The sequence below is a fragment of the Macaca nemestrina genome, chromosome 12, assembly GCF_043159975.1.
Source record: "Macaca nemestrina isolate mMacNem1 chromosome 12, mMacNem.hap1, whole genome shotgun sequence".
In the NCBI taxonomy this organism is placed as follows: domain Eukaryota; kingdom Metazoa; phylum Chordata; class Mammalia; order Primates; family Cercopithecidae; genus Macaca; species Macaca nemestrina.
This window is the reverse complement of record NC_092136.1, coordinates 98,652,871-98,922,979: the sequence shown is the minus strand read 5'-3', so window position 1 is coordinate 98,922,979 and position 270,109 is coordinate 98,652,871. Positions and strand designations below refer to the sequence as shown.

The 270,109-nt window shown below is 35.9% G+C and overlaps 1 long non-coding RNA gene across 1 annotated transcript; it reads right to left on the bottom strand.

The window, feature by feature from the left end:
- Positions 1–40,262: 40,262 nt before the first annotated feature.
- On the bottom strand, positions 40,263–233,421 carry LOC105484298 (uncharacterized). The gene is made up of 3 exons (XR_011610351.1): positions 233,234–233,421; positions 197,996–198,063; positions 40,263–40,316 (listed from the first exon to the last, which is right to left on the bottom strand). It is a non-coding gene; the product is annotated as an uncharacterized lncRNA (long non-coding RNA).
- Between the last annotated feature and the right edge of the window lie 36,688 nt (positions 233,422–270,109).

Below are 270,109 nucleotides of genomic sequence, written 5' to 3'. Positions count from 1 at the left end.
TGTATATTTCAAAGGAAAACATTTGGAAAACACAGAAGAATGAAGATTCAAATAAAATTGATAATTCTCATCATCAGGAGATGAGTTATTTTATAGCTAATATTTGGCATTTTAAATTTCAGAGTTTTTTAATATCATTTGAAAATATAAACATATAATTAAAAGTTTATGAATAAGTGGTATAATATATGCCAGCCACCAGGGACAAATAAATTGTCACAAAAAATGGACATGGCCCTTGGTCTCCTGGTGCTTAAAAATCTATGGCCAATTGAAGAAAACATTTGAAAACCATATGCGTGATAGAAGGCTCACAATAGGTAAAGAACTCTACAACTGAGCAACAAAAACATTTTACAATTAAACATAACCAAAAAGCCTTGAAAGGAGCAATTCATTTCATTAGGTTGTCATTTTACAATTCATTTTTCTATTTAGTTATAGATGAAAAACATGCCCAATTATTTAGTTAAAGAAGACAGAGTCCCTTAACGGTCATTTCAACACATACCATGCCTTGGCCCCAGGTTATCTAAAGTATTGGTTTGCTGTTTATTGAAACTGTATTTGGTTGCAATATCATAAAAGATGTTTTGTTACACTCAGACATTTTTTTCTGAGTAAAAATCAGGACAAGGGAATTAGAACTCTCCATTGTTTTATGGGGTCCTAAGAAGACTGCTAGGGTAATAGTACTAAAATGAATCATTGTTCTCTTCTCTGGGATCAGTAGTCTGTTTTTTCAGTGACATAATTTTGAAATGTGGATTTAAACCAAAATTTTAAGAAAGTTTAGAAATCTTTAAGCTTGAAGACAATTTGGGAATTCTTTTAGGAACTGATGATTCTGTTAATATCTTAAACTTACTCTCCTCATGGTTTTAAAGGAAGATAGGTTAATTTCTTGCATCTTAGATATCATCTATTAAAATGTCACAATTGCCACTGATGCATTTCATAGCTACACTATATGGACAGTCCAATAAATTGTTGATACTTCTTCCTCTCAGCCTTTTTATTTTATTAGTAATAAATTAGTATAATACATGAAATATTATATAAAACTAAAGTTTAAATGCAAAGACCTTTTATGTTATGGATAACACTGCTATTCGCAGAGCTAAAAAGTTATTTTCTATACAGAAGTTGAAGCTTCTATTTATAATTTCCTTAACTAAATCTACCTTTTAGCATATTTCTCCCTGACAGTGAATGCCAGTAGCATTTTACTTTCAGCAATGTTTGCATTTGTTTTTGACAGAGGTTGGCCTTATTGCAAAACTATCCATTTAGATCAATAAATCTCAAATAACAATTGCCAACTAAGCCAATATTCTCCCCTTTAAAATTTCGGAATACAATGCACGTACTGCATAATTTTACCATCTGACATTTTAATTTTCTCTACAGGGAGAAATTATAGACATTTAAACCTGATTTCTCCCATTTTGTGGAATATTTCAGTCACTACAGAGTTTTGTTCTTTTTGTTTCAGATATTGAAGACCAAAGTGTTATTTTAAAACGTAATTCACTTTCAATATACATCAAATAGTTCATTCAGAATATCTAAAATGTGTTTAGAATATAGAACAAATATAGAATTATTGAATCAGAAATCTGGGATGCATCCCCTAAATCCTTTCTTTTTCTTTATAAGCATGTTGGGGTCCTTTACCCCAACACATTTATTCACCATTCTCTAAATAATTCTATAATCTGTCATTACCTTCCTCCTCTTGGCACTTTTGCCATAGTTTACTATCATGCTGTATCACCTAAACTCAGCAACAGGTTCCAAACTAGTATTTCTGTTACAGTTCTTGCCTCAACCAATTTGTTTTTACAGTAATATGAAAAAGAACTTCCTAAAAATAAAATGTAGGTTGACTCTCCCACAGGTCCACATCCCTAATATAACATAAAATACTCCCTGTTCTGGAACATTCCCGTATTTCTCTTCACCTTTCACACATCTTGCTGCCTATTTAACACTAGCTACATAAAATAATAGTAATAATAAGAAGAAAGTGAGAAAGAAAAAACAGGGAAAAGGGAGGAGAAGGGGAGGAGACTTCTACCTTAGGGGAGAAGAAGAGGAGGAGAAGAAGATGGAAGACTATTCATAGTATTTATTTAGCACTTAGTATGTGCTGGATATCATGCTAAAATGGTCACATAAATTATCTATATTATGTAATCATCAAAATAATCTAAGAGATACATATCTTAAAACGTCATTTTATAGATTTTAAAATATATGTTTAAAAGGTCCAGTGACTTGTCCAAAGTCACAGAGCAGAGTTCAATTTAACCTAATGCTTATCTCAAAAGCCACGCTCTAAATGACTATGCGATATGATCTGTATTTTTCTACCTTTCTCTATCCTATATTGCCTTGCATAATTCACAATTCAGTTTGTAAGTAACCTCCTTTATGAATACTCTGTTAAAATATATGTATTCTAACTTTATGGAATAAATTAGCCACAGCTCTTTGTATTATCTCACTGTATATGGAACCTCATTTCGTTTCCCAAACTTCAACATATGAGCTGTGTGTTCTTATATATAAGTCTTCAAAGTTCTATGGTAGATCAAAATAAATTTAGACAATGATTAATTATATTTCAAGTTGCTAAGCTGATTGTCTTTATTCTAAGGTAATGACATTCCTCTCTTTGAGATATTAAAATGTTCTTTCTTGTATGAAAATATGATAAAGTTGTAAACATCATTAGAGAAAACCAAATTGAACACTGTGGGTCTCCTAATTTAAAACTATTATTAAATAATACAATTCAGTAATCTGGTAATTCTTAGCACACATTGAAGTTTTATATAATTTTATATTTATTTTGTGTAGCTTCTCTTCTAGAGTGAAAATTCTTCAATGATAGCAATCCTTTCCTATTACTTTTCATACTCCTGGGGGCAGTATGATTTCCACATTGTAGTGCATGCTTAATTAACGTTGCTTTTGAATTAAAACGCATATCTGTGATGTTTCTTTCTAAATCTGCATTTTTGGTAAAATGTCACTCCTTATGTTTATTTGTTATTTCTTGCTATTCACACCACCACTATTATTACAACGATTGCCAACATGGCTTTCTTATATTACCACTTAAGTGCTTCGTGCGTAATCTCTCTCCTTACCCCTCATAAACCACATGTTGCAGCAGATGGGGAAAGCTTAATTTTCTCAATTTAGCAGAATAAGAAAGTGAAGCTCATGGAAAAAAATATTTGATAAGAATTCGTCAGTTACGACTTTATGGAACTGGAATCAGAATCTAATTCTTTTGTCAGTTCAATGAAATTTCATCCCCATGGCACCATATATAAGTTTTTATTTCAGCAACTAGTTTCTAGACCCAATGTTGTTGAGAACTATAATATTTCTTCACAGCAGCAGTGTAAGTGTTGTACACAGGAAGAATTTTTTAAAATATTATTCATATTAAATAATTCGGCTATTCTTTTATCATTACCCAGAACTTAATGCATGGGTGTGTCGAGTGCTTTCAGGGTTTTAAATTGCCTTTCCTTTTAGACCTAATTTAAGATCAACTCAGAATAGACTAATAATCGGCAGCACTTCGTTCTGCTGAAGGAATCAGAAATACCGCTTAAAACCTACTGTCTCCTCTAAATACTGATGCAACTTACAATGCCAACAAAATTAGAGATATACTTTCATATAATTTACAGACTAAACATACATACTGTTGTCCAAATATATTTGGCCAACTTAAAAGATGTTTTCCAAAGTTGAAACCGCCCTATCTCCAATTGGGCCTGAGCTGATATAAAGATGTAAAATTATAACACCATGCAGAGATCACCCAACTTTATAGTTTCAGAGATAAAACTATTTTAAGTGAAAACAACTCTAAGCACAAAACTAAGAGCTGATTTGGGATAAGATTCCGATAACTTTCATATCTCTTTACAATCATGTATTCTTCAGTCTAAATTCTTCTTCTGAAATCGTTTCTTACCTCACCAACATTTCATATTAGGAGTTTCAGTTTATTTTGCATACGTAAGTTACTGTCACACAGGGTTACCTTAGTGAGAAACTGAACAAGAACTCAAATAGGCAGATGAATTTTCAAAAAAACAAAATACAGGCATAAGAAAATGTGGCACATATACACCATGGAATACTAGGCAGCCATAAAAAAGGATGAGTTTGTGTCCTTTGTAGGGACATGGATGCAGCTGGAAACCATCATTCTTAGCAAACTATCACAAGAACAGAAAACCAAACACCGTATGTTCTCACTCATAGGTGGGAACTGAACAATGAGATCACTTGGACTTGGGAAGGGGAACATCACACACCGGGGCCTATCATGGGGAGGGGGGGAAGGGGGAGGGGGGAGGGATTGCATTGGGAGTTATACCTGATGCAAACGACGAGTTGATGGGTGCTGACAAGTTGATGGGTGCAGCACAGCAACATGGCACAAGTATACATATGTAACAAACCTGCACGTTATGCACATGTACCCTAGAACTTAAAGTATAATAATAATAATAAATAAAAATAAAAACAAAAATAAATAAAATAAAATTTAAAAAAAAAGAGTTTTAGAGTAACATCAGGGCTGAAAGCTCTAAAAAGCTCTAAAATCTGAGATTAATTTGTGCATGTTCAGAACCACATTATGACTTTTGTGGACTTTAAGCATGTTGCCTTCATACTCTCCTAAATATATTTAAAATTATGTTAAAATTATAATGATAAAATCTATTTTATAAGAAGGAATATCATCTAAACTGTATTACATATATATATATGTATATATGTATACACGTATATATGTGTCTGTGTGTGTGTGTGTATAGAGAGAGAATCTTGCTTTTGTCACCCAGGCTGTAGTGCAGTGGCATGACCTCGGCTCACTGCAACAACCTCCACCTCCCAGGTTCAAGTGATTCTCCTGCCTCAGCCTCCTGAGTAGCTGGGATTACAGGTGCCTGCCACCATGCCCAGCTAATTTTTATATATTTTTTAATAGAGATGGTGCTTCACCATGTTGGCCAGGCTGGTCTCGAACTCCTGACCTCATGATCTGCCTGCCTTGGCCTCCCAAAACGCTGGGATTACAGGTGTGAGCCACCATGCCCAGCCCCTGGATGATATTTCTAGAACCATCCTGAGCTAGAAGGTAAGCTGCTTACCTGAAGAGAAAGACCCAGGCCTGGCAGGATTTACTTCCTGCAAACTAAAGAGCCCTTGAGTCTTAAATGAACATCACCAATAACCAGGCAATATTCAGCATGGGCCTGGGGTAGTGGCAGTCAGGCAAGAGACTCCTGCTTGAGGAAAGAGTAAAAAGGACTTTGTATTGCAACTTAGGTACCAGCTCAGCTACTGTAATATAAAAATAATAGATTCCTAAAGTTCTGTACTCCAGTCCCTAGCTTCTGGACAGCATTTCTAGAGCAACCCTGGGCCAGAAATGAGTCCATCACCCTGAAGGGTAAGACACAAACATGACTGGATGCACCATCTGCTGGTTAGAGCCCTTGGTCCTGGAATATACATCAGTGGTAGCAAGACAATACTCATCACAGGACTTGGGTGAGACCCAGTACTGCGCTGGTTTCAGGTTTGACCCAGCACAGTCTCAGTGGCAATGGTCACAAGGGTGCTTTTGTCACTCCTTCCTTAAGCCCAGGCAATGCAACACAGAGGCAAGGACTCCATCTGTTTGGGAGAGAGGATAAAAGACTCTGCCTGGTAACCTAGGGAGTTTCCCCAGATCTTACACAAGACCATAAAGATGGTACCTCTAAGAGTTTGCAAATGTCAAAGTGTTCCTGGACTTGGGGCACCCACTAATGCACATGTGGCTGCAGTGACCAAAGACTAAGATTACAATGCTCAATTCTCTTTGAATACTTGGAAAGCCTTCTCATGATGGATGGGTTAAAACAAGCCCAGATTATGAAGATTACAATGAATACCTAACTCTCCAATGCCCAGACATTGACAAACATCCACAAGGACCAAGACCTTCCAGGAAAACGTGACATCCAAAAAACTAAATAAGGCACCAGTGACCAATACCAGAGGGACAGAGAAATATGATCCTTTGTATAGCAAATTCAAAAGACTTTCTTTGAGAAAGCTTAACAAAAATCAAGATAACATGGAGAAGGAATTTAGAATCCTATCAGATAAATTTAACAAACAGATTAAAATTATCTTTAAATATCAGCAAGAGATTCTGGAAAGGAAAAATTCAATTGAAATATTGGTTAATGCATGTCTCAAAACAGAATTGATGAAGCAGAAGAAAGAATTCATGAACGTGAAAACAGGCTATTTGAGAATACATAGTCAGATGAGAAAAAAGAAAAAAGAATTAAGAAAATGAAACATGCCTAGAAGATCTAGAAAACTGCCTCAGTTAGGTAAATCTAAGAGTTATTGGCATTAAAAATGAAGTAGAGAGAAAGACAAAGTTTATTCAAAGGGTTAATAACAGAGAATGTTCCGTACCTAGAGAAAGATATCAATATTAAAGTACAAGAAGGTTATAGAACACCAAGCAAACTTAACTAAAGTAAGACAACCTCAAGACATTTAATAATCCAATTTCCAAAGGTCGAAGGATAAAGAGCTTATTCTAAAAGCAGCAAGAGAAAAGAAACAAATAAAATACGAAGCAGCTCTAATATGTCTGATAGCAGACTTCTTAGTGAAAACCTTACAGGCCAGGAGAGAGTGGCAAGACATATTTAAAGTGCTGAAAAAAAGGCTTTATCCTAGAATAGTATAACTAGTGAAAATATTCTTCACACATTAAATGAAGTAAAGACTTTCTCAGGCAAATAAAAGTTGTGGGATTTCATCAACACCAGTCTTGTCCTATAAAAAATGCTGAAGGGACTTATTTAACCTGAAATAAAAGGATGGTGACAATCAATAATAACTCCTTATACGAAAATTAATTCAAGATGGATTGGAGACTTAAATGTTAGACCCAATACCATAAAAACCCTAGAGGAAAACCTAGGTAGTACCATTCAGGACATAGGCATGGGCAAAGACTTCATGTCTAAAACACCAAAAGCAACGGCAGCAAAAGCCAAAATTGACAAATGGGATCTCATTAAACTAAAAAGCTTCTGCACAGCAAAAGAAACTACCATCAGAGTGAACAGGCAACCTACAGAATGGGAGAAAATGTTTGCAATCTACTCATCTGACAAAGGGCTAATATCCAGAACCTACAAAGAACTCAAACAAATTTACAAGAAAAAAACAAACAACCCCATCAAAAAGTGGGCAAAGGATAGGAACAGACAGTTCTCAAAAGAAGACATGCATACAGCCAACAGACACATGAAAAAATGCTCATCATCACTGGCCATCAGAGAAATGCAAATCAAAACCACAATGAGATACCATCTCACACCAGTTAGAATGGCGATCATTAAAAAGTCAGGAAACAACAGGTGCTGGAGAGGATGTGGAGAAATAGGAACACTTTTACACTGTTGGTGGGATTGTAAAGTAGTTCAGCCATTATGGAAAACAGTATGGCGATTCCTCAAGGATCTAGAACTAGATGTACCATACGACCCAGCCATCCCATTACTGGGTATATACCCAAAGGATTATAAATCATGCTGCTATAAAGACACATGCACACGTATGTTTATTGCGGCACTATTCACAATAGCAAAGACTTGGAATCAACCCAAATGTCCATCAGTGACAGATTGGATTAAGAAAATGTGGCACATATACACCATGGAATACTAGGCAGCCATCAAAAAGGATGAGTTTGTGTCCTTTGTAGGGACATGGATGCAGCTGGAAACCATCATTCTTAGCAAACTATCACAAGAACAGAAAACCAAACACCGTATGTTCTCACTCATAGGTGGGAACTGAACAATGAGATCACTTGGACTCGGGAAGGGGAACATCACACACCGGGGCCTATCATGGGGAGGGGGGAGAGGGGAGGGATTGTATTGGGAGTTATACCTGATGTAAACAACAAGTTGATGGGTGCTGACGAGTTGATGGGTGCAGCACAGCAACATGGCACAAGTATACATATGTAACAAACCTGCACGTTATGCACATGTACTCTAGAACTTAAAAGTATAATAATAATAAAAAATAAATAAATAAATAAAATAAATAAATAAAATTAAAAAATAACTCACCTGAAGGGATAAAACTAACTGTTAATGGTAACTACACAGAAAAATGCATAATATTGTAACAGTATAATTGTGTTTTGTAAACTAATCATATCCTGAGAAGCAAGACTCAAAGATGAAACTGTCAAAACTTAGCTAAAACTTTTCAGGATTTAGACAGTATAATAAGTTATAAATAGAAACAAAGTGAGTAGAATGAAGTTGAAGTATAGAGTTTTTATTCATTCTTATTTGTTTATTTGAGAATTTATATTTGCCATAGGTGTTAAGTTGTCATCAGTTTAAAACTATGGATTATAAGATGTTATTTGCAAGCCTCATAATCTCAAATCATAAAAATTACAACAGATACACATGCAAAAAAAGCAAAAATTTAAAACATACCACCAGAGAAAATCACCTTCACTAAAAGGAAGACAGGAAGAAAGCAAAGTAGGAGGAAAAGAACAAAAATAAACAGAAAACAAATAATAATATGGCGGTATTGAATCCTTACATATAAATAATAACATTAAATTTAAATGGACTAAATAAACCAATCAAAATACAAGGAAAGGATGGATGGATGAAGAAAACAAGCCCCAACTATTTGCTGCCTACAAGAAATACATTTCAACTGTAAAGACATAGACTAAAAATAAAGGGATATAAAAAGACATTTCATGCAAATGAAAACAGATAAAGAGCAGGAGTAGCTACACTTATACTAGAAAAAATAGATTTCAAGACAAAAACCATAAAAAAGACAAAGAGGGACATTATATAATGATAAACGGGTCAATTTAGCAAGAAGATATGTTTATAAATTTATATGCAAGCAACCCTGAAGCATTCAATTATATAATGCAAATATTATTAGACTTAAAGAAAGAGACCCCAATAGAGTAATCACTGGAGACTTCAATACCCTACTTTCAGCATTGTATAAATCATCCAGATAGAAACTTAAAAATAACAAAATTAAACCTAATCTGCACTATAGACCATATGACCTAGTAGATATTTATGGAATATTTCATCAAATGACTGCAGAACACACTTTTTTTCTCTTCAGCACATGGATCATTCTCAAAGATGGACTGAATGTGAGGCTATAAAACAAGTCTTAAAATATTTCTAAAATTTAAATAATATCAAGCATCTTTTTGGACCACAATAGAATAAAGCAGAAATCAATAATAATAGAAACTTTGGAAACCATACAAGCACATGGACATTAAACAATATGCTTCTACATGACCAGGATGTCAACAAAGTAATTAAGAAAACTAAAATATGTCCTGAAACAAATAAAAATGGAAATGCAACAATCCAAAACCTGTGGACACAGTAAAAGCAGTAAAGCTTATAGCTGCAAACATCTACATCAAAAAGTAGAGAACTTCAAATATACAGCCTGATGGTGCTAGAAAAGGAAGAACAAACTGAAACTGACATTAGTAGAACAAACAAATAATAAAGATCACAGAAGAAATAAATGAAATTGAAACAAAATATAAAAAGGCAACAAAACAAAAATTGATTTTTTGAAAGAAAATCAAAATTGACAGAAAATAGGTGAGACTAAGAGTAAAAGAGAGAAGATCCAAATAAATAATATCAGAGATGACAAAGGAGATATTACAATGAATCCTAGAGAAATTCAAAGGATAACTAGAGTTTAATATAAGCAACTATATGCCCCAAACTGGAAAACATTAAAGAAATTGATACATTTCTAGACATATGCAACCTACAAAAATTGAACTATGAAGAAATCCAAAAATTTAACTGACCAGTAACAAGTAGTAAAATCAAAGCTGTGATAAAAAGTCTCTCAGTTAAGAAAAGCTTGGGATGCAGTAGCTGCATTGCTGAATTTTATCAAGTACTTAAAGAGAAATAATACCAATCCTACTCAAACTATTCTGAAAATAGAGGAAACAGGAATAATTTTTAAATGACTCTGTGAGGCTAGTATTGCCCTGACACAAAAACTAGACAAAGACATATCAAATAAAACTACAGACTAATATGTCTGATAAACATAAATGCTTAAATCCTTAGCAGAAGGATTTCTGCTAACTGAATTCAACAGTATATTAAACATATATATTCCTCATGACCAAGTGGGATTTATCCCTGGAATGCAAGGATGGTTTAACATATGCAAATTAAATGATGTGATATATTTTATCAACAGAATGAAGGATAAAAACCATATAATCATTTCATTTGATGCTGAAAATGCATTTGATAAATACAACATCTTTTCATGACAAAAACCCAAAACTACTTGGTATAGAAGGAGCATAGATTAACACAGTAGAAGCCATACACAAAAGAGCCACAACTAGTATCATACTGAATGGGGAAAAATTGAAAGCCTTTCCTCTAAGATCTGGAACAAGACAAGGATGCCCGCTTTCTTCACTATTATTCAACATAGTACTTGAACTCCTAACTAGAGCCATTAGAGAAGAGAAAGAGATAAAATATATTTCATATTGGAAATGAAAAAGGAAGATTATCCTTGTTTGCAGATGATATGATGTTCTATTTGGAAAAGCCTAAAGACTCTACCAAAAAACTATTAGACATGATAAATTCAGTAAAATTTCAGGATACAAAATTAACATGCAAAAATCTGTAGCAATTTTATATGCCGATTGTGAACAATCTGAAAAAGAAATCAATAAAATAATCTCATTTATAATAGCTACAAATAAAATAAAATATCTAGGAATAAACTTAACCAAAGACTTAAAAGATTCTTACAAGGAAATCTATAAAATATTGATTCAAGAAATGGAAGAGGACACAAAAATGGAACAATATTACATGTTCAAGAATTACAAGAATAAATATTGTTAAAATGTTCATACTAAAAACAATCAACAGATTCAATGCAGCACCTATCAAATCATCAATGGCATTCTTCACAGAAACAGCAACAATAACCCTGAATTTTACAGAGAACCACAAAAGATCCAGAATAGCCAAAGCCATCCTAAGCAGAAAGAGCAAAACTGGAGAAATCATATTACTTGACTTAAAATTATACTACAGAAATATAGTAAGCAAAACATCATGGTATTGGCATAAAAACAGACACATAGGCCAATGGAACAGAGTAAATAACCCAGAAATAAATCTACTCAGCTACAATGAACTCATTTTTAACAAAGATGCTAAGAATATGCATTTCTGTCTCATCATTAAAATGTGCTGGGAAAACGATATCCACATGCAGAAGAAAGAATCTAAACCCCTGTATCTCATCATATACAAAAATCAAATGAAAATGGATTGAAGACTTCAGTCTACAACCTCCAACTATAAAATTCTAAAAGAAATCTTTGGGAAAACTCTTCAAAACATTGGTTTGGGCAAATATTTTTTTGAGTAATATCCCAAAAGCACAGGCAACCAAAATAAAAAATGGACAAATAAGAGTTAAAAAGCTTCTGCACAGTAAAGGATGCAATCAATGAAATAAAGAAACAACCCACAGAATAGAAGAAAATGTTTGCAAACTGTTTATCTGACAAGGGATTAATAACCAAAATATATAAGTAGCCCAAACAACTCTACAGGAAGAAAACTATTAATCTTATTTGTATTAGTCTGTTTTCACACCTTTATAAAGAACTACTTGAGACTAGATAACTTATGAAGAAGAGAAGTTTAATTCAATCACAGTTCCACAGGCTTAACAGGAAGTATCACTAGGAGGCCTCAGGAAACTTACAATCATGGTGGAAGATGAAGGGGAAGCAAGCATATTTTACCATGGTGAAGTAGGAGAAAGACAGGTGGCGGGGGACATGCCATACACTTTTAAATTATCAGATCTCATAAGAACTCAATCATTATAATGAGAACAGCATGGGGAAAAGCTCCCCAATGATCCAACTACTTCCCACCAGGTCCCTCCTTGACATGTGGGGATTACAATTTGTTATGAGATTTGGGTGAAGACACAGATCCAAACCATATTATTCCACCCCTGCACCCTCCCAAAGTTCATGCCCTTCTCACATTTCAAAACAAAATAATGCCTTCCCAACAGTCTCCCAAAGGCTTAACTCCTTCCAGCATTAACCCAAAAGTTCAAGTCTGAAGTCTCATCAGAGACAATGCAAGTTCCTTATGCCTATAAGCCTGTAAAATCAAAAGCAAGTTAATTACTTCAAGATACAATCAGGGTACAGGCATTGAATAAATTCTCCCATTCCCAGTGGAAGAAATTGGCCAAAACAAAGCAAGTACAGGCCCCATGCAAGTCTGAAATCAGCACAGTCATTACAGCTCAAAGCTTTAAAATAATCTCCTTTGACTCCACGTCTCACATCCTGGTCATGCTGATGCAAGAACTGGGTTCCTAAGGCCTTGGGCAGTTCCATCTCTCTGTGTCTACAGAATACAGCCTTGTGGCTGCTTTCATGGGCTGGTGATAAGTGCCTCTGGCTTTTCCAGGTGTATGGTGCAAGCTCTCAGTTAATCTACCATTCTGGGGTCTGAAGGACAGTGGCCTGCTTCTCACAGTTCCACTAGGCAGTCTTCCAGTGGGGACTCTCTGGGGCTCCACTCCCACATTTCCTCTCTGTATTGCTCTAGTAGAGGATCTGCATGAATGCTCTGCCCCTGCAGCACACTTCTGCCTGGACACAGGAATTTCCACACATCCTTTGAAACCTAGGTGGAAGTTTCCAAACCTCACCTTTTGTCTTCTGTGCAGCTGCAGGTCCAACACCACATGAAAGCCACCAAGGCTTAGAGACTGTACCCTCCCTCTGAAGCAACAGCCAGAACTTTACCTTTTCCCCTTTTAGACACAGCTGGAGCTGGAGTGGCTAGGGAACAGGGCACCATGTCCTGTTCCAGGGAGCAGGGCCCTGGGCCAGGCCCAAAAAACAATTTTTCCCTCCTAGGCTCACAGGCCTGTGATGGCAGGGGCTGCCACAAAGATCTCTGAAGAGCCCTGGAGATATTTTCTCCATTGTCTTGGCTATTAACATTCAGCTCCTCATTATTTGTGCAAATTTCTGTAGTTGACTTGAATTTCTCCACAGAAAAAAGGCTTTTCTTTTTGACCACATGGACAGGCTGCAATTTTTCCAAACTTACACTCTGCTTCAATTTTAAACATAAGTTCCAATTTCTGACATCTCTTTGTGAACACATATGACTGTACACTTTCAGAAACAGCCAGGTTACATATTGAAAGTTTTGCTTCTTAGATTTTGTTTGCCAGATAACCAAAATTATTTCTCTCAAGTTCAAAGTTCCACAGATGTCTACGGCAGGGATGAAATGCCACCAGTCCCCTTGCTAAAGCATAGTAAGTATGACTTTTACTCCAGTTCTCAATAAATTTCTCATTTCTCTCTGCTACCACTTCAACTTGGACTTCATTGTCCATATCACTATCAGCAATGTGGTCACAACCATTCAACAAGTCTCTAGGAAGTTCCAAAGTTTCTTACATCTTCTTATCTTCCTCTGAGCCCTCCAAACTGTTTCAACCTCTGTCATTTACCCAGATCCAAAGGTGATTCCACATTTTCAGGTATCTTTATAGCAATATCTCTCTCTCAGTACCAATTGTCTGTATTAGTTCATTCTTGAATTGATACAGAAAACTACCTAAACCTGTGAGACAGGGTAATTTATAAAGAAAAAATGCTTAATTGGTTCACAGTTCTGCAGGCTGTACAGAAAGCATGACTTGGCAGGGGTATTAGTCTGTTTTTGCACTGCCAATGAACACATACCTGAGACTGCGAAGAAAAGGAGGTTTAATGGATTTACAGTTCCACATGCCTGGGGAAGCCTCATAATCATGGTAGAAGGAAAGCAGGAGCAAGGCACGTCTTACATGGATGGCAGCAGGCAAAAAAGAGAGCTTGTGCAGGGAAACTCTGATTTTAAAACCAACACACCTCATGAGACTCATTCAGTATCATGAGAACAGCACAAGAAAGACCCACCCTGATAATTCAATCACCTTCCACTGGGTTTTTCCGATGACTTGTGGAAATTGTGGGAGTTACAAATCAAGATGAGATTTGGGTGGGGGCACAGCCAAACCATGTAATTCTGCCCTTAGTGCCTCCCAAATCAAATGTCTTCACATTTTGAAATCAATCGTGCCTTCCCAACAGTTCCTCAGTCTTTGGACAGTGGACTTTTGAGTTAATGCTGAACTGAATTAAGACTTTGAGACAAGGCAAGTCTCATCTGCCTATAAGCCTTTAATATCAAAATCAGGTAAGTTACTTCCTAAATACAATGGCAGTACAGGCATTGGATAAATACAACCATTCCAAATGGGAGAAATTAGACAAAACAAAGGGGCTATAGCCCCATGCAAGTCTGAAATCCAGTGGGACAGTCAAATTTTTAAGCTCCAAAATGATCTCCTTTGACTCCATGTCTCACATCCAGATCAGGTTGATGCAAGAGGTGGGTTCCCATGGTCTTGGGCAGCTCCACCCCTGTGACTTCGTAGGATACAGCCTCACTCCTGGCTGCTTTCACAGGCTGACATTGAGTGTGTGAAGCTTTTCCAGGCAAGCTGTCAGGAGATCTACCATTCTGGAGTCGGATGGATAGTGGCCCTCTTCTCACAGCTCCATGAGGCGGTGCCCCAGTGGGTACACTGTGTGGGGGCTCTGACCTGACATTTCCCTTCTACATGCCCTAGCAGAGGTTTTCCACAAGGGCCCCACACCTGCAGTAAACTTTTGTCTCAACAACCAGGCATTTCCATATATTCTCTGAAATCTAGGCAAAAGTTCCCAAACCCCAATTCTTGACTTTTGTGCACTTGCAGGCTCAAAACCATATGGAAGCTGCCAAGGCTTGGGGCTTTCACCTTCTGAAGCCCTGGCCCAAGCTCTAAGTAGGCCCCTTTCAGCTACGGCAAGAGAAGCTGGGATGCAGAGCACCAAATCCCTAGACTGCACACAGCACAGAGACCCTGGGCCTGGCCCATGAAACCATTTTTTCCTCCTAGGCTTCCAGGTCTGTGATGAGGTGGGCTGTCATAAAGGCCTCTGACATGCCCTGGAAACATTTACCCCATTATCTTGGGGACAATATTTGACTTCTCATTACTTATGCAAATTTCTGAGGCCAGCTTGAATTTCTCCAAAGAAAATGGGATTTTCTTTTCTATTACATTGTCAGGCTGCAAATTTTCCAATCTTTTATGCACTGTTCCCCTTATAAAACTGAATGCCTTTAACAGCACCCAAGTCACCTCTTGAATACTTTGCTGCTTAGAAATTTCTTCTGCTAGATACTTTAAATGATCTCTCTCAAGTTCAAAGTCCCACAAATCTCTAGGGCAGGGGCAAAATGCTGCTAGTCTCTTTGCTAAAACAAAAAGTGTTACCTTTGCTCCAATTCCCAACAAGTTCCTGATTTCTATCTAAGACCACCTCAGCCTGGACTGTTTTGTCCATATTGCTATCAGTATTTGGGCAAAACCATTCAACTTGTCTCTAGGAAGTTCAAAACTTTCCCACTTTTTTCCTGTCTTCTGACCTCTCCAAACAATTCCAACCACTGCCTGTTACCCAGTTCCAAAGTTGCTTCCACATTTCTGGGTATCTTTTCATCAGCGCCACACCCCGTACTAATTTACTGTATTAGTCTGTTTTCACACTGCTGATAAAGATAGACCCAAGATTGGGCAATTTACATAAGAAAGAGGTTTAATGAACTTACAGTTCCACATGGCTGGGGAGGCCTCACAACCATGGCAGAAGGCAAGAAGGAGCAAGTCATGTCTTACATGGATGGCAGAAGACAAAAAAAGAGTTTTTACAGGGAGATTCCCATTTTTTGAAACCATCAGATCTCTTGAGACTCGTTCATGATCACAACAGCACAGGAAAGATCCGCCCCCACAACTCAATCACCTCCCACTGGGTTCCTCCCACGACATGTGGGAATTGTGGGAGTTACAATTCAAGATGAGACTTGGGTGAGGACACAGCCAGACCATATCATGATGCCTCAGGAAACTTACAGTCATGGCAGAAGGCGAAGGGGAAGCAAGTATTTCTTACTCTGGTGGAACAGGAGTAGTAGGGGGAACTCCCACTCTCTTTCAAACAATCAGACCTTTGAGAATTCTCTCATTATGACGGGAACACCATGAGGGAAACTTCCCCCATGGTCTAATCACCTCCCACCAGGTCCCTACCTCAACATGTGGGAATTACAATTCAACATGAGATTTGGCACAGAGCCAAACCATACCACTATTAAAAAATGCACAAAACATCTGAATAGGCATTTCTCAAAAGAAGATATACAAATGGCAAACAGGTATATGAAATGGTGCACAACATCACTGATCATCAGAGATAAGTAAATCAAAACTCCAATTAAATAATTCCTTCTAGTTATAAAGACTTTTATCTAAAAGATGGGCATAAGAAATGCTAGTGAGGATATGGAGAAAAGGAAACCCTAGTACACTCTTAGTGGGAATATAAATTAGAACTGCCATTATGGATAACAATAGAGAAGTTCCTCAAATACTAAAATTAAGGTCCCATATGATCCAGCAACCTCTCTGCTAGGTTTATACACAAAAGAAAGGAAATTCATATAGAGAAGAAACATCAGCACTTCTGTGGGTTTTGCAGCACTAATCATAATAGTCAATTTTTGAGATCATCCTACGTGTTCATCAGCAGACAAATAGATAAAGAAAATGTGGTACATATACAAAATGGAGTACTATTCAGTCATAAAACAAGATCCTTTCTTTTGTACCAATATGGATGGAACTAGAGGATATTTTGTTAAGTTACATGAGCCACACCCTGAAAGACACACTTCACGGGTTCTCATTTATCTGTGGGACTTAAAAATTAAAATAATTGAACTCATGGAGATAGACAGTTGAATGATGGTATCCAGAAACTGGGAATGGTAGTGGGTGAGGGTGGGAGGGGATGGTCAATGGGTACAAAATTATAGACAGAATGAATAAGACCTAGCTTTTGGTGGCACAACAGGGTAACTACAGTCAACAATAATTTATTGTACATTTACAAATAATTGAAAGAGTGTAATTGGAATGTCTGTAACATAAAGAAACCATAAATGCTTGAGGTTATGGATACCCCATTGTCATATAATCAGTACATATCATATACCTATATTAAAATATCTCATGTGCTTCATAATTGTACACACCTACTATGTACCCATAAAAATTAAAAAGTTAAAAAAGGAAGATAAAGTTCTTTCTATGAGTATACAACTAATAAATAGAGAATCTAAGATTTATCCCAAGTAGTTCTGGCTCCAGAGAACTGACTCTTAACCACCTTTATGTGATGCCATCTTTTAGACAGGGTTAACATACTGCAAGTATCCACTCTGTGATGTAATGTCAGGTTAATTTACTTCAAATCATGTTCAATTATTGTTCAGCTTTCTTTTGAATGAAAAGCAAGGACTATAAAAAAATGGAACATAATTCCTTGAGCCCAATTTTACTATTTAAAGCCGGGCTAGGCAAATGATGTCCTATGGGTCAAATGTGCCCCAGAAGTTGTTTTTACAAATAAGGTTTTATTGGAACAAAGCCACTCTCATTTGTTCACTTATTTTCTATGACTATCTCTGTGGCACAATATCACTGTTCAGCAGTTGTGACAGAGACCTTAATATGTAATCTCTACAATATTTATTATCAAAGCCCACAATATTGCCCATCTGGTCCTTTAAGAAAATATTCACCAACTCTATTTAAATGATCAGGTGTTGTGGTAAAAGATAAAACAGTGTTATAATAAGATACATTGAATAACTAGACGAATATTTCTAAGTGAGCTAGTGTGGAAATGAATACTAGAATACAAAAGTAGCTTTCTTAAAGTGAACATTCATTTTTATTTTATACTATCTGCAATTCTTTGTCTAGAGATAGTAATATTGTATTGTAGAATAAGAGTCATATAACTGAATATATAAATGCTAGAGAAGTATTGATATAGTGCTTATATGATTTCAAACCATACATTTGAAATTAATACAAAAAAAGCGTAATTATCAACAATTTCTATTCAGCCTCAAATCCTTCATTTTCTCAAATGGGATTTTTATTCTTAATCAATTACTGTATTTAAAGTATATTTGATCTCAATAAATGTTCTCATTTTAGAATGTAGTTATAACCTTGTTCATGTTATAAGCATAATTGTTGGGTGCATTTACATCAGGTTGGTCCCAATAATGTAAAGTGATAATGAGAACTCAATTTTTAATTTTGAAGACACTATGACTTTAAATGATCAAAATATTAAGGGACAAAGAGTGCAGAATATTCAGGTTATACCCAGCTCCATCTTGGGATTTATAAATGGTAAGCTTGGGTTTTTGTTTTTGTTTTTGTTTTTTTTTTGTTTTGTTTTTTTTTTAGTAGCTGGGGTGTCAGTCAGCATAATAATTTGCCTTAAATAAAGCTGATCAAAAAAAAAAAAATGACCAAAACATGTGAAAAGATAACAGGATTTCAAATCCCCATAGCTAACAAAAATCATGGGACAGGCATTTATAATTTAATCTTATCTAATGAAAGTATACAGGGTTCAATAGATGGTAAGAAATTATGGAAAATAACACTTTCTGGACTGGCTCTTGTATTTTGGGGGGAGACACTACATCATTTCACATAAGAATAAATTTATTTTGAGAAACGTGCTTAAAAATCACATTTGGAATATAAGCTAACCTTGGATTAATGTATAAATCATAGTGGACAAGTTTTGTAACTAGAATAATTATACTTAAAAAGAACACTATATATCTAGTTAATTTTTTTTTAAATCAGTATTTTTGGATAAAATAGCTAATCATATTTTAATATGAAAATATACACTTTTATTACTTTTCCAATTGATATTCCTTTTCTAATCTTTATAAAACCTCTCTAGAGTTTTGATATTCTATAATTTATTCCTCCTAACCCTCTTTTCTAGCCACCCATTTATCTTCCTTCTGTATTCCACCTTAGCTGGCTTCCTTGGAATATATCTCATGCTTTGGAACCTTCTAAATTAAAACTTCCCTGACGTTTCCTCTGATAGCTCAAACACAATCTGCCTACTATATAATTTAGTAGTGAGAGAAAACGAGAGAAAAGAAAAATGGACTGAAATGTTAATGTGAGAAACATGTTATCCCTATGCCCACTCTATAAAATTATATTTTATAGTTTAATTTTAATTTCAAAGCTTATATATTGGAACTAAAATACAAGAAAATCCTAGTGACAATAATTCTAGTTTTACTACAAGAAATAAATTCAGGTGTTTTAGGAGAAGATAAGATCTCATGGCCAAAATAGGGGAGAGATTTTACTTTACATTGTAATTTACAGTGTTCCTTCACATCAAATAGTAATTCTTCTCAAAAATGATGTAGGGTTAGATATGGTTTATAGCACTGATTGTTCTCTTCAGTTTGTAAAAACCCTTGTGGTTCTTAAGGGAAAACTCTCATTAAGTGGTGGAGAGAGGCTGACCAGCCCACAAAATAATCTGAAAACCTCAAGAAAAGTAAAAGTAGAACCAGAAAGACATGTAATTACAAGAGCATAGGCAATACATTTTTCTGGGAAGACACAAGACCAACAGTGTTATATATTGGCAAACCAAAAATAAAAATGAGGACTAAATTTCTTACTTAGATTTTTTTGATGGGATGGACACCGATGAGCAAGTCTAACTGCAGAGGATGAAGGAGAGATAAGTAGATGAGGAATCATTTACAGTCTGTGCGAACATAGGTTTTAAGAAATATCGGTAGGAAATGGTGTAAGAGAGAAAGAACAGTAGCAAGAATAAGATGAAAGATAAAAAGACATTTTTTTCTTTTTAATTAATGGAAAAAAATGTTTAAATGATAACATGAAGGTGATAATAGAAGACATAGGAGATACATGAGAGAAATGGTTAAATAAAGATTATTTAAAAGAGAGCCTATTGGTTGTCCTTTGGATCTTTTCACAGAAATCTTCAGATTCAAGTCATTGTTTATTCTGAACTTTAGTTACATTAAAGGTGACACGTTTGTGGTACTGAGGCTACTTATAATAATAAATATTTAAAATGACATCTTGTAAATAAAAATAATCATAGCATTTTAAGAAAAAACTTGCTACACGTATCAAATTATAATAAGCATGGTCATAAAAATGCTTGGTGACTTGTCCAAACTTCTGAAACAGACAAAACCACACTTTTACATAGACTTTATCCATAGAGAATTACTTTCTTCTGTTTAATCCATTATAAATATAGGCGATGTATTATTAATTCATTGCATGTAATGTTCATATAGAATAGCATCTACTAGCTACTGTCTGCCATTTATTATTTGTAGTGCCTCATATTAAAGTGCTGAGATGCTTGGTTTTCTTTTTGAAGTGCCATAGGGAAGAACATTATCATGAAAACATTCTTCATTTTCCAAAATATATTTCTGATTTTACTTCTATTTTGCAATGGATTTGATTTATGAAAAGCAATTTGAATTGTCAATCACTGTCTTGGCATGGTTTAAGTGACAGATTTTGCTTAGACCGGTACAAACTAAACAGTTTTAGATTCAAGTAAGAGTTTTATCCTCCGAGTTTTACAAATATTAAAAGTCTACAAGGGGAATTTATGTCATCACCAAAAAGACAGCATTCTTTCAATTACAAAATATACAGGCCTTGGCAAGACACTCATTGTTTTCACTGGAGTGGAAATCACATTCCATCACTTTCTTGGAATAAAAGCAATTTGAACCAGTACTTTCCACTAAGAAAATGAACCAAATATGAGCCTTTAAAAAATGTGTCTTCATAATTAAGCATGTAAACAGGCATACACAATTATTTAACAAGTTTTTTCATGTGCCAGAAAGTAGACTATTTCAAACTAAATAATGAAAAACATGGAAAATATGAATATCTGCAGGGTTTGCATACACACGTGTGTATTGTTATAAAATAATAATACTTTTAGTTATCTTTCTTTTCCTAGAGCATTATAAAGATTCAGATTTTTGAATTTTTTCTCTACACTACTATGCTGTTATTTCTAAAATTAAAATTGTTATTAAGTATGTTTTCTCTCAATTTAGGTATCAAAGAGGACCTATGAAGGGGCAGGTCCCTTTCAGCCTATCAACTCTATGTAGGGTACACTTGATGCTTTAGTTTAGAACCATGGGACCAACACCAATCTTTTCTCCTGGAAACTATACTCTAACCTTCTCATACTCTGGCCACCCTCGAGGGCGTTAGTATATTCTTACAAACCTCCCCTACCCCTTACCTCCAGTTAAAGAAGTTGAGTCAAAGATGGCACTTGAAAAGTATGACAAATAAGTTCTTCCCTTGGATTTCTTGTCTGGGGCTTAAGAAAATTTGTCTTTCCATTGGATGCACCTGCAATATATATGACACAGAAATAATGTTTTCCATGTTGTAGCAAATTATCCTCTACTGGCAGATAATAAGGAATCCAGCACATAGAGTGAAATGGGAAACGCAAGTACATACTCAAAATATTCAATCATCAAGTTCTGCTCGTTTCTAAGGCTCACCTACAACCTTCTCTTTAGCAGACACTGTTCTCATCCAGTTCCTCGTGAATCTTTTTTTTTTTTTTTTTTTTTTCTCCACCAGTTCCGAGTACTCATCCCACAGCTTATTGCACTTTCCTGCTAATTGCCCATACAGGTACCTGCAACCTTCTTCAGAAGGTTGTCTTTGGCCTCTGGAGACTCCCAGATATTTGGACAGCTCTAAGAAAGCTTTATTAAAACAGATGACCTCAATGCTTAAATAATGTATAGATACAAATGCTGACTCTTTTGGATATTTCAAAAACAAATTCAGGTATAATTTACACCCCAGAGCTTCCTGAAGGACTAGCCTGACTGTGGAGCCTCACCTGAAATCAAACTTTTGATGAGCTTCGTCCTTTCTTCACTTTCTAATTGATTTCTCCTGGAAGTGTTTTCTTTCATACATTGTGTGCACCTGAACCCCTGGCTCAGCCTTTGCTTCTGGGAGAACAGAATCTACAACACAGCCTTTCTGCCTAATTAGTCTCAGTTTGTTCATGAAGTTTGAATAGATTCTGCTTTCTCTTAAATTAATTTGCCTTGGGTTTCTGTAACTTGCTTCTGAGGAAATATTAAATATAGAAAAATCCCCCCAAAATATTATAAGTGAAAGCTAAAACAGTCAAATGTGACAAATGTTGCAGCTTCATTATTAAGCAATAAATGAAATGATCCGCATCAACCTTCTATAGAAGACTGGAGCTAATGATCAAATACTAGCATCCAAATTAGAGTAATTTCAAAGAGTTCTATAATAGGTTTCTTTTTAATATTGATAATAAATACCTTTTCTTCCTATTATGTCACTATATTTGGAGAGGCATTATAAAAGATTTCATTTCCAGTGGTAAACTATGAGATAATCATAAAACATTTGCAATTCAGACTACAATGTAACATTTCTCATCAATTAACATTTTATGTATACAAAGTCACTATAGGCTTGGGTGTTCAAATGTGGTTATCCTCACTCATAATTAGAAGGCCGAGTAGGTAAATAGAGATAATGCATGATGTAAATATCTGGCATGCAACATGAAATTTAAAAATGTTTTTCATTCATATTTTATAAATTATCCTCTGATCATTAATCATAATTATAGTTTTTATTAATAAACATATATTAAAATTATCTCATATACTCTCTTTTATTTTTAAAAAGGCAAGAATTGTTTTTATACAAAAAATAACCTGAATTATGTAAGTTATATTATTTTCCAGTTTTATTTTCTCTCAGCCAATCATTACTAGAATACTTTCTTGTCAAAGCTGGGTCAGTCATCTAAATTCACCAACATATTTGTTTGGTTTCTCCTTTAAGTTGAATCAATGGTTCTCAAATTTTATCATACATCAGAATAATTTGGAGGCCTGATTAAAATACATATTGCCAGACCCTAACTTCAGAGTTTCCTCTGTTCCTCCTCCTTCTCCTTGTCCCCATTCCCCTCCTCTGCCTCCTCCTCTCCCAGCTTTTGTTCTACCATTTTTTCTCTAAGAAGCAGCAGTACCTCTCCATTATTTACTAAATAAATGAATATACTTGTAGAAATGCTTATAGGAAAGCCTTAATTTCTTGTCATTATAATTACTGTAGAAACTATTGTTCATACTCTAGGTTTTCAAAAAGTGTTTGCTGAATGAGTGAATAAATAAATTTCCTCACATCTTTGAAGTCACATATGTCCACATTTTTGCTTTTGACCACTTTGTTAGATCATAAAACATTGGTTGTATTTCTTCTTTTCTTCATTCTGTTGAAACCATTTCATCACTTTTGAAAAATTTTAAATGCAGTTAAGTTTTTCACAGACGCTTCTTGCTAAATTTTTCTCATATTGTCTTTTCTTTAAATTCCTCAATATGTTCATAAATTTGAAAAGATTATATCTAGTCAACTTTATTTTTATACTATATATTTAAATTACACTCATTAAATATTGTGAGGGGAGTCAGAGAAAATAATTTTAAAGTTTTTAAAATCCCAAATCCATTTTAACATTTTGGTATATTTCTTTCTACTTTTTTTTATTTTGTTTATAGCAAGTGGATCTTTCGGTTTAACAGAACAGATTTTTTCTTTTTTAGAAAATGCAGCAATTGAATTTGAGGGTTCAGAAAACTGATGCAAGTGGATGGTTTATGTATTTGTGACCATAGACTACTGCAATAACTAAATCTATATAGTCATTAGTTCTGCTGATTTTCTTTGCCCTGATTCAATTTGATAGCTATTGTTTGTACTCATTTTATTCCAGAGCTTCCAGCTGGTTATAGATAGTCAACACGCTTATGTCAAACACAATTTTAAAGGGCCTATCTCCAGGCTTTCACAGCTGTGGTTCCAGATAGTATGGTAGTTCTCATAGCTATCCTTCCTCTTCCTCCAAATTTTCATAGCCTATTCAATCAATAGGTATTTTTTAACACATTCAAATCATTTAACAGCTTCCTAGAAACAGAAGTAGCTTGGAAATCATACACATATAGACAAGAGTTTGAATTTTAACTTTTCAGTTCATTAATTATGTGACCTGGCTCAAATTAATCAATCTCTCTGAAATTCTATCTGTAAAGTCAAATCATACTTCATCTCTCACTTTATAGACTATATTGCTGTATTAAAGAAGATGTAGTCTCCAAAATATAGAGCATAATCTACCATATGCCAATAATCATATACCATCTTTGTTACCTGAACCTGCACAATCATAAGTGACTTCCCTTTTTCTCTTTCTTCTAATTTCTGATTGTCACGGTTGTCATTAATTGTCTGTATTTACAGTCTCATGAACATCACTGGTTGATATGACTCCTCCACCATGTTGATAGACCTCCCATAGAGTGCCTTGATGGCAAGTTTCCCTATCTTTCTGTAGTAGATTTTTACTTTTCTTTGTAAGCTAACCTACAGAGATGATGCATTTGTTGTCTTTGTTAAAAAACAAAAACAAAAACAAAATAAACACTTGGCAATAAAAAGAGTATTAGGAAAAAGCCCAATTTAGAAATTGCAATAAACTATATCCTATTTACAATATGAAATAGAAATATCAAAGTATGCAGTTTTTTCCTAATTACTGAAAACAGAAAATATTTTTTCTCACAGTCTTAATGAAAAAATAAAAGAGAATAATCATGATAATAGCCTGGTGACATGGTTTGTGTCTGTATCCCCACTTAAATCTCATCTTGAGTTCCCACATGTTGTGGCAGGAACCCAGTGAGAGGTGTTAAAATCATGGGGGTAGGTCTTTCCCATGCTGTTCTCCTGATGGTAAATAAGTCCCATGAGATCTGATGGTTTTAAAAAGGGGAGATTTCCTGCACAAGCTGTCTCTTTGCCTGCTGCCATCCATGTAAGACGTGACTTGCTCCTCCTTGCCTTCTGCCATGATTGTGAGGCTTCCCCAGCCACATGAAACTGTAAACATGATTAAACCTTTCTTTTGTAAATTCCCTATACCTTTATCAGCAGTGTGAAAAGAAACTAATACAGTAAATCAGTACCAATAGAGTGAAGCATTGCTGAAAAGATGAGGAAAGGTGACTCTTGTTACACTTTAGCAAAGGGATTGGCAGCATTTTTCCCCTGCCCTAGAGATTTGTGTAACTTTAAACTTGGGAGAGATGATTTAGGGTATCTGGCAGAAAAAAAATGTTAAGCAGCAAAGCATTCAAGAGGTGACTGGGGTGCTGCTGAAAGCATTCAGTTTTATAAGGGAAGCAGAGCGTAAAAATTTGGAAAATTTGCAGCCTGACAATGCGATTGAAAAGAAAATCACATTTTTCTGAGAAGAAATTCAAATCAGCTGCAGAAATTTGCATAAATAACGAGGAGCTGAATGTTAGTCCCCAAGACAATGGGGAAATATCTCCAGGGCATGTCAGAGGTCTTCACAGCAGCCCTTCCCATCACAGGCCTAGAGGCTTATGAGGAAAAAGTGCTTTTATGGGCCAGGCCCAGGGTCCCCATGCTGTGCGTGCAGCCTAGGGACTTTGTGCCCTGCATCCCTGCCACTCCAGTCATGGCTGAAAGGGGCTGACGTAGAGCTTGGGCTGTGGCTTCAGAGGGTGCAACACTCAAGCCTTTGCAGCTTTCACATAGTGTTGACCTTGCAAGTGCACAGAAGTCAAGAGCTGAGAATTGGGAACCTCCACCTAGACTTCAGAAGATGTATGGAAATGCCTGGATGGGCAGGCAGAAGTTTGCTGCAGGGGCAGGGTTTTCATGGAGAACCTCTGCCAGAGAAGTGCAGAAGGGAAATGTGGGGTCGGAGGTCCTACACAGAGTCCCTACTGGGGCACTGCCTAGCGGAGCTGTGAGAAGAGGTCAAACCTCCTCCAAACCCCAGAATGTTAGATCCACCAATGGCTTGCACCATACTCTTGGAAAAACCACACACACTCAACATCAGCCTGTGAAAGCAGCTGAGAGGGAGGCTGTCTCCTGAAAAGCCCCAGGGGCAGAGTTGCCCAAGACCATGGGAACCTACCTCTTGCATCACCATAACCTGGATAGGAGACATGGAGTCTAAGGAGATCACTTTGGAGCTTAAAGATTTGACTGCCCTGCTGGATTTCAGACTTGCATGGGGCCTGTAGCCCCTTTGTTTTGGTCAATTTCTCCCATTTGGAATAGCTGTATTTACCCAATACCTGTACTGCCATTGTATCTAGGAAGTAACTAACTTGCTTTTAATTTTTAGGCTCATAGGCAGAAAAGACTTGCCTTGTCTCAGATGAGACATTGGACTGTGGACTTCTGAGTTAATGCCAAAATTAGCTAAGACTTGCAGGACTGTTGGGAAGACATAATTTGTTTTGAAATGTGTGGACTTGAGATTTGGGAAGGGCTGGAGGTGGAATGATATGGTTTGACTCTGTGTCCCCATTCAAATCTCATCTTGAATTCCCATGTGTTGTGTGAGGAACCCATAGGGGGGGTGATTGAATTATGGGGGATGGGTCTTTCCCATGCTGTTCTCATGATTGTTAATAAGTCTCATGAGATTTGCTGATTTGAAAAAGGGGAGTTTCCTTGCACAAGCTCTCTCTTAGCCTACCGCCATCCACTTAAGATGTAACGTATTCCTCCTTGCCTTCCACTATGATTGTGAGTCTTCCCCAGCTGTGTAAAACTGTAAGTTCAATTAAACCTCTTTCTTTTGTAAATTGCCCAGTCTCAGTTGCCTTTATCAGCATCAGGAAAATGGACTAGTACACTTGGCGATTAGCAACGTAATACAAATAAAGACTTATGAGTATAAAATTGAACTTACATATCAGGTTTTCACATGTTAAAATGACTTTTGAATGTGATGTTAATGTAGTGTTATTTACCTGATATTACAGAAAATATTCACTAATTTATCTAACATTTTCAGTGTTCATAAACACACACACACACAGTGAGAAAATACATTTATTTGAAAGTAATTTGACAAGAATTAGGACAATCATGCAAAACTAGCATATTGCTTTACTCAGTTGAAAATAAACATTGTCTTTGGTTGGAGAACTACTTTTACTATCCTGCATCTCTATTGATGGAATTTTTCCCAATGTTTAACAAAACTTTTATTATTGATTTAAACTTGGATATTAAACAAAATTGTAAATAACATATTAAAAAAGAAATCTCAAAAGAAATTTGAAAAATATTTGAAGTACATGAAATTAAAATACAAATTATCAAAAATTATAGATGTGATAAAGGCAATGCTTAGAAGGAAATTAATAGCAATGAATCCATATATTAATAAAAACAAAGATCTACAATCTTTAATCTTACACCCTTAAATACTAGAAAAAGGGAGCCAGTTAGATAACCAAAAGGGTAAAAAAAATAAAATTAGAGCAGAAACATCACTGAATTTTACAACAGAAACTCAATAGAAAAAAATTAACAAATCTAAAAGCTGATTCTTGAAAAGCTCAATACAATTGATAATGTTCTAGCCAGGCTTAGAAAAATGAGGAAAGATAAAAATTACTACTATAAAATATGAAACAGAGGACTAGTTGTAGACTACCACTTTATTGCTGTGTCCTCACATTGCAAAGATAGAGAGAAAGCTCTGGTGCCTTATTTTCTTTTCATAGGGCTCTAATGCCATCATGGGATATCCACCCTCATGACCTCATTTCAATGCCCTACTAAAGGCCCCATCTTCACATATCATGCCATTGTAAAATAGGGCTTCAATATAGAAATTTGGGAGAAGATACAAACATTCAATTTATAATTCAGGGTTAATATAAAAAAATCACTTTCCTTTATACCAGCAATGAAAAAATGAAATTTGAAATAAAAGATATGTTGCCATTGAAATTAGTACTCCCCTGAAATGAAATGAACATGGTATGGCTCTGTGTCCCCACCTGAATCTCATGTTGAGATGTAATCCCCAGTGTTGGAGAGGGCCTTGGTGGGAGGTGACCGAATCATGGGGGCAGAACTTCCCTGTTGCTTTTCTCATGATAGTGAGTAAATTATCACAAGACCTGGTTGTTTGAAAGTATGTAGAACTTCCCCCTTCACCCTCCCTCTCTCCCGCTTTGCCATGTGAAGATGTGCCTGCTTTCTCTTCACCCTCTGCCATGATTGTAAGCTTCCTGAGGCCTCCCTAGCCATGTTTCCTGTATGGCCTGTGGAACTGAGAACCAATTAAAACTCTTTTGTTTATAAATTGCCCTGTATCAGGTAGTTCTTTATAGCAATGCAAACATAGACTAATACAGAAAATTTGTGCCAAGAGTTGGGTATTGCTATAAAGATACCCGAAAATGTGGAAGCACTTTTAGAACTGGGTAATGGGAAGAGTTTGGCACAGTTTGGAGAGCTCAGAATAAAACAAGAAGGTGAGAGAATGTTGGAAACCTCCTAGACACTTGATAAATTGTTGTGACCAAATTGCTGATAGTAATAGGGACAATGAAGTCCAGAATGATTTGGTCTCAGATGGAGATAAGAAACTTATTGGGACATGAAGTAAATGTCACTCTTACCATACTTTAGCAAAGAGACTGGCAGCATTGTGCCCCTACTCTAGGGATCTGTCAGAAATTGGAACTTGGAAGTGATGATTTAGAGTATGTGGAGAAAGAGATTTCTAAGCAGCAAAGCATTCAATATTTGACCTGGCTACTTCTAACAAGGTATCGTCATATGTGTGAGCAAATAGATTATCTGAAATGGGAACTTATATTTAAAGGGAAGCAGAGTGTAAAAAGCTTCAAAAATTTGTGGCCTGACCATGTGGTCAAAAGAAAAAAGAAAAAAAAATGTTCTGGGGAGGAATTGAAGCTGGTTACAGAAATTCATATAAGTAAAGAGGAGTTGAATGTTAATATCCAAAATATGTGGAAAATTCCTCAAAGAGAGACATTCACTGCAGAACCTCTCATCACAGGCCCAGATGCCTAGGAGGGAAGAACGGTTTTGTGGACTGGGCCTAGGGCCCTTCTCCCCTGCATAACGTCAGGACGCCAGTTACTGCATTCAAGGCACATCGGCCTTGGCTAAAAGGGTCCCAGATATGTATCAGGCCACTGCTTCAGAAGATGCAAGCCACAAGAAGCCTAAGTGGCTTCCAAATATAAGCCTGAGGGTGTTCAGAGGACAAGAGTTGAAGCTTGGGAGCCTCCACCTAGCTTTCAGAGGATATATAAAAATTCCTCGATGTCCATGCAGAAGTTTGCTGCAGGGATGGAGCCCTTATGAAGAACCTCTGCTAGGGTAGTGCAGAAGGAAAATGTGGGGTTGGAGACTTCACACAGTCTCCACTGGGGCACTGCCTAGTGGAGCTGTGAAAAAAGGCTCATTGTCCTCCAGACCCCAGAATGGGAGATCAACTGATAGCTTGCACGGTGCACATGGAAAAGTCCTAGGCACTCAATGCCAGCCCATAAAAGCAGCCAATGGGGGGACTGTACCCTGCAGGGTCAAAGAGGCAGAGCTGCCCAAGGCCTTGGGAAACATCCCTTTGCATCAATGTGCCCTGGATATGAGACATGGAGTCAAAGGAGATTATTTTGGAGCTTCAAGATTTAATTACTACCCTGCTGGGTTTCAGAGTTGCCATGGGGCCTATAGCCCCTTTGTTTTGGCTGATTTCTCCCTCTTGGAATGGGAGCATTTGCCAAATGTTTGTACCCCTATTGTACCCTGGAAGTAACTATTTGTTTATTTTGCAGGCTTATCAATGGAAGAGACTTGCTTTGTCTCAGATGACATTTTGGACTTGGACTTTTGAGTTAATGCTGGAATGAGTTAAGACTCTTGGATACTGTTGAGAAGGCATGATTTTGTTTTGAAATTTGAGACGGACATGAGATTTGGGAGGAGCCAGGAATGGAATGATATGGTTTGGCTCTGTATTCCCACCCAAATCCCATGTTGAATTGTGATTCTCAATGTGGGAAGAAGAGCCTGGTGAAAGATGACTGAATCACAGGAACGGACTTCCCCATTGCTGTTTTCATGATAGTGACTGAGTTCTCATGAAATCTAGTTGTTTAAAAGTTCATAGCACTCCCCTCTTCACTCTCTCTCTCTATTGCTCTGCTAAGTAAAGATACAACTGCTCCTCTAACTTCTGCCATGGTTTAAGTTTCCAGAGGCCTCCTCAGCCAGTTCTGCTTTCTATATAGCCAGCAGAACTGTAAGCCAATTAAAGCTCTTTTCTTTGTAAATTACTCAGTGTCAGGTAGTTATAGCAACGTAGGATTGGACTAATACAAATACCTAGGTATAAATCTGACAAAATGAGTAAAAACATTATATAAGGAAAACTACAAACCTCTGATAAAAAGATATAAAACAAATAAATGGAGAGATATTTCATCTTCATAAATGAATATATTAACTACTGTCAATACATCAGTCCCTCACAACCTGATCTATAGATTTAATATAATGTCAATCAAAATTCCAGCAAGTTATTGTGTATATATTTAAAAACTTATTCTAAAGATTATATAATAGGAAAAGACAGTAGACCCAGAATAGCTTGCTCAATACTGAAGGAAATGAACAGAGTTGGAGGACTGATACCACCAGATTTACAGATTTATTATAAATCTACAGTCCTCAAGACAGTATGGTAGTTCCAAAATGATAGACAAATAATAGAATAGAATAGAAAATCCTTGAATAGGCCTACATATAGTCAATTGATCTTCTATAATGAAGCAAAAGCAAGAAAATAGAGCAAAGATAAACTTCTCAGTGCATGACGCTAGAATAACTCAAACTCCAGTGCAAATTTATATATTTGTATTTAATATGTATTTATACATATATGTGAAAAGTAAATTAACATCTATACACACACCTTTACAGATCTTACATCCTTCATGAAAGTTAAAATGAATCAGACATAAATATAAAACACAAAGCTATAAATCTCCTAGAAGATAATTTGAGAGAAAACCTAGAGGACATTTTGTATTACAATGACTTTTTAGATATAGCACCAAAGACATGATTGATAAAATAAATAAATGATTAAGTATACTTCATTGAAATTAAAAACATCTGCTCTGCAAAAGGCACTGTCAAGAGAATAAGAAAAGCCACAGGCTGGGCAAAAGTAATTGTAAAAGACACACCTGATAAAGCAGTTACCCAAAATAGAACAAAATCGCTTAAAACTCAACAATAAGAAAATGAACAACCTAATTAAAAAACGAACAAAGGCACTAAGGGATACCTCACCAAGGAAGATGTCAGTGTCAGGTAAGCATGTGAAAAGATGTTCAATAATAGGTATCATTAGAGAAATACAAATTAAGATAATCACAAAATACCACTCTGTATGTATTAGGATAGTCAAAATCTAGAACTCTGACATCATCAAATGCTGGTGAGGATGTGGAATAAAGGGAATTATCATTGATTGTGGGAGTACAAACTGGTATAGCCACTTAAGGAGACTGGCCATTTCTTACAAACATGCACTCATTATATGATCCCACAATCATAATCGTTTGTATTTACTCAAATGACTTGAAAACTTATTTCCACACAAAAATCTCCATCTGGTAGTTCATAGCAACTTTTTTCATTAACGCCAAAACTTGGAAGCAACCAACATGTCCCTCAGTAGGTGAAGAGATAAATAACCTGGTACATCCAGACCATGAAATATTATTCAGCAGTAAAAGAAATTAGTTACCAAGTCATGAAAAGACATGAAGGAAACTTAAGTGCATATTACTAAGTGAAAAAGCCAATCTAAGAAAACTACACACTGTATTATTGTAACTATATGACATTTTGGAAAAGGCAAGACTATGGGACACTAAACGGATCAGTGGCTGCCAGGTATCAGTGGGAGGGAGAAATTAATAGGTAGAGCATAGAAAAGTTTTGGAGCAGTGAAATTACTCTGTAGGTACTAAAATGGTGGACATACAACATTTTATATTTGTCCATACCTATAGAATATACAGCACCAAGAGTGAACCCAAATGTAAAATATGGAAGGGTAATAGTGACATGACAATGTAGGTTCATTGATTTGTAACTAATGTAGTGGTGTATGTTAACAGTGGAGGAAGTTGACTATGTTGGAGATGGGGTATATAAGGGATCTCTAAGTACTTCCCACTCAAATTTGCTGTGAACCTAAAACTGTTTTTTAAAAATGGTTTATTGATGGCCAGGCACGGTGGCTCAAATGTGTAATCCTAGCACTTTGGGAGGCCGAGGCGGGAGGATCATGAGGTCAGGGGATCCAGACTGTCCTGGCTAACACGGTGAAACCTCATCTCTACTAAAAATACAAAAAATTAGCCAGGTGTGGTGGCGGGCACCTGTAGTCCCAGCTACTCAGGAGGCTAAGGCAGGAGAATGGCGTGAACTGGAGAGGCAGAGCTTGCAGTGAGCCGAGATTGTGCCACTGCACTCCAGCATGGGCAACAGAGTGAGACTTTGTCTCACAAAAAAAAAAAAAAAAAAAAGAAAAAAGAAAAAAAGAAAAAAAAGGTTTATTAAGAAATTAATCAAATTTAAGTGTATTGGTGTAATATACTGAACTAACAGAATGAATTAAAACCCACAACTATAAAATTGTCTCAATTGGTACAGAAAACATTTGGAAAAAAACCAATGCCATTTTTTTTTATAATTAAAAATGCTGAGAATAGAGATGACTTACTGAAAATAATAAATACAATTTATTTAAAAGCCCACAACAAACACACACTCAATGGTAAAATTATACAAGCTTTCATTGTAAGATGAGAAACAATACAAAGATTCCTGTTTCTGCCACATCTGTTTAACATTGTACTGGAAATTGTAATCATAGCAATTAGGCAAGATAAAAAAATAAAAGTCATCAAATTAGAAAGGATAATAAAAAAAATCTTTATTTGCAGATGACATGATCATGTATGTAGAGAATCCTAAAAGACATAGAAAAAAATATCGGAGCTAATAAATGAATTCAGCCACAGGATACGAGATAAACACTCAAAAATCGGTTGTTAGTTTTACACACAAGCAATGACCAATCTGAAAGAAAATTAAGAAAAAAATTCATTTAATTGCATTAAAAAGTAAAGCATAAAATGCAGAAAAACACATTTATCCAAAGAGAGTAATAATTATACACTAAAAATTTTATGACAATTCTTAAAGAAAGCTTAAATAAATAGAGTGGTATTTCATGTTCAGGAACAGGAAGATTTAATGTTAATATGTCAATAACTCTCAAAGTTCTCTACAGATTCAATGCAACCTCTACCAAGATTACAATAACCTTTTTTTTTGCTTTTGTTTTTTTGCAGAACGTAAAAGCAATGCCTAATATTCATATTAAATATTCAGGGACCCCAAATAGCAAAAATAATCTTGAAAAACAAAACAAATTTGGAGGACCCACTTTTCCAGATTTCAAAACCTGATACAAAGCTATAATAATCTAAGCAGTATACTGCTGCAGAAGGATATTCATACAGAAAAATGGAACACAGTTGAGAATCAGGAAATAGACATATACATTTATAGTAAACTGATTTTTAGCAATGGTGCCAAGGACATTAAATAGGAGGAAATAATAGCCCTTCAATAAATGCTACTTGGAAAACTTGATCCAAGTTGTCCATATGCAAAAGAATAAATTTGGATCTCTACCTTACCCCATATACAAAACTTAACTAAAAATGAATTTAATACCTAAGTTTCAGAGATAAACCTATAAAACTCTTAGAAGGAAATATAGGAACAAATTCATATGACCTTGGGTTTGGCAATGTATTATTAAATATGACACCAAACATTCAAGGCAACTAAAGAAAATTAGACAAATTGAAGATCAAAATTAATTAAAAAAAAAAAACTTTTGTAAACACTGTTGGAGGACAATATCAGGAAAGAGAAAATGAGATGGGAGACAATGTATGCATATTTTATGTCTGTTTAGGGTCTGGTATCCAGAATACATAAAAAAACTTACAAATCAACAACAGAGAGGGATAAACCAATCACAAAATAGGCAAATAATGTGAATAGACATTTATCAAAAGGAGATAAATTATACAAATGACCAAAAAGCATATGAAAATATGCTCAACGCCATTAATCAGCAGGAAAATGCAAATTAATAACACACTACTACACCACTTCACAGTCATTAGGATGGCTAAACTTTTTAAAATTGGGAAATAATCAAATATTGGTGAGGACATGTGGAAATTGGAACTTTCCTGGTAGGAAAGTAAAATAATGGTGCAGCCACTTTAAAAAACAGTTTGGTGGCTTCTTTTCTTTTCTTTTTTTTTTTTACAGAGTCTCACTCTTGTCATCCAGGCTGGAGTGGAGTGGCACTAAAATAGCTCATTGCAGCCTTGACTTCCTAGGCTCAAGTCATCCTCCCATCTCAGCCTCTGGAGCAGCTGGAACTACAGGCACATGCCACCACACGTGGTCAATTTTTATTTTATATTTTTAGTAGAGAGGATGTTTCATCATGTTTCCCAGGCTGGTCTTGACCCCTAGGCTCAGGCAATTTGCCCTCCTTGGTTTTCCAAAATACTGGGATTACAGGTGTGAGTCACCAGGCCTGAACCTGGTGGTTTCTTAATAAGTTAAACATAGAATTACCATATAACTTCAAAATTTATCTTCTAGGAATGTGCCCAATAGAACTGAAAGCAGGCATTAAAACAAACATTAGTACATGGAGATTTATACGAACATTATTAGCAATAGTGAAAAAGTAGAAACAACTCAAATGTTCATGAACTGATGAATAAACGTATTTAATATGTCTATAAAATGGAATTTTTTTCAACTTTTATTTAAGATTCAGAAGGTATGTGTCAGGTTTGTTATTTGGGTATACTGTGTGATACTGAGCTTTGAGGTGAGGTATGAATGATCCCATCACCAGGTACAGTATCCAATAGTTAGTTTTTCAACACTTGCCCTTTCCTTCCTTTCTCTAGTAGTCTCCAGTTTCTATTGTTGCCGTCTTTAGTCCATGAGTACTCAATGTTTAGCTTCTACTTATGGGTGAGAATATGTGGTATTTGTTTTTCTGCTCCTGCATTAATTCACATAGGATGATGGTCTCCACCTGCAACATGTTGCTGCAAATGACATGATTTCATTCTTTTTTTATGGTGATGTCGTATTCCATGGTGTATATATACAACATTTTATTTATCTAGTCCACCATTGATGGGCACCTAGGTTGATTCCATGTCTTTGCTATTGGTGGACAGTTCTGTGCTAAACATGTGAGTGCATGTATCTTTTTGGTCGGGTGGAACAATTTATTGAGTTTTGGATGTATACCCAGTAATGAGACTGCTGGGTTGAATGATGTTTCTAAGTTCTTTGATAAATCTCCAAACTGCTTTCCACCAACAACATTATAAGCCTTTCCTTTTCTCTACAGCCTCACCAACTTTTATTGTATTTTTTTTTTTTTTTGAGACAGAGTCTCACTCTGTTGCCCAGGCTGGAGTGCAGTGGCCAGATCTCAGCTCACTGCAAGCTCCGCTTCCCGGGTTTACGCCATTCTCCTGCCTCAGCCTCCCAAGTAGCCAGAACTACAGGTGCCCGCCACCGTGCCCAGCTAGTTTTTTGTATTTTTTAGTGATTGCCATTCTGACTAGTATGAGACAGTATTTCAATGTGGTTTTGATTTGTGTTTCTCTGATTAGTGATGTGAGGGATTTTGTTTTTCTTCTTTTTGGCTGCTTGTATGTCTTCTCTGAGAAACGTAAACGTCCTTTTCCCTATTTTGAATGGGGCTCCTTATTTCTTCTTGTTCAGCAGTTAAATTCCTAATAGATTCTGAATATTAGACCTTTTTTGGATTTGTAGTTTGTAAACATTTTACCCCATTCTGTATGTTGTCTGTATACTCTGTTGATAGTTACTTTTGTTGTGCAGACACTCTTTAATTAGGTCCCACTTGTCAATTTTTGTTTTTGTTACAATTACTTTGAGAACTTTTTCATAAATTATTTCCCAAGGTTGATAACCACAATGGTGTTTCCTAGGTTTTCTTCTAGGATTTTTACAGCTCAAGGTCTTACATTTCAATCTTTAATCCATCTTGAGTTAATTTTTGTATATAGTGAAATGCAGGTTTCCAGTTGTATTCTTCTACATATGACTAGACAGCTATCAGAGCATTTATTGAACAGGGAGTTCTTTCCATGCTATTTTTGTCAACATTGTTGAAGATCAGGTGGCCATAGGTGTGCAGCCTTACTTCTGGGTTCTCTACTCTATACCACCAGTCTATGTGTCTATTTTTGGACCACTGCCATGCTGTTTTTGTTACTGTATCCTTATAGTATAGTTTGAAGCTGGGTAATGTGATGTCTCTGGCTTTGTTCTTATTGCTTAGGTTTAGTTTGGCTATTTCAGCACTTTTTTATTCCAAATGAATTTTACAGTTTTTTTTTTTTTTAACTAGTTCTGTAAAAAAAATGATGCTGACACTTTGAAAGAAATAGCAATGACTCTGTACTTTGGGCAATATGGTGATTTTGGCTTTAGGCAGTATGGCCATTTTAAAGATATTGATTCTTCCAATCCATAGGCATGGAATATTTTTCTATCTTTCTGTGTCATCTCTGTTTTATTTCATCAGTGTTTTGTAGTGTTCCTTGTAGATATCTTTTGCCTCTTTGATTAGTTGTATTCCTAGGTATTTTTTGTGTGTGTCTACTGTACATGGGACTGCATTATTTATTTGGCTCTCAGCTTGAATGTTGTTGGCATATAGAAATGCTACTGATTTTTACTGATATTGATTTTGTATCCTGAAACTTTACTGAAGTTGTTACCCAGGAACCTTTTAGTGGAGTCTGCAAGGTTTTTGAAGTATATAATAATATCATCTGCAAAGAGAGATAGTTTGACTTCTTTTCCTATTTGGATGCCTTTTATTTCTTTTCTTGCCTTATTGCTCTGGCTAGCACTTCCAGTAATATGTTGCATAGAAGTGGTGAGAGCAGCATCCTTGTCTTGTTCCAGTTCTCAATGGTAATGATTCCAGTTTCACCCCTTTCAGTATAGTGTTGAGTTTGGATTTGTCATAGATGGCTTTTATTAATTTGAGGTATGCTCCTTCAATGTCTAGTTTCCTGAGCATTTTTATCATGAAGGGATGATGATTCTTATTGAAAAATTTTTCTGCATATATTAAGATGATCATAAAATTTTTGTCTTTAATAATCTTTATGTAATGAGTCACATTTATTGCTTTGCATGTGTTGAACCAACCTTGCATCCCAGGAACAAAGCCTACTTGATTGAGGTGAATTAAGGTTTTGGTCAATAATTTTCTTGCATTTGTGTTCATTAGAGGCATTGGCCTGTAGTTATTTTTCTTTTTGTGTTGTGTCTCTGCTGGGTTTTGGTATCAGGGTGATGCTAGCCAGCTTTGTCTACTTTCAGGAGAATTGGTACCAGCTCCTCCTCGTATTGCTGGTAGAATTTGGCTGTGAATCCATTTGGGTCCTCAGACTGGCTTCCTTAGCTCCTCAGCTTGCAGACAGCCTATTTTGGGACCTTGTGACTGTGTGAATTAATACTACTCAATAAAATCTCATGTATATACAAATATATATTTGGGAGTTTTATATATATATATATGCACACACACGCACACATATATGGGATATATATATGTGTATATGTGTGTGTATATATATGTGTATATATGTCTATATGTGTATACACACATATGTGTATATATACACATATTATATCCCGTGTGTATATATATATAAAACTCCCAAATATACATATGTGTGTATATATATTAGTTCTGTCCTATTAGTTCTGTCCCTCTAGATAACCCTAACACACTATATATATACTTTTCAATATTTTTTGAAAAGTAACACATATAATGAAGTTGGCAGGTTACCTCTAATATTGCTAGACAAAGAGTAGTAAAAGAGAGTATAAGCTCAAGGCTTCAAATTCCCAGCTAAATTATCACATAAGTGATCTGCAAGCTTCTAAGTATGCCCCGAAAGAGATCTTAACCTGCTATCACCACAGGGCTAAACTTGCTGAAAAATTACATACAGAATGTGATCCTGTGACTGGCTAAATGCAACACAAGTTAAAACTTTCAGCCTTAAAAGGTGACTATCTGTTAATGTAAAGGTAATGAATAGAGACATGTGAGAACACCATGATGAAGCTGGAGACACTGAGCCACTACATTTCATGTCTAATTTGAGTCTCCTTTGTCAGGAGATGAAAGAAGCCTCCCCATTCCCAATGAAAGCAGCCTTCTCACCCTCCCATGGGTTGTGGCCTCTCTAACCCTAAGGGGATTAACCCTGCATTGCCTAAAGTAAGACACTCCCTTGAGGCAGTTTTCAAGTAAGACAATGATGATTGTCCTCATCATCCATCTCCACTACCACTCTTTTCTTTCTAGACCTATAACTAGACTCTAGTCCCAGCAGGCTACTTAAGGTAAGGTAGAAAGTGTGATCTTTGAGGAAGTACAATGCAATGAAAAATAATAGCTTGAGTTTTCTAATTTATACAGAAGGAAATCTAGGGAATCTGCATGGGAATTAATTTTGAGAGTTTGAGATAATGGTAGAAGAAACATAAAGTGGGATTAGGCCAAATTTATTGATATGAAATCTATAAACAGGTATTCTGCATTTAATCTTGCACATTGGAGAATTATGGAGGACTGAGTTTGTTTGGTTGATTGTCTAAAACATTGATCAAAAGCTGGCCCACAGTAAGTGAATTAGATATGTCAGACCTTCTTTGAATTTATGTAAAGGAAGGATTCAAAGCTTAGGGAAATTGGGATGTTAGAGTGGATTTGTCACTTAAGCCCTACTAACCCACACTGCATGGATTGAGAAGACATATCTTTTACCATTACTCTAAGAAATAAATTTATGAGGGAAGCCACAGCATCCTTGAAGAGCGTTATGATTACTCTTCCCTTAGAATTCCAGTGATTGAATTGGGAAACTTAAATGCAAAGAGAGCAAATAATTCCCGGGTGGCAAGGACCAAGTGGCAGCACTTGACTAACAAAGCCAAGGTGGGCATAGGTACCACCAAAAGAGAGAGCAGTCAAATTGTCTGACTCATTAAGTCCCATGCCACTGTGTAGTTGACCACGGTATTCCTAGAAGTGGAATAGATAAGAAACCTACCAAATTTTTACAGAGTTATAAAAACAGAAAAGTTCCAGATCAAGTAAATAAAAGCCTAACCTGAGTTATAAAAAGACAGAGAGTCACTGCCACTTCATCAAGTACTATCATTGAGCCAGTTTACACACCAAGACCCTCTTGAGTGAAGGTGAGGCCAGGTCCCCTTATGGAAGGACCATGATACACTAACAAAAACATACTGTCAGTCTTGCTGTCTACATTTCTCAAAGGGGCGTACTCACTTTTACCAGGGTAACTGTGCATTGGGAAATAATAAACAGAATTTTTGGATACTACTAGACACCGGCTCTGAATTGACAATAATTCCAGTGGACCCAAAACATCATGTGGTCCACCAGTCAGAGTAAAGTCTTATGAAGGTTCAGGTGATCAAAAAAATCTCAGCTCAGTTCCATTTCACAGTGGGACCAGGGGACTCCAAATCCAACCTGTGATTATTTCCATAGTTCTGGAATGCATATTTAGAACAAATTTACTTAGAAGCTGGCAGAATCTGCACATTCGTTTCTTGACCTGTGAGGTGAGGGCTACTATGATGGCAAAGGCCAAGTGGAGGTCAATAGCACTACCTCTAACTACAAAAATAGAAAACTGAAAGCAATAGTACATTCCTGGAGACATTTAAAATTAGTACCACCATAAAGACATGAAGGCTGCTGGGGTGGTGATTCCCACCACATCTCCATTCACTCACCTATTTGGCCTGTGAAGAAGAGAGATGTGCCTTGGAGAAGGACAATGGATTATTGTCAGCTTAACCAGATGATGACTCCAATAGCAGCTGTACTGTGAGATAAAACATCATTGCTTGAGCAAATGAACACATCTCCTAGGCAAATGTTTTTTTTCTCTATTCCAGCCAACAAGACTCACCAGAAGTAGTATTATTTAAGATAGCAAGTTAGTGATACGCCTCCACTGTTCTACCTCAAGGCTTTCTTTGGTCTGAATGTACGTGATGCTTCCAACATTCATGTTGAAATTTAATCCCTGGTGTAACAGTATTAAGAGATGGGGCTTTAGGGGGCAATAAGGACATGAGAACTCCCTTCTTGAGGATGGGATTAGTGTCCTACCAAAGTGATTGAGAAAGTAAATTCAGTCTCTTTTGTTCTTTTATCCCTTTTGCCTTGTGAATACACAGCATTTAAAGTGTCATCTTGAAAGCAGAGACTGGGGCTCTCACCAGACACTGAGCCTGCCTGCACCCTGGTCTTGGAAGCTCCAGCCTCCTGTAGTGTGAGAAAATATATTTATGTTCTTCAAAACTTACCCTGTCCAAGGTATTTTGTTATAGCAACACAAGCAAAACAAACTGAGACAGAAATTGCTACCTAAAATGAGGTGTTGCTATTAAAGTTACTTAAAAATGTGGAAGTAACTTTGGAACTAGGTGATAAGTAAAGTGTGGAAGAGTTTAGAGGTACATACTAGAAAAAAAAAATGATGGCTATGAACAGAACATTAAGGGCAATTCTGGCGAGGGCTCAGAAGAGGAGATCTGTATAAAAGGCCTACATATTTTTAGAGATTATCTAAGTGGTTGTGATCAGAATACTGGTAGAAATATGGACAACAAAGTCTATTTTAATGAGTTCTTAGATTGAAAGAAGAAATATCTTACTGGAAACTTGAGGAAAGGTTATTCTTGTTACGAAGTGGCAAGGAATTTGTGTGAATTGTTTCTGTGTCCTGGTACTTTGTAGAAGACAGAATTTAAGGATGATGGACTAGGTTATATGGAAGAAGAAATATCTAAGCAAAGCATTCAGGGTGCTCTATGGTTTCCCTTGGCTGCTTATAGCACAATGCTAAAAAAATATATAATAATTGAATTAAAAATGTAATTTGTAACCAAAAGAAGCAGAACTTAAAGATTTAGACCTAGGGAGCAGAAAGTAGAAACTATACTAGACGTTAAGTAAGCAATTATACTGGACATGCAATTGGCTTACCAATTACATGTTAGATGGTGGAAAATAAATCCAACAAAAATTCAAGGTCTTCCACTTCAGTAAAATTTCTAAGTGTCCAGTGGTGTGGTACAAGCCAAGATATTCCTTCTAAGATTAAGTTGTTGCATCTGGCTTCTCCGACAAATAATCAAAAGCAGAAAACAAAAACAACAAAGGACAGCACAATACCTAATAGGCCTTTTTGAATTTGGAGAGAACATATTTCTTATTTAAATGTGTTACCCTAATCCATTTACTGAAGGACCTGAAAACCCGTTAGTGTTTTGTGGAACCTAGTATAAGGAAGGCTCTGCAACAGATTTTTAAACACAATAACAAGAAAACAAATAATACAATTAAGGGCAGAGGACCTTAAAAACATTTCTCAAAGACATATGAATTGCCAATAGGCATGGAAAAATATGCTCAACATCAATAATCATCAGAGAAAAGCAAATCAAAGCAGGAAAAACAGTATGGAGATTCCTCAAAACATTCAAAATGGAACTACCATATTATTTAGCAATTCCCCTTCAGAAAATATAAACAAAAAATAAAATCAGTATGTTAAAGGAACATCAGTACCCCCGTGCTCATTGCAGAACTATTAACAATCACCCAGATGTGGAATAAATCTAAATCTCCCTCAGTGAATGAACTGATAAAGAAAATGTGTGTGAGAGAGAAATGCACAAACACATACTATTCATCCATTACAAAATGAAAGCCTGTCATTTGAAGCAACAAGGATGAATCTGGATAACATTATGTAGGTTTATGTAGGTGAAATAAGACAGAAAGACAAATAACACATTATCTCACTTATGTGAGGAATCTAAAATAGTGGAATGCAGAGAGGTATAGTAGAATGATGATTATCAGGAACTAGGACTGGGAGCGACGTTGGGGAGATATTGGTCAAAGCATACAAAATTTTGATTAGACAGAAGGAATAAGTTCAAAAGATTTATGCTACAACAAGTTGACTAGTTAATAACAATACATTGTATACTTGAAAATTGCTAAGTCTATGACTTTTAAATGCTTTCAACACAAAAAAATAAGTATATGAAATAATGGATATGTTAATGAAGTTGATTTAATCATTCCACAGTGTATACGTACGTAAAAACATCATTTGTACACCATAAATATATACAATTTTAAGTTGTTAATAAAGGTATGATCTATGAGGAAAAAATAAAAACAAATTCAAACAAATGAGCAAACAAAAAGCAGTTCTGGGCTGTTTTGCAAACTGCTCTGCTGCTAGACATGTGATCCAGTATGTTCAATGACACTTGAATTGTCGGTGGCAGATGCTGTTTGGAGCTTTTGGCAGGCCCCTGCTGGTGATTCACAGTACAGGCCCTTAGAATTTTGAAACAAAACATTGCCATCATCTCCATAAAACACTTTTCCTGAGAAACAGCTCATGGCTTCTTTCTTGGTCTTAACAGAAATTAAAAGTCTAAATATGGGCCAACAAGTTGCATTGTCATGAGTATCCCTCCTTATTTGTTATAAATATGTTTGTGTGTGTATATCTATATCTAGGTAGAGAGAATAATCAAGCAAATATATTTTTTTCTTCTGTTTCTTATCCCCTTATTATGTAATATAGATATATTGACATTTTAATAGTATTTAAGTATTATTAATTTTACATCACAGTATTTAAGTTAGAGGATACAAAGAAGGGAAAACACCACTCAAGGACTTTACCTCCACTTCTGGGGAAGCGATTAGCATGCTTTCGGTTGTATGCAGAATACTTGTAGCATTTTTTGTGGAATAATGAACTTGTTATTACTTCTTTGGGGATTATATATCATTTAAGGATGTGGATATGAAATTGACAAGAGGTAAACTTGTAAAGGTTAATTTTATTTGTCAACTTAAATGGGCCATGTGGACCCTAGATATTTGGTTAAACATTATTCTCAGTAGCTTTGTGATCCTTTTTCTGGATGAAATTAACACTTTTATTGGTAGTCTGAGTAAAGCAGATTGCCTTCTTTAAGGTGGCTGGGCCACATCTAATCTGTTGGAGGCCTGAATAGAGAAAAATATATAAATAAAAGTGGAGTAAAAGTATATTTACTCTCTCTGTCTGACAGTCATCCAGCTGAGACATCAATCGTCTCTTATCTTTGCACTTGGATTCAGACTGGAGTTTACACTATAGGCTCTCCTAGTTGTTAGGTCATCGGGCTATGCTTGAAACCTATGTCATCAGTTTTCTTGCTTCTCAGGCCTTTGGATTAAGACTGGAAGTATACATTTGCTCTCCTAGGTCTTCAACTTGCTGATGGCAGGTCATAGGACTTCTCAGCCTCATTAACCATGCAAGACAATTACTTCCTGTATATATACATGCAAACAAACACACATATCTATACATGTCTGAACTCTAGAGAACTGAAACCAATACAAACACACACACACTCACAGTCATTCACAAACACATTTCAAAAGATGTTGAAAACCCACTTGTCAAAACTAAACACACCTCTTGATAATAAAAAAAACTTTGGGCAAACTTTGAGCAAAGGAACTTTCTTCAATGTAATTAAGTATGTCTATTAAAAACCTTCAGTTAAGATTATACTTTGTGTGAAATACTTAATATAACATCATCTGACCAGAAATAAGACAAGTATATCTTTTCTCACAACTTTATTCAAGGTGGTATATTGAATTCAGTGGAATAAAAAGAAATAAACATCAAATTATAGAGAGATGTGGAAAATGAAAATAAAACTCTTCATTCAAAAACAACATGACTGTTTATTCAGAAAATTCTAATTACTCTAAAAATGACTACTAAAACTAAACAGCAGATTTAGCAAGGTCACAGAATACAGTCTTTATACAAAAATTTAATGTATTTGTCCATTTTTAGATCAAATAACTAGAAAATGAAAAACAAAATGCATTTTAAATAGTAACAATAAAATAAAATATAATACCAAGGAGTACATGCACCAAGTTATTCAAGACCTATATGTCAAAGACTTAAATAGATGGAGAATTACGTCATAGATTAGTGGAGAAATATGCATAGATTGTTAAGAGCTAATTTTCTGCAAACTAATACACAAACATAATGCTATCCCAATCACAATCTGAATTGTTATTTTGATAAAAATTGACATCTGTTTGTAAAACTTAAGTATATTTGCAAATAGCTCAAAATAAAAACAATTTTTGGAAGACAACTCTACATGACTAAACAAGAGTGTTAGTAATAAAGAGAATGTAGTTCATACATTAGCAGAAATAATACAATTAGTGGAACAGAAAAGAGATAAGAAATGTAACAACACTAATGAAAGGCCACTTAATAGGTCAAGAAAAGGCTTTTCAGCAAAATACACTGAATATTAGTACAGAAATACGGGAGGCTGAGGCAGGAGAATGGCGGGAACCCGGGAGGTGGAGCTTGCAGTGAGCCGAGATCGCACCACTGCACTCCAGCCTGGGGGACAGAGCGAGACTCTGTCTCAAAAAAAAAAAAAAAAAAAAAAAAAACAGAAATATGTATTTCAGTCCCCAATGCATACCAGTTACAAAAACTTTTAAAGATATGCAGCCTTTAATGTAAAGACAATGTTTTCACATCTTTGAAGTAGGCAAATTTGTCTTAGACAACTCACATAAAACCCCAAAGATAAAAAATTGAAAAATTGATATATTTCCTCAAAATGATAAAAATGTTCATCAAAGTGTATCATTTAGAAATTTAGAAAATAAAATCCACAGATTGAGAGAAAAGATTTGTTATTTGTGTTTTTTGTTTGGTTTTTGTTTTGTTTTGAGATGGAGTCTCACTCTGTCAGCCAGGCTGGAGTACAGTAGCATGTTATCAGCTCACTGCAACCACTGCGTCCTGGGTTCAAGCAATACCCCTGCCTCAGCCTCCCGAGTAGTTGAGATTACAGGCATGTGCCACCGCACCTGGCTAATTTTTTGCATTTTTAGTAGAGATGGGGTTTCACCATGTTGGTCAGGCTGATCTCGAACCCCTGACCTCAAATGATCCTCCTGTCTCAGCCTTCCAAAGTTCTAGGATTTACAGGTGTAAGTCACAACACCTAGCCATTTGTGATATTGTTTCTAACTCGGGATTTTATTTAGAATATAAGAATAACTCTTCCACAAAAATTATTAAAGAAAGAATCCGTATAAATTGCCAAATCACTTTAACAGACATGTCACTAAAAAAGATGCACTATGCTTAATTAGTTATAAGATTTGCTCTTCACCATTAGTCATTTTGGAAATTCAAATTAAAACTACTACAATAACATACTGCTATACGCACTCTGGCTAACACTGAAAAGCCCAACTACACTAAACGTTGATGAGGATGTGGAAAGTTTGAAACTCTCATAACATTTCGTTGAAAATGAAAGATGATGCCATCACTTAACAAATCTCTTTGGTAATTATTTGTTTAAGTTAAGCATACACCTAACCTATGATCCAGCAATTTCACTTTATCCAACAGAGATGAAAATATCAAAAATGGATTTGCATAAGAATATTTATAGTAGTTTTATTCATAACAGCCTAAAATGGAAACAACCCACAAATTCATGAACATGATAATAGTAAGTTATATTATCCTATATTCATATAACGAGAAACTACTTATCAACAAAATGGAATCAGGTGCTGGGTCATCCATGAACCATATGAACTACCTGAATAGCATTATACAGAGAGAAAGAAAACACACACTAATAGAGACCTGCAAGATTATTTGTATAAAGTTTATATTTAGGTAAGAACAGGCAAAACTAATCTACATAGATGGAAATCAAAGCCCTAGTTTCCTATGATGAAAGAAAATTTATTCTAAGATTGCAAAACAGACCACTCAGGGATAATGGGAATGTTCTACTTACTGATTTAGGTAATTAATACATGGTGTATACACTCACAAAAACTAACATAAGATACAAGTATTTCATTGCATTTAATATTTACCTGAAAGAAACAAAAATAGTAAAACAAACAAATTAGATACAATAATTATGCAATTTTAGTAATGAGGAGAATGAAACATCGAGAATTTAAACCACTTGTTCAAGCTTATTCAGGTTTATATGGTAGAGCCAGTGTCAAATCCACTTAATACCTCATAGAAGTATTAAACTCACAGGATTTAATAGAATGTCTAAGGTAGAGATAATTAGATTTTTGAAAACTTCTTTTTCAGTCATTTTCATGTAAAGAAGTATTCAGCTCAATTTCTACAAAAATAGTTTGTCAATAAATTTGGATGGTTTATAAGTTAATATCTGAATCAATACATATTTGAAAATGAAAAGGGATCCTATTAATTATTTCCAGGTCAATAGTTATAAATGTGGATGGTCCTCTGCAAAACAGAATATACGGCCATCCTACAAATGAAGGGTGTTTTTATTTTAAACACATGTACATGAGTGTACATGCATATGCACACAGTATGCCATCCTCAGAGATACATGGGATTAAAGTCCTAGAAACACAAAAGTTCTATTCACCATCCTTGAGACAAAGTGAGGTGACTGATTTCTTATATAGCTTACAAATGTTAGACTCCCAAGAAAGCCTGGTGCTGCTCTTAAAGACAAAAAAAAATTGAATTTTGGGGGGTGACACCTTGTCCCAACTATTACAAAACTAAAAAAAACTTACTGACACACCACTGTATAAAAGAAATCGAGCTTATCTCTGATATTCCAAAAAATAAAATTAAAATTCCCTTCCTCTTTCATTTCGTGATCACTATTTCTAAAGTTATTAAATTATAACAAACACAAATGTGACAAATAAAGAGTTTAGCATTTAGCATACTGCTATGGCTGAATTGTGCCTCCAGCACCCTAAAGTTTGTATGTTGAAGTGCTAACCACAAGTACCTCAGAATGTGTCGGCAATTGGAGATAAAGCCTTTACATAAGTAACCAAATTAAAATGAGTTCATTAAGGTGGGTGCTATTCCAATATAGCTGATGTCCTTACAAAAAGAGAAAATTTGGTCACAAACATGCGTAGAGAGATGACAATGTGGGCCGGGCACGGTGGCTCACGCCTGTAATCCCAGCACTTTGTGAGGCTGAGGCCGGCAGATCACGAGGTCAGAAGATTGAGACCATCCTGGCCAACAGGATGAAACCCCGTCTCTGCTAAAAATACAAATTTTAGCCAGGCGTGGTGGCAGGCACCTGTAATCCCAGCTACTTGGGAGGCTGAGGCAGGAGAATAATAGCGTGAACCCAGGAGGCAGAGCTTGCAGTGAACCGAGATCACACCACTGAACTCCAGCCTGGGCGAAAGAGCGACACTCAGTCTCAAAAAAAAAAAAAGAGAGACAGTGTGAAGACAAAGACAAAGGATGAAGACGAACATCTGCAACTCGAGAGGATCCTGAAACATACCCTTTTCACAGAGTCCTCAGAAGGAACCAATCTTGTTGACACCTTGATCTGCTTCAGCCTTCAGAAATGTGACAACATAAATTTCTGTTGTGTAAGCGTTTTAGTGTGTGGTATTTTTTATAGCAGCCCTAAAAGACTAATATAAAATACAAAGTGCATTCCAAGAGTAATTTAATTTCTTTGTTTGTATTCTGTTTTCAAATGTTCACCATTTAATATTTTATTTCTTAACCCAGTAAACACACACATACAAGCATGCACACACACATACAGTTTTCCAAAGTACATGTAAAAAAATTAAAATGAAGATGAAAAATATTACATTTCGTTTTAGTAGAGTCCCATACAAAAACATATTTTCATGTAACTATTCTTCCAGAGAAAGGTTCTTCTAACATAAACACGTGTCAAAATGATAACGATAATAAAAATTATGGAGGGGGCGGAGCAAGATGGCCGAATAGGAACAGCTCCAGTCTCCAACTCCCAGCGCGAGCGACACAGAAGACCAGTGATTTCTGCATTTTCAACTGAGGTACTGGGTTCATCTCACTGGGGAGTGCCGGACGATCGGTGCTGGTCAGCTGCTACAGCCCGACCAGCGAGAGCTGAAGCAGGGCGAGGCATTGCCTCACCTGGGAAGCGCAAGGGGGAAGGGAATCCCTTTTCCTAGCCAGGGGAACTGAGACATACAACACCTGGAAAATCGGGTAACTCCCACCCCAATACTGCGCTTTAAGCAAACAGGCACACCAGGAGATCATATCCCACACCTGGCTGGGAGGGTCCCGCACCCACGGAGTCTCCCTCATTGCTAGCACAGCAGTCTGTGATCTACCAGCAAGGCAGCAGCGAGTCTGGGGGAGGTGCGCCCGCCATTGCTGAGGCTTAAGTAGGTAAACAAAGCTGCTGGGAAGCTTGAACTGGGTGGAGCTCACAGCAGCTCAAGGAAACCTGCCTGTCTCTGTAGACTCCACCTCTGGGGACAGGGCAATAACAAACACAGCCCAAACCTCTGCAGACGCAAACGACTCTGTCTGACAGCTTTGAAGAGAGCAGTGGATCTCCCAACATGGAGGTTGAGATCTGAGAAGGGACAGACTCCCTGCTCAAGTGGGTCCCTGACCCCTGAGTAGCCTAACTGGGAGACATCCCCCACTAGGGGCAGTCTGACACCCCACACCTCACAGGGAGGAGTACACCCCTGAGAGGAAGCTTCCAAAGCAAGAATCAGACAGGTACACTCGCTGTTCAGAAATATTCTATCTTCTGCAGGCTCTGCTGCTGATACCCAGGCAAACAGGGTCTGGAGTGGACCTCAAGCAATCTCCAACAGACCTACAGCTGAGGGTCCTGACTGTTAGAAGGAAAACTATCAAACAGGAAGGACACCTACACCAAAACCCCATCAGTACATCACCATCATCAAGACCAGAGGCAGATAAAACCACAAAGATGGGGAAAAAGCAGGGCAGAAAAGCTGGAAATTCAAAAAATAAGAGCGCATCTCCTCCGGCAAAGGAGCGCAGCTCATCGCCAGCAACGGATCAAAGCTGGACGGAGAATGACTTTGACGAGATGAGAGAAGAAGGCTTCAGTCCATCAAATTTCTCAGAGCTAAAGGAGGAATTACGTACCCAGCGCAAAGAAACTAAAAATCTTGAAAAAAAAGTGGAAGAATTGATGGCTAGAGTAATTAATGCAGAGAAGGTCATAAACAAAATGAAAGAGATGAAAACCATGACACGAGAAATACGTGACAAATGCACAAGCTTCAGTAACCGACTCGATCAACTGGAAGAAAGAGTATCAGCGATTGAGGATCAAATGAATGAAATGAAGCGAGAAGATAAACCAAAAGAACAAAGAAGAAAAAGAAATGAACAAAGCCTGCAAGAAGTATGGGATTATGTAAAAAGACCAAATCTACGTCTGATAGGGGTGCCTGAAAGTGAGGGGGAAAATGGAACCAAGTTGGAAAACACTCTTCAGGATATCATCCAGGAGAACTTCCCCAACCTAGTAGGGCAGGCCAACATTCAAATCCAGGAAATACAGAGAACGCCACAAAGATACTCCTCGAGAAGAGCAACTCCAAGACACATAATTGCCAGATTCACCAAAGTTGAAATGAAGGAAAAAATCTTAAGGGCAGCCAGAGAGAAAGGTCGGGTTACCCACAAAGGGAAGCCCATCAGACTAACAGCAGATCTCTCGGCAGAAACTCTCCAAGCCAGAAGAGAGTGGGGGCCAATATTCAACATTCTTAAAGAAAAGAATTTTCAACCCAGAATTTCATATCCAGCCAAACTAAGTTTCATAAGTGAAGGAGAAATAAAATCCTTTACAGATAAGCAAATGCTTAGAGATTTTGTCACCACTAGGCCTGTCTTACAAGAGACCCTGAAGTAAGCACTCAACATGGAAAGGAACAACCGGTACCAGCCATTGCAAAAACATGCCAAAATGTAAAGACCATCGAGGCAAGGAAGAAACTGCATCAACTAACGAGCAAAATAACCAGTTAATATCATAATGGCAGGATCAAGTTCACACATAACAATCTTAACCTTAAATGTAAATGGACTAAATGCTCCAATTCAAAGACACAGACTGGCAAACTGGATCAAGAGTCAAGACCCATCAGTCTGCTGTATTCAGGAGACCCATCTCACACGCAGAGACATACATAGGCTCAAAATAAAGGGATGGAGGAAGATTTACCAAGCCAATGGAGAACAAAAAAAAGCGGGGGTTGCAATACTAGTCTCTGATAAAACAGACTTGAAACCATCAAAGATCAAAAGAGACAAAGAAGGCCATTACATAATGGTAAAGGGATCAATTCAACAGGAAGAGCTAACTATCCTAAATATATATGCACCCAATACAGGAGCACCCAGATTCATCAAGCAAGTCCTTAGAGACTTACAAAGAGACTTAGACTCCCATACAATAATAATGGGAGACTTCAACACTCCATTGTCAATTTAGACAGATCAACGAGACAGAAAGTTAACAAGGATATCCAGGAATTGAACTCATCTCTGCAGCAAGCAGACCTAATAGACATCTATAGAACTCTCCACCCCAAATCAACAGAATATACATTCTTCTCAGCACCACATCGTACTTACTCCAAAATCGACCACGTAATTGGAAGTAAAGCACTCCTCAGCAAATGTACAAGAACAGAAATTATAACAAACTGTCTCTCAGACCACAGTGCAATCAAACTAGAACTCAGGACAAAGAAACTCAATCAAAACCGCTCAACTACATGGAAACTGAACAACCTGCTCCTGAATGACTACTGGGTACATAACGAAATGAAGGCAGAAATAAAGATGTTCTTTGAAACCAATGAGAACAAAGATACAACATACCAGAATCTCTGGGACACATTTAAAGCAGTGTGTAGAGGGAAATTTATAGCACTAAATGCCCACAAGAGAAAGCAGGAAAGATCTAAAATTGACACTCTAACATCGCAATTAAAAGAACTAGAGAAGCAAGAGCAAACACATTCGAAAGCTAGCAGAAGGCAAGAAATAACTAAGATCAGAGCAGAACTGAAGGAGATAGAGACACAAAAAACTCTCCAAAAAATCAATGAATCCAGGAGTTGGTTTTTTGAAAAGATCAACAAAATTGACAGACCACTAGCAAGACTAATAAAGAAGAAAAGAGAGAAGAATCAAATCGACGCAATTAAAAATGATAAAGGGGATATCACCACCGACCCCACAGAAATACAAACTACCATCAGAGAATACTATAAACATCTCTACGCAAATAAACTAGAAAATCTAGAAGAAATGGATAATTTCCTGGACACTTACACTCTTCCAAGACTAAACCAGGAAGAAGTTGAATCCCTGAATAGACCAAGAGTAGGCTCTGAAATTGAGGCAATAATTAATAGCCTACCAACCAAAAAAAGTCCAGGACCAGATGGATTCACAGCTGAATTCTACCAGAGGTAAAAGGAGGAGTTGGTACCATTCCTTCTGAAACTATTCCAATCAATAGAAAAAGAGGGAATCCTCCCTAACTCATTTTATGAGGCCAACATCATCCTGATACCAAAGTCTGGCAGAGACACAACAAAAAAAGAGAATTTTAGACCAATATCCCTGATGAACATCCATGCAAAAATCCTCAATAAAATACTGGCAAACCGGATTCAGCAACACGTCAAAAAGCTTATCCACCATGATCAAGTGGGCTTCATCCCTGGGATGCAAGGCTGGTTCAACATTCGCAAATCAATAAACATAATCCAGCATATAAACAGAACCAAAGACAACAACCACATGATTATCTCAATAGATGCAGAAAAGGCTTTTGACAAAATTCAACAGCCCTTCATGCTAAAAACGCTCAATAAATTCGGTATTGATGGAACGTACCTCAAAATAATAAGAGCTATTTATGACAAACCCACAGCCAATATCATACTGAATGGGCAAAAACTGGAAAAATTCCCTTTGAAAACTGGCACAAGACAGGGATGCCCTCTCTCACCACTCCTATTCAACATAGTGCTGGAAGTTCTGGCTAGGGCAATCAGGCAAGAGAAAGAAATCAAGGGTATTCAGTTAGGAAAAGAAGAAGTCAAACTGTCCCGGTTTGCAGATGACATGATTGTATATTTAGAAAACCCCATTGTCTCAGCCCAAAATCTCCTTAAGCTGATAAGCAACTTCAGCAAAGTCTCAGGATACAAAATTAATGTGCAAAAATCACAAGCATTCTTATACATCAGTAACAGACAAACAGAGAGCCAAATCAGGAATGAACTTCCATTCACAATTGCTTCAAAGAGAATAAAATACCTAGGAATCCAACTTACAAGGGATGTAAAGGACCTCTTCAAGGAGAACTACAAACCACTGCTCAGTGAAATCAAAGAGGACACAAACAAATGGAAGAACATACCATGCTCATGGATAGGAAGAATCAATATCGTGACAATGGCCATACTGCCCAAGGTAATTTATAGATTCAATGCCATCCCCATCAAGCTACCAATGAGTTTCTTCACAGAATTGGAAAAAACTGCTTTAAAGTTCATATGGAATCAAAAAAGAGCCCGCATCTCCAAGACAATCCTAAGTCAAAAGAACAAAGCTGGAGGCATCACGCTACCTGACTTCAAGCTATACTACAAGGCTACAGTAACCAAAACAGCATGGTACTGGTACCAAAACAGAGATATAGACCAATGGAACAGAACAGAGTCCTGAGAAATAATACCACACATCTACAGCCATCTGATCTTTGACAAACCTGAGAGAAACAAGAAATGGGGAAAGGATTCCCTATTTAATAAATGGTGCTGGGAAAATTGGCTAGCCATAAGTAGAAAGCTGAAACTGGATCCTTTCCTTACTCCTTATACGAAAATTAATTCAAGGTGGATTAGAGACTTAAATGTTAGACCTAATACCATAAAAACCCTAAAGGAAAACCTAGGTAGTACCATTCAGGACATAGGCATGGGCAAAGACTTCATGTCTAAAACACCAAAAGCAATGGCAGCAAAAGCCAAAATTGACAAATGGGATCTCATTAAATTAAAGAGCTTCTGCACAGCAAAAGAAACTACCATCAGAGTGAACAGGCAACCTACAGAATGGGAGAAAATTTTTGCAATCTACTCGTCTGACAAAGGGCTAATATCCAGAACCTACAAAGAACTCAAACAAATTTACAAGAAAAAAACAAACAACCCCATCAAAAAGTGGGCAAAGGATATGAACAGACATTTCTCAAAAGAAGACATTCATACAGCCAACAGACACATGAAAAAATGCTCATCATCACTGGCCATCAGAGAAACGCAAATCAAAACCACAATGAGATACCATCTCACACCAGTTAGAATGGCGATCATTAAAAAGTCAGGAAACAACAGGTGCTGGAGAGGATGTGGAGAAATAGGAACACTTTTACACTGTTGGTGGGATTGTAAACTAGTTCAACCAGTATGGAAAACAGTATGGCGATTCCTCAAGGATCTAGAACTAGATGTACCATACGACCCAGCCATCCCATTACTGGGTATATACCCAAAGGATTATAAATTATGCTGCTATAAAGACACATGCACACGTATGTTTATTGCAGCACTATTCACAATAGCAAAGACTTGGAATCAACCCAAATGTCCATCAGTGACAGACTGGATTAAGAAAATGTGGCACATATACACCATGGAATACTATGCAGCCATCAAAAAGGATGAGTTTGTGTCCTTTGTAGGGACATGGATGCAGCTGGAAACCATCATTCTTAGCAAACTATCACAAGAACAGAAAACCAAACACCGCATGTTCTCACTCATAGGTGGGAACTGAACAATGAGATCACTTGGACTCAGGAAGGGGAACATCACACACCGGGGCCTATCATGGGGAGGGGGAGGGGGGAGGGATTGCATTGGGAGTTATACCTGATGTAAATGACGAGTTGATGGGTGCAGCACACCAACATGGCAAAAGTATACATATGTAACAAACCTGCACGTTAGGCACATGTACCCTACAACTTAAAGTATAATAATAACAAATAAATTTAAAAAAATAAAAAATAAAAATAAAAATTATGATGGTGATATTAATGATAGCTGATTCTTATTAACTGTTTATAGTAATATAGGCAGTATTCTAAATGTACACATGCACTATCTTATTTAATCTTCAAAAAGTATTATTTTAATTTTACTACACATTAAATTTTACATTTAATATTACAAATGAGGATTGAAGACACAGAAAGATTAAGAGACTTTCCCAATGTCACAAAGAGTATTTGAGTCAAGAAGTCAACATTCACAGACCACATAGTATCTCTTCTGGCTCTTTGTATGTGATATGCATATATATTTTACGTGTGTATACATATATATATACAATTTAAAGTACATATGTGCATGCCTTGTAAAATGTATACATATGTGATTATCTTATATAGAAGTATTTTAAATCATGCTTTGTTTTTACCACATAAAAATACATCCATATCAGCACATTTAGTTTTATCTTACTTAAAAATATAACTGCATATAATTTCATAGGTTACATGTATCATATTTCATTTAAACTTTCTACAAATGACGGTCATTTAGCTTTATTTAAGCTTGTGTTCCCCACTGTCACAGTCAATGCTGTAATAAACAGCAAACAACTTGTCACTTTTTCCACTCCTTATTGACTTTGTGGAATATATGAATACTGTGAAATGTCTGCGTTAAGGGTATATGCATAGAAGATTTGGATAGGTGCTGCCAAATCTCTCTTCAAAATCTGAAGGCAGTTTAAAATCCCTCCCCAGCACATGATAGTGTCTTTTCCCATGGTGAAGACTTACAGACTGAGTTTGGATCATATTATTTCTTCCACACAAATGGATTTAAATGGTTTATTGGGATTTCATAAGAGCCAGTTTTTTCGAAGTGCTGTTCATTAAATTACACAGAACACCAGGAGTCTTGTTGATTACTTATAGTAACCCTATTATCAGAAGATTGTGGTGTAATTATTGTAATGTTAATTGCATTTCTTCCTTTCTTGATTAACTTAAGAGAAATCTAGCCCACATCCCCTTTCATCATAAGGCAAATCAGCTCCAATATAACCTACAATTAAATCAAATTCATAATCATGTATCTTTTCAAGTAATATTATATTCCTTTGTGTTGATTATTTTAATATGGATACAGTCTTCATTTTCTCCAGGAATTATATTTCGGCAGCATATTCTAATATCTTGACCCACCACACATTTACACTTTGATTTAATCTTATCTGTATTCATAACCTTGATCCCAATTACTTCTTTCAGGATTCTTTCTTATTTCCAAGGCACACTTTGAATTCTGTTGGCCTCATTAGCATAATATCCCTTTGGAATTTGAAGCATTATTTTATTTGGATGTGCATAGTTGAATACAAGTATGTGATGTTGTTTTCTCAAGAACTATAGAATTTTCATGAAAATGAAGCAAACATAAGTACAAATGCAAGGCTATTCCAGAATACTTAATTTATATTATTTTTAGTTGAAAAATCATAATTGTATCACATTACAGAGTTCAATGTGATTTGATATATGTATGCAATGTGAATTGATTAAATCAAGCTAGCTAATATAACCAGCACCTCACTTATTAACATTTTTTGTGCTGATAGATTTGAAATTTATTTATTAGTTATCGTGAAATATACAATACATTATTATTGACTATAGACACTCGGCTGTGCATTTAGTCCCAAAACTAATTCTTCCTGTATGGCTGAAACATTGTACCCTTTGACCAGTAACTCTCCATTCTCTCATTACTTCCACCTTCAATTTTGGTAAACATCATTTCACTCTCTTCTTCTGTGGATTCAACTTTTTTAAGATTCTATAAAGGGGAGATCATGCAGTATTCGCTGTTCTGTGCTTAACTAATTTTACTTAGCATAATGTTCTCTAGATTTATCTATGTTACCCCAAATGACAGAATTTTCTTCTTTTTTAAGACTGAATAGTATTCCACTGTGTATATATATTATATTTTCCTTATCTATTTATCTGCTGATGGACATTTACATTGACCAAGATTGACAAACTGCATTTAGACTGTATTCAAGTTAATGTACAAAAATATAGATAACAACACTTTGGAACGAGTCTCCACATTGAAACACTCCACCAGTAGTTTTTCATATTCTATGCAATAAAGCTAGGTATATCCATCACTCCATGTAATCATTTTGCATGATTTCCAGCAGATTTAAGATCAAGGTTGGTAGAGCTGTGATTAATGGGATAGCATAGTCCTTATTTATTTAAGTGAAGATTTAATTAATATCTATCACATGGAAATCCCTATGCAAAGTTTGTGAGTAGATCTACAATCTATAGCTTTCTTATATTTCTTTAAGATTCTTACCACCAGATTATATGTACATGAATAACTCCACTTGTGAATGATAAATGTAAAATGCATCAATGAAATTAAAGAAGAAATTTTCTTGCAACAAAGAGAAATATCAAAAAACCAAAAGTAATGTTTTTAATATTATGGACTATTCCTCAAAATATTATTCTCTCTCAGAAAGGACCTGATTTTGATACAATTCATTTCCTATTTAGAAGAACAACCCAATAATTCATTTCATACTCATTTATTGGGATCTTCTTCTATAAATGCAAACAATAGATACTGTTCTTCATGTTAAGAATTCAATGATAAAAATTTTATGCACTCATGATGATGTGGGAGAGATAAACAACAAAATTAAAAATAAAATGCCAAGTGTTGACATATTTTATGGAGAAAAGAATTTAAGGGATAGGGATGAAGAAATATGAGGCTTGCAACTTTTCAAAGGGTAATTAAAGATGTTCTCCAGCATATAAACAGAACCAAAGACAACAACCACATGATTATCTCAATAGATGCAGAAAAGGCTTTTGACAAAATTCAACAGCCCTTCATGCTAAAAACGCTCAATAAATTCGGTATTGATGGAACGTACCTCAAAATAATAAGAGCTATTTATGACAAACCCACAGCCAATATCATACTGAATGGGCAAAAACTGGAAAAATTCCCTTTGAAAACTGGCACAAGACAGGGATGCCCTCTCTCACCACTCCTATTCAACATAGTGCTGGAAGTTCTGGCTAGAGCAATCAGGCAAGAGAAAGAAATCAAGGGTATTCAGTTAGGGAAAGAAGAAGTCAAATTGTCCCTCTTTGCAGATGACATGATTGTATATTTAGAAAACCCCATTGTCTCAGCCCAAAATCTCCTTAAGCTGATAAGCAACTTCAGCAAAGTCTCAGGATACAAAATTAATGTGCAAAAATCACAAGCATTCTTATACATCAGTAACAGACAAACAGAGAGCCAAATCAGGAATGAACTTCCATTCACAATTGCTTCAAAGAGAATAAAATACCTAGGAATCCAACTTACAAGGGATGTAAAGGACCTCTTCAAGGAGAACTACAAACCACTGCTCAGTGAAATCAAAGAGGACACAAACAAATGGAAGAACATACCATGCTCATGGATAGGAAGAATCAATATCGTGACAATGGCCATACTGCCCAAGGTAATTTATAGATTCAATGCCATCCCCATCAAGCTACCAATGAGTTTCTTCACAGAATTGGAAAAAACTGCTTTAAAGTTCATATGGAATCAAAAAAGAGCCCGCATCTCCAAGACAATCCTAAGTCAAAAGAACAAAGCTGGAGGCATCACGCTACCTGACTTCAAACTATACTACAAGGCTACAGTAACCAAAACAGCATGGTACTGGTACCAAAACAGAGATATAGACCAATGGAACAGAACAGAGTCCTGAGAAATAATACCACACATCTACAGCCATCTGATCTTTGACAAACCTGAGAGAAACAAGAAATGGGGAAAGGATTCCCTATTTAATAAATGGTGCTGGGAAAATTGGCTAGCCATAAGTAGAAAGCTGAAACTGGATCCTTTCCTTACTCCTTATACGAAAATTAATTCAAGGTGGATTAGAGACTTAAATGTTAGACCTAATACCATAAAAACCCTAAAGGAAAACCTAGGTAGTACCATTCAGGACATAGGCATGGGCAAAGACTTCATGTCTAAAACACCAAAAGCAACGGCAGCAAAAGCCAAAATTGACAAATGGGATCTCATTAAACTAAAAAGCTTCTGCACAGGAAAAGAAACTACCATCAGAGTGAACAGGCAACCTACAGAATGGGAGAAAATTTTTGCAATCTACTCATCTGACAAAGGGCTAATATCCAGAACCTACAAAGAACTCAAACAAATTTACAAGAAAAAAACAAACAGCCCCATCAAAAAGTGGGCAAAGGATATGAACAGACATTTCTCAAAAGAAGACATTCATACAGCCAACAGACACATGAAAAAAATGCTCATCATCACTGGCCATCAGAGAAATGCAAATCAAAACCACAATGAGATACCATCTCCCACCAGTTAGAATGGCGATCATTAAAAAGTCAGGAAACAACAGGTGCTGGAGAGGATGTGGAGAAATAGGAACACTTTTACACTGTTGGTGGGATTGTAAACTAGTTCAATCAGTATGGAAAACAGTATGGCGATTCCTCAAGGATCTAGAACTAGATGTACCATATGACCCAGCCATCCCATTACTGGGTATATACCCAAAGGATTATAAATCATGCTGCTATAAAAGACACATGCACATGTATGTTTATTGTGGCACTATTCACAATAGCAAAGACTTGGAATCAACCCAAATGTCCATCAGTGACAGACTGGATTAAGAAAATGTGGCACATATACACCATGGAATACTATGCAGCCATCAAAAAGGATGAGTTTGTGTCCTTTGTAGGGACATGGATGCAGCTGGAAACCATCATTCTTAGCAAACTATCACAAGAACAGAAAACCAAACACCGCATGTTCTCACTCATAGGTGGGAACTGAACAATGAGATCACTTGGACTCGGGAAGGGGAACATCACACACCGGGGCCTATCATGGGGAGTGGGGAGGGGGGAGGGATTGCATTGGGAGTTATACCTGATGTAAATGACGAGTTGTTGGGTGCTGACGAGTTGATGGGTGCAGTACAGCAACATGGCACAAGTATACATATGTAAGAAACCTCCACGTTATGCACATGTACCCTAGAATTTAAAGTATAATAATAATAAAAAATTAATTAATTAATTTTTAAAAAAAAGATGTTCTCCTGAGAAGCTTACATTTGAAGACAGACTTAAAGGTTGCTTAGGTGCCCATCTTGTGGATTACTTTCCCAAGAAAAAGGGTTACCACCTGTGAGAAGGGTGAATGTGAAGAATCAGATAGTCCCTTTGTGAATCAAGGAACAAGGAGGCCAATCTATCCAGGGCAAATTGGGCCAGAGGGAATGTGGCAGGAGATAAATTCAGAGAAGCGGTGAGTAGGAAGATCATAGAGAAGCTTGCTGCTAGATAGATTCTGTTGACTTCCATATTCATGCTGTGTGTAATTCCCTCGAGTTTGAGCAGAACCTATAATTTGATTTTCACTATTAGAACATGGCAAAATAGAGATGTCACTCGGATATTTACAGTTTCATTATGCCTGTGTGTGTGTGTGTGTTTATGTGTGTGTGTGTGTGTGTTTATGTATATGTGTGTGTGTGCATGTGTATAATTTTGCTAGCAGACACTAAAGATTCACCATCTTCATTGCTTGCTTTAAAAAGATAAACAAACATGTTCTTAGAGGGCATTTGGAGAGTTATGTGTCAAGGAACTACAAGTGACCTCCCGGAGCACAGTGATATGTTTGTGACAGACAGAAAGAAAACAGAGACTTCATTTCCACAACCAACAACAAAGAAGAGATGCATTCTGTCAAGAGCTTGTGGGATCTTGTAAGCAGATTCTTCCCCAGACAAGCCTCTGATAAGACTACCACCCTGGTCAGCACTAGGGTTTCAGCCTGACAAAATCCTGAAGCGAAGAACCCAGATAACTTGTGTCTAAATGGATTAAACACATGGTGCATAGGAATTTTGAGATAATAAATACCTTTAAACCTACTAAATTTATGCAGCAATAGATAACTAATGGAAGGCTTGTAGGAGTTATAAGGAATTTGTCAATGCTTTACTCAGAGTATAATGGGAAGCATTAGAGGCTTTGCATCACAGAAGTGTTAAGGTGTGACTTATGTTTTAAAAGGATTACCTGGCTGGTGTGTTGCAAACAGACAGTGGAAGGAAGGGAAAGGGTGGGGATAGGAGCAGGTGGTTAAAAGATATAATAATAATCTAAGCAAGAGATTTGATGGCATATGCTTGTGTGGTGGCAAAGGAGGAGATTGTGTGAAGTGATCGGATTATCAACTGTATTTTGAAAACAACAGTCTTAGATTAGTATTTTTTTTTTTAAGACACAGTCTCACTCTGTCATCCAGACTGGAGTGCAGCAGCACAATCTCAGCTCACTGCAGCCTCAATCTCCTGGATTCAAGTGATCGTCCCACCTCAGCCTCCCATGTAGCTGGGACTACAGGCACACACCACTATGCCCAACAAAATTTTGTATTTTTTGTAGATTTGGGGTTTCTCTGTGTTACCCAGGCTGGTCTCAAAATCCTGGACTCAAGTGATCCACTTCCCAAAGTGCTGGGATTATTGGCGTGAGCCACCATGCCCAGCCAGATGACTAATTTTGAAAGAAGAGTCAGAAATGCCTCCATGGTATTTAACCTGAGCAAATGAATAATTATGTTTCCATTGGATAAGATGATCGTGATTTATTCATTGTTTACTCCCTGAAAGTGGGTAGCATGAAGTTCATTAATAAACAACTTTATACATGTCACAATCATTTTGTAATTGATAATGTTGCATGCATTAGGGTTCAGATAATCCATAGTATGATAGAAGTGTTCAGGTACACAGTTAGCCCCTTTTATTACTGCTTTCCTAACACCCGACCTCTGTAACCTAAATACCCAGGGTTCTTTACCTAGTGCTATCTAGTCATGTACCTATTGCTAAATAAATCTACTTCCAAGCTCCCTCAAGCTGTTTACAGAAGGCATATCTAGTGTAACACACATTGAAAAAGTGTGCTAAAAAGCAAGTAACATTGTAACTTTTACTCAACATCTACCAAGATATTATTTTATTGAGTAAAATAATTTCACAGATCTCTTAACACCTGTTGGCTTCAAACTGTCAAAAAACAAAACAAAACCCAATGTATGTTAAAGAGTTAATATGCATTTTTATATTTTATTGAAACAATAAACTGATAATTTACTAGAGGTTTTAATATCAAACAAAAGAATGAAATTTCTTTTATGTATGAGTTTCTTATGATTGCTTTCATCTTTCTGAAGACTTTTTTAAATTATACGTTTATATTAAAACATTTCTTATTTATCTTTAAAATGTTATCATTTTTGGAGATATTTTATTTGCTTTTTATTTTTTATTTTCAAATTTTGGTACTATATTATATGCATATATACTTAAGAGTTACATGAGACATTTTGATAAAGGCATGCAATGCATAATAATCACAACAGGGTAAATGGGGTATCTATCAGCTAAAGCACTTATCCTTTTTGTTACAAACAATCCAATTATAGTCTTTTAGATATTTTTAAATGTACAATCAAATTGGCTTTGACTATAGCCACCCTGTTGTGCTAGTAAATACTAGGCCTTATTCATTCTTTCTAACTATTGTTTTTGTATCCATTAACCATCCTCACCTCCCGTCACCCCTCACCAACCATCTCAGCCTCTGGTAATCATTCTACTCTCTACTTCCATGACTTAAGTAATTTTAATTTTTAGCTTCCACAAGTAAGTGAGAACATGTGAAGGTTTTCTTTCTGTGCCTGCCTTATTTCACTTAATGTAATGACCACCAGTTCCATCCACATTGTTGTAAATGACAGGATCTAATTCCTTTTATGGCTGAATAGTACTCCATTGTGTATAGGTAGCACAGTTTCTTTATCCATTTATCTGTCGATGGACACTTTTGTTGCTTCCAGATCTTGGCTATGGTGAATAGTGCTGCCATATACATGGGAGTGCAGGTATCTCTTTGATAGACCAATTTCCTTTCTTTGGGATATATCCATAGAAGTGGAATTGCTGAATGTTACAGAGCTCTATTTTTCCTTTTTTGAGAAACCTCCAAACTGTTCTCCATGGTGTTTGTACTAATTTACATTCCTAACAACAGTGTACAAGGATTCCCCTGTCTCCCACCTTTGCAAGGATTTGTTATTGTCTGATTTTAGATAAAACTGATTTTAACTGGTATGAGATGATATACCACTGTGGTTAGGATTCACATATTTCTCTAATGATCAATAATGTTAAGCAACTTTTCATATAACTCTTGCAATTTGTATGTCTTCTTCTGAGAAATTTCTATTAAGATATTTTACTTACTTTTAACTGAATTATTAGATCGTTTCCTCTGGACTTGTTTGAGCTTCTTGCATATTTTGGTTATTAATCCCTTGTCAGATAGGGAATTTGCAAATATTTTCTTCCATTTTGTGGGTTGTCTCTTCACTTTGTTGATTTTTTTTCCTTTGCTATGCAGAACTTTATAATATAGGATCTCATGGTTGCCTGGGTTTGTCGGGCATTACTCAATAAATCTTTGCCCAGTCCGGTGCCCTGGAGAGTTTCCCCAAAGTTTTATTTTAGTAGTTTCATAATTTGAAGTCTTAGACTTATGTCTTTAATATACTTTGATTTAATTTTTGTATATAAGTTCTAACTTCATTCTTCTACATATGAATATCCAGTTTTCCCAGCACCATTTATTGAAGATACTGTCCTTTCCCCAATTTATGTTCTTCATAACTTTGTCAAAAATGAGTTCAGTGTTGATGTATGGATTCATCTCTGAATTTTCTATTCTACTCCACTGATCTGTGTCTGTCTTTATGCCAGTACCATGCCTTTTTGGTTACTATTACTATGTATTATAATTTAAAGTTAGGCAATATGATTCAGTTTCGTTCTTTTTGCTTAGGATAGCTTTGGCTATTCTAGATCATTCGTGATTTCATATAAATTTTGGGATTGTTTTTCTCTTTCTGTGAATAATGCCTTTAGTATTGTAATCAGGATTGCATTAAATCTGTAGACCATTTTAGGTAGCAAGGACATTTTAACAATATTGATTCTTCCAATCAATGAACGTGGAATATCTTTCCTTTTTGTGTGCCTTGTCTTTGGTTTTGTTATCAGGGCAATATTGGACTAGTAGAATGCATTTCAAAGTATTCCTTCCTCCTCTATTTTTTAGAATAGTTTGAGTAAGATTGGTATTAGGTGTTCTTTAAATGTTTGGTAAGCCACTGGGTCCTGGGCATTTCTTTGCTTGGAGGATTTGTATTAGAACTTCAATCATGTTACTTTCTATTTGTTGTTCAAGTGTGTGATTTCATCATGGTTCTATCTTGGCAGGCTATTTGTGTCTAGAAATTTATAGATTTTTTTTTTCTAAGCTTTTCAATGTATTGGCATATAGTTGCTTATAGTAGCCACTAGTAATTCTGGAGGTTTCTATAATGTCAATTGTAATACCTCCTTTTTAATCTCTCATTTTATTTTGTTCTTCTTTTTTCCCTAGTTTGGCTAAAGTTTTATCAATTTTGTTTACAACTTTTTAAAACACAGCTTTTTGTTTCATTTATCTTTTGCATTGTTTTATTTCAAATCTACTTTTGCTTTGATCTTTATTATTTCTTTTTACTTAGTAATGTTGGTTTAGTTTTCTCTTGCTTTTCTTGTTAAGATGTATTGTTAGGTTGTTTATTTGAAGGTTGTCTGCTTTGAGGTTGGCACTTATAGTTATAAGCTTTCTTCTTAGTAGCTTTCTGTATAGCATCCTGTATGTTTTGTTATGTTGTTTCCATTATTATTAGTTTCAAGAAGTTGTTTCAATATTTTCTTAATTATTCTCCCACTGGTCATTCAGGAGCATATTGTTTACTTTCCATGTGTTTTTATAGTTTCCAAAATGTATCTTGTTACTTATTTTATAGTTTTATTCCACTGTGGTCAGGGATGTTTAATGTTGTTTCAATTTTTTGAATGTTTTAAGACTTGTCTTGTGATTTAACATAAGGTGTATACTTGAGAATGATCCATGTGCTGATGAAAATAATGTGTATTCTGCAACTGTTGAATAAAATATTCTGTAATTATCTATGAGATCCATTTGGTCTACAGTGCAAATTAAGTTTGATGTTTTTGTTGTGTTTTTTCTATGTGCAAGGTCTAATGCTGAAAACGGGGTGTTGAAGTCTCCAGCTAATATTGTATTTGAGTCTATCTCTCGTTCTAATAATATTTGCTTTATGTATCTGGGTGGTCTAGTTTTGGGTGCATATGTACTTACAATTGTCATGTCCTCTTGCTTAATTGACCGCTTTATCATTATATAGTGACCTTCTTTGTCTCTTTTGATAGGTTTTGTCTTGAAATCTATGTTTTCTAATATAAGTGTACCTGTTCCTGATCTTTTTTGGTTTTCATTGGCATGGGATATCTTTTCTCAACTCTTTATTTTCAGTCTGCATGTGTCTTTATAGGTGATGCATGTTTCTTGTAGGCAATAGGACATTGTGTCTTGTTTTTCAAATTCATTCAGCCACTTTGTGTCTTTTGATTGGAGGGTTCAATTCATTTACATTCAATGTTATTATTGATAAGTAAGGACTTACTTCTGTCATTCTATTATTTGGTTTTTGGTTGCTTTGTGTTCTTCTCTTCCTTTTTCCTTTCCTTTCTGTCTTCCTTTTAGTAAAGATAATTTTCTCTAGTGTATTCTTTAAATTCTCGCTTTTTATTTTTTTGTATATTCAATACATGCTTTTGATTCGAGGTTACCATGAGGCTTGCCTATACTCATAACCGATTATTTTATGCTGACAACACTGTTTGCATAAACAAATGAAAAGAAAACTAATATACTCTGCAACTTACTTTTGTCTCTCTGCCTTTAAACCTTTGTTGATTCTATTTATTTGTCTGTCCGTGTTTTAAAAAGTTGTTGTAATTACGGTTTTTGATTGGTTTATTTTTAGGCTTTCTACTTTAGACAAGAATAATTCACATACAACAGTTACGGTGTTATAATATTCTGTGTTTTTCTGTGTACTTAGCATTATTAGTGAGTCTTGTATCCTTAGATAATTTATTTTTGATCATTATCATCCCTTTTTTAAATAAAGAACTCTCTTCACCATTTCATGTAGAATATATTTAGTGGTGATTAAATTCCTTAGATTCTGTTTCAGAAAACCTTTCTATCACCTCACTGTTTGAAGAATATTTTCATTGTATATACAAGTCATTTTCCTTCAGCACTTTAAATATGTTACACCACCCTCTAGTGTCATGAGGTAGTCTTTGGGTTAAATTGGCTTGGTGTTTATAACCTTCTTGTACTTGGATTACACTAGGTTTGGGATGTCATCTTATTATTCCTTTCAATAAACTTTCTATTTGTATCACTTTCTATGTCTCCTGTTTAAGACCAAAACTCTTAGATTTACCCTTTTGAGATATTGAAGATATGCTTCATTGTTTTCTATTATTTTTTTCTTCTGATTGTATTTTCAAATAGCTTGTCTTCAAGGCATACTAATTATTTCTTCCACTTGATCAATTCTATTAAGACCTTCTGATGCATCTATCAGTATGTCAACTGCATTTCTCAACTTCAGAATTTCTGTTGGATTCTTGTTAATTATTTAAATCCCTTTAATTTATCTGATAAAAATCTGAATTTCCCCAAAACAGCTCTTTGAAATCTCTGTCTGAATGGTCACATATCTTTTTCTCCAGAATTGGTATCTGGTTCCTTATTTAGCTCTTTTGGTGATTTGTTTTCCTGGATAGTCTTGATGCTTAGGAATTTTCATCTGTGCCTGGACAATGAAGGGTTAGGTATTTATTATAGTCTTCACAGTCTGGCCTTATTTGTACCTATCCGCATAGGAAAGGCTTGCTTTCCAAGTATTAGAAATGACTTAGGTGTGGTGATTTAAGCCACATCTGCTTTAGGGGTCATCCTAAGCCCAGCAACACTGTGGTTCTTGCAAACTGCTAGGGGTACCATCTTGATGGTCTTGGATAAGATCTGGAAAATTTCTCTGGGTTACAAGGCAGAAACTCTTGTCCTTGTCCTCTACTTTTGCCCAAACAAACATTTCCTTTTTCTCTGTTCTGAGCCACCTGGAGCTGGGAGTGGGGTAACACAAGTAACCTTGTGGTCACCACCACTGTGACTGCACTGTGTCAGACCTAAAGCCAGCAGAGCTCTGGGTCTTGCTCAATGCCCACTGTAACCACTAGTTAGCAAATTCTCATGTTTTCTAAGACCTGGGGTCCTAATAGCAAAGCAAGCCAAGCTTGTATCCTTCCTCAAATGGTGGCAAGTTTTCCTAGGCCCCAGCTGTGTCCAGAGGTGCAGTCTGGGAGAGGTTCTGGAATCAGAAACCTTATAATTCATCCTGGTGTTCTCTTGTACTGTGGATGAATTAGTATTCATAACATGAGATGCAGTCCTTCCCACTCTCTCTCCTCTCTCTGTCTGTGTCACAGACAGAAGAAACTTACCCCATGGTCACCACCACCATAGGTCAGCAGGAAACACTGCCAGGCTACCGCCGATGTTCCTTTAAGTCAAGGGGCTCTTTAGTCAGCGTGCGGTAAATATCTGCCTGACCTGAGACTCCTCATTCAGGGAAGTTGGCTCCCCTCTGGCCCAGGGCAGACCCAGAAGTGCCATCCTAGAGCCAAGGTCTGGAATCAAGGATCCCAAGAGCCCAGATGGTGCTCAACCCCTCTGTGGCCAAGCTGGTAGGTATATAAGGTGCGAGACATATTCCCCTTTACTTTTCCCTTCAATTTTCTCAAGAAGAAAGATCCTTTTTCCACAGCCTTCCCAGGGAGAAATATGCTGATTCTTACTGAAGCCAGCTAGTCTCAAAATCTCACTAAAGACCTAGGGCATACTACATGGGTATTGCTTCTGGCTATTCAGGGCTCAAGGCTCTTTAGTCAGGAGATGATGGGTCCTGTCAGGACTGGATCCTTCTCTTTAAGACAGTAGGTTTTCCTCAGTCCCAGGGCATGTCTAGAAATGTTCAGGAACTAGTGCCTGGTTAGTGGGCCTCATGACTGACTGGTGTCCTATCTTTTGGCTGAGCTTGTATCTAATATTCAAGACAAAGTCCCCTTTACTCTTTCCTCTCCTTTCCTCAAGTGGAAAGAAGGGGGTTATTTTGAAGCTAGTTGTGCAACTCAAAATTTTGTGCAGGGCTGTGCAAGCACTCCCTTAGCCACCACAGCTGCTGTCTCAGTATTTTTCATGCCCCTCAGGTCCACTGACTCTGAGCCCACTTCAGCACTAGGACTCACCTGGAAATTGTAGTTCTTGTGTCCTAGAGTGCCTTTCAAGTTTATTTAGAGGTCTAGAGCACTTAAGCCTGCAGTACCAAGGATTGTCTAAACTCAAGTTCCACCTACTGGAATGGCTGACTTCCCCTTACTAGGGCTAGTTAAAATACTCTCTCCATAGGCATCAGTTGAGTCAAGCCTGAGTTTCCTTTCTGCTGTGACAGGGCAGCATTGAGTTTCAATAAAATGTCTCACAATTACTGCTCTTTTTTTCTCCTACGCACACATATTCTCAGTGCAACATGACTGTTGGCAGAGAATAGTTGAAGAGTGTTGTTATTGATCCAAGACTCTCTTTTCTACCCTCTTTAATGCCTCTTTCACTGATATGAAGTTATGAAGTTAAAACCTCGTACTATGGGTGCTTGCCTGATTTTTATTTTTTATGAAAGTGCTTTTGTTGTGTATATAGATAAATTGGTATCCTTGTAGGGGATACAAACAGTGGAGCCTTGTATTTGGCCATCTTACTTCTCTCCTCCCTCTGAAGATATTTTTTCTATAAAGTTTTGTAACTAAATAGAGCAGTAAACAGCTACATGGATACTTGTTACTCTTTATTTCTAACATGAAAAATAATCATTTTAACCATTGAGAATATTAAAAAATTCTGTATGCAATTAGACATTATTACTAAAGTACCTAATTGATATAAAAATTAGTGTGGTTTTTACACATGTCTAGCATAAACATTACCACTTGATGATGTCTAAGAAAATAATAGATTTTATAGATACCAGATTTTAATAGAAAATTTACTCCTTAAAGGAGTAAAAGTTTTCATAATTATGTTAATGTTGGTGTTACCTCAGTATACTATAAAGATTTTAAGTTCCCCACCAAAATTAGTATTTTTAAAAATTCAAAAAAATCTGACTTTTGTTTTTGCAGTGAAGATAACTTGCTTTTAAGCGTAATATAATATTTTGTAGAAGCTCTTACTACCAAAAATAAATACACCTGATATGGTTCGGCTGTGTCTCCACCCAAATCTCATCTTGAATTGTGTTTCCCATAATCTCCACGTGTCATGGGAGACACCAGGTGGAAATAATTGAATCTTGGGGGCAGTTTTGCCTGTACTGTTCTAGTGATAGGGAGTTCCCAAAGATCTGAGGGTTTTAGGAGGGGTTTTCCCCTTTGCTTTTTTTCCTCATTCTTTCTCCTGCCACCCTGTGAAGAGATGCCTTCCACCGAGATTTTAGGTTTGCTGGGGCCTCCCCAGTCATGTGAGTACACTAAACATCTTTTCTTTATAAATTACCAGGTCTTGGATATTTCTTCATAGCAGCATGAGAATGGACTAATACAGTAAACTGGTACCACATAGTGGGATGTTGCTGTAAAGATACCCAAAAATGTGGAAGCAACTTTGGAACTGTGTAATAGGCAGAGGTTGGAACATTTTGAAGAATTTATAGGATGATAAGATGTGAGAAAGTTTGGAACTTTCTAGAGACTTGTTGAATGGCTTTGAGCAAAATGCTGATAGTGTGATTTGGATAATGAAGTCAAGAATGAGGTAGTCTCAGATGAAAATGAGTAACTTGTTGGAAGTGGAATAAAGGTGACCCTTGTTATGTTTTAGCAAAGAGACTGGTAGCATTTGACCCCTAGAGATCTATGGAAATTTGAACTTGAAAGAGATTATTTAGGGTATCTGGTGGTGGAAATTTCTAAGGAGCAAAACATTCAAGAGTTGACTTGGGTACTCTTAAAAGCATTTGGCTGTATGTATTCACAAATATATAGTTTGGAATTGGAACTTACACTTAAAAGGGGAGGAGAGCATAAAAGTTTGGAAAATTTGCAGCCTGAAGATGCAACAGAAAAACCATTTTCTGAGGAGAAATTCAAACCTGCTTCAGAAATTTGTGTAAGTAACGAGAAGCCAAATGTTAATTGCCAAGACAATGGGGAAAGTGTCTCCAGAGCATGTCAGAGATCTTCACAGCAGCCCCTCCCATCATGGGCCCAAAGTCCCAGGAGGAAAAAATGGTATCAGGGGCCAGGCCCAGGGCCTTGCTGCTTTGTGCAGTCTTGGGTCTTAGTGTCCTGCATTCCAGCTGTGGCAAAAATGGGCCAACCTACAGCTCAGGCCACTCCTTCAGAAAGTTCAAGCCTGAAGCCTTTGTGGCTTACATGTGGTGATGGGCCTGTAGGTGCACAGAAGTCAATAATTGGGGTTTGGTAACCTTCAACTAGATTTCAGAGGATGTATGGAAATACCTGGATGTCCCAGCAGAAGTATGCTGTAAGGGTGGAGCCCTCATGAAGCCCCTCTGCTAGGGAAGTGTGGAAAGGAAATGTGGGGTTGGAGCCCCACACAGAGTCTCCACTAGGGCACTGCTTATTGGAGCTGTGAGAAGAGGGCCACCATCCTCCAGACCCCAGAATGGCAGATCCACTGACAACTGGTACCATATGTCTGGAAAAGCCACTGATACTCAACACCAGCCTGTGAAAGCAGCTGGGAAGGGTCTGTACTCTGTAAAGCCACAAGGGCAGAACTGCCCAAGGCCATGAGAGCCCACCTCTTGCGTTGACATGACCTGGATGTGAGACATAAAATGAAAGCACATCATTTTGGAACTTGAAGGTTTAATGACTGCCCTGTTGGATTTCAGACTTACATGTGGACTGTAGCACATTTGTTTTGGCCAATTTCTCCCAGTTGGAAGAGATGTATTTTCCCAGTATGTGTTCACCCATTGTATCTAGAAAGTAACTAATCTGCCTTTAGTTACTTTCATAGGCTTATAGGTAGAAGGGACTTGCTTTGTCTCAGATGACACTTTGGACTTGGACATTTTGGTTAATGCTGGAATGAGCTAAGACTTTGGGGGACTGTTGGAAAAGCAAGGTTTTGTTTTGACTGTGAGGACATGAGATTTTGGAGGAGTCAAAGGTGGGATGATACAATATGGAATGATATGGTTTGGCTGTGTCCCCACCCAAATCTCATCTTGTAGTTCCCATAATCCCCTTGTGTCATAGGAGAGACCAGGTGGAGATAATTGGATCGTGGTGACGGTTTCCCCCATATGGTTCTCGTAATAGTAAGTGAGTTCTCACAAGATCTGAAGGTTTTATAAGAAGCTTCCCCCTTTCAGTTCTTCCCCCTTCAGTTCTCTTTCTCTCTCCTGCCACCTGTGAACAGGTGCCTTCTGTTATGATCATAAGTTTCATGAGGTCTCCACAGCCATGTGGAACTGTGAGTCAATTAAACCTCTTTTCTTTACAAATTAACCAATCTCAAGTATTTCTTCATGGAAGTGTGAGAACGGACTAATACAATACCTATTTTCCACTGGCAAATTTATTGTGGATATGGCCAAAATTTAAATTCTGTGCTCACAGTAAAATCAAAAAGGTACTTTTTTACTGGTTTACATTAATGAAAATCCATTATTACTTTATAAAATTCTAAGCTTATGTTTGATATAATCATGCCTTAGAATTTCACCTATGAATGTAACATGTGAGTACTAGATCTCAGTGAAATAATTCTTCAATTTGAAACATAATCAAAGGTTTCTGAAAGAAATGTAATATTCGAAGAAATGTTTTCAATATTAGAGATTTTTCATGTTCCTCATAATTTTTAAAAAGAAAATTTGCATTTTAGTGTATAACTGTTTCTGCTGCAGCTGCTTCCACTCTTGGAAATATTTTGATAACAAAGTCTAAGCTCTTAAGCATTGTTGAATACTACCTATTTTTTACCCTCGAGAGCAATTTGTGTTGTTTGATGCCTTATATTTTTGTTTGTACTTTCTTCTCATCTGGCTTTTTAAAATCCCTAGTCTGATCTGAACTACTTTCCAGTTCTTGTGTTGACTAATTGAAAATGAGAATGCTGTTAAAGTGCCGTTTGTGCCCCTAGTAGTGACTGGCCGTCTTGAGTGGTAGCTCATCTTTTGGACAGAATAATTTTCCCCCCATAAGCACAGAATGATGGCTCACAGAGAAGATGAAAGGTTAAAAATAAAGACAACATTGGCCAGGCGCAGTGCCTCACGCCTGTAATCCCAGCACTTTGGGAGGCCGAAGCGGGCAGATCACGAGGTCGGGAGATCGAGACCATCCTGGCTAACACGGTGAAACCCCATCTCTACTAAAAATACAAAAAATTATCCGGGCGCAGTGGCGGGCGCCTGTAGTCCCAGCTACTCAGGAAGCTGAGGCAGGAGAATGGTGTGAACCCGGGAGGCCAATTTGGCAGTGAGCTGAGATCACACCACTGCACTCCAGCCTGGGCGATAGAGTGAGACTCCGTCTCAAAAAAACAAACAAAAAAAGACAATATTTATGTGAGCAAGAATCTTAATTTTTTTTTCTGTGAACCCTGCTCCACAAACAATTACATTTTGTAATTTGTAATTACAAATTACATTTTACTTAATCTGAAAGAGTAGACAATAGACTCTTTTCTTTTCATAAACCTTTTAAATTGGCAAACAGCCATTCTGAACACCAGGCACATTCTAGCCCTTCTACATTGACATGAGGCTGGGACATGTTCAGCAAAGAAGCAATAATGCACATTTTCTTCCAAGCACAGAAATCACACTCTTTTCCAAGAAAATCATTTAGGCAGTTAGTCAACCCTGAAACCTCTGGCTTTACTCGAAACTCTCAGATTTATAAACATAAAATACTAATAACGTTCGGCATATGTTTAAGCCATGTCTTTTTGAGATTAGAAAGTAGACACACACACACACACATCGTTGAGTTTTATGAAGAACATTTCAAAGGTCTCCTATACACCTATTATATATCTTAAGCTTTTGGCCTTGAGTTCCCTTTGCACAAATTTAACAACAGTGTCAGGTAAGCATATACATCGATTTGTTGTGATTAATCAAGAATATAGGCAGACTAAGCTCTAATTTCCTTAAGCTCAACTATTTCAATTTATATATTTTTATAGATATTTATTCATTTTTCTATAGATTGGATTAAGCCAATATAATTTCTGCATCAAATTTGTGATATATATAGACAGATTTAGATATGTATATATAATTATTTGTCATCAAATGGATTCGAAACGCATACTTTTTCTATTTTATTTTTCAAAGACTTTTTTAAAAGTGCAATTTCAGGATGACTAAAATTGAGATAAAGTTACAAAAATTATACATATACCCCTGTCTGTAATATTACTAATATCCATTGTTTACACATTGTGATATTAATGAAATATCACTGTGATATTTCTAATATCCAGTGTTTACACACCATATTAGTGAAATATCATTGTGATATTTCTAATATCCAATGTTTACACACAGTGCTTACTGTGATACTCACAAAATGTCACTGTGATATTTCTAATATTCAGTGTTTACACACTGTGATATCAGTATCACTGAGATATTTCTAATATCCAGTGTGTACGCACTGTGATAACAATGAAATACTGCTGCAATATTTCTTATATCTAGTGTGTACACGTTGTGATATTCCTGAAATATCACTTTGATATTTCTAATATCCAGTGTTTACACACTATGATATTAATAAAATATCACATATTTCTAATATCCAGTGTTTACACCCTGTGATATCAATGGAATACTGCTGTGATATTTATAATGTCCAGTGTTTAACCCTGTGATATTAACAAAATACCTCCGTGATATTTACAATATCCAGTGTTTATACCCTGTGATATCAATGAAATATCACCATTTATAGTTTCCAGTGTTTACACCCTGTGATATCAATGAAATATCACTGATATTTATAATATACAGTATTTACAGACTATTACATCAATGAAATATCACTCCAATATTTATAATATCCAGTGTTTACACCCTGTGATATCAATGAAATATCGCTGTGTTGCATAGCCACTCCCACTATCAATATTCTCAACTGGAGTGCTACATTTGTTACAATCGATAAATCTACTTTGTTACTTCATAATCACCCAAAGTCCATAGTTTACATAAGGGTTTCTCTTGGTATTTTACGCGTTACATGGATTTGGACAAATGTTTAATGAAATATATCCACCATCATAGTATCCTACAGAAGAGTTCACTACCTTAAAACTCTTGTGTGCTCTGTATATTCATTCCTTCCTCCCTCTGATCCTCTGACAACCACTTATCTATTTACTGTCTCTAAAGTTTTGCCTTTTCCAGAATGTCATGTATCTGGTATATTATAGGACATAGCTTTTCAAATTGGCTTCTTTCACTTAGTAATATCCATTTAAGTTTCTTCTATGCTTTTTATGGCTTGTTAGATCAAGTCCTTTTAAAATTCAGTAATATTTCATTATCTAGATGTGCCACTGTTTATTAAGCCACTCGCCTACTGAAGGATATCCTGGTTGCTTCAAGTTTTAGCAGGTTTTTTGTTTGTTTGTTTGTTTTAAAGCTGCTATAAACATCTGTGTTGCAGGATTTTGTGTGGATAAAAAATTTCAGAGTATTTATATACATACAAAAAGTGCTATTGATGCATCATATAGTAAGGGTATGTGTAGTCTTTGGCCAGATGCCATGGCTCCATGCCTGTAATCCTAGCACTTTGGGAGACTGAGGCAAGAGGATCGCTTGAGCCCAGGAATTTGCAACTGGCCTGGGCAATGTGGTGAAACCTTGTCTCTACAAAAAAATACAAAACTTGTCAGGTGTGATGGTGCATGCCTATAGGCCCAGTTACTCAGGAGGCTAAGGTGGGAGGATCACCTGAGCCTGGGGAGGTCAAAGCTGCAATGAGCTGTGATCATGCCACTGCATTACAGCCTAGATAACAGAGTGAGATGCTTGCTGTTCCTCCCTGCAAAAAAATGAGTATGTGTAGTTTTGTAAGACACTGCCAAACCTTCTTCCAAAGTGGCTTTACTATTTTGCATTCCCATAATAAATCAGAATTACTGCTGCTTCATATCTTCACCAGAACTTGGCATTGTCAGTGCTCTGTATTTTTGTCATTGTAATAGGTATGGAGTGGCATCTCATTGTTTTGATTTGCTATTTTCTCTCTCTCTCTCTCTCTCTATATATATATATATATATTTAAATATATATATATATTTTTATATATATATATATATTTGGACATATTTGGATATGATGACTGACTTACATCTTCCTTGGTAAAATATCTGGATGTCTGTTTAGTGGTTTTGTTCATTTTATACTTGGGTTGCTCATTTTCTTTTCTTGGAGTTTCAAAAGTAATTTGTACATTTTGGATTGCAAGATTTTATCAGCTGTGTCTTTTACAAATATTTTTGTCCAGTCTGTGGCTGTTCTCATTCTCTTGACATTGTAGAGCAGGAGTTTTCCATTTTAATAAAATCCAACTTATCAATTATTTATTTCATTGATTGTGCCTTTGGTGTTCATGTAAAAAGGCATTGCTATCCCAAAGATTATGTAGGCTTTCTCCAAAGTTATCTTCTAGAGTTTTACCGATCTGTGTTTTACACTTAGGTCCACGATTCATTTTAATTTTTGTTGTTCCTGTTAAGAATTTAAGATCTGTGTTTAGATTCATTATTTTTTTGTGGGAATGTCAAGTTTTCTAGCACCTTTAGTTGGAAAGACATTTTGCTCTATGTATCACCTTTGATCCCTTATAAAAGATAAGCTGACTACATTTATGTAGGTCTATTTCTGACATCTCCATTCTGTCTCACTGATCTATTTGACTATTCATTAACCAACACCACATTGTCTTGATCATTTTACCTTCATAGTAAGCCTTGAAGTCAGGGTGTGTCAATCATACAACTCTGTTCATTTCCTTCAATATTGAGTTGACTATTATTGTTCTTTTTCCTTCCTATACAAAGTTAAAAATAAGTTGATATCCATGAAATAATTTGCTGTGATTTTGATTGTTATTATATAGATCAAAATCGTAATGATAGTTTGACAATATTTTCTTAATATTCAATAATATTCTTATCTATGTCTTTATTTAGCTTTGATTTCTTTCATCCAAGTTTTACTTTCCTCATATGGACCTTGTACATATTTTATTTATATCTATTCCATTTTGAGGGTGCTTATGTCAATGTTATTGTGTTTTCAGTTTCAAATTCCCATTGTTCATTGTGAGTTTATAGAAAAGGGAATGACTTTTGTTTATTCATCATGATTCTACAACTTTACTATAATGGCTTATTCCTTCTGACAGTTGCTTTTGTTCATTTGGTTTTCTTTCAGATTTTCTACACAAATGGTCATGTCATTGGAAAAGACAATTTTGTTTCTTCCTTCCCAATTTGTATATAGTTTTTATTTTATTTTCTTGTCCTAGTGCATTAGCTAAGACATCCAAGATGATGAAAAGAAATGGTGGGTAGAGAAAAATTTGTTCTTAATTTTGTAAGAAAGTTTCTAGTTTCTCAGCACAAGGTATGACGTCAGCTGTAGAGGCTTTTTAGAAAACATTCTTTATGAAATTAAGTAAGTTCCCCTCTATCCCCTGTTTCCTTAGAGTTTTTATTAATGATTATTGGATTTTGTCAAATGCTTTTTCTGCATGTTTAATTTATTTTTAACCTGTTGCTGTAATAGTCTAATTGATTTTTAAAATGCTGAATCAGCTTTGTAAGCCTAGGATATTCCATTTGGTCATGGTATATAATTATTTTTATATATTGTTGGATCCTATAATGTTTTGAGAATTTTTGTATCTATGTTCATGAGAGACATCAATCTATAGTTTTCTTTTCTTCTAGTATTTTTAGTCTTTTGTATTGTAATAATGCTGGCCTCATATGATGACTTAGGTAGGATTCTCTCTGCATGTATTTTCTGGAAGAGATTGTAGAGATTTGGCATTATTTCTCCCATAAATATTTGGTATATTATATATATTGTTTACTCTTCATATATTTTGAAATTTGCGTGCTTGCTTTCTGTTATTGATTTCTAGTTTAATTCTAATCTGGTCTGAAAGCAGATTCAGATGATTTTCGTTCTTTTAAATTTGTGTTTTTATGGCCCAGATGTGATCCATCTTGGTGAACATTCCATGTGAACTTTAGAAGAATTTACTGTGCTGTTGTTGGATAAAGCTGTTGACACATGTGCATTATACACACGTGATTGATATTTCTTAGTTCAACTCTTTCCTTAATGATTTTCTCCCTGCCGGATCTCTCCACTTCTGATAGAGTATTGCTGAACTGCTGTATGATAATAGTAAATTTAGCTATTTATCTTTGCATTTCTACCACTTTCTGTTGCACATATATTGACACTCTGATTTTCGGATTGCATGTGTTCTTGAAGAATTAACCCACTTATGGTTATGTAATGCCCTTCTTCATTACTAATACATTTCCTTTCTTTGAAGTGTACTTTGTCTCAAATTGCTGTAGTTTCTGCTACTTTATAATTATAAAGCTACATTACAATAATTTTTATTATTAGTAGTATATTTTTCTTCATGCATTTATATTTAATTTATATGTCCCTTTATATTTAAAGTGGGATTTTTTATACTTTGATATATACAACATATATTTTGATCAGCTCTGAAACCCTGTCTTTTAACTGGTGCATTTAGGCTGAGTACAGTGGCTCATGCCTTTTAATCCCAGCATTTTGGGAGGTGGAGACTGTAGGATCATTGAGGCCAGGAGTTAACGAGCACCCTGGGCAATAGTGAGACCCCATCTCTACAAAACTAAAAAAAAAAGAAAAAGAAAAAACCTAGCCATGGTGGCTCATGCCTGTTGTCCCAGCTGCTAGAAAGGCTGAAGCAGGAGTATCCCTTGAGTCCAGGAGTTTGAGACTGCAGTGAACACCACTGCACTCCAACCTGGGCAATGAAGTGAGATCCTGTCTCTAAAAAATAAATTTAATAAAACTCCCCAAAGTGAGTAAACTTAGACCACTGACATTCAAAGAGATTAATGATACAGGTGGATTATCTTCTACCGTATTCTATGCCGCTTTTATCTTCTTGCCCTTGTTCTTTGCCTCTATTTTTGTCTTCTACACTTTTTCTGCTTTTTGTGATTTTAATTGAGAACTTCATGTCTTGTTTTTCTTCTTTCTTAGCATATCAGATGTACTTCTTTAGTACTTTTTAAGTTTTTCTTCGAGTTTGCAATATACGTTTACAAGTAATCCGTGTACACTTTTGAATAACACCATATTTATTCACAGGTAGGCTGAGTAGCTTATAATAGGAAAATAATCCTAATTCCTCCCTCCTTTTCCTTGTAACATGGCTGTCATTCTTTTCACTTATATATATGCACATGTAAGTACATATAATGGAATATAAGTTGCTATTATTTTTAATAAACTGTTATATGTTAGATTAATGAAGAATAAAGAAAATAAGACTTTTTATTTTACATTCACTTGTTTCTTCTTTGGTGCTCCTTCTTTCTTTATATAGACCTGAATATCTAAATCCATATAATTTGTCTTCTCTCTAAAGATCTTCTTTTATCACATCTTCCAAAGCAGGTCTAGTGGCAACAAATTCCATCATTTTTTGTTTAGAAAATTTTTATTTCTTCTTCACAATTGATAGGCAATTTTACAGAGTAAAGAATCTTAGGTTGATTTTTTTTCTCTTAACATTAAAATGTCAGTGTACTCTCTTCTTGCTTGCATAATTTCTAAGGAGAATTAGGATATAATTCTTATTTTTTTTTTGTCATAGGTAAAATAATTCTTATTTGTTTTTCCTCTCTGACTTCTTTCAGAATTTTTTCTTGATTTTTGATTTCTATGTAATTGACAATAATATGCTTAGGTGTAAGGTTTTGGGGGTTTTGTTGTTGTTGTTTATTGATCTCAGTTGATGTTTTCTGAGCTTCCTGAATCTGAGATTCGGTATCTGACATTAATTTGGAAAAATTCTCAGTTATTATTCTTTCAAAACTTCTATCCTTCTTTCTTCTCCTTCTGGTATAGTCATTAAATATATGTTATCCTTTTTGTGGTTGCCTCACAGTCCTTTGATATTCTGTTCTTTCTTTTTGCCAGTCTTTCAGAAGAGACAATTTAACTTCTTGCTTTCCAATCTGAATGACTTTATTTCTTTTGCTTACCTATTTTTTTCTCACTAGAACTTTCTGTACTACGTTGAATAGAAAGGCTAAAGCAGGTATCCTTGCCTTTTTTTTCTGATGTTAGAGACAGGGCTTTCAGTTTTCCACTAATTATGATATTTGCTGTGGTATATATATATTATATATACAGCTATATTTATATACTTTATCGTGTCTAGGTGTTTTTGTTTTGCTGAGTGTTTTGATCATGAAAGTGTGCTACATTTTGTCAAGTGCTTTTCCTACAGAATTTCAGATAATTATGAGTTTCCTTTTTTTTCTTTCGTTCTGTTAATGTGGGAACTACATTGATTAATTATTGTATGTTGAATCATTATTGGATTCAATAAATAAATGCTACTTGATTGTTCTATGTAATCCTTTTGGTAAGCTGCTAAATTTTGTTTCCTAATTTTTTGAGACCTTTTACATGAATGTTCATAAGAGTTATTGATCTTCAGTATTTTCTTCTTACAGTGTCTGTTTTGACATTGGTTGTCATAGTATCGCTGGCCTCATAGAATCAATTAAGAAGCATTCTCTCCTCTTCCACTTTTTGGAAACGTTGGAGAAGGATGGGTGCTAGCTATTCTTCCAGTGTTTGGTAGAATTTATCTGTTATGCCATCAGATCCAAGACATTTCTGTCAGGAGACTTTTTATTACTGAAACAATCTTATTACTAATGATGTCCATTCAAATTTGCTACTTCTTCGTGAATTATTTTTGGTAAGTTTTGTGTTTCTAGGAAATTGTTCATTTCATCTAGATTATCTAATTTGCCGTACAATTATTTAGAGTACACGTTTATAACTATTTTATTTCTGTAGAATCAATAGTAATGTCCTCACTTTTATTTCTGATTTTAGCAATTTGAGTCTTATCTCATATTCTCATTTAGTTTAGTTAAGGATTTGTCAATTTTTTGATGTCAAAGAATCATCTTTCAGTTTTATTTTATCCTGTTTCTCTGTTGTTTATCTCTGTTCTCTTTATAATCTCCTTCTTTATTCTACCATTGGGTTTAGTTTTGTTTTGTTTTTTTTTTAACTTCCATAAGTTGTAAAGTTAAGTTGTGATTTGAGAATTTTCTTATTTTTAAAGGTAAGCATTTAGAGCCATAAATTTCTCCTCTGGTATTACTTGCACTTCTTCCTATAAGTTCTGTTGTACTGTGTTTTCCATTTTTCTCTAAGTATTTTCTGATTTCCATTGTTATTTCTTCTTTGATCCATTTTTTTTAAAGTGTTGTTTAATTTCAACAATTCTGTGAATTTTACGGTTTTACTTTTCTTATTAATTTCTAATTTCATTTTTTTTGTGTGGCCAGAGAAGACACTTTATCTAATATCTACCTTTGTAAATGTATTGAGACTTGATTTTTTTGCCTAATAAATGGTCTAGCCTGGCATCTCAAGATCATGTACTTGACAGAAATGTATGTTCTGTTATTGTTGGATTTTTTTTTTTTTGAAATGTTTGAGAAGGATTGGTGATAGTTATTCTTTAAATGTTTGGCAAAATTTAGCAGTTAAGCCATCAGACCCACGGCTTTTGTCAGGAGACTTTTGATGATGGACTCAATATCATGCCTAACTATGGATCTGAAGTGCTCGTTTATTGTATCACTTAAGTCCTCTATTTCCTTATCTTGTTTGGTTTGTTTTATTCATTATTGAGTATGGGATATCAAAGTCTCCAACTATTATCATAGACCTATTTCTCCCTTTAGTTTGTAAGCTTTTGTTTTATATATGTTGATAACCTGGCCTTAGATGCTTATATTTTTGTAATTACATATTCTTGATATATTGGAACTTTTATTAATGTAGGATATCCTTTATTTTTTGTAACCTTTTTTGTTTTAAAGTCTGTTTGCCTGAAGTCTGGTAGCACAAAAAAGCTGTGCTTTTTTGGTTACTATTGCATGGAATCTATTTTTCTATTATCTCACTTTCAACCCATTTGTGTCTTCGGATCTAAATTGACTCTTTTTTAGCCAGAATATAGTTGGAACATGCTTGTTTTTTAATATATTCTTTCAATCTGTTCTGGAGAACAAGGTAAAATTTCTCCTTCTCCCTCTGAAGGTTCATTGAAAAACAAAAAAACACACAAAAAAACAGATTATCTGGAGAAAAGGCATACAAATTATCTTAATGTGTATAGAAGAGGCTTCAGAATGAAGACCTTGTAAACATCCAAGGAAAAATGTCCATTTCTATGCTTAGTTCAACGAAGTATTGATAGACATGTATACAGATGATTGGACCAAAAGAATATCATCGAATGTTAATGAACTTAGAATGGAAACAAAGCAAGGCCTCTCTGTCTAGATTTTTGGCCTCTCTAGGCATGCATTTCTTCCCTGTGGGTATGGGGCAAGACCTTATCTGGAATGATTTTTATGACTGCAGTCAAATAAGGTAGGTCAGATAATTCCTTTATACCATTTTTGGCACAGAAATGAAAAGGGAAATTTAGAGTAATCTGTTTAGGTTTTATAGCGGGCTTTGGGGGAAAAGATTGGTTTCTATGACCTGCCTTGGGGAAAGGGATTCTAGTTTCTTGGGATACAATCTAGCCTTGGGATACAATGGGACTGAGAGAAATGAGGGCAGAAGAACATCAGAGAAAAATTTTTGGTTTTGAAGCTGCTTCTGAGGCCCTCATATTAGAGTATTTTTTGTTTGCTGAGTCCTAAAACTATTTTTTGATTGGTAAATCTAATCCATTTACATTTAAATATTTACTGACAGGAAGGGACTTACTTGCATCATTTTATTCTTTATTTTCTATATACCTTAAAGGTTTTTTGCCCCTCATTTTCTGCATTACTGTCTTCTTTTGAGTTTAGTTGATTTTTTGTAGTGAAATATTTAAATTTCTCATTTACCTTTGGTATATTTTCTATAGTTATTTTCCTTGTGGTTACTATGAGGATTACATTAGCATTCTAAAGTTATAACACCCTAATTTGAATTTATATCAGCTTAACTTCAATAACATATAAAATCTCTCTTCCTTTAATAGTTCTCTCCTCACCCCTTGTGGTTATTGACGTTAAAATTACATCTTTATACATTGTATGCTCCAAAATTAAAATTTGTTTGAAATCATTAGTCTCTTAAACTATGTATAAATAAAATGTGAAGTCCAAAATCAAAGTTAAAATAATATTAGCTTTTAGACTAATAATGGTTGTTTTTTAATGTATTAATTTCTTAAATTATGTAGCAAATAAGGAGTACATTTCAAAATTATTGTTTGAATAAAACTAGTTTTTATAATTGCCCATATACATACCCTATTGAGATGTTTGCTTTGTCATGTGGCTTTAGGTTGTTGTCTAGTGTCCTTTCATTTCATCCTGCAGGAATCCATTGACCATTTCTTGCCGGGCAATTGTAGTGGTAACAAATTCCCTCAGAATTTTGTTCATCTAAAAATACCTTAATTTCTTCCTCACTTTTCATGGACAGTTTTGCCATATATAAAATTCTTGTTTGTCAGTTTTCTTTGGGATTTGAAATGTATCTGCACCCTACCTTCTTATCTGCCAAGTTTCTGGTGGGCAATTTACAGATAATCTTATTAGGAACACTTGTATATAATAAATTGCTTTCTTCTTACTGCTTTCAAAATTATATCTGGCTTTTAAAAATTTGATTATAATGTATCTTTGTGTGCACCTCTTTTTACCTTCATCTTATTTGTAGTTTCTTCAGCTTCTTGGAAGTATATATGCATGTTTTTCATCAAATTTGGAAAGGTTTTCACCATCATTTCTTCACATTTTCACTTTTCTACTTTTTCTATTCTAGGACTCCCACAATGAGTATGTTTGTCCACTTGATGGTGTCCCACAGGTTTTTTTTTACTCTTTTTCTTCGATCATTTTTCCTTCTGCTCTTCATACACTAATTTTTATTATACTATTTTCAATTTTGTTGATTCTTGTTTATGATGGTTCATATCTGCCTTTAAATCCTTGCAAGGTTTTTTTTTTTTTTTTTTTTTTTTTTCTGAGACAGAGTTTCACTCTTGTCACCCAGGCTGGAGTGCAGTGGCACAATCTTGGCTCACTGCAACCTCCGCTTCCCAGGTTCAAGCAATTCCCCTTCCTCAACCTCCTAAGTAGCTGGGGTTACAGGTGTCCAACACGACACCTGGCTAATTTTTTGTATTTTTAGTACAGATGGGGTTATGCCATGTTGGCCATGCTGGTCTCAATTCCTGACCTCAGGTGATCACCCGCATCAGCCTCCCAAACTGCTGGGATTACAGGCATGAGGCACCGCACCCAGATGCAATGCATTTTTTATTTCGGTTGCTGTACTTTTCACCTCCAGGATGTTTTATTTGTTTTCTTGTTAATTGTTGTAGGCTCTCTCTGTGCCTGAGTTGTAAACTTCACATTTTCTAAGTTTTCTTTTTTTTTTTTCTTTCTTTTGTGTGTGTGTGTGTGTGTCTTTGTTTGTTTTTTGAGCCTGTATCTTTCCCTGGGTATACACAGACATACTCTAATTTTCCCCATATATACCATTCCTTTTGAATGCCCTGTTCCTTACATTCTTGCTGCCCAAAAAGAAAAAAAAAAAAACTAATGAAGGAGAATAAAGAGAACTAGACCTTTAAATTTCCTCAAAGTCACTTGCTAAAAAATAGAGGAAGGTGCCCACCTTTTTGTCTGGACCTCTGTGATAAGAAACAACAATCAGTGATCACAGCACAGACACTAATATTTGAAGGGCAAGGTTCTTTTTGCCCAGTCTGTCTTCCACAAGCTGTGTTCAGGTTGCTGTAGGAACAAATTCATAGGTTCCTGCTACAGGGCTGGACATGGAACATCAGTGGCTTCTACTGTGCTAAGATTATAATTGATGGAAATTAACCACAATTGGCCTTCCAAGCCTCCTCTGAAAGTTTTAAGTTCTCAGTAGATTCCACAGTTCCAAAATAGATACATCAGACAAAATCTATCTTTGCAATTGTTGTCTAGATGAAGAGACAGATTTCTATTGTTCCTATTCTTTCTTATTCTCTAAATTCTTCTTCACTAGGCTTTGAATGTAAGCTCTACTTTGACCTTATCATGCAATGCTCTACTCTTCTTTGCCATATGGGAAGGGCAGGGCAGAGACTTTTATTATTTCTATTAGCCTCTAGAATAAGAATAAGGAATTATTTACATGTACTTGTGGCATATATCTTACTCCATAATACTGATGCAGGATTTTTTGTTCCTTAGTTCACCTAAAAGTCAGGTTGTCTCATGACCAGGAAAACTTAGGCATGTGGACACATTGAAGGGTGAGGAGGGAAGATTTATTAGGCAAAAAGAAAGCTCTCTGCAAAAATAGAAGGGGGGTCCTGCCAACAGGCTCCCACCTCACTGACTGAATACTAGGCCACCAGACATGAGCTGAAGAGGTCAGGCTCCTCCCTTTGCATAAGGTGTGAATTCCCAGTGGCCCCACCCCATTCTGCCAGTGCATGTGGGCCTCCAGTCTGTTGCATGCCCATGCAAGACCTTGTGCAGGTTCCCTTATCTGCAAAAAAAACATGTGGTATAAACCCTTATTGGGCAGGTCAGAGATTCTCCAGAGACCCTTCTTTATCTGCCTAGGCATTTGTCTGCTTCCTGCATCTATCAACACTGTCAAAATAAAAGTTAATTTATAAAAATATCAGTCTTAGAACATAATGATTCTCCAAAAACTTTTTATTTGTTGTTAAGATAGTGTCTTGCTCTGTTGTCCATGCCAGAGTGCAGGGGTGCAATTTTGGCTCATTGCAACCTCCACCTCCCAGGTTCAAGTGATTCTCTTGTCTCAGCCTCCCAACTAGCTGGGATTACAGGAATGTGCCACCACACCCAGATAATTTTTGTATTTTTAGTAGAGATGGGATTTTACTATTTTTGCCAGGCGACTTTTAAACTCTTGGCCTCAAGTCATCCATATACCTGAGCACCCCAAAGTGCTGGGATTACAGCCATGAGTCACCATACCCGGCCAGAAACTTTAGTGTAGCTATATTATGAACTAGAGTACAGTCAGAAATAACAAAAAACAGACTATTTATTAAAATTAAGACACAGGCAAACAAATTGTTGCTAAAATGAAATTTGATTTGGATCATTTTTCTCTACATATTTAACACTTGCTTCACACAGTAAAAGATTTTACTCTATTGAAATAAACAGATTCATAAGATTATAGAAATGTAATTACATTAGAAATCACCCAGGTTAGGCTTCTCAATTAACCAATGGAAAAACAAATGAGAACAGAAGTTAAAATACTTCTATAGTGTGTGCACACACACAGAGAGGCACATACACACTGTAAAAGTATATGGTTCATTATTTCCTAGAAATTCTGTCTTCTGGTTTCTAGTCCAGAACTCCTTTTTATCACACACCATTGATTGTAGTTTTAAATAACAACTAGAAAATTATGTGTGCCAAATACAGGGTCTTGATTAAATATAAAATAGGGGAAATAGCATCAAATAGAGAAGAAAATAAAAATCTGTCACTAACGTACATCAAAACATCTGATTATTTGGAGTAGGTGGCCTACCATATGGCAGACACTTAATAAATGTTTAATCATAGTAACAATTGCAATAATAGGAGAAACAAATAACAATAATTAAAGCAATCTACCACTGACTGATTCATCTTCTCTAAAATTAGAACAAATATGAGCCCATCACAAGATAGGGATGTTGAAGGGTATGATAAATTATTAAAATTTCTGAAAGCCAGCTTCTGGTAAATAGTTATTAAAATGTTTTTGGTAATATGTCATTACTGTTTTATATATACATATATGTGTGTGTGTGTGTGTGTGTGTGTGTGTACTCTGATTTTATTTGTAAATAAACTCCTTACAGAATGACAAATATTTATACCACTTTGTTTTTTGTTTTATCTTGTTTTGTTTGTTTTTCTTTCTCTCATATGTTCTTTGTAGGGTGCATGGATTTAATATTGCTGACAGTTACCATAGGTGTTCATGTTGGAGCCAGTTTGGAGGTAGGTATAGAGCTTAGTACAGCACAGCTGGCAGCAGAAAATCAATATCGCCAGGCAAATTAAGCTACCATAACTCTGAAAAGAGATAGAACCTAGAAAACTAAAGCCATAGAAAAAGCAGGGATGTGGGGTTGGTGGGGTGGGTGAGGTGGGTGGGCTGGGTGAAGTGTGGTGGCAGGGGATATAGATTCTTGGATGCTGCCAAATGTTGAATGAAGTAAGCACTGAAAGTACTATAGAGGGTCTACCCAAACATTTTATTATCATTGGTTTTCTCATATGCACTCATCTATTTAATACCCTATCCTCCTATCAATCTGTCTCATTTTTTGTAAGTCCAAAGCAACTTGCATACATCAGTATACTTCCACTTAAACACTAAGTTGCATCCCTGTTTTGAAAGATCAGGTTTACTTTTCAGTGGTGAAATATTTTCCCAATTACATTTTTAAAAGTTATTTGACTATTTTTGGTTCTGTTATTACATGGGTTAAAGTATTTGGCTGTAGGATATATTTTTCTTGAAGAATTTAATAAGCACTCTTCAAGATTAAATTTTAGTTACAGTTAACTTCTTGGCAACATAATAATTAAAGATACTTATGGCCAGGCATGGTGGCTCATGTCTGTAATTCCAGCACTTTAGGAGGTGAGGTGGGTAGATCATTTGAGCCTAGGAGCTTGAGAACAGCCTGGGAAACATGGGAAAACTCATCTCTACCAAAAAATACAAAAAGGCCAGTGTGGTGATGAGCGCCTGTAGTCTCAGCTCCCTAGAAGGCTGAGGTGGGAAGATCACCTGAGTGATGTGGGAGGTCAAGGCTTCACTGAGCCATGGTCAAGTCACTGCACTCTGGCCTGGGTAACAGAGTGAGACCCCTGTCACACACACAAAAAGAAAAAAAAACAGGTATTTATGGTACTATAGTGTAAATAAGAATTATTTTATTAACACCAACTATAATGTATGAATAGTTCCATCGACCTATTAAGTTTTCTATATGTTTTATATTAATTTACTTATTTCCCCAAAATCTCTGTGAATAAAATCTGGCAAAAATCATCAAATTGTCCTTATGTGACAAGGCAGAGAAAGAAAACATAGAGTTTATAGTTCAGTGGTTGGAGAATTTCAGACTTTGAACTAGAACCTAAATTCTGTATCATGGAAACGTGGAAATAATTTATTTCATGTAAGGTAATGTACATGGAAAAAACAAAGTATAGTATATAAAAATACATAGCCTAACTAACAACCATCTAAACAGAATAAAGGAGTGCTCTATAGTTGTATAAACTAGATAATTTTTTAGGACAAGCTTAATTTCAAAACATTGAATAAAACTTTTCTTACAGCATTATGCACTTTGTCTTTTGTACATAAATTACTTGATTACACATTATATTTTCCTTATTGGACTATATATTCCCTGAAAGTGAGGGAAGTAAAAGGAGCTAATTGTTATTGGTCATCTGGTTTTAATAGGTGTTTAGTATATGTTACACTAATTTCAACTTACTTGAAACAGTTATTATTATGTTCTTTTTCAAATAAGAAACGTGTTGGTCAGAGGTTAAATAATATGGTCAAAATTACGTGTGTAGTAGGTGGAGCCAGATAGCCAAATAGAAGACCCAGCACTGATCATCCCCACTGCAAGAACACCAACGTAACAACGATCTACACATAAAGAGCACCTTCATAAGAACCAAAAATCAGGTAAGCACTCACACTACCTTGTTTTAACTTCATATTGCTGAAAGATGCACTGAGGAGGGTAGAAGATAGTCTTGAATCATCAATGCCACCACTACTCCCCTATCCCCTGAAGCAGCCACATGGTACAGAGAAGATCTCTGTGATTGGCAGATGGAGAGGACAAGGATTTCAAGATGCTGCATTGAATTGAGGGCTGCCCTGTCACAGCAGAAAGCAAAACCAGGCTGACCTCAGTTGATGCCCTCCCCAAAAGGCAGTATTTAAACTAGTCCTAAGCAGAGGGGAATCGCTCATCCCAGGGGTCTGAACTTGATTTCTGGCAACACTTGCCACCATGAGTGAAAGTACTCTGGGGCCACAAATAAACTTGAAAGATAGTCAAGGCTACAGGACTACAACTCCTAGGTGAGTCCAAGTGCAGAAATGTAGTCAGAGCCAGTAGACTCAGACATCAGCCAGGGTGGCTAAGGAATTGCTTGTGCACCACCGTTCTCACAACCTTATGCTTCACAATTTGTGGCTCTAAAAGAGACCCTTTCATTTCTGCTGAGGAGTGGAGAGAAAATTAGATGTTGTCACTCATCTTGGATACCAGTGAGTCACAAAAGGATAGAGCACCAGTTAGAGTCATGAGGCTCATTTTCTAGGCTCTAGCTCCAGTATAATATTTCTAGATACACCCTGGCCAGAGGAGAAGCAGCTACCTTGAAGGGAAGGACAAAACACCTGTGACTAAAGAGCCACTTGTCCCTCAACAACAAGCAGCAATACCCAAGTAGTATGTTGTGGGCATTGGGTGAGACTCTGAGACTAGCTGGCTTCAAGAAGTAAGACTCAGCACATTCTCAGCTGTTGTAGCTATAGGAAAAAATCCTTCTGCTTAAGAAATGTGGAGGGAAGAGTAAAGGGTATTTTGTCTTACACTTTAGGAACCAGCTCATCTACAGAGGTATGGAGCGCTAAGTCAGCTCTTGGGGTTTCTGATTCCAGGTCTTGGCTCTTGGTTCTTTGATGGTATTTCTGGACTTCTCCTGTGCCTGAGGGGAGCCCACACCCCTGAAGCATGAGTTTCACGCCAGGCTGCAATCACCACAGCTGACTGAAGAGTGCTTGGGACTTAAATTAATATCAACAGTAGCCCGGCAGTACTCCCCATGGGCCAGGGGTGGCAGTCGCCATGGATAAAGCTCCTCTGCCTGTGGAAAGGTAAGGGAAGAGTGGGAACAACTGTGTCATGTGCTTTGAGTGTCAGCTTAGCCAGAGTAAAATAGAATAGCTGGTAAGCATCTAAGGTTTTTGATTCCAGCCCCTGTCTCCTGGACAGAATCTCCGGACCTGCACAAGGCCTGAGGAAATTTGCTATCCCTAAGGGAAAGACATAAGCCTCACTAGCATCACTAACTGCTGATTGTAGATCACTAGGGTCTTGAGCAAACATACACAGTAGCCAGATACTGATTACAGTGGGCCTTGGGTGAAATCCAGTGCTGTTCTGGCTTCAAGTCTAACTCCTCACAGTGACCCAGTGACAGTGGCCACCAGGCTGCTTGTGTCACTTCACTCCCAGCTCTGAACAGAGAGAGAGAATCCATTGTTTGGGAGAAAGTAATGGAAGAAAGCAAGAGTCTCTGCCAGGTAATCCAGAGAATTCTTCTGAAACTTATTTAAGGCTATTAAGATGTTACCTCTAGAAGTCTGTTAGAACCACAGCATTACTGGGCTTGATGTGACCCCTAATGCATATACAGCTTAGAATACAAAACACAAGTCATTTACAATACTTGGAAAGCCTCCCCAAGAATGATGATTACAAGCAAAGCCAGACTCTGAAGACTACAATAAGTATCTAACTCTTCAATGGCTAGAGGCTAGACACAGATGAAAATCCATAAGCATCAAGACCATAGAGGAAAACAAGACCTCAACAAATGAACTAAATAAGGGACCTGGGAACAAATCCTGGAGAAACAGACATATGTGATCTTTTAGAGAATTCAAAATAGCTGTTTTGAGGAAACTGAATTTCAGGATAACACAAAGAAAGAATTCAAAATTTTATCAGATAAATTTAACAAAGAGATTGAAATAATCAAAAAGAATCCAGCAGAAATTCTGGAGTTGAGAAATGCAACTGACATACAGATGAATGCATCAGTCTTTTACTAGCAGAATTCATCAGGCAGAAAAAAGAATTCGTGAATTTGGATACATGCTATTTGAAAATATACAGTCAGAGTATAACAAATAATAAAAAAACAAGCATGTCTATGGGATCTAGAAAATAGTCTCAAAATAGCAAATTTAAGAGTTAGTGAGAATAAAGAGAAGGTAGAGAAAGAGAGAGGAGTAGGAAGTTTATTCAAAGGCCTACAAGAGAACTTCTCAAACCTAGAGAAATATATCAATATCCAAGTATGGACTGATTGTAGGACACCAGGCAGATTTAACCCAAAGAATACTACCTGGAGGCATTAAATAAACTCTCAAAGACCAAAGATTTAAAAAAAATCCTAAAAGCATCAAGATAAAAGAAACAAATAACATACAATGGAGTTCCAATATGTATGGCAGCAGATGTTTCAGTGAAAACCTTATGGGACAAGAGAGAGTGGCATGACATATTTAAAGTGATGAAAACAAAAACTTTACCCTAGACTGGTTTATCTGGTGATATTATCCTTCAGTCTTTATTAATAATGTCTTTATTAATAAAGGCTTTTCCAGACAAACAAAAGCTGAGGATTTCATCAACACCAGACCTGTCTGACAGGAAATATCAAAGAGAATGCTTCATTCAGTAAATAAAGTATGTTAATAGGCCATGAAAAATCATCTGAAGGTACAAATCAAACTGGCAATAGGAAGTACAGGGTAAAACACAGAGTATTATAACATTGTAAATGTTGTTTGTAAATGACTCTTAAGTAGAAAAAATAAATAATAAACCAATAAATATAAGTACAGCCACATTTCAAGACAGAGAGAGTAGAATAAGATAGAAACAGAAACAACAAAACTTTTAGAAGTGAGGGGATGAAGAGTTTTGATTAGCTTTCTACTGGCTTGCTTGTTTGTTCATGCAAACAATGTTAAGTTGTTGTTAGCTTAAAATAATGGATTATAAGATAGTATTTCCAAACCACGTAATAACCTCAAATCAAAAACACACGATGGCTATACAAAAAAAAAAAAAAAAAAAGAAAGAAATTAAAGAATACCACTAGAGAAAATTACCTTCATAAAAGACAGGAAGGAAGGAAACAAGGAAGAGAAGACCAAAAAATAACCAGAAAACAAATAAAAAATGGTCAGAGGGAGGCGGAGCAAGATGGCCGAATAGGAGCAGCTCCAGTCTCCAACTCCCAGCGCGAGCGACACAGAAGACCGGTGATTTCTGCATTTTCAACTGAGACTCCACCTCTGGGGACCGGGCACAGTAAACTAAACAAACGCAGCAGACACCTCTGCAGACGCAAACGACTCTGTCTGACAGCTTTGAAGAGAGCAGTGGATCTCCCAACACGGAGGTTGAGATCTGAGAAGGGACAGACTCCCTGCTCAAGTGGGTCCCTGACCCCTGAGTAGCCTAACTGGGAGACATCCCCCACTAGGGGCAGTCTGACACCCCACACCTCACAGGGAGGAGTAGACCCCTGAGAGGAAGCTTCCAAAGCAAGAATCAGACAGGTACACTCGCTGTTCAGAAATATTCTATCTTCTGCTGCCTCTGCTGCTGATACCCAGGCAAACAGGGTCTGGAGTGGACCTCAAGCAATCTCCAACAGACCTCCAGCTGAGGGTCCTGACTGTTACAAGGAAAACTATCAAACAGGAAGGACACCTACACCAAAACCCCATCAGTACATCACCATCATCAAAGACCAGAGGCAGATAAAACCACAAAGATGGGGAAAAAGCACGGCAGAAAAGCTGGAAATTCAAAAAATAAGAGCGCATCTCCCCCGGCAAAGGAGCGCAGCTCATCGCCAGCAACGGATCAAAGCTGGACGGAGAATGACTTTGACGAGATGAGAGAAGAAGGCTTCAGTCCATCAAATTTCTCAGAGCTAAAGGAGGAATTACGTACCCAGCGCAAAGAAACTAAAAATCTTGAAAAAAAAGTGGAAGAATTGATGGCTAGAGTAATTAATGCAGAGAAGGTCATAAACGAAATGAAAGAGATGAAAACCATGACACGAGAAATACGTGACAAATGCACAAGCTTCAGTAACCGGCTCGATCAACTGGAAGAAAGAGTATCAGCGATTGAGGATCAAATGAATGAAATGAAGCGAGAAGAGAAACCAAAAGAACAAAGAAGAAAAAGAAATGAACAAAGCCTGCAAGAAGTATGGGATTATGTAAAAAGACCAAATCTACGTCTGATTGGGGTGCCTGAAAGTGAGGGGGAAAATGGAACCAAGTTGGAAAACACTCTTCAGGATATCATCCAGGAGAACTTCCCCAACCTAGTAGGGCAGGCCAACATTCAAATCCAGGAAATACAGAGAACGCCACAAAGATACTCCTCGAGAAGAGCAACTCCAAGACACATAATTGCCAGATTCACCAAAGTTGAAATGAAGGAAAAAATCTTAAGGGCAGCCAGAGAGAAAGTTCGGGTTACCCACAAAGGGAAGCCCATCAGACTAACAGCAGATCTCTCGGCAGAAACTCTCCAAGCCAGAAGAGAGTGGGGGCCAATATTCAACATTCTTAAAGAAAAGAATTTTCAACCCAGAATTTCATATCCAGCCAAACTAAGTTTCATAAGTGAAGGAGAAATAAAATCCTTTACAGATAAGCAAATGCTTAGAGATTTTGTCACCACCAGGGCTGCCTTACAAGAGACCCTGAAGGAAGCACTCAACATGGAAAGGAACAACCGGTACCAGCCATTGCAAAAACATGCCAAAATGTAAAGACCATCGAGGCTAGGAAGAAACTGCATCAACTAATGAGCAAAATAACCAGTTAATATCATAATGGCAGGATCAAGTTCACACATAACAATCTTAACCTTAAATGTAAATGGACTAAATGCTCCAATTAAAAGACACAGACTGGCAAACTGGATAAAGAGTCAAGACCCATCAGTCTGCTGTATTCAGGAGACCCATCTCACACGCAGAGATATACATAGGCTCAAAATAAAGGGATGGAGGAAGATTTACCAAGCAAATGGAGAACAAAAAAAAGCAGGGGTTGCAATACTAGTCTCTGATAAAACAGACTTGAAACCATCAAAGATCAAAAGAGACAAAGAAGGCCATTACATAATGGTAAAGGGATCAATTCAACAGGAAGAGCTAACTATCCTAAATATATATGCACCCAATACAGGAGCACCCAGATTCATAAAGCAAGTCCTTAGAGACTTACAAAGAGACTTAGACTCCCATACAATAATAATGGGAGACTTCAACACTCCACTGTCAACATTAGACAGATCAACGAGACAGAAAGTTAACAAGGATATCCAGGAATTGAACTCATCTCTGCAGCAAGCAGACCTAATAGACATCTATAGAACTCTCCACCCCAAATCAACAGAATATACATTCTTCTCAGCACCACATCATACTTACTCCAAAATTGACCACGTAATTGGAAGTAAAGCACTCCTCAGCAAATGTACAAGAACAGAAATTATAACAAACTGTCTCTCAGACCACAGTGCAATCAAACTAGAACTCAGGACTAAGAAACTCAATCAAAACCGCTCAACTACATGGAAACTGAACAACCTGCTCCTGAATGACTACTGGGTACATAACGAAATGAAGGCAGAAATAAAGATGTTCTTTGAAACCAATGAGAACAAAGATACAACATACCAGAATCTCTGGGACACATTTAAAGCAGTGTGTAGAGGGAAATTTATAGCACTACATGCCCACAAGAGAAAGCAGGAAAGATCTAAAATTGACACTCTAACATCGCAATTAAAAGAACTAGAGAAGCAAGAGCAAACACATTCGAAAGCTAGCAGAAGGCAAGAAATAACTAAGATCAGAGCAGAACTGAAGGAGATAGAGACACAAAATACCCTCCAAAAAATCAATGAATCCAGGAGTTGGTTTTTTGAAAAGATCAACAAAATTGACAGACCACTAGCCAGACTAATAAAGAAGAAAAGAGAGAAGAATCAAATCAACGCAATTAAAAATGATAAAGGGGATATCACCACCGACCCCACAGAAATACAAACTACCATCAGAGAATACTATAAACACCTCTATGCAAATAAACTGGAAAATCTAGAAGAAATGGATAATTTCCTGGACACTTACACTCTTCCAAGACTAAACCAGGAAGAAGTTGAATCCCTGAATAGACCAATAGCAGGCTCTGAAATTGAGGCAACAATTAATAGCCTACCAACCAAAAAAAGTCCAGGACCAGATGGATTCACAGCTGAATTCTTCCAGAGGTACAAGGAGGAGTTGGTACCATTCCTTCTGAAACTATTCCAATCAATAGAAAAAGAGAGAATCCTCCCTAACTCATTTTATGAGGCCAACATCATCCTGATACCAAAGCCTGGCAGAGACACAACAAAAAAAGAGAATTTTAGACCAATATCCCTGATGAACATCGATGCAAAAATCCTCACTAAAATACTGGCAAACCGGATTCAGCAACACATCAAAAAGCTTATCCACCATGATCAAGTAGGCTTCATCCCTGGGATGCAAGGCTGGTTCAACATTCGCAAATCAATAAACATAATCCAGCATATAAACAGAACCAAAGACAAGAACCACATGATTATCTCAATTGATGCAGAAAAGGCTTTTGACAAAATTCAACAGCCCTTCATGCTAAAAACGCTCAATAAATTCGGTATTGATGGAACGTACCTCAAAATAATAAGAGCTATTTATGACAAACCCACAGCCAATATCATACTGAATGGGCAAAAACTGGAAAAATTCCCTTTGAAAACTGGCACAAGACAGGGATGCCCTCTCTCACCACTCCTATTCAACATAGTGTTGGAAGTTCTGGCTAGGGCAATCAGGCAAGAGAAAGAAATCAAGGGTATTCAGTTAGGGAAAGAAGAAGTCAAATTGTCCCTGTTTGTAGATGACATGATTGTATATTTAGAAAACCCCATTGTCTCAGCCCAAAATCTCCTTAAGCTGATAAGCAACTTCAGCAAAGTCTCAGGATACAAAATTAATGTGCAAAAATCACAAGCATTCTTATACACCAGTAACAGACAAACAGAGAGCCAAATCAGGAATGAACTTCCATTCACAATTGCTTCAAAGAGAATCAAATACCTAGGAATCCAACTTACAAGGGATGTAAAGGACCTCTTCAAGGAGAACTACAAACCACTGCTCAGTGAAATAAAAGAGGACACAAACAAATGGAAGAACATACCATGCTCATGGATAGGAAGAATCAATATTGTGACAATGGCCATACTGCCCAAGGTAATTTATAGATTCAATGCCATCCCCATCAAGCTACCAATGAGTTTCTTCACAGAATTGGAAAAAACTGCTTTAAAGTTCATATGGAACCAAAAAAGAGCCCGCATCTCCAAGACAATCCTAAGTCAAAAGAACAAAGCTGGAGGCATCACGCTACCTGACTTCAAACTATACTACAAGGCTACAGTAACCAAAACAGCATGGTACTGGTACCAAAACAGAGATATAGACCAATGGAACAGAACAGAGTCCTCAGAAATAATACCACACATCTACAGCCATCTGATCTTTGACAAACCTGAGAGAAACAAGAAATGGGGAAAGGATTCCCTATTTAATAAATGGTGCTGGGAAAATTGGCTAGCCATAAGTAGAAAGCTGAAACTGGATCCTTTCCTTACTCCTTATATGAAAATTAATTCAAGATGGATTAGAGACTTAAATGTTAGACCTAATACCATAAAAATCCTAGAGGAAAACCTAGGTAGTACCATTCAGGACATAGGCATGGGCAAAGACTTCATGTCTAAAACACCAAAAGCAATGGCAGCAAAAGCCAAAATTGACAAATGGGATCTCATTAAACTAAAGAGTTTCTGCACAGCAAAAGAAACTACCATCAGAGTGAACAGGCAACCTACAGAATGGGAGAAAATTTTTGCAATCTACTCATCTGACAAAGGGCTAATATCCAGAACCTACAAAGAACTCAAACAAATTTACAAGAAAAAAACAAACAACCCCATCAAAAAGTGGGCAAAGGATAGGAACAGACATTTCTCAAAAGAAGACATTCATACAGCCAACAGACACATGAAAAAATGCTCATCATCACTGGCCATCAGAGAAATGCAAATCAAAACCACAATGAGATACCATCTCACACCAGTTAGAATGGCAATCATTAAAAAGTCAGGAAACAACAGGTGCTGGAGAGGATGTGGAGAAATAGGAACACTTTTACACTGTTGGTGGGATTGTAAACTAGTTCAACCATTATGGAAAACAGTATGGCGATTCCTCAAGGATCTAGAACTAGATGTACCATATGACCCAGCCATCCCATTACTGGGTATATACCCAAAGGATTATAAATTATGCTGCTATAAAGACACATGCACACGTATGTTTATTGTGGCACTATTCACAATAGCAAAGACTTGGAATCAACCCAAATGTCCATCAGTGACAGATTGGATTAAGAAAATGTGGCACATATACACCATGGAATACTACGCAGCCATAAAAAAGGATGAGTTTGAGTCCTTTGTAGGGACTTGGATGCAGCTGGAATCCATCATTCTTAGCAAACTATCACAAGAACAGAAAACCAAACACCGCATGTTCTCACTCATAGGTGGGAACTGAACAATGAGATCACTCGGACTCAGGAAGGGGAACATCACACACCGGGGCCTATCATGGGGAGTGGGGAGGGGGGAGTGATTGCATTGGGAGTTATACCTGATGTAAATGACGAGTTGATGGGTGCAGCACAGAAACATGGCACAAATATACATATGTAACAAACCTGCATGTTATGCACATGTACCCTACAACTTAAAGTATAATAATAATAAATAAATTAAAAATAAATAAATAAATAAATAAAAAATGGTCAGAGAAAGTTCTTATATATTCATAATAACGTTAAATGTAAATGGACTAAACTCTCTAGTCAAAAGACGTAGACTGGCTGAATGGAAAAAAGTGAGAAACAATGATCTGTCCCCTTTCGGAAACACACTTCACCTAAAAAGACACATATAGATTGAAAATAAAGTCATGGAAAAATACATTCCTTGCCAATGGAAGCCAAAAAAGAGCAGGAATAGTTATATCAGACAAAATAGATGTGAAGACAAAAACTATGAAAGGAGTAAAAGAAGGACATTACATAGCAATAAAAGGGTCAATTTATCAACAGAATACAACAACTTTAAATGTATGTGCACCCAACAGTGGAGCACACAGATATATAAAGCACATAGTATTAGAGCTAAAAAGAAAGACACCAAAACAATAGTATCTGGGGACAACACCCCACTTGCAGCACTGGACTGATCTTCTGACAGAAAATCAACAAAGAAACATCAGATTTAATCTACACTATAGACCAAATGGACCTAAAAGATATTTACAGAAAATTTTATCTAATGGTTGCAAAATACACCTTATTTTCCTCAGCACATGGATATGTCTCAAGGATTGATTGTATGTTAGGTTACAAAACAAGTCTTAAAACGTTCAAAAAATTGAAATAATATCAAGCATCTTCTCTGATCACAAAAGAATATAACTAGAAATTAAGAACAAGGGGAATATTGAAAATTATACAAACACATGGAAAATAAATAATATGCTCCTGGACAACCTGTGGGTCAATTAAGATATTAAGAAGAAAATCAACAAATTCATTGAAACAAATGATAATGGAAACATAACATAGAAAACCTATGAGAAACAACGAAAGAAGTACTAAAAAGGAAGTTTTTAAGTGCTTACATCAAAAAGGAGGAAAAACTTCAAATAAACAACCTAACAAATATGTTTTAAATAACTAGAAAGGCAAGAGCAAACCAATATCCAAAATTACTAGAAAAAAAGCAATAATCAAGATCAAAGCAGAAAAAAATTAATTTGAAGAAAAAAAATACAAAAATCAATGACACAAAAAGCTATGTTTTTAAAAAAATAATAATAAACAAAATTGACAAGCCTTTAGGAAGACTAAGAAAAAGAGAGGCCATGCATGGCAGCTCATGCCTGTAATCTCAACAATTTGGGAGGTTGAGGCAGGTGGATCACTTGAGGCCAAGAGTTCAAGACCAGCCTGGGCAACATGGTGAGACCTTGTGTCTATGAAAATTACAAAAAAATTAGCTGGGCATGGTCGTGTACACCTGTAATCCCAGCTACTTAGGAGACTGAACCGCAAGAATCACTTGAACAGAGAAGGCGGAGGTTGCAGTGAGCTGAGATCAAGACACTGCACTCCAGCATGGGTGACAGAGCAAGACTCTCTCAAAAAAGAAAAAGAAAAAGAAAAAGGAAAAGAAAAAGAAAAAAAAAGAAGAGAGAGAGAGAGAGAAAGAGACCAAAATAAATAAAATCAGAGATGATAAAGGAGACATTACAAGTGATACTGCAGAAATTCAAAACATTAGTGGCTACTATTAGCAACTATATGCCAATAAATTGGAAAATATAGAAGAAGCAGATAAATTTCTAGATTTATACAACTTACCAAGATTAAACCATTAAAAAAATTGAAAACCTAAACAGACCAATAAAAAGTAATGACATCAAAGCTGTAATTCAATGACTCCCAGTAAAGAAACCCTGGGACCCTATGGCTTCACTGTTAAATTATTCTGAACATTTATAAAGAACTAATACCAACCCTACTCAAACTATTTCAAGAAATAGAAGATGAGGGAATACTTCCACAGTCATTCTACTAGACCAATATGACCCTGATACCAAAACCAGACAAAGACACATTAAAAAATGAAAAAGTATAGATCAATATCTCTGATGAATATTGATGCAAAAATCCTCAAAAAATACTAGCAAATAAAGTTCAACAACACATCAAAAATATTCATCAGGACCATGTGGGATTTATCCTAGAGATGCAAGGATGGTTCAACATACACAAATCAATGTGATACATCATATCAACAGAAGTAAGTACAAAAACCATATGATCATTTCAATGTTGCTTTAAAAATATGATAAAATTCAACATCCCTTCTTGATTAAAAGGATCAAAAACTGGGTATAGCAGGAACATACCTCAAAATAATAAAAGCCATATACAACAGATCCACAGCTAGTATACTTAAGAGGAAGAACTGAAAGCCTCTAAGATTGGTAACAGGGCAAGGATGCCCACTTTTACCACTATTATTCAACATAGTACTGGAAATCCTAGCTAAAGCAATCACACAATTTTAAAAAAATAAAGGGCGTGTAAATTGGAAAGACAGAAGTCAAATTATCCTTGTTTACAGATGACATAATCTTATATTTGGAAAAACCTAAAGACTCACCAAAAGCTATTAGAACTAATGAACAAAAGCAGTAAAGTTCAGAATACAATATAAACATACAAATATTAGTAGTGTTTCTATATGCTAACAGGGAAAAATCTGAAAAATAAATCAAGAAAGTAATCCCATTTATAATAGCAAATAAAATTACATAAATACAAATGTAATAAAATAAATGCAAATAAAATAAAATATATACAAACGAAATGCAACACATAAGTATTAAACAAAGAAAAGATCTCTATAATGAAAACTATAAAACACAGATACAAGAAATTGAAGAGAACACTATTAGACATTTACATTTCACATTCATGTATTGCAATAATCAATATTGTTAAACTGTACATACTTCCCAATCTACAGATTTAATTCTTCTCTATTAAAGACCATTGATATTCTTTATATAAATAGAAAATAAAAACTTTAATATATACGTAAATATAAAAGACTCAGAATAGTCAAAACAATCCTAAGAAAAAAAAAAAAAAAGAAAACTGGAGGAGTTTAACCTGCCTTTAAGTTATAGCACAGAGGTATAGTAATAAAAATGGCGTGGTATTGGCATAAAAATAAACACATAAAACAGTAGAACAGAATAGAGAGCCCAGAGATAAATCCATAAATCTACAGTGAACTCAATTTTACCAAGGTCTCCAAGAACATACACTGGGGAAAGGGCAGTCTCCTCAATAATTGTAAAAATTGGGTATCAATATGGAAAACAATGAATCTAGACCCATACATCTTGTTATATACAAAAATCTAATCAAAATGGATTAAAGACTTAAATCTAAAACCAAAAACTATGTAAGAATTAAAAAGAAAATACAGGATTAACTCTCCAGGACACTTGGCAAAGATTTCTTGTATAGTACCCCACAAGCACAGGCAACTGAAGCAAAAAATGAATAAATGGGATCTGGGCAAGTTAAATATTTTCTGCACAGCAAAGGAAACAATCAACGAAGTGAAGACAACCCACAGAATGGGAGAAAATATTCGCAGACTACCCGTCTGATGAGGGATTAACCAGAATATACAAGGAGCTCAAGCAACTCAAGAGAAAACAATCTAATAATCAGATTTTAAAATGGGCAAAAGAGGCCTGGTGTGGTGGCTCACACCTGTAATCCCAGCACTTTATCCCAGCACTTTGGGAGGCCAATGTAGGCAGATCATGAGATCAGGAGTTCGTGACCATCCTAGGCAACATGGTGAAACCCCATCTCTACTAAAAATACAAAAAATAGCCAGGTGTGGTAGTGGTTGCCTGTAATCTCATCTACGCAGGAGGCTGAGGCAGGAAAATTGTTTGAACCTGGGAGTAGAGGTTGCAGAGAGCCGAGATCACGCCATTGCACTCCAGCCTGGGTGACGGCCAAGACGCCGTCTCCAAAAAAAAAAAAAAAAAGGCAAAAGATCTAATAGAAAGTTCTTAAGAGATGACATAGAAATGACAAACATGTATATGGAAAGGTGCTCAACATCATTGATCGTCAGATAAATACATGTCTAAACTACAATGAAATACTATCTGACCCCAATTAGAATGCCTTTTATCCAAAAGGCAGTAAATGCTGGGGAGGATGTGGAGAAAAGGGAACTCTTGTACACTGTGGGTGGGAATGTAAATTAGAAGAGCCACCATGGAGAACAGTTTTGAGGTTCCTCAAAAAAGTGAAAATAGAGCTTCTATAAGATCCAGCACTTCCACTCCTAGGTGTATACCCAAAAGAAAGGAAATTGGTATATCTAAGAGATACCTATGCTTCCATATTTGTGCAGCACTATTCATTATAGCCAAGATCTGGAAGCAACCTAAGTGTTCATCAAAAGATAACTAGATAATAAAAATGTGCTACATACACCCAATGAAGTACTATTCAACCATAAAAAATAATGAGATCCTGTCATTTGCAACAACATGGATGTAACTGGAAGTCATTATGTTAAATGAAATAAGCCAGGCACACAAAGACATGCTTCATATATTCTCACTTATTTGTGGGAGCTAAAATTTAATATAATTGAGTATCATGGAGACAGAGGGTTGAAGGGTGGTTATCAGGCTGAGAAGAGTACTAGGGGATAGTGGTAAATGGGGATAATTAATGGGTACCAAAGAATAGTCTGAAAGAATAAATAAGACCTAGTATTTGCTAGCACAATGGGTGACTGTAGCCAAATATAATCTAATTATACATTTTAAAATATGTAAACATATATAATTAGATTATAACGCAAATGGTAATTGCTTTTGCTGATAGATAACCCATTTATCCTGTTGTGATTATTATGCATTGCGTGCCTGTGTCTAAATACCTCATGTAACCCATAGATCTGTATACCTACTGTGTGCCCACACAAATTAAAAAAGTTTTTAATAATAAAATAAAATTAAAAATATGTAGGTAGGAGGATATGGGGTCAGAATGTGAAAAGATTCCTATTTAATTCCACAGCCCTAAAATTTGTACCATTACTTGATATTTATCTATAATCTCATTATCTAAGGACTATACTTTTTAAAAAAATCTTTCTATATGCCATAGAACCTGTAAGACTTCTCATTGTAAAATGAGAATGTAAACATGCACATCTGTGTTCCCTGCAGCAGTATTCACAATGGCAAACACATGGAATCAACCTAAATGCCCATCATCTGTAGACTGGATAAAGAATATGTGGTACATATACACTATGGAATACTACACAGCCATAATAAATGAGATCATGTCCTTTTCAGGAACATGAATGGAGCTGGATACCATTATCCTGAGGAAACTAAGGAACAGAAAACCAAATACTGCATGTTCTCACTTAAAGGTGGAAGCCAAATGATGAGAAAACATGCACACACAGAGGATAACCAAAGACACTGGGGCCTATCTGAGGGTGTGGAGGGTGGAGGGAGTGAGAGGATCAGGAAAAATAACTAATGGGTACTAGGCTTAACACTTGGGTGACCAAATAATCTATATAATAAATCCCTGTGACACGAGTTTACCAATATTACAAACCTGCACATGTACCCCTGAACTTTAAATTAAAAAAAAAAAAACAGGAACTTCCTATAAATATATCAGTTTTATCATCTGTTTTGCATCTTATCAATGCTTTAGAGTAGGTAATAATACTTGCATTCCCACATACTTGATGCGTTGCTTCATTTTGCCATTCGCCACATTTTATAAAGAAAATATTTGTGGGTGTATGTGTATACTTAAATAATTAAATGAAAACCTAATTACAGGGTTGATGGACTATTTTTGAAGTTCAGTGTCCAGTATTTTGTCTTAGACATAATATGTCCTTAGCTTATAATTATTGAAATGAAGATAACTTAGAGGATGGAAAACAAAATAGGTTGATCTCTTGTATTGAGGACAGAGACCAGGTCAACCTTAGATAGGGCAGTGGTATCAAGATAGGCAATCCCATGTAAGTGTTAAGGAGTATGGAGTAAGGTATGGTATTTCTTATTGTTGGTTTGTTTTTTTGTCTTTACACATATATTGCAGCAGAATTTATGAATTCAAAAAGAGATGATTCATCCTGTCATCTCCTTGAAAACCGTTGTACCTTTAGTGAACAAAGCTGTCAACAGTTTTAACAGCCCTGTAAACTCAGGCAAAAGTCATTCAATATCATTTCAGCCTGATTCTAACCATTTGTAAAAAGCTTACTGTTCATAATGAACACCTATAAAATGAAAGCTGCTGTTTTCAGAGGAGACTTTAGTCTTCAATATGTTTGTTTATCTCCATTTCCCCATGATGTAAACACAACCTGCTTTTAAGATGTCAAAAACCTATAATGATCAACAGCTTTACGTGCATTAAAACACTTAGTTTCCACAGACCTTAAATAATATATTGCTACAAGGCAAAGAGTGTTCGTGCTGTTGAATTTCATTAGATGGATTACATTTTCCCAATATATGGCTTTACAAATACATCTTAACATTGATTTAACCATGTAATAAATTCTCCTTTGCTTTAAATGCAAGAATATTTTTATAGGAAGCAATTTTAAGTAAATATGTTATTTTTTTGAGTGTATTTGTGTATGTAAATGTAATTCCAGTGTCGCATTTTTACTTTTCTGTCTTAGAGTACTGCATACTTGTAAATATTTTTGTAGATTTTATTAAATTCATAAGACCATAAAATTGGGTTGAATCTAGGAAGAGAGATTATTTTAAGGAAAAATACTTTAGGCAGAGAGTCTTATATCCCTTTGCAAACTGTTTTTGGCACTTATTTTTTGTCTTAAATTTACTTTTGATAAACAAATGGCTTGGGAACAATTTGTTTTGCATCATAGGAACATTAAAGAGGAGACTTTAAAACTCTTAACTGCCTACAACCCTCTTTCACTAGTAGTAGCTACATTAGGAAACAAAATAGTTAAGAAATAAATGCATCAAGCAGCAACACTGACGCAGTCTCCCCTGTGAAGGCTGAACTTGCATTAATGCAGTGTCTTTGTCCAGTAATAAAAGAGACAACATACTAGCAATATACATGCAGGAGGAGGTAAAATATGTTATGCCATATGTACATACATCACATGTATATGTATAATTCATTAATTGTATGTTCATGCTCAAATACACCCTGAAATGAGATTTTAAAAACCTACTTCAAAGACCCAAGCTTCAATTTTTAATAATCATATAAAGAATTGAGCTGTTCATCTGAAAACCATTAACAATATGTATTAAAAATTACTAAATTAAGAAAAAGTAACTTATTAAATGTATAAATGTGTTTTTATTTGAAAGCAACAGATAATATCTAACTTACATGTGAAAGAGAGTTTACTGAAACTGTGTAAGAGTAAAAGTAATTAAACAATAATGTCCTCAAACTTGTTCCCCACCACTACAGTTCAGTCACCACACAGCAATAACATCAAGACTGATGCTTTTGCAGTATGTCTCAATTGCTTTTCCTTTTGCTTAAAACCTTATTTAATGTAATTTCCTATTAAAAGCAGAGGAAAATCCACTTATTCTACACAGCTAATACCACCCTACTTGACCTGTTCTCTTTCTGCCTCCCTGACTACATTCCACAACCATAGTACACCATCAACACTGACACTCTTTCTCTTGCTGGCAAATCTCTGTCTTATTCTCATACTAGGCCTTTGAACGTTTTGTTTCAGTTTTCTGGAATACTCTGCTCATAGATATCCATAAAGCTGACTCTTTCTCATTATCTAGATATCAGCCAAACCACAGTATCCTGGAGAGACCGTTTCTGCCCACTCAAGTAGATGATATCCTATCCTTTGTCACTCAAGACCTTATTATTTATTTTAATCTCTGGATAACACTTATTGCTTTTCTCATTTGTATTTTGTTTTTAGGTTTATTATTGCCTCTGTCTAACAGACTATAAGTTACGTGGATGCAGGCTCTTTCTTTGGCTGTTTCATGGTTTAATTACCGAGACTTACACTAAGTTATCTACTGAATATTTAATAAATATTTGTTCATTCATTTAATATTTTTCCTAAATGCCTACTATGTGGCAGGTCCTGTTTAAAGTGCTGTAGATATAGTAGCTTAAAAACAGGAGTAAACTCATAAACTTCCGTTATGTGGTGGTGAGAGATAATAAATTTGTTGAATCGGTGACGCTGCAAAGCATCAATGAGGACAGGATCCAACGGTTTTGAGTCTCTGTATAACTCTAGTTAATTTTTAACTCCTGTAAGAGACCATCTGATTGGCTTAGCTTTAGGTAGGTATCTCTAAATTAGGATCAAATAGCCACAACCCAGCCACAGACTTGGAGGACAACCTAATTTGTATTTATTTTATAGATATACAAACACCTTTCTCCTACACAGGCAAAAATAATCCTGCCTAAAAAAATTTAGCTATTGTAATGCAACGGAAAACACAATTGTCAGGTCTCTGATCAGAGGCCCACCAAATTGTCTCAAGTTGTCACATCCAGATATGAGGTAGTTGTTCTCCTAATCAGACCCAGGAATTGTCTCCAGTAACCCCTGAATGACTCCCATCTTGGCCTACTTATTCTGTAGCATTGCATTTCTTCAAACTACAATGAGTCGTGCGTTTAACACTATTATTTCATAGCATATATAATCTTCAAAAGGGAGGTCATAGTTAACGGTAAACAAGAGGGCCAGGTTTTGTGGCTCATGCCTGTAATCCCAGCACTTTGGGAGGCTGAGACCAGAGGATCACTTGAACCTGGGGTTGAGCCCAACCTGGGCAACATAAGGAGACCTCATGTCTACTAAAAATAAAAAAGTAGGAACGCATGGTGGGATGTATCTCTTGTTCCAGCTACTTAGGAGGCCCAGGAGGGAGAGGCACTTCAGTCTGGGCGATCAAGGCTGCAGTGAATGACCATCTTGTCACTGCACTCCAGCCTGGGTGACAGAGCAAGGGCCTGTCTCAACAAATAAATAAATAAATAAATAAATAAATAAATAAATAAATAAATAATAAACAGGAGGGAAACCTGTTGTACGATCAAACGTCTTGAAGTTCAAACATGTATGACGTCCATTATAAAACGACAGGGTAATTATCTAAAAGATGCAAAGTGAGGAGAAAATCAGTATCTTCTACTAGGCAGTTTCACAGCACCAAGAGCTATATTGTGTCTCTGCTGGCAAAATGGCTGGATCTCTCTTCTAATAATTATTTTACACAATAGATCATCTCAAACTTACAGGAAAAATGTAGAAAATAATATAAAAGACAACTGTGAATCCTCCATAGAGTTCAAATACACGTACGTTTTATACCATTCTTATTTCAGAGGACTTTTTAAAGAAATATATCTTAAATATATCACTGAATAGTTAACAATAAAAAATGCCATTTTGCAAATTTTAAATTTACAGAAATTGTATCACCTGATATATGGGATTTGGCTATCTCCTTTTCACCTCCAACATTAGGCTGAAATTTATCTATGTTGATGCACATAGATTTACTTTATTCAATTTAATTGCTGATATTCTGAGGAACTCTTATTTTTCTGTCATTGCTCTTAGAAACAATGCTGCTGCAATAAAACATCTCTGAGTTTGTTTTTAATTGCAAGTACCTCTCTAGAGTAGATGTCTGGAGGTAGAATTTCTGAGTTGAAAATAATGAGTTTCCTCTAGCTTAGCATCCTTGATTCTCCAGACACTTCTCAAATATATACTCTCACCAGTAATCTATAAAAACAGTAATCAATCAACCTTGTCTTTAAAAATTGGTACTATCAGATTTATAAAGTTTTGTACTGTGATGAGGGTCTTACAAGTTTAAACTGCATTCGCCTAATGAGTATCAATAAAAATATCAGGTGTATTGGTTTGTTAGAATGCCATTAAAAATTCCACAGACTGGATGGCTTAAACAACTGAAATTTATTTATTCACAGTTCTGGAGGCTGGAAGACCAAGTTCAAGGTTTTGCAAGACAAGGAAGGAGAGAGGCCTCAGAAGAGATCCTTTCTCCTTCCTTGTCTTGCAAAAGTTTGATTTCTCACTATATCCTCACATAGTTGCCTCTTAGTCTCTGTGTTCACACGCCTGATGTATCTGTGTGTCCTAATCTCTTCTTCATAGAAGGATACACATGTTATTAGGTTAAGGCTCAACCTAACAACCCAGAGTAACTGAATTACCTCTTTAAAGTCCCTATGTCCACATATGGTCATTCTGGGGGATCTGGAGGCTTTGGCTTCAACATGTGAATTTTTCTTTCTCTGTGGGAAGAAGGATAGAATTCAGCTCCTGAAACCAGGGGACAAACAGGAGTCAGGAAAAAATATCATGAGAACATGTAATACTAGTGAGAGTTGGAGTGGGGTCAAACCTACAATTTCTGACTAAACAGACAAAATACATACACACACACACACACACACACACACAAACTAAAACTCACAATTATATAAATGCACACACACAAAAATGCCTTCAAACTTCCCAGGTATATTTAGCCCTAGCTTTGAGTACTACTGAGGTACATCCTAAGTACAAACATAAGTGAAATCCTATAGATCTGAAGAGTCAAATAACAGTACATTTGTGTTTGGATTTGAGGCATCCTCTCACATGACATGTTCAGAATATAAAGCTTACCTTTTTGACACAAAAGATGCTATATTTTTAGGAAGGAGGAGTGGAAAAGAAATTCTAAAAATTTAACATTTAAACTAAAGAAGACATGTAACTATTATTGTTTAAAAAATAAAAAGAAACTAAAGCAGACTATTTCAAGTAAGGTAATATAAATTATTGAGGTACCCTAAATTTACATAATACGGTTATATTAAACACTATTTTTAGACATTAAAATAGTGGTTGGAAAATTCAATTGGTTAAATATTTCTGTTAAACATGTTTTACTGAAGATGTCTAAATATCTTAAATGTGTCAATAAATAAACAGGCAACTTTTGTTTCTAATTAAATCAGTGGATCCAAAATGGATTAATTTCTTCATTGTTTATGGGTTTAAAGTTTCTGGAGAATGTTCTTAATTTACTACTCTGTTTTTAATGTGTACTGTTCACTGGATGAAAGAGTTCCCACTGTTATCACCAGAAGAGAAAAAACAGAATAACGCAAGTAGGATGTATATCCATTTGATTCTCATTTCATAATGCAGTCTCCTCTTCTTCATCTATGTGATAAAACTTTCTTTGAACACAATGAGTGTTCTTCATGATGCAGTGATGTAAGAGAGTACAGAAGCAATGAGAGTTCAGCACATGGAGTGAACACTAGAAGTCTTTTGCCTTCCAAAGAACTCAGTCTTCAAAGTCTTTCCCTTCAACGTAGACTTAAATTCAAAGGATAGCATATCAAAGAAAAGACCAACAAAGTAATTGAGCTAAATTCTCATATTAGAAATAGAGGGGGGAAAGTGTTTGCATTTAGGCAACAGAAATCTCAGAATTATTTTCTGTCAAAACAATACAGTTAGATTCAGTCTCAGGACTCATGAAAATAGCTTTCCAGACCAGGCACGATGGCTCACACCTGTAATCCCAGCACTTTGGGAGGCCCAGACGGGCGGATCACGAGGTCAGGAGATCGAGACCATCCTGGCTAACACGGTGAAACTCCGCCTCTACTGAAAATACAAAAAAATAGCCGGGTGTAGTAGCAGGCACCTGTAGTCCCAGATGCTCGGGAGGCTGAGGCAGGAGAGTGGCGTGAATCCGGGAGGCAGAGTTTGCAGTGAGCAGAGATCACACCACTGCACTCCAGCCTGGGTGACAGAGCGAGACTTTGCCTCAAAAGAAAATAACTTTCTGATTCTCAGAGGGTTAACAAACTCAGACATTTTCACCTTGAGATTCAAAATATAGACCTTAATATCAAAATGCATTATGCAAATAGGTTTGTAGGTAGTGAGGTTCAATTATTCTGGGATCTCTTGAATATATAAAGAAGGCCTCTTAGAATTGTTTGACTAAATAATGAGAGGTAGGAACATTTATCCATTACTAATCATCTCCCCTTGGTTGAATCTTGACACTTGGGATGTTAATACCTCTGCAAGTTTTATGTGTAAGTTCTACCATTCTCTGAAGTGTCTGGAGAGCCCTAATGCAAGAAGCACAGATGCAGTTCACAAACTAGAGATAAAATGCTGGCAAGCCAAAGTGAGTTCAAGCTTCCAAGGAATGGTCTATTCCAAAATACCTGAAATCAGAGGTAGGATTGAGAGGACGTGATTCTAGGTAGCAAACAGCAAATGTATCTGAAGCAGTCTACCATGTAAAATATTTATATGCTTGTGTTTTACATATAAAGGTTCCTATGCCAATGAGATTAAGGGGGTGAAATCTCTGCAAAAGAATACAGGTCCTAAGGACTTGGTTCTTGGCTGAAAGGAGAGCTATCTTCTAAAGGTTAGGCTTTCTTTCTGGGAAAGCCTACATTCCAGATGGATCAATGCAGGGGTATAAAATTCCAGCCACCTCACCCCAAATTATGACAACTCTGAAGAAAATTCAAGCTTTGCAGTCCTCCATGGTAACATGCTAAGGCACTGTTCTTACAGTATTGTAGCCCAGTTTCTCTCTCTGCCACGTTTTCATTCTGAATAAAACTCTGTTTTCATTCCTTTCTCTTGAGATACTGATCTCAAGAACACACTTTAATAAACATGCTCCACACTAACCTTCAACTCAGAGTATGTTTCCTTGGGAACCAATCTGTGGTAATAGATACAAGGTGGTACAAAAACACAGTGGTAGAATGGGATTTGGGAGCTGAATCATATGTTGTGCAGCTGGCATTAGGGGCCATATTACTGGTTGTGGAAGGAGCTCATATAGTACCTGGGACAAGTTATCAGTAGAATTCCCAAACCTTTATTGTAGTAAACTGGAATGTATTCTGTTGAAAGGAACCACCCTGTTGCATAGGAGAAATAGTAATTAAAAGGACAACAGAATCAGTAGAATTGAATGGCTGTTGCTAGGGTAAACTGATGTTTTGAGAAGAGCTAATGAAATGCTGATGATGGTTAGCCTTCAAAGGTCAAAGTCATAGAAACTTGATGGCAGTATATGAGATGTTCTCTAACGCAGCTGTATCACAGAGAATGCTAAGATTTAGCCCCAGGACTAAATAATTAATATAGCAGAGCTCCAGACAAACTTGTAGGACTCACATGTCTGATATGCCAAGGTCAAGGCCCTGATTGAGAAAGAGTGAAACCCTAAAATATAGGGAAAGAAACTGTTTGATGCAATAAAACATCTCAATCCCTAGATTTTTTTTTAATTGAAGTTATACTTTTGGTGCAGTCTTTCAGATCAGAGGCTAACATTTTACCATAGCTTCAATGTGATATATTTAGAAGCTTCTACTCTACAAAAATGATCCCACAAACAAAACAAAAAATGTATGCATCTATCCAGTGTAAACTGGCCCCCTGACATTCTCTCAGGCCAGTTTTCTTATAACTATGGTTGAGTCACAACATAACCCCACTGAAGAAGTGCTGGAATTGCTAGGGAAGCATGGATTTATATTCTGAAGGAGCAGCAGGACCTAACACATCTATTGGTAGGAGCCCTGGAGAATATATAAGACCATAATGAGAGAGTGCACAATCAAAGGGTATAGAATGTAAACTTGTGGCCAGGCACACAGGCTCACACCTGTAATCCCAATACTTTGGGAGGTCGAGGCAGGCAGATCACAAGATAAGGAAATCAAGACCATCCTGTCCAACATGGTGAAACTCCATCTCTACTAAAAATACAAAAATTATCTGGATGTGGTGGTGCGCACCTGTAATCCCAGCTACTCGGGAGGCTGAGGTGGGAGAATGGCTTGGACCTGAGAGGTGGAGACTGCAATGAGCTGAGATCATGCCACTGTACTCCAGCCTGGTGACACAGCAAGACTTCATTTAAAAAAAAAAAAAAAAAAAGAATGTAAATTATATAAGAAACACTTTCTAATATGCGAGTTCTCTCCTGGGATATGGGATTTCAAATTCTGGCATGATTTCCAGGAGACAGTGATAAAAGAGGATTCAGATATCTCTTAGAGACACGGAAAAAGTAATGACAGTCAAAGTAAAGCCAAAAAGCCAAAATTACAAGAAGAGATCAAGCATAGATAATTAAACATGCTGGAGTGTATTTGAGATGTAAAACCAATTATCCCCTCCTCCTATCCAGTACTGTATTTCACAGAACAATTTAGAGAACATCACAGTTATGAAAGCTTCAAGAGGGACACAAGCATCACCGTGAAGCTAAGGTAGGTAATGGCTCTACTCAAGAGATAAAGATTCATGAAAAATATTCTATTATAGAACTTGGCTCACTGATAATAATGGAGATAACAAAATCTGAAAATAGAAGTCAGGTAGCAGTACTGGGCTGTCAGTGGTTAGTTGGGTGCTATTATAATAATAAGTAGCAAGGTTCGATTGTCAGCCAGGGTACATGGCCCACTGAAAGCTATGGATATGGTTTATGGAACACAGCACCCCAAGGAGTGACCTAGATGGACAGTCTGTTTATGATATTTATTGGTGTATATATAATAACATGTATTGCTCAGTCTATCTAACCAAACAGAATAAATAATGCAGAATTAGGAGACTGAGCATGGTAATCCCAATAACAGGTCACCCCTTTTCATATTCTAGCCCTGAGCCAGTTTTCAGAGTAAGAACCATTGAGAGTAGAGATGATGTCTCCAAGAAAGATTCTGAAATATCCTAACAAGTATACACGGTAATTATCCTGATTTTTCCCCAAAGGGACCTATGGCCATATACTCATGTAACTATATATCAAATCAATGAGAATCCCCAAACATTTCAAGGACTACTGAACACTGGTTACAAACTGACTAAGGACTAACTGCCTCCTTTGTTTTGGGAGAGGTATAATATAATGTTTGCTATTAACTATATTAACTAGCTAGTTTATCTCCTTGAGGGTTGGAATCATACAAAGCAATTGACTCCTAACAGGCTGAGCATTGACCAACATGTGTTTCCATAACTGAGAAAGAAAATCTTATGCTTTTGTGATGATGTATATTCATCACTGCCACCATGGACACTCCATTCATGGGCTCATTGAGCCAACACTGGAGAGGCTGAGAACAAATGATGTTCTCTATCTACAGATTGGGTTATCATGCCTACTTGCTTGTCAGATATCTCCTTTATGGAAGATGTTTTCGGATGCTAAACAATGTGAGCTACAATTGTCTCCACATTTCATATCATTTTGCCATAGGTTCATTAACTTGCCTCTTCTCCATACTTTCTCATCTCTGATCTTTCAATCTTCCTTCATCCAGACTATTGATACACCAGCGGATTTTCCCTGAAAAGAATTACACACACACACACACACACACACACACACACACACACACACACACTTCAAACTATTCTCTCTCCGTGTAATAAATGGCTAACCGAAGTACTTAAAGCTCTACTTACATGGGGAATTTTTCCTCAACTCTGTCCTTTTTGGCCACACCTGAATGGAAGGACCATACATTGAGTGAAACTGTAGTCTACCATACCAATATATGAAGACAACCCATTATCACCCAGACTTAAATGTGTCTTATCCCCCAGAAACTGATCATGGAGGAGTTCTAATAAGGTAATTGATGTACTCTGAAGGAGGACTGTTTCTACAACAGAGATTGGTGATATTAATCTGGGCCAACTGCTTATGAAAATTTTTGATGTTCCCTAAAATAACTGAGAAATTATCTAAAATGTACTATTTCCATCATAAAATGTATTGCTGTTTCACAGATTTGATCTTAGAGCTCAGAAAATTGAAGATACTATATTTATCATGTGCAGCCCTGGGCACATCATCAGTTAATGACCAGTAGTCAGGTGCTAAGCCTCTACAAAGGCCTATTATTATTTCAAGGGCTCTTGTTCAAATGGCTGTTATTTTATAAATTCCCAAAGCATGATTTTCCTGCAGAGTATTTGGGCATGTTTGATATTTCTTCCCTATATATTCACTCTCTTGCACACATATTTTAAAGGTCACCCAGAGTATTTGCCAATTTATATACACCATGTTCACCTATCATTTCATAACTACAGTGCATCACTGTACTACACATGCACACAATTTTAAAATGATCATGTACTTTATTGTCCCTGAGGCAAAATACATAATGTTCATCACTTTACTTCCCATGTAATAGGGAACTTATTTGACCAGCTTTAACGATGGAAAATAAGGCATTTTCCAAGTCAATAGGCACATATTAAAGAACAGAGGCTATGGATTTTTTTCTGTACATATACCACATTAAGTATAGTATACATACTCCATGATCCATTTGGATTTTAAAGGAACTAAATAGAGAATTGAATGGAGGTATGATGGGACCACCCACTTTACCTCCTTTCCTCTTGTGGAGCAGTAATAATCTCGAAAATTCCCCCTGGGATGCAGTATTGCTACTGATGTACAAACAATCTTGGCTGGGCTTTAAAGAGAGGCATTTCAGGGTCTTCTATCGGCACTTTCAACAGTGTCTTCGTAGACCAGGGAATGAGTACTAAGTTTCTGAAAAGTATCTAAATATTTTCAAATGAAATATTCACATGATGACTGAAGAAACAATCAGGAAAGTGGCATCACTTTAGAATGGAGTGTGGCCAGGACCAGGTATCACCTGGCTTTCACAACTTCCAATTCTAAAATAGAAGGAAAGAATAGTATTTTAGTTTACCTGGTATCAGTCTTATCTTCAACAGACAGTCTTTGAATAGTTTGGATATTCTCTTTTTCCTGATAAAAGTTACTCTGTATATTTTGTCAAATTGCAGGATGTGTATACATGATCTCATGTAATCAACAATCAACGTGCTCTCAACTTTACTATGTGCATCTTTCGTTTTGTCTTTGCAGCAATCAATGAGCAGATACTATCATCGCCTTTCAAGGTTTATTTACCTGCCATATTTTTTTAATGTTCATTATTTCTACTTCACTAGAACATATTACATTTAATTTTTTAATCTTTGTCTCCATCTTTATTTTTATTTTAGTATTACAAGTAGTTATATTAAATATTCACTGTCAATACTTTTTTTTTTTTCCCAGAAAGAAACATTAAATAAAGGCTTACAAACAGAAGCCATGTCTGGGTCTTGGGGAGTGACAAGACAAGATGGTAAATGCCTGTGTCATTATCCTCCAGACCCAGGATTTATAGGCCATAGGGAAAGGGTTATGTAGGGCATTTAATTAAGAGCAGGATTTATGGTAAATATGATAACATAAAGGTTGTTTTGACCTAAAGGCAAGATTTACAGTAAATACATGCTCTTACACAAGGAACAGTAGATAAAAATAGAAATCTTAGAGGTCTTCCTGGAACTGGAATTAATCAGAAGTCAACATGGTAGATGAGCATCCAAGATAGAGTTGCTCTGGCCTCCACACTCCACCCCGCTCAATCCAGCTTTTACAACCTCATGCACCCTCCTCTTCCACAATGGTCACTAAGCATTTAAGGAAGATGCCTCAAATCGTATAGCTTTAGTAACACTGTGTTGGCAATGAAAAACAGATTGGGTCCAGTGGGTTTTCAAATGTGAGAGACTGACAGGCTGTGTTGAATAATCTCTAATCTTTGAAACACCACCCATGACTTTGGTTTTCTCAGAAGTAAAACAGTGAAATATCTATAATATTAATCATTTGAATAGTAGAAATGTAATGCACAGAATGATTACAATCAAACGCTTTTTATCCCAGAACAACAATAAAAAAGAACCTCTTCCATTAGGGAGCCAACTGAAAGCATCATGAAGAAAATTAAAACCCCGTTTTTCTGTAGAGACTTCTTACAGCCAGAAAATAATTCAGGATTTAGCCCAAATTGTAGACAAATAATATAAACTCAAAAAATTGCTCAGGGCTATAATCCAAATTTTACTCTCTCCAGTTTCCCCATTACTACCAAAGATAAATCACTGTAGGACCAATTCATTTGCAAAATGCACTTTTCCTTGAACTGTATGCTGCTCCATTATTATTATAATTAACATGTTACCCTGGAATCTGACACCAGTCTACTACCACCGTAATTCACACACATACAATACGAATGTGAGTGTTCATACACATACATATAAATAACAGGAAAAGAAATAAAATCAGAATTTCACATTATCTTCTTAATATTGGTTACTAGTCTTATATTAATAGTTATTGGTATATTCCCTTTAGCCAATTTTATATCTTATTAGATCTACTAGTATGTGGAACCCCTTTTTTTGCATTACACAAAAACATTTATGATAATCTGACAACAAATGTGCATGTTACACAAATTAAACTAGAATGTAACACAAAGAAATTGCTTTAAGTCACTAAGTTTTATGGTTGGTTATTATAAAGCAACAGCCACCTGATATAACATTGGGATCTAGAAAAAAATGTTATTATAGCAAAACATAAAATATATGACATTGGCTTTAGGCAGTACATAGGGCCTAGATAAAAGTACTAAAACAATGGCCACCCATATTATATAGTGCTGAAACAATTTGTAATGCAGTCACTTACTGTAATTTAAAATATAGGAAATATATTCAGTGATCTTTTGAAATTGAGCAATAAAATTTTGAAGCAGAATGTTCAAAGTAGCATCTAGTTGTTTGAACAGGTTGAGTACCCCATATGCAAAATGGCTGGAACCAGAAATATTCTGGCTTTTTATGTTTTTTCAGATTTTGGAATATTTGCAGTCTGTGATCTACCGGCAAGGCAGCAGCGAGGCTGGGGGAGGGGCGCCCACCATTGCTGAGGCTTAAGTAGGTAAACAAAGCTTCTGGGAAGCTCAAACTGGGTGGAGCTCACAGCAGCTCAAGGAAACCTGCCTGTCTCTGTAGACTCCACCTCTGGGGACAGGGCACAGTAAACAATAACAAACAAAGCAGAAGCCTCTGCAGATGCAAACGACTCTGTCTGACAGCTTTGAAGAGAGCAGTGGATCTCCCAACACGGAGGTTGAGATCTGAGAAGGGACAGACTCCCTGCTCAAGTGGGTCCCTGACCCCTGAGTAGCCTAACTGGGAGACATCCCCCACTAGGGGCAGTCTGACACCCCACACCTCACAGGGTGGAGTACACCCCTGAGAGGAAGCTTCCAAAGCAAGAATCAGACAGGTACACTCGCTGTTCAGAAATATTCTATCTTCTGCAGCCTCTGCTGCTGATACCCAGGCAAACAGGGTCTGGAGTGGACCTCAAGCAATCTCCAACAGACCTACAGCTGAGGGTCCTGACTGTTAGAAGGAAAACTATCAAACAGGAAGGATACCTACACCAAAACCCCATCAGTACATCACCATCATCAAAGACCAGAGGCAGATAAAACCACAAAGATGGGGAAAAAGCAGGGCAGAAAAGCTGGAAATTCAAAAAATAAGAGCGCATCTCCCCGGGTAAAGGAGCGCAGCTCATCGCCAGCAACAGATCAAAGCTGGACGGAGAATGACTTTGACGAGATGAGAGAAGAAGGCTTCAGTCCATCAAATTTCTCAGAGCTAAAGGAGGAATTACGTACCCAGCGCAAAGAAACTAAAAATCTTGAAAAAAAAGTGGAAGAATTGATGGCTAGAGTAATTAATGCAGAGAAGGTCATAAACGAAATGAAAGAGATGAAAACCATGACACGAGAAATACGTGACAAATGCACAAGCTTCAGTAACCGACTCGATCAACTGGAAGAAAGAGTATCAGCGATTGAGGATCAAATGAATGAAATGAAGCGAGAAGAGAAACCAAAAGAACAAAGAAGAAAAAGAAATGAACAAAGCCTGCAAGAAGTATGGGATTATGTAAAAAGACCAAATCTACGTCTGATTGGGGTGCCTGAAAGTGAGGGGGAAAATGGAACCAAGTTGGAAAACACTCTTCAGGATATCATCCAGGAGAACTTCCCCAACCTGGTAGGGCAGGCCAACATTCAAATCCAGGAAATACAGAGAATGCCAGAAAGATACTCCTCAAGAAGAGCAACTCCAAGACACATAATTGCCAGATTCACCAAAGTTGAAATGAAGGAAAAAATCTTAAGGGCAGCCAGAGAGAAAGGTCGGGTTACCCACAAAGGGAAGCCCATCAGACTAACAGCAGATCTCTCGGCAGAAACTCTCCAAGCCAGAAGAGAGTGGGGGCCAATATTCAACATTCTTAAAGAAAAGAAATTTAAACCCAGAATTTCAAACCCAGAATTTCATATCCAGCCAAACTAAGTTTCATAAGTGAAGGAGAAATAAAATCCTTTACAGATAAGCAAATGCTTAGAGATTTTGTCACCACTAGGCCTGCCTTACAAGAGACCCTGAAGGAAGCACTAAACATGGAAAGGAACAACCGGTACCAGCCATTGCAAAAACATGCCAAAATGTAAAGACCATGGAGGCAAGGAAGAAACTGCATCAACTAACGAGCAAAATAACCAGTTAATATCATAATGGCAGGATCAAGTTCACACATAACAATCTTAACCTTAAATGTAAATGGACTAAATGCTCCAATTAAAAGACACAGACTGGCAAACTGGATCAAGAGTCAAGACTCATTAGTCTGCTGTATTCAGGAGACCCATCTCACATGCAGAGACATACATAGGCTCAAAATAACGGGATGGAGGAAGATTTACCAAGCAAATGGAGAACAAAAAAAAAGCGGGGCTTGCAATACTAGTCTCTGATAAAACAGACTTTAAACCATCAAAGTTCAAAAGAGACAAAGAAGGCCATTATATAATGGTAAAGGGATCAATTCAACAGGAAGAGCTAACTATCCTAAATATATATGCACCCAATACAGGAGCACCCAGATTCATCAAGCAAGTCCTTAGAGACTTACAAAGAGACTTAGACTCCCATACAATAATAATGGGAGACTTCAACACTCCATTGTCAACATTAGACAGATCAACGAGACAGAAAGTTAACAAGGATATCCAGGAATTGAACTCATCTCTGCAGCAAGCAGACCTAATAGACATCTATAGAACTCTCCACCCCAAATCAACAGAATATACATTCTTCTCAGCACCACATCGTACTTACTCCAAAATCGACCACGTAATTGGAAGTAAAGCACTCCTCAGCAAATGTACAAGAACAGAAATTATAACAAACTGTCTCTCAGACCACAGTGCAATCAAACTAGAACTCAGGACTAAGAAACTCAATCAAAACCGCTCAACTACATGGAAACTGAACAACCTGCTCCTGAATGACTACTGGGTACATAACGAAATGAAGGCAGAAATAAAGATGTTCTTTGAAACCAATGAGAACAAAGATACAACATACCAGAATCTCTGGGACACATTTAAAGCAGTGTGTAGAGGGAAATTTATAGCACTAAATGCCCACAAGAGAAAGCAGGAAAGATCTAAAATTGACACTCTAACATCGCAATTAAAAGAACTAGAGAAGCAAGAGCAAACACATTCGAAAGCTAGCAGAAGGCAAGAAATAACTAAGATCAGAGCAGAACTGAAGGAGATAGAGACACAAAAAACCCTCCAAAAAATCAATGAATCCAGGAGTTGGTTTTTTGAAAAGATCAACAAAATTGACAGACACTAGCCAGACTAATAAAGAAGAAAAGAGAGAAGAATCAAATCGACGCAATTAAAAATGATAAAGGGGATATCACCACAGACCCCACAGAAATACAAACTACCATCAGAGAATACTATAAACACCTCTACGCAAATAAACTGGAAAATCTAGAAGAAATGGATAATTTCCTGGACACTTACACTCTTCCAAGACTAAACCAGGAAGAAGTTGAATCCCTGAATAGACCAATAGCAGGCTCTGAAATTGAGGCAATAATTAATAGCCTACCAACCAAAAAAAGTCCAGGACCAGATGGATTCACAGCTGAATTCTACCAGAGGTACAAGGAGGAGTTGGTACCATTCCTTCTGAAACTATTCCAATCAATAGAAAAAGAGGGAATCCTCCCTAACTCATTTTATGAGGCCAACATCATCCTGATACCAAAGCCTGGCAGAGACACAACAAAAAAAGAGAATTTTAGACCAATATCCCTGATGAACATCGATGCAAAAATCCTCAATAAAATACTGGCAAACCGGATTCAGCAACACATCAAAAAGCTTATCCACCATGATCAAGTGGGCTTCATCCCTGGGATGCAAGGCTGGTTCAACATTCGCAAATCAATAAACATATTCCAGCATATAAACAGAACCAAAGACAAGAACCACATGATTATCTCAATAGATGCAGAAAAGGCTTTTGACAAAATTCAACAGCCCTTCATGCTAAAAACGCTCAATAAATTCAGTATTGATGGAACATACCTCAAAATAATAAGAGCTATTTATGACAAACCCACAGCCAATATCATACTGAATGGGCAAAAACTGGAAAAATTCCCTTTGAAAACTGGCACAAGACAGGGATGCCCTCTCTCACCACTCCTATTCAACATAGTGTTGGAAGTTCTGGCTAGGGCAATTAGGCAAGAGAAAGAAATCAAGGGTATTCAGTTAGGAAAAGAAGAAGTCAAATTGTCCCTGTTTGCAGATGACATGATTGTATATTTAGAAAACCCCATTGTCTCAGCCCAAAATCTCCTTAAGCTGATAAGCAACTTCAGCAAAGTCTCAGGATACAAAATTAATGTGCAAAAATCACAAGCATTCTTATACACCAGTAACAGACAAACAGAGAGCCAAATCATGAATGAACTTCCATTCACAATTGCTTCAAAGAGAATAAAATACCTAGGAATCCAACTTACAAGGGATGTAAAGGACCTCTTCAAGGAGAACTACAAACCACTGCTCAGTGAAATCAAAGAGGACACAAACAAATGGAAGAACATACCATGCTCATGGATAGGAAGAATCAATATCATGAAAATGGCCATACTGCCCAAGGTAATTTATAGATTCAATGCCATCCCCATCAAGCTACCAATGAGTTTCTTCACAGAATTGGAAAAAACTGCTTTAAAGTTCATATGGAACCAAAAAAGAGCCCGCATCTCCAAGACAATCCTAAGTCAAAAGAACAAAGCTGGAGGCATCACGCTACCTGACTTCAAACTATACTACAAGGCTACAGTAACCAAAACAGCATGGTACTGGTACCAAAACAGAGATATAGACCAATGGAACAGAACAGAGTCCTGAGAAATAATACCACACATCTACAGCCATCTGATCTTTGACAAACCTGAGAGAAACAAGAAATGGGGAAAGGATTCCCTATTTAATAAATGGTGCTGGGAAAATTGGCTAGCCCTAAGTAGAAAGCTGAAACTGGATCCTTTCCTTACTCCTTATACGAAAATTAATTCAAGATGGATTAGAGACTTAAATGTTAGACCTAATACCATAAAAATCCTACAGGAAAACCTAGGTAGTACCATTCAGGACATAGGCATGGGCAAAGACTTCATGTCTAAAACACCAAAAGCAACAGCAGCAAAAGCCAAAAGTGACAAATGGGATCTAATTAAACTAAAGAGCTTCTGCACAGCAAAAGAAACTACCATCAGAGTGAACAGGCAACCTACAGAATGGGAGAAAATGTTTGCAATCTACTCATCTGACAAAGGGCTAATATCCAGAACCTACAAAGAACTCAAACAAATTTACAAGAAAAAAACAAACAAGCCCATCAAAAAGTGGGCAAAGGATAGGAACAGACATTTCTCAAAGAAGACATTCATACAGCCAACAGACATATGAAAAAATGCTCATCATCACTGGCCATCAGAGAAATGCAAATCAAAACCACAATGAGATACCATCTCACACCAGTTAGAATGGCGATCATTAAAAAGTCAGGAAACAACAGGTGCTGGAGAGGATGTGGAGAAATAGGAACACTTTTACACTGTTGGTGGGATTGTAAACTAGTTCAACCATTATGGAAAACAGTATGGCGATTCCTCAAGGATCTAGAACTAGATGTACCATATGACCCAGCCATCCCATTACTGGGTATATACCCAAAGGATTATAAATTATGCTGCTATAAAGACACATGCACACGTATGTTTATTGCAGCACTATTCACAATAGCAAAGACTTGAAATCAACCCAAATGTCCATCAGTGACGGATTGGATTAAGAAAATGTGGCACATATACACCATGGAATACTATGCAGCCATCAAAAAGGATGAGTTTGTGTCCTTTGTAGGGACATGGATGCAGCTGGAAACCATCATTCTTAGCAAACTATCACAAGAACAGAAAACCAAACACCGCATGTTCTCACTCATAGGTGGGAACTGAACAATGAGATCACTTGGACTCAGGAAGGGGAACATCACACACCGGGGCCTATCATGGGGAGGGGGGAGGGGGGAGGGATTGCATTGGGAGTTATACCTGATGTAAATGACGAGTTGATGGGTGCAGCACAGCAACATGGCACAAGTATACATACGTAACAAACCTGCACGTTATGCACATGTACCCTACAACTTAAAGTATAATAATAATAAATAAATTAAAAAAAAAAAAAAGAAAATGAGCAGAAAAAAAAACAACAGATGAGCAATAGGTAACTAATAATCTGTCACTCTAAGGGAAGGTGGTGGATGCCGATAATGATCAATCACAGATTCTTCCCTCTTTAATGGGGGCATGGGTAGTCAGAGACCTGGGCTACATATAAGGCATGGGAGGCAGGGACTAGCATCTCCAGTGAGGAAGGCCCAGAGAGAGAAGACTTGTGGCAGGAATTTATTTTATTTTGATAAATGCATTAAATAGAAGCTTTCAACTTTAAGACAGAATTTCAGGGTAGAATGTCCTACAAAGGAGGTTCCTGCTGCTGAGGAATTTTGGAAGCATTTGCAGAGGCAATATCTCCTCTATTGGCCATAACAACTGCCCTGATGACCTGGTTTTCAAGGATCCACTCCAGAGATTCTCTCTCTAGGCTCAATTGCCCTTCCAGGTAGCCCCCTCGGCCAAAGTCCCTGCATATTAATTACAGACCAGCTCTTTCTATGGAACAGCCCCCATCGGGTCCAGACAGAACACTCACACATCACTGGCACCAGAAAATCTATTCACTGCCATGAAACCACCTTTTTGCTTGGCTGTGAGGGTAGCCTGCTAGCATGACAAGGGCCAAATACCAGTCCCTCGTCCTCTTTCAACTTCAAAGGTACCAATAATAAGATCTCTGTACTCCTCTTAAAACCCTCTCACTTGGAGTAAAGTGAGGAGAAATTCCCACCCACAATGACAAAGTAAAATGCCACTGTTCTCCAGCAGCCACTTTCAGGAAATTCTCTCTCTCCTCATTTTAACCTTCGTATTTTCACGAAGAGGGATGTTGAGTGAGAGTTTATAAAACTGGATGTTTTGATAGTTTCTTTGCAAACCAACCATTGGGGATCTGGCATCCACCACCCTGCCTTAGAGTGACAGATTATCAGGAATCTATTGCTTTTGTTCCTGGGTCTTCAGACAATACTGAGACGCAAATAATTCCATATTAACATCCCATTACATCCGACTGGCTTAGCCCAGTAAGGATGTATTCCCAGGCACTGATAATCTTACCAACTAAATAAAAATGGAGTTATTACTTTAAAGGAGAAAACCTATGTGATAGGCAACCAAATGTATACCACATAGCAGAATTCATCTATTTTTTTCATCTAGAATGGGACTTCTAGATTAAATGGGATTTAATCTAGAATGGGACTTCTAGATTGCCTTCAAATGGTTGGAGATTAAGTGGAAGGTTTAGGAGGAGAGATTGTCTTGGGAATAGAAATATTCAAAATGTGACTGTGTTTGTTTAAAAAAAACCAGGCCACTAGATTCTAAGTTTTAAATTTCTCTCCATGTTTTCTGACCACCGTATTTTCAGTGACTGGAATGAAGCCTAAGGACTACAGATACTTCTTGATTGTCTGACTACAGACCAGTCACTTCATTATAAAAGAGTTTGTTTGCAAAGGACTCATTAATGCCAGTATCCTTGCATATGTGATTGCATAGGATAAATATGGGCAAAGCATTCTATATATTGTAACTCTTGTTCTTGGAATGTTTCTGCCACACTGTGCATTTGTCAAGAGTTAAAATTTAAGAGTTTCTGCGTAAATGCCATTTAAATCCACAATCCAATTAATGCATTAAAAGCTGACAGAGTTTTGCTAAAAAAAAAAAAAAAAAAAAAAAAAAAAGAATAAGGCCACTGACCTACACCCAAAGGTAATTCACTTACACCCAAAGTAGCTTTAAGTCTGAAAAATGGTAGTCTAAAATAAACTGTGAGGTTGAATCACACTTAAAGGAAGATAATTTTCTTTGAATAATTGCTAGAAGTGTTATCCACCTGTAGTAAAAGGCACTAAAATTGTTCAAAAATCTACAAGTTAAACAATAAAAAACAACGACAAAACCTCCAAACCATGACCTCCAGTTTTCTATAGAAGAAAGTTGAAAAACTTTCTCAAAAGGCTTATTTCCCAATTCCATTTCAAAAGTGGTCAAGGTAGAAAAGGAAAGATATCCCAGACAGTGGAGCCAAAGAATCCTGGAGAACAATAACTGAGGTACACTTCAAAGGAGCAGGGGCCTAACCAAGGCCTATTACCTCTCCCCCCATCTCCCACACCCTGGAAAACAGACCAGGTGATACTGGCTAGTAAATTTCAGGATTCCTCAGGATCAGTGACAGGTGCTTCCCTCTGCTTGGTTTTTCCAGTGGGAGTGTTTACTCCTGCTACTCTGTTCACACCTCACTATTGTATATAGAGTATTAGAATACGGGGGAAAGAACTTGTCTTTTCAGTTTACAGGTGTCTGAGTCAGAAGGAGCCATATCTGAAGAACTATATTCGGATCTGATGTAGACCATGATATGCAGGTTGAGACTTTTGTCATAACTGGACATGACTTCAGGAAATTCTGAGATGGGGCCAAGCACATTTAGCTGTTGGAGATTCATGAGTTGTTGTGGTTAGAGATTGGATTTGATAGCATGGTTTTAAACTGTTTCAGTTTTCTCCACCTTCTATATCTACATTTGCATTGTGTCATCGAAGCTCTTCCCATTACAATGTGTAACCTATAATGTAAATCTCAGAGGGTCAGTTGATTGCAACAGAAGTGATGATACTCCCATAAGCTTGTGAGAACAAAGTCCTCAGACAAACTGTCACAGCTGTTATCAGGAAAGAAACCATCAGCACATACTAAAAAGGCTAGTAAGGAAAGAAGGAAAGATAAGTGCAGGGTATTGAAAGTGGTTGTAATATTTTCAATATATTTTACTCCATCTTTGGTTGACCTGTTTTGTTTTTTTTTTTTTAAATCGGGACATTCTTAAGTCAATTTTCAGACTAATTTCCTCATTTCATAAAACATATTTAAACATTGAACTCAAATGCAAGAAATTGTCTTCTTTAATTCTATTGACATGTTGATTGCTTTAAGTTGTGACATAGTCTTCAAAAATCTGCTTGTCACTATCACTCTTTCTTTCAACATTATGGAATAATATGTCTGCTTATACATTCTTTAAGACCAACACATTGCTGACATATTCATTGTGATAATCAATAAGAAATAAATATGTACACCCAAAAGATCTTCAACAGATTCCCAGATGTTTCTAGCATATGCAATATTTAAAAAGACATGCTAGCCATGAAAAGATACACATTAAATTATTTTTGTAATATCACCTAATGAAACTCTTTTCTAACAACTGGTTTTAATTTAGGAAACTCACTCCTTGCATCATCTCTGAAGTTAAACGCCAGAGCAAAGAAATTTAGAGAAATAGGCAGAGGCAATGCAATCTTTCCATTACTATGTTCAGCTAAAGTCATTGACTGTGTAAGAGATGAACAAGAATGATTTTCTCTTAAAAGAACTAATTTTCCTTGTGTAAATTTGTTTAAATAAAACCAATAAAATTTTGACAAGGGCTGGAATTTTCTTCTTTTCTTTGTCATAAGCAGGAATATTGACTTTCATCACATTTCCTCCCTCAGAAGATTGATAAACTCTTTACCTTTTCTGTACTGATTGAAAGATACAAAACATGGCTTAATAATGATGGCTCAATGTAAAATTATCAGACATTTAGTGAGTTACTTTTATTAAGCTGAATTGTGTGCTTGATTTGTTGCTTTTCATGAAGAAATAATTGTATATTTAAAGGATAGAGAAGTTTTAATTTTGTCTTAGCTTATCAAATGCTTTGTCAGTATTTTATTAAAATAGAAAATAAAATAATGTAAGAACTTGGAAATTGTTTAATTGGTTTCTTAAATTTTAACAAATTTATTATTAATAATTTTATTTCATGAAATATATATTTTTTATATATATATATATATATATTCCTAATGAGAGCTACTGCCTAAAGGAAATTTAAAAGGCCACAAAATAATATGTTATGGAAGGGATTATTTGTGAAGAAAAAATGAACAATAAAGGGTTCATGCATCTACTTCTTAAAGAACAAGTACTATTTTGCTAGATTTCAATCGATATATCATAAACTAATACAGACAATAAAAATATCTTACCATTGTATATTAAAATTGATAAATGAAGAAATGGGATGAAAAAAGAGAAAGAAAATAAATTTATTTGGAGGGAACATAGGAAATAAAATAAAGGTTTACTGGGATAAATAAAAGTGCTAAAAAGAGAAACAAAAAAATACAGATTAGTACATTATTTAAATTTACAAAAACATTTTTGAAAGTGATATTAAAAAACAAATTTTGAATGATGTTGTGCACTTTCAATTTAAGCTTTAGATGCAGTCACGAGGTTTTTATGTTCACTCAATGAAAAGACAGTATAAATATATAATGAGCATTTCTAATATTTTTCTAATAAACTTCACAGAAACAATAAAATCTATCATTTAAGTGTCTGAGTCAATGACACTGACAAATATATACACCCATGCAACCATTATCTCAATAGAGATATATAATATTTCCATCTCCCCAAAAGTTTGTTAACTGTTTAATATAATCTCATAAACCCACCAGCTACCACCTCCTGCAACCATTGATTTTGATCTGATTTCTATTGCTATAGGTTAGATTTGCCTGATCTAGATTTTACCTGTTCTCAAGTTTTACATAAATGAAACTATATATCACATGTTCATTTCTTCTAGCTTCTCTCAAAAAAATCTTTTGGATTTTCATCAATGTTGTTGTGTGATGCAGAAGTTCATTACTTTTGATTGCTAAGTAGATTTTCTTGCTGGATGATTATACCACAGGTTTTTGTCTTATTCATTCACCTACTGATGGACATGACTTATTTCTAGGTTTCAGCTATGAAAATTCAGGTATTAGAATTTTCTAAACATATTGTGTATATGTGTATATAATGATTTATCTACACATACATATAATAGTAAATTTGTAGTTGTGTCATTCCTAGGTCATATGATAAGTGTATAATTAACATTTTAGGATACTTGCAAAATTACTTTCCAATGTGGTTACACTATCTTATATACTAATCAAATTTAGGAGAGTTCCAATTTTATATCCTTACACCAACATGTGGTACTACCATGTTTTTATTTTTTGCCATTCTAGTGAAATTTAAGTGGTATTAACTTGAATTTATGAACATACTGAGCATTTTTTCATATTTAATAATCTTAAATATGGAATATGGTTTTGTAAAGTATGTCTGCCATTAATTTTGCCCCCTTTTTTGGTTGTTAGTCTTTTATTCTTGACTTCTCAGAGTTATTGATGTACTCTAAAGACAAGAATTTTCTGAGATATATGTGTGCTGAATATTTTTTGTCAGTTATGGTTTTGTGGTTTACATTTTCATTTCTTTTCTTTCTTTCTTTTTTTTTTTTTTTTTTTTTTGAGTACAGGCATGATCTCAGCTCACTGCAACCTCCGCCTCCCAGGTTCAAGTGATTCTCCTGCCTCAGCCTCCCGAGTAACTGGGACTAGAGGTGTGCACCACCATGCCTGGGTAATTTTTTGTAGTTTTAGTAGAGATGGGGTTTCACAATGTTAGCCAAGCTAATCTTGAACTGTGGTTGACCTCAAGTGATACGCCCGTCTCAGCCTCCCAAAACTCTGGGATTACAGGCGTCGGCCACGTGCACAGCCAGGTTTTCCTTTTCTTAATGATGCCTTTTAAAGAATAGAATTATTTCATTTTGATTAACTCAAAGTATTCAATATTTCCCTTTTTGTTGTTCCTAGAAAACTTTACTTTCTCCAGGGTTACAAAAGCATTCTACTATATTATTTCTAGAAACTTTATTATTTTAGCTTTTATATTTATGTCTATAATTCATTTCAAAATCAAGTATTTTGAACAGCATATGTTCTATAAAGTTATCCAATTACTTCAGCACCAAATGTTGAAAAGATTAGCCTTTTGAAAATATGCTGTTTCCATTACCATTTAGTTTACAACATATTCGAATTCCCTTTGTGATTTTTAAACTGACTCTAGTTTAAATTTGTTTTGGTAAAATAACATACTGTACATAATTTTAATACTTAAAACTTATCGATACTTGTTTTACGGCTCAGTATTTTATCTACATCAGTTAATGTTCAATGAGCACTTTAAAATAATGTACATCTGCTATTGCTTGTCTCACATTCTATAAAGATAAATTAAAGTTGACACTATTGTTCTGGTGTATTCCTGCTGACATTCTCTTTAATGTTATCAATTGTTAAGAGCAGAGTGATAAAATCTTCAATTATATTTGTCGATTTGTTACTTCCTTTAATTCTGTAAGAGCTTGTCTTGTATGTTCTGAAGCCTTAAAATTAGATGTAGACACATTTTAAACGACAATGTCTTCCTTTATGAAAAGACATTTTGGTTATAAAATATGTCTTTAGTAAATTACTTGTTCCAAATTCCACATTATCTATTATTAACATAGCGTTCTAAAAATTAGTGTTTTAGTAGTTAGTGGATAATTTTTTTTCAAGTTTCACACCTTTCTAGTAAAGTGTCCTTCTTGTAGAAAGCATTTTGTTGGATCTCCTGTTTATACTCTGCTTGATGATACCTGACATTTTATTGAATGTTAAAACTAGTTTCATAAATATATTTATATAAGATACTATCATTTGCTATTGATTATACTATCTTATTTTTACAATTTTTATATGTGTGCATTCTCAAGGATTGAGAACTGTTTAATAGCAAATTTTTAATCTTCTTTATTAGCTATACCTTGTTTTAATTTTTTATTGCTAAACAATTTTTATGAGTTTTATAATATATATCAAATTATTAGTCTAACTTCAATAATAATATGCCAATTCATATATAATGTAACTAGCTTTAAGCAACATGCTTCCATTTCCCCATCCCATCATTTGTGTTTCTTAAATGTAAACCTCACAAAACATTGTTTTTTTAGAAAACATTTTGAATAAATTTAGGAATATGGAGTACCTTTTCTTCTCTCTCTTCACTGTTTGCTATGTGGTCCAAGTATGAGTAGCATTAGAATTACTTGGGAGTCTGTTATAATGACAGCTTCTCAGTCCCATCCATATATACTGAATAAAAAACTATATTTTAATAAAATTCTTTTGTTATTTGTATACCTCTTAAAATTCAGAATCAGTCTAATCTATTTTGAATGGCAATTTTCTAGGAAACCTAATGATCATTAAGGACTAACCAAATGAGTCCTTTGGTACTATCAAAGCTACGGCATTTAAGAGAAGGATTTTCTTTTTTTTTTTTTTTGGACATTTTTAATTTAAATTTATTTTATAAAACATTGACATAAATTTTATTAATTATAATTTTTTTTTAAATTTATTTATTATTATTATACTTTAAGTTGTAGGGTACATGTGCATAACGTGCAGGTTTGTTACATATGTATACTTGTGCCATGTTGGTGTGCTGCACCCATCAACTCGTCATTTACATCAGGTATAACTCCCAATGCAATCCCTCCCCCCTCCCCCCTCCCCATGATAGGCCCCGGTGTGTGATGTTCCCCTTCCTGAGAGAAGGATTTTCTAGTTCCTTTGAGAGATTTTTAATTTCTTCACTTTAAAAGTAAGCCTCTTTTCCAGATTTATTCAGAGCATTTTCAATTTAACTGTACCTTATATATCATCATCCCTCCTACAATAAATATAGCTAAATTCAATTTCATTACCAATTTTTCAGAGATAATTATTTACTTTATTACAAGTGAGTCATTAGGTTCTCACATAAATTTGACTAAAAGAAAAAGACTATCTTATTTCTTAAGTCTGAATCAAAGTGCTTGTAAATATCTGGGAGATGGAAGTTAACCATCAAAGATTTATATTCTGCACGCTGGTCTTTCAGAAAGGAGGTAAGCCATCCATAATGCTATATAACTGCAATGAGAAGACTGGTACATTAGTCTCCTGATGAACCAGGGCAGCGACTTATACTGCCTGAATTATAAATGCTGAAGTGGTAAAATGGACAAGAAGTCATGTTTCTGTAACATTGTGTTGTTGCAACCAGACCCCCTGATCGTATCAGGGAAGTCTTTGATATTCGCTCATGTAGTAAAATTTGCAGGAGCAAAACAGGGTTGTTCGCCAATATTCTGCCAGTTCTTTATACCATTGAAAGTACTGGTATTTACCTAAAAAATAGCTAATGCTAATGTGTGCTAGGCTTAATACCTAGGTGATGGGCAGCAAACCACCATGGCACATGTTTATCTATGTAACAAACCTGCACATCATGAACATGTACCCCGGAACTTAAAATAAAAACTGCAAAGCCGGGGTTTAGAACACTTTACTGGAGTTTGACATCTATCTTTCCTTGATTCCTATGTGTTTTCTCAAAGTGTTCTAAGAATAACGGACATTTACTAATGCTCTTCTCTCTATGCCAGTGCTAAAAACACACGGTTCAAAGTGTTTTCTTTGACTACGTCAACTTTTTCAGTTATAAAATATTTTTCCTGTGTGCTATTTGCTCCACTATATAAATTAATCTCTTCATTCAGAGAATAATCATTAAGGTTCTATAGATATGTCAGAAACTTTACTGGATATTGAGTAAATTATAGGGTTTTTTTGGATACAAAATTGAAAAGACGGTATCTCTGAACTCAAAGTAGTCATAATCAATTGGGGAGATAATAAGAAAATAATTGAAAATATGATGAATGAAAAATGAAAATTAAATTTAAGAAACAAATGATGGGATATTCAAAGTTTATGCAAGTTGAAGGAAATTAAAGTCCAGCCAGATCTGAAGAGTCTATGTCATTTTTTAACATTGAGGAGGTGGTAAGTAAATGTATTGCCATCCCTCCCCAGTTATGATACAGACTTTTTCCTCCCCACAATACAACAGCGACCAAGTAGGCTACACATTTCCTAACAATTTCTGAAATATTAAAAAAATAGAAAAACAAAACAAAAAAGTAATTTGGAAGAGTTATTATGTGACTCTCATACCATATTTTTCCCGTCTTGGTATAAGGATCCTATTCCTTCATGATTCTTGTCATGCAGCAATGGCAAAGCCAATTCATAACAAGGTCATAGGAGTTTTCCATAAAGGTCCAAAACCCAAGAAAACTCCTGGATGGCGCACAGCAAGAAAAACTGAATTCCTTATTTTTCGCCTTGGAATCATACTTCTTGCACTTTCTCTCTGTTCATAGATTTGTTGTCTTGCCTTGGGCCCTAAAAAGCACTTCAGAGAACAATGTTTCAATAAAAACACATTTATTGAGTTCTGATTTATCCTATTTTAAATAACATCATAATAGGTAAAGTAACAATCTAGCTATGCGTAAACCAAGTTAGGCCTATTTCGCTTCATTTTTAACTATTTATTCAGCTCAAGGACAAAAGGGAATATTGGCTTGCTGTCTTATTTTTTCTGTATTTTCTATGAAAAATCATCCTAACAAGAAATCACAGGCAGTCAACCATCCACAACTTTACAGACTTAAACAGACACAAACATACATGTGTTCAAGAATAAGGGTTATACCGGCCGGGTGCTGTGGCTCACGCATGTAATCCCAGCACTTTGGGAGGCCAAGATGGGCGGATCATGAGGTCAGGAGATCAAGACCATCCTGGCTAACATGGTGAAATCCCGTCTCTACTAAAATACAAAAAAAAAAAAAAAAAAAAAAAAAAAAAAATTAGCTGGGTGCACGGGTGCCTGTAGTCCCAGCTGCTTGGGAGGCTGAGCCAGGAGAATGGCGTGAACCCGGGAGGCGGAGCTTGCAGTGAGCCGAGATGGCGCAGAGCGAGACTCCACCCCCCGACAAAAAAAAAAGGGTAATACCAAGACAAAAAAAGAGTCTAAATTCTGTATTTAAGAAAAAGAACTTCAATTTATAATTTTATAGGTAACTATAGTTCATCCAGAACTATAGAATATTTTTACAATTTCCCTTTGCATCTTTTAACTTTGCTATCCCCAAAGTAAGAAATTCTGTAAATTTAGTTCTATGTCATAGTAATTTTATCTTTTAAATTTTGTAATTTAAAAAATACTTTTAAAATATTTTTATTACAGATTAGCAATCATGTAGAATTAACATTAATTTGAACAGCTTCTTTGCTCAATATTTCCTATATTTGTCTCACTTTCATTAATGTAAATCCTCCAACTTCATCCTTCTTTTTCAAAATTGTTTTGATCATTTGAAATCCCTTGAGATCCCACATGAATTTTAGGACAGATTTTTCAATTCATACAAACAATTTCACTGAGATTTTAGTAAGAATTACAGTGAATCTGTAGATTGTTCTGTTTAGTATTGATATCTTTTTTTTTTTTTTTTGAGATGGAGTCTCGCTCTGTTGTCCAGGCTGCAGTGCAATGGCGTGATCTCAGCTCACTGCAAGCTCCACCTCCCAGGTTCATGCCATTCTCCTGCCTCAGCCTCCCGAGTAGCTGGGACTACAGGTGCCTGCCACCACGCCCGGCTAATTTTTTTTTTTTTTTTGTATTTTCAGTAGAGACGGGGTTTCACCGTGTTAGCCAGGATGGTCTTGATCGCCTGACCTCATGATCCACCTGCCTCAGCCTTCCAAAGTATTGATATATTAATAGTATTAAGAACACAGAAGACCTTTCCATTTTTGTCTTTAATTTCAGCAATGTTTCATAATTCTCAGTGTACAAGTCTTTCATCCCCTGGATTAAGTTTAATCCTCAATATTTTGTTCTTTTCAATGCTGTTATAAATGAAGTTATTTTCTTTTCCTTTTGGTATTGTTCATTGTCAGCATATAGAAATGCAAGTGATTTTTGCATGCTAATTTTGTATCCTGCAATTTTGTCAAATTTGTTTATAGTTCTAGTGTGTGTGTGTGTGTGTGTGTGTGTGTGTGTGGGTGGGTGGGTGGGTGGGTGGGTGAGTGTTATTGATGGTTTTCTAAATATAAGCTCCTGTCATCATCTGGAAACAGATCATTTTACTTCTTCCATTTCAATTTGAATGCCTTTTATGTCTCCTTATGGCTGAATTTCTTTGGCTACAACTTCCAATACAATATCAAATAGAAGTGGAGAATGTGAGCATACTCTGTCTTGTTCCTGATCTTAGAGGAGAAAGCTTTCAGTCATTAATCATTGAGTATGATGTTCACTTTGGGTTGCCCTTTATTATTTTGAGGTAGTTGTTTCTATTTCTGTATCATTCAGTGATTTTATTATAAAGGAGTATTAAATTCTGTCAAATACTTCCCATGCATCAATTGAGATGATCATGTCATTTATTTCCCCCTTCATTCTGTTCACATAATGTACTAAATTGATTTAATTTCATATGTTGAAGCATTCTTGTGTCCCAGGAATAAATTCCAATAGGTGAGTAGGTATAATTATTTTAAGATGTTGCAGGATTTTGCTAGTATTTTGTTGAGGAGTTTTGCATCAATATTAATCAGAAGCATTGGTCTCTAGTTTTCTTGTAGTGTCTTCATCTGGTTTTGTTAAGAGGGTAATGCTCACCTCGTAAGATGAGTTGGGTAATATTCCTCCACTTTAAATTGTTGGAAGAGTCTGAGAAGTAATGGTGTTAGTTCTTTAAATGCTTTCTAAAATTTACTAGTGAAGCCATGTAGTCCTTCTCTTGGTTGGGATATTTTTAATTACTGATTTCATTTCTTTATTAGTTGTAGGTATATTCAAGTTGCTTTTATTTACTCATGACTCAGTTTTAATAGGTTTCGTGGTTTTAGGAATATGTCTATTTCATCTAGGTTATTGCTATTATTTGAATATTGTCCCTCCAAAATTAATGTTGAATCTTAATCTCCAACACAACCGTATTAAGAAGTAAGGCTTTTAAGAGTGATTAGGCCAGGAGGGCTGTGCTCTCATGGATGGGATTAGTCCCTTGAGGAAAGGGCTGTAGAGAAATAGCAGCTTCCTTTTTTCCCCTTTGTTTTGCCACGTGAGGATACAGGGTTCAAGGTGCCTTCTTGGAAACAGACGGGGCCCTCACCAGACACTGAACCTGCCAGTACTTTGATCTTGGACTTCCCAGTCTCCACAACTATGAGAAATAAATTTCCATGATTTATAAATAACCCAATATTTAGTATTTTGCTGTAGAAGCACAAAGAAAGTAAGAAAATTATCCAATCTGTTGGCATAAAACTGTTCATAGTACACTCTCATGATCCTTCTTAGTTTTATGAAATGGTACTAATGTCTCCATTATTTTTTCTGATTTTAACAATCTGGGTCTTTTCTCTTTTTTGTCTGACAATATGGCTGTTTGTCAATGTTGGTGATATTTTGAAGAACTTTAAATTTTGTCTATTATTTGTTAATGGCTATTTTGTTTATCTGTGTGCTAATTTTTATTACTTCCTTCCTTCTGCCAGTTTTGGGTTTAGTTTGTTTTTGGTGTTCAGAATACCAGTATCAATTCTACTGTCAATATGATGCTCATTCTTCTCTCTCTCTCCTCTCTCTCTCTTAGAAATTTTAAGAATTTTCTTTATTTTTTATAGGCATTTAGAAATTCGTTTGAAGCTATTTTTGCATTTTCATTTTTTCTTGCTTTTGGCACTATGCTCTATATTATTTTCTTCAATCCTCTCATTTTATTCTTTCTTTTTGTTTAGGGCATAAATTCTGAAAATTGTAGTTATATATTTATTGGTTTACCTCACATGCACTGTAGTTCTTGATCTTCTATTATTTTATGTATGTGAATTATAGCTTTTTAATGGTAGTCTAATAATTTAAGAGATTAGATTTTCGGATTTTTTTCTGGAGGAGAAAGGCTGCCTTTGTTTCTTGAAATTCAGTAACTAGCTACCTCAGAGAAGCAACTACCCACGCAGGAGTAGACTAAGTAATTTATTGGGGAAAATACCTGTGAAGGATACTGCAGAAGCAATTAGAGAAAGTGAAGCCTAAAAAGTGCAAAGTAGGTATGACAATAATGGAGGAGAGAGATGGAAGGCAAATGGAAGAGACAGGTGGATCACAGACTGCAGCGCAGTTCTAAGAAAGATTTAACAAGGTTGCTGGAAAGTCCTTAAGACAGTATCATCTGGTGGAGGAGTCCTGCCCTGGGCAAGAATGGGCCTAATACCCCTGCTATGCTCAGACATGAGCTGAAAGCAGCTTGCAGAAAGTATGCGCTCAGCCCAGACACATTTGTGAACCCGGGAGGACAACAGCAGACATATCATTCAACAATATTTCTTGCAGCGATGGATATGAGCAGCATATTTCCCCATTTGCCATACCTGGGATAATACACAAACTCATCAATCATAGTGTGACTCTTCTTTCTTTCAAAGAAATTGTAGCTTGAAATTCATGATCAATTCAGCGGCCATTTATCCCACCATATGCTTAGAATTGTAGATTCTCCTGGGTTTGTTTCTGTCTATATATTGATCATTTAGTTACTTCTTAAAATTTCTTGTCAATTAATGCCTAAATTCTTTTTTTGCATGCATTTATAAATGCGTTACTTTATGTTTGTAGGGTATTTTTTTCTTTTACAGGATTGTATGTGGATACACTAGTATGCTTATACCAATTTTTTGAGCCTATATTTTGAGCCAATATTACATAACAAGTATATCTATCTATCTAAGTATAGATACTTGCTTTTGCATAATAAGGAATGTTCATCTAAACCAATGGGACCTTTTTCAAAATACTCATGGCTGAGACCCATTGTAGAGATGCCTGAAATTGGTATTACTTACACAATTTGTGAGTACCAATGCAAAGCAAAAATGTTGATCTCCTTTAAAAAATAAAAGTATTATAACACAGCAACCACAGAACATTAAACCAAGTGTGGGGGTGCTTTAAGCATAGGTAAGGATTAGCATTTACTTCTCCAAGTGGAATGTGACTATCATCAATTACTCAAGAAATTCAGTTACCCAAAATGTTTAAAAGTGCTTGCTATGAAAAGGAATCAGTCAATGAAAAAAAAAGCACAGAAAATAGCTGCATAAAACTAGAGAAGCAAATATCTGCAGGTTAGCCTATCCTTTCTGATATTAACAAGAAAAGTAAGAGTCCATATTCTTAATCATATAAAATAGGAAAGTAATTCCCTTCAAAGGAAAATAAAATAGGATAAACTCCGTATTTAAAAATGGTACATCAGTTAGTTTTTCATCAAAGACCAAGGCCTACATAATTAAACTCCAAAAGCCCCAAACTATGTGCAAATTTCATGTGATAAAAACACATATGAAACCAATGGATTCTATGTTCCTGAAATTAAAAAAATAGTAATTATTATTTCCATAGCCTCACTGCTAATAAATCAAGGATTGAGTGTTTTGACAGGTGTAGTTATGGAATGAATTATATTTATGTATAGTTTTGAAATAAGTTTTGGGCCACTAACTTTAGAAAAGATGGTACAATTAAATGGCACAATCACAGCACTATGGTTGAGGCTGTTTCTCCTCTTTTTTCTGGTGTAGTCACTCATGATTATTTTCATACTCATCCAAGCCCTAATAATGAACACATTCACAGACCCAGATATATGACTGGGGTTTTTGTTATATGATTTATATTATAGTCTTGATTTTTATTCCCCTGAAATCACTTGCTGGCAGGATGGGCTTCCAAATACACACTGGAATTATTAGGAAGTGTGGATTATGTATAGTATTACCTAAAGCCTATTCCCAGACGTAATATTAAAACGATGGATATTGATGCAAGTAAGAACCACCTCACCTTACCACTTCATGTTTTATTCCAGATGTATGATGCTGCTATGAGTCTGATATACAAACTGGTAAGTTGTTCAAATTCCAAGGGCAAAAGTAGTTTTAATATAAATTTCACTCTAGGCAACTATAACATTAAAATGTACTAAGAATGGGAATGTTAAACTATAAAATTTAAAAGTATTATAAAGGTAATAAAACCAAATGTTTGGAGGCACAGTATTTCTCTATTTTTATGTATATAATATGCAATAAGAAATATAATACTACAAGAAGGCAGATAACAGAAAAGAGAGTGAAATAAAATAGAGCTTGCCAGAAAAAGAGGCAATGCATCAGTTTATCAGACACAAAGAAAAATAAAGTAGAAGAGTTTGTGTGTGGCAAGGAGAGGTTTAAACATCAGGAGATAGTGGCTCTATCCTCTAACACATGCAAACCAATCAGTGCCCTGGAACTCAATCAATTGCCATCTATTCTCTGTTCCTGTAAGTATTAAAGTTAAAAGAGACCTCAATCTACAAAGTCTATTCAGTCACATAGTAGGCTGTAGATTCCAGGATTGTTTTTAGAATATTAAATTGAAACATTTTGCAAAGTATGTTTACGAAATAAGTTACCATATAACAAATTAAAACTTCTGTTAAGAAATACCATAAAGAAAACTTATAAATGTATTTAACCTGTAATAACCTATAAATCTTCAAATATGCAATTGATGTAGGCATTTAATAATACAAACTCCCCTATTAGCACTGATTTTGTTGTATTCCAGCGGTTTTAGTATTGTTTCCATTTTCATTCATTTAAAATATTTTTAAAATTTCCATCTCGATTTCATTAACCCAAAGATTCTTCAAAAGCAGGTTGTCGAAACAAATAAAAAGTATTCAAATTAGAAAACAAGAATTAAAATTATCTCTGTTTACTGACAATATGACCTTTTATCTAGGAAACCCTAAAAACGCCACCAAAAAACTCAGATTTGGTAAATGAATTCACTAAAGTTTCAGGATACCAAATCAATGTGAAAAATCAGTAATATTTTTATATACCAATAACAATTAAATGGAGAACCAAAAACAAGAAGGCACTCACGTATTCATAACCAAAAACAAATTAACTAGGAATATATTTAACCAAGGAGGTGAAAGACCTCCCCAAGGAAAACTACAAAATGCTGATGAAATAAATTATAGATGACACAAAAACAAATGGAAAAACATCCCATGCTCACGGATCAAAAGAATTAATATCATTTAAATGACCATATTGCCCAAAGCAACCTACAGATTCAATGCTATTGCTATCAAATTACCAATGTTATTTTCCACAGAATTAGGAAAAACAATTCTAAAATTCTCATAGTACCAAATAAAAGCCCAAATAGCAAAAGCAATCCTAAGCAAAAGAAACAAAGCTGAAGACATCCCATTACCTAACCTCAAGTTATAATGCAAGGCAACACTAACTAAACAGAAAGGTACTACAATAAAAATAGACACATAGATCAATGACACAGAACTGAGCACCTAGAAATAAAGCCACATTTTACAGTCAATTAATCTTTGACAATGTCAACAAAAACATACACTGGGAAAAGAACAATCTTTTCCATAAAATGTACTTGGAAAATCGGACTGCCATATGCAGATGAATAAATGGACTGGACTCTCGTTTCTCACCACAAAGAAACATCAACTCAAGATGGATTAGAGACTTAAATGTAAGACCTGAAAATATAAAAATCTTAGAAGAAAATCTAGGAAAAAATACTTCTGGACATTGGTCTGGGCAAAGAATTGATGACTAAGAACTCAGAAGCACAACAACAAAAAAAAGAAAAATGTATAATAGGGCTTAAACTACGAAACTAGATAGCTAATAATAATAATAATGATAATAATAATAGTCAAGAGAGTGAAAGGACAACCTGCAAAATGGGAGAAAATATTTGCAAAGTATGCATCCAACATGGGACCAATTTATAAGGAATTCAAACAATTCAACCAAAAATGTATAATAACCTTATTAAAAAGTGGGCAAAGGACATAACTAGAGACATACAAATGGTCAACAGCCATATGGAAAAGGACTCAACATCACTAATTATCAGATAAATGCAAACTAATATCACAATGAAATATTATATTAAATCAGTCGGAATGTCTATTATCAAGAAGTCAAAAAAAAAAATAACAGATGCTGGCAAAGATGTGAAGAAAACTGAACACTTCTACACTGTTGGTAGAAATGCCAATTAGTAGCCTTTATGAAATACAGCAAGGAGATTCCTCAAATAACTAAAAATAGAACTACCATTTGATCCAGCAATCCTACTACTTAAGTATCTATCTAAAAGAAAAGGAATTATGTCATAAAGATACCTGTAACTGTATTTTTCTAACATCACTATTAGCAGTAGCAAATATATGGAATCAACATAGCTGTCAATCAATGGATGACTGAATAAAGAAAATGTGGTATTGGATAGGGAAATGTGGTATGTATTGGATTAAAAACTTTGATATAAATACCAATGGATGATGGGATAAAGAAAATGGAATACTATTCAGCCATAAAAAGGAATGAAATTATGTCTTTTGCAACAACATACAGTCAAGTGAAACTATTCTGAAAGTGTAATACTGCATTTTATCACTTATAAGTGGAGGCTAAATAATGTGTGTACATATGGACATAGAATATGGAATAGTTATAGGAGACTCAGAATGGTGAGAAGAGAAGCAGGGTGACTGATGAGAAATTACTTAATGAATAAAATGTACATTATTCAGGTGATACATACACCAAAAGCAAAGACTTTACCACTACACAATATAATCATATAATAAAATTGCACTTATAGCCTTTAAATTTATACAAATAATAAATACTGTTTCTGTGTCTAGTTTTATTGGAATTCTAGATGATAGATTTTTAAATATTGAGGTGTAACTGTTTTTAAAGCTATCATTTGTTGAACTCTTACTTCATATTAAGTTTGTACTAAAGTTACACTTACATTAGAATAATACATATGTAATTTAATTCTAATAGTAATCCTGAGCATTAAGTATTAACAGGCCTATTGTACAGATGAGAAAATGAAGGCACAATATAATTAAACAAGTCTTTAGGCCATTCTTTGGAAAATACTTTAGCAAATGGGAGTGTTAGAGAAGTTGATCATAACTCAACATTTTTTACTCAAAGACATGTTGGATATTACCAGGGAAAAAAGCAATTGCATAGAAATAAATAGAAAGTTATGAATAAATAAATTATTTAAAAATTATTTATAAATTTTCAATATGAAAGTCTGCTCTGTTGGTTATCTTTTGTTGAATTTAATGTAAAATTCCATATATCTGAAATAGATATCTCTAATTATGACTATATAATGTATTAAAGCTAGAAATCAGATTAATCTTTCTTTAAATTATGACAGAAATGTTGATGGGGAATATTAAGAACCCATGAGACTCTGGGCTTGCTTATATTTCATAAGATAATAATTTTTCCCAAAAAAGATGTATAGTTGAGGTTAATGATTCCATACATTATTCATCAATGCAAGTGCTCTGATGACTGTATGTTAGTAAATGAATATACAATTGGCCCTCAAAATCTGTGGTTTCCAAATCTGTGGATTCAACCAACTATAGATCAAAATTTTTCCAAAAATAAAAAAGGATGTTTGCATCTATACTGAACATGTACAGACTTTTAATTGTCATTATTACGTAAACAACTTGATACAACAATTATGGACTGGACTCTTGTCTCTTACCACACACAAACATCAACTCAAGATGGATCAGAGGTTTAAATGTAAGACCTGAAAATATAAAAATCCTAGAAGAAAATCTAGGGAAAAAATACTTCTGGACATTTGTCTAGGCAAAGAATTGATAACTAAGACCTCAAAAGCCCAAGAACAATAAAATAAAATGAAAAATAGATCATGGGGCTTAAACTTCAAATCTGCACAGCATTTAAATTATACTAGGTATTATAAATAATCTGAAGATGATTTAAAGTATACTGGAGGATGTGGTTAGGTTATATGCAAATATACCATTTTATGTAAGAGATGAGTATTGTAGATTTTGGTGCCCATTGGGGTCCCAGAACCAATCCTCCATGGATAACAATGATAAAGTGTATTTATATTTTCACATGATTTGTAACACAACATATGACTTTCAACTAAATATATGTACAAACATAAAATGCAAAAAGAAAAAGTTGGTTAAAATACATCAAGTTGTTAAATTAACCCACATGCAGTTAGTATGTATTCTGGGTTAAATTATTACATGTCAGTTTGTAAGCACTATGAAACTCATTGTAGATATAAGCAATTTAAAATGTTTAATAAAGCCTAGATTGTGCTATTATAATTAATTTGAGTACTATTTTCTTTCTGAAGATAATGTACAAGGGTTCCTTTAAAAAGTTCACAAAAAATGTGCATTATTAAAAAAAATATATGTATGGGCTTCAAAATGTTTTCCATCAAAATAAACTCGTACATACTTGTTATAACACAACTGAACGAGATCTAGCTTGAGGCACTAAACAGAATAAGACACCACTCTGAAAAGGCTTCTGTTGGAGCAGCACAAATTCTGCTAAAATTGAAGCAAGAATAAACATGAAAATTGGGTGGAAGAATGGGGAAATAATGCTTTATTAGAAGTTTATAGCGGCAATGCCCCATAGAAATCAGCAGTTTACAGATAGATAACTCATTTTAAGAAGGGGTAAGGCAATGTTGAAGATGAATTCTGCAGTAGTACATCATCAACACTAATTTCCAAAGGAATAAGTAATCTTTATAATTCCCTGATTGAGAAGAACGGATGATTAACACCACAAACAGTAACCCACAGCATAGACATTTCAATTGGCTCAGCGTACACAATTGTGTCAAAAAAATTAAAGTTCAGCAAACTTTCCACATGATGTGTGCCAAAGTTATTACATCAAGATTAGCCATAGGCAATAGTGGAGACTTTCATTGAAATTTTAAATAAATAGGATCAAGATCCTTGAGAATTTTTTCAAATAACTGTAACAAGAGATAAAACATGTTTACCAATATGGTCCTGAAAACAAAAACATAATCAAAGCAATGGCTACCAAGCATGGAAGTTGTTAAGTCAATGCAAAAGTGGATTGTTCAAGAACAAAGGACATGACAATAGTTTACTTAGTATGTTGAAAGCATTTACCTTGATGGCCCTTTAGAGAGCCCAAGAATGATAACATCTGCTCATTATGAGAGTTTTTTGAGAAAGATAGTTAAAGCTTTAGCAGAAAAATGCCCAGATAAACTTCCCTGGAGAGTCCTTCTCTACCACAACAATGCTCCTGCTCATTCCTTGCATTAAGGAAGAACAGATTTGTGAAAATTTCTATTATAAAACTTTAGCTATCCACCTTACTGTTATGATTAGGTTCCTTCTGATTTATTTTTAATTCCTAATATTAAAACAGCTGGAAAGGACACCCATTGTTTTTTGGTTAATAAGGTAAAGACGACTGCATTCACATGATTAAATTCTTCATCTCTTCAGGATGAACTAAACAGCTGGTATCATCACTTACAAAAACATCTTGTCCTTGATAGAGTTTATGTTAAGAAATAAAATTTAGATAGAGTTAAAAACAAAAACCATATGATCATCTCTATAGATGCAGAGAAAGCATTCAATTAAAGTTCAATATCCAATAATGTTCAAGTGGAGAAGGAAATCAACAAGGTAATCCCATTTACAATAGCCACACACACACAAAATAAAACATCTAGGAATATGTTTAATCAAGAAGGTGAAAGATCTGTATGAGGTGAATTACTAAACACTGCTGAAAGAAACTACAGACAATACACATGAATGAAAAATAATTTCATGCTATGTGTTGGAAGAATCAATCTTGAGAAACGCCCTTAATGCCCAAAGCAATCTACAGATTCAACACTATCTCTATGAGTTTAACAATATTATGTTTCAATGAATTAGAAAAAAAAAATCAATTTATATGCAACCAAAACAGAGCCTGAATAGCCAAAGCAATTTAAAGCAACAGAATAAAGTCAGAGGCATCACATTTCCTGACTTCAAACTATACTACAAGGCTACAGTAACCAAAACAGCATGGCACTGGTATAAAAATTGACACGAACACCAATAAAACAGGAGAGACTCCTGAAATAGTCTAGAAATAAGAGCCACACACTTACAACTAACTGATATTCAACAAAGCAGACAAAAACAACAAGGAAAGGACACCCTATTCAATAAATCATTCTGGGAAAACTGGTTAGCAATATGCAGAAGAAAGAAACTGGACACCTACTTCTCACCATACACAAAAATTAACTTAAGATGGATTAAAGCCTTAACTGTAAGACCGCAGACTATAAAAATCCAAGTAGAAAACCTAGGAAATACTCTTCTAGACATTGGCCTAGGCAGATAATTTACGATGAAGACCTCAAAAGCAAATGCAACAAAATGAAAAATGGACAAATGGGGCTTCTGATTAAAGAGCATCTGCACAGTGAAATAAACTATCAACAGAGTAAACAGACAATTACAGAATGGGAGACAATATTTTCAAACTATGAATCTATGAGTAAAGTAAAGTAACCTAGTGCAGAGAAATAGAAGGCATGGGCCATTGACTCCACACCTCACCTAATAATGACTGATTTCCGTATGAAAATATTCTGTCATCCAAAACAAAATATCTATTATAACATTGATGATTTTTATTATCTACATTGAAATGCTTTCCAAGTTATTTCCAAGGATAAAGAAAAATACTAGCATACTATTTTTTTTTTTCCAAATGATCCTCTCTCTCTCACTTCCATACAGTCCTCCTAAAAGAGACATTGTTGGCAAATTTTTCCTTGAAAATATATTTCACCACATGACCAGAAACACTAGAAGGATAAGAAGTAGAAAGAGGAAATGTAATGTACTCTACTGTTTTTTTTTTAAGATAGAGTTTCGCTGTTGTCACCCAGGCTGGAGTACAATGGTGCCACCTTGGCTCACTGCAATCTTTGCCTCCTGGGTTCAAGTGATTCTCCTGCCTCAGCCTCCCAAGTAGCTGGGATTACAGGCATGCACCACCATGCCTGTAAAAATACTCTTATATTTTTAGTAGAGACTGGGTTTCAATATGTTGGCCAGACTGGTCTCAAACTCTTGACCTCAGGTGATCTGCCTGCCTCAGCCTCCCAAAATGCTGGCATTAGAGGCCTGAACGACCACGTCTGGCCTTCTATCTATTTTCAACTTGTAAAATGTGCCATCCACAGCAAGGTGTCAATGTAATTACAGTGGAGGGTGGGTTCACAACACAAAAAATTTATTATAAAGAACAAGATGAGAATGTTGGAAATGCAAGATTACTGTAGTAAGTACGTATTTTGATTCCTGTGACTGTTTTTGAGACTGTATAAGTAATGTATATTTCATGTGCACAATCTGAACAAAAATATAACAAAATTTTTAAAGCCAAAAATATTCCCAAATGTTTAATAGATGTTGACTTTTGTAGGTGGGGTGGTGGGGTCAAGGCAGAGAGAATGAATGAGAAAGAGGTCAGATGAATTATTTTTCTCTGAGGAGGCTTAAATTTTGGATTTAGGCTTTGTTTTACTCCTAGCTCTGTGATGTGATCCTTATGTATAGGGCCTGGCCATTTTTTCTAGGGGTTCCTCCTTCTGGAGACTCAAATGAAAGCCAACCGCTCTTAACAAGTCTTTGCCACATTGTCAGGTTTTCAATACTTTTTCTCCCCCAGGATGTGCTGAAATGTCTTTACTCTTCAGCTTCCCAGCTGGAATTTTTTGCTATGCTTTATGAATACTTGCTTTGTACATGGCTGAGCTTACAGCTCAGGTGACTGTAAGCAGGTGGTCTGTAAGCAGCATTCATGGAGCTTTTCTGCATTTCTGTCTTCTCTAGGATTTTGCCCTTTAATTCCAGCCACTTTACCAATTTCCAAACTCTGTTCAGTCCAGTAAAACTGCTACTTTCTAAATGGATTACCTTTCCTTTTTATGCTGAGAGTTAGAAAATATGACATTAGGTTTAAAAAAGTAGATGTGAACCTGGAGCTTATTTCAGATGTTGTCTTTTTTTTATTTATTTTTTTTTTTGAGGAGTCTCACTCTGTTTCCCAGGCTGGAGTACAGTGGTGCCATCTTGGCTCACTGCAACCTCTGCCTCCCGGGTTCAAGTGATTCTCCTGTCCCAGCCTCCTCAGTAGCTGGGATTACAGCTGCACACCACCACACCAGGCTGATTTTTGCATTTTTAGTAGAGACAAGGTTTTACTATGTTGGCCAGGCTGGTCTCGAACTCCTGACCTCAGGTGATCCACCCACTTTGGCCTCCCAAAGTGTCAAGATTACAGGTGTGAGCCACCGCGCTTGGCCATTGTCCTTTTTTCATTCATCATAACCTTCAATCCTGCATGCCTTGCTTTTTCTCCAATGTCCTAATTGTTTTATACATTTTTATTATACGTATTTTGACCAATTGCTAACATTCTTCTGTGGCTATGTCAGCCTAATATAAGCTTCTTCATTTTTCCCAGGGCCTAAAAATATTTTTTAAAGATATTAATCTATTTTCTTTCAATTTAAACATTCCATATGTCTGGAATTGATTTTCATGAATGGCTAGACGTAAAGGATTCAAATTCCTCTTTCCTGATTTTGATAATTAATTCCATCAGCACTATTTCTCATATAATTTATCCATAAATTCCCAACTAAGCTGTAATGCCACTTTTGCCATATCTCAATTTTTCTAATATGCATGTTTGAGCTTGAATCAGGACTTCCTTCTATCTTTGTCTTACCTATCTTAATTTTAAAATATTTATTTCTAAGGTTAAATATATTGTTAGGACATATTTTCTTACCTAGCAATTCTTCAAGAAGAATTCACAAATTTAAATTGAATTACTTCATGTATATTTTAGTTAGTAAGCTAGAGGGTGGTTACATGGGTATTTATTAATTTACATATATTTATCTATAATATTCAGAATTAAAAGCTGTGATATATTTTATGTATGTATATGTATATGTATGTTTGTATTTATAAAATATGTCATTTGATTAACTCAATATACACCCATATATATGTGCATACATTCCATTCTCTTCCTCATTTCAGTATAGCAATTGTCCATGCGATCTATAATTTTTCATACTATTGATGACATTCTAATATTCAATGGTATGCTTGCATTATATATTTACCTATATTCTGTATACATTTTTTCCACTCATAATAAAAGTGTCAGGTGAGTATGATTTTCACATATATATTTTCTTTGAGGAAATTAAAAGCTATTGTACTATCATATTTGCCATTCCTATTTGTAATGTTAAAATGCCCCCCCAAAAAAAATTCAACTAGCAGTATTCAAAAATTGCCTATTTTCTGAGTATTATCTTTGTTGACTTTTCACCAGTATGATTAGCAACAAAAAAATATAGCTTGAATTTACATTATAACTACCTGTGTGGGAAAATTGATTTTCAAATGTTTAGAGATATCATTCTTTTAAATTCTTTTTTCCTGTATAATTATTGATTGTATAGGAAATTATTGTCAAATAAGAGAGAAATAAATGCATATAAATACACCATCTCTGTGTACTTGACTCAGTCTATTTTCAGAGACATATCATAGTTGAAAGCACTTCATTTACATGATAGGTCTACACAGTATATTGGACTCTCTTACTCTCAGGGCAGCTTCTGCTGCCAATGTTCATTCCTCAATTTCTGTCATCTTTGGATTCAGGCCGTCAGGATCCATAGAACCACTCTGACTCAAGTGATTTCCTCATCAGCTCCTGCTGTGTTTTGTGCATGAAATCTTAATCAGTGTGCTCCATCTTTCTTTATAACCCAAACCTCAAATTTAACATAATTATTCTGTACCATCTCTTGTCTACTGATTAGATAGAAGCATTGACATACAATTTCTTTATAATTATAAAACATGCCACTGAATAAAGAGCATATATTTCTGACATTATGTATGTAGCATCTGCCCTAACCCATTTTAAAAGTTTAACCTGCCACATCACTAAAATTGTATCTCCTTATAGTATAGTTTGTGTGGGTCCACAATCATCTATTTGCATTTTAAAAAATACAAGAGAAGCACCTGAAAACAGACAAAAAGCCATTTCCCTACGCTTGTCTCCAAAACTCATTTGATGACAAAGCATATTATGAAAGGATATAAATTTATTCGTTTTTCTCACTGAGAAAGAATATTTATATTTTGCTACAGAAATAATGTGTTTAATTATAAAGTACCATATTCCACCATATACAAATATCTAATATTACATATTTACATGATAAACATATAATAAAATATGATACAAAAATAAATTTCACATATACAAATATATAATAAATGCACAATACTATCCTTAGGAAAAACTAAAAAATTCAAAATTCTGAAATAAATTTGGCCACAAGGATTTCTAAAACAATAATGGTAACCTATATTAATTTTTCTTCCTTTAAAGTGCCAATTCTACCATTTTCTATCTATGCAAATTTGAGTAACTTACTTTTTACTATAAAAGCAGAACATCAAAATAAAATTAGAATAACAATGGTTCTTCATCACAAGGTTGTTGTGAGAAAGATGCAATGTACACAGAGACATGTAAAACAACTTACCGCAGATAAAAATGTTTAAATCACATTGATTATTAAAATTACTGTTTTTTTCTCTTTTCTTCCCCTCTTCTCTTTTATTATTCTGTGTCACAACTTGTAAAGAAAACCTGTTCCATCAATGATTTATCATTTTTCTCTACTAATTCTAAACTATATCATTACTATCTCATGTCTCGATATACGTTTGTGCTCAATGAATGCCAATATAAACTTCCTTCCATTAACAAATTCTACAGTTTCTAATTGAGTTCTTAATCGATCAAGAAATTAATATAATGTGGAGATGGGAACAATTATATATGATGATTAGGTAGCTTAATGCATTTCTATCCAATGTAGATTTTAATAGATTTATTGAGTTTTAGAACAGTCAGTACATTATTTTGTTATGTTCACTGAGTCTCACTTAATTTGTTATTTTATAAACAAAGGAGTGATGACAACAGTTAATAATTTGACTTCTTCCACCAATTTTGCGGAAAAGAAAGCTTTAAAAGAAAAATATATATTATGTATTTATACGTATTTTTATTTTATATAAGACATAATTAAGTGTGTGTGTATATATATATTTGAATTATTTTTTCATCAGAGACTTCCTGTGATAGCTTTACACATTGGAAATTTTGATTACTGGAGATGTCATAAAGTAAATGCCCACAAGGTAAAAAATTTATATTAACTCATGAATCGATAACCTTGACAGAAATGTCAAAATGTGAAAGTAAAAATTATTTTCCATTGCCCCAGGGAGCATTTAACCCCTACTGACAGACTGCTACAAAAGCCAAAACGTAACAAAAGTTGGAAAATTTTGTAATGCTCTCAATAATCTTAAGGATTAAGAGGATAAATTTATCAGATAGCATCATGCCTTTGGAAGAGATTATTTCAGATAAAGATTTAGAATGTTATTGAAGTAAATAGCTATAGGAAGAGAAAGTCAATTCAGCAAGACAAAAAGATAGAATATTTCTAACTCTGCTCATTACTGATTTAAAAGAAGTTACTTAAAGAATAGAAGATGAGAGGAGAGAAAGAGAATGGTATTCTCATTGAACTAAAATTGAGCATTTTCTTTTCCTAAATGCAGAATTCCTTCTCTAATTATTCTTTCTTTGCATGCTAAGCCCTTAAAACTACTATGTACTACCTTTACAGGGTAATCTCTTTGGAATTTATGCTTCTCAGATCCGTTTGTCAGAAACCTGAACTGAATCCTCTTGAAGCGGTTGTCACATAAAAATTACATGTTCTTTTTATAAAGTACACTGTTAGATTTAGTTGCTGGTTCAAGTACAGGGTCAGTAGATACTTGCTGGGGACAGAACTGGATATACAATTTGTGGAACCCAGTGTAAAATAAAAATTTAAGGCATCTGATTTAAAATGATTATGAATTTCAGAATAGATACAGCAGAACATTAAACTAAGCTGGAGCACCTTTCTAAAGGGAGAGGTTTGTGGGACTGCACACTCATGAAACAGGTTCTGCAAACATCTATAACTGTCACTAGCCATGTGTTCCCTAAACAACCAAGCACCCAAAATGTTCCTAGTGCAACTAATAATTTGAACACATAAATTTAAAATTTAAATTTATAAAGTGCAGCAGTATAAAATATTTTTCTTATAAACCAATGTTTTGGAAAGATTATATTTTATTTTAGTCAGTGAAAATTCTGTGTATAAATTGATATGTGATATAAGTGTAAGACTATGCTGGCTCAGAGGCTAATGAAAAATATAGCACAAAAAAGAAGGAAATACTTCAATACATGTTTTATATTAATCTCACGGAATGACAATATTTTGTATATATTAGATGAAGTAAAACATGTTTAAAGCTAATTTTGCCTCTTGAAATTTACTTTTTATATGTGAGTCTTAGAAAATTTTAAATTATACATGTGGTATACATTATATTTCTGTTGGATAGTGCTGACCTCTGGAAAATTTTCTTTGGAGTCTGCAATTCTTTAACAGCATATGTCCTTGAAACTTAACATTTCTAAGCATATCCTATAATTGAGAGGGCAGTTATCAAAATTTAATGTACACTAAATCTCACTGGACATAAAATCCAGAGGCCTTTACTTTCCAAAATAGCCTGTCTGTAAGAATGCCGCTATATAACCCAGCACTTGATCTAAGAATACATTAGTCAAAATAAAATTCGACAGTTTTATGTTAACTCAGACTGTACATGTTAGAAACATTAGCAATGTACCAAAAGAGTTGTTATTTCTAATTTCTTCATATTTTGATCAAAGGACAAAGTCTGCAAGGAGAAAAAGAAGGAAGAGACAGAAAATTTCAAGAAGTTATTATTGTAAAGAGAAATTAAAATAATAAAGAAAAATAAAAATATTTTTGAAACAATTTTAAAAATCTAGTAAGTATCTAGAAAAACACTTTGAATTAGTGACATAATTTTCACACAGGCTTTAGATTTCCTTTGTTTGTGTTCTCAGGCAAGTCCACCATTATAACCTACACTTTTGAGAAAGCAGATGCTTAATTTGATAAGAATAATAATGGTATTATTCAGTCAGATGTGATGTAATTACTGAGAAGCCAGACTGTACTTGGTATAGTTAATACATAAAAAGCAGTTTTGGAACTGAACTCTGGCATGACTTGAATGAGAGGGTTTGACAAGACTACTTATTATAACTTCAGGATTCTCCATGGGAAAATAGTGGAGAATGATGAGGACCATAATTCTTCCTACAGTCACCCTTGTATTTGACAGAGAACACTGTCCCATTGAGAATACAAACTAAAGTTTTCAAAAAACCTTGCTTTTCTTGTTTTTTTTTGGAATTATTATTTTCTAATTATACTTTATGTTCTAGGGTACATGTGAACAATGTACAGGTTTGTTACATATGTATAGATGTGCCATGTTGGTGTGCTGCACCCATTAACTCATAGTTTACATTAGGTATATCTCCTAATGCTATCCCTCCCCCACAGCAGGCCCCGGTGTGTGATGTTCCCCTTACTGTGTCCAAGTGATCTCCATTGCTCAGTTCCCACCTATATTCACAATAGCAAAGACTTGGAACCAACCCAAATGTCCATCACTGACAGACTGGATTAAGAAAACGTGGCTCATATACACCATGGAATACTATGCAGCCATAAGAAAAGGATGAGTTTGTGTCCTTTGTAGGGACATGGATGCAGCTGGAAACCATCATTCTCAGCAAACTATCTCAAGAACAGAACACCAAACACCACATGTTCTCAAAAAACCTTTTGACTCTTGCCATTTTGAATCCTTGGGGACTGTTTCATTTTAAAAAATTAATTATCAGTACAAGTACTGGCCAATCAATACTAGCTGTATGAGTTTTGGCTTGTAAGATGAGAACACATATTTTAAAATGTTTGTAAATAGTTTTATAAAGTTTATATCAATTTTATTGTTATTCTACATATTATATCATTATCACTATTTTCATTTTCTGAGGGGTTTTTCCCTTTTATTTTTGGTTGGCACATAATTGCACCGATTTATGGGCTACAGTGATATTTTAATACATGTATACAATGTGTAATGATCAAATCAGGGTAATTCAGACATCCATCATTTCAAACATTTATCATTTGTGTTGAGAACATGCAAAATCCTCCCTTCTAGCATTATGAACATATACAGTATATTACTTTTAACTATATTTATCCTGCAGGACTACAAAACACTAGAACGTATCCTCTTACATAGCTGTACTTTTGTATCTATTAACCAACTTCTCCATATTCTCCCCTCCCTTTTACCCTTCTCAGCATCTAATAACCTTAATTCTACTACTTCTTTGAGCTTATTTTTAGCTCCCACATGTGAATGAGAATATGTAGTGTCTATTTTTCAGTGCCTGAATTTTTTCACTTAACATGATATCCTACAGGTTCATCCAAGTTGCTATGACTTACAGAATTTCATTCTTTTTATAGCTGAATAGCATTCTACTGTGTATTTATAACATTTTCTTTAAGCATTCACATGTTAATAAACAGGCTGATTTCGTATCTTTGCTATTGTGAATAGAGCCGTAATAGACCCGAGGGTTCAGGCATTTCTTCAATGTACTGCGTTCTCTCTTTTGAATCCATTCCTTTCCCTAGAGCAAGAATCCCCAATATATGCTTTATATATCTGGATGCTCTGGTGTTGGGTGTGTATGTATTTATGATCATTATATCATCTTACTGAATTATTCCCTTTATCATTATGTAATGACCTTCCTTGACTCTTTGTACAGCTTTTGATTTGAAGTTTGTATTTTATCTGATGTAAGTATATCCTCTCTTGTTCTCTTTTGGTTTCCATTTGGAAGGAGTATTTTTTTTTTTTAACATAACTTTGTGTTTTTACTGTAGAAATGAGTTTCTTGTAGTGAGCACAGACTTAAGTCTTTTTTTTTTTTTCAATCAGTTAAGTCGGTCTTTATCTTTCAGTTGGGAATTTTAACCATTTTGATTCAAGATTGCCATTCATAGGTGCGAACTTACTCCTGTCATTTTGTTGTTTTATCATTGTTTTCATATCCTTTGTTCCTTTCTTCCTCTCTTATTCTTTTTGTGGTTTGGTGGTTTTATATAATGATAACATTTTTTTCTTTATCTTTTACATATCTGCTCTACCTTTAAGTTTTTACCTTCATGTGTTTTCACAATTGTAGATATTGTCCTCTTTCAGATATAGGATCCCTTAAGCATTTCTTATAGGACCAATCTAGCAGTAATTAACTTCCTCAAGTTTTTGCTGATGTCTGAGAAAGACTGTATTTCACCTTCATTTATGAAGGACAGCTTTTCTGGATACAATATTCTTGGCTGGCATTTTTTTCTTTCAATATTGAATATACCCATCCTATTCCTTGTGGCTGTGCACCTTGCACAGGTTGGTATCTGAGTTTCCGTATGGTGTGTGGGTCCTCAGTAGCCCACTGCTGGAGAAGGTAAAGTAATCACTGGCAGTGATGGGCCCATGAATGAGACACTCATGCTTTGGGGAGCACATTCTTCAACTCCTTTTGTCCCAGGGCCAGCCTTCCTGATTTGCTAAACTGCCTGTTCCTAGGAATGTAGGGTGCCACATGGGTTAAGGTACTAGGAATATGGCTGCACTGCTGGGTCTAACTGCTGTAAGACACTCCAGCTCTCTGGGTTGATGTGAGGTCACATGAGCATTGCCTCAGAAAGGTGCAATTACAAGGGATATTGAGGTCCAAGGAAAGATGTAGTCTGGTGTTGGCTTTGCTCTCAATGTGGCACTATGCTACAGCAACTTGGGTCCTGGGGGATTGGGAGACACTCAGCATGAATTCTCTCTCTAGAATAATGCACTCCCATTGACTCCAGACAACTCCCCATAGTAAGCTTAGGGCTGTGAGGGCTGCGGGGCTACCCTGTACCGAGAATTATAGGCACCTACGGAAGAATGGTAGTCTACTGGGGATCTTCTGCTTACCTTTTCTCCACCAAAGGAAATCTCTCATGGTTCCAAGGTCCATTTTTTTGAGTTTTTAATAGTCAAATAATGACACGGGTATTTAGAGTTGATAACTACAAAATTACAAATAATGATATTGATTAAAGGGTAATACTGTTTTTTTCTTCCGTTGGCAGAATAGTACCCTAACTAATTTAATTTTACCAGGCATAGCACTGCAATAGAAGGCTTAATGATTAAAATAGTAAGTGTTTTTAGGACTTATAGTATTACTTTTGCCTTTTTTCCCAGGTATTTAAGATCGCTTTAGCATAGATTTAGTTTGAAAAATATCTCATTTGAAATACTTTTGCATTTCTTCCTTTTATTAAATTTTCACTTTTTCCATGTTTCTTTGAAGACTGTGCAGAGAAATACTGGGAAATAAACCAGTTTTTCTTCTTGTATCTGCAACTTTTGATAAGAAAATAAATAGAAATATGGAAAAAAAGGTTAAATCTTAAATAAGATTATTAAACTTCTGATTATTTCTAACATCAATTTTTAGTAATTATACTGACTCTAAGAATATTGCATTTTATTAATCCTCAATAAATCTACATAAAACTAAAACAAATAGCCCTACAATGTTGCCACAACCAACCTCTTCTCTACACCCAGGAGTCCACTCAAACGTTCTCAAATACACATGAGTATTATATGTATACCCAAAGTCTGTCTAGCTAATGTTCTGTTCTATACTTTATTATAGTAGGAATAGTATATATAATATTTTTAATGCAAAAAAAATACATTTAGAGGACTTAAATATAAAAACAGATGGCAATAATTTTTAGGAGTCAGTATAATTCAGATTCAGTGACATAGATGTCAGGATATACATAGCACTGATATAAGAAATTAGAAGATTTAAAGATTAAATTTTAATATTATAAGCTAGGGAAAAGTTAAATATTAAACTATATATAAATATAATATATCTATTCTATAATAAATCTATATATAAATACATAAATCAGAACAGATTACCTCACCATGGGATATGAAGCAAGTTTAGAGAGAGGACCCAAGATTCATTTCGTAGGAAAAATAAAATTCTAGGTACACTCAAATGACAAGAAAATCTAATGTAGCTAGTACTATCTTCTTTACATGAGTAGTCTGTGATAAATTTTTGGTTTCAGTGCAGCTTCAAATGTCTGCTACTCAGTTTGGCTAGCATTCAGGTAGAAATGTTCTAGTTGGCATATTGAAGAAAATGGTAGCTACAAGAAGACTGAAGAAGAAAATTTCACTGCCAATAAAGGCTGGCTTCATCATTTCAAAAATTTCAGCTTGCATCGTGCTTTTAATGGTTCCAGACTACTTTGCAATGTAAGGACTGTCTGTATATAGAAAAACTGAATTGCATAATCAACTAATTTTAATTGACATTTATAGATTAATGCATATCTACCCACCAGACAGCAGAATACACATTAATTTCAACTGCATGCAAAACATTTATTAATATAGACTATATTCTGGGACATAAAACAATTATTGATATAGTTAAAAAGGATTCAAATCTTATAAAGTGTATTATTTGACAACAGTGGTATTAACTTACAAGTTCACAACAGAAATACCTCTACCAAATTTTAATATTAGCAAGCTAAATATAATGCTTTTAGCCTCTGGGTTGAAAAAGCAACTAAAGAAAAAATCATCAGTATTTTGAGGATGTGAAGGGACAAACATATTCATAGATTTCTGGTGGGAATAGAAACTGGAAAATAGAAACTGTTTCTTTTTCATTTGTGTTTTTCGACACGGAGTCTGGCACTGTCACCCAGGCTGGAATGCAGTGATGCCATCTTGGCTCACTGCAACCTCTGCCTCCCGGATTTAAGCAATTCTCCTGCCTCAGACTCCAGAGTAGCTAGAATTACAGGCACTTGCTACCACGCCCAGCTTTTTTTTTTTTTGTATTTTTGGTAAAGACAGTGTTTCACTATGTGGCCATGCTGGTCTCAAACTCCTGACCTCGTGATTCATCTGCCTCGGCCTCCCAAATCTCGTGATTCATCTGCCTCGGCCTCCCAAAGTGCTGGCATTACAGGCGTAAGCCACCGCATTCAGTCAGAAAAAACTACTTTGGAAAACAGTTTGTTACTGTCTTTAAAAGTTACAAATATGTCCACTCTAAGATCCAGGGATTTCTTTTACCCTTAAATAGTTCTCAAGATTAAAAAAAAAAAAAGCACATGCCCTTGCAAAGAGTTGAAAGACTGGCACATGAATATAACAGCTTTATTTGTAGTGGTCCCAAATTGTAAACAATCCAAATAACCATCCGCAAGTGAACAAATAAACAGATTGTGGCCATTCATCTAATGGAATACCGCTCAGCAACACAAAGAAGCGAGCTATTTATTGCACCATGGTGGATCTCAAAATCATTGTCCTCAGTGATAGAAACAAAACAAAGCAACAACAACAACAAAAGACATACTCTATGATTCTATTGATATACAATTATAGAAATTATAAGCTAATGTGTAGTAATCAAGTTTTGCCTCAGGATAGTAGAGAGTGGGCAGTGTGGAGGCAGGAAATGGTTACTAAAGATCACAGGGGAACATCTGAAGATAGTGTCTATGTTCATCATCTTGACTGAGGAGATGGATTTATACGTGTGTGTGGGTGTGTATAAAACAATATATATAGGCCGTGCGCGGTTGCTCATGCCTGTAATCCCAGCACTTTGGGAGGCCGAGACAGGCACATCACGAGGTCAGGAGATCCAGACCATCCTGGCTACCATGGTGAAACCCTGTCTCTACTAAAAATGCAAAACAAAATTAGGCGGGCATGGTGTGTAGTTCCAGCTACTTGGGAGGCTGAGGCAGGAGAATGGCGCGAACCCAGGAGGCGGAGCTTGCAGTGAGCCAAGATGGCGCCACTGCACTCCAGCCTGGGCGACAGAGCGAGACTCCATTACAACAACAACAAAAAAAAAAAAGAAAAAAAAAACATATATATATATATATATAATATATATAACATATATGTAGTTTAGTTTTTTGCTTAAAAATAAAACTGTCTTAAAAAAGAATTTGGCTTTATCATCTACATTAGAGGCATATGCAGGGTATAGTTAACACACAGAAGCAGCCATACTTAACTCCATGGATCTCACAGAGATGTGAAAAAATGTATGTACTGATTTTTGAAGGACTAAGCAACATGTATGGTATAGAGAAGATATTCTATTTGTAGCCTGCGAAAAGTGAGAAATGTCGTGTTTACTTCATAAATGTTCAAACATTATAGATAGACAAGAAAAACATTTAAAATGCTTTTTAAAGGCTATAGGTAAGGGAGAAGTCACACTGCATAGAATGAAAGCAATCAAAATAGCAGCCAATTGGTAGAGGTAGACTGCGAACAATTTCCAGGTAAAAATCACACAACGAGCATCAAGTTAGGGAAAAGTTTAAACACACACACACACACACACACACACATATACAGAAATAAACACTGAAAAACTATTTTCCCTAAACTTTATGTCTATGGACAGTTGTTTTTTCTTTAATTTTTTTCTGAAGAAGGGATCTCACTGTGTTGCCCAAGATGGAGTTTTGCAGTGCAGGGGCTATTCACATGCACTAGAGTTCCTCCAGTCAGCCTCCTCATTAGCTAGGACTACAGGCAGGCATCATCAGACACAGCTGGAATACTTAAAAATGATCACTGTAGCCTTGCAGTGTATTTTGAAGTCATGTAATGTGATGCCTCTGGCTTTATTCTTTTTGCTTAGGATTGCTTTGGATATTCAGGCTGTGTTTTGGTTCCATATGAACTTTAGAATTTTTTTTTTTTTTTTTTTTTTTTGCTAATTCTATGAAAAATAAAATTCATTGTTTGATCAAAATAGCACTGAATCTTCATATTGCTTTGGCCAGTATGGCCATTTTAACAATATTGCTTCCTCCAATCCAAGAGCATGGGATGTTTTCCCACTGGTTTATATTGATATGATTCCTTTAAGCAGTATTTTGTAGTTCTTCTTGTAGAGAACTTTCACATCCTTGGTTAGATATATTCCTGGGTATTTTATGTGTGTGTGGCTCTTGTAAATAAAACTACATTCTTGATTTGGTTTTCAGTTTGAATGTTATTGGTGTATAGAAATGCTACTAATTTTTGTACATTGATTTTGTATCCTGAAACTACTGAAGTTGTTTATCAACGCTGTAAGTGTTTTACAGAGTCTTTGGGGTTTTCTAAGGATAGAATCATGTTGTCAGTAAAGAGAGATAATTTGCCTCTTTTTCCAGTTTAGATGCCTTTTATTTCTTTCTCTTGCCTGATTGCTCTGGCTAGCACTTCTAGTACTATGTTGAATAGGAGTGGTGAAATGGGAATCCTTATCTTGTTCCAAATCTTAAATGAAATGCTTTGAGCTTTTGCTCATTCAGTATGATATTGGCTGTGGATCTGTCCCAAACAGTTCCTATTATTTTGAAGTATGTTCTTTTGATGCCTAGTTTGTTGAGGGTTTTATCGTGCATGCTGAATTTTATCAAAAGCTTTTTCTGCATCTATTCATATATCAAAACAGCATGGTACTGGTAGAAACAAACAAACAAATGCATAGACCAATGGAATTGGATAGAGAACCCAGAAATAAAGCTGCATAACTACAGACTCTTGAGTAACAAGCATGAGGAAAGGACTCCCTGTTCAATAAACAGTCCTGGGATAACTTGTTAGCCATATGCAGAAAAATGACACTAGATTCCTACCTTTCACCATATACAACAATTAATGCAAGATGAATTAAATACTTAAATGTAAGACCCAAAACTAGAAAAACCCTAGGGAAAACAACAACTTGGGAAATATACTCTGGACACCAGCCTTCACAAAGAATTTATGACTAAGCCTCCAAAAGCAATTGCAACAAAACAAAAATTGAAGCATGGGACCTTATTAAAGCTTCTTCACTGCAAAATGAACTATTAACACAGTAAATAGACAACCTACAAAATGGGAGAAAATACTCATAAGCTATGCATCCAACAAAGTCTAAATATCCAGAATCTATAAAGAACATAAACAACTGAACAAGCAAAAAAACAAGTAACCCCATTAAAAAGTGCACAAAGGACATGAACAGACACTTCTGAAATGAAGAAATACATACAGCCAACAAATATATTCAAAAATGCTCAAATCACCAATTTAGAGAAATGCAAATCAAAACCACAACGATACACCATGTCAACCCAGTCAGAATGGGTATTACTAAAAAGTCAACAAATAACAGATATTGGCAAGGTTGTGGAGAAAAGGGAATGCTTATACACTGTTGGTGGGAATATAAATTACTTCAGCCCCTGTGGAGGGCAATTTGGAAATAGACATATCTCAAAGAACTTAAAATAGAACTGTCATTTACACTAGCAATACCATTACTGGGTATATAGCCAAAGGAAAATAAATTGTTTTACTAAAAAGGCACATACACTTGTATTTTTATCACAGCACTGTTCACAACAGCAAAAACATAGAATCAAACTAGATGCCCATAAAGGATGGATTAGATAAAGAAAATATTGTACATATATACCATGGAAAACTATGCAGACATAAAAAAGAAAAAAAACCATGTCCTTTGCAGCAACATGGATGCAGCTGGAAGACATTATCCTAAACAAATAAATGCAGGAAGCAAATAAAACAGAAAAACCAAATACATATGTTCTCACTTATAAGTAGGAGCTAAACTTTGAGTACACATGGACATTAAGAACAGAACAATATCCACTGAGAATTACCGTGGGGGGAGGTGAGGGCTGGAAAACTACTTATCAGGTACTATGTTCACTATCTGGATAACGGGATCATTCATAGCCCAAACCTTAACGACACACAATTTACCCATGTAACAAACCTGCCCATGTACCCACAAACCTAAAATAAAATTTTAAAAGAAATAAAAAATTAAAAATAGTCAAAGGGCACAACTTTATTGTTGATGATTGACTTAAAATATAAAGAGGTACCATCCCAGAGTAATTGCAAATGATGGCCAATACTAAGGTCTTTGTTGATATTGCCAAGAAGATATGCCTGCCTCTAGCTGTGGAAATACATCTATAGACAGATTTTGACCTTACAAAAATTTTGAGTCACATATTAGTGTTGGAACCTTGAGCCATAGCTAAATGCTCATTGCTGCCAATTCTTGCATCTTTCTGGTAACATTGCTTCTCCAGTATTTTCATGAATATTGAAATAAAACTGTTTCTATTATTATGAGTACTAGATGAAATCAGTTGGATATTAACATTTTGTATAAACATGTATATAATACATTAAAATATGTTATATATAAATACAATATATCACCGATGCTATATCCATTTCAATACATGCATGTGTATTCTTATATATTTGCACGTGCATATGTAAAATATACTTTAATATATGAGCTCAGACATATGTGTGCACACAGGTACAACTTAATGTGAATATTCATCTAGACACAAGAAGAATAAAACTTAAGAGATTCATGAAATTTTAGACAGATAACTATGGCAACAGAATAAGCACATTATAATCATTATATCTAAGGACAATACTAGGGATCATTAACAGATAATTCTACTCATTGAAAAATGATTTTTTAGTATCTGTTTCAAAATTTCATTTGCATTTAAGATATTATATTGTTTATAATCTTCAGAGCCACAACGAATATTCATATAATAATCAACTCTAAGAAAAGCCAAAAAAATGTAAAACAAACAAAATTAATTAAGAACACTTTACTTCAATCTTCTACACACTATCATATTTTGTCTTGGCAGGCCAGTTTTTCATTACAGTAGAAAAAAAAATTATCTAGAGCTACTATTTCTACAGAGACAAGAAGTTCAAGGTGAATTTGATCTGTCAGACTAGGAAAAGGAGTAGAGGTGACACTTTAAGCTAATGACTTTAACAGGAAATTTTGACCAGCTCAATTTTGTAGAATCACAGACATATAAGATACTTTCTATTTTCCTGTAAGCAAAGCTTCATGTAAACAGTTCCATTTAAATAAACATAAATTTTATTTATAGTACATGTCACAAAAAAAGACAATTCTATGGACTCTCCCTGAAACTAGGTTGCTTTCTTTTAATTTCACATTTCCTCCTTCAAGAATTTCTAGAAATATAATTTCCATTGAGGAAGACCAGCATAAAGATATTTTGAATTTGACTGGGCTGAGGTGAATCCCAAGTGAAAAATCTCCAGCAGAAGGTTTTTATTTTTATCTGCTGTTTGACTCAGTGCTTTTATTAAATTCTAATTATGAAATCTAGTTATCTAATATTTAAGTTCTTACTAATTGCTATTTCACTGTAAAGAATGTGATGCTTTCTTTTCCATATCTGCATTGGCATAAGCTTATTAAGGTTGCAGATCATTTATTCAAATACAGTAAATGATGAATCAAACTGAAATCCTACCAGATGTCCTAAAATTCAATTATTAAAAATAGTGACTATTGTTTCTCAAATGCCAATATGTGTTTATATTCATCCTTGGATTGATATTGGTGGATATTAATCCCTTTATTGTAGCACATGAACAAGTATAAGGTAAAAACTCAAAGCTTTTGAATTATAATTTGTTATGACAGTGATTCATTGAATTAACTCTTGGATGTTCTATTACATGTTTTTGTGAATATATACCATATCAATGTATGCAAATGCTAACAACTTATTTACATGGTTTTTCTTTATTGTCACTCTATACCATCAATTGGTTTTAAGTTTATTAGCTTTATTATGCCTTTTTTAAATGTGGCATGCCTATTCATATGTTTTGATAATTTTGCTCATGCTTCTCCCTCTGTATGAAATTTTTTAATCACCTTCTTTGGTAATTAAAGTCTATATTTCAAAGTCTCTCACAAATATGATCTACATGAAACCTTTAAAATTCCACTAGTATGGACTTGATCTGGCCTGTATGTTTACCTCATATTGGATTTGTTTATATACCTATTATAATTCTCTTTATACTTGAGATTATCTACAAAAAATGAGAGTTACGAGTTAGCTTTAGAGGTAAAATTACATAAAAGTTCCTGTAAATGAAATACACATATGTAATAAAGCTTCTTGTCTTTCTCCTTTTGCCATTTTTTGTTACATTTTTACACCAAATGAACACTCTTTTTTTGTTGTAATTTGTTTTCATAAATGCAGACTAAACTAGGTTCTAATGTGACAAAAAAGGTCAAATAAAAATGTATGGCCTGATATATGTTTATTCTACCAAACTTGATACTTTATTGAGTACATATTTCAGCTACTTTCACGTACATTTCTTTAGTACTTATAAATGAATTAAACACTGTGACATATAGTTTCCTGATGATGATAAAGGGGTACATAGTGTTAAAAATCTTACCAGAGTCACTTAAATGATAAATGGCAGAGTCAAGATTCAAGTAACTCTCATTACATCACAACTGGTGAAAAAAAATGTAGTAACAATGGAGTTAAAAGAGTTTTTGTCATTGCTAGACTATTGTGTATATTGTATCATGTTCTTCTGGATTAAAGTTGAAGGTTGCTTTTATGTTTTTTGTTTGTTTGTCTTTACCTTATCTCAAAGTAAGGATTTGCTTAGGAAAACAATAAAAAGTGTTGGACTTATTATAGTAACATACTTTTTCCCCACATATATATTTAAACAAACTCTAATAGTTAAAAATAGGTCCCCAAAACATGTATCTATGACTTGTTGTTTAAATTTCTTGGAATGAACGTCGTTTGATATAGGTCCATTATGACAGTACTTGAGTAGTCAATGCACATACTGCTATTACAATTTGTTTGTTCTGTTATAAAATCTTTTGGAAAAAAGACTTACATACCATGGTTATTTACTGTCCAATTGGAAATCAATTAATTATTTTAAAGTGAGATTGGTTTTAAATATCACTATAAGAAATAATTATTATAGATATCTAATTAAAGGAATTATAAATGTAATTCAAAATTTATATAGATAACTGTGAAGATATTTTCTTAATAAATTATTTTTCTTGTTACTCTCAATGATATCATGCCACAAAGTAGAAGTATACTTGTGTTTACTAGTGCCTCTGATTATTTAGATAAGGTAGAGCTAAAGATAACAGTATAGAGGCTAGAATTAGTTATAACTTGCATAATCAGTTGCCTGTTACCTTGGGAAAAATTCACAACAAAATGTAAATGCCTATTCGTCTTGTGAGTTCAATGATAGATGCATTTTCACTTGAGCATCAATCTCTGAGTGCACAAATCATGGAAGGCAATTCATATGATGGCATGACTGTTCCTCTCATCACCAACAGGGAAACTACAAAACAAATCTCTATTTTTCAGCATTGTTAAACATACCTTTAAAAATTGAGTATAGTTTTAAAACCAATTTTTAGGTCATAATCACTTTTCTCTGAAAATGAGATTTAAAATCAGTTTGGTCTAAACTTTTAGCCTCATGAAACAGTTAAGCCATCACAAATCTTTCCATTAAGTGGAAAATTGGTTTATCCATTCATGGGGCAAGCTGGTGAAAAGTAGGACTTTTATAACGGCAAATTGCACTCTGAGCACAAAATAGCTTGAAAGTAGATAAAACTCTCTGGGGAACTCAAAATCCTTCATTAAATTCAGGTTTTGGTGCAGGAGGTGACTCAATGATCAAAGAGATATAACAAGATTTAAAATTTTCATTTTAAAAGTTGAAAGAAATTACAGGACTAGTAGAGTTTCCTAATAGCCTGAAACTTCCTAACACTGAATATTTGAGTAAAACACTCTTCAAGAGTTTTATCTTTGAGTCCATACAAATATAGCAACCAAAGTAATAATGTTTCTAAATAGGCCTGGAACCAACTCACTCACACAATGAGAATTATAGGTATACGGACTTCAAGTGTAGAATCCAAGCAATGCATATTTCTGTAATGAATTAAATGATTTTTGATTGGTCATTCTGTGATGGATGTCTATGGGAAATCTGTTTTTTCTCCATAGTCATAAATATACATGCATGAAGCAAAAATTAAAGTTGTTTTTCAGCATTCCAATATATGCAAAATCACTTTATTTAATACAGCCATTGGGATCCAACTAGTTTACACCCCCAAATAGTAGATTTCATTTTGTTATATTACTCCCTGAAACTCTCATCTTTTTGGTTCACTTTTTATAAAGTTTACATTATATATAGTAAAATAAAAATATTACAGATATTATCCTCTTTGCACGTAAACTTTAAAGAGGGATTTGGCAAAATCTGATGGTTTTGCCAGGCTCCTTTTTTTTCCCCCTAACTGAAGCAGAACAGGGCTTCAAAAATGTAACTACTATTGCTAAATGTCACCCAATTTCAGAGGATCTCTGAACATTTGGCAGCTGACACGAAATTCATATTGGTCCTGGGAGATTTAAAATAAAAGAAGCAAATTAGATGCAAAAGCTAAACGGAAAGTATTTATATTTCCATATTTTGGTAAGGAAAGAGCAGATGGCTTGTGGAACACTCTGGAAATGTGAAAAAGTTGCGCTGTTTAATAGTTTCACAAGAATAGAAAGTAAAGGAGGTAACAATGTGAGAACCGGTCTCTAATAGAGAAGTTCATTAGACCAGTGGTATTGCCTAACTCTTCATAATCCTGTACTGAGTAAATAAGGGACAAAATAAATGTGTGCATCATGTTTTCCTCCTTCAATGAGTACCTGGGAAACTGCTGACCCTACAGCTACCCTGAATTTACTGACCCATATACTTTTTTTGCTTTCTGTATATTCCTTAAAATAGCCTATATATACAACATCACTTAGCTGGTGCTTTTTAGTTTTATAGGGGCTTGTTGACAGCAGAAAAATTTGACCAGCAAAAAGGAGATGGAGAAAAGCAAGGAGAAATTATCTCAATATATGTATTCCTTAGAGACAATCATAAAAATTTGTATCCAGCAGCTAATAACCATCTTGCACTGAACCAATATGAGAATTGCATACTTAACAAAAAGCATTGTTTATCTTGCCACAATAGGTTTAATTTTTTTCATTTGAGATTTCAAAATTTAAAACTAAGTGGAAGATTTATAGAAATCAAGTAAATGTGCGCTGTATCTAATTTTGTGGCATAGTCTTTTTGTTGTTTAGTCTCAGTAATGTATCTGACAACACTGATGTGAAAACGATTCTATTTTCTTATAGGAGTACTAATAATTTATTGTAATGATGCATATTGAATAGTGGGAAAATAGCATGACTCATTTGGTATATATATATATAGGGGTTTCAATCAAGTGACAGATTACAAAACTAAATCTATTGGATAATGGACTTTCTTATCTCCTGTAACAGTTTTTATAAAGTAACTTTGCCTCTTAGTTAAGCTTCATCATAACTTCATAGTCTTATCTTCACCTTAAATAGACACGAACTGCACTAAAAAAATAAAATATTGACTCAATAATGGCTGATAGCCAATATTGATAGAATTATGGCATGTACTCAGCCCCCATCATGACTTTAATAAAACTCGGGTAGACCACAATAGAACATATGCAAATAAATTATACTGTAAATCTGAAAAAAAGTCATTATTTCCACTGGAAAAGCATTATCTGTGAGAGCTTTGCTAGCCGAGTTGTAACAGTGACCACTCTGTGAGTCTGGAATAAGATTTACTGGATCTGAATCCTGGCTCTGCCACTCTCTTGCCATTGGAACTTGAGCAAATTACTTGACCCATTTATGCCTCATTTCTCCCTCTATGAAATGTGGAAAATAACAGTATCCATCTCATAGGATTGTTATAAGGATTAAATGAGTTAGTATTGGTGAAATGATTACAACAAAGCCTGAAATATGTTAAATACCATGTAAACATCAAATAAACACTTACTAAATATGGATTGTTTTCCCCAAATAACAGCAACAAATGTGTGCATACTTTGAATGGAGGGTAAGTGAATTAAGTCAATTTTACATTGCTATTTGACTTGATACAATATTTAAGCTAGAATATTTGAGCTAAGAAGGCAAGCTCATTTTCTAAATCATCTTTTAGATAGAAGTATAAGGCAATGCAATTCTTGTTATTCAATTATAACACACTATGTAATGCAATATAACATGCTATAATACAGTAAATTCCATGTAGGCAGTGGACAAGTTATTATAATTATCTTATATTTGAAATACATTTTCTGACAATAATCCTATTTTTAATTGTATATATTTATCGAGTACAATATGTTGTTCTGAAATATGTTTACATTGAATGGCTAAATCAAGCTAATATATGCATTGCCTCACATATGTATCACTTTTTATTGTGACAACACATGAAATGTACTCTTTTAGTAATTTGCAAGAATATGATATATTGTTATTAACTATAGTCACCATGTTATATAATAGGTCTTTTAAATTTATTCCTCTTATCTAAATGAATTTTTGTATGTTTTGGGCAACATATTCCCATGCTCCCGCTTCCCAGTCCCTGGTAACCACCATTCTATTCTTCAATTAGTTCAACTTTTTATGATTCCACATATAAGATCATGCAGTATTTATCTTTCTATGCCTGGCTTATTTCACTTAGGATAATGTCCTGCAGGATCATGTATGATGTCACAAATGAAAAGATTTTCTTCTTTTTAAAGGCTGAATAGTATTCCCTTGTATATATACCACATTTTCTTCATCCACTCATCCATTAATTGACACTTAGGTTGATCACATATCTTGGCTATTGTGAATAATACCACAATGAGCATGGGAATGTAGATATCCCTTTGACATATTGATTTCAGTTCCTTTGGATATATATCCAGAAGTGGGATCAGTGGATTATATTGTAGTTCTATTCGTAGTTTTTAGGAGCCACCACATCATTTTCCATAATGCTGGTACTGTTACATTCTCACCAAAAATATATCCTATAGTTCCCTTTTTCTATATATCCTATCCAACACTTATCTTTCATCTTTTTAATAATAGCAAATATAACAGGTGTGAGGGGATATTTTATCATGGTTTTAATTTGCATTTATCTGATAGTGATTTTTGAGTATTTATGTATCTGTTGGCCATTCATGTCTCCTTTTGAGGAATGTTTACTCGTGTTTTTGCCCTTATAATCAAATAACTCAATTTCATGCTGTTGAACTCTTTATTTCATTAATATTACCTGCTTATTAGATATATGGTTTCAGATATTTTATCACAGTCTGTTAGGTCATCTCTTCACTCTTGATTGCTTTCTTGGCTGTGCAGCAGCTTTTCAGTTTAATTTAGTACATTTGTCCATTTTTATTTTTGTTGCCTGTGCTTTTAGGTTCATATCCAAAAAATTATTGCCCAGACCAATGTCATAGACTTTTTCTTCTATGCGCTCTTCTAGTCATTTTATAATTTCAGGTCTTCCATTTAAGTATTAAATCTATTTTGATATTTTTTGCATAAGGCATGAGATAAGAGTCTTCTTTCATTCTCTTGCCTGTGAATATCCAGTTGTCCCAGCACCATTTACTGAAGAGACTGTCGTTTTCTCATGGTGTGTTCTCAATACTTCTGTCAAAAATCAATTGACCATAAATGTGTAGGTTTTTTGTTAAATTTATTCTTAAGTATTTTTTTCTGATGCCTTTGGAAATACAATTTTTTAAGTTTTAGATTGTTTTTAGTGTATAGAAATACTAATTTTTGTATGTTCATTTTGTATCCTGCACTTTTAGTGAGTTTGTTACTTTCAATAGTTTTTTAGAGCTTTTAGAGATTTCTATGTATAAGATAGTATCTCCTGCACACAGGCAATTTAACATTTTCCTTTCCAATTTGGATGCTTTTTTTTTTTTCCTCTTGCCTAATTGCTCTGGCTTGGATTTCCAGTACTATTTTGAAAAGTGGTGAGAGTGGGCATACTTTTCTTCTTTTAGATCTTAGAGAAAAAGATTTCAACTTTTCCCTAAGTATGGTGTTAACTGTGGGTTTGTTGTATATGGGCTTTTTTGTATGGAGATACATTCCTTCTATACCTAATTTTTGAATGTTTTTATCATGAGATACAATCTTGTTTTATATGATTAATCTGAGGTTCACAAATGTGAATGATTTGTATAAAGCCATATGGCTGGTTGTAATTGTAATACATGGACTCAGATGTCCTATTTGTAAGTCCTAATTCAGTCAGAGATAACGCTATTTAATAGCTGTGTGATCTAGAAGAAAGTAGTTGTTTTTAGTGTCGCATTTTTTCTTAATCTTTAATATGGGCATACACATATCTATGTTGCAGTGTTATTGAAATCGCCAAACTTAGTGTATAAAACACTTGACACATCCAAGGTACAAAATAAATGGCAGCAAGATTTTACTTAATATATATTAGTTTGCAACTATGGTGCAGAGAATAGAATATGTTTATGAAGTGGGTGTTTATAAAGTGGGATGGTGACGGGTGGTGCAGAGTCATTTTAGAAAACCACAGTAATAGCTAACATTTATTATATTATGATAGATCAGTTACTATTCTAAGTATTACAGATTTACTGCTTCATTTATTTTGACTGCAAACCAAAAAGATAGGTACTGTGATTATAAAAATATTACATGTGAGAAAACTATGTGTGCTATGAAATGGTTAAATGATTTACTTATTATTTCATAGTTTGTAATAAGTTGGGAGAGAAATAAATCCGCAGAGTGCTTCCGGAAAGGAAACTTCTAAGCACTATATACTCTATGCCTTCTCAGCAGACACTAGGAAAGCATTAATGCACAAATACCTACCGTTTATAATCAATTCAATGTTTCTAGATTAAGATTTTCACTGCCTTATCCACTATAAACTCTTTGTTAGGGAGGCGAAACACTGTCTTTGTATTCTCAGTCTGTTTCAACTGGTTTAATGTCAATTTTGCCAGCGAATCAATCAAATTTTCAGAAAAGACTTGATTCAGAACTTTGACATTACGAAAATTAACTGATTCTTTTCAGTTTGCTCTTGTATAAGCATCTCTTTAGATGTAGCATCATCTGAGGGAGTTCATGCTGTGTTTTTGAATTAAACATTACTAAAATAGAGTCTAAACCTTCCTAACTCATGAGACAAGAATACGTTAAATTTTGTATGTCTAGTACTTCTGCCTATTTTCTCCTCACTGATGTATCTTCTGATCCAGTTAGGCCCAGTTAGATACCCTTCATTTTGGAATTCTCAGTCTATGTGTAAAGACCTCGCTTCCTCTGTGCTGTGTAATAATGATAGTCTCTTTAACATTTTATGCTTTCTCTTTACTTATTTATACCACTACATGGTGCTACTGGTCATTTTTCAAGTAAACTTTCTCCAATACTATTGTAGAATTGGTAATGAATTTGAATAATTAACCTGAAACCTACAGTGTAAAAATGTATGTTCTGATGAGAATTGGGAACCACACTGGTTAGATGCCATCAATAATTTCAGCTAATTTTAGTAGCCTGTCTTAGGTGGCTACTTCAATTCCACTTTAAATGTCTTTGCATGATGGACTAAACAACTATTAAATGCACATAGCAAACTAAAATTGGGACACTACCCGTGATATTTTATAGCATAGTTACCAAAGGAATAACCATTTTCAGGAGGCATAAGAAAGATTTTTAAAGTTTTCAACAGCATAACATTTCTTGGCATGTGAGTATCCAAGTTCCTTTGTCCTTTGGTGCTTTTTTTTTTTTTTTTTTTTTTGAAATGTTATAGTGTTTTCTCACAGATGTAAAACAAAGCATGATTCAGCTCCTTCTGACTGAGATATTCATCTTCAGGGAAGCATGTTTTAAAGGTTGAGAAGACTTTTCATTGTGGATACAATAATAAAAATAGAGCAACATGAAGCAAAACTTTGCTGTTAGAAAAATGGTTGTGTAGTGTGTGAGACAGAAAATACCTTGTCTATGAAGCAGACACAGTTTGTCATAGTGTTCTAGAAACCAAATGAACACAGACACGTAGAGGTGATTCCACGACGTTACCTGTTCATATTGCTTCACTCAAATCAACAAAGACCTAAAATTATAAAGTAATTAATTTGCTGTAAAAATTATTTTAGCAAAAAGATTTGAGACTGTCAGCAGAAACTCCCTCCAATGATTTACATGAAAACATACACATACATACACACACAAGCATGCATACACAAATATTAAGGAACACACCTGCAAATTAGTTTTAAAAACAAATTCATGTTTGGTAAAAGAGCTAAAATACAGTCAAAGCAAACACTTTTTCAGGATGATAGAAGTTCATGAGTTCACTGATTTTGACTTGACTGTATTTACAGTCTTAGTTTCTGTTACTTTTTAAAGCACCTACATGTTCTCCATTTTCCAGGGTATTTATCTTCAAAGAGTGAATAAAGGTGCAGTTGTGGGTATTTTAAAGAACAGGAATTTTTGGTAGTTAAATTCAGTTTTTGACTTAACCTCCCACGCAACTTTACATACTGTGGTCAAAGCAAAATCTTAGCAGGGAAAGAAAGGACTCAACTTCTCTTTTCACTAATAACATTATTTCAGGGAGTTGATTTTAAAAAATCATCTCTCACTTGTAATTTATCACTTACACATTTCTTCTAATTATGAGATTTATTTGTCTTAGTAAGCCATAATAATTAGAATTTTTAATGAAATACAGTAATTTCTGTGACTTGGATTTAGAACTGCCACAAAATTAGTTTTTATTACTACCTAGATTTTATCTCTTCACTAAAGCTTTTATTCACTAAGTTCATTGTATGCACCTTAAATCAGTAGACCCTAAGAAATCTCCCAGGCTCCTTTGTCTTCACAAAGCTGTAATGGGCTGGGACAGGGATTTTAGTACTGGATCAGACAGAAGAGATATTTTAACACTTTGAGATGTTTAGCATAGAAATGGGCCAAACTATAGCAGAAGGTTTGTGCGGCTTACCAGTCCATACCAGGGTATGAGCCTAGAGAAGAGCCTAAAACTAGTAAAGAATTCCATACCTGTGGTAACAAGCTGTTAAACCACAAAATGGCACAGTAAGAAAAATTCAAATCAAGAAGGTGAACGTGTCCCCTAGAAACAATCATAGAACAGAGCCTCCACATGCTCAGAGTAAAATGGGATGTACTAACCTAGTCCTCTCAAAGAAAGAAAAACTATTATAACAACCTCAATGCATTTTGTTTCCTTTCTAAATGTAATAGGCATTTTAAAATGTTGTTTTCCTCCTGTTTAATTTTTCTTTAAATGCATTTTTAGAAAATAACCTCTAGCTACAACAAAACTATAGTGGCAAAGATTTTATTTCATTAAAATTTTAACAGGACTAAATGACGGTAACAGCCTTCTTAGGCACGTTTCTGGTTTCTACAGAAGGGAATTAACAAGCAGTTGTTTATATCTTTGGTGAAAAAAAAAACCTCAGAAACTGCTTTTTCTCAAGCAGGTGTTTCAGCATATAAAAAGTAGAATTACATCTAATAGCCATATCCCAATACAACTTTCTTTGTCGTTAGACAGTTCTCTCTAAGGATAATAATGCCAGGCAAAGACAGCTGCTAAGGTTTATTTATTTTATTTTATTATTATTTTTATATGTTAACCTACTTTTGGTTAAATCACTGTAATTGAATTTGTTGCCTATAACATTCAAAGATAAACACAAGTTGATTCAAGTGCTTTTCCCAGAAGTGCTGCCCTGCTGCTGTCTGCTGGAGTCCTCCAGGCCTGTGTATAAAAATAACATAGGGCCAGGCGCAGGGGCTCAAACCTGTAATCCCAGCACTTTGGGAGGCTGAGGCAGGTGGATCACCTGAGGTCAGGAGCTCGACACCAGCCTGGTCAACATGGCAAAACCCCATCTCTACCAAAAATACAAAAATCAGCCAGCTGTGGTGGCGGATGGCTGTAATTCCAGCTACTCCGGAGGCTGAAACAGGAGAATCACTTGAACTCAGGAGGTGGAGGTTGCAGTGAGCCGAGGTTGTGCCAATGCACTCCAGTCTGGGCAACAGAGTAAGACTCCATCTTGGGGCGGAAAAAAGAAAGCACAGATTCTTCTGGTCTGTGTATCTGTATCTAACCAACCTCTTATCTCTCTGTGCTGTGTTTCTCTGTGTCAATATATAAAACTCTTGTTTTGTATATTGATCAATCTTGATCAATTTAACATTTCTTAAATTCTAAAACAATATTTTAAAAAGTAATTTGATTTTTTAAATGTGGGTGTAAATTCTACTTTACTATTTCTTTATTCTGTGTTTATCATTTTTATTATCACTCTTTTTAGTTTTAAATTTAAGATTCATCATATGAAAGTTTAGATAATGTATTTTCCACTTTTTCTTTTTACTATATAAAGTCATAGATATATATTTCTCTCTAAGCACTGTTTTGGCCTCATTGATAAAGTGTTAACATGTCAACTTTTATTTTATTCTTGTTCAAACATTTTCAAAATGCCAGGTTGATTTCTTATTTCATCAATGGGTTATTCAAAAATAAACTGTATAATTTCCAATAGGTTGGACAATTTTTTAGTTACTCGTTTGCTAGAGATGTATTTTTAATATAAATAGTCTTTACTTATAGTACTTATAAATTTGCAGAAAAATTGAGCAGAAACCATAGAGCAGCCATATAATTCCTCACTGACTCCAATGTACGTTCCCTATTAAGATCTTATATTAGTTTGCACATTTTTAGAATTTATAAGCTGATAGCAATATATTATTATTGACTAAAGTTTATAGTTTACACTGGGATTTACTTTTTGTATTGTAAATTCAATGGGGTTTGCAAAGATTTTTCTTATTCTGTGGTTTATCTTTTCATTATTAACTGTCTTTCCCAGAAAAGTTTTTAATATTGTTTAATTTATAAATTCAACTTACCAATTTTGTATGCTTTGTTTGTTGGTGTTATTTTAAAAAATCATCAACAAACACAAGACCATCCAGTTTTTCTTCTGTGTATTTTTGAATAAAACATATAGTTTTATATTTTTCATTTAGGTCTATTATCCATTTTGAAGTAATTTTCATAAAAGGTGTAAGGTCCTGGTCTATATTTTTTTTCATGTGAATGTCCAGTTGTTCCAACATTTATTGAAAAGACTATCTTTACTGAAATGTCTTTGCTCTGTTGTGAAAGATTAGTTGACAATATTTGTGTTCATCTATTGGGCTGTCTATCCTGTTCTAGCAATCTATTTGTCTATTCTTTCACCAATACCACACTGTTTTGATTACTATAGCTTTATAATAAGCTTTAAAGTCAGTGTCAATCCTCTAACTTTGTCCTTCTCTTTAATATTGCATTGACTATCGTGCATCTTGAATTTTAAAACATCTGTTATTTAGATGAACTATTTCATACTCAAAAACATTAATGCATCTATTATTCCATGTTTTATTTGTTCTTTCATTTCTTCATACTGTACTAGCTATGAAGTTTTTTTAATACTTCTTAGGCCTCGAGACTTCCCAGAATCTTCTATGTAAACAATCAATGAGAGGATAACAAAAGAAAAGCCTCCCTCAATCCAAGAACACCTTTTAGTTATTATTATTTTATATTTTGTTATTTATTCATAAAGGTCCTCAACAAAGTAGTTTATACAGCTTTTTTTTTCCACCAACTTATTTTCTCATCTTTAGACTGCTCAGACATCATTTATTTTGTTAGCATGTCTATGTCATTTCTCCATCTAGAGATCAATTTTGTATCTTTGTTCCCTTGAATCTCGGCTGGCCTTAGAAACCAATAAATGCACGTGCAATTGCCATTTTCAAGGTTAGTTTACAGAAACCTTGCAGACTCTACACAGGCGACATGGAATATTGCTGTCATATTTAAAGTTAGACACCTGAGATCTCCATGCTTTGTAAAGCCAAGCCACCTGGAAATGCCCTTAAGAATGGGATGCTATGCCAAGAGAAAAAGAAAGGCTAGAGGGCCAAGTAAGCCATTAGAAGAAAATTACCCAGCTCTAGCTGTCTCTACATGAATAAGACAAAATAATAGCCAGTGGAACCTTCCTCACAGCTTGACCCTCAAACTATTGAACAATTTTCTTAAGTATTCCAGGTGATTTATTTAATGACCTTTGCTTAAGGTGATTTATATCAAATCTGATTGATATATAAATCTGGACTTAACTCTCTTCAATACTACCCTTAGGTGGAAAAATAAATAGACAAACCTAAGAAAGCCTGGTATGCTAACCTAGCATAGTAACAGCTGGTTAAGGTCACCTAGAAATTCTCTGAAGTCAGGAAGCACCCCACACTTTCAAAAAATAAAATAAAGTAACAGTTATAAATATGATATGGTTAGGACAGTATGAGAAATTCAGGATGAAATATAAACAAATATTAATTCAAAAAAGTGAATGTATTAGTTCATTCTTACACTGCTATAAAGACATACCTGAAACTGGGTAATTCATAAAGAAAATAGGTTTAATCAGCTCATAGTTCTGCAGGCTTTACAGGCTTCTGGTTAAGGGGAGGCCTCAGGAAACTTAAAATCATGGCAGAAGGGGAAGCAAACACATATTTACATGGCCAGCAAGAGAGAGAGCGCAAAGTGGTAGATGCTACACACCTTCCAACAACCAGATCTCCTGAGAACTCTATCCCAAGAACAGCAAGGGAGAAGTTCATCCCCGTGATTTAATCACCTCCCAGCAGGTCCCTGCTCCAACACTGAAGATTACAATTCAAAGTGAAATTTGGGTGGGGACACAGAGCCAAACGGTATCAGTGGGTCAAAAGCCAGAAATACACAAAGCAGGAGGGACCTAAGATAGTGGTAAAAATGTGTGTAAACACTCGGGGACCAAGGCATCTTCAAGAATTGTGGGAATATATTTTAGGCCTCAATGACAATGGAATACGTATAACTAAGGCCACAGAGTTTCATATATCAGTTTCTTCTTGGAAAGACAATTGGCCAATATCCAAGAATGACTTGATTGAAGTGTACAGCTTAATTAAAAACACCTGGTTGAAATAAAATAGGACAGAGAGGGAAGATAGTTCCTGACATCTGCATTTGAGTTACATGGACACAGCTTTTATTTTGGAATGTTATAAACCGTTTTTAAGGATGCAAAGTACTTAGTGAATACCTATCCACATTTTAGCAGAACGTCCCACATATATGTTAAAATTTTTAGAGTAAATTCACACATTTGTTACACAATATTTTTAAAATTTTAAAACCATGTTTTAAAACTCTGAATACATTGACAATTTGCTAAAATGTTTTCTCTATGGCTTAAAAATATTTTGAGATTCTTGCTTATAGAAAAACACCTGGAATTGTAAATTGTTAGCATATTATAAAATCTGCTTGTTTTATCACAGTTCCCTTCTTGCTAATTGTCCACCAAAGCCTGGTAGAGGCTTTGGGTAACTTTTCTGCAATTCAGCAGTTAAGGCAACATTTCCCATAGGTTAGTAGAATAAGGAGTCCCTTGCTTTCTACACCAAAATCCATATTGACAACTTGCCATAGGCCTAAGGGCTAAACCTAATTAGCAGAACTTCATTTTCCAAAATAAATTAATTCAATCTAAACTTGTCTTAAAATGACTAAACTCTTACAGAACGTGCTAAAAAAAAAAAAAAAAAAAAAAAAAACTTATTAAAGCTCAGTAACTTTGATGACATAGTCTTGTCAGGTTTTCTTGTACTTAAGCAGTATCTGAGAAGCAATGGAAACTGTTGAGACACTTTCAATCTGATTTCCCTTTATATGACACTCAATGCCCTTTATAGTCTGACCCTACCTCACTAGCCCAGTTTATCCTCCACTTTGTCACACATGACAAAACTACATATATGCTTTGCGGTTGTCTATATGTATGTATTTGTATACCCAGTTACATACTGCCTCTTCCAATTGAAATGCTTTCTCCTCATTAGAATTCCTGGAAATCTGAAAATATTATGATTGTCATTTGAATCTCTGTTCTGAATGGATCTTTTCCTAAAATATTGCTTACTTCCCTTGTTTAAAGTGTTTGTGCTTGTATGTCATCTTCTGTCATAGCAATTATCTTTTATCACTGCTAATGTTTTACAGTTGTCTGTCCAGTAGAATTCAAGCTCCTAGAAGTTAAGAATATTATTTTTCTCTTTGAAACTGACCCAGTAGTCCAATAGATTTTTTTTTTTTTGTATAAACATAAAAATGTACCCTTCTGGTCTTAAGGCTTAAAATTTATATTTATTTTATCTGAGTTTCTTCCTCAGGAAAGGATCCCCAAGTCTCTCAAAAAGTATCAAAGAACTGAAACTTACCAGATCATCTCATCCAGATAATGAGACACCAGGCCCATCATTCATCATGATTGCTTCCCTAGGCCTCCAGAGTTCCTGTTTTCCTACACATTGTTACATTTCTTCCCTACTATATTAACACCTAATATTAGTAGGTGGGGAGAAGGATCTAAGACGGGAGCTCCCATTTGCTCAGCTGCAGCACCTGATTAAAGCCTTCTTCCTTGGCAATACTTGTCTTCTCACTCGTTGACTTTCTGTGCAGTGAGCAGCAGGACCTAAACCAAACCCCTGGTTGTTCGGTAACACTTTCATTTCCAAACAGACTATTAAACTTTCAGTACATATTTGCATAATACATAGTATGAAGCCAAAATATTTTCAGAATGTTATAGAACAGGACAGGCACTGGGTGATGAGAACTTCTCTAGGACAGGCACTGCATCTCAATGTATATAGTGTCACCTTGAGGTGGGATAGAGATAAATCTAGTAGACAACATTGTACTGAGTCCTAATTACAACTTGAATGTTAACTACGGTAATGTAAAATTTTCAGATTAATTTAGTTTCAACATTCCTTATTTACATTATCTTTCAAAAGTAGAGTGACAATAGTTGCCGGATTTATACAAAAGTGATTCTAGACCATAAAAATATTTTTTCCACATATAATGTAGGTGTGGAAAGTTTAGTCCCCTATATAAGTGATCTCTCCAATGTGTGGCACACATTCTCCAATTTTATTCCACTGAAGAGTAGGAATAAATTATATTTCTGCCATTCTAAATAAAATAGAAAGAATGAGTCTTTACAAGTATTTATATTACGGATTTACTCTAATACCCTCATGTAGCCTCTATACAAGAAAACCTGATGTGTCTTAAACATAGTGCTTAGTACAGATTTGGTGTTCTGTAAATTTTGCTTAGTTTAATTAATATGCAAAACAGTGTAGCTTTTATTATTTTTGTAAAAGTATAAAATTATTTTTATAATAGTAAATAATGTTCTTAAAAGAGAATAGGCATGAAGCAATAATCTTATTCCCTATTGTTTTTACTATCCATTTCATTCAAACCTTCACTCACAAATCATTTACTGAGAACTCATGAGTCAGATGCTCCTCTCACAGTGTATGGAGACACAAAATCCCTAAGATTTATTTCTTAAAGAAGTTACATTCTAGCAAGAATAGTTTCATCAATAAACATGTGTTAGTAAATTATATGATGCATAAGAATAGTAATAAAACTACCGAATACATGAAAATGAAGAGCAGAGTAGGAACAATCATTGGAAGTGAAGCTGGTGGGGTGAAACAGGTTGCAATAGAAAATCTGTGGTGTTTTCTTGCTGCTTTGGTTGACACCATTTACTATATTCAAAATCATGATCATTACCTTGCTAAGTTTTCTTAAATACTAAAAACTATCTTAATAAGAACTCAGTTCTGTATTTCCATACATCTGTAGAGAAGAAAACAACTGCTTTTACTACTGAATTTTTTGAGTTCCTTAAATGAGATATATATTGGTTGAATTGACCAAATCAACTAGCCCTTTTAAGTAGTATTGAAAACCTCATATTCCACAATCAACTTTGTGAGGCAATAAACAGGGACAGGCTGGGTTATACATTATAAAAGGATAAACTATCTCTCCTTTCTGGTAGTAGTGTAAACTTCTTAGCATTTAGTCAAAGTGACTATTTCTTCAATATGCTTTTTTCCCCCAAAGATAACTTAATATGGTTCCACTAGACATGTGGTTTTCAAAGTATGTTCTCCAGACTTATATGGATTTCAGTTACTATTTATTGAACACTCATTTCTTGTAGGGACATTATGTACTTTAAGTAATTTATCTCATTAATTCTTCAGAATTGTCATGTGGTAATTATCTTATAATCCTTTTACAATCGAAGAAATCAGGTTTCAAGGAAGTTAAGGAACTGTCTACAGTTATACTTAGATTAACGGGGCTGAAACGTAAATCCAGCCTATCTGACTCCAAAGTTAATGGCCTTTTCATTACAGCTTCAAATATTCTTTGTCTTCTACATTCTTCTTTTAATTCTAATAGCAACTGAAATAGTTCTAAACAGAATGGAAGCCTGATCTTGATATATCTGTACTATTCTCATTTTCACACTTTAGGTTCTTATGTAGGACAAAGATAAAAATTCAATTTTTCTTGAATTTTTGCAACAGTTGAGTCATTTTTATATGTGAAGAATACTTTCCTAAAATAAGAAACAAGTGCCCATTTCTTTCATTACTCTTTTGTGGTGTCACAGACTTGCTAATTAGCTCTCTCTCCCAACTCCTGTGACATTTTACTCTGACTTAGGTCACAGTGACTCACACATGAAAGTCAGTGAGTGAAATGGTGATGCCCAAAAAGGATAGTCAATGATGAAATACGGTAATTTTTTTTTCAAACAGTTGAATAATATAATCTTATCTGCATTAATTTTCCAGTGCTATTATCTTTAGAATGAATCACCTGTCAAGGCTCATATGTTAAATTTGACTCTTTTACTGCAAGCTACTACATTCATTTATAATTAATCTTACTAAATGTGGGGTAAAAGGATCAAAAGTTGTATTATACTAGTAATCATATGCCTTGTTTGCAACAAAAAATAGTATAAATTATTTATTCCAGGCATTGTATATATGCATGCATTTGTGTGTACTCTTTTATTCTTACACTTACACCAAAAGATTTTAGTGATGAAGAAAAATAAAAACAGGGTTACTGACCTATATACCTAGAGATACTAAGTTACATGGCTGGAAATCAGACCTACGTTTTCACATTATAAATGTATCATCTACTACACTATCTCTCCTTTCTGGTAGTAGTGTAGACTTCTTAGCATTTAGTCAAAGTGACTATTTCTTCAATATGCTTTTTTTTTCCCCAAAAAATAACTTAATATGTTTCCACTAAACATGTGGTTTTCTAAGTACGTTCTCCAGACTTATGCGGATTTCAGAGAAACTTTCGTGTCCAGAATTAGTGGGTTCATGGTCTCACTGACTTCAAGAATGAAGCTGCGGACCCTCACGGTGACTGTTACAGTTCTTAAAGATGGTGTGCCTGGAGTTTGTTCCTTCTGATGTACGGACGTGTTCAGAGTTTCTTCTTTCTGGTGGGTTCATGGTCTCGCTGCCTTCAGGAGTGAAGTTGCAGAGCTTCCTGGTGAGTGTTACAACTCTTAAGGTGGCCTGTCTGGAGTTGTTCCTTCCTCCCAGTGGGTTCGTGGTCTCGCTGGCCTCAGGAGTGAGGCTTCAGACCTTCGCAGTGAGTTTTACAGCTCATAAAGGCAGCATGGACCCAAAGAGTGGGCAGCAGCAAGATTTATTTCAAAGAGCGAAAGAACAAAGCTTCCACAGTGTGGAAGAGGACCCCAGGGGGTTGCCAGCTGCTAGCTTGGGCAGTCTGCTTTTATTCACTTATCTGACTCCACCCACATCCTGCTGATTGGCCCATTTTATAGAGAGCTGATTGGTCCGTTTTACAATGCTTTAGCTAGACACAGAGTCCTAGACAGAAAAGTTCTCCAAGGCCCCACTAGATTAGCTAAATACAGAGTACTGATTGGTGTATTTACAAACCTTGAGCTAGACACAAAGTACAGATTTGTGAATTTACAATCCCTTAGTTAGACACTAAAGTTCTCCAAGTCCCCACTAGACTCAGGAGCCCAGCTGGCTTCACCTAGTGGATCCTGCACCTGGGCCACAGCTGGAGCTGCCTGCCAGTCCCACGCCCTGCACCTGCACTCCTCAGTCCTTGGGCAGTTGATGGGACCGGGCTCTGGGGAGCAGGGGGTGACACTCCTCAGGGAGGCTCTGGCTACACAGGAGCCCACTGCCAGGGGGGAGGTTCGGGCATGGCAGGTTGCAGGTCCCGAGCCCTGGCCTGCGGGGAGGCAGCTGAGGCCCAGCGAGAACTGGGGGACCCAGAGCACCCTCCACAGCTGCTGGCCCAGATGCTAATCCCTCCACCGCCCCCTACAAGTGCCAGTGTGGGGCCTGCTGGCCCAGGAGCGCGGTGGAGCCCAGGTTCCCGCCGGCACCTCTCCCTCCACGCCTTCCCACAATCAGAGGGAGCCGGTTTTGGCCTCGGCCAGCCCAGAGAGGGGATCCCACAGTGCAGTGGCAGGCTCAAGGGCTCCTTAAGTGTGGACAGAGTGAACACTGAGGCCGAAGAGGCACTGAGAGCAAGTGAGGGCTGCCAGAATGTTGTCACTTCTCACTTTCAGGGAACTGCTTTGTCACAATTTTCATAATAACACTAACACATTATTTGTCTTTCTCACTGTGCTAGCATTTACACTAATTATACAAAAGCAACGGTGGAAAAATGGTGCCTTAGGCATCAAACTGTATGATCACTGCATTCTTTACCTCTACACGCTAACAGTAAAAATAATATCAATAAGCAATAAATCAATAAACTGCTAGGTAACTAAACAAGCAAAAGCTACTTATAAGTTGCATACATTGATAAAGAAAGAAAAATGTATTAATCATACCAACTCTTGACTCTTGAGCACTTACTTTTAACATTCTGCTTGAAAAATGGGAAGTGCACAGGAAGCACATCTGCTGCAAACAAGAGTATAGTATTATTCCCCAATAAAGAACTTGTATGATTGTTTCGAGTTGTGAAATGAACTAGCTGCTTTTCTTAAACAGTATCATTTTTATTTGAAATAATGACTGAGAGTCAAACGTTTATTCAGATGTGGGTAATCAGCTGAAATGTTCTTGAGAACAAATGAAGTAAACTTGTCATTTCACACACAAAAAAACCGATAATGACTAAGGATAAAATTCCAGCTTCTGAGAAAAAGCTCTAATTTGGAAAAATTATCTTTGTCTTAATGAATTTGACAGCTTCCTAAGACATAGTACAAAAATTTCAGATATCAGATTCTACATCTTATCTAATTTTTAAAAAACCACTACTGAGAAAGTTGTTGAATTTTGGTGTAGTATAAAAGTACAACATCCATCATGTTCTAAAAAAGGCTACCAAAATATGTATTTTTTAACTACATATCTGTGTGTCTGGATTTTTTGTTTTTTTTCATGTTGCAGGACTTTCCCTTAGTTCAGCTGAAGACAGCGTCCTTGTCTGTCCCAAAGCCATGAAAATTTAGGCTCACAGATGATTGGAGAAGGTGAGTAAAGCAGGGTTTTGTTGGGTGATAAAGAAGAAAACAGGGAAACAGGGACTCTCGCAAGGCTGGAGTACCTCCACTAGAGCACTTCCCGCCTGCAGTTTGAATCCCAGATTCCACACAGAGAGAGAAAGGACCAGGCTCCTCCCCACTGTAAATGTTGTGAACTTCATGAGACTTCACCTCAGTGGACAGGCTAGTTAGGGTTTCTCCAGGGACCCCCTCCCACCTGGCTGTCTCAATGCCCACTCTGAAGAAGTACATCTAACTGCCTTTAGACTAAAGGTAAAGATGAAGACCATTATTAACTGTTTCCTGCTGACAAGGGGCACTGTTTTGGGGAAATGGCAGTCAGAGCTCCCTCAGAGGCCCAGCAGAAGGGGCCATCGTCACAGGCTCTGGTTGCATGACCGTTTGGAGTTTGATGGCTTGAAGGCAAAAACAGTCAAACCAGGTCATTAGAACACATGTATCAAAATGCAACAAAGGGAGGGGTAAGGACAGGTCAAAAATTCTGAGGCCTTTTACCATTTTGCACAGGGAGAAGGGAGGGAAAAAGCCCAACTGGTTGAAAAAACTTTTACCCTTTTGCCAGCATGTTGGGTTTCTGGGGTCTCTTCCCCTGAGCTCAATCCTAAGCCAACCAGTTTAAGGTTTGGGAAATTAACTCCTAGTTTGGAGGATGCGTGAGGGGAGTGTCCAGTAGTACAGAGACATGATTGCCTATCAGTGAAGAGAGGACAGAAGAGAAGAAAGGAAAGAGAAAAGGTGGTTTTTCAAAGGAGTCCCAGGAGTTCTGGTTGCATTCTAAAGGAGTACAGACTGAAGATCAATGTCTACTCATATAGAAAAAGGGAGGAGACATCACTGGTTCCCTTCTCTTCCTAGCAGATTTCCAGGGTACATGAGACAGAGGGCAAAGAGCGTTGTCCTCTTTCCCTTCTTTTGTCCTTGCATTCCTGAGTCCCAGCGACCTTGGCAGGTCACTTTCTAACAGGTCTAGGAATGCAAAAGGAGCTTGTACCCATGAAACATGGGAGCCTAGCGACTAGGAATTATGTGCTTTCACCTAAATCTCCTTCCCACCTACTGTCAGTAGCCTTGGAGTTCCCTAGACCTCATTTATACCATGGATACTAACGTGGCTTTTATCTATGAAACAGGAAGCTTGGACTTGGCTTAATAGGCAGGAATCAGCCACGCTCACCTGTGCTGTGCCTTTTAACCTCTGTTGTCATTTGCCTCTGGGTTCCTCAGATCTAGGACTCCCCGCCCCCAGGGCTTTGACCCGAAGTTTGTAACTGAGTTTTGGACAGAAATATGTCTCGGGGGTTTGCATAGATGCCTTATCATAAGCCAAATACTAAGATGAAACTGTGGAACTGAGTCCTCCTCTAACAAGGGAGAGAAAAGGATGTCTTGTGACACACCCAGCTAACTGGTGGCTATAGTTATGCTTGCTAGGACTTGGGTACATGGTGCTTGTCTTTGGTTAGTTCCCTTTGTTTTACTTTCCCAAAAAGGAAACCTCTGGGTGATGGGCACCCTATTTATTTCCATCACTTGGCAGGATTTGCAGGATAATTGCTCAGAATTATAATATTAATCCAGATTTTTACATTACCCATCCCTCTTGTTCTTTCTGAGCTGCTGTCAGAGATTGCTGGTTGGTTCAAAAGAACAAACAGGGTTCATCTAAGATGTCGGCAAAAACTTAACTAGTGAGTTTAAAATTTAATGATGGCTGGGCGTGGTGGCTCACAACTGTAATCCCAACACTTTGGGAGGCTGAGGTGGGCGGATCACTTGAGGTTGGGAGTTTGAAACCAGCCTGACCAACATAGAGAAACCCCATCTCTACTAAAAATCAGCCGGTCATGGTGGTACATGCCTGTAATCCCAGCTACTTGGAAGTTGGAGGCAGGAGAATCGCTTGAACCTGGGAGGCAGAGGTTGCAGTGAGCTGAGATTACACCATTGCATTCCAGCCTGGGCAACAAGAACAAAACTGCATCTCAAAAAATAAAATAAAATTTAAAAATAATGACAAATGTATAAGTTTTGAAACAGTTTCTCTCTCCAGTCCTGATTTTTGTTTTTTTTTTTTTTTAAAAATCATAATAGAATTGAGTTGTTTGCAAAACAGACTTTAGTCTTATACTTGGCCTGGTAATTGGTATAAAATGCAGCAAGAGTAACTATTTCTACATAGGCCTTTTGAATTGGCTTTGATGGAAATTTGTTTCATAAAGAATCTCAGATAAGACCTTTTAAATCTGAGACTAACCATGGGTTTGTATTCTCAAACACCTGTGAGTTAGGTGATTCTCTCCTTTTAAGGTCCCAAGATAAACTTAGAGCTCCTAGACCTGTTAGAAAGTGACATTATTTACTGACCACAGGACAGGAACCCTGTACAGGGACTGTGTACATGAGAGTATGAGGCCAGTTTCCCCACTGGCTTGTTATTGGCTCTGCAAGTTGAGATTGACTCCCTTAAGGGAAGCATACTCATCCAGTCAAAGCCTTGGTAAAGTATCCATTTTCCAGAATTGCATCCTGTTGCTAAAGAAAAATGGATTCTTATTGCACTGATGCAAAGATTTATATTACCTTAAAGTTAAGAATACTCACAGATAGGTTCTAAATTCTGGAGGAACCAGGCAGAGAGAAACAAACATGCTCCGAATTTTGATTATACGAGTATAACTTGCTTAATTATTAAAGGTCATAAATGTTGAAACTAAGTTTGTTTGATGCTAAAAAACAAGGATAAGCAATATTACAAGCAAAGGTTAAAAAGATTGCTTCAGCTTTCTGAGTTCAGTCCACTTAAACTTCTTTTGCTTGACGTTTGTGAACATGTCAGCTTTTTATTATTTCTGTATATTTTCCTTTATTAAAATGTTACAATCTCCTAAGTTATCCAAAGTCTGTATTTGAGAGTACCTGTTAAAGTTCTACAGCTTGTTACAAACTATGTTTTGAAAGATATTAAAATAAGACAACAATTGTCCATGAAGAGCAAAATGTCCAGGGTAATTACAGTTAGAAACACAACTGACAAGCTTGGTTATCTCCGTGGTTTACAACAACATAACAAAAATCTTAATTATATTTGATAGCCTATACTGAGAGATTAGAACTTTAGAAATCCCATATAATTTTGGAACATATTTCAGCATTATTCATCAAGATATAACCTAAAGAAGACTGAAACATCATTTTGGCAATCCCATTTTCCTAAACATGTCAAATAATCTTGTTTACCTCTCTTTTCTAAACACTTCAGAGGCCCTCTGAAGTATTAGAAAAGCCAGAAGCCAGGGAAGACCATTTTGAAACTGAAGTTTGATTTTGAGAATCACTTGATATTATGATATATAATTCCAGATTACAATACATTATTTTGCCAAAATGATGACTCAGACATTTTAAAGAAGTAAAAACCTTATATAACCCTTTATAAATTATGCCAAAGAGCAGATTAGTATTTTAAGAATACCCTATCATGCTTTTATTTCAATGCTCAATTTACGGGAAAACCATAAAATACCCTTTTTTTGAATTTAGTCAATATGCTCACACAGAAAACTTCTTTTGCAAGATTAATTTCCACAATTTTTCCACCACTTCTTTGAACTGTCAGCTTTTTCCTCATTTAACTCAAAACCATCATTTAACCCTAGGTAGAAGTTTTTATTTCCATGCCTTCTTACAACATTTTACTAAAAAGACACATTTTACTGTTTTTATACACTTTGCATGCACATCTATTTCTCATAGGTTCAGTTAACTGCTAGCAATTTTTAATTTTAAGGTAAAACTTGGTAAGTTGCTTTAATTGTGTGCTGACTGCAGCCAAGGTTTGTCTTCTTAAGAGTATGGTTAGTTTCCTGTGTTTTCAGGCCTTACCATTTGTGAAGTCAGCAAGTAAAAGAGTTCTCAAAATCTAAAAAGGAGTTTATAACCTTAAAACATTTAACAACCCTGGGCTCTGACCTGCATAATTTAGCCCACCTATTTACACTTTAGTGACACCTGCATTTTACCAATACTCTTTAAGGCTGTTTTATTTCTCAAAGATTAATATCAGGTGAACTGAAAGGTACCACAGCTTTTATCTTTCCTTTAAAAAAGAATACTTGATCCAAGCACTTTTCTTTAGGCCAAGTTAGAACTCATTTTACAGACATCACACACAGTACACACACAGAGAGGCAGAAGGAAGCCCAGTTGCTGGGTGGGGCCCTTTAAGAAACAGGGCTAAGAGAACATGCAGATATCAAACAGAAAGAAACTTATTCTATAAAGCAGGATTGCTAAACAAAGTCTTGCCACCTCACCAGCAGTTACAAGCCATGCCCCTAGGATTCAAAACGAGATGGAGGCTTAGAAGTTTGTTAGAAACCATACAGACATGCAAAGCACACCAGACTGGTCACAACCCAAGACCAGCCCCGCAAATCCTTTTTAACAATTAAAGCTTTACAGAACATATAAACAGTGATAGTTGGGGGGCCTGGCCTAGAAAAGGGGGAAAACTTTAAAGGTTAAATGTTGACAGGGTGGAGAAGAAAGGAAAAAAAAAGTTTAAAAATGCCTGGGGAAAAACCTCTTGTTCCTATGGAAGTGGTTTCTCCACCAGGGAGAAAAGTTACCGTCTGGTGGAGCTGAATCTCTTGGCCAGGGAAGGAGAAGGTTCTAGCGGTTCATAGGGGAAAGCACCAGACAGCAGCCCTGGGTGCCTTGGGTCCTTGGGTCCTGAGTCTAAGCCTGACAAGGAGTGCAGGGTGAAGGGAAGCTGCTGCTCACCAGTTGTTCTTGAAAAGGGAAAGAAATGGCCATGAAAAGGCCCGGGAGCTATGGGGGCTGGGGGAATGGCTTCCCCCATCCTCAGAAGTCTCAGGATGAAAAGGCTTAGAAGCAACAGTGAGAGGTTTTGAGCTCACGTTTCACTAACAGCTTCTCCAGCCCCATGTTGGGCACCAAAAATGTTGCAGGACTTTCCCTTATTTCAGCTAAAGATGAAGTCCTTGTCCATTCCACGGCTACAAAAAATTTAGGCTCGTAGATGGTTGGACAGGGTAAGTAAAGCAGGGTTTTACCGGGTGAAAAAGAAGAAAAGGGGGAAACAGGTATTCTTGCAAGGCCAGAGTCCCTCCGCTAGAGCACTTCCTACTGACAACTTAAATCCCAGATTCCACACAGGAAGAGAAAGGGCCAGGCTCCTCCCTGCTGCAAAAGTCGTTAACTTCCCAAGGCTCCACCTCAGTAGACAGGCTGGTTGGAGTTTCTCTAGGGACCTCCTTCCACCTGGCTGTCTCATTCATATACTGCAACTAATACAGCATGATTCAATGGATTGAAACTGGAAGTACCTGTAAGAATTCATCTGTCTTTAATGAACCAGATATTAAAGTGTTTTCCATAAAAGTAAAAATTGTAGTCAATCTTTTTGTTAATGTTTTGGAAAATATATTAGCAAATATATTGTGTATGCTAACATGCAATATGTTTTTATTTAAAAATAGACATTGTTACACTATCAAAGTTTTAATTTTCTATATGATAAACATTGATAGATGCAACCTACATAAAGTCTGCAGTCCCTCGATATTTTTTAAGGTAAATTTAAACTTTTATTTCTGAGAAGCAATTTCTGAGCAATTTTTATTTCTGAGAGCTATTTCTTAGCTCAAGGTAGTAAGCTAAGAATTTACTAACAAAATTTAAGCTCCCTACTAGTATCTTAAAAATCCACACAATAAAAATAGCAATATCCATCTACCTTAACAAAGTGACCTATAAAAGAAGTAGAGAAAAAATTATTACTGGAGAATGGAATCTATTAGGAATGTATTCTGTTGGTGCAAAGTAATTGCAGTTCTTGCTACTGCCACAGTTACTTTTGCACCAACCTAATAAGTTTTTACTGAATAAATAAGAACACGTGAATAAAATAAACACAAAATGGGATTGGAAAATCTCATTTTTAGAAAAAGCAAGATTCAATGAAAGATGGAATATTTTATTAATACAATAAAAGATATATATGTAAAAACAATCAAACTATATGTATGTAGAAAAAAATAATGGCTATATCATTAAGGAATTCTAAAAGAAAGCTGACAGTTTGATTTATTTCTGAACGTGATAACCAATGGAGTAAGACAAAATATATATTTCAGATTTCGAAAGGAAAAACTAAATATATTTGTCTGTTTTCACAGTGCTATAAAGAACTGCCTAAGACTGGACAATTTCGAAGGGAAAGAGGTTTAATTGACTCACAGTTCTGCATGGCTGTGTAGACCTCAGAAAACGTACAATCATGGCAGAAGTCAAAGGGAAAGCTAGAAACCTTTTTCACAAGGCGGCAAGAGAGAGCATGAATGCAGGTGGAACTACCAAGCACTTTTAAAACCATCACATCTCGTGAGAACTCACTCACTATCCCAAGTACAGCATAGGGAAAACTGCCCCCATGATTCAATTACCTCCACCTGGTCTCTCCCTTGACCCCTTGATACATGGAGATTATGGGGATTAAGCAGATTACAATTCAAGATGAGATTTTGGGTGGGGACACAGCCAAACTATATCACCAAATTATCATTTAGTGAGAAAATCCAAGAAATTGACAAAAATTATTTTCAAATAAATTTAAATTAATACTAGCCAATAAAGTGAGACCAGAAAAAATAAATAGCTAAAATTTTTACAAATAATTTTATAAGCACTAGTGAATGAAGAAATTTTTTTTTCAAATTTATAAAAGAAAAATTATCATCTACCTAGGAAATGATTATTTTTAGAGAATTTCATGAGGTTATCGGTTATAAAGTATTATACACAAAATCAAAACACTTTCTATATACTTGTAATAATTAGGTATTAAACATTATGACAGAAATTCCTGAGTAAATCACACAACTTGAACATGCTTACTTCCACGCCCTGTCACAATGGAAGTAATTTAATAATTTACGGTATTAATTTACAAGGACAGAGGAAATGGGATTGGTGAGAGATGAGAGCAAATAAAAGGATAGTTTTAGAACCTGGAGAGCAGGTGGATCACATAAGATAAAGATACGTGCTTCTGGTAGAAGCCAAGAGACAAGCCCTCAGGCTGTATGAGTTCAGGCAGGAATGAGGCCTCAAGTGCCACTGAAGGTGAAATGTCGGGTGGAGATGATAACAGGTCTCACTGAATTTCTAGTCTTTAAAAAAAAAAAAAAAAGAAAAGTAAAGCCTGGAATTCCTGGCCGCTCCTCCTATGTGTGAGAAAAGACCCTAATATGGAAAAGGGAACGCAGAGAAAGCAAAGTAGAGGCAGGAAAGAAAAATGTTCAAAGGCAATATGATTAATATTCTCAGAGACTTTTTTTTAAAAAAAGAGATATTGTATTCTTAAAAGAAAAGGATACCATTCAAAAACACTATGGCTCCAGCCTCGAATCCTGCACTTTGGGACTCTGAGAGACCACGGCAGTTGGATCACTTCAGGCCAGGAGTTCAAGACCAGCCTGGGCAAGATAGTATGACCCCACTCCATCTCTACACAAAATTAGCTTGACATGGTGGCACACAACCCGTAGTCGCAGCTACTCTGGCTGAGACAGGAGGAGTGTTTGAGCCCAGGAATTGAAGGTTTCAGTGAGCTATGATGGCACCAATGCATTCCAGCTCAGGCAATAGCACAAACAATACCCTGTCTCCAAAACAAAACAAAAAAACTCGTTGAGGACAGCTGCTATAAAGGTAAAGAAATAAAAGACAGAAAGAAAAAAATATTACATGGATTAATTAAATAGAACTTTTTAAAAAGAACAATACAATTCAAGAAAGAAAAAAGAGCAGATAGCAATGGAAGTGGAGGAGAGCAAACTATGAGAAATGAAGACCCACTATAAGGAAAAAGGAAAATTCACACCAAGATACCGCATCATAAAATTTCAGAATACTTGGAGAGGGAAGTTTTCATTTTCTGAAATTTTAGAAAGAAAATGTCATTTGCATAGAAGTTATCATTAAAATACCATCATTTAATATTGTATAACTGTACAGGTGTTTTCATTGAGGAAATATGAGGGAAGAATACAGGGGACACTTTAAAATTTTTGCAATTTCCTATGGGTCTATAATTATTTCAAAATAAAAAGTTTACAAGATTTATTCAGACACTGCAACAGCAACACTGGAAGCTAGAGGACAATTAAATAACTTAGCAAGGCCTGCACATATCTGATGGGAAATGATTTCCAACACAGAATTCTATACTCAGTCAATCAATTACTCAAGTGTGAAAAAAACATATTATCAGATGTACAAAGTCTCAAACAATTTTACTCCAAAGGCAAATTTCTTATATTTCTGTAAGAAGTTCCCTCACCAAATCAAGGGAATAAAATCCAAATGAATCTAAATGAATCCAAATGAATCAAGGGAATAAAATCCAAATGAATAAGACATGAAATCCAAGAAATATGATATCCAGATGAAAGAGATACTTAGCAAATCCTCACAATGATGATAAAAGGGCAGCTCTGGAACACAGTCCTATGGGAAAGCCAAAAAGCAAAAGACCAAGTTGGAAGTGAAGGGTCCGAAAAGCAATGTCGCCAAAATAAATTTAAAAAATCAACATACTATGTGATACTATGTGATACATTTTAACTCATTGAAAAGAGATTTCTATTTCTGGTAAGACTCTGAGAATAAATTAATAATGATAGTTATACAGAAGAAAACAAGGCAAAAGAAGAATGAATCACTTAGCAACTCACAAAAAATAAAAGGATGATCAAGGAAAGCAATATACAATGGAGTCATCAGTTATAAATAATAATAATGTAATAATATAAGCAGTGAATATTAATTTAACTAAAATGTTTGGGATAGGTGGCATATATAAGAGAGTATGATAGGAATCTCTAGATAAGATAGGAAATTCAAAATTCAAAAATAGCAATGTGATTATGTTTTTTAGAAATATAGAAGGAAAAAGAAAAATAAAAAGCTAAAAGGTTGGAAATGGTTTCCTCCAGATTGGGGCCAAGTGGAGCAAAGTGTTCTCATTTCTCATTTTAAGAGTGATTTGACTCTCTAAATCATGTTCATGAAATGTTTTGAATAATATTAGATTAAATTGAAAATAAAATATAAAAAAAATTTAGGTTCTCTTGACAGAAAGTGAGAAACACCTAATTCATCCACCCTTGACTTCTCATTTTAATAGCAGTGAAAGCATTTTTTTTTAACTATACTTCAAGTTCTGGGGCACATATGGAGAATTTGCAGGTTTGTTACATAGTTATACATGTGCCATGGTGGTCTCCTGCACCCATCAACCTGTTATCTACATTAGGTATTTTTCCTAACGCTATCCCTCCCCCAGCCTCCTAACCCTTGAAAGGCCCCAGTGTGTGTTGTTCTCCTCCTGTGTCCATGTGTTCTCATTGTTCAACTCCCACGTATAAGTAAGAACATGTAGTATTTGGTTTTCTGTTCTTGTGTTAGTTTGCTGACAACAATGGTTTCCAGCTTCATCCATATCCCTGCAAAGGACATGATCTCGTTCTTTATGGCTGTATAGTATTCCATGGTGTATGTGTACCACATTTTCTTTATCCAGTCTATCATTGATGGGCATTTGAGTTGGTTACATGCCTTTGTTACTGTAAATAGTGCTGCAGTAAACATACGTGTGGATGTGTGTTTATAATAGAATAATTTATATTCCTTCGGATATATACCCAGTAACAGAATTGCTGGGTCAAATGGTATTTCTGGTTCTAGATCTGGGAGGAATTGCCATACTGTCTTCCACATAGTTGAACTAATTTACATTCCCACCAATATTATAAAAGCATTCGTATTTCTCCACAGCCTCACCAGCGTCTGTTGTTTCTTGACTTTTGAATAATTGCCATTCTGACTGGCATTAGATGGTATCTCATTGTGGTTTTGATTTGAATTTTTCTAATGATCAGTGATGTTGAGCTTTTTTTCATAAGTTTGTTGGCCACATAAATGTCTACTTCTGAGAATTGTCTGTTCATATACTTTCCCCACTTTATGATGGGGTTTTTCTTTCTCTTTCCTGATTGCCCTAGTCAGAACTTCCAATACTACGTTGAATAGGAGTGGTAAGAGAGGGCATCCTTGTCTTGTACCAGTTTTGAAAGCGAATGCTTCCAGTTTTTGCCCATTCAGTATCATATTGGCTGTGGTTTGTCAAAGATAGCTCTTATTATTTTGAAATACATTCCATCAACACCTAGTTAGTTGAGAGTTTTTAGCATGAAGAGGTGTTGAAATTTCTCGAAGGCCTTTTCTGCATCTATTGAGATAATCATGTGGTTTTTGTCATTGGTTCTCTTTATGTGATGGATTATGTTTATTGATTTGAGTATATTGAACCAGCCTCGCATCCCAGCTATGAAGCTGACTTAATCGTGGTGGATAAGCTATTTGATGTGTTGCTGGATTCGGTTTGCTAGTATTTTATTGAAGATTTTTGCATCAATGTTCACCAGGGATATTGGCCTGAATTTTTCTTTTTTTGTTGTGTCTCTACCAGGTTTTGGTATCAGGATGATTCTGCTCTCATAAAATGAGTTAGGGAGGATTCTCTTTTTTCTATTGTTTGGAATAGTTTCAGAAGGAATAGTAAAAGTTCCTCTTTGTACCTCTGGTAGAATCTGGCTGTGAATCCGTCTGGTCCTGGACTTTTTTTGGTTGGTAGGCTATTAATTACTGCCCCAATTTGAGAACTTATTATTGGTCTATTCAGGAATTTGACTAATTCCTGGTTTAGTCTTGGGAGGTGGTATGTGTTCAGAAATTTATCTATTGTTTCTAGATTTTCTAGTTTATTTGCATAAAGGTGTTTATAATATTCTGTGATGATAGTTTGTGTTTCTGTAGGATCAGAGGTGCCATCCCCTTTATCATTTTTTATTCCATCTATTTGATTCTTCTCTCTTTTCTTATTAGTCTTGCCAGCGGTCCATCTATTTTGTTGATTTTTAAAAACTAGCTCCTGGATTCATTGATTTTTTTGAAGGGTTTTTCATGTCTCTATCTCCTTCAGTTCTGTTCTGATATTACTTATTTCTTCTACTAGCTTTTGAATTTGTTTCCTTTTGCTTGTCTAGTTCTTTTAATTGTGATGTTAGGGTGTCAATTTAGATCTTTCCTGCTTTCTCTTGTGGGCATTTAGTGCTATCAATTTCTCTCTACACACTGCTTTAAATGTGTACCAGACAATCTGGTACATTGTGTCTTTGTTCTCATTGGTTTCAAAGAACATCTTTATTTCTGCCTTCATTTTGTTATTTACCTAGTAGTCATTCAGGAGCAGGTTGTTCAGTTTCCATGTAGTTGTGCAGTTTTGAGTGAGTTTCTTAATCCTGAGTTCTAATTTCATTGCACTGTGGTGTGAGAGACAGTCTGTTGTGATTTCTGTTGTTTTACATTGGTTGACGAGTGCTTTACTTCCAACTATGTGGTCAATTTTGGAATAAGTGTGATGTGGTGCTGAGAAGAATGTGTATTCTGTTGATTTGGGGTGGAGACCTGTAGATGTCTATCAGGTCTGCTTGTTTCAGAGCTGAGTTCAAGTCCTGGATATCCTTGCTAATTTTCTGTCTCTTTCATCTGTCTAATATTGACAGTGGGGTGTTAATATCTGTCACTATTATTGTGTGGGAATCTAAGTCTCTTTGTAGGTCTTTACAAACTTGCTTTATGCACCTGGGTGCTCCTGTATTGGGTGCATATATATTTAGGATAGTTAGCTCTTCTTGTTGAATTGATCCCTTTACCATTATGTAATGGCCTTTTTGTCTCTTTTGACCTTCATTGGTTTAAAGCCTGTTTTATCTGAGACTAGGATTGCAACCCCTGCTTTTTTTAGCTTTCCATTTGCTTGGTAGATCTTCCTCCATCCCTTTATTTTGAGCCTTTGTGTGTCTTTGCACATGAGGTGGGTCTCCTGAATATAGCACACTGATGGGTCTTGATTCTTTATCCAATTTGCTAGTCTGTGTCTTTTAATTAGGGCATTTAGCCCACTTACATTTAAGGTTAATATTGTTATGTGTGAATTTGATCCTGTCATTATGATGCTAGTTGGTTGTTTTGCCTGTTAGTTGATGCAGTTTCTTCATAGCATCAATGGCCTTTACAATTTGGCATGTTTTTGCAGTGGCTGGTACTTGTTGTTCCTTTCCATGTTTAGTGCTTCCTTCAGGAGCTCTTGTAAGACAGGCCTGGTGGTGACAAAATCTCTCAGCATTTGCTTGTCTGTAAAGGATTTTATTTCTCCTCGGCTTATGAAGCTTAATTTGACTGGATATGAAATTCTGCGTTGAAAATTCTTTTCTTTAAGAATGTTGAATATTGGCCCCCACTCTCTTCTGGCTTGTAGGGTTTCTGCTGAGAGATCCACTGTTAGTCTGATGGGCTTCCCTTTGTGGGTAACCCGACCTTTCTCTCTGACTGCCCTTAACATTTTTTTTCTTCATTTCGACCTTGGAGAATCTGATAATTATGTGTCTTGGGGTTGCTCTTCTTGTAGAGTATCTTTGTGGCATTCTCTGTATTTCCTGAATTTGAATGTTTGCCTGCCTTGCTAGATGGGGAATTTCTCCTGGGTAATATCATGAAGAGTGTTTTCCAACTTGGATCCATTCTCTCCGTCACTTTTCAGGTACACCAATCAAACATAGATTTGGTCTTTTCACACAGTCCTGTATTTCTTGGAGGCTTTGTTCATTTCTTTTCATTCTTTTTTTTTTTTTTTTCTAGTCTTGTCTTCTGTCTTTATTTCACTGAGTTTATCTTCAATCTTTGATATCTTTTCTTCCACTTGATTGATTCAGCTATTGATACTTGAGTATGCTTCACGAAGTTCTCGTGCTGTGTTTTTAGCTCCATCAAGTCATTGATGTTCTTCTCTAAGCTGGTTATTCTGGTTAGCAATTTGTCTAACCTTTTTTCTAGGTTCTTAGCTTCCTTGCATTGGGTTAGAACTTGCTCCTGTAGCTCGGAGAAGTTTCTTGTTACTCACCTTCTGAAGCCTACTTCTGTTAATTGGTCAAGTTCATTTTCCATCCAGTTTTATTCCCTTGCTAGCGAGGAGTTGTGATCCGTTGGAGGAGAAAAAAGTTCTGGTTTTCGGAATTTTCAGCCTTTTTGTGCTGGTTTTTCACCGTCTTCATGGATTTCTCTACCTTTGGTCTTTGATGTTGCTGATGTTGATACTATTCCTTTCTGTTTGTTAGTTTTCCTTCTAATAGCCAGGACCCTCTGCTGCAGGTCTGCTGGATTTTGCTGGAGGACGACTCCAGACCCTGTTTGCCTGGGTATAACCAGCAGAGGCTGCAGAATAACAAAGATTGCTGCCTGTTCCTACCTGGAGAAGCTTCATCCCAGAGGGGCACCTGCCAGATGTCAGCAAGAGCTCTCCCGTATGAGGTATCTGTTGGCCCCTACTGGGAGGTGTCTCCCAGTCTGGATACACTGGGAGTCAGGGACCCACTTGAGGAGGCAGTCTGTCCCTCATCAGAGTTTGAACACTGACTGGGAGAATGGCTGCTCTCTTGAGAGCTGTCAGGCAGGTACATTTAAGTTTGCTGAAGCTGCGCCCACGGCTGCCCCTTCCCCCAGGTGATCTGTCCCAGGTAGCTGTGGTGGGCTCCACCGGGTTCAAACTTCCCAGCAGCTTTGTTTACACTGTGAGGGTAAAACCGCCTACTCAAGTCTCACCAGTGGTGGATGCCCCTCCCACCACCAAGCTGGAGTGTACCAGGTCAACTTCAAACTGCTGTGGAGCAGCGAGACTGTCAAGCCAGTGGATCTTAGCTTGCTGGGCTTCATGGAGGAGGGACCTGACTAGCCAGGCACCAAAAGGAATCTCCTGGTCTGCTGGTTACAAAGACCATGGGAAAGGCACACTATCTGGGCCGGAATGCACCATTCCTCCTGATACAGTCTCTCACGGCCTCCCTTGGTTAAGAAAGGGAAATCCTCTGATCCCTTCTGCTTCACAGGTGAGGCGATGCCCCACCCTGCTTCGGCTCACCCTGCGTGCGTGAGTTGCACCCACTGTCCAACCAGTCCCAGTGAGATGAACCAGGTACCTCAGTTGAAAATGCAGGAATCACCTGCCTTCTGTGTCGATCTTGCTGGGAGCTGCAAAGTGGAGATGTTCCTATTCAGCCATTTTGCCAGCTACCCTCTGGCCCTCAGTATTTTTTAAGAGCAAAAAGCAGTCCTGAGACCAAAGGTTTGAATGCTTGGTACTGGACATGAGATCCTTTAGAGATGGTCTTTTTCTTCCCCTTTTCAATTTGATATGTGTATTATAATTTTTGAAAATTGCAAAAGTTAATAAATATTGAGTAGAAAAATAAATACAGTTTTCCCTCAGTATTGGTGTGGGATTGGTTCCAGGACTTCCTGCTAATGCTAAAATGAGAAGCTGCTCAAGTCAATGATATAAATTAACATAGTATTTGCACATAACCTGCATACAACCTCCTGAATACAGTTCTTTAAATCATGTCCAGATTACCATAATACCTAACACTATGCCTACACATCATTTCATTTGTGTGGATTCAATGCAGTACCTGGTGAGGAAGAATTCAAGTTTTGCTTTTTGGAACTTTGTAGAATTTTTTATATGCAGTTGGTTGAATCCATTGATGTGGAACACACACATATAGAGGACCAACTGTATTGTAACTTTAAAAAATGTGTTTCCAATGGCATATTGTTTTTCTGCATAGGGCTAATTGATCCATTTCTTAAATTGGTATGGCTTCTTGGCAAGATTTAGTTTGTACTGATGTATTCAAAATATAGTAAATATGGGCCAAGTGTGGTGGCTCCCGCCTGTAATCTCAGCACTTTGGGAGGCCGAGGTGGGTGGATCACCTGAGGTCAGAAGTTCAAGATCAGCCTAGCCAACATGATGAAACCCCCTGTCTAGTAAAAATACAAAAATTAGTTGGGCATGGTGGTATGTGCCTGTACTTCCAGCTACTCGGGAGACTGAGGCAGGAGAATTGCTTGAACCTGGGAGACAAGGTTGCAGACAGCCAAGATCATACTTCTGCACTATAGGCTGGGTGACAGAGTGAGTCTCCATCAAAAATATGTATATGTATATGTGTGTGTGTGTGTGTGTGTGTGTGTGTGTGTGTGTATAGTAAAGATGAATCTAATGGAGAAAAATATGTGAATATGTATGTCCCATGTGTGCAGGCATAGGTAAATGCGCTAGCAGTAGGGACCTGCAAAGAAGAAAAGTAAGACAGTTAATAACAACCATGCATATTATCCTACATTAAAGGATTGTCTAAAACCTCAGGAGGAGATTATATCACTAATTCTGTAGTGTTCATAATACTTCATATAGAAGAAATGCTAAAAGTTTGGTTTGTTTATTTTACTTTAAGTTTGGGATACATGTGTAGAAGGTACAGGTTTGTTACATAGGCATACATGTACCATGGTGATTTGTTGCACCTATGAACCCATCATCTAGGTTTTAAGCCCACTTGCGTTAGATATTTGTCCTAATACTCTCCGTCCCCTTGCCCCTACCCCCTGACAGGCCCTAGTGTGTAATCTTAGCCTTCCTGTGCCCATGTGTTCTAATTGTTCAACTCCCACTATGAGTAAGAAGAGGTGATATTTGGTTTTCTGTTCCTGTGTTAGTTTGCTTAGAATGATGGCTTCTAGCTTCATCCACAGTCCTGCAAAGGACATGAACTCATCCTTTTTCATGGGTGCATAGTATTCCATGGTATATGTGTGCCACATTTTCTTAATTCAGCCTATCACTGATGGGCATTTGGGTTGCTTCCATGTCTTTGCTATTATAAACAGTGCTGCAATAAATATACATATGCATGTATCTTTATAGTAGAATAATTTATATTCCTTTGGGTATATACCCAGTAATGAGATTGCTGGGTCAAATGGTATTTCTGGTTCTAGATCCTTAAGGAATTGCCACACTGTCTTCCACAATGGTTGAACTAATTTACACTCCCATCAACAGTGTAAAAGCATTCCTATATCTCCACAGCCTCTCCAGTATCTGTTGTTTCCTGACTTTCTGATAATTGCCATTCTGACTGGTGTGAGATGGTATCTCCTTATGGTTTTAATTTGCATTTCTCTAATTACCAGTGGTGATGAGCTTTTTTTCATGTGTTTGTTGGTTGTATAAATGTCTTCTTTTGAAAAGTGTCTGTTCATATTCTTTCCCACTTTTTGACGGGGTCGTTTGTCTTTTTCGTGTAAATTTGTTTAAGTTCCTTGTATATCCTAGATATTAGACCTTTGTCAGATGGGTAGGTTGCAAAAATTTTCTCCCATTCTGTAGGTTGCCTGTTCACTCTGATGATAGTTTCTTTTGCTGTGCAGAATCTCTTTTAGCTTAATTAGATCCCATTTGCCAATTTTGGCTTTTGTTGCAATTGCTTTTGGTATTTTAGTGATGAAGTCTTTGCCAGTGCCTATGTCCCAAATGGGATTTCCTAGGTTTTCTTCTAGGGATTTTATGGTTTTGGGTTTTACAAGAAATGCTAAAAGTTTTAAGTCTGTGTCACTCTATCATTTCCATTTACTGGAAGACGCTGCACCACAACTTCTGAAATATGACAGATGCTAAATAAATACTTTTTATTTGTAGCTACCTGAATCAAACTCCCCAACTCTGCATAAGCAAAATTTCTCTTTTCCTGAAAAATACTCCAGTTAAATTTAGTTTGTGCTTATAGAATTTTTTGGTCTCCCCTTCCTCCAGGTTATTTGTTATGTTTATTTGTCCACTATTACCTTACAAGGTCTTGTGAATTAAGAACTACAACTTTCTCACATTTTTATACTCCTGATGCTTTTTGCTTTTAGTGGTCATTTGTTTTACTTGCTTGATATAGATGACGCCAGATTTGGAATATCAAAATTTGAGAGATCAGATAAATGAAAATACATGAGGTTGACTCTCCAGGACATTTCATTTCACCCCAATATTGTCTTTTGATTTTGTAACTGCGGGTAATGAACTCAAGTTAGACATTTCTGGGCAGTCAGAGTGCCAAAAAGACAGCATAGGAGGTGGAGGACTGATTACATCTTCCATGGCTACTCCAGTAAGTGCTGTAACATCAAGCTCAATATTGCGGACTAAAATTCCAAGCATCAATTGTGACAAAACAAAAACAATAACTCTGTTTGGTGGGAATTTAGTCTAAACTTAAGCTGTGTCTATGGTGTGATACATAGCCTAGGTCAACCTGGTGTACAAGTGGAATAACTCCCACCTCAAGAGTTGCTTAATAAGAGAATCTAAAGCTCTTCCATGAGAAAACTCTCTCTAAAGAAAGAGCACTATATGTAGTAGAACATTTTGTTTTGCTGTATAAAGGCCATTCTGGACATAGCATGTAATTTTTTCCTCAGTTTAGCCCCACTCTAGTTAGAATTTATATTGGATCCCAGTGCAATAAAGAGAAGTTGGAGTGGGACTTTAAATAAAGGGTGAAAGTTCTGTTCCACTAAAACCTATTTCGGCTTTTGAGGTATTGATTGGGAGAGTCAAAAATATTTTATTTACAGTCTAATACAGTGTAATCAAAAGTGGGGAGAAGCATTCTCTCTCATTTTGTAAAAAAAATAATAATAGAGAGAGAGAGAGAGAGAGATGCCTTATGGATTTAGTGAAACACAGCAGTAGTGTTCCACAAAATACCCTACGTGTACCTACTAATTTCAGTGAGGGCCTATAACAAACTAATTAAAATAAGGGGGCTGGGCACAGTGGCTCAAGCCTGTGATCCCAGCACTTTGGGAGGCCGAGGTGGATAGATCACGAGGTCAAGAGATGGAGACCATTCTGGCAGACATAGTCAAACCCCGTCTCTACTAAAAATACAAAAATTAGCTGGGAGTGGTAGCACGCGCCTGTAATCGTAGTACTCGGGAGGTAGAGGCAAGAGAATGGGTTGAACCCGGGAGGCGGAAGTTGCAGTGAGATGAGATAGGGTCACTGCACTCCAGCCTGGGGACAGAGCAAGACTCGGTCTCAAAAAAAAAAAAAAAAAAAAAAAAAGAGGGCATAGATGGCAGATTCCAAGGAAAATGTGACAATATTTGCTTACCAGAATGTATTAAGCACAGCTGGTGATTGCTCGAATGACTCAGGAGGGACTTTTCAGTGGGTAAGTTCCTGCAAGTGGGAACAGAAATAGATTATACATTAAAAGTTGTATATCTGTTTCCATTCTGCATCAGTTCATCTTTTCTTCTCCAACATAATCTCATTGATTTAATAAGATAAAATTAGGCATCCATAATTATCTTTAAGTTTCTACATCTATGGTCCCCTCCAGTGAGTAATTCATAAATAGCTAACACTGGGTTGAAATGTACTGGTTAAGAGATGGTACATCTTCCAGTTAGTAAAACTCACTTGTTAATAAAACATTTCAATTTTTCCAAAAGACACAATTATTAAATAAATTACTACTTTGAGTCCTAAGTATGATTATCAAATGGGGCTGAAAAAAACCCACAGTCATGTTGACAAATCTTTCTTCAGTGCTAACTGCTTCATTGCCCTAGTCACTCATTCATCTGTGGTCTTGAAGATTATTTCTTGCAATTGTTTTTTTTCCAACTATTCATATATAAAGACATACTTTCTTGCATTGTCTTTATATCAATTGGTGACTTTGCTTCCAATTTCACAATTAAAATAAAAATAATTGAACAAGAGATTTCAGGATTCCACTATACTTTTAACCTCTTTGTTGTATTGCTAATATGCCTTGTTTTTCTTTTAGTTTCAATGCATAAAATATTCCTTGGCTCACACCTGTAATCCCAGCACTTTGGGAGGCAGAGGCAGGCAGATGACCTGAGGTTGGGAGTTCGAGACCAGCCTGGCCAACATGGTGAATCCCTGTCTCTACTAAAAACATAAAAATTAGCCCAGCGTGGTGGCATGGGGGAAGCTGAATTGGGAGAATTGCTTAAACCCAGGAGGTGGAGGTTGCGGTGAGCTGAAAACACACCACTGAACTCCAGCCTGGGCAACAGAGTGAGGTTCCATCTCAAAAAAAAAAAAAAAAGAAAAGAAAAAAATCTTGTTCCTATGAGGACCTCCTATCCACTCTACTAAAATAAATCACTTCAGTATTTAGTCCCTTCCTCTCTCATGTCAATGTAAAGCATAGCACGTCATCAGTCTTCCCTTTCTATTCAATGATTTCCATCAGATTGCAATATGTAGTGAAGTCTATCATATTTTTAAAACAAATCCATTTGTTAAACAGGTTCACTATGTACTGGTTACCAGTTTATGAGTCAAGTGAGACAGAACTCACGCAACAAGTTACCTGACATGATTTTTTTTACTTACAGATAGAGAACAGAGACAATAGAAACCTAGGATTCATTATGAGCCAGATTGTCAAGGCTCAGAAAAGCTGACTGGGGCTTTGGAGTATTGACTGTGCATAACCAACCTTCTGAGGGACCCTAAAGGCAGTCTGTCCCAGGTCATATACTACAAGATCACATGAGTTACTGGGCCAAAGAGTTGAGGGACATACTATTCTTGGGATGGGGATGAGAGAGTTGAGGGGGTACCTGGAACAGAGCCTTACCTGTTCTGGCCAGCTCTCCCTTAATCTCAAGATGTTGCATTTTCAGGACATTATGTAGTTATTTTTGAGAGTCATGAGCAAGAAAGGGAGGCAAACTGTGTTAGTCCAAAGCCACCCTGAGAATTGTGCTGGACCATTGACTCCTCATTCTCATTCAAGAAACGTTTATTTCTCTGCCCCTTTCTTAGGAAAATTTATTGATTTATTTAAACTCAGGGTCTGAATTTTATCTTTCTTTTTAAAATAAAATTGTATATGCACTTAAAAAATCTAAACAAATGTGGGTTGTCAAACAAAACAAGCACCTTTGGGTGTTGTACTCAACTTGTCTAATAGATTTTTATTAATAACATTGAATCTAACTGCACGCCTTACATTGCTGTGTGTTGCATTTTGTTCATTCATTTCTGCCTATTGTGAAGCATTATTTGTATGAATGGATGATTATATATTCACTCTTCTATCGATTGTCTTCAGGTTTTGTTTTCCTTTTATTTGTATTGCTATTACAAATAATCTGTGATGAACATTTTTGTGTGTATCTTCTGATCAACATGAACATTTTTTCCCTTAGGATATTTAGAAGTGTAATTGCCAGGATAATTAACCAATTTAGCATTTGTTTTTCATTTTTATTTCTTTGTTTCATTTATAATTGCTTTATGTTTATGGTATAGCATAGAGATAAAACATCTTTTTTTTTTCCCAATATGGACAACAAATTGTCCTAGAAACATTTATCAAATAATTTCTTTGCTTTTAGTTATCTGGAAATACTCCTTTGTTATATGTGTGTGTATGCATGTGTGGGTGTCTGTGTGTTTATGACTGGTTTTGCTTATCTTTGTTACTCATTAATTCTGTTGTTTATAGCTATAATTTGTTAATTTTCCTCAGTGTTTAATGTTAGTTTAACAAAAACATATGTTTGAAAAGCACTGGAGAGAGATGGGATGCTTTTAGGTAATGGAATTTGCTGTATAATTAGAAAGCAGATCACATGGTACTTCTGTTAAATGAAATAACATTTTAAAATTACAAGACCCACACATACATAATGGAGATACAAGAGACAACAGAATAATAATAATAGAGAAGAAAAAACAACAGAAACCTAGTATTCATTCCATTTTCATAAAGCAACATGGCATTTGCTTTATAATTAGCAAGGTCACATGGTACCTCTGTCAAATGAGATAGCAATTTGTTTTTATTATGGGGCCCACACATACGTATAAGCTTCCATTCATTTGCTAGCAGTGTAAAAGTAAATTGAAACTTTTAAATTAATATATCAAAATTCCAAAAACTAAATTCAGCTTATAAATCATATAATCAGCTGCCAAATTTTTTGTTTGTTTGTTTCAAAAGAGCACTTCAAAATCCTTAGGTTTGCAGTAAGTCCTTTTACCTCAGCTTCAGTGTTGGCATTTATATACATTAATACACCTTTTCAAGACCAAGAAATAAAGGAACTACCTGATCTTCTCTTCTATTTCAATTACTATGCCAAAAAAAAAAAAAAAAGACCCATGTAACATTAAATAGAGAATAATGTGAAATTAAATGGATATTATCAAAAAGGAAGAGGAACTCATAGGAAAGAACATTACGCAACATTACAAATTTCCAAAAAAAGAAACTAAACGGAATTATTTCAAAAATGTATCTCCAAGTGAAGATAAGGCTAAAAAGCTAAATGTTGTACGCCTCTTTAGAAGTATTTAATTTACATATATTTTAAATATTTAGAAAATAAAGGTTTCTAACAGCATTATATTTAAAAGCAAAGGCTCAACTCATACTTACACAAATCACACAAATCAAAGAGCTTACAAAACAGTAAGATTTACTAAGTATTAAAGGATACACATAACCCTGAGGCAAATGCAGGTGGGAGATGTCAGGAACTGTCAGCTTATCTATCCTTCTTGCTACTTTGGATGGACTCTTGCCAACACCAGATATGAAGTTCCCAGATTATTGCATGCAGCTGCATTACTCACAAAAAGAGTTTTGTTTTGCTCAGTAAACCCTTCCATTTTATGCTCAGAGAGTTACATAGCATATGTGATATGTTGCAGAAAGCCATATTCAAGAAATCCATGGATTCCAGATATGTTTACTATGAAAATAACTAGATAGATCAGGTACATCTTTCTAAAAGAATTCCATAGACAAGGAATCTTCTGAAATAAAAACTACCAGTTTGTTTTCTGGGAGGTCTGACATTAGCAAGCTTACAAGGTTATTTGACTACTTTGTTTTCTTTGTTTATTAGAGTGTTTCCCTGTAGTGGTTGTAAACAACTACTGCCTCATCATTGACTGCATAATATTCCTAAAATTTGAATTGTATTGGACAGAATTTCTAAGGTAAATAATATTTAGACATAATTGGAGATTTGTTTTGTGGATGGTTTTTGAAAGAATAAAATGTAATAGCTTTCTAAAACAATATGATTTTGAAATATTGATATTCTAAGTAGAATATTTTAATAGTAAACCCACATCACCTATAGCATTTCTAAAGTATACTTTACTATCATATTATTTGAAGTAATGCAAACTATGGATAGACAGATAGAGATGATTTTAAACACAAAGATCTTCATGATAGAAATGTGGCATGAACTATTTTGAACCTATATAAATGTATACTATAGACTTTATGTCTGAGATTCAGGAATTAAAACATTCAGATCGAAACTTACTGGGATACTTTACAATTACAAACTTGTACTTAAAGGTAAAAAATCAACTTGAAGGTGGAGAAATATAATAAATGATTTCTCATCTTCCTGTACAAACTATAAACCAGATATTTTTGATCTGGAAAATTTACTGGAGATTTGGAACCCTTTCTAAGCCTATTCCTCTTCAACTTAAAGGGCCAGTAGCTTTTGAATGTAATATATTGAATATTTGAGGAATAAGAAGGCCCAAAGGCATTGGCAGCATCCCATTGTGGCCTTGTAAGTGATATTCTTTCTCAAGAAGACTCTCATAAAACTGAAATTAAACCTGTAGAATGGTTCAAAAAACATAGCATTTTACAAAGAATTTAATTCAACAGTTTCTGGAATTTAGAATTTAATGCATTCTTTACATTTAATATTTTTAATAAATAATATATCTTTTTTCTTTTTTGAGACTGAGTCTTACTCTGTCACCCAGGCAGGAGTGCAGTGGCACAATCTCAGCTCACTGCAACCTCCACCTCCCGGGTTCAAGCGATTCTCCTGCCTCAACCTCCTGAGTAGCTGGGATTACAGGCACGTGCCACCACGCCCGGCCAATTTTTGTATTTTTAGTAGAGATGGGGTTTCACCATGTTAGTCAGACTGGTCTCGAACTCCTGACATCATGATCTGCCCACCTCAGCCTCCCAAAGTGCTGGGATTACAGGCGTGAGCCACTGCACTTGGCCAAAATCACGTATCCTTCAGCTGCTAGATTGTAGACTGCATATATGTGTGACCGTCCCCCACGCAATATACACATGCACATGCACACACACCTCTACACAAACACTTATTTTAGAAATAACAGGGACCATTTAAATATTAATAAATTCATGATTATACTACATATTAACATTAGAAACAGAAAACTGTAGACCAGAAATAGTGACAAAATGCTGAAGGAAGGAAACAATTGGCAGTCTGCAGTTATAGATAAGGCCTAACCCCATTGTCTAAGGTTTTGTGCTGTTTCATTTTGTTTCATTTTGTTTTGAAATAGGGTCTCACTTTGCTTCCCGACTGGAGCACCATGGCGTGATCATAGCTACTGTAGCCTCTACATCCCCGACTGAGGTCACCTCAGTCTCCTGAGTAGCTGGGCACAGGCAGAATCATGTTGACTATTTTGGATCCTTATAGTTTTTTTTGTAGAGAGACTCTCACTACATTGCCCAGGCTGGTCTTGAACTCCTGGCCTCAAGCAATCCTCTTGCCTCAGTCTCCCAAACTGCTGGGATAACAGGTGTGGGCCATGGCGTCAGCCTTGTCTAAGGTTTTAGAACTCATATTGGACCACAGAAACAAGGATGTGAGCCAAAGTTATGCTTTTACCATGGCACAAAAGTTAGTGTTTCTGAAGTTGTGCATAATCCAGGATCAGAATCATGCATTAGACAGTGACCCAGAATCCAAAAATGGGCCACATCCCAAAATCAGAAATGAAACACATATTTTTGTGAGGTGAGGCTATGAAATTCTTAGGCCAGACATATATTTCTTGTTATTATTAAATACATTACCCATTTAGCAATTTATTTCATATAAATCATTTAAATTGTAATTATTTCCTTCTTTAAAATGACTTGAAATATGAAACAGATTATTTGCTACGTGCTTCCTAATTAATATTCGTTCCCTACTTAGAACAATTCATGCCTGGATCCAAGGTGAGTTAATTTTTTTCTTGAATAAAATGTTACAGGCTGAAATGTATTTTATTTCTACTTTTAAGATAATTTATACACATCTCTAAGATATCCTTCTTGTACACAATGAAATGGTTACTGCATTTTTAAGACAAAAAGTCTATATCTTGCTTATGTTTGGTAAAGAATGATTTATAAAAAAGTATTTATTAAATTGACAATAGATTGATATAATTGACAGTTCAGAATTTTACAGTTAATCTATATCTGAGAGTATTTGCAAGTAATTATACTTGATTCTACATTTTCAATATCTTCAACATCTCAGTGAAAGTGATGAATTTGCATGCATTACAACGTTGTAAGCCAGCAAACCAGTAAGCTTTTCAACCAGTTAGGTTTGTAAAGTTAACCCTTAGTTGGTAATACTTAAATCATCATAAAAAAGAAGAGTAACCAACAAAGGTGAAAATGCAAATTAACGAAAGCCGAAGAAATTTACCTTGATCATGAATATGTCTCTCATTGGAGCCCTGCAGTGATGACCCTATTTCATTCCTGCAGGTCCTCCCCTCAAGTGTTTTTTAGAAAATGGCAGCATTAAAAGAAAGTCCCCATTTCAAAATCAGAAACATTATAAGGAAACTGGCATGGGAATTCTTACTTACAACCAACGTCTCTCAATACTTAACTATAAATTCTACAAAGGATCAGAATATATTTCTTTAAAAATGAGTTTTCTTATATCAAAGAAAATAATGGTGTATCCCAAACTATAAGACAAAAAGAAAGACTAGATTTGAAAGAGAAGATTATAATAACACATAAAGAGATGAGATGTAAACTGGTAGAGCTCAGGAAATAAATGAAAGTGAAAAGATATTACAGAAATTGGAGCCTCATTTAAAATGTCGATTCTACCCTGATTACTCCAGTGAGTAATCTGCTGCCAGCAATGTACTGTGCCAAGACCCCCAATCACAGCAGCAACCTTTTTGAAAAGGAAGAGTGATAATCTTGTATTTTGAACAGGTTCTTATTCAAAGGCTATAATTACACGTTGGCAACTTGCATTTCCCTTTCTTATAGCTGCTTCTCCTCCTAGGAACTTCAAATGTATCTCCCCATCAGGAGTGCTTTCTGCCGCTCTCCATGTTCATTTTGAATTCAGGGCGGAGGGATCATGAAATGCTGAGATTTACAGCACTGAGGTCTACCGATGACACGCTGTGAAACTGTCTCCACATCATCCGGAAGCCAGCAGGCTCCCAGTCGTCCTTAGGCTTGTCAGAAACAGGAACTCTAATAAAAACACCTTGGCAGATGCAACATAAAAAGAAACTAGGAAATAATACATTTCAGAGGGGAAATCTGAGGAAATGCCAAGATGCCATCTTTTTTTTTTTTTTTTTTTTTTGACTAGAAGATCTCCTTCTTAAACTATTTGTGCATTTGATAGTAGCACAACTTTATCATGCATCTCAGGCTTACAGAGGCACATAGAACCAAGAAAGACGTTTTCCAAAATTGTTTTAATGTAAAATAACTCTTACATTAGTGGTTTTCCATTTTACATCAAGTCAGACTGAGGATGTAAAATATAAGTGTCAAGTAATGCGTTTCTCCTTGATACCTGCCAGAAGTCGCAGTGCCTTAAGAATCATTACATTCCATTTTATGTCAACCTTTTGGGGAAATGAAGGTGTTTTTGACAATGGCACTGCTATTCAAATGCTACCAAGCAATAAAAATGTTGGAGACATAGCATTAGTTTATTTGTGAGAAGATGTTTTACTTCTAGGTCACCTATAAGTGGCCATGCAAGCTTACTAGAGTAATTTAGAAAAACTTGTCTCTGAGCTTTCTCATTTGTAAAATGAGTTACCAACATCAGTCATGGGGATTTAATGGGGATTTCAAAGATTTCCTTGCACTTTAACAACAGTGTGCTTTACAACAAAAGATCTCTTCCTTCCAGTAATGCACCCACCCACTCTAGCTTATCACCCAGGTACTCGTCTCGTTTATTATTTTCTCTTTATTCTCATCATTTTCCAACTTCCCCAATTTCCAATAAATAATACTTGTTTTATTCTCTTTTATAGTTCAGTGATTTTTACTAAACACGCCAATTCCTTACTTTGAGAGGTTGTTTTACTGGCTTGGTAGAGATCATGACCTGCAATTCTTTAAAAAGTCACTGATGATTCTGATGAAAAAAAAAAAAAAATCTTTGAAGTACAATTTAAGAAACCCTCTGATGAGAGCTTCTCTTATGTATTCCTATTACGGTCTTTCCACATGTTAATACAACTGGCCAGGCGGGGTGGCTCATGCCTGTAATCCCAATACTTTGGGAGGCCGAGGTGGGCAGATCACCTGAAGTTGGAAGTTCGAGACCAGCCTGACCAACTTGTTTTTAGGAGAAACCATGTCTCTACTAAAAATACAAAGTTAGCCGGGCATGGTGGTACATGCCTGTAATCCTAGCTACTCTGGAGGCTGAAGCAGGAGAATCGCTTGAACCTGGGAGGCAGAGGTTGCAGTGAGCCCAGATCAGGCCATTGTATCCAGCCTGGTCAACAAGAATGAAGCTCTGTCTTAAAGAAAACAAAAACAAAAACAAAACAAAACAAAAACTGTACAACCAAAAAGAGAGGTCATGTCTTAATTGACACTTAAGTGCTTACAGCATAATAAAGAAAGAAATCAGTAAATTTTTATTGACTGAATTAAGACGAATACAATGCTCTAAATGGTGTTTTGCCAATGCAACTTGTCTTACTGGTTCTGTGTTTTTGGTTGAATGCTGAATATTGAATGCTCTATTATATTAAAAGGCTAAAGAGAAAAAAAAATCACGTTTTCACATCAATGAATAAAAATATTTTTAAGAAAACCATACCCATTTATGGTTAAAAATTTTCAACAAACTAGGATTAGAGGCAAACTTCTTCAACTTGATAAGGAACATCTACAAAATATCTCAACTAAAATAATAATGATGAATAACTGGATATTTCCCCAGTAAAATAAGACAAAGATGCCCACTCTCTCCATTTTATTCAACATAGTATTAAAAATTATTTAGTTGGTGCAATCAGGAAAGAAAAGGAAAAAAAATGCATTCTAATTAGAAAGCAAGAAATTAAACAGTCCCTATGTGGAAGTAGCATGATAGTCTATGTAGAAAATTCAAGGATTCTGTAAAAAAATAGAAAACATAAGTGAGTTCAAAAAATTTGAAGGATACAAGATAAACACACAAAAATTATTTGTGTAAAAGCTAAAATAAAAAACACAATAGCATTTGAAATCACTCACAAATTGTTAACCTAAAATTTTACATTCAGAAAAAAGCTTTCAAAGATAAAGTTTAAAGATTTTTGTATGGGACCCAAAACTGAAGGAATTAGTCCCTAAAAGAAATGTTACAGAAAGTTCTTCAGGCAGAAAAGAAAATGATATTAAATAAACCTATATAACAACAAGCACCAAAAATGACAGTAATGTGGTTAAATATACAGATATTTTCTTCTATTTATTTAAATGCCTTTCAAAGACCTTGGACTGGATAAGGACAAAGTATCCAGTCCAAAATAAGGACAATGTATTGTGGGCTCTATAATATTTGTATAAACAGCAATAACATAAAAGAGGTTGAATGAAGACATATACTACTGTAAGTTGTTTAGGCTATACATAAAGGATATAGTAATACTTTAAGGTAAACACTGATTAAAGTTGTGTAATGAGGTCGGTAAGGTAATAGCTAAAATAATAAATATAATATAAACAATGAAGCTATCCTCATAAAGTTAAAGATAATTCTGGACAGAAATATAGTTATGATTAAACATTAATCAGGCTGCATTTTGTCCCACTTCCTTGTAACTAAAGTCACATCGCACTTGATACCGACCACTTGCTTCCCCGTTTTTCCTATAAATAGGGTTTCTGACATTAGAATCATAAGGTTTTTGTTTATGAATTGTTTACAATGTTTTTCACATTCTGAATGCTAATGGAACAGCTGATACCAACCAGTTTGAAGACTCCCAGAGAGCAACCAAATCAGCATGAATATACAATTTCTTCATCTCCTTGTCCCATGACTTCACCCTGCAGCCTTTGACCAATCAAGTTTCCATACTTGGGACCACTTCAAATCTCCTCACAGAGACAGATTTGATATTTCTTTCCATTCCCCTCATTTGGGGGTTATACCATTAAACCTCTTTATCTGTTGCAATCCAGTGTCATGGTATATTGACTTGTCATGTGACAATGAACCTTATTACAGTCACAATTATATGATAATGCAATATAGATATTAAGCCAATAGATTTTTTAAATTGACTTATAGAGAATACGTATTAATGCTAATGCCTGATGAAAAAAAAAAATAAAGATGAGATCAATAAAAGACAAATAGCAAGCAGTTGAATTAATCCTGATCACATCAGTGTTCTTATTATATACAAATGGTCTAAACACCTGATTAAAAGGTTGAAATTGTCAGTTAACATTTAGTAAGAGAGATCTAAGTATGTTCTGCCTACAAGGAATAACTTGATATATAAAAACACAATGTAAAAATATAAAATTAACTTCAGAAATGTTAAAGATCTCAGTGAACTCACTCTCTCATGCAAAAATAACAAAATACTGGCAAAACAATTAAACTCTTTCAGGACTCTACTAATTAATGCCACAGAAAGAGTTGGAAATCTTCTACCAAAAGAAACTATGGAACCTCAGTAAGAAAGCAGGGTGTATGATATTTGCCCAGGCCAGTTGTGTGGTAGCTATGAATGAGTGACAGCCTAGCACCTAACAGAGAAGAATACTCTATTGCAGAGCTCTGTTAAAAGCTCCATGGCCAGAAACAGTCAATATTTAATCCAGATTTTCAGGTCTTGGGAAAATTTCTACATGCAAGATTTTGTGGTTATTTATTTTGACTCAGCACTCAGTTCAGGCAAACAAAAAACGACAAGCAACAAATGAACAAACAGAAAACCTACCCTCAGGGTATTACCATAAACTACGGTAATATGTTGACAATATCACAGCTGCTTTAGGCTGTAATTTAATTTGGGACAAAGAAGAGTCTGGCAAAAGCTTAAAATGACATCCTGGTAAACTAGGCAATCATAGGCAGCTTTGAAAAGTTTTGACATTCTTGGGGATAAAAAACTCTGTGTACATGCTCAAGGTTAGTTTCATACCTAAGACTTATAAATGGTGAAGTTATCAGTCACTCACTTCTGACTGACATAGAGGCCTTCTGCAATCAGCAAATGAAAGTTAGAACTCTCATAGATTACCTGAAGCTTGAAGGTATGCTTTTTCACATATATCCCCCAAGTAAAGGGTGCAAGTTACACAGTTGAGGGGTCTAAGAAAATCATCTAACCTGCCACTAGAGGACCACTAAATTATCTTGATCTTTATGCAGAGGAAGTCAGGCTTAAAGAATAAGAACTTGAAAACAAAACAAAACAAAATCAAAAGGCGAGTAGACAATGCACTGGTCTCACACTGTAAGGAATATATAACCTACAAAATTTGTCAAGCAAAGTTGCAAAATTAACAAAAAACAATAGCATCAAGAACAAAACAGAAACAACAATCTCTGACCAACTGGTGGGAGGGTGGGGATCCCTCACATCAACATGGTTACAATATATCAATAAAAATGCCACATTTTAATAAAAAATCATGAAACCTGCAAAGAAACCAAAAAATGTGTCACATATTTAAAAATTTAGCCAGAACAAATATCCTGAGGGACCAGAGGTTGAACTTAGTCGAAAAAAGACTACAAGACAGCTATTATAAACATGTTTATAAAAACCAAAGGAAACCAAGTCTAAAGAATAAAAACAAAGTATGCCAGCAATGTCTCACAAGATGCAGAATATCAAAAGATTGACATTTAAAAATCCAAATCTGCTGGTGAATACCCCTTCATGCTTCTGTATCTGCTGGAAAATTCTGCATATGAAATTCTGTAGTCATTCACACTCAGAAGCTACATTGATGTAGGATTTTTCTTCTTAGTCACTTTGCAGGCTGGGGAGCCCCAGCCGGTGACACCCTACCCAGGCCCCACTTGGCCACACTGGCGTACCCCAGCTCACCTGAGTCCAGGATCTTTTATGGACTCAGAATGGGGAGTGCATGCTGATTGGTTTGTGAGTACGCAAAAAATAGTTAAAGCAAAGACACCACTTGTTGGGGTGATCAGACCAAACACCAGGTCATGGGGGCAATGAAATCTGGCAGAGACAAAGGAATGAGAAAAGACAGTTTGAGGAAGAAAGTGGGTCCAGGGGGCCAATGTAAGTATAGGGGCTGCAAAGGCCCCCAGCTCTGGAAGTCCAGACTATTTATTGGTGATCAAACAAAGAAACAGGTGGTGAGAATGTGGGGGTCGAAAGGGAGCATTGCATTAAGCACATGATTTACAGCTGTGACAGTTACCGTATGTTCTGCTACTTGAGAGAATGGAGAGCAGGTTCTTTTAACTCAAGATATAATCAATCCTGGGACAGCAAGGAGCAAGGAGCCAGGAAGTCTAGACACATTCAGCGCCATGAGGGGTTTTATGCCCTGAGCCTTAGATTCTATTCAAGCCACAAGGGGTTTTATGCCGTGGGTTTAGATTATGTTGCATCAGGGTAGCCTTCGACCCTTTAGCACAGAGCTTGGTGTTCCAAAGGTCAGGAGGGGTTTTAGACCCTGGACCCAGGACTTGTTCCAAGGCTCTTTTACATTATGTCAGATATGCAAGCCCTGCCTCAGTTTCTCTCCCAACACCACTCAAAGGTCGGCACAACAGAGGAGAAAAATTAATTAGGAAAGGGTATGTATATGTAAAATAGGTGAAGGGTGGAGACCAATCAGAGGAAAGTGCACCAAACAAGAAGACAAGTTCTCAATCCAGTCCAAGTTTTTAACTTGTAGCGTGGCTTTCTGGCTCTAACTTGCCTTCAGCTTGGAGGCAGGGTTTCATCAGGGACCCAGCCCTATCTATCTAGGCGTTTGGCTGCCTCCTGTGCTCTCAACATCAACTTCAAATAGTTGAGATGGCACAAAGCCCTCAGAAAGTGTGGTGATACTCCTTATTTTTAAAAGCATTATCAGCTTAAATAATTCTTTAACAAGATATTTGGATAAACTGCCAGAAGAGGAAAGAACTTAATTTCAAATACTTCACATTGCTTAACTCAACTCAGCTGATTCCTACTCTGGTTAATAGGTATTGGCATCAGTCTAGAGTTTTCCAGCGCATGTTGAATCAAAATATGAAAGAATATGACGTTCTAGTTTCAGGGAAAATTAAAATCATAAGACAGTCAAGGAATTAAGGAAGAGCACATCATGAACCTAAGGTGATTGTATATTCATGAAATCTCAGAGTTGGAAAATAATTTAAAGGCCATCATGAATAAAAATATCACATTTATTATCTGTTTCAAGATGATTTTTTCTTTTATGCATATCTGAGACAACATAAAGCTATTAAAATATATGAAAGAATAGCCTTATTAGGAAAATTTGGGTATAAAATAATCACCAGCATAATTTCATTTCATTAAACATTTTTATAATATTCAGGCAGATATTAATGCTTATGAATACTATTTGTTTGCTAAATCAGTAAACAATATTGCTTGATCAACTCATCTATCATCCAGATTCAGACAGCCTGTACATGCATAAAAAGGATAAAATAATGAAGTCTGGAGAATAGAGGAAGTAACATTATATGCTATTCAAGGCCAGGTGTGGTGGCTCATGCCTGTAATCCCAGCATTTTTGGAGGCCAAGGCAGGCAGATCACATGAGGTCAGGAGTTCGAGACCCGCCTGGTCAACATGGTGACACCCTGAGTTTACTAAAAATACAAAAGAACTAGCAGGGCATGGCAATGTGCACCTGTAATCCCAGCTACCTAGGAGACTGAGGCATGAGAATAGCTTGAACCTGGGAGTCAGAGGTTGCAGTGAGCTAAGATTGTGCCATTGCACTCCAGCCCAGCCTGGGTGACAGAGGGAGACTCCATCTTAGTGTAAAATAAATAAATAAATAAAAATAATAAATAAAAAAATATGCTATTCGATTGTTAACTAAATAAATAGTTTTTGGGTACTATTTTGTGTCCAAAAACATTCCTGGATGTTTAATGGTGAGCAAAATGATGTGAGCTTTCTCTCCTCTCAATGAGTTCACACTATCACACTATAGTTTATTAGGGAACAAACAAATAAATAAATAATCTCATAAGAGAATGTAGAAAATAAAATTGAGAAATGAGCCAGGAAGGAATGAAAAATTTAACAAAATAATCTGAACAAGACTGAGTCTAGAGAGAAACATTTCTGAAGTAACGCTTGAACACGGTCTAGAGCATAAACGTGAGTAGGGTAATACAGATGGACAGAAGTTAACTGGGCCAAAAGAACTGGTCACACATACTTGACCTGACTCCTTCCCATCTCTCAAGTTAATCTCAAAACATGCTTTTACTTGCTCTTTAAGAAAAAAGTCTTGACTGACAGACTCAACAAAGGAAGAGGGAGAAAACGGTTTTGAAATAGAACTAATAACGTAAGTTAGGATCATGAAGGTACTTGTAAGTCATCCTTACTAAATTTTAGAAGCCACAGAATAATTTTTTGAACAATGTGAGTTTGGTGAGAATGAGATTTGCTTTCTTGAGAAGATCACTCTGCATGTATCATAGAGCAGATAACTGATGATGTATAATGTAATTGGAAGTTCTCAAAATATACTTGTGTGACTAAATGTAATGTCTCTTGAATTAAGGAAACACACATAACAAATGCATATCTATATAATACCACACATAGACGCATACATTCACATGATACCCAAAATACACACAGCACAGCTACATGCATTAATAAATTTATAATATATATATATAATGTAAGAATGTCAGACGAGCTCAACTTCTAAAAGCTTTGTGAACTTTTTATTAAACTACTGAAAAAAAGATTGTAAAACTCAAGACAGATATACATAGGTACATGTATGTTTTCTAGCCTTTTCAGGTTGATAATTTCAAGGTTCCCAAACTAGTCTCTAACCAGTATAACATGTGACTGGATACGCTAAACTCTATTTCCATTTTTTCCTATCGCTTTCCATGTGACCCACTTGCTAATTGTCTCTTACGAGGTGATCATCAGGTCAAATGTGAAACTTTCACTCAGGAAATGATGCACTAGGAAAAAGTGTCTGAGGCCCATGTTCTTTCATTTGCTTGAAGCTCATCAGAAACTTGAATTCAAACAAAATGCCACTTATTTTCTAAAAATATATATTCCTTAGTAAAATTCTTGACACTACATGTATTGGTACAATGAAGATGACTTTTTTCCTTAGGAAATTAGTATTGAGAACTAATCTGATTCTGGATTAAAAACAATAGCAGTAAACATAACAACAACAAAAATTAGACAGTGGCTTTTCATTTCATTCAGTCTTGAGGCATGATTAAAATTGGCTGTGGCTGTGTTAATGTATAGCCCATCCTTTTTCTTTAGAATAGGCTTGAATGTATTTTTCCCACTTTGGCTACTTATGCTGGAGCAATAATATTCCATGAGAAACGTTGAGCTCTGGACTAAAGAACTTTTAATCATGATTAAAGAAGCCATAGATAAGACACAAAATTAGCAAGCTATCATTAGCTTTGTAATTGAGAGACTATAGACCTTCTTCTAGCTCCTGATCTGCTAATCTGCTTACACATCAGGACTATTTTTTAAAAGTGTCCTTAGTGTATTATAAAATGTATTAACAGAATTACCTATTTTTCATGGAGTTATTTTTTTTGTTTGTTTAATATATGACCCCTTTGATTCCTGACATTTGAGTCTTACAGAGTCAATAACTATTCTATTAGTATCCTTATAGACTGATATACTTATAGACTCAATATGTATTCTATTAGTATTCTAATTAGTATTTTAATACTAAGACTTAGAGTACATATTAGAATACTAATTAGAATTAGTATTATACTAATTTTTGTGTCCAAAAATATTTGTATTATACTAATTCTAATTAGTATTATAATACTTATTCTATTAATATTCTATTTATCGCAGTGTATTTTAAGTGTTCAAAAATATCTTTTGAATTCAGTTGGACATATCACTGATAAATAATTAATTTTATCTGATTTAAAAATACGTTTCGGCTGGCGGCAGTGGCTCACACTTGTAATCCCAGCACTTTGGGAGGCTGAGGCGGGTGGATCACCTGAGGTCAGGAGTTTGAGACAAGCCTGACCAATAAGGTGAAACCTGGTCCCTACTTAAAAAAAAAAAAAAAAAAAATTAGCCAGGCGTGGTGGTGTGCACCTGTAACCCCAACTACTCTGGAGGCTGAGGCAGGAGAATCCCTTGAACTCAGGAGGCGGAGGTTGCGGTGAGTCGATTTCGCACCATTGCACTCCAACCTGGGCAAAAACAGTGAAACTACGTCTCAAAATAAATAAATAAATAAATGTTTCTAAGTCTCTGTTAAAACCATGTATGTTTATTTGAATAGGTACAGATAAATGTGTTTATTTTCACCATATATTATGGCATGAGAGGAAGCATTTGGATGGCATGAAAGACATATGTTTCTTTTATTCTTCAGCTTAAGACTTAGAAACGACCAGTTGTTTAGTGTTCCCCACAGGGTTTTTAGAATTTCACAAAGAAGACATACAAATGACCAACAGATATATGAAATGTGTTTAATATCAATAATCATCAGGGAAATGCAAACCAAAATCACAATGCTATATCATCTTATACCTGTTAGGTCAGATATTATTGTTATTATTATTGTGATATGGTCTTGCTCTGTTGTCCAGGCTGAAGTGCAGTGATGCAATCTTGGCTTACTGAAAACTCTGCCTCTCAGTTTCAAGTGATCCTTCTACCTCAGACTTCTGAGTAACTAGCACTACAGTTGCACACCATCACGTCTGGCTAATTTTTGAATTTTTTGTAGAGATGGTGTGAAAGTTAATATTGAGTATCAGTCAACTTGATTGGATTGAAGAGTGCAAAGTATTGTTTCTGGGTGTGTGTGTGAAAGTGTTGCCAAAGGAGATTAATATTTGAGTCAGTGGACTGGGAAAGGCAGACCCAGCCTTAACCTGGGTGGGCATCATCCAATCAGCTGCCAGTGTGGTTAGGATAAAAGCAGGAAGAGCAATGTGCTGAGCCTTCTGTTCTCCGTCTTTCCTCCATCCTGGATGCTTTCTGTCCTTGAACATTGGACTCCAAGTTCGTTAGCTATTTTTATTTTGGGCCTACACCAGTGGTTTGCCAGGGACTCTCAGATGTTCAAGCACAGGTTGAAGGCTGAACTGCTAGCTTCCTTACTTTTGAGATTTTGGGACTCGGACTGGCTTCTTTGCTCCTCAGCTTCCAGACGGTCTATTGTGGGACTTCACCTTGTGCTTGTAAGTCAATTCTCCTAATAAACTACCCTTCATGTATTTATCTATCCTATTAGTTCCGTCCCTTTAGAGAACCCTGACTAATACAGATGGGGTGTCACCTTGCTGCACAGTCTGGTCTTAAACTCCTGGGTTCAAGTGAGCCTCCCAAAGTGCTGGGATTATAGGTATGAGCCACAGCGTCTGGCCTAGGTCAGCTATTATGAAAAAGATAAGAAATAACAAGTTCTGGTAAGGATGTGGAGGAAAAGGAATCCTTGCACACTATTGGTGGGAATAAAATTGGTAGAGCCGTTATGAAAAGCAGTATGAAAATTCCTCAAAAAATTAAAAATAGAACCATCATATGACCCAGAAATCCATTTTCTCAGTGTATACCCAAAGAAAATTAAATCAGCACCTCATAGAAGTAACTGCATTCCCATGTTCATTGCAGTGTTATTCAAAATAGTCAAGATATGAAAACAACTTAAGGGTTCATTGATGAATTTATGGATAAAAAATTGTAACATATATATAAAAGTGAAATATTATTCAGTCTTAATAGGGAATAAAATACTTTCCCTGTGACAATGTGGAATAATATTGTATACAGGAAGTGTGATGTGAGTGTGGATTTTGGAAGCTCTTACCCAAGCGCACGCGCACACACACACACACACACACAAGCACCTATGGAGGTGATAAATATGCTAATTTGCTTGAGAGCAGTGATTTCTTTACTATGTATGTGTATAACCAAACGTCATGTGGTATGCCTTAAATACAAACAATAAAAATACATTTTTTTTTTAAATTTATTATTATTATACTTTAAGTTGTAGGGTACATGTGCATAACGTGCAGGTTTGTTACATATGTATACTTGTGCCATGTTGGTGTGCTGCACCCATCAACTCATCATTTACATCAGGTATAACTCCCAATGCAATCCCTCCCCCCTCCCCCCTCCCCATGATAGGCCCCTGTGTGTGATGTTCCCCTTCCTGAGTCCAAGTGATCTTATTGTTCAGTTCCCACCTATGAGTGAGAACATGCGGTGTTTGGTTTTCTGTTCTTGTGATAGTTTGCTAAGAATGATGGTTTCCAGCTGCATCCATGTCCCTACAAGGGACGCAAACTCATCCTTTTTTATGGCTGCATAGTATTCCATGGTGTATATGTGCCACATTTTCTTAATCCAATCTGTCACTGATGGACATTTGGGTTGATTCCAAGTCTTTGCTATTGTGAATAGTGCTGCAATAAATATACGTGTGCATGTGTCTTTATAGCAGCATAATTTATAATCCTTTGGGTATATACATTTTTAAAAGGGATAAAAATCCATTAGGGCTTCCCCATGCTTTAATTGGTCCCCAATGTTGAAGTATTTTAAACCTTAGCCATTAATCATGTAAGTCTACAACTTTTATTAGCTACATTCCTGCTATCAGTTCAAATATATTTTTCAGCAAAAATAGAAACCACCACCAAAAGCAAAGCAGATTCTATCCATACATAGTATAGAGGAACTTTTTGGATAGAGGCTTTTGATGACTATTCACTAACCCGGTTTAAATGAACAATTTTTCAAGATGACAATAGAGATGTTAAATATAATTAATCTTTCAGGTTATGCTGAATGTTTCACTTGAAAAGGGGAAAAGTAATTGATGTGGGAATGAGTAGCAAACTATACTGGAAAACATGATCAAAGATTATGAAAATGGAGTTTATTCTCTGGCATGCTGCTCTCAGTTATATTCACTGAGTTGTCCATTAGTTTATATTCTAGGACATAATTTTTATTTGCAATTTTTCATTAGACATTTTCTGCACCCATTTTGTTATATTTCAAAGACAGTGTTTGTTGTTGCTGCCATTAAGAGTATCATAGAATGAAACCTTATTACTTTGAAATGCAAAACACAGGAAATAGGAGACTTTGAATCAATCGCTTCAGGACTATTTAAATATGTTGTTAAAATATTAAAATATATTTATTTAAGAGTTAAAGCAGGTGTTTCAAATTCCACTGTTTACATTGACAAGTTTAATAAAGCTTTACTGAATAAAATTTATTTTTCTATTTATTCTAAAATCTTCATTCTTCAAAAGTTTGTCTGTATATTTTATTCTTTCTCTTTGTCTCTTGACTAATAAACTTTTACTTTACTAAGGGTCTTTGAAATATGTCTAGCAACCACTATTTTTAGTAGTATCCTATTTGTCATATGCATGCAATGATTGTTATTGTATTAGAGAAAACATATATTTTACTGTTTCTATAAAGATTCAGTTTCTGAAACTAAAGAAAGTTATAAAAGTATGTGACTTTCTATTAGTTTACATACGTTAGTGTGTTTTATGCAATTATACTAATACAAATAATGCAAAAAGAACAATTTTCTATAACTGCAAATAATCTACATACCTATCTTTCTTATTTTTTCTTTCTTTTCTTTTTTTCTTATTTCTTCTAGCAAAGCGTTTTTGTAGCCAAACTTACTATAGGTATGTCTATTTTCTTATATGAATTTACTTAAAATTAGCATAAAGTCAAAGAAAACAACAACATGAAAACTTGTGTGGCTATGCAGGAAACCCAAAAATTTTCTGCCAACACTGTATACTTTTATTACAAAGGTAGAATTTTTTCCCCAACTCAGGCAACTACAAAATATTTAGATATAGAGTTTCATAAATTGACAAGATTTCATCTGATGGCAGCTGTCTAATTATTATATTTTTCCTCATTAAGAATATTGAATTTTAAATTTCTCAAATGTTAGGAAAAATATTGACTCCAGTTTTGCAAAACGTTTGTACAGTTTTTTTGGATTACACCTTCAGAACAGATTAAGCAATATATAATATACTTATGTCCTAGATTAACACAAATAAAATAATTTTGAACCTGGATTCTAAGTTTATAAGATATTCAACAATATTGATATTTCAAAAAGTGTCAGCTGAGCTGTAAGCTTCAGTTTCAGACAAATAAAAAATCCAGGGGACCCAGGATTCATTTAAAATCCTGGCTAAATGTCCACATCAGAAAGCTAGAAAGATCTCAAATCAACACCCTAACATCACAATTAAAAGAGCTAGAGAACCAAGAACAAACAAATCCAAAAGCTAGCAGAGGACAAGAAATAACTAAGATTAGTGCAGACTGAAGGACATAAGAAAATCTTCCAAAATATCAATGAATCCAGGAGCCGTTTTTTTTGAAAAAATTAACAAAATAGATAGACTGCAAGCTAGACTAATAAAGAAGAAAAAGAGAAGAATAAAAAAGACACAATACAAAAATCTTGAAGGGGATATTATGAATTACCCCACAGAAATACAAACTGCTGTCAGAGAATATTATAAACACCTCTACTCAAATAAACTAGAAAATCTAGAAGAAATGGATAAATTTCTGGACACATACACCCTCCCAAGACTAAATCAGAAAGAAGTCGAATCTATGAATAGACCAAAAACAAGTTATGAAATCAAGGCAGTAATTAATGGCCTACCAACCAAGAAAAGCCCAGGACCAGATGGATTCACAGCCGAATTCTACCAGAGGTACAAAGAGGAGCTGGTACCATTCCTTCTGAAATGATTCCAAACAATTTAAAAGGAGAGACTCCTTCCTAACTCATTTTATGAGACCAAAATCATCCTGATACCAAAACCTGGAAGAGAACAACAAAAAAAGAAAACTTCAGGCCAATATCCTTGATGAACATTGATGCGGAAATCCTGAATAAAATACTGGCAAAATTAATCCAGCAGCACACCAACAAGCTTATCCATCACGATCAAGTTGGCTTCATCCCGGGAATGCAAGACTGGTTCAACATACACATATCAATAAATATAACCCATCACATAAACAGAATCAATGAAAAAAACCACATGATTATTTCAATAGATGCAAAAACTCCTTCAATAAAATTCAACGTGCTTTCATGTTAAAATCTCTTAATAAACTAGGTATTGATGAAACATATCTCAAAATAATAAAAACTATTTATGACAAACACACAGCAAATATCATACTGAATGGGCAAAAACTGGAAGGATTCCTTTGGAAAACGGGCACAAGACAAGAATGCCTTATCTTATTGCCCCTATTTAACATAGTATTGGAAGCTCTGGCCAGGGCAATCAGGCAACAGAAAGAAAGAAAGGTATTCAAATAGGAAGAGAGGAAGTCCAATTGTCTCTGTTTGCAGATGACATTATTCTATATTTAGAAAACCCCATTGTCTCAGCCTCAAAACTCCTCAAGCTGATAAGCAACTTCAGCAAAGTCTCAGGATACAAAATCAATGTACGAAAATCACAAGCATTCCTATACACCAACAATAGACAAGCAGGGAGCCAAGTCATAAATGAACTCCCATTCACAGTAGCTACCAAGAGAATAAAATACCTAGGAATACAGCTAACAAGGAATGTGAAGGACCTCTTCAAGGAGAACTACAAACCACTGCTCAAGAATATAAGAGAGGACAGGCCGGGCACGGTGGCTCACGCCTGTAATCCCAGCACTTTGGGAGTCCACGGCAGGTGGATCATGAGGTCAAGAGATTGAGACCATCCTGGCCAACATAATGAAACCCCTTCTCTACTAAAAAAAAAAATACGAAAATTGGCCAGATGCAGTGGCTCACACTTGTAATCCCAGCACTTTGGGAGGCTGAGGTGGGTGGATCCTGAGGTCAGGAGTTTGAGACCAGCCTGGCCAAGACGGTGAAACCCCATCTTTACTAAAAATACAAAAATAAGCCAGGCACGGTGGTGAGTGCCTGTAATCCCAACTACTCAGGAGGCTGAGGCAGGAGAATTGCTTGAACCCAGGAGGTGGAGGTTGCAGTGAGCTGAGATCGTGCCACTGAACTCCAGCCTGGGCAACAAGAGTGAGACTCTATCTTTAAAAAAAAAAAAAAAAATCAGCTGGGCATGGTGGTGCACAGCTGTAGTCCCAGCTACTCGGGGGGCTGAGGCTGAAGAATCGCTTGGAACCTGGGAGTAGAGGTTGCAGTGAGCCAAGATCAGCCACCACACTCCAGCCTGGTGATAGAGTGAGACCTTGTCAAGAAAGAAAGAAATGAAGAGAGAGAGAGAGAGAGAAAGAGAAGAGAGGGGAGGGAGGGGGGGGGGAGGGAGGGAGGGAGGGAAGGAAGGAAGGAAGGAAGGAAGGAAGGAAGGAAGGAAGGAAGGAAGGAAGGAAGGAAGGAAGGAAGGAAATAAGAAAAGGCCACAAACAAATGGAAAAACATTTCATTCTCATGGTTAAGAAGCATCAATATCATTAAGATAGTCATACTGCCCAAAGTAATTTATAGATTTAATGCTATTCCCATCAAACTACCATTGACATACCTCACAAAAGTAGAAAAACTACTTTACATTTCATATGGAACAAAAAAGAGCCCGTATAGCCAAGACGATCCTAAGCAAAAAGAACAAAGTTGGAGGCATCACACTAGCTGACTTCAAACTATGCTATAAGAATACAATAACCAAAACAGCATGGTACTGGTACCAAAACAGACATACAGACTGATGGAACATAATAGAGTCCTCAGAAATAACACCATACATCTACAACCATCTGATCTTTCATAAACTGGACAAAAACAAGTAATGGGGAAAGGATTACCCATTTAATAAATGGTGCTGGGAAAACTAGCTAGTCATATGTGGAAAACTGAAACTGGACCCCTTCCTCATATCTTATACAAAAATTAACTCAAGATAGATTAAATACTTAAATGTAAAACCCCAAACCATTAAAACCCTAGAAGAAAACCTAGGCAATACTATTCAGGACATAAGCATAGGTAAAGACTTCATGACTAAAACACCAAAAGCAATTGCAACCAAAGCCACAATTAACAAACTGGATCTAATTAAACTAAAGGGCTTCTGCACAGCAAAAGAAACTATCATCACAGTGAAGAGGCAATCTACAGAATGGGAGAAAATGTTTGCAATCTGTCCATTTCACAAAGGTGTAATATCCAGAATCTACAAAGAACTTAAACAAATTTACAAGAAAAAAACAACCCCATCAAAATTGGGCAAAGTATATGAGCAGACACTTCTCAAAAGTAGACATTTATGTGGCCAACAAACATATGAAAAAATGCTCAACATCACTAATCATTAGAAAAATGCAAATCAAAACCACAATGAGATACCATCTCATGCCAGTCAGAATGGTGATTATTAAAAAGTCAAGAAACAACAGATGCTGGACAGGATGTGGAGAAATAGAAATGCTTTTATACTGTTGGTGGGAATGTAAATTAGTTCAACCATTTGGGAGACAGTATGGCTATTCCTCCAGGATTGAGAACCAGAAATATCATTTGACCCAGCAATTCCATTACTGGGTATATACCCAAAGGAATATAAATCATTCTACTATAAAGACACATCCACTTGTATGTTTGTTGCAGCACTATTTACAGTAGCAAAGACATGCAACCAATTCAAACGCCCATCAGTGACAGACTGGATAAAGAAAATGTGGTACATACTCACCATGGAATACTATGCAGCATAAAAAAATAATGAGATCATGTCCTTTGCAGGGACATGGATGAAGCTGGAAGCCATCATCATCAGCAAACAACACAGAAACAGAATACCGAATACCACATGTTCTCACTCATAAGTGGGAGTTGAACAATGAGAACACATGGACACAGGGAGGGGAACAACACAAAAAAAGTACAAACATGTACCTCCTTATACATTTTCTTACAAATATTTTACATAAATATAGCAAAGTTTTCCTTCCCATTTTTTATGCTTTCATTGTTTATATATTTCCTTATTCCTGGATTAAATATGCAAATTTTATCATCTAAAAATGATTTTATACATCCATTGAGCTATTTTTATCCTTTTTTTCCTGAGCCTTGTTAGTTTATTTCCTGATTAAAAATAATTTCTTCTTTCTCTAACCAAAAACTAGAAATTTCAGTTCTGGGTTTATTCATCCAGTATATTTTTATGCATATTCATTTTTCAGTAAAAGGGACAATGATACTGATATTATTTTAGCTTGTTAACTTACACATATTATAAACTGATTTCTACACCATAAAATATATAATTTTGAGGAGTTCATATGTTTAGTGAATAACAATAATAGTTTCTAAGGGTAAAATCAAATGGAAATAATCTAAATGTACTATGACATAATACCTTTTGTATGTAAAACCTTTAAGTATATTTAAAACTTTATTTCTTTAGAAAAAAAGCAGGATTTTAAAGTTAACAGCTGGCCATTTTTTGATGTCACAAGTTGTATAAAAATTTGGCAATTTTAAAAATCACAAAGTGATATTTAGAAATATAAAAAATCCTTGAAACAATACCATCTTTAATATCATTGATATATAAATGAGATATTTGCAAAATTGTTGGAATTCTTTTTTGTAATGTCTGTTATATGGGGAAATATTTGTGCTTATTCTTCAGATTAATCCTTGATATTCTGTAGTAAGCATTGTTGCATGTCCAGTAATATTTTTGGTTCTTACTGTTGACTATGTATTTCTAAAACTATTCTCAATATTGGGGCTGAGCTGAGTTTAATGAGAAATTATAAGGAGTTTTGTTTCAAATTTTCAGAGATGGGTAGAAAATAGTGGCACTCTTCAAAATTGTTAAAATTTTGTTTTTCCTGGTCACGGATAAACATAAACAAAAGAAAAAGTTGTCTTGCATTTATAAGGAGAAGGCAGAAGTAACAAGAAACTAGAATGTAGAGATTCACAACCTTAATACATAATTGCTATAATTGTTATTTTGAGTCCACTGGTGTTTTATGTTTTTGAACACAGCCTGACATTGACTGTGATGGTGAGCCCCTTTTTGACTATAATGATTTCAAATGTTAACAGTAAACGACAGCACTGTACCCACTTTCCTAAGTCATCTGATAAAATTGAGTGCTGGGTCATGAGTTCTATTAAATACACCTTATGTATTTCTCAGAATAAAAATAGTCATTTGTTTATTAATTCATTGTTTAAATACTCATTATAAATCTAAGTTACACCAGTAAGCTTCCTAGGAACTGATGACCTAGCAGTGAATGTGTCAGATAATCTCTCTCATGGATCTTACAATAAAGAAGTTAAAGGAGTGGGGAAAGAGAGGATAAGCAAAAAATATGTAAACCTTATGTCAGTGGTAAAAATTTCTGTGTAGAGGGGAATTAGGATAAGGGCAATAACAGTACAGTTGGAGGAGTTGAGGATGTTGTTTGGGTAGTCAGACGGAACTTCTCTGATAAAATGACCTCTGAGAAGAGAACTAAAGAACAGGAGGGGGAAAGGCATAGCTTTGGAGGAAGGTTGGCAGTATAGATATCAACTGCAAAAGACCAAAGTCAGATCCTGACTTCTGTTTTCTTTTTCTTTTTTTTTTTTTTTTTTTTTTTTTTGAGACAAGAGTTTCGCTCTTATTGCCCAACCTGGAGTGCAATGCCACGATCTTGGCTCACTGCAACCTCCGCCTCCCTGAGCTTGAGCTCCTGCCTCAGCCTCCCCAGTAGCTGGGACTACAGGCATGTGCCACCACGTCCAGCTAATTTTTTGTATTTTTAGTAGAGATGGGGTTTATCCATGTTGGTCAGGCTGGTCTCAAACTCCTGACCTCAGGTAATCTGCCTTCCTCGGCCTCCCAAAGTGCTGGGATTACAGGCGTGAGCCACTGTACCCAGTGACTTCTGTTTTCCAAACAATAAGAGGTCAAGGGAGAATGGAGTGAATGAGAAGTACAGAGAAAGAAGTGAGTTCAGAGTTACAGTGGGAAAATGTGGGGGCAGACTTTTCTGGGACTTCTAAACATCTTGAAAACTGCTTTCTAATTTGAAAAAAAAAAAAAAAGACGGACAGTCATTGAAAGATTTTGAGCAAGAAACGACATGATATGAAATTTTGAAAATTTTTAAAAACTAATATTAGACTAAAATGTTAAGAGACAACTGTAGGACACAGTATTAATTTCAGTTTTTTAATGCTGCTATAACAAATTACCGCAAATTCAGTAGCTTACAACATGTTTCTCATTTTACAGTTCTGCATAACTGTAAAATTTAACACCAGTTTCACTGGGCTAATATCAAGATGTTGTTAGAATGCACTTTTTTTTTTTTTTTTTTTTTTTTTTCTGGAAGTTCTAGGGAAGATTGTATTTTGCTAACTTGCCTTTTCCGGGTTCAAGAGACTGCTCACATTTCTTTTTTCACGGACTCTTGCCCCCATCTTCAAATCAGGTAATGTTGGCCCAACTCTTTCTCAAATTGCCATCTTTCTCATCTTATTTTACCTCTTCCTTGTTTACTTTTAAGGTACCTTGTGATTCCATTGGGTTCACCGCTGAAAGATCCTACTATATGTTAAGGTCAGCTAATTATAAACCTCGATTTCACCTACTATCTTAATTCTCCTTTGCCAAGTAATCTAAAAGGTTCATAGACTCTGGGATTTAGGATGTGAAGTTATTTGGGGGCGGCATTGTTTTATCTCTCACAGACGGAATAAATATCGCAACAGAGACTGGCAAGAAGGCTATTGAAATAGTGTACAGAAAGATAATGGTGACTGACAGGGTGAAAATGAGGGAGAGGAAGAGAAGTGATTGGATTCTGGAAACATTTTGAAAGTATAAGAGGTCATTTCCTGATGCACTGTCTGAGTTTGTGTGTATGTGCGTGTTACTTATTAAAGAGGGAAACAGAAAACTTTTTTTTGTTTGTTTTTGAGATGGAGTCTGGCTCTGTCACCCAGGCTGGCGTGCAGTGGCGCATCTCAGCTCACTGCAAACTCCGCCTCCCAGGTTCATGCCATTCTCCTTCCTTAGCCTCCCAAGTAGCTGGGACTACAGGCGCCCACTACCACCCCTGGCTAATTTTTTTGTATTTTTAGTAGAAATGGGGTTTCACCATGTTAGCCAGGATGGTCTCAATCTCCTGACCTCATGATCCGCCCGCTTCGGCCTCCCAAAGTGCTGGGATTATAGGTGTGAACCACCGTTCCTGGCCACTATTTTTTGATAAACTAATTTTAGGATGCCTATTAGACAACAAAACAGAGATGTGGACTAATCAGTGGGCATGCAAATCCAGAGATCAGAAGTTAAAGGATTCATATATTAATTATTAATCTGATAGCTAATATGGTTTGTTTGTGTCCCCCAAATATCATCTTGAATTACAGTCCCTGTAATCCTCACATGTCACAGGAGGGACCTGGTGGGAGGTAACTGAATCATGCGGGTGGTTTCCCCCATGCTATTTCTCATATTAGTAACTTCTCATAAGATCTGATCGTTTTATAAGGGGCTTCCCCCTTTGCTTGGCTCTCATTCTCCTTCCTGCCACCCTGTGAAGAAGAACATGTTTGCTTCCCCTTCTGCCATGATTGTAAGTTTCTTGAGGTCTCCCCAGCCATGCTGAATTGTGAGTCCATTAAACCTCTTTTCTTTATAAATTACCCAGTCTTGGGTATGTTCTTATAGCAGTGTGAGAACAAATTAATACAATAAATTGGCATTGCAGAGAGTGGGGTGCTGCTATATGGATACCTGAAAATTTGGAAGTGACTTTGGAACTGGGTAACAGGCATAGGTTGAAACAGTTTGGAGGACTCAGAAGAATACATGAAATTGTGGGAAAGGTTGGAACTTCCTACAGACTTGTAGAATGGCTTTGACCAAAATGCTGATGGTGATGTGGACAACCAAGTTCAGGCTGAGGTGTCTCAAATGGAGATGAGGAACCTGTTGGGAACTGAAGTAAAGGACACCCTTGCAAAGGGACTGGCAGCATTTCAGCTCTGCCCTACTGATCTGTGGAACTTTGAACTTGAGAGAAATGATTTAGGGTATTTGGCAGAATAAATTTCTAAGTGGCAAAGCATGCAAGAGGAAGCAGACAGAGCATGAAAATTTGAAAATTAACAGTCTGTCATCGTGATAGAAAAAAACACACACATTTTCTGTGGAGAAATTCAAGCCTGCTGCAGAAATTTGCATAAGTAACAGGAAGCCAAATGTTAATCACCAAGACAATGGGGAAAATGTCTCCAGGGCATGTCAGAGGCCTTCACAGCAGCCCCTCCCATTACAGGCTGGGAGGCCTAGGAGGGAAAAATTGTTTTCTGGGCTGGGCCCAGGGCCCTACTGCCCTGTGCAGCCTCAGGACATGGTGCCCTACATTCCAGCTGCTTCAGCTTCAGCTTTGGCTAAAAAGGGCCAATATACAGCTTGGGTCATTGCTTCAGAGGGTGTAAGCCCAAAGTCTTGATGACTTACATGTAGTGGATTAGGCCTGTGGCTACACAGAAGTCAAGAATTAAGGTTGGAGAACTCTGTCTAGATTTTAGAGGATGTATGTAAATGCCTGGTAAAAGCTTGCTTCAGGGGCAGACCCTTAAGGAGAACCTCTGCTAGGGTGGTACAAAAGGGAAATGTGGGTTTAAAGCCCCCACTCACAGTCCCAAATGGGGCACTGCTAATGGAGCTGTAAGAAGGTAGCTACTATCCTCCAGACCCCAGAATGGTAGATCTACCCACAGCTTACACTGTGCACTTGGAAAAGCTGCAGACACCCAAAGCCAGTCCATGAGAGCAGTTGGAAATGGGGCAGTGCTGTGCAAACCCACAGGGGAAGAGTCACCCAAGGCTGTGGGAGCCCATCTCTTGCATCAGAATGACCTGGATGTGAGACATGGAGCCAAAGGAGATCATTTTGGAACTTTAAGGTTTAAAGCCTGCCCTATTGGATTTTAGACTTGCAAGGGGCCTATAGCCTCTTTGTTTTGGCCATTTTCTTCTATTGGTAAAGGGATATTTACCCAATGCCTGTACCTCCATTGTATCTAGGAAGTAATAAACTCGCTTTTGATTTTACAGGCTCATAGGCAGAAGGGATGTGCCTTGTCTCAGGTGAGACTTACGACTTGGACATTTGAGTTAATGCTGGAATAATTTAAGACTTTGAGGGACTGTTGGAAAGGCATGATTGTGTTATAAAATGGGAGAATAGGAGATTTGGGAGGGGCCAGAAGTGAAATAATATGGTTTGGCTGTGTCCTCACCCAAGTCTCTTCGAATGGTAGTTCCCATAATCCCCATGTGTTGTGAAAGGGACCCCGTGGGGTGGAATTGAATCATGAGGCAGTTTCCCCATGCTATTCTCGTAATAGTGAGTAAGTACTTATGAGATCTGATGGTTTTATGCGGGGCTTCCCCCTTTGCTAAGCTCATTCTCCTCTTTCTTGCTGCCCTGTGAAGAAGAATGTGCTTATTTCCTCTTCCATGATGATTTTAAATTTCCTGAAACCTCCCTAGCCATGCTAAACTGTGAGTCCATTAAACCACTTTACTTTATAAATTACCAAGTCTCAGGTTTGGTCCGTAGCAGTGTGAGAACAAACTAATACAATAGCCTTTAAATAATGAGACATGATGAGAACATCTGAGAAGTATGTATTGATTATAACGGGGAATTTGTTCAAGGTCAGAGCCTTGGAGCACTCCAACATTCATTGAGAAGAAAAATGAGGAGAAACATGAAAGGAAAATAACTTGAAAATTCACAACCAGTGAGGTGGGAGGAAGACCAATATATTGGTGTCACAAAGACCAAACAGAGTGTTTTAGGAACAGTCTTTTAGTTAAATATTGCTAATAGTCATGAGGAGAACTGATAAATCACAATGGATATTGCAATTTGAAGGTCATCACTACTTTGACAAGAACTGTTTCTATAATGAAATAGTAGGCTCTAAAGTCTAAATGAACTGGATTCAGAAGAGAATTGGATGAGGGAAAGTGAAGACAACATGCATAAAGACTCTTCTAAAAACTTCCATTACTATGAGAAAGGGATGGATGAAATACAGGCAGGAAACTAATGAGCTATCAAAAATTTTCAAACTTGCCCCTTTTTTCTTTGTTTCTATTGTGAAATATATTTCTAAAAGAAGTTATCTGATATATTTTAATACCAAATAACAAACATAACCATAACACCACCACATCCAGCTAATTTTTGTATTTTTAGTAAAGATGGGGTTTCACCATGTTGGCCAGGCTGGTCTCAAACTCCTGACCTTAAGTGATCTGCTCACCTCGGCCTCCCAAAGTGCTGGGATTACAGGCATGAGCCATCATGCACAGCCTCTCTTCTTCTTTCTTTATCTAGTTTTATTCGTCTTTTTGTATATCTGAAATATGTTTTATTTATGTTTAAACTTTATTAAAATAAAGTCATGCTGTACGAAATCTTTTGATGATTTCTTTATTTCATATTATATTGCAAAAATTCGTCTGGATTGTTGCTTGTACCTGAAGGTACTTATTTTAAATGTGAAATTATATTTTATCACGAGACTATACCTAATTTTTAAAATTGTTCTGTGGATGGAAATTTTGGGCATTTCTGAACATAGAAATGGATCCTTCTGCTGTTAAAGCTTGAAACTTACATTTGTTTTATCTGAGTTTCTTCCTCTGAAAACAACCTTCAGGCCTCTCACAGAAAGTATCAAAGAACTGAAACCAGATCACCATGCCAGATGCCAGACCCCTCATTCACCATGATTGCTTCCTTGCCCCTCCCAAGTTCATGTTTTCTTACACATTGTTACATTTCTTACCTGCTATGTAAATCCCTGGTTTTAGTCAGAGAGATGGATTTGAGACTGAGCTCCCATCTCAGCTGCAGAACTCAAAGCCCTCTTCCTTGGCAATACTTGTCGTCTCAGTGATTGGCTTTCTGTGCAGTGAGCAGTAAAACCTAGACCAAACCCCTAGTGTTTCAGTAACATTTATAGGTATCTGTTATTGTTAACATTATTTCTGACCTTCTTGTACAAGTCTCCCATTGTCCTGTGTAAGAGTTTTCCTTGAACGTATTCCTAGGAGTGGAATTGCTGTGCTATGGGTTATGTGATTGGTCAATTGCAGGAAATAATAAAACTGATCTAACCAATTTACTTCTCTGTCTGCAATGTATAAGTTCCTGTCAATTTATACATTTTTCAATAATTTTTAAGCCTTTTAGTTATTTTCTGTGTCAATAGCAGACTTGTCTCCAAGAAGGAATGGAGACTGATGGCCTTAATACTATTATGGACTGAGCTGTTTTGAGACTGGATTGAAGTTTCATTAACGGTTAGTCTCCCTCTGGCTCAAACTTGTTTAGAGGGAAGAATACCCCCATGGCTTTCAAGTGAGATCTTGGTGTTTCAAGAGGTCCTCTTCCCTTGGTAGGGAACTCTAATATGTATTCCTCAGCACTGGAAGATGAACAATAACACTCATTCTCATTTATAGAGGTCTTCAATTTAGCTTTGTTAACCATTTGTTATATGTGGCTTCAGGATTTCATAAATTGGATAAATATCGTTTTGCAAATTTAATGGAAACCATGTAGTCAAGGCCCATTAAGTTTTTGATCTTGTTTTCTCTGTGTTAAGCAACTACACAAAACTCTGCTGTTTCTCTTTCTCCAGCAGCATCCCTGAGCAAAAGGGGCGCCTCTGTGTCACAAATCTGCAAATGACACCCAAATAACACTAGGTGAAAATATTAGCTATTTTATTTCTGTTTTCTAGGTCCCTGTGGTCCCCATTGCTTCTGTAGTTCTTCAATGCCACTGAAATTGGTTTTCACATTTTCTGGCTTTTATAACTGTTTAGACCTTTTGCAAACAACTAAATCCAACACAGACTAGGAAATCTCCTTTTAATTTTAAGGTTTATTATGCTAATTTTACATTATGTTCTGTGATTTTAATATCCAATATATATATTTTTGTCCTTTGTAAGGTGTTTGCTCTTCACAAATATCACATACTTTGGTCTGTGAACTCATTTTCTTCCAGTAGAGTGTCAGCTTTTGTCAGCCATATTTATCAGGAAATGTTTGACATTTGTGTCATCCCATAAAGTGCATGATGGATAAACTGCAGGAAAAGATCTATAGTAATAAGTCTTTGAGCTTCATAAAAATACTGAACATTCCTTATCTGACTAAACTAATCTAGCCAGGGAGATTTTGAATGAAGAGACATTTCTTAGATTGTAATTAACCATCCCTGGGAGTTTAGACCTTCAGAATAAGTAAGCATCTGCCTGTGGTAACTAAATCTCCACTTGCTTTCTTGGTTTCTGATAATTGTCCTTAGTGAACCTGGACCATGCATAATTTAGAGAATAGTACACACACTGTCTTTCTCATGGCAATGTCAAAGACTAGGATGAATAAAGGAGGAACAACAGTTACAACATCAAAAACAAAAACAAAATTCACAGATCTTATCTTCCCCTTACATAGCTGTTCAAAATTGTCTCTGACTATATTGCTCTAGGGTTTTCTCACATTTTCTTTATTTTTTCTTAACTGCAATTCCTCAGAGAACCACCTTGATGGAGATGGAGAGAGATGGCAGCTGTACTAGTTTGGAGTTCTAGTAAGATCCTTTTTAGTTCACTATTTGATTTATGCTGAATATGATGCTCCTGAGATTCATTCTTGTAGATGAGAGAGTTGTATTTGTTTTCTTTTCCTCCTGTAAGATATTCCAACGTATGACTTTAACAATAAGTGTTTCTACAGTCTCCCGATTGATGAAATGTTTGTTTTCTTCCTCCTTTTAAAAAATATACTTCAATTTGGGAGGCCGAGGCAGGCGGATCACGAGGTCAGCAGAAGGAGACCATCCTGGCTAACACAGTGAAACCCCATCTCTACTAAAAAAAAATACAAAAAATCAGCCAGGCATGGTGGCTGGCATCTGTAGTCCCAGCTACTTGGGAGGCTGAGGCAGAAGAATGGCATGAACCCAGGAGTTGGAACTTGCAGTGAGCCGAGATAGCGCCACTGCACTCCAGCCTGGGTGAAACAGCGAGACTGCGTCTCAAAAAAAAAAAAAAAAAAAAAAAAAATACTGCAATGGACAATCTTATGTTTCTATTTTGGTGCACGTGTCTATGTTCAGGCATTTCATAAGTTATCTAGAACTGGAAGAGCTAATCTATGGTATGCATGTAATCAACTTTACTTGGCACTGGAAACTTGTATTTCCTGGCATCTGTAGCAGTTAACATCTTGCCCATGCTATGTGTGCAGAAAATTTCCTCTTCTCCATATTCTTGCAGATATTTGGGGGTTGATTTCAATTTTCAGCTCATTAACTCATTACTTGACATTATCTCATTATGATTTGATTTTGTACTTCCTAGTTAATAAGAAGTTTGATCATCATGATATCTGTGTATTACCCGATGTATTTATTTTTCTGAAAAGAGCCTGATCATTTAATTTGACTGTTTTATTTTTGGATTATGTGTGTGACTCTTAACAATTTGTGGGATTTTTAAGTATATTTTTATGGTGATTCTATTTTTTAAATTTTTTGTTACTTTCAATTTTGAGGGCACATAGGAGATACCCGAATATATGGGGTACATGCAATTTTTTGGTGCAGTCATGCAATGTGAAATAATTGTATTACGGAGAATGCGGTATCCATCTCCTCAAGCATTTATCCTTTGTGTTACAAACTGATATGGTTTGGCTCTGTGTCTCCACTCAAATCTCTCCTTGAATTGTAATAACTCCTATGTGTCAAGGGCAGGACCAGGTGGAGGTAATTGAATCATGGGGGTAGTTTCCCCCATGCTGGTCTCGTGCTAGTGAATGAGTTCTCATGAGATTCGATGTTGTTATAAGGGGTTTTTCCTGGAACTTTGTGTGGCACTTCTCTTTCCTGCCACCAGGTGAAGAAGGATGTATTTTTCCCCTTCCGCTATGATTTTAAGTTTCCCAAGGCCTCCTCCGCTGAGTCAATTAAACCTCTTTTCTTTATAAATTACCCAGTCTTTGGCAGTTCCTTATAGCAGCATGCTAATACACAACTAATAAACAATCCAGTTACACTCTTTAAGTTATTTTAAAATACAATTAAGTTATTATTTACTATAATCACCCTGTTGTGCTGTCAAATAATAGGGCTTATACATTCTTCTATTTTTTTTTTTGTACTCATTAACCATCCCTACCTCCCCTTCTAGCACCTACTACCCTTTGTAGCCTCCAGCAACCATTCTTCTGCTCTCTATAGAGCATGAGTTCAATTATTTTGAGTTTAGATCCCACAAATGACTGAGGACATGTGATGTTTGTCTTTCTGTGTCTTGATTCTTTCCCTTAATATAATGACCTCCAGGTAATCCATACTATTGCAAATGACTGAATATCATCATTTTTGTGGTAGAATAGTACCCCCATTGTGTGTGTGTATCACATTTTCAGTATCCATTCAACTATTGATTGACACCTGGGTTGCTTTCAAAACTTCACTATTTTGAACAGTATTGTAATAAATAGGAGTGCAGACACCTCTTTGATACACTGATTCTCTTTCTTTTGTGAATATACCTAGCAGTGACATCCCTGGATCCTCTAATAGCTCTAATTTTTTTTTTTTTTTTGGTTGGGGGGAACCTCCAAACTGTTCTTCATAATGGTTGTATGAATTTACATTTTCATCATCAGTGTTTGAGGGCTTGTTATTGCCTGTCTTTTTGATATAAGCCATTTTAACTAGGGTGTGATGATATCTCCTTGTGGTTTTGATTTGCATACCCGTGATGATAAATGATGTTGAGCACCTTTTCATATGCCTATTTTCCACTGATATGTCTTCTTTTGAGAAATGTCTATTCAAATATTTCACCCATTTTTGATCAGATTATTATGTATTTTTTTCCAATAGAGTTGTTTCTTATCCTTGTATATTCCAGTTACTACTAATCCCTTACCAGATTTGTTTGCAAATATTTTCTCCCAGTCTGTGGTATGATGAAAGTTCTTGAAGAGTCTTATCCTCTGCAAATATCTCTCCTGATGGGCCCCCTTATTCTTCATTCTTTTCTGGTATCTGTCAATGAAATAAAATTTTTTGGAGTCACTTCCAAGATGGCCAAATAGGAACAGCTCTGGTCTACAGCTACCAGCAAGATTGACACAGATGATGGGTGATTTCTACATTTCCAACTGAGGTACCTGGTTCATCTCATTGGGACTGGTTAGACAATGGGTGCACCATATGGAAGGCAAGCTGAAGCAGGGAGGGGTGTCACTTCACCCAGGAAGCACAAGAAGTCAGTATATTTCCCTTTCCTAGCCAAGGGAAGCTGTGAGTGACTGTATCTGGAGGACTGGTACACTTCTGTCCAAATATTGCATTTTTCCCATGGTCTTGGCAACCAGCAGGCCAGAAGATTCCCTCCCGTCCCTGGCTCAGTGGGTCATACGCCCATGGAGCCTTGCTTGCTGCTAGCGCAGCAGTCTGGGATCAACCTGGGATGCTGACGTTTCGTGGGGGAAGGAGCATCTGCCATTGCTGATGCTTGAGTAGCTGGTTCTATGCTCACAGTGTAAACAAAACGGTAGGGAAGCTTGAACTGGGGGGAGCTCATCACAGCTCAGCAAGTCCTACTGCCTCTCTAGATGCCACCTCTGGAGGCAGGGCATATCTGAACAAAAGGCAGCAGACAACTTCTCCAGACATAAACATCTCTACCTGACAGCTCAGTGGTTCTCCTAGCATGACATTTGAGCTCTGATAACAGATGGACTGCCTCTTCAGGTGGGTCCCTGACCCCTGTGTAACCTGACTGGGAGACACCTCCCAGTAGGAGCTGATAGACACCTCATAGAGGCAGGTGCCTTTCCAGGATGAAGCTTCCAGAAGAAGGATCAGGCAGCAATATTTGCTGTTCTGCAGCCACTGCTGGTAATAACCAGGCAAACAGGGTATGGAGTGGATCTCCAGCAAACTCCAACAGACCTGCAGCTGATGGGGTGGTCTGTTGGAAGGAAAACTAACAAACAGAAAGGAATAACATCAACATCAACAAAAAGGACATCCACACCAAAACCGTATACATAGGTCACTAACATCAAAGACCAAAGGTAGGTAAAATCACAAAGATGGGGAGAAACCAGAGCAGAAAGGCTGAAAATTCCAAAAACCAGAACGACTCTTCTCATCCAAAGGAACACAACTCCTCACCAGCAAGGGAACAAAACTGAATGGAGAATGAGTTTGATGAACCAACAGAAGTAGGCTTCAGAAGGTCAATAAAAACAAACTTCTCTGAACTAAAAGAGCACGTTCTAACCCGTGAAGCTAAAAAACCTTGAAAAAAGGTTAGACGAATGGCTAACTAGAATAACCAGTATAGAGAAGAACTTAAATGACCTGATGGAGCTGAAAACCATAGTATGAGAACATCGTGAAGCACATACAAGCTTCAATAGCTGATTCAATCAAGCAGAAGAAAGGATAGCAATGATTGAAGATCAAATTAATGAAATAAAGTGAGAAGTTTAGAGAAAAAAGAGTGAAAAGAAATGAACAAAGCCTCCAAGAATTATGGGACTATGTGAAAAGACCAAATCTACATTTGATTGGTGTACCTGAAAGTGATGGAGAGAATGGAAACAAGTTAGAAAACACTCTTCAGGATATTATCCAGGAGAACTTCCCCAACTTAGCAAGGAAGTTGCAACATTCAAATTCAGGAAATACAGAGAACACCACAAAGATACTCCTCGAGAAGAGCAACCCCAAGACACGTAATAGTCAGATTCACCAAGGTTGAAATGAAGGAAAAAATGTTAAGGGTAACCAGAGGGAAAGGTTGGGTTACCCACAAAGGGAAACCCATCAGACTAACAGTAGATTTCTTGGCAGACTAACAGTAGATTTCTTGGCAGAAACCCTAGAAGCCAAAAGAGAGTGGGGTCCCATATTCAACATTTGTAAAGAAGGAATTTTCAACCCAGAATTTCATATCCAGCCAAAATAACTTCATAAGTGAAGGAGAAATAAAATTTTTTACAGAAAAGCAAACTCTGAGAGATTTTGTCACCACCAGGCCTCCTTTACAAGAGCTCCTGAAGGAAGTACTAAACATAGAAAGGAAAAACTGGTACCAGCCTCTGCAAAAACATGCCAAAGTGTAAAGACCATCGATGCTATGAAGAAACTGCATCAATTAATGAGCAAAATAACCACCTAGCATCATAATGACAGGATCAAATTCACACATGACAATATTAACCTTAAAGGTAAATGGGCTAAATACCCCAATTAAAAGACACAGACTGGCAAACTGGATAAACAGTCAAGACCTATCAATGTGCTGTATTCAGGAGATCCATCTCATGTGCAGAGACACACATAGGCTCAAAATAAAGGGATGGAGGAAGATTTACAAAGCAAATGGAAAGCAGAAAAAAAAAAAAAAAAAAGGCAGAGGTTGCAATCCTGGTCTCTGATAAAACAGATTTTAAACCAACAAAGACCAAAGGAGACAAAGGCGGCCATTACATAACGGCAAAGGGATCAATTCAACAAGAAGAACTACCTATCCTAAATACATATCCATCCAGTACAGGGGCACCCAGATTCATAAAGAGAGTTCTTAGAGACCTACAAAGAGACTTAGACTCCCTCACAATAATAATGGATACATTAGCACCCCACTGTCAATATTAGACAGATGAACGAGACAGAAAATTAACAAAGATATCCAGGACTTGAACTCAGCTCTGGACCAAGGATAACTAATAGACAATTATAGAACTCTCTACCCCAAATCAACAAAATATACATTCTTCTCAGCACTACATTGCACTTATTCTAAAATTGACCACATACTTGGAAGTAAAACACTCCTCAGCAAATGTAAAAGAACAGAAATCACAACAAACTGTCTCTCAGACAACAGAGCAATCAAATTAGAACTCAGGATTAAGAAACTCACTCAAAACCGTACAACTACATGGAAACTGAACAACATGATCCTGAATGACTACTGGGTAAATAACAAAATGAAGGCAGAAATAAAAATGTTCTTTGAAACCAATGAGAACAAAGACACAACATACCAGAATCTCTGGGACACATTTAAAGCAGTGTGGAGAGGAAAATTGATAGCACTAAATGCCCACAAGAGAAAGCAGGAAAGACCTAAAATTGATACCCTAACATCACAATTAAAAGAACTAGAAAAGCAAGAGCAAGCAAATTCAAAAGCTAGCAGAAGACAAGAAATAACTAAGATGAGAGCAGAACTGAAGGAGATAGAGACACAAAAAAAAACTTCAAAAAAATCAACGAATCCAGGAGGTGGTTTTTTGAAAACATCAACTAAATTGATAGACCACTAGTAAGACTAATAAAGAAGAAAAGAGACAAGAATCAAATATATGCAGTAAAAAATGATAAAGCAGATATCACCACCATTCCCACAGAAATACAAACTATCATCAGCAAATACTGTAAACACCTGCATGCAAATAAATTAGGAGATCTAGAAAAAATGGATAAATTCCTGGACACATACACCCTCTAATACTAAACCAGGAAGAAGCTGAATCTCTGAATAGACCAATAAGAGGTTCTTAAATTGAGACAATAATGAATAGCCTACTAGCCAAAAAAAAGTCCAGGACCAGATGGATTCACAGGTGAATTCTATCATAGGTACAAAGAAGAGCTGGTACCACTCCTTCTGAAACTATTCTGATCATCAGAAAAAGAAGCAATTCTCCCTAACTCATTTTATGAGGCCAGCATCATCCTGATACCAAAGCCTGGAAGAGAAACAACAAAAAAAGAGAATTTTAGGCCAATATCCCTGATGAACATCGATGTGAAAATCCTCAATAAAATCCTGGCAAACCGAATCCACCAGCACATCAAAAAGCTTATCCACCACGATTAAGTCGGCTTCATCCCTGGGATGCAAGGCTGGTTCAACATATGCAAATCAATAAATGCAATCCATCACATAAACAGAACCAATGACAAAAACCATGTGATTATCTCAATAGATGCAGAAAAAGCCTTTGACAAAATTCAACAGCCTTTCATGCTAAAAAATCTCAATAAACTAGGTATTGATGGAATGTATTTCAAAATAATAAGAGCTGTTTATGACAAACCCATTGTCAATATCATACTGAATAGGCAAAAACTAGAAGTATTCCCTTTGAAAACTGGCATAAAACAAGGATGCCCTCTCTCACCACTCACATTCAACATAATATTAGAAGTTCTGGCCAGGGCAATCAGGCAAGAGAAAGCAATAAAGGGTATTCAAATAGAAAGGGAGAGTGTCCAATTGTCTCTGTTTGCAGATAACATGATTGTATAATTAGAAAATCCCATTGTCTCAGCCCAAAATCTCCTTAAGTTGATAAGCAACTTCAGCAAAGTCTGAGGATACAAAATCAATGTGTGAAAATCACAAGCATTCTTATACACCAATAACAGACAGAGAGCCAAATCATGAGTGAACTCACATTCACAATTGCTACAAAGAGAATAAAGCACCAAGAATACAACTTACAAGGGACGTGAAGGACCTCTTCAAAGAGAACTACAAACCACTGCTCAAGGAAATAAGAAAGGGACACAAACAAATGGAAAAACATTCCATGCTCATAGATAGGAAGAATCAATATGGTGAAAATGTTGTTACTGCCCAAAGTAATTTAAAGATTCAATGCTATCCCCATCAAGCTACTACTGACTTTCTTCACAGAATTGGAAAAAAACTAAACTTCATATGGAACCAAAAAAGAGCATGTATAGCCAAGACAATCCTAAGCAAAATAAACAAAGCTGGAGGCATAATGCTACCTGACTTCAAACTATACTACAAGGCTACAGTAACCAAAACAACATGGTATTAGTACCAAAACAGATATATAGAACAATGAAACAGACTGGAGGCCTCAGAAATAACAGACACATCTACCACCATCTGCTTTTTGACAAACCTGACACGTACAAGCAATGGGGAAAAGATTCCCTATTTAATAAATGGTGTTAAGAAAACTGGCTAGCCATATGCAGAAAACTGAAACTGGACCCCTTCTTTACACCTTATACAAAAATAAACTCAAGATGGATCAAAGACTTAAACGTAACACCTAGGACCATAAAAATCCGAGAAGAAAACCTGGGCAATACCATTCAGGACATAGGCATGGGCAAAGACTTCATGACTAAAACACCAAAAGCAATGGCAACAAAAGCCAAAATTGGCAAATGGGATCTAATTAAGCTAAAAGAGATTCTGCACAGCAAAAGAAACTATCATCAGAGTGAACAGGAAACCTACAGAATGGGAGAAGATTTTTGCAATCTATCCATCTGACAAAGGGCTAATATCCAGAATCTACAAAGAACTTAAACAAATGTTCAAGATAAAAGCAAACAACCCCATCAAAAAATGGATGAAGGATATGAACAGACACTTCTCAAAAGAAGACATTTATACAGCCAACAGACACATGAAAAAATGCTCATCATCACTGATCATTAGAGAAATGCAAATCAAAACCACAATGAAATACCATCTCATGCCAGTTAGAATGGCAATCATTAAAAAGTCAGGAAACAACAGATGCTGGAGAGGTTGTGGAAAAATAGGAACACTTTTACACTGTTGGTGGGAGTGTGAATTAGTTCAACCATTGTGGAAGACAGTGTGGCGATTCCTCAAGGATGTAGAACTAGAAATACCATTTGACCCAGCGATCCCATTTTGGGCAAATACTACAATAAAGATACATGTACACGTATGTTTATTGAGGCACTATTCAAAATAGTCAAGATTTGGAACTAACTCAAATGTCCATTAATGATAGACTGTATTAAGAAAATGTGGCACATGGAATACTATGCAGCCATAAAAAAGGATGAGTTCATATCCTTTGCAGGGATATGGATGAAACTGGAAACCATCATTCTCAGAAAACTATCACAAGCTCAGAAAACCAAACACCACATGTTCTCACTCATAAGTGGTAGTTGAACAATGAGAACATGTGGACACAGGGAGGGGAACATCACACACTGGGGCCTGTGGGTGGTGGACAGCTAGGGGAGGGATAACATTAGGATAAATACCTAATGTAGGGGATGGGTTGATGGGTGCATGGCACTTGTATACCTATGTAACAAAACTGCATATTCTGCACACATAACCCAGAACTTAAACTATAATAATAAATTTTTAAAAGTTTACATTTATTCTATACATATTTATCAGTCTCTTATCCTTTATCATGTACATTTTTGTCTTCTGAAAAATGTTTCCTATATTAAAATTAGAAAACATTTTCTATGATTTTTCTAAATATTTAAAAATGTTGCTACCCACATATAAGAATTTGGTCATTCAATAATTTATTTTTATATTTTGATTGAAGTTATAATGGTCATTATTCTTTTTAAATTTTTCCATACAAGTTAAAAAGAAATCATCCCACTATAATTTATTAGCGACTTTGCCTTTCTCCACTAATGCACTGATTGTCTCTGATTTAAAAATATCAAAGTATATATCTCACACACACACACACACACACACACTCACAAACACACACGTACAACTTCTAGAATTTAGGTCTATTGTACTTATCTTTTTGTTGCTTCATTAATAGCATATTATACTAATTAAAAGGACTCTATAATAAACATTTATATCTACTAGAACTAGTTTCCCCTCCTGGTTAATTTTCAGAATACCTTGAAACTTTATAACCCTTTGATATGCCATAGCAATTTTAAAATCTAATTATCTAAGTCCATAAAAAACACACAATGGTAGTTTGCTTTAAATTGCATTAAATCTATACATTGTTTTCACATGTAGACAAATAGCAATTTGATTTTTATGATATTGCATTTTCTACTCTATGAACATCATATATCTCTTATCTTTTAAGGTTTTATATCTTAAAGTCATTTATATTGTTTTACTGTATTTGCCAGGTTTCTAAATATGGTTATGTACCCCTCATTTCATTTTGATATTTTGAATTCTATATATGTATGCATGTATCTGTGTATGTGTATGATGCACTCACTTTGTACTGGAGAGGCATATATGTATACGTGTGTGTGTGTGTGTGTGTGTGTGTGTGTGTGTACAAATTTCTTGTTTGTTACCAGGGTATAGAAAGGCAGAAATTCCATTTAGATTTGCTAAACTTTGTCATTCATTAGAACTTGATCTTATATCTCCTTTGCTTTTCTGTATCTATAGGATCATATAATAAACCAGTAAGGGTCGTTTTAAAATTTCTTTCCTTTAACAACACAGAAATTCATGTATATTGAATTTCTAGGATCTTAGCTTTAGGTCTCTTAGCTGCCTTCCAAATCTCAGGCCTAGCCTTTGCAGCACGGCCAAGCACTTAGCTAGTTAAAACCATGGCTCTGGGCCAAGAAAGACTGGCAGACAGTCCAAAGAGAAACACACAAAAAACGGGCTTCAACACTAGGTTACCCCGTAGGGAGTTTTTTTCTTCCTTGTTATTTTTGGCTTCCAATGAATTTCTTTCCATTCCCTGCAATTAAAAACACCTTAAAAAAAGAATAATGTATGATGCAGGAATGAGGGTGAATAACTGAATGGCAATATCCTGGTTGGGTCTGAAAGAAAATGGTATATAAATAAAAAATGAAGGAGTTGTCCTTCTACAGATGTACAGATATTACATCTTAAAAAAAAAACCCCAAGGAAAGGTGAGAAATAGGGATATCAATATGCTGATTTACATAATTGATAATCAGAGCATGGCTGGAACCTGTGGCCTTTTTCTGTGGCCCTTGCTGATTTCAGCCTGTGGATTTTCACGGAATTACCTTGAATCTCCCTTCTATTTGGTCTCTTGTAGGGTTTTTCTTCTCTTGTGGTGATTTTCAGGTAATAATTTCAGGCCACATGTCTTAAATTACCTGAAAAATGATGGTCATTATATATTTGGTTATCAATACTGATATGGATATTTCCACCTTAGTGATATATTTTTAAAGCTTTTCAAAAAAAAGAAAAAACTAAAACCTAGGAGTAAAGTCACTTAAATGTGTGAGTTTAAATAGTTAAATCACATTTGTTTTCTACTACACTGATCTTTCCTCATGGGACTGAGTAAACATAAGTTTCAGTTCAGCATAGTAGAAGACAGTTTGTCCCAGGACATGCAGGACTGAACATTTTTGTCTTCTAAAAAATGTTCTCCTGTATTAAAATTAAAAGACATTTTCTACAGTTTTTCTAAATATTCAAAAATGTTGCTATCCACATGTAAGAATTTGGTCATTCAATAATTTATTTTTGTATTTTGATTGAAGTTATAATGGTCATTATTCATTTTAAAATTTTCCATATAAGTTAAAAAGAAATCATCCCACTATAATTTATTAGCTACTTTGCCTCTCTCCACTAATGCACTGTCTCTGATTTAAATATATCAAAGTATGTATCACACACACACACATGCACACACAAACACACACATACAACTTCTAGAATTTAGGTCTTTTTTTATCGTTGTAGGAGGAGCATATAATACTCTAGTGACTATGGAACTTTGTGCATTGCATTTCACATCTTTACATCTTGGTTTCTCCATCTGTAAAATGTAATATTTTAGCTTGATGATCTTTAAAATTGCTACTAGATCTCACATTCACAAAGGCATGCAATTTTGGAGTTGGAATTCAAAGCCAGATTTGTTTGATTCTAAGTCTATATCCCACTCTGTCCTGCTGTTCATTCCTTATGGAATTTGGTAAATAAACCAACTGCAATCAAGTGAAATTTGTAAATGAATGTCTGAAGCTAAATTTTGTGCCAACCTTTTGAAGATTATAGTTTGAACTGTTTTGTTAATTGGTCAAATATACTCTAATTTATAATTATTTCAAAGTGAGACCATCTGTTTAATGAATTAAAAAATAAAATACAAGGCAAACATAGTTCTTTCATCTCCTTATTTCTGAAACTTTTTGGCAGATGATTAAGTCCTACAACTTGCAAACCCTTTGTAATTCTTGTCTTAGTTTCCTTTTTTCATTTTTTTCTTGACCGTTCTGTCTCCCAGTAACAAAATGACCAATTCAGATTCTAAAAATTTCAGCCATTATACGCTGAAGCAGTACACATTTATTTAAGAATACATATAATTGATAATTTACATTTCTGAAAGAACACATATAATTTCCTGTAGCTTTAGAATGAGAGCAAGTTGCTCATATTAGTTCATATGAATAGCATTTTGTCTTTCTGACAAGAAATAATTAATTTCACTTCCAACATTTTTGATAAAATATTCATTAGTCATTTATTTCAGGTTTTAATGAGTCAGGAAATTGGGCCTCGTTTGTTAATGTTAAGCATTATTTAAGCACAGGCTCTTGAACAGAAGAGAACTATGTAAGTTCACTCCTATCGTGACTAAGAACAACTTCTTGAAGCCAGTATGAAGTAGAAGTTGTATGAAGTACAAAGAGTCACGAGAGAGGAGTTCATGACTAGGTCACTCAGCAATCATCCCACTGTGCAAGCTGCACCTCTTTTTAGAAAACTTTATTTTCTTAAGTTTTAAATGTTTGTTTAATCAGTGGCACCTTTTTATTTTAATCTTAGATACTAGTGGTTTCTTAGAGGTATGGAAAAGCCCATTTACTAGCCACATAGGATCTCATATGCCAGAAACCTGAGTCAAAACAAACCCTTTTCTCATTCATCGTGAAAAAAATATTTCATTATTTTCAGACCAATTTTACTCTCAGGTTTTTTGTTTTGTTTTGTTTTGTTTTTGTTTTTTTAGACAGAGTCTCGCTCTGTCGCCAGGCTGAGTGCAGTGGCATGATCTCGGCTCACTGCAACCTCCGCCTCCCAGGTTCAAGCAATTCTCCTGCCTCAGCTTCCTGATTAGCTGGGATTACAGGTGCGCTCCACCATGCCCAGCTAATTTTTGTATTTTTAGTAGAGACAGGGTTTCACCATGTTGGCCAGGATGGTCTCGATCTCTTCACCTTGTGACCCGCCCGCCTCGGCCTCCCAAAGTGCTGACATTACAGGCGTGAGCCACTGAGCCTGGCCTACTCCCAGTTTTTATCTGATCATACTGTTGAAATTAAGAATATGATATTTGACATCTGCTTATTTCTTAAGCAGTAGAGTACTAATATTTCACCTCTGCTTGTCCTCCCCTGGCAAATCTTCCCCTTGTGAAAAGGGAGTAGTTCTTTCCTTTAAACAGAAAGTTTCAAAGGGTGAGGGGTGGAGGTGTTTGGTGAGGCAGGTAACGCAGCCTTCATTCCAAGATCCAATTTATCCTTAGCTCTAGGGGAAGAATTTAGGTTCCATGGCTACAACTGATGAGGTTGGCTGTCTCATTATGTTTTAACGCCAACTGTAGACACATAGAAAATTGCTACAGTTCTCCTTAGAAGCTAATCTCTGGCCTTAATTAGTGACTCTAAGTAGGTAGGGTGCTTAAATTGTTAAGGCTGGACAGTTTAGGATAAGACAATCTTATTATATTTCCAAAGAAATAGAAATGTTCATTTAATACTTTACTTCATCTCTAATTTTCTATCTTCTCCTTTTAATGAAGAATAATATTTCTGAAAAGTTATACGTGAATTATTTTTTAAATTTGAGAATTCAGTTGCACTAAATAGCTTATAATTTAAAAGAATCCCTCTTCAAAGTAAGAATTGATTTTGAACAATCATCTTCTGTGTGTCTCTTCTGTCCGAATATTCCCAGGTTAAGATTAATAGGGCTTGACATTCTATTTTTTAATTTCCTCAATTATGGAATTAGTCTGAATGTATTATAAAATTAAGCAGTGTATCTCCAGGTAAAGCTCAAAATAATGGCTACAGATCGATTATGATCATCACATACAACATTTTCTCAAATTAATTACCTAAAATTACTATGGCTAAAAATAGAATTCTCCAAAAGAGAAAACCATGATTCACATGCAAATAAAAATGAATATGTATCAAAGATTCAGTTCAACTTAATATTAAAGAAAATAATTAGTATGGGTTACTAATAAATTAATGAATTTGAGATGAAACTGGTTTATGTTCATAGCACCATAAATATGCTTTTTGGGGTTATCTGTTCCATTGAATAGAACTTCGTTGCATCTCTGTTAGACAAAAGTACAGAAATTAAATTCTATCTATAGAATTGTAAAATAACCCACAAAATAGGAAATCAAGTCCTGTCATTCAGTGAAAGAACCAAAGTAATCTTTTATTGCCTATTTCTAAGGACTGAATTGCTTTCTGGAAAATTTCTTTTATATAACTTCTAGAACCTTCAAAGCATCAGATAACCATGGGGAGAATATAGATTTAGTATACAAAACCTTTGAGAAATAGAAAAAACATAAAAAATGAGAATAACAATAATACCAATTCCATTTGACTTTGGTGAAGAATAAATGAGAAAATGAGTATAAATATCAGTGCATTCGTTGGCATATACTGAGCACTCATTAAATATTAGATGTTTAATACTTGGACAAATGTTGTCAAAATTCATTGTTTTGCCCAGCTTTACATTCAAATACTGTTTATATTCTTAATAATCACGTATAAGGAGTACATATGATAGATTGTTTTATCCCTATTTGCCCAAACTTGATAGTAGTACTTTATGTGTTTTTAGACTTATTATTAGTTGATAAATCAAAATAAAATGTCTATTTATCCTGTAAGAGAAGGATGTTGAGTTCTAAGATTATGAGTTGGCCAGGCGTGGTGGCTCCCACCTGTAATCCTAGCACCTTGGGAGGCCGAGGCGGGCAGATTGCCTGAGTTCAGGAGTTCGAGACCAGCCTGGCAACACGGTGAAACCGAGTCTCTACTAACATACAAAAAATTAGCCGGTCATGGTGGCATGTGCCTGTAATCCCAACTACTTGGGAGGTTGAGACAGGAGAATCGCTTGAACCTGGGAGGTGGAGCTTGCAGTGAGCTGAGATCACACCACTGCGGCACTCCAGCCTGGGTGACAGAGCAAGACTCCATCCCCCACCCCCCCCAAAAAAAGATTGTGAGTCATTGACATTAGGCTTGCAAATTATTTAATTATTTATTTATTTTTACTGAGTAGCAATAGATCACTTAATATTAAATCTCAGAGGCCTTGTTTCAGGTTGGTTATAACTTATATAGCAGCCAAACAAATAACAGAATTTTATTTTTCAGTAGCAAGTTATTAGTAAGATGATTAATTTGTGCAATGTGAAGTCCTGGTTTCTGTACGATAGCACAGGTCACTGTGCTTGTGTATGTGTGTATTTTTTCCATAGAGAAAAAGTTGGCAGACATATGTTTCACAAATTGCTAGGACTACCATAACAAATATACAATAGACTGGGTGGCTTAAACAAGAAAAATATATTTTCTCACATTTCTAGAGGCTAGAAGTCCAAGATCAAGGTATCAGTAAGTTTGGTTTATTCCGAGGCCTCTCTCCTAGCTTGCAGCTGGCCACCTTCTCACTTTGTTCCCAGAAGGTATTTTCTTTGTGCACATGTACCTCTGATACCTCTAATTTTCTCTTCTTGTAAGGATACCAGACATATAGAATTAAGACCCAACAATATGATCTCATTTTATCAAAATCCCTTGTAAAGGTTATATTTCCAAATGCAGACACCTTCTGTAATACTAAAGGCTAAGCCTTCAACATATAAATTGCAGACATACAATTCAGCCCATAACATATATATAAGGATCTTGAATATGTGTGTGTGTGTGTATACCATACAAATATACCATCGACAAATATATAAAAATATGGCATAGACTGGGTGGCTTAAACAACAAAAATATATATTTTCTCATAGTTCTTGACGCTAGAAGTCTAAGATCAAGGTGTCAGTAGTTTGGTTTATTCTGAGGTCTCTTAGAATATATGTACACACACATACACACACACACAGTGATATATGTACACACATTTTAAAATTTTTAACTATATATAAAAATATATAAAACAACTATATATTAAAAACAAATGTATATTATATATATATACACACACACACATATACATATAATCTCTTTGGAGATATTTTCCATATTTCTTTAGTAAGACAGTGTATCTCAATAGAAAAGATGATGGTCTTTGAAGCCACGCTGCTTGACTTTAATTGCTGCCCTGCCACTCCCTGTTCTGTCACCCTGGGTCCTTAACTTCCCTGTCTCTTTTCATTTTTAGTTTTTACATGGTGGGAATTATAGTACCTACCTCATAGATTTGCTGTGGAGGGTAAATAAGTTAAATCATATATGGCATTTTGAAGAATACCTATAAGTATTCAATAATTTGCAGCCAATATTAAAACACTCCTTTTAACTAAGTAACATATATCACAATTAAGCCCAAAGAATGTCAAATAGAAATTAAGAAGAAGCATTTATTAATTTGCCACTATAGAAAGTGTTGAAAATATGTCTATGTATGTAGATGTATACCTTAGGTATTTTATATATATATAAAAAATTTAATTTCTCTCCGATGTACTGTATTTCATAAGTGAACAACTAGAATCTCTTCAAATGTTTGTTATCAAGTTGAACATTGAACACTCTGATATTTAAGAACCAAGAGTGAAGAGAAAGAAGTCCATGTGAACTTGTAGTGGAAAAGGCCCAATACTTTCTTTTTTGTTTTTGAGACGGAGTCTTGCTCTGTCGCCACGCTGGAGTGCAGTGGCACGATCTGGGCTCACTACAAGCTCCGCCTCTCGGGTTCACACCATTTTCCTGACTCAGCCTCCTAAGTAGCTGGGACTACAGGCACCCGCCACCATGCTCAGCTAATGTTTTGTATTTTTAGTAGAGACGGGGTTTCACCGTGTTATCCAGAACGGTCTCGATCTCCTGACCTTGTGATCCGGCCTCCTCGACCTCCCAAAGTGCTGGGATTACAGGCATGAGCCACCGCACCCAGCCAGCTCAACACTTTTTATTTAGTGATCAATCCGACACATCTGTGTATACACACACACACACACATTTATATGTATAAATATATATATAAAATTTGGAGAAAACATATATTGTCCTCTTTTACATAATTAATATTTAAAGTAATATAGTGTATTACACTCACATACTAATTTTACATGGCAAATAATACAAAATTTGATGTTTTTATTCCTGGTGGGGAGCTTGCTTCAGTGCATGATAAAACGGAATTAATATTCAATATTTGAAAAACTGAATATAGAGAAAAAAATGATGGTTAAAAGAAATACTTGGTAACTGTCTACAGGCACATATTAAATTATGAGTTTAGAATATTCAGATGAAAGGCTTAAAAATGAATAGAAGCTAATTCTGAAAGAGTTCTTTTAGAATCACATATTTAAAACAGGACATACATATGTCTACTTGGAATGTGAAACACAGCATTGTACCGTGGATTACATGATTTCTCGAAGATTTCTTCCACTCTCTGACTCCGTGAGTCTGTAGAAACTTTACAGACCTAGCAGCCGTGAATACTCATGATGCGTCTCAGCACACTAAGTCACTAGTCTGACGTGGCCGCCTTCTGGATACGGTGTCAAGTGTATAGGGCACTTTTCTTCTATTTTGGCTCTAAATTACGATGACAACTTCCTATTTTGCATCAAGTGGTTTTCTTATTTTCATTGTCACTGAAGTTCACTTGAGAGGTGGAAAACAATCCTGTATTTGCTAAATGCCAAATTCAATTGTTTCAACCTTTTGCAGCATACACTTGAAATAGTTTTCCTTTTTTTAACCAAAAGCTATCTTAATAATTCATATCTAAGTGTGGGTGAAAAATTACTGATGATCTTGAAAAGGGGCAGAGCCCTGTTTCCCAGTTCCTGATTATGGCCCTGATCTGACAAGTGAAAATAAAAGGTAAGATTTACTGGCAGCAAAGAATAGCTATGAAATTCATGGGCTTGGAAAATTTGACTTATTGATTTAACTGAGTTTGAAATGAAATATACAGTATAGTGCAAGTGAGGGTCAGTGGGAAATTAAATAAGAGATCGGGGAGTGGAAATATTACCTAAGTTTGATTGAATATCAAATAAACACAATATATATTTACTCAGTTCTCTTGAGACTATTTTATTAAAACAGCTTTCTTCCTATTTTTAAATAAATAAATAAATATTATTTTTCATTGGGAGAAAGAAGATACTGGCAGGACACCTGTATTGGAGCTCGAAGACATGATGAATTTGTGTCAGCAAATAGGAATCTCATTGATTGTCCCAATCAATGTGTTTTCCTAATTGATAGCATCATTGCTAAGTAGATTAGGTTAGCTAGAAATGCCTTTTCTGTTAATTTATTAACAATATAATACTTGTATAAATGTTGTATGTTATTTGGAAGGCAAAATCCCAAAGTTTGTTTATATGAAAGAATACAAAATGAACTATAGAAATTATTCAGAGGAGTCACTAACACAAATCTTATATCAAACTGCACACAAAGGAAAGGTTTCATTAAGACAGAAATCTAAATATCATCTCCAATTTTCCCTGTAACTAAAAAACTGGATAAGGTGATAAATGCATACGAAGAGTAAACTCACCAAAGATAAAACACCATCCTTGTCAGCCACATAGCCAAGTCAAGTACTCCCACTCTACGTTTTTGGAACCCACAATCCTACTAAATTACTCACGCTGGTTTCTGTATATGAAAGACAGCCTAAAAATGCTTTTTACCTTAAGCAGTTACTTTCCAAGGAGGGGTAGTTTGGCAACTAGATATTTTGATTGAGATTTACAATTATTGTGTTCAAGTCCCTTGCAATATATGAGTGTCTTTAGGCTTAAAATATTGTATGCTTCTTGGCAATGCATGGTGGCTCATGCCTGTAATCCCAGCACTTTGGGAGGCTGAGGTGGGCAGATAACCGGAAGTCAGGAGTTCAAGACCAGCCTGGCTAACATGGTGAAACCCCCGTCTCTACTGAAAAAAAAGAAAAATACAAAAGTTAGCCAGGCGTGGTGGCTAGTGCCTGTAATCCCAGCTACTTGGGAGGCTGAGGGAGGAGAATCGCTTGAACCCGGCAAGCAGAGGTTGCAGTGAGCCAACACCGCGCCATTGCACTCCAGCCAACAAGAATGAAACTCTGTCTCAAAAAAAACAAAAAAACAAAAAAACCAAAAAAAACCTGTATACTTCTTCTACCCATCTATGAATAAAATACTGTTTAGAGAGAAAAATAACTAAAAATACATCATTTTGTTTTTTCAAATTTACTTAGACTTTCTGGAAGGTTTTACATGTCAATGGGCACTAGTGAGAATTTTGCATAATTGGAAGACATGAATATCTTGTTTTAAATACCTAGTGACACATTAAAAACTGATATGCAATAAATTCTGATATTTTGCAAATGTCAATGTATTTTTAGGAGCAAACAGATTAACAAAAGTTTTAGAAAGTTTTCTTGTAAGGATACATTGAACAAAATGTTTGAAATGGCAAAGTAGGTAATTCAGTTCTACTTGTTACATATAAAAAATGTGTGTAAGATACGTATTTTAAAATACAAATGTTTTTGAAAAGTTTTCATTAATTACTAATATATTATGATTGTTTTGTGAGAAAATAAATATACACGCACACTGTAAAGTGACTGAACTATCACTGTGAGGTAGTGCATTGTTAGGTAAAATGACTATGGAAATCTGAAATGTATAGCCTGCTTTAACGTTTCAATATAAATAAACATTTTATTTTACAGAATACATACAAGAATATAAAATAAAACTGTTCTGTTGGAAACTGGTGTACAAAATCTAGATAGAAATTCAGAATATTCATGAAAGAATGTGTACTGGGAAGCCAGATAATACAAATATTGATGAAAACATTAAGTGTTGCTATCCTAACGTTTTTTTCAAAATTGAATGATAGAATGACACTTAAAATTGAATATTGTAGTCTCATTAGCAAAATGGCTGACTAGAAAGCTTCAAACATTTGTGTCCCATGAAGATTTTAAAACACAAACAAAAATCAACTAAAATAACCACATATGAACTCTGGAAAACACTCAAAGGACTACAGCAATCAAGTGAACACCTCATCAGAAAAAAGCAACATTGAAAATGTAGGAAATGTTACAATGGTTTTCTTCATTGTTGCCTTATTTTATCCATTGCATGATGTGGTTTTGGTCTGGAGGAGGCAACAGCCCAATTCTTAGTTTATTCTCTGATGTAAAAGAAAGGCAGAAAAGACTTTCTTTGCAATGTTTTCACCTGTCTGGGGCTGGTGGAAAGACGGCTTTTCTTTTTTTCACAAATAAATAAAAATATTTATTTTAGGATTCCAAAATTCATATGGAAAAATGATAATTTTTAGCCCTATATCTGATTTATATGACACTTTAATTTTTTTCCATTATAGTGGTATTTTCCAAAATTTTTACACAATACCACTTTTACAAATCTTGTTGAATGCAAGTTCTCTTTGTTGGTAAGATAATTATTGACTTCTAATTTTTTTTTAATACTTTAAGTTCTGGGGTACATGTGAGAATGTGCAGCTCTGTTACATAGGTATACACGTGCATAGTGGTTTGCTGTACCCATCAACCTGTCATCTGTATTAGATATTTCTCCTAATGCTATCCCTTTCCTAACCCCTCATCCGCCGACAGGCTCTGGTGAGTGATGTTCCCCTCCCTGTGTCCATGTGTTCTCACTGTTCAACTCCCACTTATGAGTGAGAACATGCAATGTTTGGTTTTCTGTTCTCATGATAGTTTGCTGAGAATGATGGCTTCCAGCTTCATTTATGTCTCTGTAAAGGACATGAATTCATCCTTTTTATGGCTGCATGGTATTCCATTGTGTATATGTGCCACATTTTCTTTATCCAGTCTATCATTATGGGCATTAGGGTTGGTTCCAAGTCTTTGCTATTTTAAACAGTGCTGCAATACACATACATGTGCGTGTGTCTTTATAGTAGAATGATTTATAATTCTTTGGGTATATACCCAGTAATGGGATTGCTGGGTAAAATAGTATTTCTAGTTCTAGATCCTTGAGGAATCGCCACACTGTCTTGCACAATGGTTGAACTAATTTACACTCCCACCAACAGTGTAAAAGCTTTCCTATTTCTCCACAACCTCTCCAGCGTCTGTTGTTTCCTGACTTTTTTAATGATTGCCATTCTAACTGGTGTGAGATGGTATCTCATTGTGGTTTTGATTTGCATTTCTCTAATGACCAGTGATGATGAGCAATTTTTCATATGTTCATTGGCTGCATAAATGTCTTCTTTAGAGAAGTGTCTGTTCATATCCTTTACCCACTTTTTGATGGTTTTTATTTTTTTCCTTGTAAATCTGTTTAAGTTCTTTGTAGATTCTGGATATTAACCATCTGTCAGATGGATAGATTGCAAAATTTTCTCCCATTCTGTAGTTTGCCTGTTCACTCTGATGATGGTTTCTTTTGCTGTGCAGAAGCTCTTTAGTTTAATTAGATCCCATTTGTCAATTTTGGCTTTTGTTGCCATTTCTTTTGGTGTTTTAGACATGAAGCCTTTGCCCATGCCTACATCCTCAATGGTATTGCCCAGGTTTTCTTCTAGGGTTTTTATGGTTTAAGGTCTTACGTTCAAATATTTAATCAATCTTGACTTGATTTTTGTATAAGGTGTAAGGAAGGGGTCCAGTTTCAGTTTTCCAAATATGGCTAGCCAGTATTCCCAATGTCATTTATTAAACAGGGAATCTTTCCCCCTTGCTTGTGAGTGTCTGGTTTGTCAAAGATCAGATAGTTGCAGATGTGTGGTGTTATTTCTGAGGCCTCTGTTCTGTTCCATTGGTTTATATATCTGTTTTGGTACTGGTACCAGTACCATGCTGTTTTGGTACCAGTACCATGCTGTTTTGGTTACTGTAGCCTTGTAGTATAGTTTGAAATCAGGTAGCATCATGCTTTATTCTTTTTGCTTAGGATTGTCTTGGTTATATGGGCTCTTTTTTGATTCCATATGACGTTTAAAGTAGTTTTTCTCCAATTCTGTGAAGAAAGTCAGTGGTAGCTTGATGGGGATAGCACTGAATCTATAAATTTCTTTGGATAGTATGGCCATTTTCATGATATTGATTCTTCCTATCCATGAGCATGGAATGTTTTCCCATGTGTTTGTGTCCTCTCTTATTTCCTTGAGCAGTGGTTTGTAGTTCTCCTTGAAGAGGTCAGTACGGGCTGACAAGGACCTCTTCAAGACTGCTTTTCTTAACTCAGATCTCAGACAGGGAGAAACAGTATCTGCTGCTCAGGAAAGCTGCAGGGACACTACAAACCCACAGATGCCTACGAGAGGAGGTTACTGGTAGAGACTTACAATAGACTATCTAAGGTCCCAAGGAGAAGATGATGTGAGACTTTTTGGGAAATTATGACATTTAAATGTAGCCTTGCATACTGGGAAATGCAAAAGCCCACTACTATGATTTGGATGATTGTCCCCTTAAAATCTCAGATTGGAATTTGATCCCCAGTGCTCCAGGTGGAGACTAACGAGAAGTTTTTGGTCATGGGGGCAGATCTCTCAATGATAGATTAATAGCCTCCCTGGACATGGGGTGAGTGCTTTCTCACTCTATTAGTTCCTGCAACTAATAAAAGAATCTGGCACCACCACGTCTAGTAAAGTAATGTGGCACCATTGCCTTCTCTTTCTTGCTTCCTCCCTTGCCATGTGACCTTTGCTTATGTTAGCTCCCCTTTATTTCTGCCATAAGTGGAAGTAGCCTGAGGCTTTCACCAACCACATGGCCAATCTTCCAGGCAGTGGAATCATTAACTAAATAAACCTCTTTTCTTTACAAATTACCAAGCCTTGGGTATTCCTTTGTAGCAACACATAGAAATTTAGACAGAAAACTGGTACTGAGTATTGAGTGTTACTGTATGGATAACTGAAAATGTAGAAATGGCTTTGGAATCTGGTAATGGGCAGAGGTTGGAAGAGTCAGGAGGGTACAGAAAATGACATAAACATGAGGGAAAGTATGGAACTTTTCAGAGATTGGTTAAGTGGTTGTGACCAAAGTGCTAATAGAAATATAGACAGCCAAGGCCATGTTGATGTGTTCTCAGATGAAATGAGGAGCTTACTGAGAACTAGAGAAAGAGGCACCTGTATAACAACTAAGCAAAGAACTTGGAAGCATTTTGTCTATGCCCTATGGCTTGGCAGAAGGCTGAATGTAAGAGTGATGACCTAGGTTATCTAATAGAAGAAATTTCTATAGAAAACCCTTCAAGAGGTGGTACAGCTGTTTTTAACAGTTTAATATCAGATAGGGCAGCAGAGGACTAACCTAGAGGTGTAGTTTATAATTAAAGGAAAAGCAAAATGTAGAAATTTGAAAATTTTGCAACCTGCCTATGTGGTAAAGAATGAAAGAACATTTTTTAGAAGAAAAATCCAAGAGTACTGCAGAGCAAACACTTGCTGGAGGCATTAGCATGGCCAAAAGAAAGCCAGATGCTTACCAGACAATGGGTAAAAGGTGTCAAAGGCATTTTAGAAATCTTCAAGGTTACACTTCCCATTAGAATCCAGAGGCCTGGGAGGACAGCATGTTTTTTGGGGGATGGAGACAAGCATTGCTGCCCCACACCACTTTGGGATGCTACTCAATGCATCCTAGCCACTGTAGCTCCAGGGGTGGTATAAAGGAACGTAAGTACTGTTAAAGCAACAGTTCTAAAGAGCAACAGTGATAAGCATTGGCAGTTTCCATACCTTAAGTCTGCAGACACTCAGAATTCAAGCATGGTGGAGGCTTGGCCACTTCAACATAGATTTCAGAGGATGTATTGGAAAGCCTGGGTGCCCAGAAATAATCTTTCCAAGAGGACAGGGTCACTAGAGAGACCCTCTACTAGGGGAGTGCATAGTGAAAATCTGGGGGCAGGGTTACTGCCCTTCGGACACCAGAATTATAAAGCCATGGAAAGCATGCCACCTCAGCATGGAAAAGCCTCAGACATCTAACTGCAAACAGGAGAGCAGTCCTGGCAAAGACAGAACTTAAAGACAAATGTATGAAACAATTATAGGGCTATGTTAATGGTACACAACATAGAAAGATGGAATCTGTGGCATTAGTAATATAAAATAAGGGGAGACACAACTATACAGAAGTAAATTTTTTGCATGCAATTGAAGTTAAGTTGCTGCCAAATCAAAACAGATTGTTACAACTTTAAATTGTTATATGTCATTTCCATGATGACTATATAGAAAATATAAAATATGGAAATCAAAATATGACCCATTTATCTCGTACCTTCAAAAATATATATTTACTGGCATTTTCTCTTTATATTTTTGCATTTTGTAATTTTTTCCCATCACTTCAAAACAACAACAATGTCATTGGTAAACCCTTATTGACTTTTTTGAGCTTCACTTCACCTATTGCCTTGTCATATCTTCTCTAAAAAGTTGTTTTCTCAACAGAGATTAAAACACTTATTCGTTCTTCATTACCCCATAACCCAAAGAGTCCTACCCACATATACAATATATTTTTTGTTACTGAAATGAATCAGTACTTTTCAGACTTTATTTATATATCTTGCAATTTTTTCCTACTACTGCCAATTCTCTTTTTTTTCATAGATTATTTTTTTTTTCCATTTGTTACTGTGTCTTTTAATTTTCTCTAACTCCCCTGGACAAGTCTTTCTCAGTCTCCTTCATGGACTATTTTCTACCCCTCATTTTATTTTTTTATATATATATATATAACTAATATATTTAATATAGTTATATATTGTATAATATAGTACACATATAATATATACGGTTATTAATCTAATCATACTATAATTAATAATTAACTAATAATGTTATATATTAACATAATGTATGATATATTAATATTAATAACATTATATATTCTACATAATAGAATATATAATAACATATTATATATATGAGTGGTATATATATGGTGTGTGTGTGCATATATATAATTTCCAGATATCCACCTCACTCTTCTCTCTAGACACAAGTAATTGGTAATCAGAAAAAGAAATATAACCTATGGGCTACTTGCAAATGTGTTGGCAATAAGTTTTGGTGCCTAAAATTAACTTGGAAAACTATTGATATTTACTGATCAGGGAATGAAGATGGTAATTTCCCTAAAACATTTGAGATAGTACTTTACAATGAGGAATATTCTCCCCAAAACATCAATAATTCAATTTTTGTAAAACATTGCCCTGTAAGACTTTCCTGAATGGCCCATGACTGCAGAAGTTCTATCTTCATTGTATATAATTATTACCAAGCCTATATTCCTTGTTTTCCTTGTTTAATGGATGTGGTGAACTTCAAGACCTAACTGTTACAAAGATAATTCAAGCTAAATATTGTTTAAAACTAAATTAATCAGCTCTCTCTTTAGAATGTTTTTTCCTATTATATTTTCTATTTCAGTGAGTATCAATATCATAAGCCTCATTGCCTGACACAAAAACCTGGTAATTGTCTTTGAATACATTTTTTTCTGATTGCCTCTTATGAAAACCAAGATCCAGGATCCTCTAAAAATAGACGAATGAGTTTATAGTAGAAACCATTCAACTGGTACTACACTGTGGAAATCCATTTTTATTCCCTAATGATTGTTATTGATTTATTTATATGATTCCAGAAAATATGTATGTCTTTAAATAAAAACTATTATATACACATTTACACTGTGTTCGCATACGTTTTTTAAACAAAAATTGAATCGTTGTATGTAATTGAACCTGAAACGTATTTGTTTTTTACATAATATGTGATAAATATATTCTAGGGTAAGGTATACATTCTACTTCATAATTTTGTAATTGTTAAATTCCTTCTCATATGCATTTATCATATTCTAACTCTTCCCTACAAATAAGTCATTTATAAATCTTCTGATTTTTCTACTTTTGTAAAACTGTGCATATTAACATCAGAGCTCAAATATCTTTACTCATGAATGTGGTTAATGCTATAAGACATAATGTTTAAAAAGAAATGTTATTTAAATGTTTTATGTGCTGATATATAACAAAAGCACATTATAAATTGGTTTTTACCAATTCATTCTTAAGCCAACAGTATGTCAGCATCGCCAAATCCTCATCACCAACAAAAGATGGTATTAACATTTTTCATGTTTATAAGATTTAATAGGCATACACATAAACAGGCACAAACATACACATTATATATCCATTTTAAAAATTTGGATTGTATTAAGTGGTAATATTTGGAAAGTTTCATAGAATAATTTACACTTGATTTTTTTATTATGTGCATCACCTGTTCCTGTAATTTTCCTATGTATATTCTAGAGTTGTCATATATATTTACAGATGTTCTTTTTTATATTGTAAATCTAATTATTTTGGCTGTTGGTTGTGTTATAAATATATTTTCTTACTCTGTGGTATCTTTTTCTACGTTTATATTCACTTTTCATAATTTTTATTCCTCCGATTTTAGCCTTAAGATTAATCCAAAATATTTGAGAATTTGCTTTCTAAGAAAGGCTTCTAACATTATTTTCAAATATGTTTTACCACTGGGCTACAACAGCTAATTACTAACTCATTTAATCATTAATTTATAATATTATACCTTTACAGAGGGTGCTTTCGTGTATACTAGGGTCTGTTTCAGAGCTTTCTATAGGGAATAATTGGTCTTTTGGTCTGTTCTTAGACCAAAACCAAACCTATCTATCTACACACACACACACATATATATACACATATATCTGTAAATAAAAGGAATCCTTTTTCACATAATATTAAATGTTTGCTGAGAGAGACTTTTCACATGAAAATGTGAGAAGTTCTGCAGATGTAAAATAATTTATAAAAACCTTTTGAAATGGTCCTAAGGACATACAGCAAACAAGGAATCATCTGATGAAAACTGTCAATGTTTGGTAAGAAAATTATGACTACGATATTTGAACTGAGCCCACTCCCTCTCTGCCTCCCTCATTCCATCTTGGTGAGTTCCAATTCCTACTTGAGGCTGGTGCAGAAAATAACATATGACAGTTTCTCCCCCTAGCTCCAAGTTGTAGGTCTTTTTCCTGGAAGAAGCAGAATGTCAAGACTCATCATTTTATCCCTAGCTACATGTTACTGAGCCTAAGTTCCAGGCAAGTGTAGCCATTAAACGAGAAATCCCTTTGTCTGCCTATCTCTCACTCATGGAGTGAAGGTGCTACCTAAGGAATTGTACCATTGAGAATACTAAAACCCTGATTGCCCTTAACCCAGTTTTATCCTAGGAGAGGCAAGTTGAGAGGATTTAAGGCTACCACCATGCATTAGTCTGTTCTCAGACAGTTGTGAAGATACTACCTGAGACTGGGTAATTTATAAAGGAGAGAGCTTTAATTGACTCACAGTTCTGCAGGGCTGGGGAAAACTCAGGAAACTGACAATCATGGCAGAAGGCAAAGAGCAAGCAGGCACCTTCTTCACAAGATGGCAGGAGAGACACTGAGTGAAGGGGAAACTGCCACTTTTAAAACTATCAAATCTCGTGAAAATTCCTTCGCTATTATGAGAACAGCAGAGGGGAAGCTGCCCCCATGATCCAGTTATCTCCCATTAGGTACCTCCCTCAACACACGGGGATTGCAATTTGAAATGAGATTTGGATGAGATCACAGAGCCAAATCATATCATTCTGCCCCTGGTCCCTTCAAATGTCATGTCTTTTTCACATTTCAAAACCAATCATCCCTTTCCAACAGTCCCCCAAAGTCTTAACTCATTCCAGCAGTAACCCAAAAGTCCACATCCAAAGTCTCATCTGAGACAAGGCGAGTCCCTTCCACCTATGAGCCTGTGAAATAAAAATCAAGGTAGTTACTTCCAAGAAACAATGGGAGTACAGTCATTGGGTAAATCTTCCCATTCCAAATGGGAGAAATTGGCTAAAACCAAGGGCCTACAAGCCCCATGCCTGTCTGAAACCTGACCAGGCAGTCATTAAGTCTTTAAGCTCCAAAATTCCTTTGACTCTATTTCTCATATCCAGGGCATGCTGATGCAAGGGGTGGGCTCCCACAGCCTTGGGGAGCTCCGGCCCTTTGGCTCTGCAGGATACAGCTCCTGTGACTGCTTTCACAGGCTGGCATTGAGTGCCTACAGATTTTCCAGGTGCACATTGCAAACTGTTGGTGAACCTACCATTCTTGGGTTGGAAGGATGTTGGACCTCTTCTGACAACTCCACTAGGCAGTGTCCCAGTGAAGACCTTGTGTAAGGTGACTCAACTCCATATTTTCCCTCTGCACTGCCCTTGTAGAGGTTCTCCATAAAAGCTCCACTCCTGCAGCAGACTTCTGCCTAGACACTGAGGCATTTTCATACATCCTCTGAAATCTAGGCAGAGGCTTCCAAAGTTCAATTCTTGTCTTCTGAGCACCCACAGCACCTTCTGAAGCAACAGCCTGAGCTGTGCCTAGGTCTTCTTTAGCCACTGCTGGATCTGGAGTGGCTGGGACACAGGGCACTAAGGTCATAAAATCATTTTTTCCTCCTAGTCTCCCGGCCTGTGATTAGAGGGGCTGCTACAAAGATCTCTGAAATGCCCTGAAGACACTGTCCTCGTTGTCTTGGCTACTAACATCTAGCTTCTTTTTACTTATGCAAATTTCTGTAGCAGTCTTGAATTTCTTCCCAGAAAATGGGGTTTCCTCTTCTACCCCATGGTCAAGCTGCAAATTTTCCAAACTTTTATGCTCTGCTTCTCTTTTAAACATAAGTTCCAACTTCAAATTATCTCTTCGTCAATGCATGTAAGTGTATACTGTTGAGAAAAGTCAGGTCACCTCTTGAACGCTTTGCTGCTTAGAATTATTTTTTCTGCCAGATACACTAAAATATCTCTTTCGAGTTCAAAGTTCCACAGATCTCTAGGACAGGGGCAAAATGCCACTCGTCTCTTTGCTAAAGCTTAGCAAGAGTGACCTTTGCTCCAGTTCTCAATAAGTTTCTTATCTCCATCTGAGACCACCTCAGCCTGGACTTTATTGTCCATATTAGTATTTTGGTCAAGACCATTCAACCAACAAGTCTCTAGGAAGTTCCAAACTTTCCCTCATCTTCCTGTTTTCTTCTGAGCCCTCCAAACTGCTCCAGCCTCTACCTGTTACTCAGTTCCAAAGTCACTTCCACATTTTCAGGTTATCTTCATAGCAGTGAAGATCCAGAATAACACAAAAAGAATTACATACCAGGATCAGTGTCATTGATCTGACAAAAGCAATGTTGATTTATCATCTGAAAATCAATTAATGTAACACATTCTATGAATAGATCATTTTTAAAAAACCAAAAAAGCACATAGTTATCTCGACAAACACAGATATGGAATTAGAAAAATCTAACACTTTTTTTATGATAAAAACATCCAACAAACTAGAAACAAAAAGGAACTTTCTCAGCTTGATAAAGGGAATCTACAAAACACCACAGCTAACATCTTACTTAATAGTAAAATAATGGATGTTTTCACTGTTAAGATCAAAAGCAAATAAGTATGTCCACTCTTGCCACTTCTATTCAAAATTGTACTGCAGCTTCTAACCATGGCAAGTACACCAGAAAAGGAAGTAAAACCCATCCAGTTGAAGAGAACAAGTAAAACTATCATCATTCACACATAAATTAATTATTTTTATAGAAAACCCTAAAGAACACACTAAAAAAAACTACTAGTGCTAATAAATGCAATTGGCAAAGTTGTAGGATACAAGATCAATATTTACAAAGTATTGTTTTTCTATACACCATCAATGAACAATTGTAAAACAAAATAAGAAAAAAAAAATCCCATTTGCAATATCATCAAGAATCAAGTGAAAAACTGAATTTAAAAAAAAAGGTAAAATATTTTGTGAAAACTACAAATCACTGAAATAATTAAAGAAGTTATAAATAGGTGGAAAATAATTTCATGTTAATAGATTGAAATACTTAATATTTTTAGGATAGCAATCCTCCCCAAATTAATGTACAGATTCAGCACTTTCAACAGTCACCTTCACAATCACAGCTGACTTTCTTTGTTGAAATTGACAAGCTAAGGATAAAGTTTATATAAAATTGTAAGAAACCCAGACAAGTCAAAACAATTTTGAAAAAGTATAAGGTAGTAAGACTTAGACTTCCAAATATAAACGTTGGTAAAAAGCAACAGTTATAAAGACAGTGTCATACTGGCTAGACAAGGATAGACAGGGAGATCAATGAAATATATTTGAGAATCCAGTATGGTCAACTGATTTTTGACAAACATACCAAAGCTATGCAATGTGGAAAGAAGAATCGTTTCAATAAATGGTCCCAAGACCATTAGACAGCACATGGGGAATAAAATGAAAAGTGAAACTTTACCTCACATAGTTTTAAACATTTAACTCAAATGGATCAAGCAAGACCTAAATGTCAGAGTTAAACTATAAAACTCTTAGAAGAAAATATTTGGATAAATCTTCATGACATTGAATTTGATAAAGTATTGTTGGATGTGATGTCAAAAGTATAAGCAACAATAGAAAACATAAGTGATTTGGACTTCCTCATATTAAAAATTTTATACATTAAAGAATACCATCAACAGAGTGAAAAGACAACTCACAGAGAGAAAATATTTGCAATTCCTGTGCCTGATTAATAACTTATATTCAGAATGTATAAAGAACTTCTACAAATCAACAATAAAAAGACAAATCACTTGGGAGGCTGAGGCAGGGGAATTACATGAACTCAGGAGGCTGAGGTTGCAGTGAGCCAAGGTAGAGCCAATGCACTCCAGCCTGGGTGACACAGAGACACTCTGTCTCAAAAATAATAATAATAATCAGCAAATAATCTGAATAGATGTTTCTCCAAAACCAAAAATATATATATAAGCAAATGATAATGTGCTCATCATTTGTCATCAGAGAAATGCCAATCAAAGCACAGTGAGATTCCACTTTATAACCACTAGGATTGCCATAATCAAAAAAGTCAGATAATAAAAAGGGTGATGAAGATGTACAGAAATGAGAATCTTCAGCCAGGCATGGTGGCTCAAGCCTGTGATCCCAGCACTTTGGGAGGCCAAGGTGGGTGGATCACAAGCTCACGAGCTCAGCTTGAGATCAGCCTGACCAATATGGTGAAACCCTGTCCCTACTAAAAATAAAAAAATTAGCTGGGCATGGTGGCGTGCACTTGTACTGCCAGCTATTCAGGAGCCTGAGTTAGGAGAATCACTTGAACCCAGGAGGCAGAGGTTGCATGAGCCAAGATCATGCCACTGCACTCCAGCCTGTGCAACAGAGTAAGACTCCATCTAAAAAAAAAAAAAAAGTATCTTCTAACACTGCTGGTAAGACGTAAAATGGTGCAGCCCCTTTGAGAACAATATGGCATTTCTCAAGTGATTAAGCATAGTTACCAAATGATCCAAAACTCCATACTTAGCTACATACTTAAGGGAACGGAAACAAATGTACTGTCAAAAACTTGTACTTGATTCTTTATGGCACCGTTATTTGTAACAGCCCAAAGGTGGAAACAACACAAATGTCTATCAATTAAGGAATGTATAAATAAAATATGGCCCATCTATACCACGAAATATTATTTAGCCATAAAAAGAAAGTGCTGATACGTGATACAATGTAGATACACCCTGAAAACAACATGCCGAGTGAAAAAAGACAGTCAAGAAATATCACATATTATGTGACTCCATTCATATGAAATGTCCAGAATAAGGAAATCTATAGACAGACAATAGATTAGTGGTTGTTTCGGGCTGAAGGATACGGGACTCTTTTTTACTTAATTGTGGTAAAAAATGATTAGCATAAATTTAACCTCTTAATCATTTTTAAGTGTACAGTTCAGTCATGTTAAGTATTCCATTGTTGCATAACAATTCTCTAGAACTTAACTCGTTTTGCAGACCTAAATCTCTGTAGCCATACAACATCAACTCTCCATTTCCCTTTCTTCCAAGCCCCTGGGGGACCACCATTCTACTTTCTGTTTCTAAGATGTTGACTACTTTAGATATCTCTTATAAGCAGAATCATATTCTTTTTGAATTCATGAAAATGTTCTAAAATATACTGTAGTGATGGTTGCACATCTCTGTGAATATAATAAAAATGATTACATCATTAAAAAAATCTTCTTCCCTCGAATTCAACTTCTTCATATTAAATCTGCAATTTGACTTGTTCAGGTTTCAATTCAATTTATTTTGCTTTCAGCTTAACATCTAGGAAAAATCATGCTAGCATAATGTCTCCTTTTAAATTCATAACAAATAACCGAAAGTGAGCTCAACAATTATGTTATTCTTTTCTTACCTATTTATTCATTCATTCTCCTAGATAAAAAGTTCATAATTTCTCAGTTTTTCTCAAAACTATATCATCTCTCTTCTCTTTCTTTTTCTTACTGGTTGCCATTTCTCACTCTCACTCTCCTTTTCTAACTACTAATGTTGGAAAAATCTTGAGCTCAGTGGTCCTTTATGTTTCCGTATACTACTCTCTCGATCCTGGGCTCGTTGTTGTAAATACTCTGTAAATGTCAAGAATTTTAATATTTATCTCTCCAGCCCAGATCTCTCAACATTTCAACATATATATCTCTCTATGCAACCACTGCGGTTGAATGTTTAATGGATGTATCTAAGTACCCGATCTTCTAGTTAAATTTGCTATACCTCCAGTCTTCCTTCAGTTGATGGTAATTCCATCATCCCAGTTTCTTGACCCCCTCCATAAAAGTGAATCATTATTGACATCTGTCTTTCTATTGCCAGTCTATAAGGAAATTATATGGGCTCCATCTCAAAAATATACTCCAATTTTGACCACTTCCCATATCACCTCTGCTTCATTTCCGTTTCTATAATCTCTCTCTTGGATTATTGTAATAACCTGTTAAGTCATGCTTTGGCCATTATACATATCCTATAATCTGTTCTCAAAACAGCAAGGCCATTTTAAAAAAAAATTTAAGTCAGTATGTGTATTGCATCCTTTTGTTATAAACCTTCTGATGGATCTGTCACTTTCATTCAAAGTTAAATTCAAAATTCTTGATCTGGCCTTCAGTTGCCTCTTAAAACCTCTCACTGCACTCTTCATTTTGATGCAACTTCAGGCTCAGGGCTCTCCTGTTTCCTATGCCTGACAAGCACCTTTTTGAGCTAGGCTCTTCCCGCTAGCTGTTGCTTCTGTCTCAAATGCTCTCATACCATACATAGTTGCAAGCTACTTGTCTTCTCTACTCCTAGTATTTGTTTAAATGTTACCTTCTTAGTAAGTTTTATATGAGTTACCATTCAGAATATAAATTTTAATAATCCACTTACTCCAGCATTTTCAACTCTGTTCACATGTCTTCATTTTAGCCATTGCTCTTACCATCTTTTTTTTTCTTTTTTTCTTTTTTTAAATTACACTTTAAGTTCTAAAGTACATGTGCACAATGTGCAGGTTTGTTACATATGTATACATGTGCCATGTTGGTGTGCTGCAGCCATTAACTCATCATTTACATTAGGTATATATCCTAATACTATCCCTCCCCCCTCCCTCCTCCCCCAACCCCACCACAGGCCCTGGTGTGTGATGTTCCCCTTCCTGTGTCCAGGTGTTCTCATTGTTCAATTCCCACCTATGAGTGAGAACATGTGGTGTTTGGTATTCTGTTCTTGGGATAGTTTGCTGAGAATGATGGTTTCCAGCTGCATCCATGTCCCTACAAAGGACATGAACTCATCCTTTTTTTATGGCTGCATAATATTCCATGGTGCATATTGCCACATTTTCTTAATCCAGTCTGTCATTGATGGACATTTGGGTTGATTCCAAGTCTTTGCTATTGTGAATAGTGCCACAATAAACATGTGTGTGCATGCGTCTTTATAGCAGCATGATTTATAATCCTTTGGGTATATACCCAGTAATGGGATGGCTGGGTCAAATGGTATTTCTAGTTCTACATCCTTGAGGAATCGCCACACTGTCTTTAACAATGGTTGAACTAGTTTACAGTCCCACCAACAGTGTAAAAGCGTTCCTATTTCTCCACATCCTCTCCAGCACCTGTTGTTTCCTAACTTTTTAATGATCGTCATTCTAACCGGTGTGAGATGGTATCTCATTGTGGTTTTGATTTGCATTTCTCTGATGGCTAGTGACGATGAGCATTTTTTCATGTGTCTGTTGGCTGCATAAATGTCTTTTTCTGAGAAGTGTCTGTTCATATCCATTGCCCACTTTTTGATGGGGTTGTTTGTTTTTTTCTTGTAAATTTGTTTGAGTTCTTTGTAGGTTCTGGATAGTAGCCCTTTGTCAGAGGAGTAGATTGCAAAAATTATCTCCCATTCTGTAGGTTGCCTGTTCACTCTGATGGTAGTTTCTTTTGCTGTGAAGAAGCTCTTTAGTTTAATTAGATCCCATTTGTCAAATTTGGCTTTTGTTGCCATTGCTTTTGGTGTTTTAGACATGAAGTCTTTGCCCATGCCTATGTCCTGAATGGTATTGCCTAGGTTTTCTTCTAGGGTTTTTATGGTTTTAGGTCTAACATTTAAGTCTCTAATGCATCATGAATTAATTTTTGTATAAGGTGTAAGGAAGGGATCCAATTTCAGCTTTCTACTTATGGCTAGCCAGTTTTCAAAGCACCATTTATTAAATAAGGAACCCTTTCCCCATTTCTTGTTTTTGTCAGGTTTGTCAAAGATCACATGGTTGTAGATGTGTGGTATTATTTCTGAGGGCTCTGTTCTGTTCCATTGGTCTGTATCTCTGATTTGGTACCAGTACCATGCTGTTTTGGTTACTATAGCCTTGTAGTGTAGTTTGAAGTGGGCTTCATCCCTGGGATGCAAGGCTGGTTGAATATGCACAAATCAATGAACGTAATCCAGCATATAAACAGAACCAAAGACAAAAACCACATGATTATCTCAATAGATGCAGAAAAGCCCTTTGACAAAATTCAACAGCCATTTATGCTAAAAACTCTCAGTAATTCGGTATTGGTGGAACGTATCTTCAAATAATAAGAGCTATTTATGACAAACCCACAGCCAATATCATACTGAATGTGTAAAAACTGGAAGCATTCCCCTTGAAAACTGGCACAAGACAGGGATGCTCTCTCTCACCACTCCTATTCAACATAGTGTTGGAAGTTCTGGCCAGGGCAATCAGGCAAGAGAAAGAAATAAAGGGTATTCAATTAGAAAAAGAGGAAGTTAAATTGTCTCTGTTTGCAGATGACATGATTGTATATTTCGAAAACTCCATCGTCTCAGCCCAAAATCTCCTTAAGCTGATAAGCAACTTCAACAAAGTCTCAGGATACAAAATCAATGTGCAAAAGTCACTAGCATTCTTATACACCAATAACAGACAAACAGAGAGCCAAATCACGAGTGAACTCCCATTCACAATTGCTTCAAAGAGAATAAAATACCTAGGAATCCAACTTACAAGGGATGTGAAGGACCTCTTCAAGGAGAACTACAAACCTCTGCTCAATGAAATAAAAGAGGACACAAACAAATTGAAGAACATTCCATGCTCATGGATAGGAAGAATCTGTATCGTGAAAATGGCCATACTGCCCAAGGTAATTTATAGATTAAATGCCGTCCCCATTAAGTTACCAATGACTTTCTTCACAGAATTGGAAAAAACTACTTTAGAGTTCATATGGAACCAAAAAAGAGCCCACATTGCTAAGACAGTCCTAAGCCAAAAGAACAAAGCTGGAGGCATCACGCTACCTGATCTTACCATCTTTTAAGATTCTATATTATTTTTCTACCATTAAATAACTTTTTCAAACATCTACTTTTTTCTGAAAATGATAGATACCCCTACTACTCTATCACTTTCTATTTGTTGATTGCTTACATTTTTAAATGTATTTTTGACATATTTTGTGCTTTCTATTTTTCTTGATTTGTCTTTGTTTCTGTCTTACTCTGTTATTTTTCCCCTATTTTTATTATTAATTTATTGGTGATGCATTTTATTTATATCGTAGTGTTTTAAAACACTGAAAAGTTTGCATATCTCAACAGGTGCTGAAGCTCATCTATAGCAAATCAATAAAAAGACCTTAAAATAAAATTACCCCATTTTCATTGTATATCTTATTTTTCACATTTTTCTAATTGTATTTTTATCTTCACATCACCAATTTATTATGTTTGCTTAGCTTTAACCAGTTTTATGTCAATATCTCACATTCCTTATGTAATCATGTCTCATTCTGTCCTTCTGTAATACATGTCCTTCTGTAATACATGTCCTTCTGTAATACATCTCCTCCTTCTGTAATACATCTTTTTTTTTTGGGGGGGGGGGGATGGAGTCTTGCTGTATTTCTCAGGCTGGGGCACAGTGGTGCGATCTTGGCTCACTGCAATCTCTGCCTCCTGTGTTCAAGCAATTCTCCTGCCTCAGCCTCCCAAGCAGCTGGGATTACAGGTGAATGTCACCATGCCTGGCTAATTTTTGTATTTTTAGTAGAGACAGGGTTTCACCATGTTTGCCAGGCTGGTCTCGAATTCCCGAGCTAAAGTGTTCTTCCCTCCTCGGCCTCCCAAATTGCTGGGATTACCACCATGCCCTGCCCTGTAATACATCTTATAAAAGTTTCTTTAGTGGTAAGCCTTTAGCATTTGTTCCACTACTTTGCAGTTTCTATTATTGAAACTGGGAAGTTGGTTATAAGTGTAATTTTTTTCATTTGTGGGTCATGTCTAACAAATTTTATGACTATTTGTATGTTCTATAGATTAACTAAGTTGTGGCTTGGTATTTGTTTATTATTATTTTCTGTCATAATTTATTAGGATTCTTGAATCTGAAGTGTCATACCTTTAGTTTTTTTCTGGAAAATCTCAGACATTAATTTTCTTATACTGCCTCTGCTCTATTTTTCAATTATTTATGTATGCCACTCTATAATTACAACATTATAGAATGTTTCATTCTATCATCTATGTTTCTTAATATCTCTTGCATATTTTCTATCTCTTCTCTCTCTGTTACGCTCTCCACAATTTTATATAAATTCCTAAATATTTATATTTAATCATTTCTTTAGCTCTAATCACCTGCTCAGTCCCATTTATGATTATTAATTATACGGAACATGTGTTTGTGTGTTAGAGATAATTATAACTTTATATGTTTTTAGATGTTTTAGTTGGTAGTTTTAAAATAAATACCAAATATTTTACCTTTGTAGGGTATGTTTTTCTTTGCAAATATCTTTGATTTGTTGGTGAAACTCATCATGCATCTGGGACTTTGCAGGAGTTTCAATTTCTTCTCTCTACTTTGTGTTTGTGTCTCATTCTCTATGTGGACATTAAAACTAATGGCTATATGTTGATTGTCACATGCCCTGTAAATATCAATGTCTTCACTTCATGCTAACATTCTATTTGTGTTCTCTTCCTTTTTTGGCACCTGGATTTTTTCCGTACTTTCTTAAAAGCTCAGCTACTGATGTTAATGGATGTTTGTTTTGTTTGTTTGCAGCATTTCTAAATGTTTCTATCAAGGGAGTTTCAAGTTAGCTAGTGGATCAGATTGCTAGCAGAAGTTTGCTCTTTTACTATCAGCAAATGACTTTGGTTTTATAGTACACACTATCAGTTAAAAATACATTTTTCCCAATATACAGATAATGTCATAAGCTTACCTCCATTTGAAACCATATTTTACACTTTGTAAAACAGAGAAATTTTGTCCTCCTATTAAAGGCCAATTTTTCACATTTATTTGGGATCTCATCTTTTACTTGTTCAGAAACCTTGCTGAAGTTTTTTTCTCTTTCCTTTTTGTCTTTGTAATCTCTTACTCAATAGTATTTTCCCTCATCAGCACTCGGTCATACACATAATTTCATATCAAAAAAATTTTATCTATTCTTTTCTTATCCCTTTTAGCTTTCATTTCTCTTTCATATCCAAAGTTTTCAAAAATCAGAATTACTTTTCACACTTTTGTAATTTAGTATCCGCTTTCATTTATGCTAAAATCATCAGTAATATTCAGGTTGTGAAAACTAATGAATGATTTTCATGCCGTATCTTACTTAACATCTTTGTTCAACATTTTGTCGATTATTTAAGCATATAGTGTATTGGCTAGTGTGAGGCCACATTTTCTTGGATTATCTCCTGATTCCCCTGCATGTTCCTTCATATGTTGAAAGATATTTTCATTTTTATACTTTATTGTTTCGGGATGAAAAACAGCTGCCATGGGCTGGGCACGGTGGCTCATGCCTGTAATCCCAACAGTTTGGGAGGCCAAGGGAGGTGGATCATGAGGTCAGGAGATGGAGACCATCCTGGCTAACACGGTGAAACCCTGTCTCTACTAAAAATACAAAAAATTAGCCGGTTGTGGTGGTGGGTGCCTGCAGTCCCAGCTACTTGGGAGGCTGAGGCAGGAGAATGGCCTGAACCCAGGAGGTGGAGCTTGCAGTAAGCCGAGATCATGCCACTGCACTCCAGCCTGGGTGACAAAGCAAGACTCTGAGAAAGAGAGAAAGAGAGAAAGAAAGAGAGAGAGAAAGAAATAAAGAGAGAAAGAGAGAAAGAAAGAGAGAAAGAAAGAAAAGAAAGAAAAGAAAGAAAGAAAGAAAGAAAGAAAGAAAGAAAGAAAGAAAGAAAGAAAGAAAGAAAAGAATGAAAGGGGAGGGGAGGAGGCAGGAGGAGAGGGGAGGGGACAGGAGACAAAGCCACCAAACCAATATTGCAGGTTTCAGAAATTGAACTTCACTATTTCCTTTCATTCATTCCCATTTACACAGAAATTTAAAGTTTTTAAAAGTTAAAAAAAATTAAAACCAGGCAATTCTTTTTGGAGTTCATAATTTTCCTTAGTCACTATGTCAAATATTGCTAACAAAAAACAATGCTCCTTCTTAGTATTTGCTTTTTCAATTTCTTCTGCTACAGCTACAAATTTATCAGGTTCATTTTCTGCCTTGTAACTTATGACACGCAACAATTTCATCAAGAATTTCCATTGCATGTTATACATTATTATCCTTTAAGTCTCCAATATCAGTTTACTTGCTTTCTGGCTCCTAAATACTTTTGAAGTTTGCAACTGCAGTACTACACCAATCTAGATGCCAATCTCTGTGTCAATTCTGGTGAATTAAAACAACAGATTTTGTTTTTAATTCATGCTACATGTCCATGAATGCAAGTAGAATCTTGTTTGGAATCATTCTTATAATTTGACTGGCAAGTCGTCATTAACTATAATGTTGCCAGGTTTTGTTAGAGGGAAAGAGTGCCACACTTCCTTGAACTAGTTTTAACACCCAGACCTGGAGGTGGACATATATCTCTTATTCCCAACTCTTTGACCAGAACTAGTCTTATGTCCCTACCTCAAAACAAGAAGCCAAGAAGTTCAATCAGATTATATGCTGATGGAATAAAGAGCTAAGTACAATTTTAATATAAAAGAAAGTATATTTTATGATATTGTCATATATAATTCCATTTTATACGTGTTTAATTTAAGAGGGAGAAAGAGAGAGAGGTACAAATAATTCCATAATTCAATTATTAGTTTTTTTCTGGAATAATGGTAACAGAAAGGCTTAGAATTGTACTTAGTAGTGTTTTGAGAGAGCCAATCTATAAATCT